Below are 275,703 nucleotides of genomic sequence, written 5' to 3'. Positions count from 1 at the left end.
TCAGCCGCCCGCCTAAGCTTGACTGAGGAGAAGCAGCGGCTTGAGCAGCAGCTGGCCGGCATCCCCAAGATGCAGCAGCGTCTCCAGGAGCTCTGCCAGATCCTGGGCCAGGGCCGCAGGGTCGTCCAGGGCGCTGCCACCTGACAGAGGGCCGTGGCTCTGGGCCCTCAGCCCCTGCCCCTCCCCAAGCCCTCGGATCATATGAAGGAAACAGCAGTGCCTGCCTACCCACACCCCCCTCCACCCAGCCCACCGCAGGCCCACCCTGCATGACTCTCCCTCCACCCAGGCCTCCCTGCCACTGGCCTGACCTGCCTAGATGACTGCCAGCGAAAGGGCACGCCTGACCCTCGTGCCCCTGCCCTCGGGCAAGGAGACATGGAAGGTCCTACACTGCTGCCCTCCCCAACCGTGCCCCTCCCCTGCCCCACCATGAATGTGACCTGAGCAGGGTAGCTGAGTCCTCTCTTTGCTTTGGGGAGGCAGAGAGGGGCAGGAGGTACCCCAGCCCACACCACCAGGACAGTCTGTACTGAGCCTCGGCATCTGTGGGGACTGCCCTCCTGAGACCGAAATCCCCTTATGTCCTCCTTTTCAGTCCCTCGGAGACCCTATGGTCCATCCTTCTATTGCCACTGCCCAAGTGGTTGCCACGGCTCCACTGGACGCCCTCCCTGCCATAGAAATGGCCAAACAGGACCCAGGGCCAGACTAGGGTCACTGCCCCTTCTCCCCACCACTTGTCCCGAAGAGCTCTCGGGAGAAAGAATTGCACAACATTTCTCAGCAAGCGATAAGAAGAATGTAGTCCCTGTCCCTCTCGGTCCCTACAAGCTAATTTATTGGATTCCCGTTTGTAGCCTTCTCGATTGCCAATGTGAGCACCCTGCTAGCAGGGGAGGCAGCCCGGGCTGCGGTCCTTCCACAGGTGGCCCAGCCTCTGAGCCAGCCCCAGCCAGCCTGTCGGCCCACCAGCCTACACTGCCAGCTGCCACCAGGGGGGCCCAGGCCAGCCAGAGGGGGAAATGGACACTGTGCTGCCATGAGTGTGGGCACCAGTGTTCCCAGCTCAGTGCCAAAGAGGGGTCAGCCGGAGAAGCTGTCTCCACAAAGCTAGCTCCTGCCCGAGAGGGAGACCCCACCGCTGCTGTGTGCCTTTCGGGGGTGGAGGGGGGCTCAGCCCTCGGGCCAGGAAGCCTCCCTCAGTCCCTCAGTAAAAACTGCCCATGGAAATTGTGTTCTTGCCTCCTGTGCTCTTTGTCCGGCCTGGCGTGGGGGAGACACAGGGACGGGCAACAGGCCTGAAGGGAAAGAATAACAGCCCCCACGCCACCTGAAGACACAGCTCAGCACATTCTGTGGCTGGCATGCTGGGGGGGAGGCGGATTCATCAACATCTCACAAAAATATTGGCGGGTCCCAAATAGGACTCTGGACCCAGCGCTGGGGTGAGGAGAGGACTTCCAGAGAGATCGTATGGGAAAAACAGCTACAAAGTGGGCTGGTTGGGGGAACACTAGGAGGAAGGGTCCTGACCCAGCCTGGCAAGGAGCAGCGGGGAAGATGTGCTTCTAGACCAGGGGTGGGCAAACTTTTTGACTCGAGGGCCACAATGGGTTCTTAAACTGGACCGGAGGGCCGGAACAAAAGCATGGATGGAGTGTTTGTGTGAACTCATATACATTCAAAGTAAACATCATTACATAAAAGGGTACGGTCTTTTTTTTTTTCTTTTTTTAGTTTTATTCATTTCAAACGGGCCGGATTCGGCCCACGGGCGTAGTTTGCCCATGGCTGTTCCAGACCCTCTAGTTATAGGAGGGAACATTTTGCAAGGGACCAGGAGTGGATCAGGAGCAAGATTCGGGGTATTGATGCTTGAGTGTAGGGGAAGGGGCCAAGGAGCCTGAACCTATTCCATTGGCAACAAGAAGCCACTGAAAAGTTTTCAGCAGGATGCAAAACACATGGAGTTATGCTTACAGCAGGTTGTGTGGAGAGTTGTTTGGAGAGAGGCACACCACTATAAAAAGAATTCTATAAAAAGTTCTACCCAGCCAGCATGGCTCTGATTGAGTGTCGACCTATGAACCAGAAAGTCACAGTTCGATTCCCAGTCAGGGCACATGCCTGGGTTGCGGGCTCCATCCCCAGTGTGGGGCGTGCAGGAGGCAGCAGCTGATCAATGATTCCCTCTCATCATTGATGTTTCTATCTCTCCCTCTCCCATCCTCTCTGAAATCAGTAAAATATATACTAGAGGTCCGGTGCATGAAATTTGTGCACTGGGGAGGGGGGTCCCTCAGCCCAGCCTGCACCCTCTCACAGTCTGGGACCCCTTGGGGATCGGGCCTAAGCCGGCAGTCAGACATCTCTCTCCCAATCCGGGATCCCTCACTCCTTACCACCCACCTGCTTGCTCCTTACCACTCGGCTTGCCAGCCATGAGCCCAGCTTCTGGCTGAGCAGCACTCCCCCTGTGGGAGCACACTGACCACCAGGGGGCAGCTCCTGCATTGAGCGTCTGCCCCCTGGTGGTCAGTGCGCATCATAGCGACCGGTCGTTCTGGTCGTTCCGCCATAACAGTTGCTTAGGCTTTTATTATATAGCTGTAATAAAGAATGAAGTTCTGACCCATGCTGCAACATGGGTGAACTGCAAAAACATGATACTGATTGAGTGGAAGGAGCCAGTCACAAAAGACACATACCATATGAGTCCATTCATATGAAATATCCAGAATAGGCAAACCCACAGAGACAGAAAGGGGATCGGCAGCTGGCAGGGGCCTGGGAGGAGAGGAATGAAGAATAACTGCTAACAGGTACAAGGTTTCCTTTTGGGGTGATGAAAATATTCTGGAACAATAGAGGTGATGGTTGCACAATATTGTGAATGCACTAAATGCCACTGGATTGTGCACTTTGGAATGAACAATTTTGTGTTAAGTGAATGTCACCTCAAAAAATAGATGATAGATTGATTGTTTGATGAGAGAGGATAGATTGATACATGATAGACACAGAGAGAGGGGCATAGATGAGCGAACACACCACCTAAAGCAGCCCAGACAAGACATGCTGAGGCCTGAAATCCTGGACAGATTAGAGAGAGATTAGAAGAAAATCAACAGGCATGGGGGAGGGGGCAGGTCAGGCATTAGGGACAGGAAAGGGGAAAGTCAAGAAGACCCCTAGGTTCTGGCTTGGGTGGCCTAGTGGGTGACAGCACCCTTCACTGAGGGAGGGTCAGGTTGGAGAGTAGCTCTCACCCAGTTAGCACTTGCTGGGCCTGCACCAGCAGCCCCCTGGAAATGATGAATAAGCAGTGGCCGGGGGAGTTTCCAGCTTGGATGAACTCTAGCCTTGAGATCCTCTGAGGCAGCCAGGCTCTAGCAGAGAGTCAGGTGTTGGCTGAAGATCTGCATAGACAGCCTGGGGAAATGGGGCTTGGTCCCATGGGGGGGCGGGGAGTGCAAGATAGACTGCATTTTATCGAAGTTTTGAGGTTAGGATTCGTTCCTGATTCCAGGGAAGCGGTAAATGAAAAGGTGGAGAGTTGTTGCCCAGCTCAGTGGTTGAGTGTCAACTTATGAACCAGGAGGTCACAGTTCCCGGTCAGGGCACATGCCTGGGTTGTGGGCTCAGTCTCCAGTGTGGGGTGTGCAGGAGGCAGCCGATCAACGATTCTCTCTCATCATTGATGTTTCTCTCTCTCTCCCTCTTCCTTCCTTTCTGAAATCAATTTTTTAAAAATTTTAAAGAAGGTGGGGAGTTGTTGAGTTGTTCCTCCATTTCTTCCCAAGATTATGTAAGTCATCCCTACCTGAACATAAATCCTTTAAAAAACAACAACAAAAAAAACTTAAATAACTAGAATGGCTCTGTGGTCTGCCACCAAACCCCAATTGATATGAATGGAAAGAGACAACCTGGCAAATACCATCCTAAAGGAAGTTAGTCAAGAGAAATTAATGTCAGACAAAGTAGACCTCAGGGCACAAATATTATTAGGAATTAAAGGGATTGCTGCATAATGATTAAGTAAATAATTCATTTGTAGCATTAACCATCGTGAACGTGTGCGTACCTGCCTAATGACAGAGCCTTGAATGTATATCAAACAAAAAAGGAAAAGGAAAAATTAATAAATTAGTACATTCACCACAATAAATTATACCACCTCTCACTACAATTGGCAGCTCAAGCAGACAAAACTAGTAAGAATATAGGGGGAGGGAATGAACAAACTTGATGAATGGGCTTTCCAAAACTAAAGACTACACACTCTTATCAGTTCACCTAGATTATAGTATAGGCCCTAGAACATTTACTATAACTCACCATGTCCTGAGCCACAAAACAAATCTCAACAAATACTGAAAGAATTGGTATTATCCAGATCATGTTCCCAAGCTGCGATAGGATAAACTCATAAATTGGTAGCAATAATAAGATAAGTCCTCCTAAATGTTTGGAAATTTAAATGTACATGGAAATCTAAAAACAGAACTGAACAACAATGAAAATAAAACTACACATGAAAACTCATGGGATGTAGCCCAGCGGTACTTAGGAGGAAATGTATAGCCTTAAAATGAATAAGAGGAGCACCAACTCGGGAAGTTAGAAAAACCACAATAGAACAATCCTAAAGAAAGTAGGAAGAAGGACTCACACTTCCTGATTTCAAAACATATTACAAAACTATAGGAATTAAAACAGTGTGGTACTGGCATGAAGACAGACAAATAGACCAATGGGACGGAATAAAGCCTAGAAAGAAATCCTCACTTATATAGTCAACTGATCTTCAGCAATGGAGCCAAGACCATTCAATAGAGAGAAGGCAGTCTCTTCAATAAATGGTTGTGGGAAAACTGAATAATCACATGCAAAAGAATGATGTTTGAGCCTGGCCAGTGTGGCTCAGTGTTTGAGCATTGACCTATGAACCAGGAGGTCACGGCTCGATTCCTGGTCAGGGCACATGCCCAGGTTGGGGGCTTGATCCCCAGTGTGGGGCGTGCAGGAGGCAGCCTATCAATAATTCTCTCTCATCATTGATGTTTCTAACTCTCTCTCTCTCCCTTCCTCTCTGAAATCAATAAAAATATATTTATTTTAAAAATTATGTAAGTAAAAAAACAAAAAAAATTCACAAAGGCAATCCAGAAAGAATTATTAGACGTAATACAGGAGTTTACAAAGTTGTTTGATACAAAATCCATACACAAGCTGAGGCCGGTTTGGCTCAGTGGATAGAGCGTCGGCCTGCGGACTGAGGGGTCCCAGGTTTGATTCCGGTCAAGGGCATGTGCCTGGGTTGCGGGCACATCCCCGGTGGGAGATGTGCAGGAGGCGGCTGATCGATGTTTCTCTCTCATCAATGTTTCTGACTCTCTGTCTCTCTCCCTTCCTCTCTGTAAGAAATCAATAAAATATATTAAAAAAAAAACAAAAAACAAAAAAAAAAACAAAATCCATACACAAAAAGTGTGTTTCTATATACCAGCAACACAATCCGGAAGGTGAATTTAAAAGAAAATAGCATTGCTGAAACCGGTTTGGCTCAGTGGACAGAGCGTCGGCCTGCGGACTGAAGGGTCCCGGGTTCAATTCCGGTCAGGGGCATGTACCTGGGTTGCAGGCACATCCCCAGTGGGAGTTGTGCAGGAGGCAGCTGATCGATGTTTCTCTCTCATCGATGTTTCTGGCTCTCTATCTCTCTCCCTTCCTCTCTGTAAAAAATCAATAAAATATATTTTTTTAAAAAAGAAAAAGAAAATAGCATTTATAATGGCACAAAAAAACCAAGTCTCTAGTAATAAATCTAACAAATGATGTTCAATTCCTTTAGGGGGAAATGTATTGAAAGGATCTTAATAAATAGAGAGATGTACTATGCTCATACAGGGGTAAACTCAATATTTTAGAGATAGCTAGTCTCCAAAGTGATTCAAAATTCAAAAAAATCCCACCAGAGTTTTCTCTGGAACTTGACAATCTGTTTCTTAAACTTCTTTAAAAAAAAAAAATATATATATATATATATATATATTTCTTTATTGATTTCAGAGAGGAAGGGAGAAGGAGAGAGAGACAGAAACATCAATGATGAGAGAGAATCATTGATGGGCTGCCTCCTGCACACCCTCCACTGGGGATGGAGCCCTCAAACCAGGCATGTGTCCTTAACCGGAATCGAACCCGGGACCCCTCAGTCTGCAGGCTGACGCTCTATCCACTGAGCCAAGCAGGCCAGGGCTGTTTCTTAAACTTCTAAGGGAAACTGGAGGTCCTAGAATAAGCAAGATAATTGTGAATGATGATGAGGAGGAGAAGGAGGAGTAACAAATGAAGGGGAAGCACAAGGAAGAAAAAAAGAGAAAGAGAAAGAGAGTAAAAAAGAAGAGACTCCCAAGAATGAAGACTTGCTTTAAAGTTCTAGTAAGTACAACAGGGTAGGCGAGTAAATCCAATGGACAGAAGAAGCCATGCTCACATAGACACGGGATGTGGCATACGACCAAGGGCTCACCACACATTTGTGCAGAAGGATGGGCTGATTAATGGGGTATGGACAATAGACACCAATGTGGAAAAATATAAAACATGATCTCTACCTCACACCATATACAAACAAACCCATTCTATGGATTAAGGTCCTGAATATGAAAACCTAGAAACATATTCAGAAAAGAACACATGAGGAAATCTCTATGCTCTTGGATAGGGGAGGATTTCTAAACAAGACAAAAATGACAAACCATAAAATAGAAGATCAATAAATGTAATTATATTCAAATTTAAGACTTCTTCATCTAACGATGCTATAGGCAAACTGAGAAGACAAGTAATGGGCAGGGAGAAGACATAACAGACCAAGGACTGGTATCTAGAATATATACCAGTAAAGACTCTCTCAAAATACTAAGGAAAAGACAATTCATATAGAAAAATTGACAAAGACATGATCAGGCATTTCGCAGAAGAGGAAAGCCCTGGCCAGTGCACTCAGTGGTTAAAGCGTCGGCCCACGCACCAAAGGGTTGCGGGTTCAATTCCCAGTTAAGGGCACATACCAGGTTCATTCCCCGCCAGGCACATGTGGAAGGCAAGCAGACAATGTATCTCTTTCACATCAATGTCTCTCTCTCTCTCTCTCTCTCTCTCTCTCTCTCTCTCTCTCTCTTTCTCTCTCTTTCTCTTCTTCCCTCCCTCCTTCCCTCTCTTCCACTCTCTGAAAAGCAATAGACAAAATATCCTCAGGTGAGGATTAACAACAACAACAACAAAAAAAAAAACCACAAAAAAATAAGCAGCAAGGCATACTAACCACTTCACACCCCTCATATTGACAGAAAGTACTAAATACTAGGTCAAAGTACTAAGTGCAAGTGTTGGTAAAGTGTGAAGAAAAAGAAAGGCACCAGATAAGTCCAAGTTCTCCCTGATTTGCTGACCTCTGCATCCTCAAAGCCTACCCGACTAACCTTGTGCCCCAGGAAGAGGGAAACACCCATGGGCATGTCACCTGCAGACAGCCTCAGCAGTCCCTATCTCTCCTCCTTCCAAAGCCTGCCACGTTCATGGTCCAGGGCCACGTGGCCTCATGGTTAAGTGCAGGGGCCCTGTGGTTGACTCTTAGCCTTGCCACTTAGTAGCTGTGCAACCTTTTTTAAAAAATATTTTTTTATTGATTTCAGAGAGGAAGAGAGGGGGAAAGAAAGAAACATCAATGATGAGAGAGAATCATTGATCAGCTGCCTCCTGCACGCCCCCCACTGGGATCAAGCCCCCAACCCGGACATGTGCCCTGACTGGGAATTGAGCCGTGATCTCCTGGTTCATAGGTCAACACTCAACCACTAAATGATGCCGGCTGGGCTAGCTGTGCAACCTTGTGTAAGTTTCTTAACCTCTTATGGCTCAGTTTCCTCTCCTGTGAACTGGGGGAAATAGCTATAACCCCTTCTGGGGCCAGTGGAAGGAATGAATGAGTTAATATACGTGAACACTTAGCCCAGTGGTCCCCAACCTTTCTTTGGCCATGCCCCACCTAAGCATCTCTGAAATCCTGATGCCCCCCCCGTGACATATAATTCTTATTATCCAAAAAGTAACTCCTATTCACGTGGAGGAAGCCTAAAAGGCCATTTACTTGGTCTAAACAAGCTTCCAAAGAACATGGCACCCATGAAAGAGAAAAACAAAAGAACGAAAGGAAGGTTGAAGTACTGAGGAAGAAATCACTAAGAAATTGTTTTTTAAAATGATAATGATAATATGAAGTGAGCCCTAACCAGTTTGGCTCAGTGGATAGAGCATCAGCCTGTGGACTGAAGGGTCCCAGGTTTGATTCTGGTCAAGGGCATGTACCTTGGTTGCAGGCACATCCCCAGTGGGGGGTGTGCAGGAGGCAGCTCATCGATATTTCTCTCTCACTGATGTTTCTAACTCTCTATCCCTTTCCCTTCCTCTCTGTAAAAAAATCAATAAAAATTTTTTTAAAAAATTTAAAAAAATAAAAATAAATAATATGAAGTGATATGAAAAAAATAGCAAATAGTTTCTTTTGAAACTATAATAGAGAACTGAAATACATAAATAGGTCACTATATATTTATATTTCGTATATGAGGCCCCTAGAACCATAAGAAATGCAAAAAAATTCGCTGTTAATAACTCATTCTCAAATTGCCCCCCTTAAAAATCAAATTGCCCCCCTGTGGGGCGTGTGCTCCACGTTGGGAACCACGGACTTAGCCCAGCCCCAGACCTCCTGAGGAGGGCCGTAGTCGCAGCACTGGTTTAAGGTTCGCTTAAACCTCACTTCCTCTTCCTGAGACCCGGATTGCCTCTAGCTGTGACTTCTCCTCCCTGTGCCTGGAGATGCCCTCCACAGATGGGCTTTTCTGGCAGTGGGGCCTTAACTGTTGGCAAGTAGCTCTGCCCGAGACCCAGAAAACACTTCAGCATGTGGAAGTGGGCTTCGTCTCTGAACGGTGCCAATGCCAGGCTCGAGCCTGGCACCCAGAAGGCACTTCCTGGAAGGCTATAGAATGCTCCCCTGACGACTCAATGGGAGGGCACCACCCTGTTCTCACCTGCTCCTGCCAGGTGCCCACAGCCTCTGCCATGCCTATCAAGGCCAGCAGAGGGCAGCAGCAACCGCCCTGCGCTGTTGGGCAAAGGGGTGGATGGGGAGGGGCTGGGCTGCCTCATCCGCCAGGATGAGTCCGGTTGGGCACGATTGCATTGTGGGGAGGGAGGCCGGGGCTCCACGGAGACGCACTTCTGGCACCAGCTGCTCCTCAGCCCCTGCCCGCGGCCCACCCAGGTAGGCAAGAACCAGGGCTCGTGAGAGCAAGGGGTGCAGGGGCCTCTGGATTGGGGAGCACCACCTCGGGCTGTGCTGGGACCTGAGAGAAGCCAGGGGTCCACAGGGCCAACTAACTCTCATCCGGGAAAGGCCTTCAGGGGCCAGCCCTGTGATGGCACCTCCTGATGCCTAAGGGGCACAGCACACCTCTGGGAAGTAGGACCCCGTACTTCTGCCCCCCAAATGGAAGAGCTGGCGCTGCCAAGGGCAGGGCACAGGGTAGGGAAGTGGCCCGCCTGGCTCCCTGCCCCCACAGCCACCCAACTGGCCCAGCCAGGTGGCGGCAAAACTGCTGCTGCCACCTTGCCCAGAGCCTGCTGCTGCAGCTCACCGTGGTGAAGGCAGGGTCTCCGATCTCTGCACACCTGCCCCTGCGCCTTGGGGCAGAGCCCTGGCTCTGCTGGCTTAGTGTGCACACGGTGCCCTGTGAGGGTGGCAAGGCAGCCAGCTGCCAAAGGACACTCCTTTCCCCGCCCCAAGCATGGAGGGGGATGTAGGCCCTTCCTGGGATGGTGTTTCCTTGGGGGAGGGGGAGGGGCACCGCCAGCAACCAGTTGCGATGCCGATGCCTGAAGCTCAGGGTTGAGTTCCTGCGGGCCATGCCCCCCACCCCTTCCTGTGCATCCTCTGCTGGCACTGTGCACCACCACCAGGATGTACCTGGCACGACTTTGCCGGTCCCCCGAGGTGGGGCTGGATGGGCCAGTTCTTATTCTGGGCCAAAGGGGTGGGGGTGTTGGGGGGAACGTGTCCTGGACGCCTTGCCTTTGTCAGCGTCTCCCCTGCCCCCAGTCCGGACAAAGGCCGGCATTGAGGGCCAGGGCTGGCACTCCAGCCAGGCACCAAGGCTACTAAGGCTGAGTCTGGCATTGCAGGGACTGAGCGCCCTGACCCTCCCATGGGGGCTCTGGGGCCTCCCCTGAGCTGTTCACAAGGAGGAGCTCGCTGGCTGACACCACAGGGGTGGGGCCGGCTGTGTGGCTCTCATTTTTCTGGCTGGAGGAAACCCTGTCCCTTTGTCCCCAGATCCTAGGGGGTGTCTCTCTGAGGGTGGGGAGTGGCAGGGAGCCCCCTGGCCAGAACAGCCGGGGTGGGGTGGGGGGAGAGCACCAGATAGTGGGTCCCTGGCCTCTGGACAGAGGGGACATTGTTGAGGTGGAGGCAGGGCTCCCTTGGCCCGGCCACTATTGACAAAGCTGCCAGCTGTGGTGGAGCCTGGCCACTAGGCCCTTGCCCCCCCCCCCAAACCTCCCGCCTCCCCCAGGGCCAGTGTGAATGGGGCCAAGCCTCAACTGTCTCCCTCCCACTCAGGGCAATGCCCCCCACAGCAGTCTTGTGCCTGTCACCACTGCCCTGGGGCAGTTGAAGTGACGAGATGTGCTTCCCGCTGCTGCTCCCCTTCTCAACGGTGAGTGTCCGGGTCCCCAGTCCCCAGAGATGTCCCGGGGAGGGGTGGGCCAGGTAAAACAGCACTGGGGAGCCTGGGTGTGGGGCTCCGATGTGCTGCACCTCCTGGCCACAATCCCTAGCCCGTCACCCACATGCCACGGACACTGCCGCTGATATCCCAGGTCGAGAGGAAACGGCCCTGCCTTTCAGCCAGGCCTGACCTTCCTGTCTGTGTTAGCAAGATAAAAAGCTCTGACGCAGCCACATGCCTGCGAGCCCGGGCGTGCGTCTCTGCTGGCGTCTTTGCTGGCGGGCATGGGACACACTGAGCAACTGTGGGCCTGCCCCTGGCGCGCCCACATGCATGGTTATGCGGGTTCCGGGCTCAGCTTGGGAGCCAGCTCTGTCCCCTTCTCTGTGGCTCTGGGCTTGGGGTCAGGAGGAGGGTGGAGCGAGAGTCCGCCAAGGCCCACAGGCTCTGCCCTGTTGGCATCTCTCTCTGTCTCTCTTGCCTGGCCACCGAGGCAGCCGCTAGGGCTGTTGGGCAGGGGCTGCTGCTAATGGCCCCCCACCGGGAGGCAGGGCTCAGGCTCACGCCCCCACCAGGCCCGTGGGAGCTACTTCCAGTCTGGGGTCCAAATGTCTCCAAATGGGTGAGGAGCTGCGCCTATGGCTTCTCGGTGTGGGGCCCCCTTCAAGCTCTTCGGCCTTCCTCCCCACTACCCTCTCCTCACTCAAGCTCTCTTCCTGGCTGTCTTCTTCTCACTCCCCCCTTTTCTCTGTCCCCCTCCACATCCACACTCGTGGTGCCAGGCCCCAATGGACCCTGGCCGCTGGGGCCCATGGAGCAGGGGACAGATCTCCTGTACCCATGTTGTCTCTTGGTGACTTCTCCTCACCTCCCCCAGGCCCAGCTCTCCCCAACCTCTGCCCTGACCACCCCCTAGCCCTCTGTGGCATGACCCTCTTCTCATTGGCCCTGGCTTGCCCCCCCTCCTTGCCATCTTTGGGGAGATCTGGGGTGGTGTCTCGGCCTGCATCCCTCCAACTGCCTCAGTTTCTCCCTGGCTCGTTCTCCTCTCTCCAGCACTCCCTCTCCGTGCTCGTAAAGGTCCCTCTTTGCCACTGACCCAGGGCCAGTTTCCTGTCCCTGACGGGGTCTCCCTGCTCTTGCCAACCCTCCCACCTCTTGCCCCCATGCCACTTCTCTTGTCTGGATGGTGGGCACAGGATCCCCCACGATGTGGCTTCCACCAGCGTTCCTTCGCCCACATCCTCCTGTCTGTGGGCTCCTGCTCCCTTTCCCCCTCTTCTGGGTGCTCCCACACCTCTGCCTCATGCCCCTCTCCCCATCAACACCCCCTCTGCCCTGCCCTCCTCTCCATGGTCTTTCCTTTCTGTGTCACAGCCCCTCTGTCACTGTGTCCTATTTGTGGTCTTGTGGCTTTTCAGGATCTGTCCCCCTTCAACAATCTAAACACATACATTTAAAGTAGAAGATGAAAGAATTCTTTCCTTGTGCATGTATGTGACCCCCCCCCCCATCTCTTGGATAGTCTCTTTGTCACTCTGTCCTCTCTCTGCCCCCTTTCTGACTCCTTCTCTCTCTGTCTCCATGTCTCTCTCTGCTCTCTCTCTTCTTTTAAAATCTTTTATTGATTTCAGAGAGGAACGGAGATGGAGAGAGATAGAAACATCAATGATGAGAGAGCATCGTTGATCGGTTGTCTCCTGCACACCCACACTGGGGATCGAGCCCGCAACCCGGGCATGCGCCCTGACCAGGAATCGAACCATGACCTCCTGGTTCGTAGGTCAATGCTCAACCACTGAGCCATACAGGCCGGGCTGTCTCTTCTCTTTGCTTCTCTCTGTTCTTTCTTTGTCCCTGCTTTATGGCTCCTCCTCTCTGCCTCTCTGTGCTTCTCTCCCTCTGTTTTTATCTCTCTTCTCAATTCTTCTCTCCCTCTCGTGCTCTTTCTCTACCCCCTCTTCCTCTGTCCCCCTCACCGCCCTGACTCATGCCGACCAGGGGTGGGGAGGCAGTGCTCCCTTCCCACTGGGCCTCAGGTGCTCGGCTCTCCCCCAGGCCCCGGTGATGGCTCCCTGGTCTCCCTTCGGCCCCCACCTCCTGCTCGTGCTGTTGCTGCTGTGCCCACCGCTGCCCCCGACTCAGGCCCATCGCTTCTCCGCACTCAACACTACCTTCAACCACTTGGCACTGGCACCCGGCCAGGGCACAGTCTACGTGGGGGCGGTGAACCGCCTCTTCCAGCTCAGCCCGGAATTACAGCTTGAGGCTGTGGCTGTCACCGGCCCCATCTTCGACAGCCCCGACTGCGTGCCTTTCCGTGACCCGGCTGAGTGCCCGCAGGCCCAGCTCGCTGATAACGCCAACCAGCTGCTACTCGTGAGCAGCCGGGCCCAGGAGCTGGTGGCCTGCGGGCAGGTGCGGCAGGGCGTGTGCGAGAAGCGGCGCCTTGAGGACGTGTCCCAGCTTCTGTATCAGGCCGAGGACCCAGGCGATGGGCAGTTTGTGGCCGCCAATGCCCCAGGAGTGGCCACGGTGGGCCTGGTGGTGCCTGCACCGGGCCGGGACCTCCTGCTGGTGGCCAGAGGCCTGGCGGGCAAGCTGTCAGGAGGGGTACCGCCCCTGACTGTCCGCCAACTGGCTGGGCCGCAACCCTTCTCCAGCGAGGGCCTGGGCCGTCTCGTGGTGGGAGACTTGTCTGACTACAACAACAGCTACGTGGCGGCCTTTGCCAACACCCGCTCCGCCTACTTCGTCTTCCGCCGTCGTGGGGCCCGGGCACAGGCCGACTATCGCTCCTATGTTGCCCGAGTCTGCCTGGGTGATGCCAATCTTTACTCCTACGTGGAGGTGCCCCTCCACTGCCATGGTCAGGGCCTCATCCAGGCTGCCTTCCTCGCCCCGGGCACCTTGCTGGGGGCCTTTGCCGCAGGCCCAAAGGGGACACAGGCGGCCCTGTGCGCCTTCCCCCTGGCAGAGCTGGACGGCAGCATGGAGCAGGCCCGGCGCCTTTGCTACACAGCAGGCGGCCGGGGCCCCAGCGGCACGGAGGAAGCCACCGTGGAGTATGGCGTCACTTCACGCTGCGTCACCCTGCCCCCTGTAAGTGGCTGGGCCTGGGCCCCACACTTGTCCTATCACCTCAGGCTTTGCCCACTGTCTTTTGGTGGCGGCTCTGGTCTTCTCTCGCTGCCTCATCTGGCCTCGCCTGCCTCTCTGTCCCTGTCCCTCGTGGTCCTGCGGCATCTCTCAGCCCAGGGCAGGGGCTGCCATATGTAGTCCTGAGCCCCAGGCAGCTGGACACTCTCAAGTGACAATGACCCGTGGCCTCTTGGTTAGAGGATGTCATAAAGGGGCCGGCTTGGTCTCCAAGTCTCCTAGCTGGTCTGTCTTTCTCCCTCTCTGCAGCGGGTTTGGTCTTACTATGGGGCTCCCTGGCCCTACCTTCTATCCTGCCTTGCTCTCTCCTCACTGGCCACCTGGCTATCCTCCTCTGACTAGCTCTGGGCCTGGGGAAGTATCTTCTGCCATTTCTGAGAACTGATTTTGCCCTCCCCGCCTGTCCAGGACTCCCCTGAGTCGTACCCCTGTGGTGATGAGCACACCCCCAGCCCCATCGCTGGCCGCCAGCCCCTGGAGGCCAGGCCTCTGCTGCACCTCGGGCAGCCCATCAGCGCCATCGCAGCCCTCCAGGCAGATGGGCACATGGTAGCCTTCCTGGGGGACACCCAGGGCCAGCTGCATAAGGTGAGGGCCTGTCATCGCCAGCCTCCTGGCCCTACGGTCTTAACACTGCCGGGCCAGGCCCTGCAGCGGCTCAGGGCAGCCCCAGGTACCCTCCGCCTCAGCTTGTGTCCTGGCTGGCCGGGTGCCACCTGCTGGCTGCCTGGCGCCCAGAGACATCACCTACGATGACGTCCCAGGTGTCTCCTAGGCAACCCCAACTTCTCCAGCCAATAGTGGGAGCTAACAGCCAAGGTGGATGAGGGTGGCATGGAGGCAGGGTGGGCAGTGCCTGGCCCTCAGAGCCAGCCTAGCCCCAGAAGTCTCTCCGAGGCAAACTCTTGCCTTCTTGTGACCTGTTTGCCTCCCCACAGCTTGTCTTCCGGCCCCTGGTGCCCAAGGGCCTCACCCAGGGTGGGTCTGCCACCCTAGCTGGGTGATGCTGAATGGAGGAGGCAACATGGGCAGAATGGACAGCCATGGGCCTTCCCCACCCTCTGTGGCCTGGGATCCCCAGTCTGGAAAAGAGCACATGCCCTGAACAGTTGGCCTGGGGCCATCTGAGAGGGGGCCTTGGCTCAGCGGTCTGGCCCAGCCCTGTCCTTGTCATCCCCCAGGTCTTTCTCAATGGCTCCCAAAGCCAGGTGTACCACTCCCAGCAAGTGGGGCCTCCAGGCTCAGCGATCAGCCCCGACCTGCTTGTGGACAACAGCAGCAGCCACCTCTACGTCCTGACCGCCCAGCAGGTGAGGGCTGGCCCAGGGGTCTGAGTACATGAGGCCTGAGTGCCCGCACCCACTGTTTCTATCCCTACTGCCCATCCAGGTAGACCGGGTACCCGTGGCGGCCTGCCCCCAGCTCCCCGACTGCACCAGCTGCCTCCAGGCCCGGGACCCGCTGTGTGGCTGGTGCATCCTCCAGGGCAGGTGAGTGCAGCACCTACGCCCAGGTTTGGGCTGACAGGTGGTGCATGCTGGGAGGCCACACCTGGAAGCAGCTCTGGGCATGCCAGGAGGCCAGTTTGGCTCCCTGTGGTAAAAACTCGGGCTGCGCCCGGTGTGGCTCAGTGTTTGAGCATTAACCAAGGAGGTCACTGTTAGATTCCCTGTCAGGGCACATGCCCGGGTTGTGGGCTAGATCCTCAGTGTGGGGCGTGCAGGAGGCAGCTGATTAATGATTCTCTCTCCTCATCGATGTCTCTAGCTCTCTCTCCCTCTCCCTTCCTCTCTGAAATCAATAAAATATATTAAAAAATAAAAAAGACTCAGGTCGCTGCTGAGTTCCTCCATCCTGTCCCATCCTACCAAACCAAGACTTTGCTCGGCAGCCCCTTCCCACCACGGCCAAACCTGCTCACTTCTCATTCCCCCACCTCTACCCTGGGCCAGGCCTCTGTCCCTTCTCCCAGGTGTCCCCTCCAGCCCATGCTCTGCATGGCAGCCCCAGGAATCCCTACGGCACCCCTAAGCCAGATGCGTGCGCCTTCCCTCTGCAGCACGGCCCCCTCTTACTGTCAAGGCCAAAGCCCATGCATTGACCACCGAGCCCTGGTGCTTGGCCCCTTCCTCTGTGAGCACAGTGATGTTCATCTCCCCTGCTTACTGCGCTCCAGCTGGGCCATCCTTTCAACCCCCTTGTGGCCAATCATCCAAAAGCCTGAGACCCACGCGGTGACCCAATGGGCCCTTGCCTGCAGGTGTACCCGCAAGGGCCAATGTGCGAGGGCAGCCCAGCCCAACCAGTGGCTGTGGAGCTATGAGGAGGACAGTCGCTGCCTGCATGTCCAGAGCTTGCTGCCGGCCCATCACCCCCGCCAGGAGGAGGGCCAGGTGAGGCTCCTGTACCACCTGCCTGTGAGGGATGCCCCCAGGCTGCACCCACCACCACCCCGTCCTCCTCTCTTACTGCCTCTGCTCCCATTCGCTATACTCTGGCTCCATCTCCCTCGGCGAGTTGCCCCCCCCCAAGAAGCCCTTGCCTGCTCTGTTTTCCTTGCACATGCCCCAGGTCACCTTGTCTGTCCCCCGGCTGCCCACCCTGGCTATGGATGAATACTTCCATTGTGCCTTTGGAGGCTACGACAGCTTGGCTCAAGTGGAAGGGCCCCACGTGGCCTGTGTCACCCCTCCCCAAGACCAGCTGCCACTTAACCCTCCAGGCACAGGTGAGGGGTCCCTGGGCTGGGTGGTCGGGGCAGGAGCTGGAGGGGCAGAGCCACATGACCTATTCTGCTACCACCATCCCCTCCTAGACCACATCACCTTGTCCCTGGCCTTGATGTTTGAGGATGTGGCCATAGCTGTCACCAACTTCTCCTTCTATGACTGCAGTGCTGTCCATGCCTTGGAGGTGGCTGCCCCGTGAGTGCTAGGCCTGGCTGCCGGGTAAGGGTGGCGACCGAGATAGTGCCCAGCCTGAGCAGCCCCCTGCCTCTCCAGGTGCCGTGCTTGTGTGAGCAGCCTCTGGCGATGCCACTGGTGCCCCCAGAGCAGCCGCTGTGTGTACGGAGAGCACTGCCCAGAGGGCGAGAGGACCATCTATAGCACCCAGGAGGTAGGCGGGCCCTGCCTGTTGGGCTCTCCTTCGCTGCTCAACCTCTCCCTGCAATGGCTGCAGGGCTGCGTGTGTGGGCCTCGGCCTTTACTGCCACTGCAGACCCACCTCAACCTGTGCCCTGCCCAGGCCCCTGAACTTTGGAAGGGCTAATGGATCTTCTTTCCCCAGGTGGATGTCCAGATGCGTGGCCCAGGGGTTTGTCCTCAGGTTGAGGGCCTAGCAAGTCCCCTCCTGGTGCCTGTGGGCTGGGAGAGCCGCTTGGCCCTGCGAGTTCGGAACCTTCAGCATTTCCGAGTAAGCGGCCCGGTGGGCTGGGAATGGGGACAGAGTGGGAGGTGGCTGACCATGTCCAGGGTCCTGACAGTGTCTACCCCCAGGGCCTGCCTGCCTCCTACCACTGCTGGCTTGAGCTGCCCGGAGAACTACGGAGGCTGCCAGCCTCCCTGGAAGAGACGACTGGGGATGCGGGCCTCGTCTACTGCCAGGCCCAGCAGGTGAGCAGCCGTCCGCAGCCTCGCCTGCCATTGGACGCCTTCTGCAGCCCTCAGATGCCCCAAACTCCCTTCCTCCCAGCTTGCCCCAGCCCTTCAGAGGCTCACGCTCTACATCCCTTTGTCACGAGGCCTGCTCTGTGTAGCAGGAACACCGTGCCCACAGCCTCTGCCCCAGGCTTGCTGTCTGGTGGGAGATGTGGGCACTGAACAATTGCACCCATTCTGGGAGGAGTGTCCCGGAGGAGGCAAGGGTCAGGGGTGTCCTGAGTTGGGCTAGGCCTGACCCACCCTCCACCCACAGTTCCACCCCCCCATGGCCCAGCGGGAGCTCCCGGTGCCCATCTACGTCACTCGGGGCGAGGGCCAGCGGCTGGACAATGCCCGTCCTCTTCATGGTGAGTTTGGGGGCGGCAGGGCAGGCCGGGCAGGGTGTGCGGCAAAGGGGAGGCGCCTCAGTGTGCTGCCTGACCTTCCCCAGTGACTCTCTACGACTGTGCCGTGGGCCACCCCGACTGCAGCCACTGCCAGGCAGCCAACGGGAGCCTGGGCTGCCTGTGGTGCAGCCACGGCCAGCCTGCCTGTCTCTATGGGCCACTGTGCCCACCTGGGGCCGTGGAGCTGCTGTGTCCAACACCCACCATCGACATGGTCAGCCCCCCAGCCCCAGCCCTGATCTCCACCCCCAACTCCTCCCCAATGGCCCAGTCCCTCTCCTTCTCCCCCACCCCAGCCCCATCTGCCTTGCCGTGCCCCTCACTGTCCTAGCCTCACCCAGGTCAGAGGAACTGCCTCCGGCTGGCCAGCTGGTCAGGCACGCCCCACTGCAGAGCAGGTGTGGCTTTGGGGATCCCATGGCCACCTTCCTTGCTGCAGATCGAGCCCCTGACTGGCCCCCCTGAGGGCGGCTTGGCCCTCACCATCCTGGGCTCCAACCTGGGCCGGGACTTTGCGGACGTGCAGGATGCCGTGAGCGTGGCCGGCCAGCCCTGCAACCCTGACCCTGCTCTCTACCGCACCTCTGCCCGGTGAGGCCCTCCGGGACTGGCCACCCAGAGATAAGGGTGGCTTGCAGCCAAGAAATGAGGGTCTGGGTCAGATGTGCCAAGGGAGGGGGCAGCTGGCAGTGAGAGGGGTGGAGGGGGTAGGCTTCAGGGAGTGGCTGGTGGGTGGTTCACAGCTCCCGCCAGGGAAGGGCCCAGCGCATAAGGGCCCTGAGCAACTACCGGGCCTCTGCTCCCCAGGATTGTGTGTGTGACATCTCCGGCCCCCAAAGGCACCACAGGGCCAATCCAAGTGGCCATTAAGAGTCGGCCACCAGGCATCTCCACCCAACACTTCACCTACCAGGTCAGTGCCCAGCCTGAGTTGGTCCCCATGCAGGGGAAGTAGGAGGGAGGGACAGAAAGGCAGGGACACCCAGGTGAGGATTTCAAACTTGACCTCAGGGTAGCCGGGAGTGTTGCCACCTGTCCAGTAGGGAAGCTACATGATCTGAGTGGAGGACGGGCTGGGACAGTGGCGCCACAGTGCGGACACTGCTGGCAGCAGCTGTCCAGGAGGGAGGCGGGCAGCAGAATCAATTAGAACGGAGGGTGGGTGGGCCAGTGTGGGGCTCAGAGCTGTTGGGACTTGCTGCAGGCCTGGCTGCCTCGGACAGGGGGGTGGCGAGGGCAGGGACGCCTTCAGGTGTTAGCCTGAGCCTTGGGCACCTGCGGGGGCCATTTAGGGAGCCAAGAAGCCCACTGCAGGAGCAGTGAGGGGCAGGGGCAGGGGCAGGTTAGCATTGGGTTAGCACCTGCTTGGCACATGCAGTATCCAAAGGAGGCAATTGGATCTCAGGGTTTACCGCTCAGGGCGGGCCTGGGTGGTGCAAGCATGGCAGAGGAGGCCTTCTGGGAGGAGCAGACACAATGAGAAAAGACCCCTCCCTCCCCATGGGGCAAGGCGGCTGAGATGAGAGCTATGGGGCTACAGAAGCTGAGCGTAGGGCTTTTCAGGTGGGTGCTGTTGGCTGTAGCCCAGGAGACAGAGCTGAAAAGTGGGCCAGCACCTCACAGCCCAAGAGCTCTGGGGACTGTAGCTGAGGCAAGGAAGCGCCAGGATGGGCTGCCATGCCTGCTGGTCTACCATGCCTGCCCCAGCCTGCCCTGTCCCCCAGGACCCCATCCTGCTGAGCCTGAGTCCCCAGAGAGGTCCCCAGGCAGGGGGCACCCAGCTCACCATCCATGGGCAACACCTCCAGACAGGAGGCAACGTCAGTGCCTTTGTGGGCAGCCAATCCTGTCCTATGTGAGTATCTCTCTCCTCCCCATTCTGGCCGGGCTGCTGTCAGCTGGGGACATTCCTTGTGGGCCTCAGTGACCCCTTTTGTACAGCACCGGGGGTGGACTCAGGGCTCCCCAAGACCCCCATGAAAGTTCAAGAGAAGCCTGGCCAGTGTGGCTCAGCAGTTGAGTGTCGACCTATGAACCAGGAGGTCATGGCTGGATTCCCGGTCAGGGCACATGCCTAGATGTGGGCTCGATCCCCAGTGTGGGGTGTGCAGGAGGCAGCCGATCCATGACTTTCTCATCACTGATGTTTCTATCTCTCTCTCCTTCTCTCTTCCTCTCTGAAATCAATTAAAAGATATATATTTTAAAAATGAAAAAAGGAAGTCCAAGAGGAATGGTCACTGTGACCACCTTGGTGGGCTCTGCCCTAGAGGGAGGCAAAGCGGGGCTTTTGTGGGGTGGCCAGGCTGAAGCTAGAGTCCAAGATGCCAGACCCCTCCCCCCTGCAGCCAGGAGCCAGTGTGTCCTGAGGCCATTGTGTGCCACACCATGCCCCAGGCCGGCCCAGGAGAAGCTGTGGTTCGTGTGGTCTTTGGCCAGGCCCAGCGCACACTGGGAGCCAGCCCTTTCCGCTACACAGCCAACCCCCAGCTCACGGCTGCAGAGCCCAGCGTCAGCTTCCGAGGGTGAGGACCTGGGCTACCAGGGCAACCTGTGTGTCCTTCCTGGGAGGCCCAGAGGTGGGGAGGCAAGGCTGAGCTGGGCTGCCCGCTGCCCCCACCCCTGCTGACTACTATCCTGGCACAGGGGCGGGCGGCTGATCCGAGTCAGGGGCCAGGATCTGGACGTGGTGCGGCGGCCCCTGCTGTCCGTGTGGCTGGAGTCCACGGCAGAGGCGCAGGCTACGGGGAACCAGCCCCAGGACCTCAGGAGGGACTGTGGGGCCCCTGCTGAACCCCCGCAGGCTTGTGTCCAGCTTGAGGGGGGTTTGCTGCAGGTGAGCCCCCACCAGCAATCATCGGGGCTGCCAGTGGGGCGGTGCCCAGTGAAGGGGAGCAGGGCGGGTCACCCTGTTCCTGGGAGTGAGCGGGGAAGCCCCAGCTCATCCCACCTCTTCCTGGCCCCACAGTGCTCCACCGTCTGCTCCATCAACTCCTCCAGCCTCCTCCTGTGCCAGAGCCCCGCTGTGCCAGACGATGCACGCCCCCAGCGCGTCTTCTTCTCCCTAGACAACGTGCTCGTGGACTTTGCCAACGCCAGTGGGGGCCAGGACTTTCTGTACCAGCCCAACCCCCGGCTGGCCCCCCTCAGCCGCAAAGGGCCTGCCCGCCTCAAGCCAGGCAACGTCCTAGATGTGGAGGTGAGGGCTTCTGCTACCATTGCTGCACAGGGGGCTGTGGGCGGGGCAGGGAAGCCTGGCTCAGGCCCCTGGTCTGTCTCCCAGGGTGAAGGCCTCAACTTGGGGATCAGCAAGGAGGAGGTGCGCGTGCACATTGGCGATGGCGAGTGCCTGGTCAAGACGCTCACACTCACCCACCTGTACTGTGAGCCACCCCCGCGGGTCCCACAGCCTGCCAATGGCTCCAGTGCGCTGCCACAGTTTGTGGTAAGGCTGGGCCCTGGGTGCAGGGGCAGATGGCCAGTGGAGCAATAAAGGCCCACGCTCAGGAGCCTGCCCCCCCACCCCACCGCCACCCCAGGTACAGATGGGCAACCTGCGGCTGGCCCTGGGCCCCGTGCAGTATGAGGCTGAGCCTGCACCGCCTGCCTTCCCCGTGGAGGCCCAGATCGGCTTGGGCATAGGCGCTGCTGTGCTGACGGCCGCTGTGCTACTCCTGACTCTCATGTACAGGTGAGGACTCCCCACCCCCCACCCCGCACCCCCGTGCGCACCTGTATGAACTTCCCTCTTCACTTTTAAATATATTTGTATTGATTTCAGAGTGGAAAGGAGAGGGAGAGAGAGATAGAAACACCAATGATGAGAGAGAATCATCAATCGGCTGCCTCCTGCACGCCCACACTGGGGATCGAGCCCGCAACCCGGGCATGTGTCCTAATCAGGAATTGTACTGCAACCTCCTGGTTCATAGGTCGATGTTCAACCACTGAGCCACACCGGCCGGGCTCCTTCTTCACTTTGGGAAAGGGCGCCCCATGGCAGGCCTCCCAGCAGGCAGCTCTCCTGGCCTGGTGGCCTCCGTGCAGGCAGGCCTGGGTCTGTGGCTTACACCTGGTCCCTGGGCTGCAGGCACAAGAGCAAGCAGGCCCTGCGTGACTATCAGAAGGTTCTGGTGCAGCTGGAGAACCTGGAGATTGGCGTGGGCGACCAGTGCCGCAAGGAATTCACAGGTGAGGAGGGGGCGGTGGGGAGGGGGCAGAGGGCCCACTCGGGCCTGAGCCCACACCTTGGTGGCTCCCGGTCTGCAGACCTGATGACCGAGATGACTGACCTCAGCAGCGACCTGGAGACCAGCGGGATCCCCTTCCTGGACTACCGCACCTACACCGACCGTGTCTTCTTCCCGGGGCACGGCGGCTGCCCACTGCAGCCCATGTTCGAAGGGCCTGGGGAAGAGGGCCACCGTGTCCCCGTGCGCCAGGGCCTCACGCAGCTCTCCAATCTGCTCAACAGCAAGCTTTTTCTTCTCACAGTGAGGGCCACGTGGACGGGCAGGGGGTCTCATGGGGGGTGGGGGGCAAGGAGGTGGGAGGGCTGGGCACAGGCTGGGCTGGGTGGCAGGTGCAGGCACAACGGTGGGGGTGGGAGGACGCACGGGGTGAGGGGCTTCGCAGAGTGAGCAGCAGCTTCCCTGCCACCACCCAGCTCATCCACACGCTGGAGGAGCAGCCCAGCTTCTCCCAGCGGGACCGCTGCCACGTGGCTTCGCTGCTGTCCCTGGCGCTGCACGGCAAGCTGGAGTACCTGACTGACATCATGAAGACGCTGCTTGGTGACTTAGCCGCCCATTACGTGCACAAGAACCCCAAGCTCATGCTTCGAAGGTTGGCTTTGGCCTGACCTTGGTCCTGGCAGCAGGGATGGTGGCTCCCCGTCCCCTTTCCCCTTTGCTCCGTCCTGGGGTGGGCGGGGCCAGGAACACCCAGGCGGTGGGTGGGGCCAGAGCTGGGCTAGGACCAAAGCCACTGGTAGGGAAGGAGACCGACACAGAGGGTGACAGGTGGAAAGCTTTGCATTGCCTCCGGTGCCGCCTGAGCCCAGGGACATGGCCCTGCAGCACCGTCTCTAACCCGAGGCCTGCTCCCCGCAGGACGGAGACCATGGTGGAGAAGCTGCTCACTAACTGGCTGTCCATCTGTCTCTACACCTTCCTGAGGGTGAGGGGCGCCCTGGACCGCACCTCTCCCCTTGCTCCATTGAGGGACTGTCGCCTCACTAACCTGCACCCAAATTCCCTCAGGGCCCAGTGGGGGGATGGAAAGGGAAGGGCTTTGATCTTTCCCCCACCCCTGCACCCCCCGGGGCTGGATGTGAGGCAGAGGCCAGCTGTCATGATCCGCCCTCACTCTGTGCTGCTGGCTGCCCCTCCGCACCCCCAAGCCCTCTGCACTTCCCACAACCCACTGATGCTGGCCTGTCCTAACGGTTGCAGGAGGTGGCTGGTGAGCCGCTGTATATGCTCCTGCGGGCCATCCAGTACCAGGTGGATAAGGGTCCTGTGGACGCCGTGACAGGCAAGGCTAAAAGGACCCTGAATGACAGTCGCCTGCTTCGGGAGGACATGGACTTCCGGCCCCTAACATTGATGGTGCTGGTGGGCCCTGGGGCCGGTGGGGCCTCAGGGAGCAGCTCAGCGCAGCACGTGCCAGCCCGGGTGCTCGACACAGACACCATCACGCAGGTCAAGGAGAAGGTGTTGGAGCAAGTCTACAAGGGTACCCCGTTCTCCCAGAGGCCCTCCGTGCACACCCTAGACCTCGGTGAGAGAGCCCGACTGCCCTCCCCTCCTGGGGCACCCGTAGAGGCTCAGCTCTGCCTTGCCCTAAATGGCAGACTTGGGGGACGGGCTGCAGGCTAATTGGCTTCCCTGGATCCCCCCAGAGTGGCGCTCGGGCCTGGCTGGTCACCTAACCCTGTCGGATGAGGACCTGACCTCAGTGACCCAGAATCACTGGAAGAGACTCAACACCCTCCAGCACTACAAGGTCCCAGATGGGGCCACAGTGAGGCTCATCCCCCAGCTGCACAATGGAGGCGCCGTCTCCCAGAGCCTGGCCCAGAGCTGCTCCTCCGGGGAGAGTGAGTCCCGAAACCCAGACGTGCACATCTGTCCCCGGGAGCTTGAGGCGGCCAGGCAGGAGTCCCAGCCATGCTGTCACCTGGGGCTCCCCACCCCTTGCCAGCAGACCAGCCAAAGCTCCAGGCTGAGCAAAGGGCCTGGGGCAGATGAGGGCAGCGGTGTGTCCCGGTCAGGGAGCTCCAGGGCTATGGGGTGTTGGGCTGAACAAGCCCCTGGGCGGCCACCCTCCTTTCCACATCATTACCTGCTGCTTCCATGGGCTCCTCCCAGCCTCTACCACCTTGCCAAGTGGGGTGGGGTGGGCAGCAGGGCATAGGACTGAGGCCGGCACATGCGTCCCCAGACACCCCCATGCTGGAGGACGGCGAGGAAGGTGGGGTCCGCCTCTGGCACCTGGTGAAAGGCACCGAGGAGCCAGACGGGAACAAGGTTCGGCGCAGCAGCCTGCGGGAGCGGGAGCGGGAGCGGGCACGGGCCAAAGCCATCCCAGAAATCTACCTCACCCGCCTGCTCTCCATGAAGGTCAGTGCAGCTGGGAGCTGGGCTCTGGGGGAGCTGGGCTCCGGGGGAGCCAAGTGACAGGAAGGCTCACCCAGGGGCCCCTGACTGAGGTGGGGAGCACGCATGCTCCTGAGAGGCTGAGGGCCGGCCCCACGCCCACTGATGGAGCCTGCTCCCCTGCCTTCCAGGGCACACTGCAGAAGTTCGTGGATGACACCTTCCAGGCCATCCTGAGCGTGAACCGGCCCGTGCCCATCGCTGTCAAGTACCTGTTCGACTTCCTGGATGAGCTGGCAGAGAAGCATGGCATCGAGGACCCAGAGACCTTGCACATCTGGAAGACTAACAGGTACCTGGCCTGCTGCCCCCCATCCCGTGCAGATGGGACATGGCATCCCAGAGGGACAAGGACATCGCCATGATGAGGGCAGTGGGACCTGAACAGGAAGCCAGGCTTGGAGGCATGCGGCTCGATTTCTGGCCACCCCCAGCATGGATTCACGGGACCGCTCCCGAGGGAGCCCAGGGCCGGGCCCAGGCTGGTGAGGTGTGCTGGGCTAGCCACGCCTCACACCCACGGCTGGCCTGTGTCTCCAGCCTGCTGCTACGATTCTGGGTGAACACGCTGAAGAACCCACAGCTCATCTTTGACGTACGGGTGTCAGACAACGTGGATGCCATTCTTGCCGTCATCGCCCAGACCTTCATCGACTCCTGTACAGTCTCAGACCACAAAGTGGGCCGGGTGAGAGCAGAGCCAGCCCATGGCGGGTGGGTGCAGAGCCCTGGGTGGGGCTGGGAGGGATGGCGCATAGTGGGGGACCAGGGGGAGGGGCATTGGTGGCGTGGTCAGGGTGACAGGGCCAGAGTTCCCCCACCTCCCCACTCATCCCCCCTCCCCCCAATCTGGACAGGATTCCCCGGTGAACAAACTGCTCTACGCCCGGGAGATCCCTCGCTACAAGCAGATGGTGGAGAGGTAGGTGTCAGGGTGCACGACTGGGGGTGGAAGCTGCCTGCCCCTAACTGTGTCCCCTCTTCCAGATACTACTCTGACATTCGCCAGAGCTCTCCAGCAAGCTACCAGGAGATGAATTCAGCTCTGGCCGAGCTCTCGGGGGTAAGGCATGGCCCAGGGATGCACCTCTCCACGGTTGGGGGACAGGGTTTAGGGGGAGGCTTGGGGCTGGAGGCCCAGGCTGGGGACTCACACCCTCCCCAATGTGCTGCCCCCAGAACTACACCTCTGCTCCCCACTGTCTGGAAGCCCTGCAAGAACTCTATAACCACATCCACAGGTATTATGACCAGGTGAGGTCAGGGTGCTCTAGGGGGGAGGGGCACACCCCTGGGGGTGGAGGAGGTGTCCAGGCCCACCCCTGCAGGCAGATGGGAGGAAGGGCCCAGGTTGGGAAGGGGCTTGGATTCTGTTTATTTATTTAGTTAGTTTTAATATATTTTTATTGATATCAGAGAGAGAGAGAGAAACATCAATGATGAGAGAGAATCATTGATCAGCTGCTTCCTACACACTCCACACTGGGGATTGAGCCGGCAACCCGAGCATGTGCCCTGACCAGGAATCAAACCGTGACCTCCTGGTTCATAGGTTGACGCTCAACCACTGAGCCACACTGGCTGGGCTGGTTTCTGTCTAGATTCCCCAGGGAGGCCCAGGGCAGCCCTGCTGAGATATAAGCAGGGCTGGATAGCACTGGGTCAGTGTGCAGAGGGCTGGGGGCTCATGCGGGGTGCCCTCCTCTGCCCTGGCAGATCATCAATGCCCTGGAGGGCGACCCTGTGGGCCAGAAGATGCAGCTGGCCTGCCGCCTGCAGCAGATCGCTGCCCTGGTGGAGAACAAGGTGACTGACCTGTGAGCTCAGGCCACAGTGGGTGCCTGAGGCCCATCAGCTTGGAGGGAAGCCAGCAGGACCCACCACCACAGTGCCTTATGACTCCTGGACCAAGCAGAAGAGGGGCTGCAGAGAGTGGGGGGGGGGGGATTTGTCCCTGCAACCTCTCCTCCCCCACCCTTCCTCCCTGCCCCAGGCTTTTTTTCTAATTTATAGCAATCCTTCCCCCTCCTCCTCATTATATTTATTTGCTTGCTGGAAAGTTGCATCTGGAAATAAAGTCTTTTTAGGAAAAGCCCAGTCCCCAGCCCCTTCCTTCCTCTGGAGTCTACATAGCCCTCTCCTCGGCGCCATGGCTGTGACTTCTGTTGCCTGAGGAAAAGAGGGGTCATGGGGCATCCCCAGGCCTTGCTGTCCTCCCTCCCTTCGCCTCTACTGCCTCCTGCAGGAAAAGTGCCCCTGCCCCCTACCCCCTATCTATGCCCACCCCACCCTACTGCTCTTTCCTGGCACAGGGACACAGGATACAGGATCAAGTGTCTCCCATCCTGGGCTAACCATAGTCACTGCTAAGCCCCCATTTCATTCTGAGTCCTCAACAGTCCCCAGCTGGCCTCCCGACTTCACCTTTAAAATATATATATATATATATATATATATATATATATATATCTCCTATATAATAAAAGCATAGTATGCAAATTTTCCCCTTGACCTAGAGGTCATCTGGGAATTCAACCAGGGGGCAGGGCTGGCTGGAGGAAGGGAGGGAGGCCCCAGCTGGCAACTGGCAGGACTGGGCCTCTAGTATATCTATGATAATAAAAAAAGCATTATATGCTAATTAGACCAGACAGCCGAACCACCTTCCGGACATCATTCTGGACGTCCTTCCGGACGAAGCTGCTGTGGCAGGGGCCGAGGCAGAGGCAGTTAGGGGCAGTTAGAGGCAGGCAGGCGAGTGGTTAGGAGCCAGCAGTCCCGGATTGTAAGAAGGATGTCCAACTGCTGGCAATCAGACATCCCCTGAGGGGTCCTGGATTGTGAGAGGGTTCAGGCCGGGCTGAGGGACCCAAACCCTCCCCCTGCCCCCCCGCCCCGCCCTGCACACATTTCGTGCACTGGGCCTCTAGTGTGTGTGTGTGTGTGTGTGTATTTATATATTATTGATTTCAGAGAGGAAGGGAGACGGAGAGAGAGATAGAAACATCAATGAAGAGAGAGAATCATTGATCGGCTGCCTCCTGCACACCCACACCAGGGGTTGAGCTAGCAACCCAGGCATATGCCCTGACCAGGAATTGAACCATGACCTCCTGGTTTATAGGTTGATGCTCAACCACTAAGCCATGCTGGCCAGGCTGGCTCCACTCTTGGCCCCTCCATTCCATCCTAGGAGCAGCCAGAGTGATCTTTCAAAAGAGCAAAAGTGCCCATCAGTCTGCCAGAAACCCATAATTGGCCACCCAAGGCCGCCCCTCCTCTCTCCCACCCCAGCCACTCTGGCCAGGCCAGCCATGGAGGTCGCCAGCCCAGGAGGTTTCCAGCCCATCCTTTTGACAGCCTTACCCCAACCAGGCCCGTTGTCACCCTGGAGACTTACCCTTTCACTCCCTTTCTGAGGACCCGATTCTTCTTGGTCCCCTTGGATGCAGCTCCAAGATCACAAGATCTGCCTCTGACCTGGACATCCCTTTGTCACCAGCCCACTAGAGCCGTGGGCTTTTTGCTCCCCACTAGAGGAGGACCCCTGAGGGCAGGGCCAGTGTGGACAGCTCCCTGTGCCTCCCACTCGGGCACATGGCACATGTGGGTGGAGACAATGAGCGGGGCCGGGAATGGCAGGCCTGAAACAGAGACGGAAGGAGACTGTACAGGGTCTCAGTGCCAGAGGCCTGGCTGGACAGGTTCCCAGGCTTCCATTCGGCCAGCACCTCGGGTGGGAGGAACCAGTTGCCTTCAGCTCATGCCCCTGACTCTTGCCACGCCAGGGCCCCCAGTGACCCACATTCAGGAAAAGGAGGACACGGGGCTTCCACCTGTCTTAGGGGTCAATGAGACACAGGAAAAGTGGGAACCCGGCTGGGAGTGGGCAGGGAATGTGATGCCCATGGGAATATGAGGGATCGCCTCTGGGAAGGCTCCCACAGGGCCAAGTGGGAAGCCAGAGAATGTCCCCAAAGGGTCAATGGTGCTAGGCATGGGGGTGGAGTGAGGGGGTGGGGAGTAGGGGCTGTTCTTGGCCTGAGGACTAGCTCGCCATTTCCACGGAGCCCTTGCCTGGCTGCTCCCCTCAGCTGGCTCTGGAATTCAAGAACTCAGCCTGGAATCCGGTCGTCATGTCCCCTCATGGGTAACCCCCTTGGTCCTGAGGACTCTGTGGGGCTGCTCAGTATGGAGGCTGGGTCACACCCTGTTCCCGAGATGGCCCCTGTGCCAGCCCTGAGGCAGCAGCACAGGGGCTTAGCCTGGGGGCCGGGCTCTCTCTGGCTGCTGCACTGCCCCCTCCCCGCTGCATACCTTGCCCACAGCTGAGCAGCTGGGAGGCTATTTATAAAGGCGGGTGAGATCAGCGGCCGAGGCTATAAATTCGCAGGCCGAGACCGGCCCCACAGGAGCAGCAGCTCGGGGCGCCAGAGCTGCAGGCCTTAAGGCCGGGATGAGCGCCAGCACAGGCGGCGGCGGCGGGGACAGTGTCGGCAGCAGTAGCAGCAGGTAGGGATCAGCCCGGGCGGGCGCCTGAGGGGGGGCGGGGTGGCCGTGGCGCCTCATGTGCTCACTGCTCGCCTGCCCCACTTGCAGCTCACAGGCCTCCTGCGGGCCCGAGTCCTCGGGCTCTGACCTAGCACCCGCTGCGCCCGCGCCTCGGATGCTGCAGGGGCTGTTGGGCTCGGATGACGAGGAGCAGGAGGACCCCAAGGACTACTGCAAGGGTGAGGCCTGGCCTGGGGCACAGGCAGCCAGGGGCTGCCGTAGGGGGCGGGACAACCCAGGAGAAAGAGGGTGCCGGCACCAGCCCACATGAGCCAGGGGGCCACAAGGGTGGTGTCCCGTCCCCCCCACTCCCACCTCCAAAGCTCTATCGGCTCCCTTCCCCAGGTGGCTACTACCCTGTGAAGATTGGTGATCTGTTCAATGGGCGGTACCACGTGGTGCGCAAGCTGGGCTGGGGCCACTTCTCTACCGTCTGGCTCTGCTGGGACATCCAGTGAGTGTCCCCTTTGCCCCCTGGGTCCCAGTGCCAGCTGGGATCCTGCCTCTGGGCTTGGTTGGGGCCACCATGATGTTCCCATGGGTCTGCCTGGGGCTGGCAGCCAATGCGGGTCTCGGCGTTGCAGGCGCAAGCGCTTTGTGGCCCTGAAAGTGGTGAAGAGCGCAGGGCATTACACGGAGACAGCTGTGGATGAGATCAAGCTCCTGAAATGTGTGAGACACCTCCCCTACCAGCTCCCAGCTCCCCGTGAGCTGCCCAGGACCTGGCAATATGGGTGCATGGCCTGCCGGGGCTCCTGGGGCAGGGCGGGACTCCCAGAGGGGCAGGCTCCAGCTGGCTCTTACCCTCATGAGAGGACTGTCGAGGGAGGGGCCAGCAGCCTAGAGGGAATGGGAGAGGGGCCGCTGCTGCTGGGAGCAACTGGCGAGGGGCAGGTTGGAGCCATTCATGGCTGCTTGGTTTTTGCTCCAGGTCCGAGACAGTGACCCCAGTGACCCCAAAAGAGAGACCATTGTCCAGCTCATTGATGACTTCAGGATCTCAGGGGTTAATGGAGTCCGTATCCTTTGTAGGCTGAGCAAAGCACTGTGGCAGTGCCTGGGGCCAGCTTGTGCCTTCCCAGCTACAAGGGCCTCAGTTTTCAAATCTGCACAATGGGGGTTTATGCCTTCCAGGGACACTTGTCTTCTAAATACCCTCACTACTTTTTCATGTGGGGGAGTGGGTACCCAGGTGGCTGAGTTATCTCCAAATAGCAGGGGCTGCCTCTGTGGCACACCTGGGCACAGGAGGGGGGCTGGTCTGAGAGGCCTGTGTCTGCTCAAGCGCCCTCTCTCTAGGATGACCACAGAATGTACCATCCCAACTGGCACATCCTAGGGACACTATGACACTGGGACAGCGGTGATCACCAGGACCACCCAGGCCCGGCTCTGCACTGCCTGAACCTCATTGCTCCCCCATCCCAGCTGAGGGTGTGTGGGGCCTGTGATCCAGCTGTGTGCCCGCCAGCTATCCTTCACTCCCAGTCCCAGATGTGTGCATGGTGCTGGAGGTCCTGGGCCACCAGCTCCTCAAGTGGATCATCAAGTCCAACTACCAGGGCCTGCCCGTGCCCTGTGTGAAGAGCATTGTGAGACAGGTGGGCATCCGGGGCCCTGTGTGAACAGCACTGGGCAGCCTGGGCAGGGCTGGTGGCGCTCAGGAGTGGCTCCCCCCAGGTGCTGCATGGCCTGGACTACCTCCATACCAAGTGCAAGATCATCCACACAGACATCAAGCCGGAGAACATCCTGCTGTGTGTGGGTGACACCTACATTAGGCGCCTGGCTGCTGAGGCCACAGAGTGGCAGCAATCAGGGGCACCGCCCCCATCCCGCTCTACAGGTACGAGCCTGTGGGGCTGGGGCTGGGCCTGTGGGCCTCACCCCTGCCTGAGTCTCTGTTCCTTTCTCTCCCACCCCTGTGCCCCTCCTACCCCACAGTGAGCAATGCCCCCCAGGAAGTCACGGTAAGTTGGAGCACCCCTTTTCCTGTGCATCTCCCCAAGTCCTCAAAGCTTGTCTCCTCAGCCTTCCCACCCTCCCCAGCACTCCTGCAGTGGCATTTCCAAAAGGCTGTTGGCTCACATGAGGGTGATACACAGGGTGGGTCATGTGTCCCAAACTGCTTGCCACTGTGCTCAAGGGAAATACCCCACATCTTGGGCCAGGAGGGGCCAAGGCTGCCCCCAGGGGAGGCAGGAACCCAGTCAGAGGCAGACCCATCAGCTCCTCCTCAACTTTGAGCTTTGAGGAGGGAAGGCAGAGATGGGCAAGAGGCTGGTACCAAGGGGTGGGCTGGAGGGGAGTTGTGCCATGTTCTAATGTCCTCAGAAGCCCGGGGGCTGGAAGGTCTTGTCCCCTATGGTGTGTGTGAGCCACAGACAGAGGTCTGGGTTGGTCAAGGGACAGGGGACAGGAACCCTGGGGTGACCCTGGCTCTAACGGCAGCCGGGTAAGCTGTCGAAAAACAAGAAAAAGAAGATGAGACGCAAAAGGAAACAGCAGAAGTGGCTGCTGGAGGAGCGGCTGCGTGACCTGCAGAGGCTGGAGGCCTTGGAGGCAGCCGCCCAAGCTGAGGGTGAGGAGCTAAAGGCACTGGAGGGGCCCGGGGGCTGCCAAGCATGGCCACCAGGTCTTCGGCTCTCATACCACCTCTGCCCATGTCCCCAGACTCTGGCTCAAGACTAGAGGGGGGCAGCGGCTCCACCTCTTCTTCTGGCTGCCACCCTGGGGGGGCCAGGACCGGCCCCTCCCCAGCTTCCTCCTCCCCGGCCCCAGGTGGCAACCGCAGCCTCAGCCCAGGCTCCCAGACGTCAGGCTTCTCCGGCTCTCTTTTCTCTCCTGCCTCGTGCTCCATCCTCTCAGGCTCATCCAATCAGCGGGAGACTGGAGGCCTCCTGTCACCTAGCAGTAAGCTGGGCAGGGTCAGCGGGGTGGTGGGCAGGTAGGGTGGGCAGGGCCAGGCCAGCTCAGCCTGTCTCTTGTCTTTCTTCCTCAGCACCATTTGGTGCCTCAAACCTCCTGGTGAACCCCCTGGAACCTCAAAATGCAGACAAGATCAAGATCAAGATCGCAGACCTGGGCAACGCCTGCTGGGTGGTATGAATGTGCCTTGGAGAGCAGAGCTGGATGCCCTGCCGTGAGGGTAGAGGGACAGGCCCACTTCCGGGAGCTCCGACTCAGGCCTGTGGGGCACTTGATCATTTGTTCAGCAAGGGCTCACCCCGCAGCACACTTGACTAGACCCCACGGTCTGCCTGGCACAACAGACCCAGGGCAGAGCCTATAGTCCCACCAGGCAGAACTGGGCCCATGGCAAGGGGTGGGAGCCACTGGGAAGGGCTGGCCTCTGCCTCAGATCATCCGGCCAGTTCCTCCTGGGACCTTTGGGAACCCTGAGGCTCACAGAGCCCCACTGAGCTCCTTGGGTGCGTGGCCCAGGGGTGGGAGATGAGTGGGAGGCCGGTGGGGGCAGGCCAGCTGTGGCCCCAGCTCCTCCCCAGGGCTCCCTTTGCCTCCAGCACAAGCACTTCACTGAGGACATACAGACGCGGCAGTACCGGGCCCTGGAGGTGTTGATTGGTGCCGAGTATGGGCCCCCAGCCGACATCTGGAGCACAGCGTGCATGGTAGGCCTGGGCTGTCCCCACCAGGGGCCAGCCTGCCGGCCAGCAGCTTCAACCTCTCCCCCTTCCAGGCCTTTGAGCTAGCCACCGGCGACTACTTGTTCGAGCCCCACTCTGGAGAAGACTACAGTCGTGATGAGGGTAGGGGAGGCATGCCTGGGCTTGCCTCGGGGCCTTGGGGCCTCGTGGCTGCCTTCCAACCTCATCTCTGTCCACAGACCACATCGCCCACATCGTGGAGCTCCTGGGAGACATTCCCCCGGCCTTCGCCCTCTCCGGCCGCTACTCCCGGGAGTTCTTCAACCGGAGAGGTGGGGCCCCACAGGCTCAAGCTACCTGGGTCTGGGGGGGGGGGGCAGGAACCTTGGGCTCTGAAAGAGGGGAGACAGGCCCCAGAACAAAGGCTATGCTGGCAGAACCTGACCTGAGTCCTGCGCCCGCCCCAGGAGAGCTGCGGCACATCCACAACCTCAAGCGCTGGGGCCTATATGAGGTGCTCATGGAGAAGTACGAGTGGCCACTGGAGCAGGCCACGCAGTTCAGTGCCTTCCTGCTGCCCATGATGGAGTACATCCCCGAAAAGCGGGCCAGCGCAGCCGACTGCCTCCAGCACCCATGGCTCAATCCCTAGACCCCGCCAGCTCCTGCCCCAACCCTCACTTGTCAGTGCCTTTAGGGAAAGTGAGACAACTCCTGCCTCCCTACTAGAGCCGCCCTCGCCTACCCCAAGGGCACAAGCTCTCACAATCCCCCATGGCAGAGCAGACATGCTGGGGCCAGGCCCACCTTTGAGAATGTGTTCTGCCCCTGACCCTCCCAGAGGGCCCTGAGTGCGAAGTGTGCGTGTTTCTTTTCTTAATAAAGTGTGAATTGAAGCACCAGTGTCCTGGAGTGACAGAAGCACAAGGCCGAGGGCTAGGGCAGAAGCCAGTTTATTCTGGGTCTGCCGTATAAGCCAGCCGGGGTGCTGGGGTTGGGAGAGGGACAGCCTAGGCCTCCACAGCCCGGCCGTTGATGATGCGGATATGGCGGATGATGTCCTGGATGGCTTGCGACGTAGTGCCCTGGCCCCCAATGTCTGGAGTGTGCATCTGCGGGATAAGGTAGTGGTACCAGCTAAGGCCCACAAGCCTTACCCTACCTGGTACCACCCTCCACTTGGGGGCAGCAGGAAGTGCCAGGTCACCACCCCCAGCCCCTCGCGCATCACACCAGCTCAACCCAAGCTAGAAGAAGGGTTTTGGGGTGGGGGAAGGCAGGAGAGGGGAGAGGGGGAGCCTCACGTTTTCATTGTCCATGGATGCCAAGACAGCCTTTCGGATGGTGGTGGCGTAGGAGTGGAGCCTAAAGAGGGAGAGCAGCCTTCAGTCCTCAGGACCTAAGGGGCCGGTTGGGAGGCTGATGGCCAGGCATGGAGAAGCCACTTACTTTAGGTGGTCGAGCATCATGCAACTTGCCAGCAGCGTAGCCGTGGGGTTGGCAATATTCTTATTGGCAATACTCTTGCCTGTGTTCCTTGTAGCCTGGAAGAGCCAAGATGACAAAGAGGGTAGCAAATGTGAGACTGTAGAGAGTATGCTTCCATTCGTGGGAAGTATCCAGACAGGGAAATCCATAGAGGCAGAAAGCAGATCAGTAGGGGCCGGGACGGGGAATGAGGAGTGCCTGCTAATGGGGACAAGGTCTCCTTTTGGGGTGATGGGAATGTTCTGGAACTAGACAGACGTGATGTACAACATTGTGGGTGTCCTTAATAGCCCGGAATTATTTACTTTGAAATGGTTCCACTATGTTATGCGAATTTTATCTCAACTTAAAAAAAAAAAAAAGGAAACCACCCTAGCCAGCTTGACTCAGTGGATAGAGCGTTAGCCTGCGGACTGAAGAGTCCCAGGTTCAATTCCAGCCAGGGGCACATGCCTGGGTTGCAGGCTTGATCCCCGGTGGTGGTGGTGGGGGGGGGGGTGCGGGAGGCAGCCGGTCAGTGATTCTCATCATTGATCTTTCTATCTCTCTCTCATTCTCCCTTCCTCTCTGAAATCAATAAAGAAATATATATTTTTTAAAAGGAAACCAACAAATGGATCAATAAAATGTGGTTTATCTATATAATGAACTATTACTGAGCCATAAAAAGGAATAAAATACTGACAGTCTACAACATAGATCAAACTTGAAAATATTATGCTAAAGGAAAGAAACCATTCATAAAAGGCCACATATTGTATGATTCCATTTATAGAAAATGTCTAGAACAGGCAAATCCCTGAGATAGAAATCAGATCAGTGGTTGCCAGTGGCAGGGATGGGGGGGGGGTTGGAAAGCAACAGCTGACAAGTATGGGGTTTCTTTTTGGGGTGATAAAAATGTTCTGGAATTAGCCCAGCTGGTGTGGCTCAGTGGTTGAGCATCGACCTATGAACCAAGAGGTCTCCAGTTCAATTCTCAGTCAGGGCACATGCCCGGAGTTACGGGCTTGCTTCCCAATTCAGGGCATGGAGGAGGCAGCTAATGGAAGTGGTGTCTCTCATCATTGTTTCTCTCTCTCTCTCTCTCCTTCTCGCTTCGTCTCTCTCTAAAATGGATAAAAACATATTTTTTAAAATGTTCTGGAATTAGATAGTGGTGAACTGTGAATATTCTAAAAACCACTGAATTGTATGCTCTCAATGGGTGAAGTGGATGGTATATGAGCTATGACTCAAAAAGGCCAGCAGCCCTGGCAACACTGGCAGCACTCACCGTCTCAAACACAGCGTACACATGGCCATAGTTGGCTCCAGCCACAAGGCCAGGGCCCCCGACCAGCCCTGCGCAGACGTTGTTGACAATGTTCCCGTAGAGATTGGGCATCACCATGACATCGAACTGCTGGGGCCGGGACACCAGCTGCAGGGCACGGAGGGGGCAGACAGAACCTTAAGCATGAGAAGCCCAGGGGGCCTAGAGCAGACGGCCTCAGAGCCCAGTGGTCAATTACCTGCATGGTGGTATTGTCCACAATCATATTCTCAAAGGTGATTTGGGGGTAGCGGGCTGCCACCTCCTTGCAGCACTGGAGGAAGAGACCATCGCCCAGTTTCCTGTGGGGGACACAGGACACCAGCTTGGCCACTGCAATGGTCAGCTGGAAGGATGGGGTGTGCAGATGACCACGGAAGGCTGGGTTCTAACCTCTAGCCAGTCCCCCTTCTGCAAAATGGGCAGAATCCTACTCCACCTCCCCCAAGTGTGCACTGAAGTGAGGACATTGGCAACAGGGAACAACCCTGGGCATGGCCCCTTAGTAGGTGGCCCCGAGTCCATGAGAACAGGCTGCTCATTTCAGCTACTTCAGGACAATTGGCAGAACGGGCAGCGGCATGGCAAGGGCGGGGAGCATACATAATGTTGGCCTTGTGCACGGCTGTCACTTTCTTGCGCCCAGTCTCATGGGCCAGTTTGAAGGCGTATTCAGCAATGCGCAGGGACTTGGTCTTGGTGATGATCTTCAGGCTCTCCACCACTCCTGCCACACTCTGAAAAGGGGCGGAGAGAAGAGACCCGGGTCCTATCGGATCCTGCTCCTAGCACAAGGTCCCATCGGATCCTTCTCCTTGGGCACAGCCTTCCTTACCGCTGACACTCACCGGGCTCGTCCCCATGACCCGAGAGGACAAGGGGGCGGCCTGGGACTCACTCACCTCGTGCTCCAGGCTGCTGTACTCGCCTTCTGTGTTTTCCCGGACAATGAGGATATCTATGTCCCTGTGCCGGGTCACCACTCCTGGCAGGCTCTTACAGTGGATGACGTTGGCATAGAGGTCTAGGCTGGTGCTGGGGACACAGAGAGAGGCAGCTGGCCAGTGCCACCACTCTCTGCTGGCACAGTCCATACTACCTTTGTGGAGCCCCCACCGCATGTACTTGGCTCTCACCGAAGGATGTTGTTGCGGGATTTGTAGGATGGTGGCAGGTTATGGTTTGTTTCAATATTGCCTGCAGGACAGAAACAAGACAGCCAGTCTGAAGAGGGGACCCCCAGGCTCAGTTGTGCCACCATATTCCCCATCCTGACCCAGGGGATGCACACCAAAGGCAGCTCCAACCAGAGAAGATGGCTTTCAGCAACAAAGACTTCACAGAAAACTAGAGTGTAACTGCCTACATGAGCCCCATAAGGGCAGAGGGGAGTGTGTGTGTGTTCACTTGGCTGATGGGTTCTGCGGACCTAGAGGAGCACCCGGCCCATACCAGACACTCAGTAAGTACTTACTGAGTGAATAAACGAACAAGGCTTAGCAGCTAACCAGGTTTTCCAGACCCTAAGAGGAAAATGGCAACACCAGGACCTGGCTGGATAGAAAGTGACCACTCCTGCTTACTAACAGGCTAGTGGGCCAGGCTGGTGCCAGCAAGGTGACCTTGGCCAAGGTTACTGCTGGGTCCTGCATCATGGTGCCACAAAAGCCCCACCTCCAGGGCAGAAAGGAGCTGCCTGGAAAAGACCGTGGCTTGGCCATGGCTGGACTGGGGGCACCCAGAGCAAAGGGGGCAGCAGCCACTGGGAAAAGGCAGTCGGAGGGTGCCAAGTAGAAGAGGCCTTTCTCAGGGCCCACGAGGCCCACAGGCCCCTCTGAGTCATGCTCTGCTTGTACTACCTTCACCCAGAGTGCCTCGGGCACCCTGTGGCTGGCATGTTAGCCCCTTCATTTAACTGCCAGGGCCTTGGCCTCTACTCTGGTTCACCTTTGCTCACACACTCCTCACACCAAGCAGTGATGGATTAAAAGTTTGGACCAAACCAAGGCAAACTCAGGAGGGCTGGAATTCGTGTCTGTAACATCCATAGCTGTGCCAGCTGGAGCCAAGGTGGCAGGCAGAGGTTGAGAAATGCATCTCTGTGACATTTGGTTTATAAAGACAGACTCTGAGAGTCAAACCTGACAGAAGAGAGAAGGTTGCCTCAAAAGGGAAGAAGTCAGCCCAGCCGGTGTGGTTCAGTGATTGAGCATCAACCCAGGAACCATGGGGTCCCCGGTTTGATTCCGGGTGAGGGCGCATGTCCAGGTTGTGGGCATGATCCCCAGTAGGGGGTGTGCAGGAGGCAGCCGATTGATGATGTTTCTCTCTCATCATTGATGTTTCTATCTCTCTATCCCTCTCCCTTCCTCTCTCTCTCAAAATCAATGAAAACATATTTTTAAAAAAAGAGAGAAGAAGTGGGTGAGAGGCACCCATTACCCGCACAAACTAGTGCCACTAAGATCTCAGAATCGTGGCATGGAAAGGTCCCCAGAAACTTCCATCCACTCTCCAAGCACAAGGGTCCCCTCTAGCCAGAAAAGCCCGGAAGTCAGAGCTATGGGGCCCCAGGGACAAGTATCAGCTCAGAGGTTAAATAATCACACACAGCACCCCACCCGGGCCCCCAAGCTCACCCTTCAGGGCCACGCGGTTTCGGCGGATGGCCATGATGGCATTGCGGACGTCCTCTTCGTCAGCATTGGAGCTCACGTGCACTTCTTCAAAGTCCACCGGCACACACGCATGCCTGGGGCAAAACAGGGTCAGGGCAGCTGGACTGGGCCCCTCCACACCTCTTCTAAGAAGCCTGCCTGGACCCCTGGCTGCAGAGGCCTCTCGCCTGCTGCCGCCCACCCTGACCTGGCTCTGGCTGACAGGAGACCGGGTCCACTGGCCACAACTGATGGGGACTTGCTTGAACTCCACAACAGTTAGCAGAACCGGTGTTACCTTCCCCAGCCCAGACCGGCCTGGTGGGATCGCCAGCACCGGGATGAAAGGCCTTGGCCTACAGCCCTCCTGCCACTGGTGCACTGTTTGGGCAAAGTCCCAGCCAGTAGGGCTTCTGGGCTTACAGCCCCACTGACACAATGTTGTCAGCGTACCCCCAGGCTAGGCCTAAGGCACAACCTTCCCTAAGGGGACACGTCACGGGGAGGGGCCTGAGGGCTCCATACCTGAACACAGACTTGACGTGCAACATGAGCTCTGGCCCAATGCCATCTCCTGGGATCATGGTCACCGTGTGCCGCCCGCCATACTTAGCAGATGGAGGCTGGAAGGAGAGGGAGGGTGAAGGCAGGCCCTTAGTTCCCTTCCTCCTACCAGCACGGACCTGGTGAGCCAGCCAATTGTGAGGGGCCAGCTTGGCATACCTTAGCACTGCACCCCACCCCATCCCAGACAGGGCTGCTCGTGGGGACACCTGGGTCAGGAGGAAGCAGGGGGAAGGAGTCCCTGCCCCCACCTGGACTTTGGTCAACCCCAAAGCAACTAAAAGCCCCAAATCTAATAGGCACATGATAAGAATACTCACAATTGTTTGTTGCTAGAGGGGAGACAGAAGGAAGAAGACTCAGATTAGCCAAGGTTGGAGGAACAAGGCTCTGTCTTTTCCCTGGGGATGCTGTCTAACTAGCACAGCGCAGGTAAGGAGGTAAGGAGGAGGATGGGGGAACCTCTGGAGACCATGCCTCAGAGGAAAGGACAGGAGGGAGCAAAGAAGCACAACACACACAGGAGCACATGCACACATCTACACATACACACACACATGAACACAAATCTACATACGTGCAAGCGTACACATACTATGCACGTGCACACACACCCAGGCAAGTACTTACTGAGATGCTCCTCCGGGGGGCCTCGTTGGCACCCAGAACCTGGCAAAGAGAAACCAGATGCTAGTGGTTGTTGTCCAGCCCAGAAAGTCAATTTGGCACGGGAGAGCGACTTAACCCATGTACACTGTCCGGCGAACAACAGCACACAGCACATGCCCAGACAAATGGCTCCAGAGCCATTTCCCAGGGACCAGCCTGCTGAAGCACCATGGAGGGTGGTCCTAATCCTTTATGCCTCCTTCAGCTGCATGGTCAGTTTTCTTTTTTTGTTGTTGTTCATCCTCACCTGAGGATATTTTTCCATTGATTTTTAGAGAGAGTGGAAGGGAGGGGGGGAGAGACAGAGAGAGAGAGAGAGAGAGAGAGAGAGAGAGAGAGAGAGAGAGAGAGAGAGAAACATCGATGTGACAGAAACACATTGATTGGCTGTCTCCTGCACATGCCCTGGCCAGGGCTAGGATGGAGCCTGCAACCAAGATAAGTGCCCTTGACCGGGAATTGAACCCACGACCCTCCAGTCCGCAGGCTGACGCTCTATCCACTGAGCGAAACCAGCTAGGTCTGCATGGTCAGTTTTGAAAAAAAAGTCTGTCTCCTTTCCCCTCTTAGGTTGTTTCTGATTCCTTTTTGGACAATTATTACTGTTCAGTGATGTCTGTAACATGGAAAAGTTGGCACACTAAACATGGTACAATAAGGAAATCACTATAATAAAACAGAGGGCCACCAGGACGATCATTTGATCTTTTTTCCTTATTACAAAAGTAGAACATGGAGAAAATCTAGAATGTGGAGACATGGCGATCAGAAGAAAAAGACAGCTCCCAGCACCCCCTCTAGAGACAAGCACTGCTGGGAATTGCCCTTCAGAATCAGAAATCCAAAGCAACCGTACAGAAAACAAATTCAACCATATTTATATGTCTGTGTGTGTGTGTTTTTAATTTTCATCCAAGGATATTTTTTCCATTGATTTTTTCAGAGAGAGTGGAAGGGACGGGGAGAGCAGAGAGAGAAACATCGATGTGAGAGAGACACATCTATTGGTTGCTTCCCGCATGCGCCCTGACCAGGGCTGAGGATTGAACCTGCAATAGAGGTACGTGCCCTTGACTGGAATTGAACCTGCGACCCTTCAGTCTGTGGGCCGATGCTCTAACCACTGAGAAACCAGGTAGGGCTCAACCATTTATAGAAGAATAACAGACACCAATCTTTTGGAAGGCTTTCGTAAAGGATTGCAAAACTGCTTCACGGCTTACATGGATGGCAAATGTCCCCAACTCTGACTCAGAGGAGCCATGTGTGGCCACATCAGTGCCATGCTTGACAGCTCCAGAGCAAAAGCCACCAAGCCAAATAGGACAGGTGCTGAGAAATGACCAATCTGGAGTCCCCACATTGACCTGGAGGAAGAAACCCTCATCCAAGGTCCCACTGCAGGGTGGCTACAGGCCCCCACACTTTCCTCCTGCTGTGCCCCACCTGGGAACACACCGGGGTGTCCCTCAATCCAAAGTGGCAGGGGCAGAGCCAAGGTCCTCCTTGTCACTTGGGGATGCCCTGCCGCTTGCCTGTGGAGCAGCAGCAGAGCATTCCAGTCAACAGCAGAGTCACCGTGGCCATTTCTCAAAGAGCCGTGCTTTCCTGCTAGAAATCTAGAAAGCTCAAGCAGAGGCTGACCATCCCCACCTGAGTCTCCTGGCCAGTATTCACAAGGCATCCACATGCACGAGCTCTGAAAGCAAGGGTGTGCCACTCACCCCACCCAAACCAGGGGTTAAGAGAGGGGTGACTGCTAGGACAAGATGCTCTGGGGGTATCTGCTGATCCATGTGGCCCCTGGATCTGTAGCCACAGACACACTCAGGGCATTTCTGTTTTCCTTCTCGTACTTGTCAGTATTTGGATTCATTTGGTTTACAGGCTCTCAGACAGCCTTGTGGAAGGACACTTAGATTGCTCCTCCTCCAGGAAGCCTTCGCTAATGCTCTGAGGGTGCTGAGCTATTGGTACCCACCCCCACCCTGGGCCTCCCAAAGCCCTACCTCAATTCCTCCCCCTCCAAGCACAAGCTTCTAGAACAGTGGTTCTCAACCTTCCTAATGCCGCGACCCTTTCATACAGTTCCTCATGTTGTGGGCACCCCCAACCATAAAATTATTTTCGTTGCTACTTCATCACTGTAATGTTGCTACTGTTATGAATTGTCATGTAAATATCTGATATGCAGGATGTATTTTCATTGTTACAAATTGAACATCATCAAAGCATAGTGATTAATCACAAAAACAATATGTAATTATATGTGTGTTTTCCGTTGGTCTTAGGCGACCTCTGTGAAAGGGTCCTTCGACCCCCAAAGGGGTCGCGACCCACAGGTTGAGAAACCGCTGTCCTAGAAGGTTGTCGCTGCCTTGCTCCTTCCCCAACCCCTAAGCCCCTGAAAGTGGAGGCCAAGTCTGTCCTGTCCCCTACTGTCACCCGAAGACCCAGCAGAATGCCAAGCCCAGAGCTCGAACACAGAAACATTTCCTGAATGAATGAGCACATCAGAAAATGAAGGAAGAGATGGAGGGCTCTGGGGGCTAGGGAGACCTCAGTTCAAATCCACATCCACTACTCTCGGCAGCAAACAGCTGAACCTTGCTCAGCTTCCTGTCCTCGCCTGAAACCCACAGAACAGAGGTGCCTGCTTTATGTGACTATTGAAGGACTGAGCAGGAGGAGGTATGCGAGCTGTTCAGTCCTTAGCAAGGCACACAGAGCTGTGCAAAAGCATACCTGCCCCTTTACCCCAACAGCCCCTCGGGCCAGTGGTCAAGGCTGGTGTCCAATGGGGGGATGATGACCCCTGCAGCTCCTGACAGTAATTCCTCCTGGCATTCAATCCTCTGAAGTCCACTGGACAGGTAACGCAGGTGTGGTGGTGAGCCAGCCCTTGCACCAAGCCTGGCTCTGCTTCTGTGCAACTCCCCTCCCCCACCTTGATCACATCACCACCATCAGGGTTGAACCTCTTCCTCACCTGGGTCCTATGCTAGATGTTCCTTCAGCTTTGGCCAAAGACCCAGGGGGCTCTCAGGGGAGAGACTTCCCTAACCTTGCTCTGACAGATGCAAGCACCTTCCTTCAGGGTTAAGGAGGTTCTGCCTCACACCCAGGTCCAGTGAAGCTGCCCATCAAAGGAGCTTGGTATGCGGCAGGATAGGATATACGCACAGGCTTCCTGCTGATTCCTCGAGTGGGGGGGGGGGGTGGATTGTCAGCCCTCATTCTTTTTAAAAAATATGTATTTTTATTGATTTTAGAGAGGAAGCAAGAAAGAGAAACATCAATGATGAAAGAGAAGCATTGATCGGCGGCCTCCTGCACGCCCCACACTGGGGATCGAACCCACAATCTGGGCATGTGGAATCGAACCGTGACTTCCTGGTTCATAGGTTGACACTCAACCACTGAGCCACACCGGGCCAGGCTCAGCCTTCGTTCTTTAATGGGGTTCATTTCTAAAGGTTCCCATACCCAGGACAACCAGTCTCAGGGCAACGCACTGCCCGGATTGTTCACAGCCCCCCCATGCCCACCCCAATATGGACACAAACACACACACACACAAAGGAGGTCAGGGAGGAGACAAATGTCTTTCCCAAGACCCTGTGGGAGCCTAGCTGCCAGAATCGTGAGGGCCTCTGGAAAGTCTCTCATCAGCAAGGTGGGAGGAGTCAGCTTTTTAAACAGAATTTCATAAAGGGCATGCTGTTACAGGGCCGTCTTCCCCAGGGGCCAGAGAGGGAAAGCATGGCAGGGGATGTGTCCACAAGGAGTGTCAGCAAAGTCGCAGCGTTCTGGAAGGTCAAAGTTGGCTGGATCCTTTGAAATCCTTTGAGACAGAGGCGAAATTGAAGCCCAGATAGAGGAGGGGCCTGGCCTAAGGCCACGCAGTGGGTCAGTGGGGTAGCCAGGCCTAAAGATCATAACTTTTGTCCTCCAGGCCAATCCTGGCTCGCTGATGCTTCACGCAGGGACTAAATTATCCTCATTTACGTGTGTAAAGAAAGAGAAGTCGGACCAGAATCCTAAACGAAGGATTCCGTTAACAAAGCCCCAGGGGCCTCCCACCCGACCAGCCTCACAAACCCTAGCTCTTTCCTATTCCAAGCATCTGCGGTGGGGACAACTGGGGCTATAAGAATGTCATGAGGAGAGCTGGGGGTACTGGCAAGTCCATTTCTCCATCTCCACTAGGACATGTGGCAAAATAGTCCATGAGAAGAGAAACCCGAAAAACGTTGGCAGCTAACGGGATCCCAAGGCGGCAACAACAAGGCAGGCCAAGATACGTGACTGTCTCATGAGGGGTCCCACAAGGGCACTACGGAGGTGATACTCGGGCCAAGGCCCACTCTTCCCACCTGTCTGGAGCACCCCCACCACAAGACGCAGAAACCAGGGGAAGCCGGACCAACGTCATTGACAACGGCGGCGGCCAATCAACTCCGGCGCACAGCCCTCTCCCCGCCCCCAGATCCCAGATCCCGTCCCAACGAGGGGCAAAGCACCCCCAGCGAGCGCTGCAGCGACTGTCCCTGCGGCCCGCTCCCCCCTCTCACCTCCCAAGGACGGCAGAGGAGGGCCGGCCTGAGCACTGCCTTCGCTGGGCCGCCAACAGCCATGGCCACCTTCAGCGCCATGACGGAAAGTGAGAGCAACAGCAGGTCCCCACAAGCAGACACCGCTCTCACGAGAGTTCGGAGGGTTGCAAATCCGCGGAGTGGGCGTGCCCTGATAGCGCGCATGCGCGTGACTTGCCGGTTCCCACGCCCTTTTCCGGTGCCGAGAGCGCAGCCGCCGCCGCCGCCATCTTTGGGGGGCACCCAGCTGGGCCACAGGTCCTGTGAGGGGACACGTCAGTGCCGCCAGCGACGTCACAGGCCCGCCCAGCCTGCCGGCGTCTGATTGGCTGCCGCGTCCTCTTACGTGTCGCGCTTCCTTGTCTGCCCCTCGTGCTCAGTGGAGTCGCTCTCTTTTTACCTCGGCACAGAAGAGGCGATGGTGGCGCTGGCATCTCTCGGCGCCCTGGCGCTCCTCCTGCTGTCGGGCCTCTCCTGCTGCTCAGGTAGCGGCATGGCAGGAGCTCGTTTCTAGCGAGCTTCTCTTCCACTACTGGTGGTGTGTGGCGGGGAGGAGGGGTGCGGGGGAAGCGGGGTACTGGGCCTTCTTCCTCCAAGAGGCAGGTCGCCTCGGGGCGCGACGACCAAGGCCACCAAGCGCTCCTGCACCACACATGTTTACCCAGCGGCCAGGCTGCCGGAAGAAACAAACAAATCTTTCTCCCTTCTGCTCCTGCAAGGGAGAGTTTCAGAGGCTCTCCCGTGCACCCGGCCCCCTCTCCAGCGGGGAAAGTGACACACGTCTCTGCTCCCTCTCCCAGAGTTCCTGGTCTCGGAGGAGGGTTGTACAGGAGCAAAGCTCTACAGCGCAGGGTGATCAGGGGGAGGAAATGGGCTGGAGAAGAGGAGCCACCTACTGGGCGCGGTAGGGCCAGGCCTCCCCGGGAAGGGAGCTCTTAAAGTGAAGAGGGAGAAGGGACCGACCAGGCAGAGTGGCCATGAACGTGGGCGAGTTAGATCTGAGTTGAAGAGGTTAAGGTAAGCGGGGAGCTTGGGTGTCAGGCCAGACTGTTGACTTTTGAGTTTTTACCCGAGGCCCTGATGTAACTTTAAAGGGCTTTTCAGCAGAGCAGAACCACAGTCAGATCAATTGACGTTCTTGAGAGATGAACTCCTAGCGGCAGGGTTGAGCTGAGTCTAGAGTCCGGAAGTGTGCTGAGGAGGATGTCCTTGCAGGAGCCAGAGCCGCCTGGGGGCTGGACTGGGAAGGGGTCGCTTTCTGTGCATTCACTTTACCTGCCCTACTTCAGGCCAGCGTCCTTGGTGTCTGCACCAGCCTAACTTGTCCCCTGCCTCCACCCTTCTCACTTATCTCTCAGGAATTCCCCATGTTGTAGCCAGAGAGGTCGGAAAGGACATACCTGGCTGTAAAACCTTTTGGTGCCAAGCTTAGCAGGGCACAGAAGGATCTTCGGGATGTGGCTCCTAAGAACTGCCCCACCAGTGTTCCCAGGCAGCTTCCCGATGTCCAGACCCAAAATCTTCCCTGATTGCCTCAACCTAAGATAGGGACACCACGTTCAGAGAGCAGTTGGCTGAGAACTTTACCATTGGTAGCATTTACTTGGCGCCCTGTGACTTCGGTGGCACCCTTCTTTCTCTAGCCTCTAGCAGCGCGGAGATGGCTAAGGCAGCATTCTTTCTCAGGGCAGCCCTGTTCAAGGGGACCAGATATGCATCTGGATCCAGAACCTCTCCCATTTCCTTCCCTTGGGAAACACTGGGGCTAGTCTTGGCCTTCTGTCCACGGTAGCTGGAGGCAGAGACCCTTCCCTCCATCTCAAAAGCCCATGTGCTTTGCCAGCAGCACCACGTTTGGTGTCTGGAGGACACTTTGAATAAACTGTCCAGGGTTCTTCATGGCTCTGAATTGAGGTCAGCTTAGCCCCCTGGGCTTCTGGAGTATTATAGGCCAGGGGCAGGCTATAGCCCCAAACCTTTGCATGGCTTCCCTGTCCATAGATACGCGTTGTGCAGTGAATCCACCCAGCCCCCTCCCCCTACTCATCTCTTTTGCCCTTACATTGAGGTTCCACCTGTACAAAGCCTTCCCATTCCCCACCCACTTTGCCATTGCACTTCTGACTTATTTAGATCTGTTTCCCATATCCTACCTTGCAGGGTCCAAAGGATTCCATGTGTCCTTAGCTGATGAGGTGTGGGAATTGGGATCAGGGTGGTCCCTCTGTCCTCTAGCCCAGCATGCACAAGCTAGGCCTTACCCAGGCATTCTCTGCCTTCTCCCCACAGCAGAGGCCTGCATGGAGCCCCAAATCACCCCTTCCTACTACACAACCTCTGATGCCGTCATTTCCACTGAGACTGTCTTCATTGTGGAGATTTCCTTGACATGCAAGAACAGGGTCCAGGTAAGGGAGGGGGGGTTCAGCCAGGAGGGTACTCGGGTGAGAAGCGGGTAATGAGCGTGGGACCTTGGGCATTAGCTACTCAACTTGCAGACCCAGGGACCCATATGGATTTCGATGCACTAAGATCAAATTCTAGCAGTTGTTCAAAGAACATTCTCCTAAGCTTCCTGGGTTTTTTTTGCCTAGGTGCAGTAATGTAGGTAGACACTTTGCTGTGTCTTAAAGAGAATGTATGTGGCCCGGCCAGTGTGCCTCAGTGGCTGAGCATCAGCCCATGAACCAGAAGATCACGGTCAGGGCACATGCCCGATTTTCGGGCTCAATCTCCAGTGTGGGGCGTGCAGGAGGCAGCTGATCAATGATTCTCATCATTGATAAAAGAATGTACGTGGAAGTGAGAAACAGCCAGGGGTCAGTCCCCAGGTTCTTCCATCCCTTTTCTGGTTGCTCTTTGCCAAGGTGTATGTCCATGTGGGTATTTCATAATTTTAAGACTGAACAGACCTGACCTTAACCAGCATCCCAAAGGCCCAAAGAAGGAAGTTGGGCCTTTTTGGATACAAAATTTCTTGGACAGCTCATTGGGTACCCCTTGGCCCCAGCACCCCCTTACAGGCTCAGAAATAATGACATGTCAGTCATCCCATGCTGTTCACAGTTAACAGGCTTGCTGTGGGTTAGGGGGGCCAGGCCAAAAAAGGAATGTACCCTCCCCCCAGAGTTGAGCCAGAGAAATAGTGACAGTGGGTGTTGGCTTCCTGGCAAGGCTCTCGGTTGTGCCAGGCCTACCTCCATGATTCTCGCATGGTGTCCCCTGTCCACAGGCCACAGGTGCCGCTGGGAGCAGCACAGTGGGGCCTCTGCCAACAGCCATATAGGGGAGAAAATGACTCGCCCCTTGTCTTCTCCCCAGAACATGGCTCTTTATGCTGACGTCAGTGGAAAACAATTTCCTGTCACCCGGGGTCAGGACGTGGGACGTTACCAGGTAAGGGATACTATGGTTGTCATTTTGGGGGAAGGCCACCTGCTCTTGGGTGTAACTGGAAGCCCTAGAGGTGGTCTGGTCGAGCAGGGTCAGGGTTCTTTGTCTTGGGCCACTGGCAGTGGTGCTGTTAGCACTGGCAGCGGGACCCTGATGTGTTCATTGTGCCTATCCTGTGCCAAACACCCAACCCAGGTGTCCTGGAGCCTAGATCACAAAAATGCCCACGCAGGTACCTATGAGGTCAGATTCTTCGATGAGGAGTCCTACAGCCTCCTGAGGAAGGTGAGTGCCACCTGCAGCTCCTCCCCAGCCTGCAGGAGGGGGGGCACACCCTGCCTCCACAGCCCTTCCACCCTCCAGCCCCTCTTCCTGGAGCTCTGGGCCACTAGGGGCCTTGCTTACAGGGACCAGGGTGGCTGGGTGGGTGCCTTCCTATACACCTGCCCCGCCTGTGCTTGGACCTTATGTTTTTCCCTTACCCATCTTTCTCCTCCCCTCTTCCCTGACTCAAGCCAGTGCTCTTGTCTCTCCTACCCCACCCCACCCGGCAGCACCCCTAACCCCAGCACCTTCCTTGCAGGCTCAGAGAAACAACGAAGACATTTCTATCATCGCACCCCTGTTCACAGTCAGCGTAGACCATCGGGTGAGTGGGCTGAAGAGGCTGGCCTGGGCTTGGGAAACGGCAAGCACTCAGCAAGCTTCATACTTTCCGGGGGGCAGGGGCTGGCCCGCTCACCCATCCCTCCCCTGAGCTTGCTTTGCTCTCCTTTCTTGCAGGGCACCTGGAACGGGCCCTGGGTTTCCACCGAGGTATTGGCCGCAGTCATCGGAATAGTGATCTACTACCTGGCCTTCAACGCCAAGAGCCACATCCAGGCCTGAGGGCGGTGCCCCCAGCCCCTGTGCTTCTTTCAATAAACAGTTAGAGGCCCCTCATTTGCGTCACTGCACCTTGCCTTCCACACAGGTCAGGGCTGGGCAGCCACCATCCCCTGGTCCACATGATAATGCAACACTGAGCGGGGGCTGGGCTGAATCTCCCGTCTCATGGGTTTGCTTTGCCCTTTGATGTTGCAGGCTTGCCTACCCCAGCCCCCAGCTAAGCCTTCCCTGCCTCGGGCCCCCGGTGACCAGCATCTACCTGCTGTCTCCTGGTTGCCTACATGGGTTTGCCCCTCCTCCCAGCACATGTGGTCTGGCAGAGGACTGCCTTGTTCTCTCCTGCCCCTCAGTCCCTCGGGCTTGCCCAGGGTAGGGCCTCTGACCGCCTACCATTGGGACGGCAACTGCCTGGCTTCCCCCAAACCCAGCAGTCAGCAACACATGTAGACAGCCCTACACGGCCTGCAGTGGGTCCTGTGTGTGCAGCCCTGGGCATGAGCCACATACTGAAGTACTCTTGTGCTTACATCATGAGTGGCCATTTCACTAATACAGTTGAAGCCGATCAACCTGGCAGCTGTCTGGGGTGTAGTCATTCTAAGTGCTACACCCCACCCCCTCCACGTTGCCTCTCCATGTGCTCCCACTCCCTGTGTCAGGTGGGACACATAGAAGGCACAGAAAGAAGCAATGGCCTGAACCCCTACTTCTGAGGAGCCATTGCCAGCTCTCCCAGTTTGGCCTTTCACTTACCGCTCCCCTGAACACCCAGTGCCATCAGACACCAGACTCACATGCCCGTGCCTGCATCATGCTCCAGGTCAACCTTCAGCCCTGGTGCCGTCCATGGCTGCAGAAGTGCCCAGAGCCCATGGGTCCAAAGGGGCTAGATGGCAAGTCCTAGGGGAGTCCTTCCCACATACATGTTCCAAGGCAGTTTGCTCAGATCTGATGTGACTGCCTCCTAGGGGGTCGTGGCGAGGGGTCATTGAGCCCATATGGCAAACCCTTGGCACCCTGGTGCTTGATCACCATTGCCTGTTCCAGGAAAGGAACAGGGCAACAGTGCAAGGAAGGTAGGCCCCAAACCTCCCTGAGGGGGCAGGGCTCAGTGCCTTGGCTCTGTCCTTCATAACAGTAGGAAGGGCTGGGGGCATGGAGGGCAAGTGATTTGTGACCTGGAACTGCCTGGGGACCTCCTCCAGGCTACAGGACAAATGGGGAGGCTCTCAAGAAGAGCTGGGTCCTCACTCCCAAAAGCAGTACAGCTGAGTCCTTTCAGGGCCAAGCCAGGCTAGGGTTGCTGGCTGCTAGGGTTTCTGGATTCCATAGAAAGACCAGCAGAGGGAGCTTAAGGGGCACCTGCTGGAGGTGGTGGGTGCTGGCGAGGCAGGCAAGGTACATTGGCAGCTGTGTGCCACCCAGGGGCACTTTTTGATCCTGGCTCCACTACCCTGCCTGATGGCAATAGGACCCAGATGTGAAGTCACTGTTCCAGGGTGTCAGAAGCCAAGGGCTGCCAACCCTCCTGGCACCACCTCCAAGAATCAGCTGAGCCACGGCGCTGGCTTTCAGGGACTCCAGGTCCCAGGTGACTTGGCCCACATCCCGTGAGCACTAGGCCTCCACGTAAATCCTGGCTGGAACAAGAATGGGGAACCTCTGGAGCCATTAAAGTTGCCTCCCAATAGCTGGAGAGCTGTGCCCAGGGAATGGTTGGCTTCTGTCTCCCACTCCCTCCACCCCCATTTTCTGTGGCAGGAGAGCCCCATCCTCCTCTATGGGGTCATGTTCCCTCTAGAGGAACGGGGGGTCACAAGAGTCTACGTACCTAGTCTTCAGCAATAGGTCTTGGAGGGCTGAGCTGTGAAGGGGACATCGCATGCCCCTACACCTCTGCTACCTTCACCGCTTTTCACCAACAAGCCCTGTACTCCTTCCAGTCTGCAGTGTGATGTTGGGCCTTCCCTCCCAGCTGCTCAACACAGTAGCTGGACAGATGTGGCCTGCTTGGGAACCTGCCTTCCCAGCAGGGCACTGGGCTTCTGGGAACGTGGACTCAGATTCCTCACACTCATGCCCATCTCAGCCAATTGGCAGAGTTAATGAGAGGTCTACATCATTTTTTAAGAGAATTTAAGTGTGTCCTTGCCCATTTCAGCTGCTGGCAGCATCCAGTCTGTTCAGAAGCTCCCTTCATGGCCACACTGCCCACTCCAGGGAGCATCATGCAGAGCAGGCCACACCTGGAGATAGCCTTCAGGGCCCTGGCTCTCACCCAGCATGTAGCATGGGTCCTGGCTCTTAGCCGATACTAGTGGTTTGCTGCACTCAATAGAACCGCATCTGGCTGCATCCCTGCGAGTCCATGAGCCAGAAGGGCCCTGTGGCCACCCAAGTATTCATCCACCTCATGGCCTAGGCCAGTGGTCGGCAATCTCATTAGTCAACAGAGCCAAATATCAACAGTACAACAACTGAAATTTCTTTTGAGAGCCAAATTTTTTAAACTTAAACTATATAGGTAGGTACATTGTTATTAATTAGGGTACTCCTAAGGCTTAGGAAGAGCCACACTCAAGGGGCCAAAGAGCCGCATGTGTCTCGCGAGCCGCAGTTTGCCGACCACTGGCCTAGACTTTTACTCAGCATCATCTACGTGCTACGCACTGGGGTCCCCAAATAGGGAAGGTAACTTGTGCCTTTGGGAAACTCCCAGCTCCTTACCCCTGTTCTGGTTCTTCCGGAGCAGGGGGAGGGGGTGGGACCCAGTTCTCTCAGGCTCCTGCGGTGAAGGAGTATTGGCCTGAGCCAAGCCTCTGTCATCCTGCATCTGTGCACCCAACCCTGAGGCCATGTCACACCCTTGAAATGATTCAAGTGACCCTGTCTTAGCTCCTGTCAGGTACAGGACACTGACATCAAAAGATCTTGCTGTTGCCCAGAGTGGCTTAGTGGTTGAGCGATGACCTATGAACCAGGAGGTCAGTTCTATTCCCAGTCAGGGCACATGCCTGGGTTGTGGGCTTGATCAAGGTGGGGTGTGTGTAGGAGGCATCTCATCATTGATGTTTCTCTCTCTTTCTCTCTTCCTCCCTCCCTCCCTTCCTCTCTGAAATAATGAAAAAAAACTTGGAGGCAGGGTGGGTAGGGGCTGGGAAGAGGGGGGTAAAGGGAGGGAAACGGGAGATATCTGTAATACTATCAACAATAAAAAATATATTAAAAAAATAACCAAACCTTGCGGTTCCTCAGTGACATGCCAAGAAAGCCGAGAGACAGCTTTCGATTGGCCCCAGTCCTCACCTGCCCTGCCCTTCACGACCACCCCCGGCAACGCACGCACGCACGCACGCACGCACGCACGCACGCACGCGCCCCTCTCCCATCCCAAACTGACAGGTCTTCTCCCAGCTCCGATCGATGAGAATAAACACAGGGAGGCCAGGAATCACCATAAAAAGGCAGCTTGCTTTATTGTGATGCCAGTGGGGGGCAGGGATGGGCAATCTGCCTCCAATCTGAGGCTCTCTGAGGCTGAGGGGCCTTGGAGAACTGCCCAGTCCACACCTGCAAAGTGGGGGTGCAGGACATCTCCCTAGTCAGCCCAGCTGGCCTGGCATGGCTCTCGCTGGGGTTCAGGCAGCTCCCTCAACTCCATGTGGGTCTTGTCACAAAGCTCTTTTGCTACTACACATGGGCCTTGGCTTCTGGACCCCTCACGACCCTCAGAAGAGAAGCCACACTCCACATGGAGTCAAGCACAGCCCTGGGCTCAGGTATCTCTTCTTGGATGGATACTGCCCCCTCAGGCCCCAGTCTCGGCTCTACCTTGGTCACAGAGGAGGTAGCCTCCAGGGTGAGCCTTGAAAGCCCTTGTCCCCACACCTCAGCCGGAGGCCAGCAGGAAAGCTGCTTCCCATTCTTCCCTTCCTTCCCATCCCTTCCCTCCCACCCCTACCCTCCCTTCTCTTACTCCCCCTCCCACCCCCCTCCTTCCCAGCCCTCACTAGGGGGGGTTCCACCTTTGTCAGGCTGCCTGAAGGAGCTGCTAGCCCCCAGGGCAGGTGCACAAAACAGAAAAACAATTGGCAAGCACAGAAAGGGAGAAAAACCACAAAAACAGGGTCGCCTTTGTCTACAAATAGTGGAGGCTCCCAGCAGGGGGGAGAGTCGGCTCAGCTTGGGAGCTGGACATTCTCTTGTGCTTAGGACAATCCTCTTTACCTCTCCTTTTCAGCTCAACACGCTGAGAGAGCTGGGGGGGGGGGGGTGAGTGTGTGCACGTGCATGTGCCTGGGCTAGTGTTGCACACACGCACACACAGGCGCGCACACACATACACACACAATGGAAGGGGTGCCCATTCTCCTTGGGGGCTTCTTTCTGGTAACAAAGTCCTGTGCACAAATACAAAGACAGGTGTGTACACACCTGTGCACAAAGACACACACTAGATTCTAAGGGAGAGGAGGGGGTGGGATTCCTGGAGGCTCACTGGACCTGGGCAAGGGCAGAGGGCCCGCCCTATAGTGCAGCTGGCTCCCATCTGGGCGGCTCAGACGGTGGTGACAGAGAGCAGAGGGTTATAGACTCGCTTGCCGTCAGCTGAGCGAGTGCCATGGGCCAGCATCTCCTGGATGGTGATCCAGTTGTCTAGAATCTTCTTATTCCGCTTCTTCATGGTCTTGCGGTGGCTCAAGGCGATGATGTTGAGCTCAGCCTTGCTGTCGCCATTCTGCTGTTCCCTCAGGCACTCCAACCGGCTCTGCATCATGAACTCACGCCGCTTGCGCTGCTCCCGGGCCCGGATCAGGTGCTGCTTCCGCTCCTCCTTGCTCCAGTAGCGGCCCATCTTCATCTCGCTGACCGCGTCGTCGTCCGTGGTCATGCCACTGCGCTCCTCGCGGATCTTCAGGGCCCGGGCTTTTAGGAGGCGATCACGCACAGGCCGCTTGGCCACATAGCGGGTTCCATCGCTGCGCACCTTGACCTTCCACTCCATGCGGGGCCCTTCACTGGCTGCGGCCACAGCTCCGCCCACCCGAGGGCCACCAGCCAAACTCAAGGGGACGTGGCCCAGATCCTCCAGGCAGCGCGGAGGGGCCAGCTGCAGACAGCTTTGGTAGTGCTCGCCCTCCTGGCCCTGGCCTCGGTGGCGCCTGGAAAGGTAAGGGCTGCCCTCGGGACCCACGCGCTCCAGGGTGACCCCCATCTTGGGGCTGCGGCGGACGCGCTCCTCTGAGTGCTGTCTCCGGCCCACCTCGGGATCCCGGGAGAGGGATCGGAACTTGCCAGGGCTCCCCTGTGGAGGAGCTGCCTTGGGGTGGGTGGCGACAGGGGGGCCCGAGGGGGTCCGATTCAAGTTGGAGTTGCCAGCAGCGGCCCGCCTCAGGGGGCTCTCCTGCAGCGGCTCGGTGAGCAGAGGGGTGCTGCGGCAGCTCTCCCCCGTGTTGTAGGCACTGGTGCTGTCCTTGTCAGACTTCTCGGGCAGCTCAGAGATGTCGGGCAGCTCGCGTTTCTTGGGCTCGCTGGCGCCCAGCTCGTAGACGCTCTCCTCCTCTAGCAGCCAGGCCTTCATGCAGCGCTCCCGCAGCTGCTGCATCTTCTGCGCCCGCAGGATGTTGCGGCACTTGAATTCCAGGTGCCGCAGCTCCTCCTCCAGCATGGCCATCTCGTGGCCCAGGCTCTCGTTGCGGTTGACGTCCAGGGCGCTGTTGCCACCGGAGGCGCGGGCGAAGAGGAGGCCCAGCTGGTTGCCATTCTCCAGGTGGCACTTGATCTCCAGCAGCTCCCGGTAGCGCTCATACTCCTCATCGGTGAGGCCCGGGACCTCGGCACCCCCCAGCCCAGCCCCCTCAGCCAGCAGGGAGTCCATGCTGAAGTGGAAGTCGCGGCTCTGCAGGGCGTCCCCCTGCAGGCCAAACTTGCGCAGGGTGCCGGGCGTGTTGGTGGTGCTCAGGGGCTCATCCCCCAGCAGGTCGTGCTCAGAGCTCTCCTCGTTGCGGGTGCTCTCATCAGTCCGACCCACCCCACTGTCCAGCTCCTGGCTGTTGCTCAGGCCCGGGCCCACATCCGGGGCCCCTGGCTCCTCTTCTTTTCCGAGCTGGGGTAGAAAGATGAACCCTACTCAGTCTGGGTCCCATTAGCAGGGTCGCCAAAAGAGGATGGGGTGATCAGAAGGGCTTTGGGGTCCAGCCCACCTCCTACACATGCCCAGCCCCTCCTCACCCTCCCTTCCTGCTGGCCCTCCCCACCACCTGCCCTTCTTCCTTCCTCACCTGCTGGGCAGGGGGGGATTTCAACTTCCCCTCATTCTCTGAGCCCAAGACATCCAGGAAGTCATCGCGGTCACTGTCCTTCATTCGCTTTGCCAGCTGCAGAGACAGGCCCGTGATGTTCCACTGTCTTAAGAACCTCCCCAGCCACCCCTCCAGTTGCCTCAAGGTTCCATACCCAACAGAGTTAAAAACCTCAGAGAGGGGGTGGTCCTGGCCAGCATAGGCCAAAGGGGGAAACAGGCCCTGGGACACTGCCAGCTCTCTATCAGTGCCAGGTTGTTGGCATGTCTGTGCCCCTGACACAGATGAGCAGATTCTAAGACAGAAAGCCTGATGGGAGGGGACCCAGAACACCCTGCTAGACACACACCTGGCTCTCAGGCCGGGCCACCAGCAGGGAGATGTTGGTGTTCTCCTCCTGGCTCAGGATGGCCACCGCCTCCTCCCGGTTCTGGACGTCCACACCGTTTATCTGTGGCGGGTGAGGAACAATCAGCAGGGATGCCAGAGCTGGCTGAGGGGCGGGCCCTGGGTGAGCACCCTGGGCTGGAACAGGCTCCCCAAGCTTTGGCAGGATGGAGAGAAGTGGGAGGTGCCTCGCGAGAGGACAGCCTGGCCTGTGCAAAGGCACATATGCTCAGAGGACAACATGGGACAGATGTGCTCATATCTAGGGGACAGAGGGAGAGGCTAGTAAGGTGCCAGAGCAGATCCCATGGGCACACGGGAGCCACCCAGAGCAGCTGTGCAGAGAGGAGACCCAGCCTGATTTTAGGCTGCCTGGCACCAAGCTAAGCTCTTAGCAGGACTGAGCTGGGTTCAGCTAAGAAGTGGTAGGGCAGCCCGGCCGGTGTGGCTCAGTGGTTGAGTGACGACCTATGAAGCAGGAGGTTGTGGTTCAATTCCCGGTCAGGGCACATGCCCAGGTGGCAGGCTCAATCCCCCAATAAGGGGCGTGCGTGCAGGAAGCAGCCAATCAATGATTCTCTCTCATCATGGATGTTTCTATCTCTCTCCCTCTCTCTTCCTCTCTGAAATCAATAAAAATATTTTTTAAAAAAGAAGTGGAGGGGCAGCTGGCACAGTGGAGCCTGGAGTCAGGCATGCTTGCCCCGCTCACCTGGACGATTCGGTCTCCCTCTCGGATCCGGCCATCTTTGGCTGCAATGCTGTTGGGATTCACCTGCAAGGCACACACATCCTGGGTGGGCACTTGGCACCTCTGCTAAGGTGCCCTCTGAGTAGAAAAGGTCAGCCTCACTTCGGGAGTCCCCAAAGCCAACCAAAAGCTCCTCGCTCACTCCCTCTTCAGCTCAGACCAGGAGCTCCCAAGCTCCAGGAGGCAGGGATAGAACAGTGGGCCTGGGGCTAGTCGCCTCTCCCTAGCACGAGCCACCAACTTACTGACCCGAACCTTCCAGCCCCTTCCAACACCCCCTCATGCCCATGCGCTGGCTGGCAACCCTACACTCCTTTTTGCATGAAAGCCTGTTCTTTTTTGTGTCAGAGGCTAGGATACTTTCCCATACTCAAAAAATAGCAGTGGGATAGTCCTATGAAAGTTAACTTGATTAGGATACTGCTAGACTGTGGATGGCAACAGGGGAGTCATCCCCCCTCCTGCGGACACACAGACAGGTGGAGAATGACCCCCATGAGTGCCAGGAGGGCGGCTGCAAGACGTGCGAGGAATAACAAAGCCTGGCCGGGACCTTAGCCTGCCTCAGCCTTGCCCACTGTCCCACCCTGGCCATGTACGCTGGGGGAGGGCTGTCAGGCTGGGCATACACTGACTACTGATGCTAAGCAGGCCTTATCCCTGGCAACTGGGTCCTTGTGGGCAGCCTGAGCACCCTGGGCAGTGTGCAAAGGCCAAGGGGTTGGATGCTATGGGAATTCTCTATGCCAGGCCCTGCCTCACTACCCACCACCATGGTGTCCGTTCACCTCACTGGTGCAGTACAGATGGGCATTATCAAAGTCCAGCTTTGAGGTCCCAGTACACCAAAGACAGCATGAGGCTCTGCTGCCTTCTAGAAGACTCCACTGCCATATTCCCCACCTTCATACCTCTCCAACGTAGATGCCCAGGTCCTCCTCATCATCGGTGCGGTAGCAAACCATCAGGCCCAGCTTGTCCCGGTGGCTGGCTTTATACAGCTCCACCTCCTGCCACAAGGGGGCGTGGGGGAAGCAGAGGAAGAAAGCCCCGGAAATACGTGAGCAAGGACCCACGCGGTGGTGGTGGGCACGCCCCAGCCTGGTCCCCCAGCAGCACTTCACCTGAGCTGAGCCTCCAGATTTGGAGGATTTTCTTACCATCCCCAAATGGCGCATGTGTTTCTTACCAGGAAATGCCCGAGACATACGCACGAGACGCACAGGACGCATAGGACACAGACATGTGCGGGACACAGACTCACCAACATAAACCGACTGTGACCTCACCCGTGCCCTCCCCAACTCAGCCAGACTTGGTGGGTGAGCCTGAGTAACCAGCCACACCCCGGGAAGGACTACAAGCCTTCCAGCCGCCTGGAAGCAGCAGGAGCCAGGCCTGAGATGGGCTGTAGACAGTCATCCTGGGACTGGCTCCTGAGGCTGGCTGCGGGCCCTGCCCTGGCCGCCTGGCTCACCTCATACTCCAGCTCGTCCACACGGTCTGCCTCCTGCGGGCCGCCCTCCATGAACTCCGCTGGGTCATAATACTCATGGCTGATGGGGGGGCTGCCCAGGAGAAGGGGGGGGTCAGGCTGGCCATCTGCTCCTCTCATGACCTTGCCCCAGCCCCAGCTCCCGGGCTGGCCAGTCCCACTGCACTCAGCATGGAGCCCTGCTCTGGGTACACCCTCAGGGAAGATGGGGTCAGGCTCTTCTTCCAGAACCCCCTCCTTCTGAGCTACATGCTTCCATGCATAGACCAGGAGTGTGCGGGGGTTCACACTGAGGATGCAGGCATGCCTAGACCCCTAAGCCTGTCCCGCACCATCCCCCAGCTCAGACTCTTCAAACCATGCCAGCGGGCAGTGACTTCTCCAAACTGTGGGTATCCTTCCCGCCCAGCACTGACCCCACTCATGCAACGCCCCCAGGAGTTATCCAGGCCCCGGAGGACTGCTGGGGGGCAGAGAAGGGCCCACTCTACCTCCAAGGGTGGCCCTCGTTGCCCCGAAGCTAAGCTTGGCAGCCGGCAGCCCTGGGCCTACCTCTCTGTGGAGGGGATCCCAGGACCACCTCCCTGCAGACGGGGTTTAGACTAGCAGAATGAGTCAGCGCTCACACAGTCATGAGCCACCAGACCTGGGTGAGAGGCCCTTCTTCTGAGTGGGCCAAAGCCAAAGAAAGAAGCCGAAGAGATGGAAGAAGTTCAGAGCAGGGAGAGAGATGGGACAGACAAGGATGCAAGAAGATTCAAGGGGTGATGCTTGTGAGGCAGAAGACGATGGGACGGCAGAGGAGAGAGGATGGAGGAGGAGGAGCTGAGGACCTCAACCTTCCAGCAGCAAGATCCCAGGATGGTCCTCCCTTGGCCCTGGGGGTAGATACAATGAGGAGCCTGCTTGTCAACCTCCCCTGGCCCCTTCCCCGGCTGGTGTTCAGCCTGAGGCTAGAGGCCTGGAGATTTCTGAGCCCTTGGGTGCCACAGTCAACTCTGGAGGCCAAGGAGCCTGCTTCCTGCCTGAGAGGGCAAGCCAGTCGGGGTCTCCCCGCCATGCCCAGAGCTGAGCAACACAGCCTCTGGGTGGGGTGGGGATGGCTGCCCCTGGTGGCGTGCCCTCTCTGGAGGCAGGGCCCGGGGCCCTCCTGAGGGCGACTCACAGCTCAGATAGGACGTACGGCTCCAGGATGACCATGGGTGGGGTGGGCGGGCGCAGCTTGCCCAGCGCCATGATATGCTCGAAGGTGATGTCAGTCTGAGTGCCACTGTCCACCAGCTGCAGGTCATGACAGGAGTTTTCCCCCCGGAGGCGGGGGCTGCGTCTCAACACCTGTATCACCAGGGGCTCCTTGGAGGAACGCAGGGCCTCCAGGGTTTGCTCCTGAGACAGCTTGGAGAGCTCCTTCCCGTTCACCTGCGGCAGAGACACGCCCCCATGAGAACCCACTGACCAGTGCCCCAATGTATGCAACCAAGAAATCTGCTGTCCGGCCTGCGTGGCTCAACCTGTGAACCAGGAGGTCACAGTTCAATTCCCGGTCAGGGCACATGCCTGGGTTGCAGGCTCGATCCCCAGTGTGGGGCGTGCAGGAGGCAGCCGATCAATGATTCTCTCTCATCACTGATGTTTCTCTCTCTCCCTCTCCCTTCCTTTCTGAAATCAATAAAAATATATATATTTTAAAAAGAAATCTGTTCTGCTTACTCATAGCGCCCCATTTCCAGGTGAACCCCACTTCTCAGCCCTGTCCCCACAGAGTGCTGTCTGGGGATTGCTGGGCCATGCCCCGGAGGCCGGGGAGCCCCAGTGTCTACGCACTAGAACATCCTTCAGCCCTCCCCCGGGAGCCACTCAACTCTTCAGGCAGCAGAGGCCAGAGTGAGCAACTCAAAAGACTACGAAGTCCCCCTTGGCAATAAGTGAACATTTGTTGTGTACGAGAGGAGGCTTCCTCTCATGATGGGTTCAGGCGGGAGGGTCAGGGAAGAGTAAGAAGATGCAAAGGACAGGATCTCTGTCCTCAAGGTAGCGAGGGACTCACCAAAGAGAAAAGGCCCACACACACATGGCCTGGTGGCATCTCAAGGCAGCCTAAGGCCAAGGAAGTGGCCCTTATCCAACTACCGCCGTTTCTTGGGCGCCTGATGTGCCCAAATCTGATGATGATCTATTTGGCAGATGAGGAACCAAGGCTCAGCAAGACGAAGGGGGTGAGTCAAGGTCATGAGCCAGACCAGGATGCGCGCAGTGGTAGGAGTGGGGTGAGCAGGGAAGGAGGAGGCCGTGGCAGGCTCTGGGGCCAAGGAGAAGGTGGGGCTGGAGTAGGCTCTGGGGAAAAGCAGGCTGATACTGGCTGGACAGAGGGCCTTCCGGGAGATGGAGATCCAGGGCGGGTCTCAGCTGGGTAGAGCAAGTTGCCCTAAAGGTAACTTGGGGGGTAGAAGACTGGCCCCAGCACAGTCCCTAATTTTCGCAGCAGCCTGTGTGCCTTGGGCTCTGGGATGGTCACTTTCCAGCTAGTGAAGCCCGCAGCCCACGCTGTAGCCTCACGGCCCTGCTCGGCAGGGAGGGAAGAAGACTAATGACCAAACAAACAGCCAGCACCTGCCATGGGGCCAGGCCCTGGAGCAGGGGGGTGGCAGGGTCTTCAATTTACTCAGCAGCTTGTGGAAGGGCTGTTCTGGGCCTGGGGAGGCCACCCACTAGCAGTGACGCCCCAAATGGCTACAGCCAGCAGGGAAGTGCAAAGGCAGACCACTGGGGGCTGCTATGGAAGCTCGGGGCCAGCCTAGGCAGGGGTAGGGGGTGTAAAGGAAGGCTCCCTGAGCAGGTGCCACCTGCCCTGAATCAGGGGAAGAGATGGGGAGGCCTGTTTGCAGGTAGAAGCCAAGTCCCTGACAGCCAGCATAGAGAGTGCGGGTCCCAGGAACCCAGTGTGCACCCATGGACAGGGCCCCACATGGGCCAAAGCACCCGGCTTCTCTGCTTGGCTATGCTGTCCTGTCTTCTCATTCTCACGCACAGTGCCACCTTCCTCCTGAATGTCTCAGGGGGATGGGGTTCCTCAGAGAGATGCCCCACCCAACCGTAACATCATGTCTTCCCAGCTGCAACGTGACAGACCAGCCCCTGGTGTCCTAGGAAAGCTCGGGAGTCAGGGACCCCTGGCCGCCCGTGGCTCCTGGGTACTTCATTCCCTTTCTGCTAGGACCTCTGTGGTCAGCAAACTGCGGCTCGCGAGCCACATGCGGCTCTTTGGCCCTTTGAGTGTGGCTCTTCCTAAGCCTTAGGAGTACCCTAATTAATAACAATGTACCTACCTATATAGTTTAAGTTTAAAAAATTTGGCTCTCAAAAGAAATTTCAATCGTTGTACTGTTGATATTTGGCTCTGTTGACTAATGAGCTTGCCGACCACTGTGCTAGGTGATTATGTCCTTGTAGATTTGAAAAATATAGAAAACCGTCAGATGCCTAGGGAGTTCAGAGTTCCTGAGTTTTGGAAGAACAGTTGGAGGGGCAGCGTGGGGCTGGGGGCTCAGGGAACGGGGAGTGGGCTCAGTGGGACAGTTGGGAGGAGCCCCCTCTTGCTTTATGTAGTGGGCGGTATAGGAGGTGGGTCACTGGCAGTGGGACAGAGGGTGAGTGGGGGTGGGAATAGGGTGTGGGGATATAGGTGGGGTTCTGGCTGAGATGTGGAGGCCTAGGGGCAGGTGCGTGGGTAGGTAGAGGGTGTGCAGGGGTGGTTGTTTATGGATTGGGTGGGTGTGGTCTGGGTAGGGGTGTGAGTGGGGGTGTGGGGGTCTGGGTGCGAATGGATTGTATGGGTGAGGGGTAAGGCTTGGTGGCTGTGCGGGTGGGTGTATGACCCTGTGTTGAACCCTCTTCTCCTCCAGAAGCTCTTTGCTCCCCCTCCCCCACCCCCTCCTGCCACCTCCCCACTCAGCACTAAGTGTCAGCCTGTGTCATTATCCTCCTTTGTCTCCATCTTAACCTTTTGGTAAATTATTCATCTGGGGGGTGGGGGGGTGGGGATGGGGGGGGCCTCTCCATTGCCTTTTTACCCCAGATCGCACAGCTGCCACTCTTTCCTGTCCCTTCACACATCCTTCTTTCTGGGGACTAGAGCAATAGGAGTGGGTGTCCTGGGCACCTGCTCATCACTTCCTGCCCCCTCCTGTCTCATATAGCCACTCAAGGCCAGGTACCTGTGTGTCCATCTGATGGAAGAACCACACTCGCTGGTAAGCAGACCCTCGCTGAGGCTCTGCCCAAACACCTTTGCATCGGGAGCCATGAAAGGCCCAGCAAACACCCAGGGAGGCTGCTGAGCATGCTAAGCGCGTGGCACAGGCTGGACCCTGGGAGACCTAACACATGGGTGAGGCTTCACAGCTGCGCGATTTGGTTCCTCGGGAACTCACAGAATACACTCCCAATACACCTCGATTTCTGACCTGAGAGGGCCCACCGGGAGTCAAAGGCTAGGATGAGCATGGGGAGGCCAGGCTAGGCCAGAGCAGACAGTCCTCAGATCAGAGCGGAAGCCAGGTCCCAAGGAGCCCCACGCAGCCTTCCCAGGAGTTTCCCCATGAACCCGGGGTGGTCAGCTGCACCAGAAGCCCTTCCGGTTGAAGAACAGCTATACTCGCTGGATGAGCCCATTGTCAGCAAACTCACGACCTGCCTCTTTTGGAACAAGAAATCCACTTTACCTTCCAACACTTCACATGCCTGAAAGCCCATGTGTATGTCCCACATACCCCCTTCACCCAGTCCCCAATGGCTCTCATCTTCTGTAGCTCTCCAGGTGGGCTGTGCCAGCCTTGCCACGTGCTGGGCATATTTCTTGCCTTAGCTAGAAACTGCCCTTTGGCAGCGAGTCCTGCCGGTTTCCTTGCCCGAGACTTCATGCTCTCTCCTCAGGGCCTCTCCGCACACGGCTGATTCCTGCTGCTGGGATGGGCCCAAGTGGGTTGGTCCATGGACCACAGCTCAACCCAATCCCAGCTGGGCTGGAAATCACTTCACTTCCACCAGGAAGAGGGGACTCGAGCCTTAGAGGCACCCCTTTGCCCAAATGTGACCCAGGTGGCCGTCACGGCTTTCAGACAGCCTGGTTCCCCCTGACACACCTACAGAGCGCGCGCTGCCCAGTCACCACAGGTCCCAAGGGCAGAAGCCACCTCCAGGCCCTCAGTGCCCCTCCTCCTGGCTGAGCCCATCACCCGATCACACACTCAGTCTGGTCCTTACCCCAGTGTGTAAAATGGTTATCTTCCTGAGGGAATTTGTCAGTAAGTTTGAAAATGTTCGTCATACCCCTGATCCAGTAAATTTGCTCTAAAGAATAGATCCTAAAATGATGACAAATAGCATGCGAATTGCAAGGCTGTTAAGAGCAGCATTATTTTTTTTTACTGTGGTAAAATATACCTAACACAACATTTACCATCTTAACCATTTTAAAATGTACAATTCAGTGGCATTTACTGTATTCCATTGTGCAGCCATCACCTCGATCTAATTCCAGAACATCATCAGCGGGGACGAAGGAGAGCAACTCAGGACGCTCAGGGGGCAGTCGCGATTGGGCAGGGGCCTGGTGCAGGCGAGGGAGGACAGCCACAGCAGCTGCAGCTGCCCCCAACCCCCCCCCCACCCCGCCCCTTGGCGGTGCAAGATCGGCCAGTGGCGGAGGGCGGGGCCCTAGGCGCGCTCGCCCCGCCCCCTCCCAGCCCAGAGCCTCAGACAAAGAGCCTGTCTCTCCGGGTCTGTCTCTACTCTGTCTCTTCCTTCCGTCTCTCCCATCTCTCCCTCGCCATACTTCCCAAATGCTCTGATGAGGAATCTGGGCAGGACAGAAGGAGGGAAAAGGAGGCCAGGTTTTCCGGGGGTCCCACGGGGACTCCCTGGGAAGCCCCGGGAAGGCCCTTTCACTGTCAGTAAGGCCTCAGGGGTGTGTTTAATTACATAATTGCTATTATGACTCAACTAACTCCACTCTGATTAGGAATACTGGGGCTAGGAGAAAATAGAAAGCAGAACTACGCTCTGCTCTGGCGCAGGGAGCTCTGATGGACCAGCTGGCTCTCAGTTCTGCAGTCCGGAGTGTCCAGAGGACACCGGACACAGCTGTGTCTCTGGCTTCCCCAGTCCAGACAAGTGCTTACGGGGACTTCCAAGGCAACAGACCACTGGCCTAGACAGAAGCCTCTGCAGGGAATGGCCATCTGAGCCAAGGATAGGTTCTCTGCATTTTTAAAAAATATATACATACATATTTTTTTTATCATGTTCCTTCTTATATGTATCAAAACTCATATTGAGCAATGAGTTCTGGGTTGCAAAAGAGGCTTTATTTTTAGCACCTGTATGTAGTTTTTAAAAATATATATTTTTATTGCCCTGACCGGTTTGGCTCAGTGGATAGAGCGTCGGCCTGCGGACTGAAGGGTCCCCGGTTCGATTCCAGTCAAGGGCATGTGCCTTGGTTGCGGGCACATCCCCAGTTGGGGGTGTGCAGGAGGCAGCTGATCGATGTTTCTCTCCCATCGATGTTTCTTTTTTTTTTAATATATTTTTATTGATTTTTCAAAGAGAGGAAGGGAGAGGGATAGAGAGTCAGAAACAACAATGAAAGAGAAACATCGATCAGCTGCCTCCTGCACACTCCCCACTGGGTATGTGCCCGCAACCAAGGTACATGCCCCTGGCCGGAATCAAACCCGGGACCCCTGAGTCTGCAGGCCGGCGCTCTATCCACTGAGCCAAACCGGTCAGGGCTATCTCATCGATGTTTCTAACTCTCTAACCCTCTCCCTTCCTCTCTGTCAAAAAATCAATAAAATATTTAAAAAATATATATTATTTTTTTTATTGATTTCAGAAAGGAAGGGAGAGGGAGAGATAGACACATCAATGATGAGAGAGAATTATTGATCAGCTGCCTCCTGCACGCCCCCACACTGGGGATTGAGCCCACAGCCTGGGCATGTGCCCTGATCGGTAATCAAACTGTGACCTCCTGGGTCATAGGTCAATGCTCAACCACTGAACCACACTGGCCGGGCTGCACTTGTCTTTTCAGTGGCCCAACAGAAGTCCTTCTTCAGGTCTTCCCAACTCTGGATTTTGAAAATTTGTCAATCCACAGGGACATTGGAACATCTGATGGTGGACATCTGCTGCCCCTGATCCCTCCCTTTTCTGCACATACACTTTCCACAGTAAGATGCTGAAACACACCCTGCCATTCCCCGGAGAAACCACAACACCCTTTAACATGCTCGCGGATTTAGCTCTGATACAGCCACCTCCACATCTCTCCAACTATTCCACTAATGCCCTCACAAGCTTGCTTTTTTTTGGAGCCAGGATTCAATCAAGGACCACACACACATTCCATTGGTTTATGTCTCTAGTCTCCTCTGATCCAGAACAATTTACCCTTTTTTTAAATTTTCATGACATTGTCTTCTTGGAAGAGTCCAGGGCAGCTGCCTTATAAAAATGTCCCAGGGCCCTAGCCAGTTTGGCTCTGTGGATAGAGTGTCAGCCTGCGGACTGAGGGGTCCCAGGTTTGATTCCGGTCAAGGGCACATGCCCAGGTTGCAGGCTTGATCCCATTGTAGGGTATGTAGGAGGCAGCCAATCAATGATTTTCTCTCATCACTGATTGATGTTTCCATCTCTCTTTCCCTCTCCCTTCCTCTGTGAAATCAATATATTTTAAAAAAATAAAAATAAAATGTCCCAGAGTCTGGAATTGCCCTCATTAGATTCAGCTTAAGCACTGTGACAAGTTGCTGTATCCTTATCCTTTAAAAAAAATATATGTTTATTGATTTCAGAGAGGGAGAGGGAGATAGAAACATCAATGATGAGAATCATTGATCGCCTGCCTTCTACATGCCCCCTACTGGGGATGGAGCCAGCAACCCAGGCATGTGCCCTTGACCAGAATCAAACCCGGGACCCTTCAGTCCACAGGCCAACACTCTATCCACTGAACCACGCCGGCCTTGCTGTATCCTTATCCTTGCCCCCACCCCCCAACTCCGACAATCCGGAGGCACTGGGGTCAGGTTGTCCCACTACTGGGGAGCCTTGGTTGGTTTGATCTCATAGTCATGGTGGAGGCTGCCAGGGCTCTCGGTGGCAAAGTTGCATTTTCCCTGCCTAATTCACAAGAAATTTGAGGTAATGCCTGGAGACCCTGTGAAGATCCTGTTCTCCACCAACCTTTCTCTAATGGTTTTACCATCCAAGAATGATTCTTGCCTGAATAAATTGTATTGTGGCTACACAATGCCTTAATTTGTGTGTTTTTTTTTTAATTTTTTAAATTGATTTCAGAGAGGAAGGGAGAGGGAGAGATAGAAGCATCAATGATGAGAGAGAACCATTGATTGGTTGCCTCCTGCACTGGGAATTGAGCCCACAACCTGGACATGTGACCTGACTGGGAATCGCAACGTCACCTCCCAGTTCATAGGTCGATGCTCAACCACTGAACCACATCGGCCAGGCCAAAATGCCTTAATTTGTAAAAATTCTAGCAAGGCCCTAGCCGGTTTGGCTCAGTGGACAGAGCATCGGCCTGCGGACTGAAAGGTCCCAGGTTCAATTCCGGTCAAAGGCACATGCCCAGGTTGCAGGTTTGATCCCCAGTAGGGAGTGTGCAGGAAGGCAGCCAATCAATGATTCTCTCTCATAATCGATGTTTCTGTCTTTCTCTCCCTCTTCCTTCCTCTCTGATGAATCAATAAAAAAATATTCAAAAATAAAATTCTAGCAAGGACACAGCAGTACACTCCAATCACATGTAACTGGCCCAATAAATGGTGTGCTCCCAGCTGAGCCTCCCTGGATAAGCCGTACCATCCCACCCCCATAACACCCCCAAGACCTTTCTGCCCTGGGACACCTGCACAAAAAGGGAAACATGAGAGGCCTTCACCTCCACGGTCTTTTTAGTAGTCTGAGCGTGGTGTGCGCCTGGGTGCCCATGTGAGCTGCCTGTATGTTGGTAAGGCTGTTGGGTGATGGGAAAGGAGGGTCAGTTCTCACACCTGACTTGGAAAAACAGATTAGTCCTTTGGGACCCAACTTGGGCAATGGCCCCTGGAAATTGATTTGATAGGTCTGAGGTAAAGCCTCGATTCTTATTTGTAACAAACTCACGTGCTAAGCGATGTTGGTGTGGTTTGGGGCTTCATTGATTTAATCCAAGTTCCTATCTGAGGTTCTCACTACTCAGCGTGTGGTCCAAGGACCAGCAGCATGGACATCACCTGGGGGTTTGTGAGAAAATCCGAATCCCAGGCCCCACCCTGGACCTGTTCATTCAAATCCAAAATTTTAACAAAGGCCCCAGGTTGGAATCAGCTGTCCCAGAGCGCCCTCTTGAGGAACCAGGAGGGACTTGCACACACCTGAACAGAGTTCAGGCACCGATCAAGTGCCTGATCAAGTGTCTTATCTCTCCTCTCCCCTCCTCCTCCTCCCTCCCCAAAGCTGCTGAGTGGGTGGGTGGTGCTCACATGCTGGGCTGAAGCCTAACCCATCTGCCCTGCCATGCTTTCCCAGGGAAAGCAGGCCTCTCAGGAACCTCTGAAATCCTGCTTGAAAAAGAGCAGCAGGGACGACAACTGAAAATATTCTCCCACCCACCCACCTCTGGACTAATTAACCTGGCTGGCCCACGTCTAGCAGTAATCAAAATGGTATTCTCTATGGAGTCCTTTTCATTTCCACTGTTCAAAGCAAGCATGAGGAAGAGGCAGATCCCACTATTAAGAGGAGGGATGCCTGTAACACCCGAAAGCCAACCCCAAGCCCCAGCTTCTCAGTCTTTCCTCCTTCGGCTTGACTCCTGAGCAAAGGGACCAAATCTGTCCATTTCTTTTACGTCAGGAGACGCTCCGAATAATATTGGACCTTCTTCTGTCACTGGATATTAACTGTGACATGTCCAGGAGGAGTAAGGCCTTCTCCAGACAATTTCAACATGTTAACAACCGACCTAATGGCTTGATGGCAGCAACTCCACCCTCCACCCCCACCCAAATGAGATCCCAGGGGATCCAGTGCCAAGGCAACGACCCCGGGAGGCAGGCACTCTTTATTCCCATTTACCAGCCGAGGAAAGGCACTGAGCAAGTATCAGCACACTACACTGTCTTACCCGCCAGGGACCTGAGAGAGAAGGAAGGAAAGACCCACTCAGCCCCGGGCCGGGCTAAGTGCTCTCACCTGCTTTTTGTCCTTTGGGGTGTGTGTGTGTGTGTACACATGTATTTCTTGGTTTTATTTATTTTCTATGTATTTTTAATTGATTTCAGAGATGAAGGGAGAAGGAGAGAGAAAGAGAAACTATCAACGACGAGAATCATTGATCGGCTGCCTCCGGCACGCCCCGCACTGGGGATCGAGTCCACAACCCAGGCACGTGCCCTGACCAGGGATGGAACTGTGATCTCCTGGTTCATAGGCTGATGCTCAACCACTGAGCCATGCTGGCCAGGCTATTTTTTTGTTTTTAAAGCTTTACTGAGGAATAACTGCCATACAATCAACTGTACATATTTAGAGCATGTAATTTACAAAGTTTTGATGTTATACACACACACACACACACACACACACACACACACACACACATGCACGCGCGCGCGCAAACATCACCACAATTAAGATAGTGAGCACTACCATCATTGCCAAGTGCCTCATGCCCTTTGTAAGCCCTCCCTTCCAACCATCCCTGTAAATGCTGCTCTTCTGTCACTATAGATTTGCATTTTCTAGAATTTTCTACCAATGGCTCAGACAGTCCTCAGAAATGAGGTAAGGAAGAAAGGGCATTTTAAAATCTTGGGTCAAGCCCAGCTGGTGTGGCTCAGTGCTTGAATATCAATCTATGATCCGATCCAGGAGGTCCAGTTGGATTCCCAGTCAGGGCACATGGCCAGGTTGGGGGCTTAATCGCCAGTAGGAGGTGTGCAGGAGGCAGCCGATCCATGATTCTCTCTCATCATTGATATTTCTATCTCTCTCTCCTTCTCCCTTCCTCTCTCTGAAGTCAATAAAAATGTTAAAATAAAATAAAATCTTGGGTCAATGGTAAAGCAAGGGGAGCCCATGCACATGATGGTTATTGGGATTCAGTGCCCCATTCATGTGATCCACATGATTTCCCCATTCATGTGATCCACATGATTTTCTTTTCTGTGAAGAAGGGGTCCTACTTCACAGGGACAGAACTAAAGCCCTGCTCAAGCGGGGGCAGGGGGACGGGGAGCATGTCAAGTGGGGAGAGGTGCCATGGAAGATAAATATGTCACCCAGCTGTCCTCTGCTTCATGCTTGGTCACAGTTCGATTCCCAGTCAGGGCACATGCATGGGTTGCAGGCTCGATCCCCAGTAGGGGGCTTGATGGAGGCAGCCAATTGATGATTCTCTCTCATCATTGATGTTTCTCTCTCCCTCCCTTTCTCTCTGAAATCAATAAAAATATATATGTTTTAAAAAGATGAATATGTCTTGGAGAGAGGGGACAGGCATGGGCCCACTGCCCTGCACCCTACTCTCAGCAGCAGATTAGCCCTTCTCTCCCCCACCATTGAACATCTTTGTTCATGCTCAGTACCCCTTCCCATTGTAAAAAGGCCCCAGGTGGGGGTGGGGGTGTGTGTGTGGGGGAGCGTTCCAAGCTGAATGAATCCCTAGCACACAGAATGGTGGCTGGCACAGTGGGGGCTCAGCAAGCAGGTGCTGGACAAAAGGCGGCCTGGGAGACTACCACAAGAACTGGAAGTTGTCCTTTGGCCTCTCCTGATGTGGCCAGCGGGGAGAAGACCTGGTGGACTCACTGGTCCTAGATGCTGAAAGAAGAACAGAGGTGGCTGGGCCCTTCAGGGAACGGGTGGAATGGGCCGGCGTTTCCTTTATCACCTAAGCCTACTCTGCCAGGCCTGCCAACCAGCCAGCACATGATGGTGTCTGAGAAGGAGTAAAGAGACAAGCTCAACAGAGTGGAGTGTGCATCGATCCGCCGGAGAGGAGGACACAGGACCAGTAAGCAGGGGCACATGGTAGGCATTTTGTGCCTGGGCTCTAGATGGTGCTAGGTGATGCCGCTTCCTCCCTTTCCACCCTTTGTAGCCTGGCTCCTTCGGATTCTAACTCAACAAACATTCCAACACACACACACACACACACACACACACACACACACACACACCAGTCCCTGCTCGGGGCCCTTTCTAGATGTTTCAAGCTCGCCTCCTCACCACCCACCCTTGGAGGACATGACTTGGATAACAGAAATAGAGCTGGAATTCTGACATGCTGCATTTAAAGTAGTGCGATAGCCCAGCCAGTGTGGCTCAGGGGTTGAGCATCAACCTATGAGATCACGGTTTGATTCCCGGACAGGGCACATGCCCGGGTTGTGGGGTCGATCCCCAGTGTGGGGTGTGCAGGAGGTGGCTGATCAATGATTCTCTCTCATCATTGGTGTTTCTATCTCTCTCCCTCTCTCTTCCTCTCTGAAATCAATATATTTAAAAAGTACTGCAATAGCTCAGCCAGCATGGTTCAGTGGTTGAGCTTCGACGAGGAGGTCACCATTCAATTCCCGGTCAGGGCACATGTAGGTTGCGGGCTCGATCCCCAGCCGATCAATGATTCTCTCTCATCATCATCGATGTTTCTATCTCTCTCTCTGTCTCCTTTCCTCTCTGAAATCAATAAAAATATATATTTTTAAAAGTACTGCAATAGACCATATCAGTAGAATAAAGGGCCAAAGTTACATCAACATCAACAGCCACAGGAAAGGCATTTGACAAAATCGAATGACCCTTCATGAAAAGAACACTCAAACTAGGAATAGAAGGGAACTTAACCTGATAAGGATCCTCTATGAGAAATCCACCGCCAACCTCACACTCATTGGTGAAAGACTGGAAGCTTCCCCTTAGGTCAGAAACAAAGCAAGGATGCCCACTTCTATTCAACACTATACTGGAGGCTCTAACCAAAGCAAATAGGTGAGAAAAAGAAATAAAAAGGCTGTGACTGGTTTGGCTCAGTGGATAGAGCGTCGGCCTGCAGACTGAAGGGTCCCGGGTTCAGTTCCAGTCAAGGGCACATGCCCAGGTTGCGGGCTTGATCCCCAGTAGAGGGCATGCAGGAGGCACCCGATCAGTTATTCTCATCACTGATGTTTCTATCTCTTTCCCCCTCTCCCTTCCTCTCTGACAGCAATAAAAATATATGCTTTTTAAAAAAGAAAGAAAGAAAAGGCATCCATGTTGGAAAGAAAGTAAAACTATATCTATTTGCCCATGACATGACCCCATACAATCCTGAAGGATTCACTAAAAACTATAAAAGCTAATAAATGAAGTTTAGTAAGGTTGCAAGATACAAGATCAATATACAAAAATCTGTTATATTTCAATACAATGACAATGAGAAAGATGAAAAGGAAATTGAGAAAATCATTTCACTTACAATAGCATCATAAAAAATAAAATGTGCAGGAATAAATTTAAGAAAAGTACAAAACACCGGTGAAGGAAATTCAAGACCCAAATGTAAAGACATCTGGCCGGGTAGCTCAGTTGGTTAGAGTGTCGTCCCAATATACCAGGATTTCGGGTTTGATCCCCGATCGGGGCACATACAAGAATCAAACAGTGAATGCATAAATAAGTGGAACAACAAATCAATGTTTCTCTTATCTCTCCTTTCTCTCTAAAAGTAAATAAATAAATTTACAAACAGACATCCCATGTTCGTGGGTAATAACTACTCACCCAAGCTGATCTACAGATTCAATACAATTCCCATAAAATCAGTTGGTTTCTTTTCAGACGTTGACAAGTCGATCTTAAAATTCCTATGGAAACTCAAGGGACCCAGAATAGCAAAAACAATCTTGAAGAGTCCAAAGTTTGAGGACTCACACTTGCTGATTTCAAATGTTACTTGCAAAGCTAAAATAAAAGCAATGTGATATGGGCATAAAGAGAAATTTCTCCCAAAAGGATATGCAAATGACCAATAAATAGCACAAGAAAAGATGCTCAACATCATTAGCCATCAAGAAATGCAAATCAAAACCACAATGAGCTACCACCTCACACACAGTAGGATGACTATTACCAAAAACCTGTGTTGGGCCAGTGCACTGAGGTGCTGCCAGTTGGGATTGCAGGTTAGGGCACTTGCCTGGGTTGTGGGCGCCTGGGTTGTGGGCTTGATCCCTGGTGGGAAGCGTGCAGGAGTCTGGAGGCCAGCAGGGGGCGGGAGGGGTGCAGGGGGCGGGAGGGGTGCAGGGGGCGGGAAGAGAGCAGGGGGCTGGAGGTAAGCAGGGGGCGGGAAGTGAGCAGGGGGCGGGAAGTGCACAGGGGGCGGGAGGTGCACAGGCGGCGGGAGGTGAGCAGGCGGCGTGAGGAGTGCAGGGGGCGGGAGGCACGCAGGCGGCGGGAAAAGTGCAGGGGGTAGGAGGAGCGCAGGCGGTGGGAGGAGCGCAGGCGGTGGGAGGAGCGCAGGCGGTGGGAGGAGCGCAGGGGGCGGGAGGCGAGCAGGGGCGGAGGCGAGCAGGGGGCGGGAGGCGTGCCTGAGTCCCAAGGCGTGCAGGAACCGGGAGGCGTGTAGCAGGCAGGAGGCGTGCAGGAGATGGTAGGCTAGCTGGAGGCGAGAAGCGTGCAGGATACATGTCTCTCTCTCCCTGTCCCTTCCTCTCTCTCTAAGAAAGAAAAAAAGAAAGAAAAATCCATTAAAAACCTTTTAACAACTTAATCAATTTAAAAATTTACAAACCGTGTTGGGGAAGATGTGCAGAAATTGAACCCTCTTACATTGTTGGTGGGAATGTAAAATGGTTAAGCCCCGCTGGAAAAAGTTAAGCAGCTCCTCAAAAAAGGCAAACAGAATTGCCCTATGATCCAGCAATTCCATTTCTGGGCATACACCTAATAAAACTGAAAGTAAGTAGGAACTCAGACATTTATTTGTACAGCCACGGCAGCATGATTCACAATAGTCAAAAGATGGAAGCGACCCAAACAGCCATCAACAGATGAATGGATGACTATTATGTGGTATAGCCGTACAAGGGATTATTACTCAGCAATAAAAAAAAAATTAGTAGTAAAAAAAGAAAATTAGTACTAATCATGCTACAAGATGATAAATGAATGAAGCCAGCCACAAAGGGTCACATATTGTATGGTTCCATTAAAAACCATTTAGAAAAGTCTGGATAGGGCAAATCTACAAAGATAGAAAGTAAATTAGTGGGTGCCAGGGGCTGGGAGGTATGGGGGGAAATGGGTACGGGGTTTCTTTTTAAGGTGACGAAAATGTTCTGGAATTAGACAGAGGCCATAGTTGCACAACTCTCTGAATAGACTAAAACCCTCTAATTTGTACACTTTAAGGGTATACGAATTCTCTCAATAAAGCTGTAGTGTTGTTTTTAAGTGCCTAAATCATCAGGCGGAAAGGGCCTGGAACTCAAGGCTAGCCGAGACTCAAGGCTCCCTTAACCTGGGGGTCAGAGACCTCTAGAGATCTAGGAAGAGGCTCCAGGGAGCCCTTGCACAAGGAAGTCATGTGGCAAGTGATGTAGGTGGGCATGTGCCTTTCTCTGGGCTGCATTGTGTCTCAGTGGTGTCCTTTACCCTGGGGTAAGGTGCAGGGGTCACAGGCAGGTAGGGAGGAGGCAGGGAGAAGTGCCACTGAAGCTGGGAGAACATCAGTGTTTCGGAAGCACTGGGGCCAGAGGCAAGGGGTCCCAGAAACTGGCTGGTCTTTTGGGACAAAAGCTTCCTTGCCTGAGAAGAGGCTCCAGGCAAAAGTTCTCCCTTCTCTGCCTGGGACTCCAGCCCCCAGAAATAGGCTCATCTGAGATAGCGAATGGCTTTCTCTGCTTTCCAGATTTTCCAAATTCAATCCTCTTTTGTCTTCCCTTAACTCAAAGGATGGTTCCTTTTAAAACTGCATCCAGTCCCCGTTGCTTCTGTCCAAACTTTTGCAGGAGCCGTAAAAGGGAACAGCGTTCCCAGGGACTCGGGTCAGGGAGGGCTGTAGCCCAGACTAGGAAACAGGGGGGGTGGGGGGAGACTAGCCTTTGCAGGATCCCCATGCTGAGGGGTTACTTGTCCAGGCCTTGGGGCTCTCTCTCAAGGTGGAAAGCCTGGCCAGGGAATTGATTCAAACCCTCCTCAGACATGGAGATTCCTGAAGGCAGTCCCAGCCCAACCTGTGGCGCCTCCTCCCACTGCCATGGGGATCCCCCCCCCCAAAGGGTTATCACAGTGTCTCCTCCCAACCATGACTCATTTCAGGCCTGTAATGCAGTGCAGGTTGCCCTCCGCTTTCCACACACCCCCCTGAGGCTGGCCTGAAATGAAGCACTACACCAATGCCTCTCCAGCAAAGTCCAGAGCCCACCACTTTGGAACCGCTTGCCTTTTTAAAAAAAAATTATTTTTATTGAATTGATTGGGGTGACATTGGTTCGCAAAACCGTACAGGTTTCAAGTATAGAACTCAATAAAACATCACCTGCACACTGAATAGTGCGCCCATCGCCCCAAGCAAAGTCGCTAGGGAAGCGCTAGCTTTTTGATAAAATGATTCCAAGAAAGGAAGCAGTGAGGATGGGATTCCTCGGCCTCATGGACCAACCAGCGCAGCCCACCTCCCTACAGTAGCCTGGGTGCCCATCACTGGGATTCCAGGGGACTACCTGTAGGTCCCAACCTGGGTCATTCCCGAATCCGATCCCAGGAGGCAAAAGCAATGAATGGCCAGGAACGGGGTGGGGGTTGGGGGAGTGGGGAGCGTGAAAAGCGGAGGGCTTGTGGGCCCCGAGACCTGCGGGGAGAAAGCGGAGGAGTGCCTCCAGGCTAGGGCTAGATTGCCCTCCTGCCCGCTCGCCCCCCTTTATGGGGGCCAGAAGAACTAGGCTCCCCACACAAATGTTGGGCTTCCCGGGCCTCCCCAACCCCCTGATGCACTGATTCTTCCCCACTTCCCGTGACCCCGCTGATACCTGTAAGGGGTTTCCCCTCTTCTTCTAAGGAGACCCCATTTCCCCCAGCCAGCACTGCTCCTGCCTGCACTTATTTTATTCCCCAGTCCTGACCAACAAACACGGAATTGAAGAGCATATCTGTGTTGGTTTGCCCCTGGGCCTCGACTCCCTCTGACCTTGAACTCACTCCACTTAGCCCTGGGGGGCGTCTCAGGCCACACCATCTGGGACATTTCTCTAAGACAGCTCTCAGGGCGCACACAGAAAATACACACACGCGGGGGCCACAGGAGCCCCCACGCACATATAGATGGGGCACAGGTACGCACTCACGAAATAACGCCACGCACAGGCAAGGAAGCCCCGCTCCCAGCACCGGAGCTGGAGTCCGGGCCGGAGCGCGCAGCTCGGTGTCTTCCAGCCACGCACCGCCCGGTCCACACCCCTCGAGGCCCAGAGAGAGAGAGAGAAAGAGAGAGAAAGAGAGAGAGAGAGAGAGAGAGAGAGAGAGAGAGAGAGAGAGAGAGCAGGCCGGGCACTGCGGCCCGCCGACAGCCCTCTCCGCTGAACCCTACGGCGGACACTCTCTGGAAGCACCCAAGGTCTGGGAGCCCACCGTTGGGGCAGGGCCGGAGCGGAGAGTGGGTGCTGGGATAGGCATCCTCGACCGGGCCAAGCATCTGCGGGGCCCCGGGTTGCCCGCGCGCTCCTGCGCCCCTGTCCCGACGAGACCTGGATTTGGTGGTCCTCCAAGCCGCGGGCACCAACCTCCCTGTCCTGCTCTGGGTCCAGCACCGCAAGCGTGTGCTGGGTAAAGAGCTCGTTGCTATGCAACCTCTACCCAGCGCCGGCGCCCTCAGCATCGTGACTCCCAGCTCCCAAACGCACCGGACTCGGACCGGCCCCAACTTCCCGACCCGGTCCGACCTGAACCCAATGTTCGCGTCCCAATCTACAACCAAAGAGCCCAAAGGATGCGCCCCGCACCCCCTCCCCACGCGGCTTCCCCCCCGTCTGTGACTGGTTCCCATGAGCGCCAACACCCAGCAGCTGCAGAAATTGAGGGCGAGGATGGCTCCCTACCTCTTCCTCTAGAACCCTCCAGCCTCCCTCCCACATCTGCCGCCCCGGCTCCACCAGGCCTCACCCCCGGGCCCGCTTCCTCCCCAGGTGGCGCCCACGCCTCCCCATCCCAGCGGCCCAGCCACCCTACCTGAAGCATTACTTTGTACTGCTCCTCCGGTTTCTGGACCACGCACATATTACATCCCATGGTGCTGGCCGGCGAGGGAGAGGGCAGAATCGGGTAAACGCCTTTCACTGGCCCTTGCGCGGGACCTCGGGTCCCGGGCCAGGGCCGGGAGCCATACCCTAGAGCAGGGGGCGGGCCGCCTAGCGGGGGAGGGGGGCACGCCCCCGAGGGGGGCGCAGCTCCACGCCCCTCGGGTTAACTCTTGGCTGGCTGAGGCCAGGGGCCAGCATGCTCCCCCGCACCCGGCCAGGGAAAAAAGGGAAGCGGGGGATGGGCGGGCGCGCCGGGCGTTGCTTGGCTACAGCCCCCCAGGAGGCGCGGGGGCGCGCCGGGCCGCCGGGGGCGTCAGGGGCCGTGGGCCACGCGCCTCCCCACCCGCGGGGCCCGCCGCTGCCGCTGCCGCTGCCTCCTCCGGCTCCCGCCCATGGCCGCCGGCCCGGGGAGCCTGGCCCTCGCGCTCAGCGCCGCGGCCCGGCCCGCCGACTGGGGGGCGGCGGCGCGGCAGCGACCCCCGCTCGCGGCCAGACCCGCGCCCCAGCTCCTGCCTCGCCCGGCCGCGCTCCCCGCGCTCCTGGAGCCCGTTCTCCGGACCCCAGCTGGCCCCGCTATCTCCAGCTCCCGCCCGAGACGACGGGCACGCGCGCGCGGCCGCGGTGGCGGCGGGGGAGGGGCGCGGGGACGGGGCGCACGCGCGCGGGGGAGGAGAGCGGGGCTGGGTGGGAGCGCGAGCGGCGGGAGGCCTCGGGAGCTGGCGCGGGAAGCCAGGGGCGGGGCCTAGACACGAACCCTGAAGGGGGGCGACCCCTGGCTCCCCGCCACCCCAGGCGTCGGGCCCCGGGGCGCCTAGCATTGGACGTACCGCCTGTGCGGTGCCGGCCTGGGAGACGGGGATCCTGTTTGGAGAAACGCCTCCCGGGATCCCTAAGAGGGCTTAGGGCCTTGGAGGGGGGCGCAATTTCAGCCCCTTTGCCAGGTCCTTCACGCAGCAGCCCGAATGCCTCTACCCCTCCCTCCGTTTTCCCTTTAATGAGGGCCTCTCTCCTTTAACCCGGCCTTTCGTTCGCTGTTGTTGAAATGGACACCTTTGTGTATTTTTTAAGAATAAAAAGGAAAAAAGCTTGAGATGGCGTGGATCCCAAGCGGCTTGGGATGCCCTGGAGCCCTCGCGTGAGCACAGGTCGGCCTGGCGGCCTGGGTCTGCTGCCTACCTACCCGTCTCTCTAATCCCCAGCTCGCGCTCAGGCACAGAGCTTTAACGTTCCCTCCATCTCTTCCTCTTCTCTCCCACAGCCTGTCCTTTCTTCTCGGACAAGCCTAGAGAGAAGGCCTTTGCCTGGAAAGCTCATCTCTTGGGTGCCGGGCAGAGCTGCTGAGCTCAAGCTCCCTGGCTGCACGCCTGATTTCCAGGATTTGGCAAGTGACAAAATCATTAACCACACAGGGCCCTTTAAATACACCCCCGCGGTGTGGGAAGGACCTCCCAAAGCCCTCTTTCCTCCCTGACTCCTGATTTATAGGAGAAAGGATGTGAGTGTCCCCAAAAGCAGACCTTGAGACAAGGTCTGGTGGGCAGATTGCGTTGGAAAGTGACCTCAGGATGAAAGCCAGGGTGCCCTCTCAAGTTGGTGGGCACTGGGAGCTGCTGGGACTTGACCTTGCTAGGAGCTAGATAGAGTGTATCTCAGAACTGTCTGTCCCAGACCTGGAGAGGGGACTCCCAAACCTGGTGGCTTAAAACCGCAGAAATGAATTCTGTTACAGTTCTGGAGGCTCCACAGCCAAAATGAAGGTGTTGACAGGGCTGTGCTCCTTCTTATGGCTCTAAGAGAGGGTCCTTCTTTGTCTCTTCCTAGCTTCTTGGGGTCTCCCAGCAATCTTTGTTGTTCCTTCCCTTGTGGCTGCATCACTCTATTTTTTTTTAATATATTTTTATTGAGAGGAAGAGAGTGGGAGAGAGAGATAGAAACATCAATGATGAGAGAGGATCATTGCTCACCTGCCTCCTGAACGCCCCACATTGGGGATCGAGCCTGCAACCTGGGCATGTGCCCTGACTGGGAATCTCACTGTGACCTCCTGGTTCATAGGTCAATGCTCAACCACTGAGCCACACCAGCGGGGCTATCACTCTATTTTTCACCTCGGTCTTTATACAACCTCTTCCCTGAGTGGGACTGTAGTGAGGCTATAGTGAGATGACCGCCCATGAACCAGGTCAGAGTGTTTCCCCCTCATCAGTCAGTCATAGGGAACCTCCTGCTATAAGTCTACAGGTGTGAGCTGAGGGGAAGTACCGTTGTGATGGAGGCAAGGGATCTGGGGTCTAGACTACCTGTCCATATCCCTGACTTGAGCATCTGGCCCCAGTTGGACTTGGCCCTGAAGGTGTCATCTCCACTGGATTGCTGCTCTGCCTGCTTGGCCACGACTCCGTGGGTCTGCTGGTACTCAGCTCATGACAGGCAGCTCCAGTCAATAGGCACTTGATGGCCCACGGTCAGGCTCTAAGTCTGTACCACAGCCCAGGAGCATGATAGCAGCTGCGTTCTGGGTGGTGAGTAGCTCTACCACAGAAGATATGGCCTTGCTCCCAGCCTTTATGAATCAGTACTGAGATCCTTCTATTGAGGCTTTCCGCAGGCTGCACAGCACAGTGTCTACCATGGACAGATCCCTCTAATTGCACCTTTGGTGGGTTGTGGTTGCATCATGGCTCTAGCGGCAGAGCAGCTTGCACTGCAGGCCAGGCCTTCATAGGTCACACCTGTGCATCCCAAGACCTGTTTGATCAGACATTCCACCAGTTTGGTGATCTATCCAGCATCATGCCAAATAAATCTATTTTCTTGCTTTTTTCTTCCTTCGATCAGAAAATCCTAATCAATTTGAAGACCTCTGAGAGTGTGGGAAGGCAGGAGCTCAGAAACAGTTGATCCAGGGGCAGCTACCTGGAGGAAGAGGGTGGAGGGACATCCCAGCATGGCAGGAGGGTGACAGGTATGGTGGGCAGCCTGTCTGGAGCCGAGTGAGGTGTTCAAGAGACAGAATGGCCTGGCTGGCGTGGCTCAGTGGTTGAGTGTCGACCTGTGTACCAGGAGGTCACTGGTTCAATTCCCGGTCAGGGCATGTGCCCGGGGTGCCTAGCTCGATCCCCAGTGTGGGGTGTGCAGGAGGCAGCCGATCAATGATTCTCTCTCATCATTGATGTTTCTATCCCTTATCCCTCTCTCCCTCTCCCTTCCTCTCTAAAATCAATAACAATATTTTTTTATTATTTTTTAGTTTTTTTATCCTCACCCGAGGATATTTTTCCATTGATTTTTAAAGAGAGGGAAAGACAGAGAGAACTATCAATGTGAGAGAAACACATCAATTGGTTGCCTCTTACACGTGCCCTGACCAGGGCCTGGGCCAGGAGGAGCCAGCAACCCAACAGAGGTACATGCCCTTGACCGGACTTGAACCCAGGACCCTTTGTTCCACAGGCTGATGTTCTATCCACTGAGCCAAACCATCTAGGGCAAAATATTTTTTCAAAAAAAAGAGAGACAGACATAGTGAGGGCTGTCACCACTGTGATCCCTGTGACCATTGTAGCATTCTTTAATATGAAGACCAAATGCCAAGGTGAGCCTGGCCCAGTTTCTTCGGAACTTTTCCTGTTATGATGCCCTGAAGCTTGGATCTGCTGAGGGCATTAGGTCACCTCACAGAATGTTTCTACTCCAACCCATCCCTGATTGCTGCAAAGGGGCCGGGAGCCCATTCTCTTATTTTTCCATTGGATATGAGGTCTCTGGTCACCATTCTAGCCCTGCCAGATGTGGGAGTGGGGAGCCCTGCTTCCCAGTACTTGCTTGTGACCTTGCCCACTGGCTCACCCACAAGGGAACTGCCCAGGGATACTGAGGCCAAACCATGACTCGAAAACTCTGTCCAGCTTCTCTTCTCTGGGGAACCTTGACTCTTCATCTTCTGTCATCCAGAGTGGCAAGGCTGCCCACTGCTAATGTGCTCAAAGCCTTGTGCGTGCTATTCCATCTTCCATGGGGTGTGCCTTTGGCATTATATCCGAAGCCGTCATCACCAAACCCAAGGTTTCTCCTAGGTCCTTATGTTCTGGGATTTTATAGTTTTGCATTTTACATGTAGGTCTACAATCCATTTTGAGTTAATATTTTGTTTAAGTTTGCTCTGAAAGAAGCAAAGCTCCCCCCCCCTTTATATATTTTTATTGATTTCAGAGAGGAAGGGAGAGGGAGAGAAAGATAGAAACATCAATGATGAGAGAGAATCATTGATCAGCTACCTCCTGCACACCCTACACTGGGGATCAAGACCGCAACTCAGGCACGTGCCCTGACTGGAAATCAATCCGTGACCTTCTGGTTCATAGCTCAACGCTCAACCACTGAGCCATGCCTGCCAGGCTTTGAGTTAATTTTTGTGTGAAGGATATAAGGTCTGACTAGATTCTTTTTTTTTTTTCTTTTTTTTTTTGCATATGGACATCCAGTTGTTCCAGCACCATTTGTTTTTTTATTATCTATTTTTTATTATTTCTTAAAATATTACAGAGTATTACACATGTCTCCTTTCCCGCCCCCCCCTTGACATTCCCCCTCCCTCCCCCACCCCCCAGTGTCTTGTGTCCATTGGTTATTCTCATATGCATGCATACAAGTCCTTCGGTTGATCTCCTGCCCCCCCCAACCCTCCCCAGGCTTCCCACTGTAGTTTGACAGTCTGCTCAATGCTGCTCTGCCTCTGTATCCATTTTTGTTCATCAGTCTATAATGGTCCTTATATCCATAAATGAGTGAGTTCATGTGGTATTTTTCTCAGCTTCCCAGGGGCTGTCTCAGTCTCACAGGGGCCGTCTCAGCCTCACAGGGGCCGTTTCAACCTCACCGGGGTCGTTTCAACCTCACCGGGGCCGATTCAACCTCAATGGGGCCGTTGCAACCTCACCGGGGCCATCTCAACCTCACCGGGGCCGTCTCAACCTCACTGGGGCCGATTCAACCTCTCCGGGGCCGTCTCAGCCTCACAGGGGCTGTCTCAACCTCACCGGGGCCGTCACAACCTCACCGGAGCCGTCTCAATCTCACCGGGGCCGTCTTGGCCTCACTGGGGCTGTCTCAGCCTCACCGGGGCCGTCCCAGCCTCACGGGGGCCGCCTCGGCCTCACAGGGGCCATCTCAGCAAGACGAAGTTTGGCATTCTGTCCTTTGTTGGGCGTCTCCTTGCTGGACAAAATCTCCAGGCGATCCTGGTGGCTGAATATCTGGTATACTTGCTTGGATTTCGTTTTCTACCAAGTGCACAGACTGCTTGTCTGCCATCTCCCAGTGTCCCATGTGAGACTGGATCTGGTGGACCTGCCTGTGCGTTTGCTGGTACAGCGGTTCCACGTCACCGGCCCAGCCGGGTCCGGCACTGGCTTCCTCCGAACCTGATTCTGCTTCTTGAGTGTGTCCCTTACGTATGCAAGGAGTTGAAATCTTCATTCTGCTGGGCTGGGCTGCAGAAGTGCCGGTTGTTCCCTTTGTGCAACTGGCACAGCTTGGGTGGGGATGTAAATTGAGTAGGGCGGGGTCCCTGGGAATCACCAGGGCAGAGCAAGGGGCAATGGCGTCTCCGCGACTCCTCGCCTCTCCGTGACTCCTCGTCCCCACGTCCCCACGTCCCCAAGCGCTGGCGGGCAGCTCCGCGAGACAGCCACTCTCGCTCTCTGGCCCGTTGCAAGGCCGTCCCACCTCTCCCCTTAGGGGTCTGGGACCTCAGAATCCCACCCCAAACAAGCTCAGTGGACTCAAGAGTCTGCAGCCCCTTCCAATTGAAAAAAACCACGCATCCAGTTGCAGCCCGCCTGGCGCGTGACTCCGTACCTCCGTTCTTAGAGCCTCTGCACAACCTACTCAGTCTCAATGCTCTTCTTTCTTTCCTTCCAGTTGTAGAGCTTCCCCTGGGCCAGCTTTCCCATGGTTCTGAATGATAGCTGTTTGTCTTATAGTTGGTAGTCTCGATGTTGTTGTGGGAGGCAGCACGCACAGGTCTGTACCTTACGCCGCCATCTTGGTTCTCCTCCCCAGCACCATTTGTTGAAAAGATTATCCTTTCTCCATTGAGATCAGTTGACAGTATTGTAAGGGTCTATTTCTGCTACTCCATTTTGCAAAACTGAAAAGAAACCCTGTTTATGGCAGAGAACAAGCAAATGGGAGGCCCAGGGGACTTCTCATGTTCTATATGAGAACATGTTCTGACTCATGGGAACATGGGTATTTGCTTTTCTAGCGTGTATTTTTTTTTTAATTCGGATGCACAGAATCAGATTACTCACTATCCATCCAATTAGTCCATTCAAGGCCCCAGAGTGACCAATAGCCTGCGTTTGGCTTTATCATTTTCTTGCTTTTAAAACTGGTGGTAGAATATGTATAACCCAAAATCTGCTGTTCTAACTATTTTTAAGTACAATTCAGAGGTATTCGTTACAGTCACACTATTCAACCATCACCACCATTTCCAAAAACCTTTAATCACCCCAAACAGAAACTCTGTACCCATTAAGCAATAGCTCCCTATTCTCCTCCCTCGGGCCCTGGTAACCTCTATTTTCTGTCTATGGATTTTCCCACTTTAGATATTTTATATAAGTGAAATTGTATAATATTTGTCATTTTATGACTGGCTTATATCACTTAGCATAATGTTTTCAAGGTTCATCCATGTGATAACGTGTGTCAGAATTTTATTACTTTTTAAAAATATATTTTTTAATGTATACCCAAACATTTTTAAGAAATATATTTTTTATTGATTTCAGGGAGGAAGGGAGAGGGAGAGAGAGATAGAAACATCAATGATAACAGAGAATCATTGATCAGCTGCCTCCTGCATGCCGCCTACTGGGGACTGAGCCCCCTACCTGAGCATATGCCCTTGACCAGAATCTAACAGGGGACGCTTCAGTCTTAAGGCTGATGCTCTATTCACAGAGCCAAACCAGCTAGAGCTAAAATATATTTTTATTTATCTCATTCAGAGAGGAAGCGCGCGCGAGAGAAAGAGAAACATCAATGATGAGAGATAATCATTATTGGCTGCCTCCTGCACGCCCCACACTGTGGATGGAGCCTGCAACCCCAGGCATGCGCCCTGACTGAGAATTGAACTGTGACCTCCTGGTTCATAGGTAGATGCTCAACTACTGAGCCATGCCAGCTTGGCAGAATTTTATTTCTTTTTATGGCTGAAAAGCATTCCATGGTATGAATAGGCCATATTTGTTTATTCAGCCATCTGTCAATGGACACTTGGGTGGCTTCCCCCTTTTTTAATATAGCTTTATTATATATTTATGTATGTCTAAAATTATGTGGTTTTGGAGTAGCATATTTTTAACTTTATGTAAAAAAGATCCTGTCTGCAGACTTCTGGGACTTGCTTTTCTCTCCTCAACATTATATAACTAAGTTTTTTTCCCCATGATGTCATTTCCATGAAGGGCATTTTGGTTGATTCCAGTTTATTGTTATGAACTTTTGTGTGCATGCCTCCCAGTGCAACATATGGAAGTTCCTCTTGCCCTGCTGGCGTGACTCAGTGGTTGAGCATCGACCTATGAACCAGGGGGTCACGGTTTGATTCCCGGTCAGGGCACATGCCTAGGTTGCAGGCTCCAGCCCTGGTGTGGGGTGTGCAGGAGGCAGCCGATCAATGATTCTCTCTTATCATGGATGTTTCTATCTCTCTCTCCCTCCCCCTTCCTCTCTGAAATCAATAAAAAATATATTTTTTAAGAAATTCCTCTCGTCTATGTGCCCAAGAGTGGAAGATACGGACGTGTTCACCTTGACAGGGAAAGGCCTAATTGTTGCCGAAAATGGTCCTACCAATTTAACTCCCACTCGCAATATAAGAGCCCCTTCAGTACTACCCCACAGGTTTAGTCATCCACTGGGGGGTCTTGGAACATATCCCCTGCAGAAAAGGGGGGGCTACTGGATATTTCCTTCTCCACTTACTGAATAATTCCCTCTTTCTTTCCTCATCTGCCCCGTGTCACGTATTAAAGGAACAGCTTGTCTTTGAGAAGTCTGTTTCGGGCTCTCTGTTCCATCCCACCGGCCAGTTTGTCTACCCTTGTACTGATGTCAGGCTTTGTTCATTGTTATAGCTTTATAACAAGTCTTGTTATCTGCTAGACAAGCCCCTGCTCATTCATCTCCTTCAAGGGTGTGTTACTTGATCTTGACCTTTACTCTTTCAGAAAGCCAACAATAAAACTAATACCTAAACCTACTAAAGGGATCACAGAACAAAACCTATGGACGACTCTCACTTTTTCTTAAATTCTTTATTGTTGAAAGTATTACATATGTCTTCTTCCCCCCGCCCATTAACCTCTCCCTGCCCACTCCCACCCCCTCCCCAGCACAAGCTCTCGACTCTCACTTTTTAAAAATGATTTTAAAAATTGATTTCAGAGAGGAAGGGAGAGATAGAAACATCAATGATGAGAGAGAATCATTCATCGGCTGCCTCCTGCATGCCCCATGCTGGGAAATCAAGCCCACAACCCGGGCATGTGCCCTGACCTGGGAATTGAACCGTGACCTCCTGGTTCATAGATCATAGGTCAGTGATGGCGAACCTTTTGAGCTCGGCGTGTCAGCATCTTGAAAAACCCTAACTTAACTCGGGTGCCGTGTCACATATAGAAATTTTTTGATATTTGCAACCATAGTAAAACAAAGACTTATATTTTTGATATTTATTTTATATATTTAAATGCCATTTAACAAAGAAAAATCAACCAAAAAAATGAGTTCGCGTGTTACCTCTGACACGCGTGTCAGAGGTTCGCCATCACTGTCATAGGTCAACGCTCAACCACTGAGCCATGCCAGCTGGGCGGCTCTCACTTTTGAATAAAAGTGCAATCATTCTAAAGAAAAGATAAACGGGTGGATTCCAGCGACATAACAAAAGAATAAAACAATATGTCTGACCAAGTAGGATCTAGTCCCGAAATACAAGAGTGTTTCAACATCAGGAAATCTTTTCACGGAAGTTATTACTCAGCAAATTACAAGAAACTGCTTGATCACATCAGTAGGGTTTGTAAGGCATTTGATAGAATTCAATATTCATTCTTTTAGAAGAGTCTGGACATAGGAGTCTGGACATAGGAGTCTGGCGCTTTGACTGTTCTGCTGATCTCACCAAAGCAAGGTGTGGGGGCTTCCCCAGGCAGTAGGATTCTCAAGGAAGCTGCAGGGGACGGGCGGGCGCGTGCAGAGTAAATAGTGAACCTGCCCCACTCTCTCATATCCCAAATAAGAGCAGTGCACGTTGTCTAAGTACAGGGTTTATTCTAAAGTGGGACACCTGCCTGGCGGTGTTGCTCAGTGATTGAGCATGGACCTATGAACCAGGAGGGCACGGTTCGATTCCCGGTCAGGGCACATGCCCAGGTTGCAGACTTGATCTCCAGTAGGGGCATGCAGGAGGCAGCCGATCAGTGATTCTCATCATTGATGTTTCCGTCCCTCTCCCCTCTCCCTTCCTCTCTCTGAAATCAATAAAAACATATTTTAAAATAATAATAAAGTGGGCCACCTATATCCCTTCGCACAGCAAGAGCTACAGGACCTGGGGAACATGGGGAGGGGATATGTGCAATTAAAAGGCAGCAAGCATAGCACAGCAGCCAAGGGGCAGCACATCTCAGAAAACACTGGAAACCAAGTACACTTCCGGAGGTAAGGGACCCATCCTGAAGTAGTAATCCTACATGCTTTGCATAAAACAGGAGCTTAGAGATCAGGGTGAAGACAATGGAGACAGAGCAGGAGCCACACTGTGGGGGTGGGCGGGGGAGGGGCGGTGAAGATAGGTGAGGAATAACAGATTGGCTTAGCAATGGCAGAGCTCAGGAAACACCAAGTTGTCAATATTTCCCCTATGGTTAGTGCTTTTTGCGTCCTGTTTAAGAAATCCCTCCCCAGTACAAAAGAATACTGACCGTCAACTGTAATTGAACAATAAAAAAAGGTAATAATAAAATAAAATTGAAAAGGAAAAGAAGTCTTTCCCAACTCCGAGATCATGAAGATGTCCTCCTGTTGGCTGTTTTGATTTGCTTTTATTTTTAGATTTATACTACAGCTGGAATTGATTTTTGTGTACTGTGTCAAGCACGGTCAAGATTTTTTTTCCTCTAAAAAAAAAGACTCTTCCAGGTTGAAGGTGCTCAGGAATGCTTTCTAGGATCTTATTACGAGGTCCAGGTTGGTTTTTTTTTTTTTTTTTAAATATATTTTATTGATTTTTTACAGAGAGGAAGGGAGAGGGACAGAGAGCTAGAAACATCGATGGGAGAGAAACATCGATCAGCCGCCTCCTGCACATCTCCCACCGGGGATGTGCCCGCAACCCAGGCACATGCCCTTGACCGGAATCGAACCCGGGACCCCTCAGTCCGCAGGTCAACGCTCTATCCACTGAGCCAAACCGGTCTCGGCAGGTTGGTTTTTTTTGAGTGCTGCTTTTAACAATGCCAGGAATCCTACCAAAGTACAGTGGGGCCTTGACTTACGAGTGTCCTGACTAATGAGTTTTTCGAGCTAAGAGCCGTCTCTTGGACGATTTTTTTTGCTTTGAGTTGCGAGCTAAAATTCGGGTTACCAGCCAGCTTCAGATACCCCACCGCTAGTTGGCGCAGCGAACGTCACAGTGAACACCACAACATCAGCCTGTCTCACTCGTTCACTTTTTGATTTGACATACGAGTAATTTGAGTTACGAGCTCTGTCATGGAATGAATTAAACTAGTAAGTCAAGGCCCCACTGTACTCCCTTCCTTTAAAAAGTACCTTGCGCCCTGACCGGTTTGGCTCACTGGATAGAGCCTTGGCTTGGGGACTGAAGGGTCCCAGGTTTGATTCCGGTCAAGGGCATGTACCTTAGTTGCAGGCACATCCCCAGTGGGGGGTGTGCAGGAGGCAGCTGATCGATTCTTCTCTCTCATCAATGTTTCTGACTCTCTATCCCTCTCCCTTCCTCTCTGTAAAAAATCAATAAAATATATTTTAAAAAAATAAAAAGTACATTGCATTGAGGTGCAAGTCCCTTTGGGGGCAGGGTATTGGCTTATACTTTTAGGTTGTAAAAAAAATAATAATATAAATGGAGCCACTCTAAAATGTAGCTGGAGCTGCCATGCCAGAGGAACTGCCTTGTAAATTAGGTCTCACTCCTCAAACCTTTAGAATATTAAAACAAGACAAAATAGCCCGGCCGGCGTGGCTCAGTGGTTGAGCATCAACCTATGAACCAGGAGGTCATGGTTCAATTCCCGGTCAGGGCACATGCCTAGGTTTCAAGCTCTATCCCCCCGTGTGGGGCATTCAGGAGGCAGTCGATCAATGATTCTCTTTCATCATTGATGTTTCTGTCTCTTTCTCCCTCTCCCTTCCTCTCTGAAACCAATAAAAAATATTTCTTTTAAAAAATAGGACAAAATAACCTCTAGACTGGGCCTAAGACAACCTTGTGTTCCAAAGAACTGTTTGCAAACATAACAAGAAAGCAGATAGTATGATCACTGGACTGAAAATTTCAAACACTGTTTAGAATTAACGTCACTATATTATGTCATCTGCATCAACAGACATGCCTTCCTTCTGTGGATGTAACTGTCCCCCTTCCCCGTCTCATAAATACTCATCGCCTTTGTCGCCTCATCAATCGGAACATTATTTGGGTTTCTGCCTTAATCAGTGAGTCCCGAATTCACGCTTGTTGCCTCTCACTCTGGCCTTTTGATTTTTAGGTTAACAGGGTCTTGGGCACTTTTAAATTTTAAGGGAAGCCCTTGGAAATTCTTAGGATCAAATCACAACTGCTTCCAGGAGTAAATGCAAACTGAGTTTTGGGGGAGGGAATATTATCAGCATTGTCATGTTTACAACTGTTTTCTTCTCTACCAACTAAGGCGCATCAAAATGCAAGTCTCTTTGAGGGCAGAGGGGCCTGCCACTTTTATCTATCTATCTATCTATCTATCTATCTATCTATCTATCTATCTATCTATCTGTTGTGCCCAGATTTCATGATTCCCAAGAACCCACAGGGAGCCAGCGAGTCCGATGCAAAAGCAAAGAGTCATTCATTTCAAACCTAGGTTTGGCTCCCCTGCCACACTCACCGATGCAACGGTAAGCTCCAGTGGCCGAGAGAGAGAACTCTGTGTGGAGAGAGGTTTTATAGGGGTTTGGGGTAAGGGGAGGAGAAAGGACTGTGGGCCCTGCTGATTGGCCAGGCGTGAGTACACAGGATGTGGTCATAGTGATGGCGTGCACTTCCCTTGACTATCTTCCGGGAAGAAGCTTGCTGAGCACATGGCCAAGTTAAGATGAAGGGCATAGCCCTTACCCTAGGGCAAGGTGGAGGGTGTACTCCTCGCCCTTTCATTCCCCCCTTGTCTTGGAACTTCCGGCTCAATCATGAGACGGACTGCATTTCTATTCCACCATTGCTAGAGGCCCATACTGGGCACACAGAACTATCAACTGAACTATCCCTATAAGCTTAACAAATGGCCCGGTGGAAGGGAAAGAAACCATTTTAGATTTAACAACTTCTATTGAAACAGGATTTTTCTTCTTAAAATTCCTCCATGGCTATCAAAAAGCCAAATCAAGATTAATTTATCTACTGTCCTGATGTTTGCATACACACAACAAGAATGGTAACTGACTACCTTTGCTGGAATTTCATGGTTGAATCTTAATGTGCCCCGTAGGGCCAGGAAGCCAAGCCATCCAGCTGCCATCAAGCCTGCCTGCAGTATCTGCTGAGTTAGGTGAATCCCTCACCTGTAGCAACTCCACCTGAGCCCACGCTCCAGGCTTTAAGGCCCATCTCAGTAGCCCTCCTACTTGTTGCGGCCCAGAGTGTGTGGGGTTCTTCAGGGATGCAGAGGCATCTTTACTGCTCCCCTTCTACTCTTACCAACCGCCAGTGATGGTAGGGCATCAGCCTGACGCTCCAGCGCCAGCCATCTTCAGGGCTCCCAAGCAGGATACCAGGCTTTCTTTGTGGCATTCTTAGTGGCTTCAAGTCTTTAGAGTTCAGACAGGGCTCTTTAAAACATGATACTCCAAAGTTTTCCGTTAATAAAACCACTATTATGAATCAGTCTCATTGGATCTATGCAAAGAAACGTACTTATTTAGCATTGCCAGATTTTGGAGGAATTACATAAGGAGAAAAACATACTGATCTACTCTAAGATTTTCTGACTTTCCTTGCTAATTCCTTTTCATGGATTTAAAACAAAACAGTAACTGTTGGCATAAAACCTTCTTTCTATGCATAACCATGCCTCAGACCTTCTATTCTAAACAGGCTTTTTCCAGCTTTACTACCCCTGACATGGCATGGTGACTCAGGCCTGCAAGACAGTATTACAGGCTGCCAACTGTTAGCTGTCTCTCAACAGAGACCAAAACCTGATGGGCACCCTTCCCTGCCCAGCTGGGCACCTGCCCTCTTGGCAGCTAGGCACCCTTTACTTTTGGGGGTCACCCCACACAGCTCCCTTCCAGGAGAGCCAACATACATTCAAACCTGCAAAAGAATCAAAGGTTAATATAACATATCAATACAATGAAACATAATATTGGCATCATGGCCGCTTCAGGCAGCCAAATCTTCTGCTACTAAACATGTGATCCTATAAATTGTCCTTGTCTCTTTGGATCCATGTCCATGAAGATGCAGGCATTATTACACAGTATTGTGGGGGCTCCTGGTGACAGGAGTGATCCCAAGTCATGTTACCGGCATCAGGCAGGTCGAGCACGCCGTAGCTTGAGCTTGAGCGGGTTGCCTTGATCTCGATCGATGCTCCATTTGGTGATGAAGTCTTTCCGGATGGACCCAGGTCGCGACGCCGTCTACCTTGAGAGCGGTGGGGGTCGTCAGCACCACAGTGTAGGGACCCTTCCAATGTGGCTCTAGGGTCTCCTGGTGGTGCCTTCTGACGTGGACCCAATCTCCTGGTCTGTGCTGATGAGGAGTTGGGGTTGGGCTGGTCTCATAGATGGCGCGGAGGCGCGGCCAAATGTCCTCGTGCGCCCTCTGGAGCCCTCTCAAGGAAAGAGATTGTTAAAGAAAAGCCACCCAGTCCTCGCCAGTCTCCGAGTCAGACAGATTCCTCCTCTCTTGGAGAACTTCAAAGTCCTGATGGCTTCTAGGTAACCCTGTTTATCAGCTACAGCGCTCTGCTTTTTTTTTGGCCTTTCTATCAGTTCCCTTTGTGGCAGAGCAGCAACCAGGCCTCTTTCAAGGGAGTGCGTTAGAAGTGGGTATCAGCCCCTCCTTTGCTAGCAGCAACAGGTACCAAACCCTTGCAGTACATTTGACCAGCTTCATTCCTGCCCACCTTTACAGATTCTAAGGCCCATTGTTTTCCTTTAACCAGCAAGCTAAATGACACTGGCCTGTATTATTTAATTCAGCACAGGCATGGGGAAGGACCCATGGAATCTCTGCCCTGAGGAACTGTGATCCCCACCCTTAAATGTCCCAATCAGGCTAGAAAAGCCACAAATACCTTTTAAATCTACCCCAGAATTCCAAAATCCCAACCCAGCACTGAATATCACATAGCAAATCAAAGTTCCCAGCAAACAAACAGACAGAGATGTTTACTAGTTAGGTGGGCCGATTCCACCTCTGACAGAGAGCAAGTGCTCTTGGGGCAAGCGTGTGCCTTTTTTTTCCCCACAGACTTCCACACTTACATGAAAATTATATTAAGACCATGATTGCTAATTTAGTATTAAATAAATCTGGGAGGCAGGCACACTTTCTGCCCCATCTGTATTTCCTTAGTAAAACTCCGCCTTAAAACTCCACCCCTGAAATCCCATCCTGCCTCAGTGAGCAGACATTCCTTTTGTGATTGACTAAGTCAGAGGGAGGGGCCTTTACTGTTCCAAGATGGCGGCCCCCAGGGGCACGGCATGCCATGCGGCCAACATGGCGGCTGCCAAGTCAGGCAGCTCAACATTGTGGCGGTCTAAACTGTTCTCTGACAGAAAAGATGATTTCCTCATTCTCACAATAAACAAGGGAAGAGCAAACCAAAACCCCTAAAAGATAGACGGCCAACATTATATTGCAGAACTTTTTAAAATCTTAGGTAGCAAATTAAATACGCTAGCCCAAAACCCTATCCGAAAACGGACGGTGCGCACATTAGTTTTAAGCCAGCTTTTCTCCTAACACGTGCACAGAAGTCCCAGACGCATTTACTTGGGGAGGGGGTGACCTGTTTCCACAGACCCTCACTCAGGCGGCCACCCGACCACCACACAAAGGAGGGGGGAGGGCAATTCCCCTCCCTCCACACTCCCACACTTTCACCAGACATTCATTCAGACTTTAAACAATCCATTCAATTCCTAACAACTTCCCAACTCCTGAGGGAGCTCTAAAGCCTCCCCCAATCTCCTTGAAATGATCAATCACAATACCCAAAGGAGCAGTCTGAGTCCATCCCATAACATCCGTCCAGTACAAACACAGAACACTAAACAGGGCCCGAAAATACAGGCTTCCAAATCCATGGAAGCAACTAGACGTTGGCCTTACGCCAAACCGGCAGGAGCGACCTGCCTCGTCTCAAATCCGCGAGGGGCATATCCATCCCTCGTGAGGGGCATATCCATCCCTCCTGGGGTGAGGGGCATATCCATCCCTCCTGGGGAGCGGAACTTCTTCCAACTCTCCCCTGCCTGTGGTCGTTCACGGCGCGTCCGCCTAGACCCCTCAGGCAATTACAGATTCCAGAAACGAGCTCACACTGAACAGAACATACAACGACACACACATACCGCGGTCAGTCAGACTCTTCGGATCGGGGGTCCCTCGATGGTCTTGGGAATCCCAGACGAGCCCCCAAATGTTGTGCCCAGATTTCATGATTCCCAAGAACCCACAGGGAGCCAGCGAGTCCGATGCAAAAGCAAAGAGTCATTCATTTCAAACCTAGGTTTGGCTCCCCTGCCACACTCACCGATGCAACGGTAAGCTCCAGTGGCCGAGAGAGAGAACTCTGTGTGGAGAGAGGTTTTATAGGGGTTTGGGGTAAGGGGAGGAGAAAGGACTGTGGGCCCTGCTGATTGGCCAGGCGTGAGTACACAGGATGTGGTCATAGTGATGGCGTGCACTTCCCTTGACTATCTTCCGGGAAGAAGCTTGCTGAGCACATGGCCAAGTTAAGATGAAGGGCATAGCCCTTACCCTAGGGCAAGGTGGAGGGTGTACTCCTCGCCCTTTCACTATCTATCATCTATCTATCTATCTATCTATCATCTATCTATCTATCTATCTATCATCTGTCTATCATCTATCTATCTATCATTTGCCACTTTTAAATTGTAAGAGGACCATTGGAAATCTTTGAAGCCAGGTCACAATTCCCAAGTGAATTAATCTGTGATTTCCTGGGGAGGGAATTGACCTCCCCTCTCCTTTCTGCCTTGAATCCCACCATCTCTGGCACTGCTCTGGGCTGTAGTCTTCAACTGTCTGTCTTTGGTTTCTGTTTGTCCCCCACTCCCACTCCCCCACCCCACCCGGGCGGCTTTTGCAAATGAATCTCTCTGTCCTTGGGAAGGGGTGTAAGGGGAATAATTTTCTATCTTCTTTGGGTCTCTCAATGGCTGGGCCTACGAATTAATCTGACATAAGACATATTAACCGGAAGAAAGCAGACACATGTTAGTAAATGTTCACATGTCCATGACAGCCTTCAGAAGAGAATGGAGACCCAAAGGTGTGAGCAGAGCTGGAAGCTTTTATACCTTTTAGACAAAGAAATGGTGCATTTGTGAAGAATTGACAAGACAAAGGGGTCTGGGCTAGGGGTAGTCCATGGTGAAGTGACTAGGGGCATAAGGCTGAGTTTAACAAGGTTTGTTTGTCCAGACAGGGAGCGTACCCTTCACTGGGGAGTTTCAGCTCCTGCTTTCAGGGAGACAACGGGGAGTCAGAGGGCCCTTCTTGCACCTGCTACTTCTTATGTGCCTTTGCTTCAAAATAATCATTACAGCAAGATGTCCAATGTGGGGTGACAGGCTCTGGTTTTGCTTCTGGGGCTTCCTGGGTGTTGCCTTGGGTTCTTGGTTACATGGATGTGTCCACTTTATGAGTACCCGTCAAGCTGTATATTTATGGTTTGGGGCTTTTCTGTCTGTGTGCTATACTTGTGTAAGAGCTTGCTTGGATCTTTTCCCTCCATCTGGGTATTCAGTTGATAATAGCTCCAATGAATGAAAAGTTGCCCTTGCCCTGACCAGTTTGGCTCAGTGGATAGAGCGTCGGCCTGCGGACTGAAGGGTCCTGGGTTCGATTCCGGTCAAGGGCATGTACCTTGGTTGTGGGCGCATCCCCAGTGGGGGATGTGCAGGAGGCAGCTGATAGATGTTTCTCTCTCATCGATGTTTCTAACTCTCTATCCCTTTCCCTTCCTCTCTGTAAAAAATCAATAAAATACATTTTTTTACAAAGTTGCCCTTTCCCCATTGCTGTGAAGTATGTGGGGGAAATATGATGGAAAACAAAAACCTCCCAACCCAGAACAAAAGCAGAAAAGACAAGAAGCAGCCAATGGATGGATGCATCAATCAGTAGAACAACAAGTCGATGTTTCTCTTGCTCTCTCTCTAAAATCAATCCAAATTTTCAAAAATAAAATAAAAGCAAGCGAGCAAGAAACAATTGTCGCATTGAATAAGCAGGAAAACAGAACCTGGTGCGCATGGCAGGCCACCCCCTGCAGGGGTGCAGACAGAAGAAATTCTCACCCTCCACAGAGGGGGGGCGGGGTACTTGTCATTCCAATAGGGATGTTTTGCTATTTGGAGCCCGGCGTCAGCTGGACTCAAACCCATCTCCTCCCAGGAAACTGGGCGTCCCAGAGGTACCTTCCTTGATTACATTTCAAAAGATGGTCCCAGGCCTTGAGGGGAAGGAACATTCCTGAGTCCTGAGAATGGCCCAAAGCTTATTTACCGCTTATTTACCGTTTAAAAGATTTACATACATTTGAAAAGACAAGGAAAGAAATTCTGAATGAAAAGATTGGGGGTGGGTGGGTGGCCTCCAGCCTTCTTTTCTTTTCTCCCCCGCCCCCCCCCCCACCCTTATTTTCTACAGGGAGAATTAAGGCTCTCATTTTTAATGTATATTTGCTTTTACGATCACTGCCCTGTATCCCTATGAAACAGTCCCTTTACAATATGAATTCTCTCCGTTGTTGTTGTCACCTTTTTTCTGGGCAAGTTGCAGACGCTTAAATCGCCAGCAAGTAAACTACAAAGCAAAACAACTAGCAGAATTACAATAAGATGAATCTTCAAATTCAGTATATTTGCCTTGGGAGAATAATAACCTTTAAATATATGATGCCTATGTTGAGGCTTAAATCAGATTCTTGGTAAGCAACTTGTGAACATTTTTCTTCGTCAGACATGAAATTTACTATCTGTTGTGACATTCCTCAAGCTTTCAAGTGCTTAACTGTTATTTTTAAGTTCCATCCAATCCAAATCTAAAGAGTAGCTTAACTCTGAAGTGGTGTAATTAAAATTTTCAAGAGTTTTTCTTGGAAGGCCCAATACACAGTTTCTGAGTTTTCATCAAATATGTAAGTAGCATCATCTTTACATGATCATTTAGGCCCTTCGGTAATTGTTCCATTTACTCAAATAATGTGTCTCTGATGTGAAACACAAAGACACTTAAAGAGGAAACCATGAGCCCCAACTGGCGTCCCTCATGCTAAAAGCCCATGACACCAAACCTAGTTTGTTTTTTTTTAAATATATTTTATTGATTTTTTGCAGAGAGGAAAGGAAAGGCATAGAGAGTTAGAAACATCGATCAGCTGCCTCCTGCACACCCCCCACTGGGCATGTGCCCACAACCCAGGTACATGCCCTTGACCGGAACCGAACCCAGGACCCTTCAGTCCGCAGGCCGACGCTCTATCCACTGAGCCCCACCGGCCAGGGCCCAAACCTAGTTTTGATACTTGATCTAATTGCAGTTTCAGCCTCTCCAGAAAAATAATCTGGGTAGTCTTTTCACGTGGGCGCTCCACTCCCCAGAGAAGAGGACCTAGAGGGCAATATGCTAAGTGACATAAGTCAGAGATGACAAATACCATCTGACCTCATTTATATGTGGAAGCTAAAAAAATAAATGAATGAACAAAACAAAACAGACCCAAAGGCATAGAGAACAAGTTGACGGTTGCCAAAGGGGAGGGGATGGGGGATGGAAGTTTTCTTTAAATTAAAACAAATGAGTAAATAAGAAAAGTAAAAGAAAGCTAAAACAACCTGAAGTAAGTAATAAATATAGAGTAACACATTTATTATCTATCCATCCATATAGCAACGAAATAAGATGCAGGAGTTTCTCATTTGAAATGGAATCCCAGGAAACCATCTATTAAAATTTACTAGTCATCATATTAGCTTAAGAGGAAAAACTCAAATATATGCTCTTTAGAAGAAGCTCACTTAAAAAGAAAGAGGGAAAATAAAAGCAATGGGTAAACTCAACACATGCAAACCTAAGGACACAAGAGAGGTCATATTCATATCTGATATTAGTATCAAGTACTGTGGAATTTAGAATTAAAAACAAAACAAAACACACACCACACAGAATAAAGGGAGGTACTCCGTAATGATAAAATACACAACCGATGAAAAAGGATGGTCAGGAAGGGATGTGCACCAAACTTCCTATCAGCTACAGTCATAAATCCAAAACAAAATAAAAGGAAAATTTTATTAAAAAAAAAAAAAAGAAGAAGAAGAAGGGGGAAAGAAGAGGCCATCTGCATGATAAAAACCCTTGCCTTGCCTTTCCCCCCCAAAAAAGAACATATCCGGGCCCCCAAATAATCCCTTCTTTTCTTTTGTTAATAGCCCCCTAGCCCCAACCTCCTTCCTACAACATCCTTCCATTTTGTACCCCCCAGAGTGCCCTAATAGTCGCTGAGTAGGATGCTGCCTGATTCCAGAATTGCTTAAGGAAGCCATTAGATCTTCATGTTTACTCCGTTGAATTTTTTAAAAACAAAACCAGCAGCCATCATCTAGTCTTATCAGGAGGCGCTGATAGAACTTCCATGGTCATATTTGTCTTTAGTCTCGGGACAAACCCGTCCTATGGGCCATTCCTTTTCTTGCATCACTCCAAATCCATAGGCATATCATTATAACGTTAAGTCAATTGCATCTCTCTGAACAACAGCCAATCTTTGTTTATCCATCTATATTGGGATGAGGGAAACCTGTGTCCTAAAGTTAATCAAGGGACATTAGACCTGTCGTCCGCAGTATCAATCTGTAAATGTCAGATTTCTGCTTGTCTGTTCATGAGATGCTTTTCTTATCTACCCCCTCCTTTAATCTCTTCCGGAAGTCATGGCTGCAATACCTAATTGTTTCCTTAAATGTGAACAGTCCTGTAACTTTAAACTAGTAATGATATCTTACAGCTCTTACAGCTGATGGATGCTGGACTCAGAGGGCCCCTGAGAGCTTGGTGGAGTGACTTTTTCTCAGCATTAAACTATCTCAAGCAGTCCAATTTCAATTTTCAACCAAGTACATATTTGTTAGTAAATGCAATTCTTTTTTTTAAAATTGATTTCAGAGAGGAAGGGAAAGGGAGAGAGAGATAGAAACATCAATGATGAGAATCATTGATCGGCTGCCTCTTGCATGCCCCATACAGGGGATTGAGCCTGCAACCCAGGCATGTGCCCAGACCGGAACTCGAACCGTGATCTCCTGGTTCATAGGTGGACACTCAACCACTGAGCCACAATGCAAAGAATACTTTTATATCACTAAGAAATATGTATATGCAATTCTTAAAGTGACTCAAATACCCGGCTACTGTGAATAGGGCAGTCTGCCCCACTATGAGAACAGGACTAAGATGAGTGCCAAGATCAGGTACTCTATGTTAGGGTCACCGAAGGAGGAACGTACCAGTACATGGTCGAAAGTGGTAAAGAATTATAAATTTATTAAATCATCTGGAAACCAGATGGGCTGAGCCCCCAAATGATGCCAGCACACAGGAACAGGGAGTCAAAGACTTTATTATTTATTTATTTATTTATTTATTTATTTATTTATTTATTTACTTATCTATTCCAGTGGTTCTCAACCTTCCTAATGCCATGACCCTTTAATACAGTTCCTCATGTTATGGTGACCCCCAACCATAAAATTATTTTCGTTGCTACTTCATAACTATAATTTTGCTACTGTTATGAATCATAATGTAAATATCTGATAGGCTATATGTGTTTTCCGATGGTCGCGACCCACAGGTTCGTTCATTCATTCATTTTTATAGCCAAAGGTGGAAATTTATTGAAGAACAAGTACAGACTCCCACGTGGGGAGAGGGAAAGAGTCCCTGAGTCAAAGACTTGAAAGGCCTCTAGACAGGCCTTTTCTGGGGAATTCTCTGGGCGGATCTGGATCCTGGGCAAGCCCAGGGGGAAAGTTACTGGTCTTTGCAAATGGAATGTGGTCTAAGCGAAAGGGAATGTCGGTTGAGAAAGGATAGAAAGGTCTGTTTCCCAGGGGAGGGGATATCAATTTGATTACTTGCTCACACCTAACATTCTAGAAAAGTCCTCCGTGGGAACCACAGTCCAGTCCTGCTGGAGGGCTAGCTTTACATGGGCAGCATGGACCCAGCTGGGTGTTTCTTTCACTCTGGTGGCCCTAGGAATGATCAGCAACACTTAGAAGGGTCCCTCCCAGGGTAGTGACAGGCCTCCTTCCCTCTGGGAAGGCCTATAATTACGTAGCCGAAATGTCTCGATCAATTGGGATAGCAAATTTCTTTGGAGTGATCCTTCCAGGTCCTTCTAACTTTATTTATTTATTTTTTTAAAATATATTTTGATTTTTTACAGAGAGGAAGGGAGAGGGACAGAGAGTTAGAAACATCGATGAGAGAGAAACATCGATCAGCTGCCTCCTGCACACCCCCCACTGGAGATGTGCCCGCAACCCAAGTACATGCCTTTGACCGGAATCGAACCTGGGACCTTTCAGTCCGCAGGCCGACGCTCCATCCACTGAGCCAAACCGGTTACGGCCTAACTTTATTTTTAAAAAATATATTTTTATTGATTTCAGAGAGGATGGGCGAGGGAGAGAGAAACAGAAACATCAATGAGAATCAATGACCAGCTGCCTCCTGCACACCCCCTACTGAGATTGGAGGCCAGAACCTGGGTATGTGCCCTGACCTGGACTCTCGACCCCATGACCGCATATGTTCATAGGTCGATGCTCAACCATGAAGCCACATCAGCCGGGCTCACTCTAATTTTTCACAAGGTGTGCGGCCAAGCTGAAGGCCATCTTAACACAGTAGGTTGCAGAACTTTGGCCAATGAGTATTTTAGAGTTCGAGTGGTTAAATCCCAGAAGAAAGTAGGAATACAAATATTTTTTCTTTCTGATTCAAATGCTCTGGGATGCCAGAAGTCGTGTTTATTATGAGAATCTACCATTGCATGAGCAGTGGCTTTTATTTATTTATTTTTAAATAGATTTTTATTGATTTCAGAGAGGAAGGGAGAGGGAGAGAGAGATAGAAACATCAATGATGAGAGAGAATCATGGATCGGCTGCCTCCTGCACGGCCCCTGTTGGGGATCAAGCCTGCAACCTGGCATGTGCCTTTGACTGGAATTGAACCCGGGACCTTTCAGTCCGCAGGTGGATGCTCTATCCACTGAGCATAACCAGCGAGGGCATGAGCAGTGGATTTTAAAGAGAGCAAGACTTCAGGCCATCACGGTGCAACACACACCATTGCTAGACAAAATCTCTTCGTTTTTACAAGCATTATTATTAGTTCTGTGAAATTTTGCTGCCACCAGGTTCCCAGTAAAGTTGGTCAGGGAAAATGTCCTGTACTTCCCTTGGCAGTGGCCTACAGAGAATTCTGTGGGTAAATGGCACACCTCTTTATGTTTTGAATAATTTCATTTATTTAATGGTTGTCTAGTAAGAATCTAGTGCCTTTAAAATTCCTCTCACCCTAGCCGGTTTTGCTCAGTGGATAGAGTGTCGGCCTGCAGACCAAAGGGTCCTGGGTTCGATTCCGGTCAAGGGCATGTACCTTGTTTGCAGGCTCCTCCCTGGCCCAGGCCCTGATGTGTGTGTGTGGGGGTGGGGGGGGGGGGGGGGGGGGAGGACATGCCAAAGACAACCAATCGATGTGTTTCTCTCACATCCATGTTTCTCTCTGTCTTTCCCTCTCTCTTCCACGCTCCCTACAAATCAATGGGAAAATATCCTCAGGTGAGGATTAAAAAATAATAATAATAAATAAAAATAAAATTAATTCCTCTCTTACTCAGATGATTTTTACACAACAATACTAACCAGTGTTATAGGCAGCAGGGAACAGCGCCAGGTGTCTGACCAGTGGAGTCAAACCAAACCTGGGTTCAGCAACTTCGGTTCTTGGGTTTTGGCTAGGGAGGAATTCAGAGCAAGACCCAACTGTAGCCCTGACTGGTTTGGCTCAGTGGATAGAGCGTCAGCCTGCGGACTGAAAGGTCCCAGGTTCGATTCCGGTCAAGGGCATGTACCTTGGTTGCGGGCACATCCCCAGTGGGAGGTGTGCAGGAGGCAGCTGATCAGTGTTTCTCTCTCATCAATGTTTCTAACTCTCTATCCCTCTCCCTTCCTCTCTGTGGAAAATCAATAAAATATATTAAAAAAAAAAAAAGACCCAACTGTAAGAGAACGTTTATTGGGTAAATCACAGAGGGAGAAGAAGACCTTGTTAAAAGAAATGGGCTTAGGAAACAAGTTATAGAGGTAAAGGAAGGGCCCTTGGAGCTTGGGAGTGGGAAGCTAATGGTAACGTGCCTACATGCCTGGTGGGAGGGTGGGTAGGCACGGGCATCCCAGGAGGGAGAGCACACTGGGTCCTCCATCCTAAGGGTTTAAGGGCGGAGAGTTCAGGGGAGGTCCCAGGGGAAGATTTCCATAGAATATTCAGCAGCTTTCCAGGTGTGTCCTTGCAGGGTTGTGGTCCCCACCAGGGCAGGGGGCCATCATTCCATGCAGCTGGTCCTAAGGTCAGTCTGTGGCTGGTTTGGGTGCTTTTCTGGGCCTGGAGCTGAAATACAACTGATGTCTGATGTCAGAGGCCTGATGTCATCTCTAGGGAGGAAAGGCCAGGGGCTCCAAACCTCATGATCAGCGATCTGCTAGGGGAAGGAAGGTCACCATGGGGGCGAGGTCCCACCCCACCATTGATTGTCCATTGTCTATGAACCAGGAGTTCACAGTTTAATTCCCAATCAGGGCACATGCCTGAGTTGCAGGCTCGATCCCCATTGATTGGCATGCAGGAGGCAGCCAATCAATGATTCTCTCTCATCATTGATGTTTCTATTTCTCTTTCCTCCCTTCATCTCTGAAATCAATAGAAATATCCTATCTAATAATAGGCAAACATGGTAATTGAACATACCTTCGCTACGCCTCCCATTGGCTAATCAGCAAGATATGAAAATTAACCACCAACAAAGATGGCGGTTAATTTGCATATGTGGGCACAAAGCTACGGAGCGAAGACTGAAGGCGGCTCCGGCCAGAGCGAAGGCCTGGGTCCCGGGTGCCGGAAGAAAACCGGTGCCGGAGCCAGGGGAAGGGAAGGCCTATTGCATGAATCTTTTTGTGCAACAGGCCTCTAGTATATTATAATGCAATATCATTTACAAGAGCTCAAAGAAATGAAACACTTAGGTGCAAATCTAACAAAACATGTATAGAAGCTCATGAGAGAGCAAATAAAAGGAGAGACATACCTGTTCATGGATCAGAAGACTCAACATAGCAAAGATATAAATTCTCCCAAAATTGACATGCAGATGTAATGCAATTCCTACAAAAATCCCAGCAAGATTTCTTGTAGATATAGACAATATTATTCTAAAGTTTATATTGAAAGACAAAGGAATTAGAATAGCTACAACAATCTATATAAATAAAAGGCTAATATGCTAAGTGTCTGACCATCTGGCCCATCACTATGATGCACAATGACCACCAGGGGGCAGATCCTTAACACAGGAGCTGCTGTGATGTGCACTGGCCATTTACAGAGAAACAGCACCTCGGGCCTGGTGCCCTCAAAGCAACACTCAGCTTCCCCCAAGTGGGACACAGGCCCCGCCACCATCCTGGAGCGACAGCCCACCAAATCTTAGCCAACAGTGCCAAGACCCCATGGCGCAAAATGTGGCCCACAGCCCAGCCCAGCTCAGAAAAAGTGGCTGTGGGCACCAGGTAATGATGTCACGTAGCACCGCCCAGCTTCCTCTCCCTAGCAACTAGCCTCCTTGGAGTTTCTTCAGCCCAGGAACACGACTTGCTTTATAGCCAGGTGCAAACATTTTACACTTTAACCAAATGTCTGTGAAGCGTTTTCCCGTGCCTCATCTCATTTGATCCTCACAGAAGTCCTGGAGTAGGTAAATAGGAGACTCAGTGGAATCCTATTTTCTTTTCATTAGCCAGAAAACAGAGACTAAGAAAGCTTAGAAACTTGACCCAACTGAAAAGAAGTAAGAAATGGTGGACCTTGAAAATGACTTCAGGTTTTCTCACTGTGCAGAATATACTCAAACACTGCTGCAGTAGAATATTTTACCCTTTGTTCTCCCTGCGTGATCTACAATAATAATCTGCTTCATGTTGATATTTACTGCTGTGTTGCTGACAATTACCTGAAAGAGAAGTTGGGGTGCTTCACTGGGCTGGAAAAAGTTTAGCTAAATCAGAAAGCAGGTCTAATTAATCAAGTTTGTTCTATATACTAGTATATAAAAGGCTAAGTTGACTAACACATGTGCGATACATATAACGCTCTTGCTGGCACCAATTGCTTGCATGTGTTTCGATCTGTCATGGTCGATCATGAATTTGGTTGACACTTCTATTATAGAGAAAGGGCGAATAGCAATATTGAAATATTTTTTCTAATTAATTTCCTTTCAGTGTGCACAAATCTGTGCACCAGTCCACTAGTGTCTCTCTATATATAAAAAGCCAGTGACCAGAACCCAGTAACAACCAGAGACCAGAACACCATGCCCCTCGCCCAGGCTGGCCCTGTCCCCCAGGGAGTTAGGGGTGCCCCTAGGCAATGCAATAGGGTGCAAGTTTGATGGGGGAAAGTTGAAGAAATAGGGGGGAAGGTCTTAAGGGTCTGTGGGGTTGAGGTGGTCGGCCCGGAGGAGGTTTGGAGTGTGCTGGGGAAGGAAGAGGAAGATCCAATTGGAAAACGGCTCAGCACAGTACCTTTCTCATTGCAAACCGGGAAGGCGACAGCTGTGGACTGAATGGGCTGTTGTTTCACGAGTGTGCTTGGGATCGACAAGTTCATGGCAGCGGCAGGACTCCCGAAACTTCACTGATTCCAAATAGTAAACAGCTATCAACGCCAAAACAGAAAAATCCTCTCCAACTAGAGGCCCTGGCCATTGCAACGCGACTGAAGGAAACACCACTTAAGGAGGAGCTAGAGAAACCGGAAGTGTGCGACCAGAGGATTGTGGGATTGAGGAGGACGCCTGGGCGCCTAGAGGATTGTGGGATGGTGGAGGACGCCTGGGCCACCAGGGGATTGTGGGATTGAGGAGGACGCCTGGGTGCCTACCGCTAGAACGTGAGCCTGTTATTGCGCATGTACATAGTCAGCCCTATAGACCTCAGTCTCACAGTATTTGGACGTGATTTCTGGCAGGAAATTATTTTGATTGAGGTTTGCGAGGAAGGTCAGAATTAAAGGTTTCGTTTGTTACCTTGGTTTGAAGCGGAGGAAAATGGGATAGTGACAAATAAGAAACTTTGGAGTCAGTGAAGGGCAGTTTGTCCAGACTGTTGAGAGCTAAGGGAGTTTAATTGGGATAGACATCCTGCAAATAGCACCTGATGCCTGAAATCTGAGCACTCTACTTTTACGTTTTCCAGTTCAAGTTTTTGGAGACTGCCTTTTAAACATTCCTGGTTGGAAAGTGTTTGTCTAGAAGCCTATAAGTATTAAGTATTTGCAGTGTTTACCATGCTTAGCTCTCTGTAAGGAATGTGGAATAATGTTAAATGCCTTATGTTCTCAAGGAGCTTGAATTTTTAAATAAAAAATAAAGAAGAAATATAAATATTAAAAATTAAAAAAAGAAGAAGCTTGAGTTTTAGGGGCGAAATTAGGCAGGGAGGCAAGCGGTTAGGAGCCAGTGGTCCCGGATTGTGAGAGGGATGTCCACAAGGTCCCAGATTACAAGAGGGTGCAGGCCGGGCTGAGGCTTCTCCCCCACCCCCGGGCCTGAATTTCATGCATGGGGCCTCTGGTACATATTTTTTTTTTTTTTTTTTTTTTAGTGATAGAGAGGGAGTAAGTAAGAGAGATAGAGAGATAGAAACAACAATGATGAGAAAGGAACATTGTGGATTGGCTGCCTTCTGCATGTGCCTTACTGGGAATCAAGCCCACAACCTGGGCATGTGCCCTGACCAGGAATTGAACCAGTGAATTCCTGGTTCATAGGTTGACACTCAACCACTGCGCGACACCAACCAAGCTTTGTTTCTTCTTTCTTCCATATCTTTGCCTTGTAATTCTTCATTACCTGTTATCACTTGGATATTTTCAAGCAAATGTTTTTCAAAGTTTGTTGAGCTCATCTAGTTGTTCTTAATGAGCACTATGGTTCAGATTACTTTGTCATTACTGGCCACAGAAGTCATTCAGCATCATGCTTATAGGCTCTCTTTATTTTATTATTATTATTTTTTAAAATATATTTTTATTGATTTTTTTACAGGGAGGAAGGGAGAGGGATAGAGAGTTAGAAACATCGATGAGAGAGGAACATTGATCAGCTGCCTCCTGCACACTCCCTACTGGGGATGTGCCTGCAACCAAGGTACATGCCCTTGACCGGAATCGAACCTGGGACCCTTCAGTCCGCAGGCCGACGCTCTATCCACTGAGCCAAACCGTTTTTGGCTCTTTATTTTATTATTATTATTTTTTTTGATTGATGAGACAGAGAGAAATGCCGATCTGTTGTTCCACTCATTCATGCATTAATTGGTTGGTTCTTGTATGTGCCCTCACTGGGGATCAAACCCACAACCTTGGCATATGGGTACGATATTCTGAAACCAATGGAGCTACCTTGCCAGGGCTAGGCCCTCTTTATATTGCTGGGTATATATACATATTTTTAATTCTCACCCGAAGCTATGTCTTTTATTGATTTTAGAGAAAGAGGAAGAGAGAGAAAGAAGCATCAATGTGAGAGAGAAACATCAATCAGTTGCCTCCCCTATGGATCCTGACCAGGGATCAAACTAGAAACTTTTTGGTGCACAGGACAGCACTCCAACCAACTGAGGCACCTGGCCAGGGCTCTACATATAATCTTGCTGGCAAATACTGCACAGTTTTCCCTAATGTTTTATCTGCTTCCTCGGTGATGAATGTCCAGATTCCCTGTACTGCCAGTCACTGCAAATAAAGCTGTAATAAGCTTTGTCGCATATGCCACCTTACTCCTTGCATAAGATTTTCTCTGTGATGTATGCCTAAAAGCAGAATTACAAGGACAAGGCTAGGTGTATATTTAATTAAACTAGATACTGAAGCCTAGCCAGTTTGGCTCAGTGGGTAAAGCATCGGCCTGTGGACCAAAGGGTCCCCGGTTCTATTCTGGTCAAGGGCAAGTACCTTGGTTGCAGGCTCCTCCCTGGCCAGGGCCCTGGTTGAGGCTGGTGCAGGAGGCAACAATCGATGTGTTTCTCTCACATCGATGTTTCTCTCTGTCTTTCCCTCTCTCTTCCACTCTTTCTAAAAATCAATGAAAAAAAATGTCATCGAGTGAGGATTAAAACAATAAATAAATAAGAGAGACACAATAATAAAGTCAATTAAAAAAACAACTAGATACTGACACACTGTTCTCCAGAATGGCTGTGCCTATATTCCCAGAAGCATACACAGGGGTCCTATGTCCCCATACCCTACATTACCCCATACCCTACATGGTATTACCTGTGTTTCTAAGTGTGTGTGGCCGTGTGTGTATGTGTTTGCTGATCTAATGGGGGTAAAGTGATATGTCATTTTAATTTGCTTTTCTCTGATAATCAATGGGTTTGAACATCTTTTTATGCCTCTTAGCATATTGGGTTTTCTTCTATGAACTCCCTATTCATATGCTTTGCCCACTTTTCTTATTTTTATTTTTCCAGCTTTATTGAGATATGATGACAAATAACCATTTAAGGACACTAGAAGTCAGAATCCCGCTGGGAAAACAAACTACACAGAGTATGTCAGCAGAGAGGATTGCATAGAGAGAATTGATTAAGCAGGTAGTGGGAGGAAGGCGGTGGAGGAACTGAGATAGCACAGAGGTAATAACTGCAGGAAGCAGCTCCCAGTTACAGGGCTGGGAGAAGAGGAAGAGGTGGAGTTAATGAATTTATTCTTATCTTTTTAAATATATTTTTTATTGATTTCAGGGAGGAAAGGAGAGGGAGAGAGAAAGAAACATCAGTGATGAGAAAGAATCATTGATTGGCTGCCTCCTGCATGCCCTACACTGGGGATTGAGCCCGCAACCCAGGCATGTGCCCTTGACAGGAATTGAACCTTGGGACCTTTCAGTCCGCAGGCTGATGCTCTATCCACTGAGCGAAACCAGCCAGGGCTAATGAATTTATTTTTTACAAAATATTTTTATTGCCCTAGCCAGTTTGGTTCAGTGGATAGAGTCGGCCCATGGACTAAAGGGTCTCCGGTTCACTTCCGGTCAAGGGCACATACCTTGGTTGTAGGCTTGATCCCCGACCCTGGTCGGGGGTATGCAGGAGGCAACCAATTGATGTGTCTCTCTCACATCAATGTTTCTCTCCCCCCCACCCCCCATTCTACTCTCTCTAAAAATCAATGGAAAAATATCCTCGGGTGAGGATTAACAACAACAACAATAATAATAAAATATTTTTATTGATTTTTAGGGAGAGAGGAAGGGGAGAGAGAGAAACATCAATGGGAGAGCGAAACATTGACTGACTGCCTCCTACACACCCCCAACCAGGAATCAAGCCCAGAACCCAGGCACTGGAGGACATCCAACCAACTGAGCCACAAAGGCCAGGGCATGAATTTCTAAGCTCAGAGGAGGGGCCCTGCAGAGCTGGAAATCAGACTCTGAGAAGTGGGTGCTAAAAGGCTGTGGCCAAAACTGCTAAGGCTTAGGAGGGGGGCCACATAGATCCAGACTCCGTCTTCTGAAGGGGGTGTTCCCTGACTGGTTCTGAGCTGGAGATGGAAATCAGTTGATTGAGGGCCCAGGCTGGGTGATAGCAATAGGAACAGAAAGCAAACAGCAAGGAGGAAGACCCTTGTTCCCTTCTCCAGCCTTGCAGACTTTCCCTAGCGTCGCTCCTGGGGGAACCTAACAGAGAGCCAGAAGACAAAGAAGAAATGTGGCTGTGGAGTCCCCAGGTGCCAGCATCACAAAGCCAGATGTGGCACAATCCCCTCCCCCACACCCCACCGCTTTGGCTTTGCAGCATCAATACAAACCCTTCTACATGTATTTGAACTTCCATCAGCAATGCTGACACCTTGATGTTTCTGACAAAATGCCAGCATCCTTCAGAAAAATATGCTCCCACCTGCTCCCCAAAGGGGAGAGACACAAAGTCCCAACAGCCTTTGTAATCTCCAAATGACAGCCACAGTATTAAGGAGGTTAGTTTCTCCTCTAAATAAGTCATAATCCCACTTGAATATTCTGTGACTCAAAGACCAAATTGTAAAGTTTCTTGTTAAAACAATTGCTGTAGCCTGGCCGGCGTGGCTCAGTGGTTGAGCATCGACCTATGAAGCAGGAGGTCACAGTTCGATTCCCAATCAGGGCACATGCCTGGGTTACCGGCTTGATCCTTAGTGTGAGGCGTGTAAGAGGCAGCCAATCAATGATTCTCTCTCATCATTGATGTTTCCATCTCTCTCTCCCTCTCCCTTCCTCTCTGAAATCAATAAAAATATATTTTAAAAAACATACAATTGTTATGCAAAGGAATAAGGGGAAAGGAGAAAAAGCAAAAAAGAAAATAGTAATATATATCCTATATAATAAAAGGCTAATATGCAAATTGTCCCCTCGACCAGGAGTTCGAACAGGGGCTGGCAGGCCAACTGCCCACAGCCCCTCACCCCAGCCGGCCAGCCCTAATTGGGGCAGGCTGGCCAGACCCCACCCGTGGATGAATTCGTACACCAGGCCTCTAATATATATATATATATATTCAACTAATATATTTAAGGAAGAAATTATCCATGGCTCTGTAACACTCATTTCTATACCTGGTCAAGAGACCAAAATTTCTTTTTATAATTTCCTTCTATTATCTATCTATATATATAAAAGCCTAATACGCAAAGTGTCCCCTCAGGAGTTTGACAGACCAGGAGTTTGATCACTCACTATGATGTGCGCGGACCACCAGGGGGTGGAGCAGAACAAAGGAAGGTCCCGGCCTGCAGCCAGCAGCCACTACGGACCCTACCCGTGTAAGAATTTTATGCACTGGGCCTCTAGTCTTTTCCGTATTTCTCTTGCTCTCAGCTGGCATCCTGGCTGGTTGGGGTTCTATACCTGCTGGAGTTTCTCAAACTTTCACTCCTGGAGGGTGTGGGTCCTCAGTGGTACACCTTTCACCATGCTGCCTCCACCAGAGGCTGGCTGCGCCCAGGGGAGTGGTGCCATGTCTGCAGCAGCAGGATACTCTGCTGTTGGCGGATTCGGTCCTTAGAGGCAGCCAGGGCCAGGTTGGCAGTGGTGAGAGGAAGTCTATGCTGCTGAGCCCATGCATAGCCCACCTGTGCCACCATGGCTACTTTGTTCATGGCCCCATTAAGCAAGCACTGGGGTGGCTGGGAAAGAGGCTGACTGGCATCCACAGGGCACAGCATTTTGTCCACCTGGATACCGAGTTTCCTTTGCAGTGGCCGCCTTCTGGGATGCCCATCCACATCCCTCTTCCCCAAACCTCTGTAACCCCAACCCTGTCCTTTCCCAAGTCATGACCATTCAGCCAAATCACTAGCAGTTTCCTATGAAGCAACATAGATCCATACTCCTGGCCATTTCTCAGGCCTGTCAGAATGGGCAATAATGACCTACATCACTTTATTTATTTTTATTTTTAAAAATATGTTTTTATTGATTTCAGAGAGGAAAGGAGGAGAGAGAGATAGAAACATAAAAAAACAACAACATAAAAACATCAATGAGACATGATTGGCTGCCTTCTGCACGCCCCCTACTGGGGATCAAACCCACAACCTGGGCATGTGATCTAACTGGGAATCAAACCCAAGACCTCTTGGTCCATGGGACGATCCTCAATCCACTGAGCTACATGAGCTGGGTAAACTACATCTTTAAATAGCTTCTGAACAGCCAAGGAAACCATTGACACAATGAAAATGCAACTTACTGAATGGGAGAATATATTTGTAAACCAGATATCAGACAAGGGGTTAATATCCAAGTTATATAAGGCACTTCTACAATTCAATAGCAAACAAAACAAAACAAAACCCTCCAAATAATCCAATTAAAATGTGTAAAGGACCTGAATAGACATTTTCCCAAAGAAGATATACGAAGGGTCAACAGGTGCATTCAAAGGTGCTCAACATCACTAATCACCAGGGAAATGCAAGTCAAAACCACAAGGAGGTATCACCTTCCATCTGTTAAAATGATTATCATAAAAAAGACAAGAGATACATGTTGGTGAGGATATGGAGAAGGGAACCCTTGTTCACTGTTGGTGGGAATGTAAATTGGTGCAGCCACTGTGGAAAACAGTATGGAGGACACTCAAAAAATTCAAAATAGAACTATCATGATCCAGCAATCCCACTTCTGAGAATGTATCCAAAGGAAATGAAAACAGTATATTTAAAAGATATCTGCACCCCCATGTTCATTGCAGCATTATTTATTTACAACTAGAGGCCTGGTGCATGAAATTCGTGCTCAGGTAGGGTCCCTAGGCGTGGCCGGCAATCAGGGCCCATCGGGTTCCCCACCTCCCCGCCTCCTCCTTCCCTCGCTCCCTCAGTGCCCTGCTGCTGTCGCTGGTTGCCTGCCATGTTCTGCACCACCCCCTGGTGGTCAGCCCACATCATAGCAAGTGATCAAATTGCTGTTCTCCTGGTCGAACTCTGAGGGGACACTTTGCATATTAGCCTTTTATATATATAGACTAGGTCAGTGATGGCGAACCTTTTGAGCTCGGCATGTCAGCATTTTGAAAAACGCTAACTTAACTCTGGTGCCATGTCACATATAGAAATTTTTTGATATTTGCAATCATAGTCAAACAAAGATGTATATTTTTGATATTTATTGTATATATTTAAATTCCATTTAACAAAGAAAAATCAACCAAAAAAATGAGTTCGTGTGTCACCTCTGACATGCATGTCATAGGTTCGCCATCACTGGACTAGTGGTCCGGTGCACAAAATTCATGCACATTAAAAGGGAATTAATTAGAGGAAATATTTTAATATTGCTATTTGCCCTTTCTCGATAATAGAAGTGTCAGAAATGAAAGAAAATTAGTAAAACGTATAAGAAAATCTTCCTCCTGTCAGAGTCTGGGGCACACTGAGGGACCCAGAGACAAGTCCCGCCCATCCATGTGCACCTCAAAATCACACAAGACCCAGACCCAGCCAGCCCCACCCCCATCAAACCCCGCCAGGAGGGGGCGCATCCCCAGGTCCCCCGGCCTGGCACAGGGCAGAGGGTGCAGCCTCAGGTCCCCCATCAAGCCCTGCTGGATGGGGGGTGCAGACTCAGGTCCCCCAGTGCACCCTCAGGTCCCCTGGCCCGGTGCCGGAGCAGGGGGTGTGGCCTGAGGTTCCCCAGCCCAGCGCCGGGGTGGAAGGTGTGGCCTCAGGTCCCCCAGCCTGGGGCATGGGGCGTGGTCTGAGGTCCCTTGTCAAGCCCTGCCAGGTGGGGGGCGTGGCCTCAGTTCCCCCACCCCGGCCTGGCACCATGCAGTCTCAAGTCCCTGCTGATTGCTCCTTATGGCTCATTACAGGAACCCTGCCTCCGCTGTGGGCGCAGCCATCTAGTGATAGCGTGATGGAGTGAGGGTCAATTTGCATATTATCTCTTTATTATATAGGATGGCCAAGACATGGAAATACCTAAGTGCCTGTGAGTGGATGGACAAAAGAAATGTACATGTATACAATGGAATGTTATTCCACCATAAAAAGATGGAAATCCGACCACTTGTGACAATATGGATACACTTTGAGGGCACTGTGCTACTAAGCAAAATAAGTCAGTCAGAGAAAGACAAATGTTGCAATGATCTCACATATATGAAACCTAAAAACATTGAACTTGACCTAGCTGGTTTTGCTCAGTGGATAGAGTGTCAGCCTGTGGACTGAAGGGTCCCAGGTTAGATTCTGGTCAAGTGCATATGCCTGAGTTGTGGGCTCCATCCCCAGTAGGGGGCGTGCAGGAGGCAGCCAATCAATGATTCTCTCTCATCATTGATGTTTCTGAATCTCTCTCCCTCTCCTTCCCTCTCTGAAATCAATAAAAATATATTTTTAAAAAACACCAAAAAACCCCCGCCACATTGAACTTAGTGAATGCCTAAATTAAGTGGAACAACAAATCTCTCTCTCTCTCTCTCTAATCAGTAATAATAAAAAAAGAATGGACAGTCAGCTGTACTGCTCAAGGTTCTGCCCCCTTGGAGAAGTTTCCTTTGCCATTGTCCTCAGGGTCGCCCACCAGTGCTGCTGCAATGCTGCAGCCATCTACTGGCAGATTGTGTAGAACCATCTGTAAACGGGGCTTCAGTTACTTCCTCCTCAGTCAACTGGTCACACGAAACATTCCAGGAAGCATGGACACGGTTGAGGGAGAGGAGGCTGTGTTGCAGGACTTGGTGACGAAGGAATCAGAGGCACTCGCTCATGAAACGTTGTGTGCTTTCTGAAACCACCTGAGCTTCCATCTCTCAAATCCCATTTCCATTCATTGTGATGCACTGCAGCACGTGCCCAACCTATGGCTTCACGGGGTCAGACAAACACCCAGTCCCTGTTGGACAACTGAGGTCACATGGTCACCATTAGTCCTAAGAGTTCAGTCTCTACCAGGACCTGATAGCAAGCCAAAGGAGAATGGTTATTGACAGAAGAGGGTATGGATTTTCTACAAAACCCTAGAGGTCTGCACAGTGCTTCTCCTATTGTTCTTGTCAGAGACTCCACACCATATCAGTATTTTCCCAGACACTTTAGTTACTACAGCGGTTCTCAACCTGTGGGTCGTGTTGGGCAGTCGAACGACCCTTTCACAGGGGTCGCCTGAGACCACCCTGCATATCAGATATTTACATGACGATTCATAACAGTAGCAACATTACAGTTGTGAAGTAGCAACGAAAATAATTTTATGGTTGGGTCACAACATGAGGAACTGTATTTAAAGGGCCAGAAGGTTGAGAACCACTGCTAGTATTATTGGATCTGCTGGGTCAAAGACCGGAAGAGTAGCTTGCACTGCCACCTGTACTCACTGCACAGTTCTCAATTGCTCTGATCCCCACACAAAATGGGCAGCCTTAAGTTATACAGTAAATAGGTCAACATAACACACTCACATGTGGTATAAGTTTCAGAATCCAAAAGAGTCCACCAAACATTCTTTTTGTTTTGTTTTGTTAATCCTCACCTGAGGATACATATATTTTATTTTATTTTATTTTATTTTATTTTATTTTATTTTATTTTTTTAAATATATTTTATTGATTTTTCACAGAGAGAAAGGGAGAGAGATAGAGAGTTAGAAACATCAATGAGAGAGAAACATCGATCAGCTGCCTCCTGCACATCTCCCACTGGGGATATGCCCACAATCCAGGTACATGCCCTTGACCGGAATCGAACCTGGGACCCTTCAGTCCGCAGGCCGACGCTCTATCCACTGAGCCAAACCGGTTTCGGCAGGATACATATATTTTAGAGAGAGAGAGTGGAAAAGAGAGGGAAGAGACAGAGAAACATCAGTGTGAGAGAAACACATCAATTGGTTGCCTTCTGCACACGCCCTGACCAGGGTCCGGGCTGGGGAGAAGCCTGCAACTAAGGTGCATGCCCTTGACTGGAATTGAACCTGGGACCTTTAAGTCTGCAGGCCAATGCTCTATCCACTGAACCAAACCAGCTAGCAGTGGTCGGCAAACTCATTAGTCAACAGAGCCAAATATCAACAGTGCAACGATTGAAATTTCTTTTGAGAGCGAAATTTTTTAAACTTAAACTATATAGGTAGGTACAATTTTATTAACTTAATTAGGGGACTCCTAAGGCTTAGGAAGAGCCGCACTCAAGGCATGTGGCTCTCGAGCCGCAGTTTGCCGACCACGGGGCTAGGGCAAACATTGTTTTTTAGAGGTAGTTTGTGCAAGGTGCAGCATCATGTCGTTTACCTCGAAGAGGATATCTTTACATGCTTTAGAGCATTGAGTTTCTAGAAACTTCCCTGAGATTTACATGGGGTTTATCTCCTGCCTTCTGATTTGCATATGTCTTACTAAGGCATTTATAGTACTTTCTGCTTCTAACTCATCAGATTCGATGAGGATGATGGCATCAGTGTAGTGGAGCCGTGGGTGCTGTGAGGAATGGTAAGATAAAGTTTCTAAGCACTATATTATGTCAAAGAGAAGGAGAGATGACATGGCCCATAGGCAAGACTGTAAAGGCATACTGTTGGCCGTTCCAGGTAAAAAGAAAGTGCTTCTGGTGGACTCTGCAAATCGCTACTCAGTAGAAGACTGGATAGGGCAATAGCTGCTCTGCTTCAGCAAAGAGAGATCACATCTGGAACAGCAGCTGCAGTTGGAGTCACTGTCAGATTAAGCTTATATCAACCCCCAGTCATTCTCCAAGGTCATGGTAAATAGACAAATTGGGATAGGAGAGATATCACCATGACTGCAACTCTCAAGTTCAAGACACTGATCGCTGCACTTCCTCCTAGGACTTACACCTGTGGGTCCTTTCCCAGAGTAAGGGTTGATCTAGCATTTTGATATCTTCGAATTTAGGCCACAGGTGAGTTCAAATGGAAGTCAACAAACCAAGTAGGCTGTTCAAGTCCCTTCCAGCTGCATGGACCCAGCTTAATTGTGCCCAACCCACTGTTACATGCCATTCTCCTCGGTATAACATCCTTAGAAGCCACTCCCACACATATTCCTCCAGGTTTCTGCCAGTATTTACTAGCAAAAAAAATCTTGCTATTCTTTTGTTGTCAACAAAAGTGCCTGTAGCACTAAATCATATTGAGAATGGACCTCAGTGTGGGTCCATTTACAGGGATGGTTGTGGTGGGTTTTGAGGAGAATGGCTGTTCCCTTGCAAGGCAGCAGAGAGCTCCATGTCAGCCTTAAAAATTCTCTTACTTTTTGTAGCTGTAGGGCAGACAGTGCTGAAAATCAAGCACCGTGTTGAATTGTGTGCGTCACAGAATCCCATGTCAGTCGAATTTTCAGCTTCTCCACATTTCTCTTTTTTAAAATTATATCTTAATTGGTTTCAGAGATGAAAGGAGAGAGAGAGAGAAACAGCAAAGATGAGAGTCATGGATCAGCTGCCTCCTGCACGCCCCACACTGGGGATCGAGCCTGCAACCCGGGCATGTGTCCTGACCGGGAATCGAACCGTAACCGAGCATGAAGCAGAGGACAGCAAAATGAGTTGGGACCCAAGAGACAATACAGTAACTTAATAACTGCCATACCCACTCTCTGGCCCAATAACTCTCTTTCTAGCAGGTATACCCTCTCCCCACCCCCACCCCCAAAGACTGCATATATCCACTGCTTTTTAAATTATTGATTTGAGAGAGGGAGGAAGAAAGAAACATCGATTTGTTGTTCCACTTATTTATGCATTCATTGGTTGCTGCTTTATGTGCTCTGACTGGGGATCAAACCCACAACCTTGGCATATCGGGATGATGTTTCAACCCAGCTACCAGGCCAACGCTATCTTCAGCTCTTGTTACATAAGAACAAGAAGATCTATATTGAGGACAACAAGTAATTGCTGCTACAGGTGGAGATTAAGCAGGGATGATGAGTGCAGATAAGTGTTAAAGGTGTTTGTTCTAAGTAGCAGAGAAATGGGGCAAAATCCGGTAGGACGTGCAGTGAGGAGCATTTTTAGTGATAGAAGCTATTATGGCACATTACGGGACTGACCAGCAGGTACCGAAAATGAGAGGTGTAGAAAAGAGAAGGGCCCTAGCCGGTTTGCTTCAGTGGATAGAGCGTCGGCCTGGGGACTGAAGGGTCTCGGGTTCGATTCTGGTCAAGGGCACATGTCTGGGTTGTGGGCTCGGTCCCCAGTAGGGGGCGTGCAGGAGGCAGCCAATCAATGATTCTCTCTCATCTTTGATGTTTCTCTCTCTCCCTCTCCCTTCTTCTCTGAAATCAATAAAAATATATTTTAAAAAAGAAAGAGAAGACACAACAGAACAATTCTTGAGTGGGTCACAGGGGTGGGACCTGGTGCCTGGGGTTGGGGGCTGACCTCAGTGGACTGGGGTTCACCCATGGGGGCCAGGAAAGGGTGGAGTGTTTGGGGTAGGGCTTCAGGGACAGAGTTCATGGTGGGGAAATGATCTTCTGAAGCTTTCTACTCACTAGGTTAAAGATGAAACAAAGGCCTGAGGAGGCCAGGGGTGGGGAACGGTGCGGGGCCCTCATCTGGGAAAGCCATGGAACAAACAGACTCACAAGTTCCCAAGACAGTGTTTGTCGCTGTGGGGCCGCGTGAGATTTACATGTGGCCATTCATTTAAAGCATGTACTGGTTTCGCCTGGCTGGGGTGACTTAGTTGTTGAGCGTGGACCGATGAACCAGGAGGTCAGGGCACATGCCCGGGGTTGTGGGCTTGATCCCCAGTGGGGAACTTGCAGGAGGCAGCCAACCATCGATCCTCTCTCATCATTGATGTTTCTGACTCTCTCTCCCTCTCTGAAATCAATAGAAATATACTTTCAATAAGTGTAATCACCCTAGCCGAAACCGGTTTGGCTCGGTGGATAGAGCGTCAGCCTGCAGACTGAAAGGTCCCAGGTTCGATTCCGGTCAAGGGCATGTACCTAGGTTGCGGGCATATCCCCAGTGGGGGATGTGCAGGAGGCGGCTGATCGATGTTTCTCTCTCATCGATGTTTCTAACTCTCTATCTCTCTCCCTTCCTCTCTGTAAAAAATCAATAAAATATATTTTTTTAAAAAAATGTAATCACCCTAGCTGGTTTGGCTCAGTGGATAGAGCGTTGGCCTGAGGACCGAAGGGTCCCAGGTTTGATTCTGGTGAAGGGCACATACCTTGGTGGCAGGCTCCTCCCCTGCCGGGACCCTGGTCAGGGCTTGGTCAGGAGGCAACAAATCAATGTGTCTCTCCCATAGATGTTTCTCTCTGTCATTCCCTCTCTCTTCCATTCTCTCTAAAAAAATCAATGGAAAAATATCCTTGGGTGAGGATTTAAAAAAATGAAATCAATAAAAGCATATAAAATAAATAAATCAAGTGTGTACTGGTTTCAAGGGCTGGGCACCAAGGGCGGGCACTCATTAGACAAGGAAGAGGCTCCTGAGACCTGGCCCCGCTCTGCTCCCTCCCCTGCCCCGCTGCAAGAATGAGGGGTCCAATGGTGGGGGTAGCCCACAGCTGCCTCCGAGGCCCACCAGGGGCAAGAGGGGCAGGCAGCCAGGCCTGGAAGGGGAGGTAGGACTGGCCTACCGCAGGCACTGAGGGGTTGGAGGGAAGTTGTGCTCGGCAAAATGACAACAGTTCCTCTTCGTTTCCAGGTTTTTATTTGCCTGTTATAATTCTGATATTTATATACATATATATATAGACTTTTTTGTACTGGGCTTATCAACAGACCAAGCAAAGGCAGACAGGGAGATGGGGCTGCCGGCAGGAGCACAGCAGAGCTGGGAGAACCCATCTTTCCTGTTTGTTGGCTGTTTGAATTTTTCCTGGGATGGGATCAAAGCTAATTGCTAGAAAACCTAGAAACCACCTAGAGACTCAGACATCTGCCTACACACTAGTGGCATATGGGGAAAGGGCAAGGCTAGGAATTTTCAAAGTCACGGTGTATTTACATTCCCAAGGTGGGCAGAGGGAAAGGCCGAGGGGGGAAAGTGTTCAGACTGGGGGTGCGGGGCTGCTAAGGGGTCCTAGAGTGTGGTAGCGGCTGGGAGAGGCAGGGGCCACGGGGAGTGGGGAGGAGCTGTACCCGCCCCGCACCCTGGCAGTGATGGAGGCCACTTGGATGTTGTCTGGTGGGTACTGAAGGCAGCGTGTGTAATGGAGCTCCTGAAAGCCAGCCACAGGGTGGGGTGGGCGGCGGGAGGAGGGTGATACTGGCGCGTGGGGACTCTGGTTCCCCCTGATGGCCTCCTCTGCACCCAGAGCCAGTTTACCTAGCCCCCACCCTGGTTGGAGCAGAGATGGCAAAGAAAAGGGAGCAGATGGTGGGGACACCGAATTCCATCCTCAGTCCCAGCCAAGCTGGCCAAGGAGTGGCTGGGGATGAGTGTCAATCGTGGTCCTGAGGAGGTCCCACCAGGCAGCATCTGGGAGACCCCTCCGGGACCGTCCCCGCTTCCCCTCCCGGGCCAGCTCAGCCTCCGTCTGCCCAAGGCTGGCGAGGCAGCACCTGAAGGCTCCTGACGTGCGAGTGATCAGCCGGCCCCCCGAGCTGGAACAAAGCAGTGTGTGTCCAGCAAGGAGTGCAGCTGGGTTTTGGCAATAAAGTGGGGTGCGGGTAATCAAAAGGGGGTCAGGCAGTGAACTCTCTCGTGCTCCCAACTCAAGCCTCCCACAGGCTCAGGGCCAGAGAGTGGGGCGAGGCCTGGTGGAGACAGGGAGGGGCCTCGGTCCAGAGGTCAGGGACCCAGAACGGGCATCGGGCCGGGAGTCTTGGCCTCCGACTCCCCTGCGGCCCGGCCCTGGGCTGCACCCCACCTGCCTCGCCGGGCTGGACCCCACTACTCCAGGGTCCCTGTGGGGTTGATGGGGGAGGCAGCCCCCGAGCTGTCATTGCCTCCTGCTGCCTCCTTCTCCTTCTTGCCGCTGTACTGGCCAATGAAGGAGCCGTCCTCGTTGAACTGGACATCCACGCTGCCCCCATAGTCAGCCAGGCTGTCATCACTGCCCAGGGGCTTGATGTCTCCATTGAGGGATGGCTGGCTGCTGAAGGCCTTCTCCTCGTTGTCGCTGCAGGGGCAGAGGGTAGTGGGGGAGGGGGGGAGTGGGAGGCTGCCCAGGAGGGGCCCAGGCTCTGTCTGCTTTCCATTTGCTCTGAATGCAATGGGGACAGGTTCGTATGGAGGTTCGCATCCTTGACATACATCCGTGAGGGCTAGTGGCATGCACACCCCCAGAAGGGCAAGGCGTGAGATACCCGGAATCCTGGCAGATGCGTTTAGCCTGGGGGCTCATGGGGCCTGGCTCCTTGTCTGTAGATGAGCCAGACCCCTAGGCAGCTGTCAGCCCTTGCAGAGCCCAGAGGGAGGGAGCTGGGAAGGTGACGGCCAGGCCTGGAAGTTGGGTGTGTGTGTGGAAGAGGAGCTGGAGGGGTTGGCTTGTCCCCGAAGCAGGGAGCTGCCAGGTCAGACAGGCCCCCGGCTCTTCTCAGCACATACTGTCCATGGGGGGGGGGTGGCCCTGCCATCAGGGTCTGACAGTATCTTCCCACCACCCCTGCCTTACCTCTCCAGGGACCTGATGTCACCCAGCAGCACAGAGAAGAGAGAGAGACAGCGTCAGATACAAAAGCGAGGGTGGTGCTGGGCAGCTGGCCGGCAGTGCTCCCACCCCAGCTCACCTGTACTCGCCAAAGGTCTCGTCCTTCATCGGCCGGGCCTCAGAGTCCACCTGGGTGTCCTCTTTGTCTTTTACTGAAGACACAGAGAAGAGCTGACTGCTTCTCCAGCCCCAGCCTCTCCCTGGACAATGGACCCCACCTCCAGGCGGGAGACACAGGCCAGGCCCCCTCTCTGTGCTCTGAGCGCCCCCAGCACTGTCTCAGCAGCTCTCAGGAGCCAGGAAACTTTTAAGGGTGTACCCGTCACCCCACATGGCTGCCATTTGCTCTGGGCCCCTGCCTGCCCCCCAACATGCCCATGCTGTCCTGCCAGGGGCTCAGGGACCCAGGGGGACTTGTGAAAGGGACACAGGGTAGCCCAGGGTCAGGGTTACCTGAGTACTTGCCACCCTTGCTGCGCTTGATAAAGCAGAGGATGAGCAAGATGAGGAGCAAGAGGATGATGGCGCTGACAAAACCGATGAACCAGCCCTCAGTGGTAAAGCCGGGGGGAGGGAGTCTCACTCGGCCTGAGGGGGAGGGCCCGGTCCCAGGTGAGACAGAGCCCCAGGCGCTGCAGCCCGGCAGCCCAAGCCAATGCCCCCAGGTTCATGGCCTTGTGTGCGGGCCTCACTATTGTCACAACCCCTCTGCCCTCAAGGAATGGGTAGGGGCAGCAGCAGGCCTGGCCCACAGACACCAGAGGACCAGGTGGGGGCTGAGGGCCCTACAGCTCCTAGCCTGTAATTTATTGATTCCAGAAAGGAAGGGAGAGAGGGATAGACACATCAACATCAATGATGAGAGAGACTCATTGATCGGCTGCCTCCTGTATGCCTCCTACGTGGGATCGAGCCCACAACCCGGGCATGTGCCCTGACCGGGAATCGAACCGTGACCTCCTGCTTCATAGGTCGACGCTCAACCACTGAGCCACACCAGCCAGACGAGGGGTGCGTGTAATTGACCCGAGAGGGGGGACCCTCTGGAGAGCAGGGGGCAGGGAGGAAAACCTTCTGAGAAAATGACTGCCTTAGAAACAGTTAAAACAGAAGGATACTAAAATGGGCTGTTTCAGGGGCCTGGACTTCTCCGTCATGGGTCAAGGGGCACCCAGATTCTGGGAGGAGAGAGGAGCCATGAGGCCTAAGGTGGTGGCGGAGCTGGGGACAGAGGGTAGGTAGCTGCGTGGCGCCCCGAGCTCCCTGGGGCCTCACCAGTGCCGTTGGTCTTCACAGTGGTTTCCTGCAAGAGCACCGTCTCCTTGAGCAGTCGGATCTGGTAGTTGGTACCCGGCTGCAAGTCCCACTGTGTGTAGGACCTCTGGTTGTAGTTGACATACTGCGGCGGGATAGCATCCATTTTCTCATCTGCAGGAGCGAGAGGGCAGCAGGGATGAGTGGGAGTCCCGGGCAGCACCTGGCTCCACACCATCCCCAGCCCCTCTGGGCCCAGAGTTCCTTCTCCCCCCAGAGGCCTCATGCGTGCTCACCACCCAGGGGTTTGAACAATATCTGGAACCCGAAGTTGCACTGGCCCTCCTTGGGGAACCAGGAGACCACGCTGTAATTCTCGCCGACTGTGGTCGAGATGTTGCCAAAATCTGCGATCCCTGGGGAGCGAGAGGAGGGTGTGGGACCTCGAGGCAGCTCAAGGTCCGCCCTCCTGGGCCTGGCTGCCTGACGGGGCCTCCTCAGCGCTCCACCTTACCAGTTAAGGTCCTGGTGCCTCCTTCCCGCGTAATGGCCTCGCCAGGGCCCTGCTTCGTGGTGGCCTGCAGCTGGAAGCGGTACTGCAGGTGCGGGTTAAGGTTGGTCAGGTTGTACACCCGCAGCTCTGGGTCCGAGAGGTTGAAGGACAATTGCTCCTCGCCCCCGTCACCCACTGCAAGGACAGGCAGGGAGGGAGTGAGCCCTGGCAGACAGCTCTACCCGCAGCCCAGTTCCCCTCCGGCTCCCGCTCAGGCTGGGCTGAGGCTCTGAGCCCCCGACATCCATACGTGGCAGGCAGGACAGCACGTAGCCAGTGAGCACGCCGTTGTGGCTGAACGGAGGCTGCCAGTGCAGCAGGAGGCTGGTGTTGGACTGGCACTCCAGGTGCAATGCCTCCGGGGGGCCGGGCACTGCAGGGCACAGAGATGAGTAGCAGGTCCTCGCCCAGGCTCGCCCTGGGACAGCAAGGAGGGGCCGGGACCGGGGCACGGAGTGCAAACCTCACCTCCCTCTGGGGTGCTGAAGGTTGTCTCGCTGGGGGGCCCCAAGCCCCGGCTGTTAAAAGCTCGCAACTCCAGGCGATAGGAGCTGTAGGGCCGCAGGCCATCCAGGACGGTGCTGGTGGTGTTGGCGGGCACCACCACGTGGGTCTCGTGGATGTGCCTCTTGTTGTGCCTCCTCTGACTGCTCACCCACCAGTACGTCAACTGTAGGTGGACAGGAGATCCCACAGTGACCCCCGGGTAACATGCTACCCACTGCCCTCAACGGGGACCCTTTCCTCACAACCCAAGGACTTCCAGAAGAGCAGCTGGCAGGTGGCAGGGGCCCGCCTCCAATCTTCTCTCACTCTTGGTGGCCTCACCCCTCACCCCGGGGATCGCCCCACCTCCCACACCTCAGACCCTTACATTGTATCCGCGGAGGTGGCCCTTGACCTGGGCTGGATCCACAGGCCACCACTTGACCAGCACGGTGCTTGCGTTGAGAATTTTGATGTCTTCCAGCTTAGGTTTTGCCTGGGGATCTGGAAGCAGCCAGTAATGTGGATGAGGGCCTGTGGCATCCTGAGGCCAGTCCAGAACCCTCCCTCGGGGTGGGGGGGTGGGATGGATTTGGAAGCTCTATGGGGGGCAGGCAGTTGAGGGGCAACAGGGCATTTACATGGCCTCAGGGTCTGTCTCTCTCTCTCTGCAGACTGTTTATTAGTTGAAAACAGTAACTACAGGGAGGAGTAACCAGAGAAGATCTTGAGGGGATGATCAAAGCGAGTATCTCATGTTTCAATTCAAGGGAAGGAAAGCAGCAGGACCCCGTGTGGGATCCTGGACTGCACCCTGGACTGGATCCTGACTGGACCCTGGACTGGATCCTAACTGGACCCTGGACTTGATGCTGACTGGACCCTGGACTGGATCTTGACTAGACCCTGGACTGGATCCTGGACTGGACCCTGGACTGGATCTTGACTAGACCCTGGACTGGACCCTGGACTGGATCCTGGAGTGGACTCTGGACTAGACCCTGGACTGAACCCTGGGCAGGGGGAAAGACAGCACTGACTAGTACAATTGGAATATTGACTGCCAACTAGAGAAATGTATTGTGTCGATGGTAAATCTCTGGACTTTCGCAATGGCACTTTGGTTACGTAAGACAACAGAATATTCTTACTCCTATGAAATGCGCTACTGAGAGGTAGGGGCTGGGAGGGAGTAGGCTGTGAAGGCACACGCGGGCTCTACACCCGCTACTCACAGTCTTCCCCAGAGTAGCCAACGGTGACCTGGGGCTCGGGGCCCTTGCCCTGGCTGTTGATCGTCTGGACCTTGATCTCATAGGGCACAAAGGTGGAGGTGTTGGACACCACCAAGAAGGGGTCGCTCACGATCTGTTCCTGCCAGGCCCCTCGCGTCCCCTGAGGGCGCCACTGGACACGGTACTGAACCTGGGGGGCGTTCCAGTCCATCCACCTGAGTGGCTGTAAGGGGTGAGCAGAACAGGAGCTGGTCAGCCAAGAGCAGTCCCCTCCTGTGACACACCCTCACCTGTGACCCAGCCTCACATCCCGTCATCCTCTGGTCCTTAGCACAGCCAGGGGATCGGCAAACATGTGGGTCCTGGCATGATGTCCCGGGGCGAGCTCAGCCCAGGCCCCCTCACCTTCCAAGTGATGACCATATTGTTGGTCTCGTTCCCTTCCCCCTTCACGTCCACAGGGTTCTTCTCTGGGGCTGGAAAGTAATGTGTTGTTAATACATCAATGCTGGGGCCCAGCTGACATGGCTCAGGGGTTGAGCATCGACCCAAGAACCAGGAAGTCACGGTTCGATTCCCTATCAGGGCACATGCCCAGGTTGCAAGCTCAATCCCCAGTGTGGGTCATGTAGGAGGCAGCCAATCAATGATTCTCTTTCATCATTGATGTTTCTATCTCTCTCTCTCCCTCTCCCTTCCTCTCTCTGAAATCAATAAGACATAGTTTTTTAAAAAGCTTTAAAAAAGACATCAATGCTGTGGGGTCCTGCCGAGGCAGAGAAGGTCAGAGGACCAAGGAAGGAATGGCCCATTCTGGCCATTAGCCCCCAAGGGAACCCCACCCCCCAGCTCCCTCTGAAAACCAGAAAGCGGAGGATTTGGGTACAATCCCCTCTGCAGGCCCTGCTTGCAGAGCCTGGGGACCCTGCATCTGAGACCCTTCCCAAGTGGCTCACCTGCCTCGGGTGTGACCACAGTCTCAGAGGCCGGGCTGGGCTCCCCAGGGCCATATTTGTTGATGGCGGTAACTCTAAAGGTGTAGTGGACATAGGGTGACAACTTGAGGGTGGTGGAGGTCTGGTTTCCAGGCACCTTGCCCAGACTGTACCATTTCTCAGGAGCCATCTCCTTGTCTTCAAATTCAATGTCATACTCTGCAAAAAGGAGTGAATCGCAGTGGAGTTATCAGCGTGTGGCATGGGGACGGGTAATGAGGGTCCAAGTCTGGCTTGGGCCGAGGGAGGGAGTGCCCAAGGCCACTGGCATTCTGGGACTTGCATGAGGAACCCTGAGCCCCAGTGAGGTGCAGTCATGGAGCCAGGTACCCGAGAGGAGGGAGGGCTAGCGGGGGTGGCAGTGGGGGGGGGTGAGTGGCATCATGCTCAGGCCTCTTACTCTCAATGGGGGCGTTGTGGTCGTCAGCGGGGCTCCAGGAAAGGCGCACCTGGCTTTGCTTCAGCAGGTGACGATCGGACAGCTCCAGCTGTGGCACCGGCCCGGGGCTCCCTGAGGGCCACGGAGGGTGGGTTTTCCGGCCCATGCTTGAGCCCAAAGATCAGACCCCCAGCTCAAAAGGGCCCTGTCATGTGAACCTGGGCCCCTGTGCTCCAAGGCCTGGTGCCCCCCAGGCCTCCAGGCCACGAGCCTGCTGAACGCTCCCCCCCAGGACTCACCCACCACCTGGAGCTCCGCCCTGCTTTCCACCACATCCAGCTTCGTGCTGGCCACGCAGCTGTAGTTGCCCTGGTCGCTGTAGTCCAGGCTGTGGATGACCAGGTGCCCGTCCTCTATGAAGTACCTGGGAAGGTGAGAGAGGGATGCTTGTCCTTATGCTCCCAATGGACCCACCCCTCTCTCCACCATCTGTGCTCTGCTCCCTTCCTCCCCCCTCCTGCCAGAACCTTCTCCCTCAAAGTAGGGGTGCTCCCCCCCGGATGAGGCCAGGTCTGGACATTCTGCTTTTCCCACACTGCCCCCTTCCACTGGGCCCGCACTTGTCACTGTCCCCAGGCTCCTGGAGGCTGCGACCATCTCTACGCCAGGTGATGCTCTGCTGCAAGGAGGGGTCAAAGGTGGCCTGGCAGGTGAATGTCACCCTTGAGCCTTTCTTCTTGATTGTGCTCTGGGGCCCCTGTGTGATCCGAGTGGCATCTGGGGGCAATGATGGGAAGGGAGGGTCACTCTGGTGTTCTCCAGAGACCCTGACCATCCCTCCTGGAGGTGCTAATCACATGGGGAGGGGGTCACCTGACCTTTGACCTGCAGGTTCGCCACGATGGTTACATTGTTTTGGTCATTGGCAGCCTGGCAGAAATAGTGTCCTGTGTCGTTGGCCTGGAGGTCTCGAATGCCCAGGGTCCCGTTGGTGTAGGGGAAGAAGCGCTCGTCTTGTAGCACCGTCTTTCCTTCCTTGTCCAGCCTGGCACAAGCCGGGGGTGGGGGACCTGGCTCAGACCCCAGCCATGCGCTCCCTGCCCTCCTTGGCTCCCTAGGCCAGAAGATGGCTCAGACCATCCCTGCTGAGTGGGAGCACTTACCACTGGACGCTGGGCACAGGGGCTCCAAAGACCTTGCACAGAAGGTAGGCAGTGCTGCCCTCGACTGCCAAGTAGGTCTCATTGTCTGGGGTCAGGATCTTGGCCGGCAGCTCTGGGAGACAGTGCGGGGGTGGGGGTGGGGGCAGATTCAGGGCTCCGCAGGGGAGCTCTACCCATCAGGCTTCCCTGTGTCCAACTCAGGCCCCTGCCAGGCTGAGCCTCTCTCGGCCTTAGATGTGTCTCCCTATCCCAGCCGCCCAAGTTTTACCAATCATTCGAGCCCCCACTGACAGTCCACCCCTTCCTGCCCTAGCCCCCATCTTCCCTGAGGCTCCAGGAGAGGAGCCACCATGCTGGCCTTGGGCATGTCCTGGCCAGGGTGACATGGGATGAGCCAGAACGCCCTCTGAGGCTGCTTCCTCATCTGCCCTTCCTCCGTCTCCCTGCCCTGCTGTTGTGAGGATAAGCGAGAGATGGGCTGAAGGGCCCCAAGAGAAGGAAGGCAGCGGGGGTACACAAACCAGCTGCTGGCTGTCAGCCTGGTGGGCTACAGGGACAGACTGGCGGTTATGAGGCACAGAGGGGAGGGGAGGGGGCCTAGCTTGCTGGCACTCACGGACAACATAGATGTAGGCATTGGCCAGCAGGAGCCCGTGCCGGTTGCGGGCCTCGCACTGGGTCACCATCGTGTCGCTGGGCTGCACGTTGCTCAGGATGAGGGCTCCATGCTGGATTCGGTACTTCTGGTCCTTGGCCGGCAGCTCTGTGCGTGTGGCAGGTGGGTCCACAGGCCAGGGCAGGGCAGTGAGCCACGCTGAGTCCCCTCCCATCCCTCCTCTTCCTCCCCCATCACCCAGGGCTCCCCATGCTCTCACCCTCCACGGGGATGCCATTGATTCTCCAGGTGACCTCTGGTTCGGGCCTACCCTGCACTTGGCAGTCCAGGCGGGCAGTCTCCCCTGGCCCATACAAACGGCTCTGGGGCTTATGCAGCCAGTATGGGGCAGCTGCGGGGAAGGGGAGAGCCGCCCTGAGCCCGCAGCCTCAGCCAGCTCACCCCCTGCCTCCCCCCCAACCCCTGCCTCCGTGACAGTGACATCACAAACTTCGGTCCCCAGAGGTCATTCTTTATTTTTCCTTCAAAATTTTCTTATTCTTTCTTTTTGAAATTGATTTGAGAGAGAGAGAGAGAGAGAGATGTTGTTCTACCTATTTTATGCATTCATTGTTGATTCTTGTATGTGTACTGACTAGGGATCGAACCCGCAACCTTGGCATAACAGGACGATACTCTAACCAACTGAGCTACCTCAATGGAGCCCCATTCTTGGGAGCCTTGCAACCGGGCAGGGGTTAAGCCTGGCAGAGGCACCATACCTTCCACAGTGACGTAGTAGGCGTGCCGGTCACTGCCTAGGGAGTTCTCAGCCAGGCAACGGTACTCGCCATCGTCCTCCTCGCCCACGTTCAGCAGGTGCAGAGTCTTGTTGTGGTTCTGGTAGGTGACTCGGTCAGCTGGCATGGGGCCACTTGGACGCAGCCACTTGATGGTGGGCGTGGGGCTGCCCAGGGCACAGTGCAGGGAGGCCAAGGAGGAGAGTGGAGGGGAGAGAGGACAGGGCTGCTGAGCCCCACCCCTCAGCAGAGACCCTGCCCAACCCCAACCCAGGCTCCTAGACTCACAAGCCCTCGGCGATGCACTCCAGGACCAGTGGCTGCCCCTGCAAGGCCACCAGGTGGCTGCTGGCGTTGGTAGGGAAGAGCAGGCGCGGCTTCCGGTCGATCATGCTGTTGGCTGTGAGGAAGGAGCAAGGGAGTGGGTGACTCTGGACACCGGGATGAGGCCCTGGGATCTGTTTCATTCTGTGCTGAAGGGAGACCCCATCTCTGCTCTTGCCACCCAGGAAGGGGTCTGGGGAGGGTTGAGGTGGAGCCAAGCTGTCCTCGAGGAAGATTGAGGTCTTCCGATCTAGCAAACGGGCCAGGCCTGAGGATCACAGAGGAGTGTGGGCATGTCAGAGCCTTTGGGACTCACTGGCTTTGACCCGGAGGTCAATGGGTTCCTTTTGAATGATTGTCCGAGTGCCAGGGAAGTGGGCATGGCAGATGTAGTCTGAGTGGTTGTCCGAGGTGAGCACGTTGGCGAAGTAGAGGTTGCCATTCTGACCCATTGTCACCCTCTCATCCTGTTTGATGTGCATGATCTCTGCGGGGGTGGGGGTTGAGGAGGCAGAGGTCAGGACCTCCGTCCAGGAAGACGTGACCACTGGCACGCCCACCCCAGGCGGCGGCCCCTTGTGGGCACCCACTGCTGTTCATCCAGTAGATCCGTAGAGGCTCTGCACTGGGTGGAGGGTGGCAAGGCAGAATCACCGACTCCCCTTCCTCTACCTCGACAGGTTTCACTGTCTCCTTTGGCCACTTGGGAGCACCTAGAAGGGACAGAGAGGCTGGCACGATGGGTCCCCACTCTTCTGGTCAAGGCAGGTCAGGGTGGGGGAAAGGCGGAGGGATAGCTGAGGGTGTGAGAGGGCCAGACCATGAGCAAGGTCATATAAAAGGAGGCAGAGACTTTGGGTCCTTTCTGGGCTCAGGGCTGAGACGGGCACTCCATGCAGGAGAGGATGGGCTGGCCAGATGGCTGTAAAGGGTTAACCCTCCACAATTCTCAGTTCCCACCCCCAGGACAGGACAAGGATGGGTGGGGGGAGCCTGAGGTGCAGCAGTGGGGGAGGGGAGCTGTGGAGGGATGCGGGAATCACAGACCCTTCCATCATCCTGACACAGAAACCATGGCAACGGTTCCCAAGGTAACCGGAGGGGCAGAGAGAGGAGAAGCCAGCTTGGGAGGCAGAAAGCTCAGGGAGGACGGAATGCAGAGGGAAAACCCCAGGGAAAGGGCGACACAGATAAAGGCAGAGCCAGAGAGGCCAGGTTGGAGGTGGGGAGAAGGAGCAGGGGAGAGGGAGGAGGGGAAGCAGAGGGAAGGAGACAGTGGTGAGGGAAGTGAAAGAGATGACCCAAGAGTGGTGGAGAAACAAATGGAACTGCAGACATGGAGAGGGGACAGAAGCTCAAGCCCAGGCAATGACTCAGACAGGGCAGGCAGAGGGAGGGACAATGCAGGCAGAGCATGAACCCTCCACCCACCCAGCCAACAAGCCAACAAGCTCCCACACAAGGTCCCTGAGACTTGGTCAGGGACCCTGTCGTGTGTCCCAGGCCTTTGCCCTGTCCCTGCAGTGCCTCGCACCCTCAGCCATGAGCTGGATCTCGTGGGACATGGCGGTGCCCAGGCCATTGCTGGCGAAGCAACGATAGGTGCCCTGGAACCTCTGGGCAAAGTTGCTGTTGTTGCCAGCGATGGTGAAGGAGCCTGAGTGGGGTGCCTGTTTCACAGTCACATCCAGTTCCTCGTTGGGTTTGAAGTGGATGCCATCCCGGGTCCAGCGGAACCTGTGGACAGAAAAGGGCTTAGGGGACTGAGGCCCTGGAACCTGTGTCAGGAGCTGGAGGCAAGGGCAGTAGCAACCAGGGGCCCCTGGGATAGGCTGGGATGGGGCCAGGCCCAAGGGTGATGCGGGAGATCTGGGGCTTTGGGGTTCAGAAGGTGGGAGGCCTGAGGACTCGAAGTTGAAGTCAGCCTGGCTAGCATGGCTCAGTGGTTGAGCATCGACCTGTGAACCAGGAGGTCACAGTTCAATTCCAGGTCGGGACACATGCCCGCGTTGTGGGCTCCATCCCCAATGTGGGGTGGGGCGTGCAGGAGGCAGCCAATCAATGATTCTCTCACCATTCTCTCTCTCCCTCCATCTCTGAAATCAATAGAAATATATATTTTTTTAAAAATCAGAAGTTGAGGTCAATGGTCAACAACAGGGCTTAGAGGGTGAAGGTCACTCACAGCACTTCGGGTTTGCCACTGGCCTCACACTTCAGGCTGATCTCATCTGTGGGGAAGACAACCAGGCGCCGTGGAGACTGCTCTGTGATGACAGGTGGCTCCATCACTGGGGACAGGATGGGGAGAGTGGTGGTAAGGATGACATCATGGCCTCAACCCCCATCCCATCATGAGAGAGGCAGGGTCTGGAGCCCCTAGAGGCCCCAGGGCCATGGGGGCGGGGGAAGAGTTAGGACAAGCTAGAGAGACCAAATAGCTTGGCCATAGGCTTGTGGGACATGAAAAAAGAGAAAGGGGCACAGAACAAATGTAGAAAGAGACAGAACAGAGAGAAAACAGCAACAAAGGTTACAAAGTAAGACGCCCCAAAGAGAGAGATGAAGCCAAAGGGAGTGGAAGAAACAGACAGAACAAAACCAAGGACACAGAAACCAAGAAGGGAAAACCCCTCACAGGGAGAGAGAGGATCACAGAGAACAGAGCACCAGAACAAAACGGCAAGAGTGATGGAGAAAAGCCAGGCCAGGGCAGTGACAGAACAAAGACAGCCGACACCGGTGGGAGACAGGGAGAGGGAGAGGCTGAGGTGGGCCTCCAGCCTGAGTCAGTGGGACAAGAACCCAAGGGCCAGAAAAGACAACAACTAGCCTGGCCAGCGTGGCTCAGTGGTTGAGTATCAACCTATGAACCAGGAGGTCATGGTTTGATTCCTGGTCAGGGCACATGACCAGGTTGCGGCCTCCATCCCCAGTGGGGGGCGTGCAGGAGGCAGCCGATTGATGTTTATCTCTCTCGTCATTGTTCCTATCTCTCTATCCCTCTCTCTTCCTCTCTGAAAATTGAAAAAAAAGAAAAGAAAAGAAAAGAAAAAAATATATATAAAAGACAGTAACCAGCACAGGGCACATGGCACACAGGGAGAGGAGGAAGGAGAGGGGGACAAGCTGGCACCCCTCTTTCCCTCTCTCCCTGGCCTTCTGGCAAACACTCTCACCCTTCCCCAACTTACCGTGTTGTCCTTCATCTGAGAAATCCAGGCAGCAAGGGAGAAAGCGGAGAGAAATGCTGACACACAGTCCCAGCAGGGGGCTCGATGGCATGGGGAGAAATAAGCATGGGCAGACCCCCTGGGCAAGGGGAGGGTGGGAGAGGCAGCGTAACATGACGGAGGAGGCACATCCTGGGCTGGAGCTGTGGCAGGTCAAGACCCAGGACAGGACAGAGCCCAGATCACTGCTTTAGGGGTGGGGCGATGCCCAGGCCTCAATGCCAGAGGGCAGGGGGAGAGAAATCCGTGCCTTTAAAAGGAATGCCCTTTGGATGGATGCTTGCATCTGCCTGACAGGGCCTGCAGAACTGACTCCCACCCCACCCAGGATGCCTTGGGAGGCTGGGAGGCAGACAGCCCAGGGTAAATGCACCCTCCCCTGCTCCAGCCCACTTCCCTCCTAATCCAATTAGCAGGGCTCAGTGTTTTCAATTACCCAGGCCCAGCCTTCAGAGCCCAGCTTCCCCCTCCCTGCGAAGCCCTCCCAAAGGCCCTGCAGTTTCCATCTGAGTTTCCATCGCCTGCAGGGCTGACATAGCCCTCGTTTTCTCCCCTTCCTTCCTGCCAGTCTGCCACCAAGCTCCCTGAGGCCGAGGCCAGAGTCGCTGCCCAGCTGCAGGACTCAGCCCAGCACTGGCCAGGGTGGCTGTGAAGAAGGAGGAGAAAGAGAGAGAGAGGGCAGGCAGGGCGGGTAAGGGAGCAGTTGGCTGCTTCTGAAAGCTTTGTGTCTGCAGAAGACCTCAGCGTGAGGGTCCCCAGGAGAGAGGAGGGGGCTCCCTGGGGACACTGCAGAGAGCCCTGAGCTGGGGAGGGGCAAGTGCAGGCAGCGCAAGAGCAAGAGACAATGACAGGGACGACAGGATAGGGAAAATGGACTGGGTGGGGAAAGCAGGAAGGAACAAAGGGGCCTGGTATGGCTGGGGAGCAAGCTTCAGCTGGAGGCCATATTGTATCGAGGTTAATACCAAGTGCAGACCAATGGCCAGGGCAGCCTCGGACCTGCCATGGTCTTTGGCCTACTTCTCTTTCCTTGCTCCTGCCTTTCTCCAAATTCTCCCTGCCTCTCCACACACAGATGCACCTGGCCAGATGGCCCAGCCCATGTGGTAGTAGGGTGGGCAGATACACAGGGTAAGGCCTGAAAAGCCACTGAGAGAAGATGGAGAAGGAAGGAGGATGAATATGTGTGTAAATGTGCAAAAGTGTGAGACCAGCACATGTGGATGCCCTGGGGTGTACTGCAGTATGTTTGTGTCCACCAGTATATCTGTATAGGGGTGTGTCTTGCCGGAGTACATCTGGAGGCCGTGTGTGTACATGCTTGCCTTCAGTGCACAATTTTGTGTTGTATGCCTGCCTCTGTGTCTGTGTGGATGACTGTTCCTTTGTGTCTAAACCCCTCATTTTTGTGTGTGTGCACATGTATGCAAGTCTGTGTGCCTCTTATGTGTCCTCTCGGGGTCTCTGCCTCTTCTGTATCTCTGTGCCTGGCTGGGTTCAGGTGGCTTGTCTGTGTCTGCCCATGTGTGAGTCCATGTGCATCTGTAGCTGGGGGAGTCTGCACAGGTGTGACTGCATGGACCTCCATGTGTGTATCTAAGGGGGCATCCCCAACCTTTGTTCTGTCAGCCCCTCTCCACCTCCTCTAAACCCTTGCTGCTCCCTAATGCCAGGTGCCTTCTAAGCCCACCCCCTTTGGCCCCTGCCCCATTCCTGGCATGGACACTCTTTCTCACTCTTAGCTCCCAGCTCATCTCTCAGGGACACTGGCCTCCCCCAAGTCCAGGTTCAGAGACAAAGGTGGCAAAGTAAAGGGCAAAGGGATTGGAGCTATGGAAGGAGCAGGCTCAAGATACACAAATGCTACCCTGTGAAATGCCCTTCACTGAAGCCCAACAGCCACTTACAGCAGTGTTTACAACTCCTGCTCACACTCAGGAGAAAAGACCATCACAGTAACATACCCCCTCACACACAAACAGGTACTCACATGCAGCCCCACTCACACGCACACACGGTTCACTACAATCAAATGTTAACAGGCAAATACGTACAGGCACATACCTGACCAATAAATAACAGTTCTGGTGACTCACAAACTTACCCATATAGGAAATCAAAACCACACTCAGGAATCACACTCAAGAACCACACTTAGTCAATCATAGCCACGCACATCCACACATACAAATATACAGCCTGTCCAACTCACAGGCACACAAAAATACTCATGTTCAGTCACAACCCTCTAGTTCCAATCCCAAACACCCCCGCCCCTACCTGTGAGCCCCCACAAATGTAATGTTCCAGCAGCCCCACCTCCCAGACCCACCAAATAACTATGCATTAAATCGTTAGCACCAGAAGCCTGCTGGGCCTTTACAAGGTGTCTTTTCCTGTCTAAGTTCATAGGGCTACATGGTTCCAAGATGAGAATCCCCAAATTAGAAGTGGGGTCAAGATTTGAATCCAGGCCTTTGCACAAGCTAGTTGAGCCCCATTTTCCCACCTGCCTGCCACACCCCTGGGGGAGGGGGATGTGGAGAGGTGGGGTGGATCCAGGGATGGCACAGAGGAGGCCCAGCGCCGAACCCTCTGTCCGTGGTGCTGAAATTTCCCCAGACCCGCCCGCGCCTCTGCTCCCTGTCCATGGTGCTGACACACCCTGCGCCTTCCATTCTGTTCTCTCCAAAGGTACCCAACGTCCTGGGTACCTCCTGCCCATTCCATGCCCAAGAAAGGAGGGATGAGGGGGTAAAGGGTAAGGGTCCGGAACCGGGAGAAGGTGAGGAATTAGAAAATAAAGAGGAGTCAAGCGTGGTGGTGAAGGGAGGCGCCAAGGCTCCCTCTAGCTACTCACATTCATCAGGGATCTGGATGAACAGGCAGGGGCTGCAAAGGAGGAGAGGCCACAAGTACCGCAGCGCCACGGCCATCTTCCAGGCGGCGCCGGCGGCACGGCACAGCCGCCGGACTCGGCTCAGGCTCGGCCTGGTGGGAAGAGGGCTAGTGGACAGCTCGGGGCAGGAACTGGGGGTGGGGGCACTGGGAGAGGGGAGGATGGAAGGAAAGGTGGGGGAGGAGAGAAGAGAAAACGGATGGTTGTTAGTTACAAACATCTGGGCGAGCCAGGGATCTTGGCCCCGCCCCTAGCCCCGCCCGCTGCTGGTCGACTTCCCCCATCCCTTCCTCCCCCAGCCCCCAACTTCGAAGAGACCAAGCACTGGCTGGGCCTCCAGGTTGCTTTTCATTCCCTGCTCCTCAGGCCCCCTCCCCGCTCCTATTTGCCTTTCCCATTAACTGCCTCTCCATCACCAACTTGTTGCCCCAATCAGCTCCCCTGGGCATGCCACAGGCTGCTCTGTGCATGTTGTTATCATGTATGACTTCATGTGCCAGCAAGCAGGTGCCCCTGGGCATGAGTGTGGGTGTGGATCTGCATGTAGCCAAATGTGCACATCAGTATTTATGTGGCTGTGTGTGTGCATACAGAACATTTGTCTTTTTTCTGGGAGGGGGCTGCACTCAGGAGCATGCGCTTGTTTTCTTGTGTGACTGTGTCTGTGGGGGATATATTCTCACGTCTGCTATTTTTGTGTGCACACACAAGCATGGGTGCACACATATGTAGAGAAGAACTCATTGCAGTCTCATTGGTATGGGTTTCAGAGCCTACTGATCACTGAATGCTGTTCCGGCCTGGGGGGCTTGGAAAGTGGAGACAGGGAAGGAAGGAAAGGGGCCCAAAGAAGCTGCATTGCACAGAATAGGTTGAGGGAAATGAACAAAGGGGGAGAAAGCCTGACCTCAGGAAGTGACAGGAGGGAGAGAGGGGAGGAGGAAAGCACCTCTCCGCTGTCCCTCAGGCCCCCAGGGGGCAATAGAGGCGACTGTGGCCTCCCCACTTCCAGATGCTCCAAGCCAGGGTCAGCTCAGGGGTCAGGGAAAGCTCTGGGACAGTGCTTCTGACACCTCTTCAGTGCCTGGCAGGCCCAGCTTCTTAAGAGGAAACAGACTCCCAAGAAGACAGACCACTTTGACTCCAAACAGGAAAAGGTGTGAGAGAGGCAAGTGATGGAAGTGCAAGCGGGCAAGAGCAGGACGCTGGGTGGCTGAGAGGTTGGAGACTGGAGTCCGAATTCTGGATGCCTCGCCAAACCCATACTGGGTATCCTCCTTGTGCCAGTTAGGACCTTACTAAGGGTGAGACCAAGCTTCATCCAGGATGCCAGAAGGGTAGGTGGGGAGGCCTGGAATGCTGTGCTAAGATATCTAGACTTTGTCAGGAGGCTACCAGGAGCCACAAATTGGTTTTGTGTAAGGTGACCCACGAAGAGTAACAAATGCAACAGACTTTGCAGAATGGGCAGGGAAAATAGAGGGCGGTGAATAGCAGTCTGCTTGGAGCTCTCAGACTCCCCCACCCAATGCTGCAGGGGGAGGGGGAGGGGGAGAAGCACCAGAGTGGGTCAATGTGGATGGGCTGAAGGCCAAGGGAATGACTTGGAGAGGAAGTAGCAAACACACAGCCAATTCCCAACTTGCAAGAGCTGAGCTGGGGCCCAGAAGGGAGGAGCAAGAGCAGACCTGATCCACCCCCTCCTTCCCCAAGAAAGCCAGTGCAAGCAGGGTGGGCCCCAGGCCTCAACTTCAAGGCCTGTAGGAAGCAGTAGGAGACTCAGATCAGAGGGCAGGCGATCAAACAGCAGCCTTGGGAGCTCTGAGCGCTCTGGTCTTAGGAGGGGGAGGGAAGGGAGAAGCGAGAAAAAACAATCAAAGAAGGACCTTCCTGCACTCAGTGGCCCAAGTGCTCCATTTGCTGGAATGACATTCCCCATCATGCCAGCCCCTCCATTTGTCCTCCAAATCTAGGCTCCCACAATGGGTGTGGCATATACACCCCAGGCGTATACACAGGGGAAATTCCATCCCCCCCAAATCCCTGTCATGCCCCACAGTCTCACACCCAACCCCTTTTAGTCTCCTGGTATTTGCCAACCAACTCGCCACCTTCCCAGGCGCTCAGAGCCAGGCAGGAGCCAGGTTGAGGCTCCCTGACAGCTGGCAGCTCTGCCTCCTCTCCTCCCACTGCTGCTGGGTCTCTGATCTCTCACCATTCCTCTGGCAATTACAGAGCAAGCAGCTCAGGTTGTCAGCTCAGCGGGCCCCCCACCCCCCATCAGCACCTCCAGGGGCAGGGGAGGGGGGGCAGTATTCCACAAGCTGGTGTACAGATGGAGCCAAGGCCATGTCTGTGAAGGTGGGGCAGACTGGGGAAGACTGAAGGGTGACAGACAGGGCGAGAAAGAGGCAGGAGGGAGCTGGAGAGGCTGAGATGTGGGGCTGGGGGAGGGAATGGAAGACAAAGACAGATGCTGGACCACCCCGGTTTCCAAGATGAAGAAATGGAGAAACAGAGACCCAGGCAGCAGGGAAAGGAAGAGGAGAGGGGAAAGGAGTACAAAGAGTGGGAGGCAGCTGCAGAAAGCACTGATGAGAAGTGGCCAGCAAGGAGTGAGAGGGGTGTGTGTGTGTGTGTGTGTGTGTGTGTGTGTGTGTGTGAGAGAGAGAGAGAGAGAGAGAGAGAGAGAGAGAGAGAGAGAGAGAGAACAGGCCTAGTGGTCCAAGTCCTGGACCCTGGGGGATGCACCAGGCAAGGGGCGGGGAAGGAGGAGAGGAGATGAACCTGAGTCAGAGGAGGGGGCCTTCTGGAGCTTGGATGTCAGGCTGGACTGATGGGCAGGGTGGAGCAGAGAAGCTGTGAGCCAGCATCAGAGACAAACAAAGCACACAACGACAACAGACAGAGCAGCAGGTCCCGGCCACTTGTGACACTGGAGCAAGGGTGTGGTAGTAAGACGAGATGAATGAGCCACTGGCGGTCGGCCCTCAGGGAGCAGGTGGGCCCCCTGAAGAGGGGGAGGAAGAAGCACCCGGAGGACCACAGTGGATTCTTCCGAGATTGCGGCTAAGCCAGAATGAGTAGCCACCTGGCTGGGGGGAGGGGGGTTGCCCAGGAGTCCACAGGCACAACAGTGAGTGTCCGTGTGTACACCCGGATGTGCACCCACTGCATAAACCCATCACTGTGCTGGGGGAGGGCACAACAAAGGCAGGCTGCTCCCCAGTGGGTCCAGCTGGGAACCCATCCTCCCCTGGGGCCTCACGCACCTCTCACAGGCAGGCAGAGGGAAAGGGTGTGGCAGGAACTGAAGTGGATGAGGTTGGCAAGGTCAGGCCCACTGGAGCCTGCAGGGAGGGGCCCGGCCCCTGGCCATACCCTGGCCCCATGGGGCCTCTGGAACTGCTCTCCTCTGGCCTCTGCCCACTGGCTGGGGGAGACTTGAGAGGACATGGAGCCAGGCTGAGCCCTGGGGTGGCTTGCCCCCCCCCCCCCAGAACCTTTAAGGGTGCCCTGCATGCCTTGTCCTCTCTGCCCCTCCCATCTGATGGAAATGCACCTGCCCAAGGGATAAGTAACACAAAGGTCCTCCAGCCCAGTGTCTGTTGAGAATGGCAGTGCCCTATGACCTGGCAGACCTGAACGGGGGCAGGACTGGGGGCTCAGTGCCCCAGGTGTGTGAGACGGTCAAAGTGTGGGTACCACGCCTGCAAATTTGTAGGTCTGGGGGGCCTGTGTGGTGACATGCATGCCTGGGTTGTCACCTCAACAGGACTGGAGGGGGCCTTGGAGCCTGTCGGCACGTACATGAGGGTGCGGGTGTCACCTACATCCCATGCACTGTGTTCCTTTAAGTCTCCTTCTCGCCCTCCCCCCCAGGCTGTGGCTGGCGGGTTTCCATGGAGATGGAGCCCAGCTCCCTCCGCTGGCAGAGATGGGGGAAGCCTAGAGGAAAGCTTACTGCAGCCTAATGGGTTATTTAGATAATATATAAAGGAGGCTGACGGGTGGGAGCCCCCGCAGGTTCCTGGGGGCCTGGAAGTCTTAAAGAACGGCTGTTTCCTCTTCTGTGCCCCCCTGTCTCGCCCCTCCCAAAGGACACCCCCACCAGAGTACACCCTCAGCCCCTACAAGGCTGAGGTCTCCAAGGCAACCACAGCTTACCTGTAAAGGACCATTCTCCTTAAAGGATGAGGAAGGGGTGGGACAGAGCTTAACCCTTTGTGGAGGAGCAGAGAGAACAGTCTACACTGGGGGAGGAAGGCGGAATCTCACCATCAGTGGCAGGGACAGCTTTTCTCTATACCCCCTGCCCCCACCCCCATGTCAGAGTCAGCTGCCCCATTTTATTGAGTAAATTCATGGACGGCGCTTACGACATGCCAGGGACTCTTTTACACACAGGGACACTTTCACACACATCGCTCATTTAACCCTTAAAATCGCCGTGTGGGACAGATGTGCTATCATCCCCATTTTACAGATGAGGAAACTGAGGCGCAGAGAACCAGAGTACCATGTCCAAGGTCACTGATGCTCAGCAGGGGTGGGGTTCTCGATGGGGCAGAGGCTTCCTCTGGGTGCCAGCTCATCTCTCAGGGCCTCCGCTTCCCAGCATGTGTTCCCAGGGGGCCAGGAGCCTGGAGGAGAATGGCCTCCAAGCCATCCCGCACCCTGGAGAAGGGCCTAATTTGCTAGGCAGATGGCAAGCAAATGTGGGAAGCCAGGAGGGAAATCTCAGGAGGAAGCCACGCGTAAGTAGGATGTGACCCTCGGCACAGAGCAGGAACCATCCCATCCCTCGGCCTTGGGTTTTACCTGACCGCCCATCCCAGGAGGCCGCCCATCCACAAGAAGGCAAATTCCTTTCCCCTTTCAACTCAGGGCAGCCTGGGTGCCTTGTGCCCCTCCCGGTATCCAAAATGCTGGGTTGCTCTGGCCCTTTTCTTGACACCAAAGGTCCCAAGGCCTCCTCACAAAGAGGCTTTGACTACCAGTCAGGGCTTCGGGACAGCATGGACGCCCTGTGCAGAAGGGGAAACTGAGGCCCAGTGGAGTAGGGGCCAAGGCTCTGGCCTCCCAGACTCCTAGAATGCCAGCAGTGCAGCCAAGTATCCCATGCGCAGTTGGGGAAACTGGCACCCACAGACTAAAAGCTGCGTCCCCACCCTCTCCAAGCCTTCTCTGGCTCTGGACTCTGAGCCAGACCAGAAACCCCCTGACCTGAGAAATGAACTTGGGCCTTGGGGACTAGGCCAGAGGGGGGATGTACATCCTGTTCCTATCGAGAGCAAGGCCTGCCTCCAGGACTAGAGGGGAGAGAAGGCTGCAGAGCAGGCAGGCCATGTGGGAAGGTGCTAAGCAAAGTGGAGAGGCAAGGGGGGCCCAGCCGGCAGCAAGAGGCACCAGCCCGTGCCTCCTGCTCAGACCCACCAGCCCTGGGATGCCTGGGGCGGAGGGGGGGTGGGGAATCGGGTGCCTAGAAACGGCTCAGACACTGCCAGGCCCGTCCAGCCCCCTCAGGGCTCCCCACTCCCGATGGGTTAAAGGGCAGAGGGGCACAGGAAGACTGGGGGCGAACAATGGAGCCTCTGTCGTCCCAGGCATTCCTAAGGCATGAAGGCAGGAGGCCAGGGGAGGGGCCAGAGGGCACCCCAAACGGGAAACCCCACATCATGGCAGCCTCTGCAGCCACCATCATCAGGCCCGCCCCTTCCTAGCACAGGCCCAGTAGGGGCATCTGAGGGGACTCATGTGGGCAGAGGAGGATCTGTGTGCGCATGCTCTTTCTCACACACATACATACACACACACACGAATGCACACATGCAACCAGATATATGATCCGCACACATGCAAATAGGAATAAGCACACACTCGCACGCCCAAAGCTACCCTCCTATACAAACCTCCAGCCCTGCTGCCCTGCCCTAGTGTGTCCGCCTCTGAATGTTTTAGCCCAGAGAGCTGAGGGGAGGAGGCTCCTTGGGACTCATAACCTCACTTCAAGAGGAACAGCCCAGCAGGACTGCATGGCCGAGTGTGCAAAGCCCAGGATGCTCTTGACTCTTGCTTCACCCCTTCCAAGGCCAGCACGGCTGTCCTTACTGGGTTTAGGGCCAAAAATTGTCAGAACGGTGGCTGGGTGCTCCCTCCGTGGCTTCTGGAAAGACCAGCAGTCCAGACCCAGACCCTGCCCCTGCCCCTGCCCCTGCCCCTGCCCCTGCCCCTGCCGAGGAACTCCCCCGCCCTCCAGGCTCCTCCCTCTCTGCAGCCTTTAGGAAGCCACAAAGATCCTGTTGATATCCGGGGAGAAAGCAGGCCGGCCCTGCTAACCTTCCACCCCCCTCCCCTGCCCTCTGGGTGGAGGTGACCAGGTGCCTGCCCCTGTCCATCCTCCAGGTCAAACAAGGCCCCCAAGGGAGGTCTGAGCCCAACCTGAAGCCGTGGCTCAGAGTTCAGAGGGGCCAAGTTTAATCAACAGCAAGACATGGGAGAGGAGGTGAGGCAGGAGGGGAGAGGAGCAGAGGGAGAAGCTAGACAAAAGGAGAAGCTGAGAGGTGGAACCCAGGGCACCTACGGGGGGGGGGGGGGGGGCGCGGAGGAAGGCAGAGGCAGGTGGGGGGAGAAGGGGGTAGTGCACTCCCCACAGTGAAACTCCAACTGAGCTGGGAGCGGAAAGGTGATGTCTGGGGGGGGGGGGAGGGGCGGGAGTGGAAAGGTGGGTGACTGAGAGCTGGGGGGTGGGGAAGCAGAAGGGGGAGCCCAGGATTGGCCCAGGGCCCCACCCAGGGACCTAAACCCTCCCTTTCCAATGAAGGGAGGAGGAGACAGGGCAAATGCAGCAGCCAGCTTGGGAACCCTAGAGGGGGGATCCAGATACCTGGTCGCCCCCATTGTCTGAATCACAGGATAGGGCGGGGCCCTGGGGCTCAGAAGGGGCCTGGTGGGCAGGGCAGTTGGCTGGGATGCCCATCTCTGCCCAGGACCCCACCTCTATTCCGTTCTTCCCCAGAGTAGGTTCCTCCTAGGCTCAGGGCTCCCACATCCCTCCTGGCCCCCCAAGCTGTTTCGACCTTTAGCCCAGGAAGGAGATCCAGAAAACGCTTCTATCACACCTTCGCCTTGGCTCTCCTGGAGGCTGGGCGGCTCTGCAGGACCCCATGGCCCTCGCTGCCCAGAAGGGTGACCCAGAGGCCTTCTTTCCAGCTGTTGTCATTCAAAGTGGCACCAGGGACAGTTTGCCTTGAAAGGGACCTTAGAGATTAAGGAGCCCATGCCCTCCTGTGATAGCCAAGAAGGCTGACATTCAAAGCCAGGAAGGGCCTGAGGATCAGGAGCCACTCGGCTGGGGAGTGGCAGGTATGGCACAGGGGCCGCCTCCTCCACCCTCCCCAGCCAGTCTTGCCGAAGCATGTGGCATGGAAGGCACCCTCCCCAGCGGCAGGAAAAGGCCGATGGGAGCGCAGCCTGGGTGCTCCTGTCTGCTGGAGCGGGCCCTTCCCTACTCCGCACCTCCCTTTCCCCTTCAGATAGTCACAAAAGAAAAAAAGGAAAGCCAATTTGTGCCCCCGAGGACGAAGACAGTGTCAGTCTGGTTCATTACTGGCTTTTCCATGGGCAGCCGTGAGCACTTGGCAGTGAGCAGCCCAGCCCATGGGCCACGGAGTGGTCGAGCAGGGAGGAGCTCATTACTGCACAGGGAGGGGCCCGCCGCCTCAGGTTGCTGTGTGCCCACTCGGTGCTCTGCATGGGTCTGGCCACTGGTGGAGTAACCTCCCAGAAGCAGGTTGTAGCGAACCAACGAGATTGAGGCTGGGGTGTGCCGAGCGGGTTTCTCTCTGGGTGGTCAGATCCCCAGTGAGTCTTAATTTCTTTTGTTCTTTTCTGTATAATTCAAGTGCACCACCACAACAAGATGTACCACCTTTGGGATCACGCACACACAGACAGAAATAAGTATGGAAAGAGACGAGGACGCAGCATAGAAAAATGGCCAGGCGCTGAGGGTCCCAGCCCTGACCTGAGCTCCCCATGTGGTCACAAACACCTAAGAGCCCCGAAGGCTCAGGAGCCCATGGGTGCACGTGCTTGCGCCAGGTGAGAGGCAGGCCCGGCTCAGTCCCATTGCCTACAGTCAGAAGCTGGCCACAGGCGAGAGGCCCCAGGCAGGCCCCTGCCCCAGCCACCCGACAGGGGACAAGAAAGATGAGGCTCAGAGACACTTTATGAGAAGAAAGGCTGATTGGATTATTCACATGAGTCAGCAGAGATGGCACTGGGCTGCCCAGAAGCCCCTGCCTTCTGGGTGGAGTTAACTGGAAGGAGGGCACCTAGTGGAGGGGGATGCCAAGCCTCCCCTTCTTGAGGGGGCAGATGGCCCTCGGCCTGCCACCGAGAGACAGGCAGTGATGGGCGGGGCTCCAGATATCCTGTAGGGGGCAGCAGGTTGTGCTAGGTGTTCTTTGCCATCCCTGCCAACCAAGAGACTCCCAAAATCTGCCTGAGGAAGGGGGTGATAGGAATTGTGGACCCTCCCATAAGCAAACAGGGGCAGGAAGACTTTGCAACGGGCAAAAGACCTGCCGTGGGTATGGATAGGGCCTGAGCCGAGCATCTCCCTTTCTAGAACCCCTGGCCCTGAGCCAGTGATGCCCTCCCTCCCACGCCTCTACCTGGTGGACCCACATCCTACAACCATGTGCACAGGCGCACCGGTGGGCGCCCAGGCCCATCTCACTGAGGCTCCAGGCGCACCCTGTGCCTCTGGGGAGGAGACCCCGATCCTGGTGCAGTCTCAGAGGGGACTTCCGAGGAGTCCAGGCTGGGGTTTGGAAAGAAGAGTGAGAAGAACAAAGCCCCCCACCCCTACCTTGGGGCGGAGGGCCAGGCAGCGCCCAGCCCGGTTCCCTCCCCTCCCCCCATTGCAGGGGCAGCCTACCCCAACCTCCCCTCCCACCACGCTGGCCACCGAATTTTCAGTGGAACTGGGACCTCGACTGGGAAAGAGGGCCAGCCACGCCCAGGGCCACACCCCACGGCAGCCTATGGGGGGGGGGGGGCGTCATCAGGCCCCATCGCGCTCCCTTTCTCACACATGCACACACCCATAGGGACGTGCCAACTTCAGCCCCCACCTGCCTGCACAGACCTTGTCTGACTCCCCCCACCCACCCGGAGTGTCCCTTCTCGGATCCGCATTTTGGGCGCAACCCAGGTACCCCTCACCTGTCGGGCTCTGGCCCTGGTCCCCTGCCCTAGCCCCACTCCTGTCCGCACGGCCGAGCGGGTGGAGGGGGGGCACCTGGGTGGGGCTCCGGCCGCCCCACCCGTGACCGCGAGCCCAGCGGAGCGGCGCTTACGCTCTCGCCCCCGGGCAGGGCTGGGACCGGGGACCGGGGACGTTGCAGCCGCGGCCGGTCCCAAGGGCAGGCCTGCCCGCCTTACCTGCGCTACGGCCGCCACTCAGGCTGCCCGCCCAGCCTCCGCGCACGCCGGCCTCGGACCCGCCGCCCGAGTGCGTCTGCGAAGCCTGGAGATGCTGCGTCGGAGGCGGCAGGGCGGGGGCGGGGCGGGGCGGGCGTGCGCGCGGGAGGAAGGGGAGGGGAGCGCAGGGGGAGGGAGGGGGGAGTGAGATCACCTCCCCCGCTGCCCGCTCCGCCCCCCGCGCCCTCACCCCTCGTCCCGGAGGAGCCTGGCTGCGGAGCCTCGCGCGCCTGGGAACCCCTGCTGGCCCGTTCGGGGAGCTCAGTGGGACCGTTGCCCGCAGCCCCGGAGTGCCTCGGACCCCGGACCCCGCACCGCAGTGGAGGCTCGGGACAGGAATCGCGGGGCGGGAGTGTTCCCAGGGTTCGGGGCTGGGCCTTGGAGAGAGGAGTCGAGTAGGAAACAGACACCCATCTCCCCTCCCCCAGCCATCTCTGCCCTCCAGGGTGCTGGCGACCTATGGGCACTCACAGGCAACGCCGTCCCAGCCGTGTCCCCGTCTTGAGGTGTTTGGATGCCTCCCCACCCAAGGCAGGATTCCTGAGTCTCTGGGCTCTCCCCACGAGTGCCCCCTAATCCTAGGCGCCCAGCCCAGGCGGGGTGCGCGGGCCTCGATCTCCGGCAGCCAGGAGCGCGCAGATGGAGCGCGCAGATGGGCACGAGCTCCTGGGCAGTCCAGAGCCTGGGGGCCAGGAGGTGGCTAAGAAGGCGCCCCTCTAACTGCCACTCCCAGTTCCCAGATATTCCTCTGACTCCCTGCCAGCTTTCCCAAGCTCCACGTCTTATTTCTTTGTCGCGGGGATTAGCCCCATCCCGACCTTCCCCGGTGGCCCCACTCTCAGCAGCCCTGCCCCGGACGCCTGGGTAAGGAGCTCCTCCCCAGCGCCCCCCCTAGGCTCGTGGCGGTCACGCTGAGGGCGCAGGAATTCCGGAGTGAGCCTAGCCGGCCGCAGGGCAAGGAAGGCCTAGGGCCCAGATGGCAGATTGCAGCCCTGGTGGCCACGGTATTTTTATGGGCATGCCTGTTGCCCAGTGAAGCATTCCCGGGGCCTTCAGCACAGCCTCCTGAGACCCTCCAAGCCGGGAAGGAGGCCTAGCTGGGAGCGGCCCTGGCCTGTTGTCCCCACCCCATCCAACCATCTCCTTGCCGGCTCCAGGAAGGGGAGGCTGGGAATGGCCCCACCTTCTGCCAGGGAGGGTCTGGATGCCATGTTTCTGGCTGTCTTGAGAAAGAGCAAGCACAAGACTAGACACCCGAGCCCAGCCAGCATGGCTCGGTGCTTGAGCGTCGACCTATGAACCAGGAGGTCACAGTTCCATTCCCCGTCAGGGCACATGCCCAGGTGGCAGGCTCCAGCCCCAGTGTGGGGTGTGCAGGAGGCAGCCGATCAATGATTCTCTCTTGTCATTGATGTTTCTATCTATCCCTCTCCCTTTCTTTCTGAGATCAATAAAAATATATTTTTTAAAAAAGACTAGATACCTGATGAAGGTGGAGGGTCTTTCAGCTCAGGCCTACCCCCAGGCCTGCCAGTGGCCAGGCTCTTGGTGCCAGGAGACCAAGAGTGGGAATGCTGGCAGGACTCTTGTGCCCCTGGTCCAGCCCCTTCAGGAGCCACGAGGAGGCTGAGCTGGGGCACAAGGTCAGTAGGCCTGGAGCTGGCTGCGAAGGGCAGGCCTGAGCAACCGAGATGGGGGTATTTTCCATGATGCACTTTTCTGCGCTCCGCTTCCTGCCTGCTCTGATCTGACCACTGATAGGCCTGGCCTCCCTTCTCTCCAGCCACTCCTGCTTCCACTCACCCCTCTAGTTTCCAAGACCTCTTTCCCCAGCACCAACTTCCGCAAATCCTTTATAGAAGCTAGTATACTAGTCCCCATCGCCATTATTACACTAAGTCACATTTATGGAGCCTGCCACTGTTCTAAGCATGTTTCGTGTATTAGCACGTTTATTTTGCACACCGACCCAGGGAGGCCCACCATTAGTCCATATGACAGATGAGGAACCTGAAGCCCAAAGAGGCCAAGGAGTGTGTCCCGGGAGCACAGCCAGGGAGTCTTTCTCTTCACTTGCTCATTGTATCTGAACATGAACCTGTGATGAAGATTCTGTTACTGTCTTCGCCCTCCAAATGAGGAGCCCCAGGTCACACAGTCACTCAGCCAGGTGGTGCTGTGCCCGGCATTCCCTGCGCCTCTGCTCACTGACTCCTCAGCCCGTCACTATGAAGTAAGCACCACGATTGCCCCCATTTCACAGATGAGGAAACGGAGGTTCAGACAGGCCAAGTGACTTACCCAAGATCGCCCAGAAGGTAAATGGCAGACCTGGGCTTTGAACTTGCTTCTGGGTGACCGCAAAGCCCATTTTCCCACTGCTGTTTGCCCAGATGGAGGGGTCAATGGGAGCAGGAGCAGGAGAAACAAAAGAGGAACTGGGGCAGAGCAAGTCCCAAGAGAAGCAGGAGGGACTGGCTTTGAACAAGAGGTGAGCCGTTGCTCCATGGCCACGTGTTCCCTGTGAAGGTCGGGGGAGTCCTAGACAGACAGAGGGTTGGGTCTTGCCCATTCACACCCCCTTCAATGGCAAGTGCTCCTCACAGCTCCCTGTGACCCACCTCTCTTGGGCAGTCAGCTGATTGAGGGCAGTCCCCTAGAGTCTGGCCAGACTACCCCCAGACAGCCATGTGATGAGGGGTGTGAGTCACAGAAGCCCTTAGAGCACGAAGAACATCCCAGCCGGCTACCAGGGTGGGCTTGTGAGCCTGGCATATCTTTCTGTACTCGTCCCCTTTCCATCTATGTCTGTGTCTTAGGTGTATCTCTTGAAACAGCATATAGTTTAGCTTTGGTTTAGTTTGATACCGTCTACAAGTCCTTACCATTTTTTTTATTTAGGGGCACCAAAAAAATGGACTTTTCTTTTTTTTTAAGTCTTATCTTTTTTTAAACCACCTTTATTGAAGTATAATTTACATACAGTAATATTCACCCTTTTGAAGTGTACAGTTCAATGAATTTTGATAAATGTCGCATAACCACCATCGAAATCAAGATATAGCCCGGCCGGCGTGGTTCAGTGGTTTGAGCATCAACCTATGAACCAGACGTTCCGGTATGATTCCTGGTCAGGGCACATGCCTGGGTTGCAGGCTTGATCCCCAGTGTGGGGCGTGCAGGAGGCAACTGATCAAGGATTCTGTCTCATCATTGCTGTTTCCATCCCTCTCTCCATCACCCTTCCTCTCTGAAATAAGTAAAAATATATATTTTTTAAAAGATATAGAACATTTCCATCACTTCTACAAATTCCCTCCAGCCCCAGCCCCTGGCCCCTGACTCGCACTGGGCTACCTTCTGTTTTTGCTAGAATTTATTACAGACACAATTGTACAGTATGTACTCTTTCATCTGGCTTCTTTTGCTTAGTGTAGTTTTGGGGATTGTCAGTGGCGTGTGCATGTGTGTGTGTATGTGTGCGCATGTGTGTGTGCGTGTGCGTGTGTGTGAGCAGTTTTTCCGTTTTATCACTGAGTAGCGTGCCAGTGTTTGTTTTGCCGTAAACCCGCTGAAGAACATCTGGGTTGTTTGCAGCTTTGGGCGATGATGGATAGAGCTGCTCAAAACGTTCACCGCAGAGGACTTTGGGTGAGCAGCTTTCATTTCAGTGAGGTAACCACCAAGGAGTAGACTGCTGGGTCACACGGTGACTTTGTCTGCCTGTCTGTCTTCTACCTGTAGGGTTTTGTTGATCTCGTTGGTAGTGGTTGCTGTATGTTTAGATTTACTATTCTTGTCCGCTTACTAAGTGCTTTCTATTTATCTTCCTTTCCAAATTTCTCTGCCTTCACCCCCACTTTCTTTCCTCTCTTTCTTTTTTTAAAAAACGTATTTTTATTGATTTCAGAGAGGAAGGGAGAGGGAGAGAGAGATGGAAACACCAACGGTGAGAGAGAATCATTGATCGGCTGCCTCCTGCACACCTCCCACTGGGGATCGAGCCCGCAACCCAGGCATGTGCCCTTGACCGGAATCAAACCTGGGACCCTTCAGTCCGGAGGCCAATGCTCTATCCACTGAGCCAAACCAGCTAGGGCTTTCCTCTCCTCATTCTATCAGTGAAGTTTCGGGGCAGGAAGCAGAAATTGCTCCAGCTATCTTACACAGAAATGGATTTTGTACAAGGAATTGGAACCATACAACCATCAGAGGGGCCAGAGGGGTGTGTTCTGGGCAGGATCCCCAAGACAACTAGCTCTACCTCTGCCACCATCAGCAAGGTGGGGGAACAGGCAGTCAGCAGTGTAACTATTGAGTTCAAGAAGATACCACCAGCCCGGCTGGTGTTGCTCAATGGTTGCACATCAACCTATGAACCAGGAGACCATGGTTTGATTCCAGGTCAGGGGACATGCCTGGGTTGCGGGCTCAATCCCCAGTGTGGGGTGTGCAGGAGGCAGCCGATCAATGATTCCATCTCATCATTGATAGTTTCTCTCCCTCTCTCTTCCTCTCAATAAAAATATTTTTTAACCATCAACAGAACAACAAGAAAGCCCACTGCATGGGAGGACATGTTTGCCAATGTTATCTCTGATAAGGGTTTAATCTCCAAAATTTACAGGGAACTCATACAACTTAACAAAAGGACGATAAACGATCCAATCAAAAAATGGTCAAAGGACCTAAACAGACACTTTTCGAAAGAGGACATAAGGAAGGCCCAGAGACATATGAACACATACTCAAAGTCACTAATCATCTGAGAGATATAAATCAAAACAACAATGAGGTACCATCTCACACCTGTCAGAATGGCTATCATCAACAAATCAACAAAGGACAAGTGCTGGCGAGGATGTGGAGAAAAAGGAACCCTCATGCACTGCTGGTTCATGGGAATGCAGACTGGTGCAGCCACTGTGGAAAACAGTATGGAGTTTCCTCAGAAAGTTAAAAATGTAACTCCTATTTGACCCAGTGATCCTACTCCTAGGACTATATCCCAAGAAACCAAAAATACCAATCAGAAAAGATATGTGCACCCCTAAGTTCATAGTAGCACAATTTACAATAGCTAAGATTTGTAAACAGCCTAAGTGCCCATCAGCAGATGAATGGATTAAAAATCTGTGGTACATCTACACAATGGAATACTATGCTGCTGTAAAAAAGGAGTTCTTACCATTTGCAACAACATAGATGGAACTGGAGAGCATTATGCAAGCGAAATAAGCCAGTCGGAGAAAGATAAATATCACACAATCTCACTCATATTTGGGATATAATGATCAACATAGTTTGATGAACAAGAATAGATCGATCTAGAGAGAAATGGTAGGGGAGCGGGGGTAGAGAGCAACCAAAGGACTTGTATGCATGCATATTAGCGTAACCAATGGACTAGACACTGGGGCAGTGGGGGCTTGCCCGGGGTGGGAATGGCTGGGAGATGGGGGTGTCAATTGGGGAAAAAGGAGACATATGTAAAACTACAGACAATAAAAGAAAAAAAAATATTTTTTAAAAAGAAGACACCATAACAGCCTCAATACTGAGAAGAAAATGGAAGAAACCAGGTATTTAGGATGACCCAGATTTTTCCATTCAATAAATGTGGCTAACCGTGCTGAGAAAAAAAAATTAAAAAAGACTCCACCAGAGTCATGAGCCAGGGATCAGCAAGCTGGGACCTGGGATGCCATCGCTGCCACAAGAAGCAAAGGCTGGACACGGGAGCATTGCTGCTGAAGCCCCACTCCCCCTTGACCTTGACATCCAGCTGAGAAAGAGCTCCACACAGTAAAAAGATGCCCCCCCCCCCTTTCTCCAGCCTTCCAAATCTTGTGCAAGTGCACCTGAGTGGCAAAACCTAATTTGCATCCCAGAGCCCGGCTGCACACAGTCTGGGTCTGGGAAACACACTACCTCAGCAGTAAGTACAAAGGCACATTTAAAGGAGGTGGGGCCCTAACTGGTTTGGCTCAGTGGATAGATCATTGGCCTGGTCCCAGGTTCGATTCCGGTCAAGGGCATGTACCTTGGTTGCAGGCACATCCCCAGTAGGGGGTGTGCAGGAGGCAGCTGATCAATGTTTCTCTCTCATGGATGTTTCTAACTCTCTATCCCTCTCCCTTCCTCTCTGTAAAAAATCAATAAAATATATATTTTTTAAAAAGGTATTCTTGCTGTTAGTGATGGCAGCTCATGTGTCTAAAGAAAAAGAGAAGGTGGGAGAAAGTCTGAGCCCACGCAGCCATCCCATTGGTTCCCTCCATTCTTAGTCATCTTTTAGATGGGTCGAACTTGTTTTCTTTCATTTTCCTTTCTATTTATTTAGAAGCACTGTATGAATTTTTTAGTAGTTACTCTAGCTATTTTAACGTGCATTCTTAACAAAGTCTAAAGTTAATCGATATCTCTGCTCTGGTGGTTTTAACCTATGGCCACAATTTTAAAAATATATATATTTGTATTGATTTCAGAGAGGAAGGGAGAGGGAAGGAGAGAGAGAAACATCAATGATGAGAGGGAATCATTGATCGGCTGCCTTCTGCACGCCCCCTACTGGGAATGGAGCCCACAACCCGGGTATGTGCCCTTGACTGGAATTGAACCCGGGACCCTTCAGTCCGCAGGCTGACGCTCCATCCACTGAGCCAAACCGGTCAGGGCCACAATTTTTTTTTAAATATATTTTATTGATTTTTTACAGAGAGGAAGGGAGAGAAACAGAGAGCTAGAAACATCGATGAGAGAGAAACATCGATCAGCTGCCCCCTGCACATCTACTGGGATGTGCCCGCAACCCAGGTACATGCCCTTGACCGGAATCGAACCCGGGACCTTTCAGTCTGCAGGCCGATGCTCTATCCACTGGGCCACAATTTTTTTGATGTTCCTTCAAGAGGTGGTAGCTACTTCCCTTCCTCTTCAGTGAGGGCTGGACTTGGTGATTCAATTTTAAATAATTTTTATTGATTGATTGGAGAGAGAAGAAGCAGGAGAGAGAAAGAGAAACATTGATTTCTTGTTCCACTTGGTTGTGCATTCATTGGTTGCTTCTTGTATGTGGCCTGACCAGAGATCAAACCCGCAACCTTGGCCTATTGAAACAATGCTCTAACCAACTAAACTACCCTGCCAAGGTGGTGAATCATTTTTAATGAACAGAGTGAAGCAGAAATGGCAGCTTTCCTGGATTGCTCCTGCTGGAAGTCAGCCGCCATGTTGTGAGGGCACCCACAGCCCTAACATGAGACTCCTTGAGGCTCTTCTCATTCTTATGCTATCACTCTGCATATTCACCAATGACTCCCAGCCTTCCACTCACCCACACAACATCCCAACCTCTCAGTATCTTTTTAAAAAAGATTTTAAAATTGCTTTTAGAGCCCTGACTGGTTTGGCTCAGTGGATAGAGCGTTGGCCTGCAGACTCAGGGGTCCCGGGTTCGATTCCGGTCAAGGGCATGTACCTCAGTTGTGGGCACAACTCAGTTGTGGGGGATGTGCAGGAGGCAGCTGATCCATGTTTCTCTCTCATCGATGTTTCTAACTCTCTATCCCTCTCCCTTCCTCTCTGTAAAAAATCAATAATATATATATATATATAGAAAGAGAGAAAGGGAGAAGGCGAGAGTGAGAGAAACATCGATATGAGAGCAGAACATATATCAGCTGCCTCCTGCACACCCCCTACTGGGGATCAAGCCTGCAACCCGGGCATGCGCTCTGATTGGGAATGGAACCAGCAACCTTTCAATGCACGGGTCAGTGCCCAACCATCTGAACCAACACTGGCCAGGGCCCAACCTCTCAGTTTCTTGACCTTACCTTCAACCACCTTGATCTCGCCTCAGCCCCCCCTTCTCACTGTTGTGCCTTCCAGACCTCTTCATCATCCACAGAGTTGCTCTGACATGTTAAGATCTAAATGCCAAGTCTCTGAGCATGACCTTCAACCTGTTCCTTCTCATTTTCCAACTTCCTTCTTTCTTTCTTTTTAAAAATATATTTTGATTTTTTACAGAGAGGAAGGGAGACTGATAGAGAGTTAGAAACATCCATGAGACAGAAACATCGATCAGCTGCCTCCTGCACACTCCCTACTGGGGATGTGCCCACAGCCAAGGTACATGCCCTTGACCGGAATCGAACCTGGGACTCTTCAGTCGACAGGCCGACGCTCTGTTCACTGAGTCAAACTGGTCAGGGCCCAACTTCCTTCTTTCTACCACCTCTGCATTTTGACCTCATAGAACTTTCTAGTCCCTAGACCCTGCACCAAAGCTGTTAGGTCTCACTTGGCCTTTCTCTCTTCCATAGCCCACCTAGGCCCTATAGCAGGGGTGGGCAAACTTTTTGACTCGAGGGCCACAATGGGTTCTTAAACTGGACCGGAGGGCCGGAACAAAAGCATGGCTGGAGTGTTTGTGTGAACTCATATACATTCAAAGTAAACATCATTACATAAAAGGGTACGGTCTTTTTTTTTTTTTAGTTTTATTCATTTCAAACGGCCGGATCCGGCCCGCGGGCCGTAGTTTGCCCACGGCTGCCCTATAGTGTATCTCTTCAACATGCTCAAGTTTCCCCATTAATGGAGGATTCATGTAGGAATGAGGAAGACAGTTGCATTCATCAGGGTTCTCCAGAGAAAAAGAGCCAATAGGATGTGTGTGTATGTGTGTGTAAAGAGATCTGTTATAAGGAACTAGAGGACCGATGCATGAAATTCTTGCAAACGTAGGCCTTCCTTCTCCTGGCTGCCGGCACCGGCTTCCCTCTGGCACCTGGCACCCGGGCTTCCCTCTGGCTGCGGTTAGGCACCTGGGACCTGGGCTTCCCTTGCAGACCCGGCTTGGCTTCGTCCGGAAGGTCATCCAGAAGGATGTGCGGTCTAATTAGCATATTACACTTTTATTATTATAGATTGGCTCATGTGACTATGGAGCCTGAGAAGTCCCAAGATCTACAGTCAGCAAGCTGGATTCCTGGGAGAACTGATGGTGTAAGTTCCAGCCCAAGGGCAGGAAAAAGGCCAATGTCCCAGTTTAAGTAGTCAGGCGGGAGAGTTCCCTCTTACTCCACCTCTTTTTAAAAAAAAATATATCTTTATTGATTGCAGAGAGAAAGATAGAAACATCAATGATGAGAGAGAATCATTGATCGGCTGCCTACTGCAGGCCTCACACTGGGGATTGAGCCCACCACCCAGGCATGTGCCCTTGACTGGAATCGAACCCAGGACCCTTCAGTCTGCAGGCTGATGCTCTATCCACTGAGCCAAACCAGCTAGGGGCTTACACCACCTCTTTATTCTATTCAGGTCTTCAATGGATTAAATGAGCCTCACCCACATTAGGGAAGGCAATCTGCTTTATTCATTAATCTTGTCTAAAACACCCTCACAGACATACCCAGAATGTTGTTTAACCAAATGTCTGGGTACCTCATGGCCCAGTCAATTTGACACATAAAAATAATCATCACAACAGTAATCTCAGACACATGGACAGGAACCCAGGCAGAATCAAACATCTGAGCTTTGGGGAGTTTGAAGTAGGTTTATCTGCTTGTTTTTTCAAAGATTTTTGTATTGATTTTTAGAAAGAGAGGAAGGGAGAGGGAGAGAGAGAGAAACATCAATTTGAGAGCATAACATCAATCGGCTGCCTCCTGCATGCCCTCTCCCAGGGAATCCAGCTCGCAACCTGAGCATGTGCCCTGACTGGAAATCTAACCGGCAACCTTTCACTGCACGGGACAACACCCGACCAACTGAGCCACACTGGCCAGGGCTGAACCATGTCTTTAAGAAGCTCTGGAGACCAGGTTTTCTTATTCACACCCCCAAACATCCCACCTCTGTACTGTTATGATGGGACTCAGTCCATGCGCCTGTTACCACCAACCAACTACATAACCCTCTCTCACTGTGTCTTTCTTTTCTTTTCCTTTTTCTAAAAATACATTTTTATTGATTTCAGAGAGGAAGGGAGAGGGAGAGAAAGAGAGAGAGACATCATGAGAAACATTGATCAGCTGCCTCCTGCATGCCCCCCACTGGGGACCAAGACCACAACCCGGCCATGTGCCCTGACCGGGAATCGAACCGTGACCTCCTGGTTCATAGGTCGATGCTCAACCACTGAGCCACGCCAGCCACGTGTGTCTGTCTTTTCTACATCTCTTTGCTTCTGCCTAATCCCCTTGGCCTTTAATCCTTCATGATAATTACACATTACCTTTTCTCTACACTTTTGGCTTCTAATCTCTCTGCAGTTTAAGTACCCATGAGAAAGAAGCTTACTGGCCCAAATACTCACTATCTCTACCTGACAAGAGCCTTTGTGTCAGGTAACCTGGGTAGGGAACTGACCAGGTATAGACTGGCTGTTCTTGGCCAGGTACTTGCTCCTGGTCCAGGCAGCTGAGGACAAGGTTGGGCTGGCTATGTGACATACACAGTGGCCATCTGTTGTGGACTGAATTTTGTGTCCCACCCCCAAAACACACACACACACACACACACACACACACACACACACACACACACATATGTTGAAGCCCTAGATCCCCGTGTGACTGTATTTGAAGATGGGAGCCTCTAACAAAGTAATTACAGTTAAATGAACTCACAAGGGTGGGCCCTGATTTGACAGGATTCCTGTGTCCTTATAAGACAGTGATGGTGATGCCGTGACCAGTTTGGCTCAGTGATAGAGCGTCGGCCTGAGGACTCAGGGGTCCTGGGTTTGATTCCGGTCAAGGGCATGTACCTGGGTTGCGGGCACATGCCCAGTGGGGGATGTGCAGGAGGCAGCTGATCGATGTTTCTCTCTCATCGATGTTTCTAACTCTCTGTCCCTCTCCCTTCCTCTCAGTGGAAAATCAATGAAATATATATTGGAAAAAAAAAGACAGTGATGGCGAACCTTTTGAGCTTGGCGTGCCAGCATTTTGAAAAACCCTAACTTCACTCTGGTGCTGTGTCACATATAGAAATGTTTTGATATTTGCAACCATAGTAAAACAAAGACTTATATTTTTGATATTTATTTTATATATTTAAATGTCATTTAACAAAGAAAAATCAACCAAAACAATGAGTTCGCGTGTCACCTTTGACACGTGTGTCATAGGTTCGCCATCACTGTTATAAGAAAACAGCAGAGATTGAGCTCCTTCATATCTCTCTCTCTCTCTCTCTCTCTCTCTCTCTCTCAAATATATTTTTATTGATTTCAGAGAGCAAGGGAGAGGGAGAGAGAGAGAAGCATCAATGATGGGAGAGAATCATTGATCGGCTGCCTCCTGCACACCTGACACTGGGAATCGAGCTTGCAACCCAGGCATGTGCCCTGACCAGGAACTGAACTGTGACTTCCTGGTTCATAGGTCAACAAGCAACCACTGAGCCACGCTGGCTGGGCTCTCTCTCTCTCTCTCTCTCCTACAAGTCAAGAAGAGTGCCTTCACCAGAAACCAGCCCTGCTTGATCTGGGACTTTCAGCTTCTAGAATTGTGAGAAGTAAACGTCTGTGGTTTAAACCCCCAGTCTGTGGTATTTTAAAAATTGATTTGAGAGAGAGGAAGAGAGAGGGAGAGGGAGGGAGGGAGGGAGAGAGAGAGAGAGAGAGAGAGAGAGAGAGCTCAATTGGCTGCCTCCCATGTGCATGCCAACCAGGGACTGAACCCACAACCTAGGCATGTGCCCTGACCAAGAATCTAACTGGCAACCCTTCAATGCATGGGATGACCCTCAACCAACTGAGCCACGCTGGCCAGGGCAGTCTAGGGTATTTTGTGATGGCAGCCCAAGCTGACTAAACATGATCCATGTGTAAATCTCTGGCTAGAGGTGCTCCCACAGCAGCAAGCTGTCTTGGTAGGCATTATTTTTTATCCTCAACTGAGGAATGAGGATATTTTTCCATTGATTTTTTTAGAGATAGTGGAAGTGAGGAGAGAGAGAGAGAGAGAGAGAGAGAGAGAGAGAGAGAGAGAGAGAGAAGTACCAATGTGAGAGAGACACATCAATTGGTTGCCTCCCACATGCACCCAAGCAGGGGTCAGGATCGAACTTGCAACCTAGGTATGTGTCCTTGATCTGCAATCAAACTGAACCTGCGACTATCCAGTGTGTAGGTCGATGCTCTAACCACTGAGCAATGCTGGCCAGTGCTCTTGGTAGGCATCTTGCTTGGTCTGTCCAATCTCACCATACTTAAGTCTCCTGTTCTCTTGTTTTTCTACAAACCCCCAGGATTTGAACAGAATTGGCCATCTGGCGTCTCTTTTGTTGTTGTTTTTGTTTTTTAATCCTCCTCTGAGGATATTTTCTCCATTAATTTTTAGAGAGAGTAGACGGGAAAAGTGGAAAGACAGAGAGAGAGAGAGAGAGAGAGAGAGAGAGAGAGAGAGAGAGAGAGAAACATCGATGTGAGAGACACATCGATAGGTTGCCTCCCACACAGCCATGACTCAGGCCAGGGATTGAACCTGCAACCGAGGTATGTGCCCTTTGAACCTGTGACCCTTCGGTGCACAGGCCAAAACTCTAACCACTGAGCCACGCCCACCAAGGCCCATTTGACTTCTCTCCTCTCCCTCGCAACAGCCTAAAGTGCTGCCAGAGAAAACCACATCAGTATGGAGACAGGTATCACTAGGGATTCCTAGGCTCCAAGCAAGCTGGCTTGTGAGTACCACAGTCCTGCCACGTGACCCCAGCCTGCCTCCCTCTCTTTCCACTCAGTTGCTCTTCCAGGCTTTCCCCACATACTGTTGACTTGGAAACCAAGAGGCCAGATTAAACCCATGAGTTTACTTTCTCTTCTTCCTGAAACCTCACGAAAATGACATTAAATGACTTTTTAAAAGCAAAAATTCCCAAGGGCAAAAATAACAGGAGATGAGATAACAGCAACAAGATTGTGCTAGCTGGGCAGTGACCACTGTAGCAAATCCAGCGAAGCTGGGGGCAGTGGGGACAGCTGAGCAGCAGCTGAATTCACATGGCAGAGCTCATACACGGCTTAAAAACCAGCAAAGGAAATGGGAGTGAATGTCAAGCTGCAGCTGAAAATCTGTTTCAGACGCAGTTAGAGCTGGGCCGGTGTGGCTCAGTGGTTCAGCACCGACCTAGGAACCAGGAGGTCAGGGTTCGATTCCCTGTCAGGGCACATGCCCGGGTTGTGGGCTCGATCCCCAGGGGGGAGGGGGCGTGCAGGAGGCAACCGATCAATGATTCTGTCTCATCATTGATGTTTCTGTCTCTCTCTCCCTTTCCCTTCCTCTCTGAGATAGATTAGGGAATACCAAGAACAGCTTTAGGGGTACTACACTGAAAACAGGGAGACTAAATAAATATTTACTACTGTATGTGGAGCACATTTGCCCTCTGTAGCTCCTTGAGTGCTGACTGCCAGCCTAGGAATTAGACTGAAGCTCTTTCTCTGGGCTACTTGACCATTCCAGGAGGAAAGAATTAAAGAGAGTAACATTGGGCCCGGCCAGCGTGGCTCAGTGGTTGAGGGTTGACCTATGAACCAGGAGGTCACAGTTCGATTCCCGGTCAGGGCACATGCCCGGGTTGTGGGCTTGATCCCACATAGGAGGCATATAGGAGGCAGCCGATCAATGATTCTCTCTCATCATTGAGGTCTCTCTTTCTCCCTTTCCCTTCCTCTCTGAAATAAATAAAAATATATTTTTAAAAAACATAAAAGATAGAGATCAAACTGAAGAAGAAAATCTGTGGGAAACAATATTATGAGGAATAAGAAATATTTTCTTTTTTAAATATATATATATATATATTTTATTTCAGAGAGGAAAGGTGAGGGAGAGAGAGATAGAAACATCAATGATGAAACGGTAACATTGATCAGCCGCCTCCTGCACACCCCACACTGGGGATCAAGCCCACAACCCGGGCATGTGCCCTGACCAGGAATCAAACTGTGACCTCCTGGTTCATAGGTCAACACTCAACCACTGAGCCACACCAGCTGGGCAAGAAATATTTTCTTTAAAACTCCTTAACTTCCAAAGAGAGATAATAGAATGCGAATATTCATGAAAAAAGAACAGGATACTGTAAAAAGGAACATTCGGAGAACAAACAAGAACTTCTGTGGTAGCATAAATTAAAAGGCAGTAGGTTGACATTTTGCTTCTGCCTAGGATACAAGAACTTGCAAGACAACATCACTTCCACCCTAGCTACAAGAAGCTAGATAACCACCCTGGCCGGTTTGGTCAGTGGTTAGAGCATGACCCACGGACCTTGTGCGTTCGATTCTGCGTCCTGGTCTGTTGTGTGCAGGAGGCAACCAGTAGTGCTGTCTCTCTCACATCGATGTTTCTCTCTCTTTCTCTCTGTCACTCTCTATCTCACTCTCTTCCCCTCCTCCCTCCCTTACACTCTCTCTCTAAAGATTAATGGGAAAATATCCTTGGGTGAGGATTTTAAAAAAAAGAAGCTAGATAACCTACAAAATAATTGTTTCTCCCCCCCCCCCCTTTTAAGCCTATTCAGAGGGGGTGAAGGTATAAAAATAAAGAAAAGGAGGGAAAAGAAGAGAAAAGAAAAGAAAAGAAAAGAAAAGAAAAGAAAAAAAAAGAAAAGAAAAGAAAAGAAAAGAAAAAAAAAAAAAAAGAAAGAAAAAAGTGAGCCCAAATCTGAAAAATACCAAGCCTTCCTAGGAGAAAGAGCTGTTGCTGCCTTTATGCTTGGCAGCAGCGGCAACAGGAGGAGGCTGCCATCGACTTGTGTGAGAAGGAAACAGAGGCCCCTTTAACAAAATTTTAAAGGTCAAGTGCGGGACGGCATGACAGCTTGAATCCCTAGAGACCTCAGACACAAAGAGAGTTTGCATTTACCCACAATTCTTTTCCATAGGCCTCACCAAGACCGTTGGGAGGCAGGGCAGGTGGACTGACCCATTCTCCCTGAGGTCTAGATGCATCGGGAGTGCTGAAGCCTGAATACAGGGCAGGAGAAGGGAGACCAACCACACTCCAAACCTTCCAGGGGCAGCTGGTGGCTGGAGAAGGGCAGAAGAGCTGAGAGACATCAAGCCCAGGATGAGGGGACACGGAGGACATACTCCGAGTACCAAGCAGAAACTGCAATGGCAGGGGTTGGGGCAAAGGACCTGCAGGAGACGCTCCTGAGACATGGTCATAGATCTATTGAAGTCCAAGGGTGACTTAGAACTAAGACACATCCCCCAGGTACTCGGCTCACAGGTCCTACTAAAGAGAAGGCTCTTAACCCTACCTTGAAATACTCTGAAATCCATAGGGAGCTGAATCTAGCTAAATCAATAAGAAATCTCAGCCGAAACCGGTTTGGCTCAGTGGATAGAGCGTCGGCCTGCGGACTGAAAGGTCCCAGGTTCGATTCCGGTCAAGGGCATGTACCTGGGTTGCGGTCACCTCCCCAGTGGGGTGTGTGCAGGAGGCAGCTGATCGATGTTTCTCTATCATCGATGTTTCTAACTCTCTATCTCTCTCCCTTCCTCTCTGTAAAAAATCAATAAAATATATTTAAAAAATAAAAAAGAAATCTCAGACAGCTTAACTACATACCAAACTGACTCAAAAACACCCTCTTCTCCCCGAAACCCCTCATCTCACACACACACACACACACACACACACACACACACACACACACACAAACAGCTTAACAAAAGGAGAAGTATGTCCCTTTGGGGTAGCATACATGTTATGATACTCATGTACTCATGCACTTTGTATTAATATATTAGAAATCTACAAATCTGTTTTGTACTTTTTATACTGTTGGATACTTATACTCAAAACTTTTACTAGGTTATTGAGTAAATTTAGTCTTTTTTAAAAAATATATTTTATTAATTTTTTACAGAGAGGAAGGGAGAGGGATAGAGATTCAGAAAGGGAGAGAGATAGAGAGGTAGAAACATCGATCAGCTGCCTCCTACACACCCCCCACTGGGGATGTGCCTGCAACCAAGGTACATGCCCTTGACCAGAACTGAACCTGGGACCCTTCAGTCCGCAGGCTGATGCTCTATCCACGGAGCCAAACTGGCTAGGGCTAAATTTAGTCTTTTTAGAAAAATAAATAAAAATAAATAAATGTTATGATATTCCTTATTGTTTTGTTACATAGTATAATGTCTGGCATTCAATTAAAAAATTAAGATATGTGTGAAAAAAATCAAGGAACTATGATTCATCTTAAAGAGAAGAAACAATCGCCCTGGCTGGTGTCGCTTCGTTGGTTGAATGCCGTCCCATGCACTAAGAGGTGGCTGGTTTGATTCCTGATCAGGCCACATACGTGGGTTTTGAGTTTGATCCCTGGTCAGGGAGCGGACAGGAGATAGCCCATTGATGTTTCTCTCTCACATTGATTTTTCCTTCTCTCTCTCTCTCCCTCCCTCCCTCCCTCCCTTCCTCTATCTCTAAAATCAATGAACATATCCTCAGGTGAGGATAAAAAATTAAGACAAAATAAAGTTGCATCCCCAGATGAGAATAAAGAATTCATCATCACAAGAAAGGCTAAATTAATTATTTAGATATAAGAGGAATTATACCAGACTGAAGAAAAGAGTGCAAAACATCACTAAGAGTAAATATATATGATTATTTACTGTTTAGAGTAAATACAATAACAGTGTAATGTGGATTACTTTTTGCATATTACATATAAAAGTAATTTGTATGTCATATATAAAAATATTGTATGTTTTTTAGAACACAAAGGGTGGGACCATAGCAATTGCAATACTATTATAACATTCTTTTTTTTAATATATTTTATTGATTTTTTACAGAGAGGAAGGATGAGGATAGAGAGTTAGAAACATCGATGAAAGAGAAACATCAACCATCTGCCTCCTGTACACTCCCTACTGGGGATGTGCCCGCAACCAAGGTACATGCCCTTGACTGGAATTGAACCTGGGACCCTTCAGTCCACAGGCTGACGCTCTATCTACTGAGCCAAACTGGTCAGGGCATATTATAACATTCTTATACTGTTCATCAAATGGTAGAATATTTCTTTGAAGGTAGAACGTGCTAAATTAAAGAAGCATATTGTAATCTCTAGAGCAACAATTTTAAAATAGCACAAAAAGATTTATATCTAATAAATCATCAAAGATCACCAAATACTACAAAATCTAATTTGTCCCCCCAAAAAAGGCAGAAAAGGAGAAAAAGAAGGAAAAAATGGATGGAACAAATAGAACCCACACATTGAGTTGGTAGACTTAAACCCAAAGATATCAATGATTATATTAAATATAAATGGACTAAAACTCTATCCTAGTTTCATTTCTGGTCAGTGCACATGCCCGGTTTGCGGGCTAGATCCCCAATATGGGGCATGCAGGAGGCAGCCAATCAATGATTCTCTCTCATCATTGATGTTTCTATCTCTTTTATCCCTCTCTCTTCCTCTCTGAAATCAACAAAAAAAAATATTTAAAAAAAAAATTGCTCCAAAATTTAGTGTTTTAAAATAACTACAATAATTTTCTTTATATATATATATATATATATATATATATATATATATATATATATATATATATTAGGGGCCCGGTGCACAAAAATTTGTGCACTCGGGGGGGAGGGGGTCCCTCAGCCCGGCCTGTGCCCTCTTGCAGTCTGGGACCCCTCAGGGGATGACCATCTGCTGGCTTAGGCCCGCTCCCCGGGGGATTGGGCCTAAGATGGCAATCAGACATCCCTCTGGCAGCCCAGCAGCCCTCGGGGGATGTCCACTTGCCAGCGGGGAGCAGGCCTAAACTGCAGTCAGACATCCTTAGCGCTGCTGAGGAGGCAGGAGAGGCTCCCACCACCACGGCTGTACTGGCAGCCGTCAGCCTGGCTTGTGGCTGAGCAGAGCTCCTCCTGTGGGAGCGCACTGACCACCAGGGGACAGCTCCTGCATTGAGTGTCTGCCCCCTGGTGGTCAGTGTGTGTCATAGTGACCAGTCATTCCCAGTCCTTCTGCTGTTAGGGTCAGTTTGCATATTACCCTTTTACTATATAGGATAGAGGCCTGGTGCACGGGTGGGGGCCGGCTGGTTTGCCCTGAAGGGTGTCCCGGATCAGGGTGGGGGTCCTGCTTGGGTACCTGGCCAGCCTGGATGAGGGGATGATGGCTGTTTGCAGCTGGTCACACCCTCTTCAGGGTGGGGGTCCCCACTGGGGTGCCTGGCCAGCCTGGATGAGAGGATGATGGCTGTTTGCAGCTGGTCACACCCCCTTCAGGGTGGGGATCCCCACTGGGGTGCCTGGCCAGTCTGGGTGAGGGGCTGAAAGCCATTTTCAGGCTGGCAGGCGACTGAAGCTCCCAACCTCTCCTTTTGTTTTCTTTTTCTTTTTTTTTATTCTGGGATTTATTTACCTTCTATGGCTGTCACTGGAACTGAGAGCCGGCTTTAGCTCTGAGGTTTGGCTCCAGCTCTGAGACCTCGGCTGCTGAAAGCAGGTATCTGGGGTTTGTTTAGCTTCTATAATTGCAACATAGTTTCTTAGAGTGCAGCTCAGAGGCCGGCAGCAGCAGGCGGGGAACCTTGGCTTCCTCCATCACTGGAGCAAGCAAGCCTCCTGTTCGCTTCAGCTGCCTGGCTGCCGGCCGCCATCTTGGTTGGCAGTTAATTTGCATAGCACCCTGATTAGCCAATGGGAAGCATGTCGGAGGTATGGTTAATTACCATGTTTGTCTATTATTAGATAGGATATATATGAAAGGCATTCCTCAAAAAGCTAAACAGGATTACCTTGTGATCCAGCAATTCTACTCTAGGTATATCTTCAAAAGAATTGAAAACAGGGATTCAAACAGATACTTGTATACCATGTTCATCAAAGCATTAGTCACAATAGCCAAAAGGTGGAAACAACCCAAATGCCCATCAATAGATGAATAGATAAAAGTAGTAAAGCCATATAAGAGTATTATTCATTCATAAAAGGGAATGAAGTCTGGATATATACCACAATATGGAGGAACCTTGAAAACATTGTAAAAAAGGCAGGCACAAGAGGATAAATATTGTATGACTCTATATGAAATAGCTAGAATAGGCAAATTCATAGAGAAAGTAGATTAGAGATTACAGAGGCTGTAATCTCTAATTACAGCTAGTCACAGAGGCTGAGGAGAGAGGAGAATGGAAAGTTATTGCTTAGTAGGTACAAAAAAATGTTTTGAAAAAAGCAAACAGATAAGGGTGGTGGTTGCGCAACATTGGGAACGTAATTAATGACACTGAATTATACACTTGAAATTGTATATACACACACTCACAGGGAGGGGCAAAATTAGGTTTACATTTATTTGTATGAAAAATAATACAAACACCAATTAGAAAGGACATATGCACCCCTATGTTCATAGCAGCACAATTCACCATAGCTAAGATTTGGAAACAGCCTAAGTGCCCATCAGCAGATGAGTGGATTAGAAAACTGTGGTACATCTACACAATGGAATACTACGCTGAGGTAAAATGAAGGAATTCTTACCATTTGCAACAGCATGGATGGAACTGGAGAGCATTATGCTAAGCGAAATAAGCCAGTCAATGAAGGAAATATACCACATGATCTCACTCATTTGTGGAATATAATGAACAACATAAACTGATGAACAAAAACAGATCCAGAGACAGAGAAGCATCGATCAGACTGTCAAACCTCAGAGGGAAGACAGGGGAGGGGGAGGGATAAGAGATCAACCAAAGGACTTGTATGCATGCATATAAGCATAACCAATGGACACAGACACCAGGGGGATGGGGTGAAGGCATTGCTGAGGGGTGGGAATGGCCGGGGAGAGGTCAATGGGGGGAAAAGGGAGACTTATGTAATACTTTAAACAATAAAGAATTTAAATTAAAATAATAATAATAATAATAATAATGATACAATAGCCTTAGCCGGTCTGGCTCAGTGGAAAGTGTTGGCCTGTGGACTGAAAGGTCCCAGTTTTGATTCCAGTCAAGGCCACATGCCCAGGTTGCAGGCTCGATCCCCAGTAGGGGGCGTGCAGGAGGCAGCCAATCAATGATTACCTCTCATCATTGATGCTTCTATCTCTCCCTCTCCCTTCCTCTCTGAATCAATAAAAAAAAATTTTTTTAAGAAAAATAATACAATAATTAATCAATAATAATATAAGAATAAACTGTGTTGCCTTGACCGGTTTGGCTCAGTGGACAGAGCGTTGGCCTGCGGACTGAAATGTCCCAGGTTCGATTCCGGTCGGGGGCATGTACCTTGGTTGCGGGCACATCCCCAGTTGGGGGTGTGCGGGAGGCAGCAGCTGATCGATGTTTCTAACTCTCTATCCCTCTCTCTTCCTCTCTGTAGAAAATCAATAAAATATATTTTTGAAAAAAGAATAAACTGTGTTTTGTGTCCTCAGATCTGTAAATCTACTTTGCCCCACCCTGTATATAAGAATCTGGGGGCCCTAACTGGTTTGGCTCAGTGGATAGAGCGTCGGCCTGCGGACTGAAGGGTCCCAGGTTTGATTCCGGTCAAGGGCATGTACCTTGGTTGCAGGCACATCCCCAGTAGTGGGTGTGCAGGAGGCAGCTGATCGATGTTTCTCTCTCATCAATGTTTCTAGCTCTCTATTCCGCTCCCTTCCTCTCTGTAAAAAATCAATATATATATATATATATTTTTTTTTTATTTTTTAAATATATTTTATTGATTTTTACAGAGAGGAAGGGAGAGAGATAGAGAGTTAGAAACATCGATGAGAGAGACACATTGATCAGCTGCCTCCTGCACACACCCCACTGGGGATGTGCCTGCAACCAAGGTACATGCCCTTGACCGGAATCGAACCGGGGACCCTTCAGTCCGCAGGCCGACGCTCTATCCACTGAGCCAAACCAGTCAGGGCAATATATATATTTTTTAAAAAGAATTCTCTAAAAAAGACTCTGGGGAGGGCTCGGCTGGGCAGCTCTGGCTGACGGTGACTCACGTGGTTGCTGCCAGACAGTGGCTGTAGCAGTGGCCGGCCATCTCTCTCTGCATGCCTCAGAGTCCTTCTGTGTGTTCTCTCCATGAGGGGCTAGTTTGGGCTTCTTCCCAGCACGGCAGTGTCAGGGAAACTGGACTTGCTGGAGGGGGGCAGGCGCTAGAGGCTGGAAGAGGAAGAGAGAGTATCCCTGCTAACAAGGCAGAAACTGTTGCCTTTTCTGACCTAGCCTCGGAAATCAAGTGGCGTCACTTTGACCACATTATGTTGATTTAAAGCAAGTCACAAGCCTTCCCAGATTACAGGGGGGAGGGCTCAGTTCCACCTCTTGATGGGAAAATGGCAACGTTCCAGAAGAGCATGTGGGATGGGAGATATTGTTGGGGCTACCTTTGAAAACCACAATCTGCCACACACGCCAGTTAAAAGGCAGAGACTGTCAGGCTGGATAAAATAGCTATATGTTATTTACAAGAAGCGCGCTTTAAGCATAAAGACACAGACAAGCTGAAAATAAAACGGCGGTAAAGATATACTACGCAAACACTGAGCATAAGAAAGCTTGTATGGCTATATTCATATCCGAGTAGAATTCAAGACAAAGAGTATTAGCAGAAATAAAGAGGGACGTTTCACAATGGAAAAGGGACAAATAATCAAGAAGACATAATCATTTTAAATTTGTAAGCAGCTAATAGCAAAGCTACCAAATACATGAAACAAAAATTGACAGAGTTCTAGAAACAGACAAATCTTCAAACAGAGTTGCAGACCCTAACATCCCTCTTCAGTAATTGATAAAAAACAAATAGGGAGCCCAGCGGCGTGGCTCAGTGCTTGAGCGTTGACCTATGAACCAGGAGGTCATGGTTCGATTCCCGGTCAGGGCACATGCCCAGCTTTTGGGCTCAATCCCCAGTGTGGGACATGCAGGAGGCAGCTGATCAATGATTCTCTCTCATCATTGATGTTTCTATCTCTCTCTCCTCCCTTTCTCTCTGAAATCAATAATAATATATTTTTAAAATAATAGGGAAAACTCAGTAAGATAGAGAAGACCATCAACTCTCAACACTATCAACCCAAGTGACCTAGTTGATATTTTTAGAATCCTACACCCAGCAACAAGAGAATACACATTCTTGTCAAGTACACTCACCAACATACATAACATTCAGAGCAGAACAAGCCTCAGTAAATTATGAAGGAGAGAAATCATACAAAGTAGAATTTCTGACCACAGTGGTATTGAATTTGAAATCAATAAAAAAAAATGATTTCTAGGAAATTTCCAAATATGTGGAATTGAAAAAAAATATCTGTCTAGATAACCCATGGATCAAAGAAGAAATCACAAGTTAAATTAGAAAATATATTTATTTTACTTATTTTTCAATTGTCTGTCTTAAAAATAAAACTGCAATGTTATTCCCCTTAAAATTACCATTACAGACCCTTAATCCAGGGTGGGGGACCTTTTTTCCTCCAAGGGCCATTTGGATATTTATAACATCATTCACGGGCCATACAAAATTATCAATTTAAAAGTTAGCCTGCTGTATTTGGTCAAACATTTAATTAACTCACCCCTAATGCCTCAGCTGGGCCAGACCAAATATTTCATGGGCCTTATACAGTGTGGGGGCGGACTTTCCCCACCCCTGCTTTAATCAAATGTTTATTTTCTCTTTCTAGCATTACAATTTGCTGTAATTCATAAACTTCAATCTTAGTAAGCTTTAAAAATATTTGTTGCCGAAAACCGGTTTGGCTCAGTGGATAGAGCGTCGGCCTGCGGACTGAAAGGTCCCAGGTTCGGTTCCGGTCAAGGGCATGTGCCTGGGTTGCAGGCATATCCCCAGTGGGAGATGTGCAGGAGGCAGCTGATCGATGTTTCTCTCTCGTCGATGTTTCTAGCTCTCTATCTCTCTCCCTTCCTCTCTGTAAAAAATCAATAAAATATATTTTAAAAAAAATATTTGTTTTGCCCTAACTGGTTTGGCTCAGTGGATAGAGCGTCAGCCTGCGGACTGAAGGGTCCCGGGTTCAATTCCGGTCAAGGGCATGGACCTTGGTTGCAGGCACATCCCCAGTAGGGAGTGTGCAGGAGGCAGCTGATCGATGTCTCTCTCTCATCGGTGTTTCTAACGCTCTATCCCTCTCCCTTCCTCTCTGTAAAAAACCAATAAAATATATTTTTTAAAAATTTGTTTTGGTTAATCCTCACCCGAGGATATTTTTCAATTGATTTTTAGAGAGAGTGGCAGGGAGGGTGAGAGACAGACAGAAGCATCACTGTGAGAGAGACACATCAATTGGTTGCCTCCCACACGCATCCCGAGCAGGGCCTGGGATCGAGCCTGCAACCGAGGTATGTGCCCTTGACCAGATATGAACTCAGGACCCTTCAGTCTGAGGGCCGATGCTCTAACCATTGAGCAACCAGCTAGGGCCTAAGTAAGCTTTAGACACTGATCTCATACAGGTAGTTAGGGCCTTATGTCAAGCACACATTATCCAGCAAAGAGATCATTCAGCCACCACTCTTGAGTGAACAATATCAAGTGCATATGAGCCCTGCAAGTCTGGCTCAGTTGGTAGAACGTTGGCCCACGGACTGAAGGGCCCCAGGTTTGATTCCGGTCAAGGGCACGTACCTGGGTTGCAGGCTTTATCCTGAAAAAAATCCATGGAAAAAATGGCTTTGGTGAGGATTACAAAAATAAAATAAAATGTAGGTGTGCTGGAGACTATTCTAGATTACAAGAGACTCAAAAATAAAACCAAATGCAATGTGTGGACTTTGTTGGACAATGGTTTAAACACACCAGCTGTAAAAAGACATTAAAAAAAATAAATAAAATGCATATGCGTTAGCGGTGAGCCCTGAGGTCACCCTGTGTGGTGGGCGCGCCCGAGGCTGCGGGCCTGGCATGGCTAGGCAGCTCTCCGGGCAGCAGGGCATCATCCTTCACGGGAGCACCAAAATCCTGGCTGAGTTCTTCTCATTTGGCATCAACAGCATTTTATATCAGCGTGGCATCTGAAACCTTTATTGCGTGCAGAAATATGGGCTCACCTCACTTGTAATTACTGATTCTGAGCTCATGAAATATCTAAATAATTTGGTGGAACAACTAAAAGACTGATTATACAAGTGTTCAGTTGATTTATTTATATCTTAAAATATATTTTTATTGATTTCAGAGAGAGGAAGGGGGAGGGAGAGATAGAAACATCAATGATGAAAGAGAATGATTGATTGATGGGTTGCCTCCGGCAGGCCCCATACTGGGGACCGAGCCTACAATCTAGACATGTGCCCTGCCTGGGAATCGAACCGTGACCTCCTGGTTCAGAGGTCAGTGCTCAACCACTGAGCCACAGTGGCCAGGTAACAAGTATTCAGTTTAGAAACCAGTGGTAGTCATCTCAAATATTGAAAGTGGGAAGGGCCTTGAAAGAGAGCAGTTTGATATTGAGTGTGATAAGGCTGTCACAGATGACAGTCCACCCCAGAGGGAAGCCTCAGAAATCCCCTCACTGGCACAGATCACAGCTATAGTGACATTTCTGCCACGGTGGGAAGTTTCTTGTTCATTTGAACTGCTGATCTATACAGACAAAGATTTGGTTGCACCTGAAAAGTGGGAAGAGTCGGGACCACAGTTCATTACCAATTCTGAGCAAGTGCGACTGCGTTCCTTCACTACCACAACCCACAAAGCAAATAGCATGGTGGCCAACAAAATCCTGTCCACGGACATGAGATGAGAACAAGAATGGAATTCCCAAATGTGCGTTTCCTGAAACCAAGGCAACCATAGTTCATGCATTTATTCCATTGATTAATTTTCAGATGGGGAAAACTTAGCATGATACTTTCCTCAACTGTATACATTGTTCCGTTTTTTGGTATCTGACTTTCCATAGGGTTGACGTAATTTTTTGCACACTGTTCACAGGGAACCAGCAGATTACATCAGCACTATAAAGTCAATTCCTTTGAAGGTGGTACCTGCAGATGGAAAACTTTTGCTATAAATCTAAATGCCTTCCTAAATCAGACCTTTTTGTTAAGTAGCTTAACAAAGAATATAGGTAAATATGAAACACAGCAAAAGAAGTCTGGCCTGGCTGACGTGGCTCAGTGGTTGAGCATTGACCTATGAACCAGGAGGTCATAGTTCGATTCCCCGTCAGGGCACATACCTGGGTTGCAAACTCAGTCCCCAGTGTGTGGTGTGCAGGAGGCAGCTGATCAATGATTCTCTCTCATCATTGATGTTTCTATCTCTCCCTCTCCCTTCCTCTCTGATATATATATGGAATTGACATTTAAAAGTACCATTTACAATAACATCAAAATATGAAACACTTAGGGATAACTTAATAACTTATGTGCATACCTGTGTACCAAAAACTATAAAATATTGCTGAGAGAGCCCAGCTGGCTTGGCTCAGTGGTTGTCAACCTATGAACCAGGAGGTCATGGTTCAATTCCCAGTCAGGCACATGCCCAGGTTGTGGGCTCGATCCCCAGTGTGGGGTGTACAGGAGGCAGCTGATCAATGATTCTATCTCATCAATGATGTTTCTGTCTCTCTATCCCTCTCCCTTCCACTCTGAAATCAATAATAATAATATATTTTTTAAAAAATATTGCTGAGAGAAATGAAAGAAGCTTACATAAATGGAGACAAATAGCCTATTCATGGGTCAAAAGACTCATTATGGTTAAGATGTCAATTTTCCCCACACTTATCTATAGAGTTAATGTAATGGTAATTAAAACCCAGGTCTTTTTTTTGTAGAAACTGACAAGCTGATTTTAAAATCTAGATGGAAATGCAAATTACCTAGACCAGTGGTCGGCAAACTGCGGCTCGCAAGCCACATGTGGCTCTGTGGCCCCTTGAGTGTGGCTCTTCCACAAAATACCATGTGCAGGTGCGCACATACAGTGCGATTGAAACTTCGTGGCCCATGCACAGAAGTCAGTATTTTGTGGAAGAGCCACACTCAAGGGGCCAAAGAGCCGTATGTGCCTCGCCAGCCGCAGTTTGCCGACCACTTAGTCCTACCTAGACTAATCAAAATGATTTTGAGAAAGAACAAAATTGAAGAATTTACACTATCTGGGTTCAAGACCTAGTGACCAAGATAGGTATTGGTATACAGATAGGATATAGACAGTGGAACAGAACTGAGAGTCCAGAAACAGACCCACACATAGCAGGTACTAAGGTAATTCAATGAGGAAAGGACAGTCTTTTGAACAAATGGTGCTGGAACAACTGGTTAATTGCATGCAAAAAAAGGAACCCAACCCTAGCAGGTTTGGCTCAGTGGATAGAGCATCAGCCTGCAGACTGAAGGGTCTCAGGTTCATTCCCGTCAAGGGCACATCCTGGGTTGCAGGCTCAATCCCCAGTAGGGGGCATGCAGGAGGCAGCCAATCAATGATTCTCTCTCATCATTGATGTTTCTTTCTCTCTCTCTCTCTCTCTCTCTCTCTCTCTCTCTCTCCCCCCCTTCTGTCTGAAATCAATGAAAATATATTTTTAAAAAATTTTTAGAAAGAAGGAACCCAGACCTTAACCTCTACCGTGCACAACATTTAACTCAAAATGAATCCCAGACCTAAATATAAGAGCTAGAAATATAAGCCATCTGGAGGAAGTCATGGGAGAATATCTGCGACATTGGATTAGGCAAAGACTTTTTAAATAGGACACAAAATACACCAACTATGAAAAAACTCCAGATAAAATTAGACTTCATCAAAATTTAAAATCTTTCCTTTTTAAAAGACACTTTTAGTAAAATCAAAAGGCAAGCCACAGACTGGGAGAAAATATTTGCAAAACATATCTGTTAAAGGATTTGTAACCAAAGTATGTCAAAAAGGAAACAAACTCTTACCACTCAATAATTGAGAAAACTTTAACAAATTGACAAAAGATTTGACTAGATACTTTACCAATGAATATATACAAATGGCAAATAAGTGTATGAAAAGAGTCTCACCATCATCAGTCATAAGGAAAATGCAAAATAAAACCCCAATAAAAATACCACTAAAATGGTTAAGATTACAGAGGCTGAAAGCAAAATAACAGACTGGCATAGTAAGTGCAGAGCAAATGGAACTGTCATGTCATATGATGAGTGTGGAAAACAATTCTTTTTTTTTTTTTTTTTTGAAGAGAGAGAAAGAGAGATAACAATTGGCTGCCTCCCACATGTGCTCCAATCAGGGGACCCACAACTTGGGTATGTGTCCTGACCAGGATTTGAACTCACCACTTTTTGGTGCATGGGACTATACTCCAACCAACTGAGCCACACTGGCCAGGGCCAATTTGCCAGTTTCTTATATATATTTTAATTGATTTCAAAGAAGAAAGGGGAGAGAGAGAGATAGAAACATCAATGGTGAGGGAGAATCATTAATCAGCTGCCCTTTGCACGCCCCCTACTGGGGATCAAGCCCGCAACCCAGGCATGTGCCCTTGATCTGAATCAAACCTGGGACCCTTCAGGCCATGGGCCAACACCCTATCCACTGAGCCAAACCGGCTAGGACCAATTTGCCAGTTTCTTATCAACTGAAACATACACCTATCATATGACCCAGCAGCCCCATGTCTACGGATTTATCTGGGAAAATGAAAACATGTGCATACAAAGGCTTGTACTCAAGAGTTCAGAGCAGCCTTCTTCATAACAGCCCCAAACTGGAAGCAACCCACATGTCTGCCCATCAGCTGGTACTGGGCTAAATGAGCTGCGGTTCGTGCAAACAAAGGAACCCTACTTAGCACTAAGAGGAACTAATTCCTGACACACAACAGAGAGGCACTCTGCTGAGTGGAAGCAGCCAGACATGAAATACTACATGCTCTCTGATTCTACTTATATAAAATTCGAGAGAAGACAAATCTGTAGTGATAGAAACATCCTGGTTGCTAGGCTCCAGGTTGGGGATAGAGATTGCAAAGGGCCATGAGGGAACTTTCTGGAATGATGCAAACGTCCTCTGTCATGGTTATGGTGCTGGTTACACCACTGTATCCATGTGGCAAATCTCACCAAACAATTTGTGAATTTCATTTTAGGCTAATCTTACCTCAATGAAGCTGATTTTTAAGCCATTCAGGCCCAGCTGGCATAGCTCAGTGGTTGAGGGTTGACCTATGTGAACCAGAAGGTCATGGTTCGATTCCCGGTCAGGGCACATGCGCAGGCTGCAGGCTGGGTTCTCAGTGTGGGGCGTGCAGGAGGCAGCCGAGGAATGATTCTCTCCCATCATTGATGTTTCTATCTCTCTCTCCCTTTCCCTTCTTCTCTGAAATCAATAACAAATACTTTCTAAAGTCATTCAGGACAAGGAGAGAAATCATTGGCTGGGCCACGGCAGTCAGAAGAGTGGAAGCACTGGGCACCAATGAAGCAGCTCTAGATGCAGCCGTATGGAAGGCAGGCAGCGGAGGGGGAAGGCTGTGTGGTGGTGGCGATGATGAATGGAGAGCTGGAGGTTCATTTCTGAGTCACACAGAGGTAATTACCCAGAAAGCCCCTGGAAGGAGCTGAAACCGGTTGGCTCTGCTCTGGGAAGGCGAAATGAGGAGCAGCTGCTGCTTTTTGTTACAAGCCTCAGCCTTGAACCATCTGCCACTTTAAGCCACATGTGTGTATAACTCTGACCAAAAAGAGACACCTTTTGCCTGGCCAGGGGTTGAGCATTGACCTATGAACCAGGAGGTCATGGTTTGATTTCCCATCAGGGCACAGGCCCGGGTTGCGGGTTCGATCCCCAGTGGCAGGCGTGCAGGAGGCAGCCGATCAATGATTCTCTCCCTCTCCCTTCCCTTTCTGAAATCAAATATATATATATATATATATATATATATATATATATATATATATATAGAGAGAGAGAGAGAGAGAGAGAGAGAGAGAGAGAGAGAGAGAGACCTCCTATAGGGCTGCCTTCCCCTCAGATGGGGACCGCATGGCCATCTGGGGACACAGCCCTCAACTGCTCACCTGCCTTCTACACCCCAGTTTCTCAGCCCAGGAGAGGGGTGACCCAGAGCCTCCTGGGGACCCTGCCCTTCCCCAGCCTGCAGGGCTCCTAATCCACCAGGTATCACTCTCCTCCTTCTGCAACTTTTGCAAACAGGCTCTGTTTAACTTTACTTTGGACCTCAGATGAATGGTCACCCTGTCCTCCTGTTGTCATTGGCCCATGCATGACTCAGTGAACACTTGCACGCACACAGGCACGTGCTCCCCCCTTCAATCCCGTCCTTTGACCCCATCCTTTGACTCAAAGCTCTTTCTCCCCATCCGAGCCTCTCCCAGGCATGGGAATGACATCAGGCTCTCCTCGCTGCGCTCCTCAGGCATCATTTCAGTTGGTGTGAGCACGTTCATTCTTCCCACTGCCACGCAGGTCCGCCATCTGCAATGTGCACCCAGTAGGGAGGGATGTCCAATAGGGTTGCCTCCTTCTCTGGGCCTCTCAGCAGCTTTGCTGTGTCTTTCCTTCCCTTGTGGCACCTGTCTCTCCTCCCAGCCTTGTGAACCCAAGCTCTCCTGGGGTGTGTGTGTGTGTTTAATATATTCTATTATTTTCAGCGAGGAAGGGAGAGGGAGAGATAGAAACTTCAATGATGAGAATCATTGATTGGCTGCCTCCTGAACACCTCCTGCTGGGGATCAAGCCCGCAACCCGGGGTATGTGGCATGACCAGAATCAAACCATGATCTCCTGGTTCATAGGTCGATGCTCAGCCACTGAGCCACACCAGTCGGGCGGTCTCCTGGTTTTCCATCACTCCTTTTCCATGTCCTTGGCTGCCTCCTCTTACTCTTTCATCCCAAATGTCTTTCAAGAGTCTATCCAGGGCCCAAGAAATGCCTTTCCTCTCCATCCCCACTGCCTGGTGGCGTTAATCATGTCCCACCATTTCTTTCCTGGGGCTTCTCCCAGCCTCTCCGCCCCCACTCCTCTCAGCACAGGACCCTGTGCTCCTCCTGGCAGGGCCCAGGCCCTCCCACCTCCACACCAAGTGCAGGGCCAGCAGAACTTGCTATTTGTTGAGCAAAAGGTTCTAATTAACAGGCCGGCTGTCCTGGCACAGTGGGTGAGTGTCAACCTATGAACCAGGAAGTCACGGTTCGATTCCTTGTCAGGGCACATGCCCGGGTTGCAGGCAGCCGATCAATAATTCTCTTTCATTTTTGGTGTTTCTCTCTCTCTCTCTCTCTCTCTCTCTCTCTCTCTCTCTCTCTCTCTCTCTCTCTCTCTCTTTCCCCCTTCCTCTCTGAAATCAATCAAAATGTAAATAAATAAAAGGTTCTGGTTACAGAGAGCCAGTAAGAGAGCAGGGCAGGCAGATCTGGGGTCCTGCCTGCTCTGAACTCCTGCCCCCGCGGCTGGCACCTGGGACAGCCAGTGCTCCCTGCTTCCCGGGGCCTCCAGGCTTCTTCTGCTCAGACAGGAGAGTGCAGAGCCCCACACCTCAACCACCCACGGAATGCTTTCTGCCAATGGAATCTTAGAGGGAGGTGGTGGAAAGCTGGGCAGAGGGGCTGCCCTGGGGGGAGAGGGGGGTGGGGAGAATGTCCGCTCAGTCCTGTCCCAGGCCCGAGGCCTGAGGTCCGCTGAGGGTAACTGGCCAGGCCATAGCCAAGCCCTTCTCCAGCCTTCCAGAACGAATTTCCCAGTGCTCCCCAGGGTGAGCATGAGCCGGTTAGGGATCCTGCCTTCTCTCTCCTCTCCAGGGCCCCCACTCACCTGCCTGTCTCCAGGTATTCACCCTGCTCTCAGTACCTGCTGTCCAGGGGGCCGGGGCTTCTGGGCAGCCCAGTGCCATCTCTGCTGACGCACGTGGCCCTGACAGTGAATAATCCAGCCAGCCTTTCTTTTCCTGAGCTGCTGCCAAGCTCCATCTTTCTTGTCCCCTGTAGGTGGCTGGGGCAGGGGCCTCTCCCCTCTGACTGGCTCCTTGCTGTAGGCAATGGGACTCAGCCGGGCCGGCCTCTCCCTGGCACGGTGCCCATGCAGCGCCAGCACGTGCACCACGGACTCCTGAGCCTTCAGGGCTCTCAGCTGAAGAGCCACTCTCTTGGACACACCCTCCTGCCTTGGTGGCTCTCAGCATCTCGGAGGTCCCCAGGACTGTGCTGGCTGACCAGGGGGAGTTCCATGAGCAGCTTCCCTTTATGTCCTGGCCTCGGTGTGGACACAAACCCCTCCCCTTGCTTCTTGGAGCCCAGAGAAAGCGACAGGAAGGGGGGCCTTCCCCAAGACTTTTCCCTGGGCTCAACAACAGGAAACAAGGAGTGCGCAGAGCAGAGATGGTCACGGGCCCGGCCTCATGGCTCAGGGCCCCGCCCTGCGTCAGCTCTCCACTGGGATCCAGCCCTGCGAATCCAAGAATCCAAGCGGAGAAACTCATAAGGAAGTGATTGCCCGGGAAGGCTGGCACCCCTTCCTGACCAGTCCCGGGAGCATCTCTTGCCAGCCTCTAGCACTGCTGGAGGCACCTGTGGGTCAGGCCATTGCCCATCCTATCACTGCGTATCCACCCCTTTTTTATGTTTTTTTTTTTTTTTTTTTTAAGGGAGAGGGAGAGAGAGAGAGAAACATGAATGATGAGAGAGAGTCATTGAACAGCTGCCTCTTGTACGTCCCACACTGGGGATTGAGCTGCAATCCAGACATGTGCCCTGACCGGGAGTGGAATGGTTACCTCCTGGTTCATAGGTCGATGCCCAACCACTGAGCCACACCAGCTGGGCCACCACGTGTCCACCTTCGATCATTAGATTCTCAGTGTACAGAGCAGGAAGCTGAGGCGCAGAGAGCTGGGCATAGCCTGTGCAAGGTCACACAGCTGGGGATGGCAAAACAGGGACATATGATCCTCTGCAGGCGCCTCAGTTCCTGGGGTGGACAGGGAGGTTCCACCTAGCCTGCAAGGCTGGGAGAGTCTTGGTGACCAAGGCCACAGAGGCCACTGCAGGCTGGTACATATGTAATGTCAGGAGGTAGAATGTGTGTGTGCGGTATGCATGTGTGTGCACTGAGGGCTGTGTGTGTGTGCTGTATGCTATGTGTGTGGTGTGTAGGGGGTGTGGTACATGTATAAGACACCTGCCCCCACCTCCCCTGCTGCCCAGTCAGAGGCTGGGAGGGGCTGGGGTACAGCCAGTCTCTCTGGGTAGGAAGAGGAGGCCTTGGCCTTGGTTATACTTGGGCCTGGTCGGTGAGGGGCTGTTTTGGTCTCTGCAGGTCAACAGAGAAGACAGACAAACAGGAAAAAAGAGTCGAACTCAGGCCAGAGCCTGGCCCTTGGCTGTGTGCAGGCTACTGCCTTGGGCTGGGCTGGGCCAGCCTGGGCTGAGTGAGGGCAGGGGAGGGGTGGGATGGGGGTGCCTGGGATGGGGGAGAACGCTGGGCTAGAGGTTGAGGGAGTCCTAGAGCCTGAGGAGGGGAGAGGAGGCAGGGGAGGCCCAGTCCTGAAGGCCCTGGCAGGGCGGCACCTCTCGGGCCCTCCTGTGTGTCTGTCTGTGATGTCAAGTGTGTATGCCTTTGTGGGCATATGGCTGTTTCATATAAGTGAGGGTGTGTGTGTGAGGGGCGGGGGCGGGAGGGGGGAGCTGGAATATGCATGAGTGCAGGAGCTCAGAAGCCCCCTCCTTCAGGGACAGGTAGTTTCAGGTGGGGGAGGAGCAGGGCAAGGGTGTCCCTGGCTCCCATTGGGCCTTGGGGAGGAAACTGGATCTCACAGGGCACGTTAAGACCTTGATACCACCCCACCTCCTCCCTTCCTGTCCTTCATCTCCGGCTGGCCCTAATTGAGGAGGGGGAGGGGCTTTGTGGGCCTGGGAGGGGCCGGCCCTCTGTGTTAGTGGGGATTCCTTGAGCTCTCACCCTTTCTTCACACGGACCCGAAGACAGACAGAAGGAGCCTGGCTTGGGAAGGAGGCGTCAAGCTTACCCCAGAAAAGCTGTATGATCCTGAGCACTGGTCTCAGTTTCCCCATGTCTAGGATGGAGACGCTGAACTAAGTGATCTCCCAGAGCCCTGCCAGACCCAGCATTCTAGTAAGCTGGGCCCCAGGGTGGGGGGTGGGGGCAGCAGGGGCAGAGAGGGGGGCGAGTAGCCGGCCTGGCGGTCACAGCTGGGCCACGCTGGGGACCAGTCTCAGGGCCCTCAGGAATGGAATCCTGGGGACAGACCTGGGAGGGGCTGGGGGCGGGAAGGGAAGCAGTCCTTCCCGGTGCCACAGGCAGGAGGCCAGGGAGGGCGGAGGGGGAGGAGGGGAGGAAGTCCCCCCCTGGGCAGGTCACTCCCAGACGCTGGGCTGGGGCGGGGCGGGCGATGGAGAGCAGATCTGAGCTCCTGGGACACCTTTGAGCCCGCTGCTGCCCAGCTTCCCAGGAACCCTCCCAGGACCCCAGGAGCCCAGCCAGGTAAGGGTCTGCAAGGGCCCCGGGGGCGCGCCGGCCCTTCCCACCCAGTCCCCAGCTCTCCCGCTGCGCCTCTCTGAGCCTCTGTTAGGACAGGGGGTTCTATATGTTTGCCTCGGGTCTGTGGACTGCCTAGGTGGGTCCTAGGCTCCGTTTGTCCATCTGTTTCATCGTCCCCCTCTCTATCTTCCCCTGCCCAGTCCTAGGAGGAGGACAGCAGGACCCCAAGGTCCATGCCTGGCTCGGTGGGGCCAGACCTCACCAACCTTGACCCAGCTAAGGGTGTCCCCCCAGCTCCTGATCACTAGAACACACACACACACACACACACACACCAGTGCCCAATCGCTGGAAAACACACACGTGCATACACACAGTTGCACGCACAGGCTGGTACCCCCACCCCACCCCAGCCCCACACACAGACACTATACCACCCTAAGGACCTCTGTCCAAAGAGTCTGGGCAGTGGGGCCAGCCCTTTGCGGGGGTGGGGGGTGGGGGAGGGGAGGTTGAGCTCGCCACCCTGTCTCCTCCAGGCACTCAGGACACCCCACCATGCTCACGGCTCCCACCGTCTCTGGTAAGGTTCCAGCCCCTGGGCCCCTCCCCTCCCCCAACTGTGGGCTTGGCTGCAGTGGGGTTGGAGGAAGCCTAGAAGCCCCTGTTTCAGGGACCTCTTTCACCCTTCTCTCCAGGAGGCCCCTGGGGGCTGGGGCTGCCCCTCCCTCCCTAGCATGTGAGGTGAAGGATGAGGGCCCTGCAGGTGGGGCATCAGAAGACCCAGGCCACTGGCTCTACTTGTCCAGTGGAACCTCCTGCAGAGCACACTCCCCTAACTTAGCCCTCTCCTCTCCCCCCCTCCTCCCCGGTCCTTACCCAGCTGTGCCTCAACCCCTCTCTCAGCCTCTCCCACCCGGCAACAGCAGCAAGGAGGACACCCGGAACCAGCTGCTAGCCCAGGCGGAGCTGGCCCTGCTCTCCATAGTCTTTGTGGCCGTGACCCTGAGCAACAGCCTGGTGCTGGGGGCCCTGGCGCGGCATGGCCGGCGTGGCCGCTGGGCACCTATGCACGTCTTCATCGGCCACTTGTGCCTGGCTGACCTGGTCGTGGCTCTGTTCCAAGTGCTGCCCCAGCTGGCCTGGGATGCCACCGACCGCTTCCAAGGGCCTGATGCCCTGTGCCGGGCTGTCAAGTACCTGCAGATGGTGGGCATGTATGCCTCCTCCTACATGATCCTGGCCATGACTTTGGACCGCCACCGTGCCATTTGCCACCCCATGGTGGCATACCGCCATGGAGGGGGCGCTCACTGGAACCAGCCGGTGCTGCTGGCCTGGGCTTTCTCACTACTTTTCAGCCTGCCCCAGCTCTTCATCTTTGCCCAGCGCGAAGTGGAAGGCCACAGTGGGGTCTTTGAGTGCTGGGGCCTCTTTATCGAACCCTGGGGCCTCCGTGCCTATGTCACCTGGATTGCCTTAATGGTGTTTGTGGCACCTGCTCTGGGCATCGCTGCCTGTCAGGTGCTCATCTTCCGGGAGATTCATGCCAGCCTGGTGCCAGGGCCAGCAGAGAGGGCCAGGGGACGTCGGACAGCCAGTTCCGGCGAGGGAGCCCCTGTGTCAGCAGCCATGGCCAAGACCGTGAGGATGACGCTGGTAATTGTCATCGTCTACGTGCTGTGCTGGGCGCCCTTCTTCCTTGTGCAACTGTGGGCGGCGTGGGACCCGAAGGCACCGACGGAAGGTGGGTGTGGCTGTGGTAGGGCTATGGGAAGCGCTGGGGCTTGGCTGCATATGCACCTCTACCTGCCCACCCCCCCATCCAGCCTTGGGCTCACTAGCCCCTAGTAGGCACATGGGGTCGCACCCCTGCCTGGGTACCTGCAGCCCCCAATCCTTCTCCTCCCCCCACACAGGGCCTCCCTTCGTGCTGCTAATGCTGCTGGGCAGCCTCAACAGCTGTACCAACCCCTGGATCTATGCCTCCTTCAGCAGCAGCGTCTCCTCAGAGCTGCGCAGCCTGCTCTGCTGCGCTCGGAGGCGTGCCCCGCCCAGCCTGGGGCCCCAAGAGGAGTCCTGCACCACTGCCAGCTCCTTCCTGGCCAAGGACACTTCCTCCTGAGAAGCCAGGGGGCGCCTTCCTTCCAGAGGCCCCCCGGGTTCACTGGGAGAGGAGGGCGCGCTGGGAATTGGCTCCGGAGGGGGAATTGGCTTGTGAGGGGCCCAGGAGGTCAGCTCCTTGGCGCGGGGTACAGAGAGGGCAACAGCGTGGGAGATGGGGGTCCATGGAGCCCAGGAGGAGGGAAAGGGGGTGAGGCCAGGAGACCTTCCTTTCTTCACCTCCCTAGTTCCTCTCTCACTCTCTCCCTAATAAAAGTGTCAGCTCATTTCCCACCCAGTGAGTCTCCTTGGATCCGGCTAACAGTGGGTGTGAAGGTGGCATGGAAAGACATCCTCAGACCCCCCCTGCCCCCCCCCCACACGTCTGACTGTGGAGCTCACGATGCATGTGACAGCCTTCAAATGTCCAAGCCCCCGGCCCACACAGCCCTGTGCCGAGCCCCCCGCCTCCCAACAGAAGCTGGTCCAGCCGCCCACCCTGCCGCCTTTGCTGAGCGCCCTGGCATCTGGCCTCAAGCAGTGAGGGTGACAGGGGGTTGTCCCTGTATCCACGTGCCCAGTCCCCCAAAACAAGAGACCTGGCTCACGTAGGGGAGTCAATGCTCAAGTCTTTATGAATGGCTGCCAGGCCTGCCAACCCCTGCCAGTCTCGTGCCCTCGGTTGAAGCAGAGAAGGGCCTGGGCACTGGCAGGCCTGCTCATCTGAGCAAGGGCACCCACCACCCAACAGCCACTGATGAGCCCTCACAGGCAAGCTGGGGAGGGACTGCCCCCAGCCTCCGCTGGCTGCCTCCCAAAGGGGCCTAAGCCAGGGCTGGGGCAGGCAGGGGCTCGGTTGGGCAGCCGTGTCCTTTCCGCAAAGGGTCAAGAGCAGGTGCTCCGTGCTTGCTGGACAGGGCCAGGGAGAAGCAAAGGGACTGGGGAGGGAGGAGGGTCTTGCTGGCAACCCTTCGGGTGAGGGGGGGCGGGGTCTGCTGAGGAGCCAGCAGCACCTCAGTGTGGCTTGAGGGGTGAGTCCAGGCCCGGGGGTTGGGACGATGAGGATGAGGGTGAGGCCGGCGCCCCAGGGCTGCGGGAGAAGCCTTTGTTCTTGCCCAGGCGGCTGTGGCCTAGAAGCTTCGGGCTGCGGGGCCCGGGGCTGGGAGAGTTGGTGGATGCTGGCCCCAGGCCCTGGCGGACGGTAGTCTTTCCCAAGAGCTCCTTAAACACGGAGTCCATGGTCTGCGCCACAGCCTGGCAGAGAGGTGAAAGGGAGGGCATCTGGTAGGAGTGTCCCTCACTGCCCTGCCACTCCCCCCACCCCCGGGTCAGTGTGTTGACAACACGATGACCACAGGAGTGAGGCCCTCCTACCCCCTGCTGCCCAACCCTCCACCAGAACCCCCCCACTCCCAAACCAAAGTCATCTGCCACCAACCTGTCCCTCCTCCCTTGCCCAGTTTTCCTCCTGCCACTTTTGGTGTGGCTGTCACCACCTCCTTTGGGGACAGCAATCTTCAACCCAGCCTCGAGTGTGGGAGCCTCTGGCTGGGCCCTGACTGCCCCCTTCTCCTTCTCATGCCCACTCTCTCCCAGCCTGAGATCTCCCAGCATGCAGGAGCTCCCAAATCAGCATCCAGCTGTACCCCGCCGGGCCCCACCTGCTGATGGCCTCCCCTGGAATCTCTCAGCTGCCCAGCCCCGCCTCACCACCTGGTGGTCCAACTCAGCCCCCTTGTCCCCCGGCTCTCAGCCTGGCCACTGGGCCACACCCGACACAGCCTACTCTCAAGCTCTCTCCTTGGGCCCAGTCTGATCTCAGGGCCTGTCTCAGCTGGGAGCAGTGAGCACCCATCGGGTGGGTGCACTGGGTCCACTGGACAGAGCAGGAAGCCGGGGCTCAACAGGCTGCACCCCTTGCCAGAGCCATGCCCAGCACCTCCTCTTGCCCCCTGAGAGAACCACTGTCCTGCCCAGCTCCATAGCCAGCCACCCCCTCCGACCTCTTTGCCATCTGTCCCTTTCATCCTCCCTGGCCCACCAAGCTCCTGCCATGTCACCACCTGCCACCCAGCCTGGCTCTAGATTCCAGCCTTGAAGCCTGCCCGGTAGCCCCTCTCCCAAACCACTCGTCACTTCCCACTGAAGAACCAACCATATGAGAAATGTGGAGAGGGTGGCCCGGCTGGCGTGGCTCAGTGGTTGAGCATTGGCCTATGAACCAGGAGGTCACAGTTGGATTCCCAGTCATAGCACCTGCCTGGGTTGCGGGCTCGATCCCCAGTGGGGGGGCGTGCAGGAGGAAGCTGATCGATGATTCTCTCTCATCATTAATGTTTCTCTCTCTCCCTCTCCTTTCCTCTCTGAAATCAATAAAAATATATTTTTTAAAAAGAACCATGAAGCCCAAATGCATGAGCCTCTGTGTCCCCTGTCCTTGCCCCTGGGCCCATCCTTCCCCTCACTGGCCTGCCCCTCTCTGGGATGGGCTCAGCCAGCCTGTCTGAGGTCAGGAAGGACAGACTAAACCCTCAGGAGGGAAGAATTTGGTTCATAAGGGGAGGCAAGGCACCCTTCCCACCCAGAGAGATATCCCCCACCTGCTGCTCAGCCGTCCCCCACTCACCTTATCCATCTCCACATGTCGATCTGGGGAGGTTGGGACCAAACAGTGCCGTCTGTGCCCAAAAGAGCCCCCGGATGGGGTACATAGTTCTGGCCTGCAGGGCACAGACAGTGAGCCAGGTGGGGCCCTGGGAAGTCTCCACAACCTGCCAGTGACTCCTCCCATCCCAGGGTGTGGCCAAGAGAAAGACAGTGAGGCTGGCCCAGCGGGTCCATTCTGTCCTCCTGTGGCATCCCTCACCCAGACAACTCTCCCCCACTGGGCTTCTCTCCAGGTGCCCAAAACCTGGCCCCATCCCCCTCCAGCCCGGCCCATTGCCTGCTGCCTGGGACAGGCTTGGCCCCCAGAGCAGTGCTCAGGTGGGGGCGGGCAGTGAGGCCACCAGAAGGGTCTTCCCGAGGGGCCAAACTCCCCTTGCTCACCGCTGGGTGATCTCCACAGCCGGGAGGCCCTCCGCACTGCTCAGCAGCTCCCCAGCCTGCAGCTCCAGGCCCACAGCGTGCTTCTCTGCTCTGGAGTCAGAAAGATTGCCTGTTTACGTTGCTGGGGGCCAGCAGGTTTTGTGCCCTCAGTGGCAGTAAGAAGTGCTCAGAAGGGCACACAGAAAGCCTACAGGCTGCCCAGCTGGCATGGCTCAGTGGTTGAGTGAGCACTGACCTATGAACCATGAGGTCATGGTTCAATTTCCAGTCAGGGCACATGCCGAGGTTGTGAGCTTGATCCCCAGTGTGGGGCATGCAGGAGGCAGCCTATCAATAATTCTCCCTCATTATTGATGTTTCTATCTCTCTCTCCCTCTTCCTTCCTCTCTGAAATCAATTTTTAAAAATATTTTTTTAAAAAAAGCCTCCAGCCCTAACCAGTTTGGCTCAGTGGATAGAGCGTCGGCCTGCGGACTGAAAGGTCCCAGGTTCGATTCCGGTCAGGGGCATGTACCTTAGTTGCGGGCACATCCCCAGCAGGGGGTGTGCAGGAGGCAGCTGATCCATGTTTCTCTCCCATCGATGTTTCTAACTCTCTCTCTCTCTCCCTTCCTCTCTGTAAAAAATCAGTAAAATATATTTTTAAAAAGTTAAAAAAAAATAAAAAAGCCTCCAGACTCTGAGACTTGGGGTACGAAAGAGCCAGTACCTGGGGGAAGGGCAGCTGTGGAGAGTCTCCGGACAGCATGGGGCACTCACTTACCCCTCAGGCAGCGTTATGTACTTGTGCGGAATGAGCCCGCAGGTGCCAGCACACTCGCCCCGCCACCAGTCGTCCGAGGCCCGCTCGTGCAGCCGCAGCACGTCCCCACGCTGAAAGGTCAGCTCCTTGGCCGTGCGGCCTGTGTAGGAAAAGCAGGCCACCGCCTCCACGACGCCCTCCAGGACTGGGGAGAAGAAGGGGTCTGAGTGGGGGGGGGCACCCAGGGTAGGGCCAGGGTGGGATCCTCCTTCCAGATACCCTCACCATCCTCCTGGGCTGGGGTCCCAGCTTCCAGCTCCGGCTCGTTCTCGCCTGCCAGTCCCTCCACCTGGGTGTCCCTGAGGCCCAGAGTAGAGCAAGGACGATGAGCATTTAGGGGGTTCCACTGGACCGCCCCCCGAACCCCATCCCCCAGCAACACAAAGAGCGTACCCCAGGCAGCTGGCGGAAGGTGGTGCCATGCACTTCTCATAGACAGGGCCCGGCAGCAGGGTGAGGGGTGGGAAAACCCGTGCGGGCTGCACAATGAGCGTCTGCACCAGCTGGTTCACCTGGCCCTGCAAGGCCACGGGGTCCTGCCCAGGGGGCACGGGCAGCAGCGTCGGCCCAAAGCACACGGCCAGGTTGTAAGGGTCCATCATGTTCTCATCGCTATACTGGGCCAGGCTGGGGGCACACGCGAGTCACAAGCAGGGAACTCCCTGCCCCGTGTCCCCTGCACCCCCTGGGCAGCCCCCCTGGCCCCCCGAGAAGCACTCACTGGCTGAGGAAGGTGAAGAGGTAGCGCAGCACCACCAGCACTGGGCCCGGCAGCTGTGTCAGAAGGCGGCTCACCAGCTCCACCCGCTCCTCCATGGCCTCCAGCTCTGTGATCGAGGCCACCACCCCGAGAAGAGAGAAGCCCGTGAGTGCGGCCACGGGCCACTGGGGACCAGCCCTGCCCACCCCGCCGGCCTCGGGCCCTGGCCTCACCTGCAGAAGCCAGAAGCTCCAGGAATAGGTCCGGGGGGAAGAGCGGGGGCTCCAGGCTCCGAAAGTAGAGCTTCAGGACCCCTGCCACCGAGTCCAGGTCGCAGGCCGAGCAGCCTTCCACCAGGGGGTCCTCCCCTGAGGACAACACAGGGTGCAGGAGGCTGAGCACAGCCGGTCTGGCCAGCCTCCCACCCTACCCCACCCCACGCTTCCTGTCCCCACCTCTCTCAAAAGCATCACGGATCTCTGAGATGCGCAGCTGGGCCCCCGACACCCGGAAGATGCCCTCATGCTGCAGGCCTGTGGGAGAACAAAGGGCTGGTGGGCACCGAGGCCTCCCCCACCCCCCAGATGGGTGCCAGGTGCCAGGCTTACCGTTGAGGTTAATGAAGCGGACACAGCTCTCCACCACCAGGGGCACGGGCTGGCCTGAGCTCTGGGGACAGAGAGGGTGTTCACATCTCTCTGGACACGGCACATCCCACCCTGTTCTCTCATTTTTTGTTGTTGTTGTTTTGTTGTTGTTAATCCTCACCCGAGGATATTTTTCCATTGATTTTTTTCCAGTTAAAGGTTCTTTTTAGTTTTGCAATTGCATTCCATACGAAAGCAATAAAAACTTAACAGTCTTAACAAGAAGTTTACAATGGAATGTTGGAACAGAAAATCTGTATACATTACAACAATTTGACATGGTAAATTAACTGTGCAAAAAAAATGTTCTTTCTAAATCCCTTTGCTGCCGTAACTCTTGGAGTACTACTGGTAGAAGGCCTACCTGGCGCTATTTACAAATACCCAATTTAGAATGCATAACTTACATAACCTATTACTTTAGTATCTATCTTTGACTAGTCTGTGCTCTGTGTGCGGCGGGCGGGGTCATTGATTTTTAGGGAGAGTGGGAGAGAGAAGGCAAGACAGAGAGAAACATCGATGTGAGAGAAACACATCGATTGGCTGCCTCCTGCACGTGCCCCAACCAGAGCCCGGGCCAGGGAGGAGCCTTCAACCAAGGTATGTGCCCTTGACCGGAATCAAACCTGGGACCCTTTGGTCCGCAGGCCAATGCTCTATCCACTGAGCCAAATCGGCTAGGGCCAACTTGTCTTCTCTTAACAATGTATTATGGTTGCTGGCCACAGGGCCTGGCAAGCTGCATGCAAGATCGGCTCCCAGGTGTCTGATGTCCCTGGTGCCATTTTGGGGAGAGCCTTACATTTTCCTTGCTAACTATTGCTGGCGCATGAAAATGTAATCCAATTCTGTATGTTGACCTCTAATCAAGTAGCATTGCAAAACTTGAATTTGTTCATTTAAACAGTCTGTCGACTCTATTTGGATTGTTTACATACATAATCACAGCATGAAAAATAATAGCCGCTGCCAGAGGCTTTCTGTGGATGTGTGTTACTAGCTAAGGACGTTCCCCTCCATCAGTGGAGGCCCCGCAAAGGCCCACCCAGGAAGGTGGGCTGACAAGGGTGTGGCAACAAAGGACACTGGGGTCATAGGCAGCCAGGCTACAGAAGTGGCCCAGGGCCAGAGAGAGACCAGAATGCAGGCCTGCATTTATTTATTTTTACACATATTTTTATTGATTTCAAAGAGGAAGGGAGAGGCAGAAACATCAATAATGAGGGAGAATCACTGATCAGTTGCCTCCTGCACACCCCATACCAGGGATTGAGCCCACAACCTGGGCATGTGCCCTGACTGGGAATCGAACCGTGATCTCCTGGTTCATAGGTCAACACTCAACCACTGAGCCACACTGGCCGGGCAAGGGCCTGCATTTAGTTGGAGCGTGAGGCAAAGCAAGTACCTGGATAAACTTCTCCATGTCTCCCCCGAAGAGTTTATGATGATACTGGGAGCTGGGGCGGGGGTGGCGGCTCTTCTGGAATTTTCTCTGTGTGTACTGGGCGCTGTGATGAATGGGAGCTGGCTCTGAGGGTTTCGGGCATGGAGAATAGGATGCCCCACCCCCCAGCCCAACGAAGCAGGGCCCTGGATTGTGGGAGTTATTCCAGAACCCCCTGGGCAAAGTGGGAAATTGAGGCCACAGAGGAATGCGCAGCAGAGCTGTGCCCCAAGGACAAGGGAGGTGGGGCCATCACAGCTTGACCCCTGCAGAACCCCAGCTCCTTGAAACCAACCAGCCCCTCATGAAGGACTCACCAAGGTGCCTCCTGCTCCTCCTTGTCACCTGGGGAACAGAAAGTGTTGGTGTGCCTCTCGGGCCAGGAGGTCCTCAAGGCACTGCAGAGAGGAAGGTGTGGCCTGAAGGCCAAGGGCAGTAGCAGGGCCAAGGGTGCAATAGAGACCAGGAACCTGGCTGGATTATTTCCTTCACGTCAAGCAACCTCTCTGGGCAGAGAGGAGCATGGGTGGGTGGGGTGCCAAGGGCAGGTGCTGCTCCTGGCCCTGGGGGTGGCGTGAAAGAGACTAATGGGGCCGGGAGTGGGGCCCACCTCGCTGAATGGCCTCCTGCAGTTTCTCGTGCTTGGCCTGCAGCTTGGCAAGGATGCTCCGCCCACTCAGGTACTCCTGGAGTTTCTGGGAAGCCCCCAAAAGAACCTGCAGTTTTAGTCCCAGCTCTGGGCCCTCCCTGTACCCCACCCCTGCCCCCCAGCCCGGCTCTTCCCACCGTGATGTAGAAGGTCTCAGTCTCCTGCTGTTGGCCCCGCCTCCGGCCCGCCTGCCGAGCACCTGGGTCCGAGCTGGTGGACTTGAGGGACTCAGTGGAGGGACAGGCCTGGAAGGAGTCAAGCATGTCCCCATCTTCCAATGCCACCACTTCCAGCAGGGCCTGCAGTGTGGCCTTCAGCGTCTTGTTCACCTGGGGAGGAGACAGGGCAGGAAGAAATGGGGGACAGGCAAGGGACAAGAATCCAACTCTGGCCCGGCCAGTGTGGCTCAGTGGTTGAGCATCGACCTATGAACCAGGAGGTGATGGTTCAATTCCTGGTCAGGGCACATGCCTGGGTTGTGGGCTTGATCCCTTGTGTGGGGTGTGCAGGAGGCAGCCAATCAATGATTCTCACTCATCATTGATGTTTCTAACCCTCTCTCCCTCTCCCTTCTTCTCTCTGAAATCAATTTAAAAAATATATATGTATGTATTTTTTAATCCTCACCCGAGGATATTTTTCCACTGATTTTTAGAGAGAGTGGAAAAGAAAGGGAAAGACAGAGAGAAACATCAATGTGAGAGGAAAACATCGATTGGTTGCCTCCTGCACAAGCCCTGACCCAGGCCGGGGAGAAGCCTGCAACCAAGGTACATGCCCTTGACTGGCATCAAACCTGAGACACTTTGGTCCACAGGCCGATGCTCTATCCACTGAGCCAAACCAACTAGGGCTATAAAACATATTTTTTTAGCCGAAACCGGTGTGGCTCAGTGGATGGAGCATCAGCCTGCGGACTGAAGGATCCTGGATTTGATTCCGGTCAAGGGCATGTACCTTGGGTGTGGGCACATCCCCAGTAGGAGATGTGCAGGAGGCAGCTGATTGATGTTTCTCTCTCATCGATGTTTCTAACTCTCTATCTCTCTCCCTTCCTCTCTGTAAAAAATCAATAAAATATATTTTTAAAAAAATAAACATTTTTTTAAAAAGAATCCAGAAGAGGAAGGGAGGTTATGGCCATCTGGTTCCGTGTCTCCAAGTCCCTATCCCCCACGCCAGGCCGGGCCACTCATACCTCCTCTGTCTCTATGGTTTGTCGGTCCAGGCGGCTCTGGATATTCTGGGCTCTGGGCAGAATCTCGTCCCGCAGCTCCACCTCCACCTGGATCTCAGCCACCTGCAAAGGGCAGCGTCAGGGAACTGAGGCCGAGCCTGAAGGCAGAGAGCTCAGACGTGGGAGTGGGGGCAGGGGCGGGCACTGAGGTCTGCGGGGCACGAGGGAACTGAGCACATTCCACTGCCTCATGTACAGGACCAGCAGGCCTTGACGCTTTGTACATCTGCATCCGAACAATAGCAAGGGCGCCGCCCCAAGAGAAAGGAGCATGCCCAGACTTGCGCATGGATGCTCATGGCTGCACACTCATAACAGCCCAAAGGCAGCAGCAACCCCAGTGCCCAACGGCTGATGAATGGATCAGCAAGTGTGGCGCATCCACGCTAAATAGAATGTTATTCAGGCACGAAAATGAATGAAGTCCTGGCTGATCCCTGCTACAAGGTGGGTGAACCTTGAAGACATTCTATTGAGTGAAAGAAGCCAGACACAAAGGCCGTATATTCCCTGAGTCTATTTACATAAAATGTCCAGAAGAAGCAGCTCCATAGAGACAGAGAGGAGATTAGTGGGTGCCAGGGGCTGGGGGAGGGGAATGCAGGGTTAAGTGTCTAATGGGAACAGAGTTTCAATTTGGGAAGACGAAAAAGTCCTGGAGGTGGATGGTGGTCGTGGTTCATGTGCTTAATGCCACCGAACCGTACACTTCAAAAATGGTATATCTTATGTATATTTTACCACAATGATAAAAAATAATCTCCACCAAAAAAAAACTATTAGAAACAATAAACAAATACAGTCAAGTTGCAGGATACAGAATCAACATGCAAAAATCCATCGCCTTCCTGTATACTAACAACAAAATTTCAGAAAAAGAAATGAAGAAAAAGAAAACAATTCCTGCCCTAGCCGGTTTGGCTCAGTGGATAGAGCGTTAGCCTGCGGACTGAAGGGTCCTGGGATCGATTCTGGTCAAAGGCACATGCCTGGGTTGCAGGCTCATGCAGGGGGCAGCCAATCAATGGTTCTCTCTCATCATTGATGTTTTTATCTCTCTATCCTTCTCCCTTCCTCTCTGAAATCAATAAGACATATATTTAGGAAAAAAACACAAGAAATAACCCCCCAAAAACAATTTATTTTGCAATTGCAACCAAAAGAATAAAATACCCAGGAAAAAAACCTAACAAAGAACATGAAAGACCTATATACTGAAAATTACAAAGCTTTATTAAAAGAGATCGAAAAAGACATAACAAAATGGAAAAATATTCCATGCTCATGGATTGGAAGAATCAACATAGTTAAAATGGCTATACTACCCAAAGCAATACACAGATTTAATGCAATCCCCATCAAAAATCCCAATGTCATTTTTTAAAGAAATAGAATGAGAAAGCATCAGATCTGTATGGAACAACAAAGGACCCAGAATAGCCAAAGCAATCCTGAGAAAAAAGAACAAAGCTAGAAATATCACGCTACCTGTCTTCAAATTATACTACACAGCTATGATAATCAAAACAGCATGGTATTGGCAGAAAAAAGACACACAGATCAATGGAACAGGATAGAGAGCCAAGCTATAAAACCACGTGTATGCCCTACTGGCATGGCTCAATGGTTGAGCATCGACCTAAGAACCCAGAGGTCACGGTTTGATTCCCCATCAGGGCCCATGCCCGGGTTGTGGGTGTGATCCCCAGTGTGGGGCGTGCAGGCAGCCGATCAATGATTCTCTCTCATCATTGGTGTTTCTGTCTCCCTCTCCCTTCCTCTCTGAAATCAATAAAAAATATGTATTTTTTTAAAACCACATGTATATGGACATAATTTTCAACAAAGGAGCCAGAAACACACAATGGAGTAAAAGTAATCTCTTCAATAAATGGTGCTAGAAAAACTGGAAAGCCACATCAAATGAATGAAACTGGATTACAGTTTGTCCCCATGGTCAAAAATTAATTCAAAATGGACCAAAGACCTAAATATAATATCTGAAACAATGTTACATAAAAGAAAATATAGATACCAAACTTATGAATCTTGGTCGTAGAGAACATTTTATGAACTTGACTCCAAGGGAAGTAAAGGCAAAAATAAATGAATGGGATTATATCAAACTGAAAAGCTTCTGCACAGCAAGAAAAACAGACAACAAAACAAAGAGGCAGCCAACAAGATGGGAGATGATATTTGTAAACAGTAGCTCCAACAAAGGTTTAGTTTCCAAAATATATAAAGGACTCATTAAACTCAACACCAAATAAACAAACAACTCAATCAAAAAGCGGGCAGAGGACCTGAAAATAGACCTCTCCCAAGAAGACATACAAACAGCCAATAGATATATGAAAAGATGTTCAACCTCACAGGCAATGAGGGAAATGCGAATCAAAACTATAATGAGCTACCACCTCCCACCTGTTAGAGTGGCCATTATCAACAAGACAAGCAATGACAGGTGTTGGAGAGGCTGTAGAAAAAAGGGAACCGTCATCCACTGCTGGTGGGAAGGTAGACTGGTACAACCACTATGGAAAGCAGTCTGCTGATTCCTCAAACAATTAAGAATAGAGCTACCATATGACCCAGCAATCCCTCTCCTGGGGATAGACCCCAAAAACTCGAAATCATGTATTTGCAAAGATATATACACCCCTATGTTCACTGCAGCATTATTCACGGTGGCCAAGACATGGAGACAACCAAAGTGTCCCTCGATAGAGGACTGGATAAAGAAGTTGTGGTACATATACACAATTTTTAAAAAAATATATTTTATTGATTTTTTACAGAGAGGAAGGGAGAGGGATAGAGAGTTAGAAACATCGATGAGAGAGAAACATCGATCAGCTGCCTCCTGCACACCCCCAACTGGGGATGTGACCACAACCAAGGTACATGCCCTTGACCGGAATCGAACCTGGGACCTTTCAGTCTGCAGGCCGACGCTCTATCCACTGAGCCAAACCGGTTAGGGTCATATACACAACTGAATGCTACTCAGCCATAAAAAAGATAAAACAGTGCCATTTGCAACAACAGGGATGGACCTTGAGAACATTATGCTAAGTGAAATAAGTCAGTCAGAAAAAGCTAAGAACCATATGATTTCACTCATATGTGGGATATAAAACTGAAACTGGTGAACACAAGCAGCAGTGTGGTGGTTGCCAGAGGGAAGGGAATGGGGGGAGACAGGAGTCCTAATATAAAGTGACAGGAGAAGGTTTGACTTTGGGTGGTGGGCACACAGTGCAATATACAGATCTTGTAACATAGAAACCCACACCGGAAACCTATACGTTCATATTGACCAATGTCACCCCAATAAATTTAACAAATAAATACTTTTTAAAAGACTATCAAGGCCATAGGGAGCACTGAGGTTAGAAGACCCACCCTCTCAAAACCCACACTATTAGCAGAAAGCTAGAGATTTACTCTGGGGAAAGGATAAATCAGAGGAATGCTGGACTCAGGGACACCAGTCACAGCTGAAGGTGACGAAATTCCCTACTGATGAGAAAGAGCAAGGCAGCCGCCGCCATCTGGAGCTGGCCGGGCACTCACAGCTGGGTCTTGGTGCTGTCCCACTGACCATACGGAATGTCAGAGAGCATCAGCATCAGACAAGGCCCCTCTGTGACCATGAGGGGTGAAGACAAAAGCATGACCACCTTGTAATCATGTCTGCGCACAAACAAAAACGCTGTCCAAGCCACAAATATAAGCAAACTTTCCTCTGTCCCAGCTCCGGAGTGACTGCTGCTTCCTCACCGAAGACAGCTTTAGCCTCCCTTCATCGCTCACCCTGACTTCCAGGTAAGACTTTTTTTGTTGTTGTTAATCTCACCTAAGGATATTTTTCTGTTGATTTTTTTAAAGAGTGGAAGGGAGAGGGAGAGACACAGAGAGAAACATCAGTGTGAGAGAGACACATCAGTTGGTTGCTTCCCACACACGCCCCACCCGGAGCCTGCAACCAAGGCCCTTGACCGGAATCGAACCCACAACCCTTCGGTCCAAGGGCCAACGTTCTATCTACTGAATCAAACCGGCTAGGGCTAGATAAGACTTATTAAGACACACACTCAGAGTTACCCCTGCTTCCTGTCAACATCCAAGCCAGAGTCAAGCCTCTCTCCCAACTCCCCTCCCCCCATTCTAGGCCAAGTCCTAGAGTTTTTCCTAGCAACCTCTTACTGAGATGCACCTTCTCGGTTCCCCAAGGTGTGGGTCTCCCTCGCTGCATTGATGTGAGTCCCTGCCCAGCCACCCTGTGGGGAAGGGCACTGTTGACCACCTCTGCTCACACACATCACATTTTTAAAAATTGATTTCAGAGAGGAAAGGAGAGGGAGAGAGGGATAGAAACAGTAATAATGAGAGAGAATCATAGATTGGCTGCCCCCTTCATGGCCCCTCCCCCCCGAACTGGGCATGGAGCCCACAACCTGGGCATGTGCCCTGATTGGGAATCGAACCGTGACCTCCTGGTTCATAGGTGGACGCTCAACCACTGAGCCACGGCGGCTGGACCACATCATGTATTTAATTCCCCTCTCTGTGCCTCCTCTTAAATATGAACTGATAGCCAAGTCAGCCATTTCAGGGGAACTCTAAAATGGAAGACAGATCAATTTGTTTTTTAAAACAAATTTTAAAAAAATACTGGAAGAAACTCTGGCCAGTTTGGCTCAGTGGATGGAGTGCCAGCCTGCGGACTGGGGTGTCCCGGGTTCGATTCCAGTCAAGGGCATGTGCCTTGGTTGCGGGCACATCCCCAGTGTGGGGTGTGCAGGAGGCAGCTCATCGATGTTTCTCTCATTGATGTTTCTGACTATCCTTCTCCCTTTCTCTCTGTAAAAAAATCAATAAAATATATTTTTAAAAAAATACTGGAAGAAAATGCAAGGAACAGAGAAAACTGTCAAGCAAACAAAAATAAACATTGCAGAAATATCTGAGAAGATACTGTATTCGTGAAACAAGAACAATGGATTATTTTAAACAGGAATTTGGAAAACAAAACAGAACTCTTAGAAACAAAAGTATGAAAAGTACACTTTTTAAAAAATTCAACAAGGGGTTGGAAGAGGTCGTTGAAGAAATCTCTCAGAAAGCAGAATTAAAAGGCATAGAGATGTGGAAATAGGAAAGAGCATAGATAAGGAAATTAGAGAATTAACCCATGAGGTCCAACATTTAATTATAATAAGTCTCATTTTATATTATTTTTCAATTACAGTTGACAGTCAATAGTATTTTTATGTGAGTTTCAGGCATGCAGGAGGCAGCCGATCAATGATTCTCTATCATCACTGATGGTTCTGTCTCTCTCTCTCCCCCCCTACCTTCCTCTCCCTGAAATCAATAGAAATGTATTTTAAAAAGTAAAAATAAGAGCGAGCGCAGAGATTGCGTGGCGCGGTGGACAAGGTGCGAGGACTATTACAGGGATATGGTGGGGCTGAGCCCTGGTCATGCATGGAAGGAAGTCAGCGGAGCCTATGGAAAGTTGAAAAGCAACTAGCAGCCGCTGCATGATCTGAACACGCAGACGGAAGGTCCAGAAGCAGCAGCTAGAAGACGGGGAAGTGGCTATTTTGGGGGAGTAGGAATCAAGAACAGAAAGGGTGAGGTCAAGAATAGCTGTATGCCACTGGAAGCCTGGAGTAACCTTTGACTTTTTCTTTCTTTTTTTTAAAAATGTACTTTTAATGATTTCAGAGAGAGCAAAGGAGAGGGAGAAACATCAATGATGAGAGAGAATCACTGATCAGCTGCCTCCCGCACGCCCCACACTGGGGATCAAGCCTGCAACCTGGGCATGGGCCCTGACCGGGAACTGAACCGCGACCTCCTGGTTCATAGGTTGCTGCTCAACCACTGAGCCACGCCGGCCCGGCATCTTTGACTTTTTCAACCATTATTTTGGTCAAAAGACAGATAAAATAACTGAATGCTCCATGCAATCCCAGTCCATGCGCAATGCCCATTAGGATAAACTGGTAAAGGAAAAAAAGAGTGCAGAGACAAGTAAAAAGATGCCTACTGCCTGGCTGGCGTGGCTCAGTGGTTGAACGTTGGCCTATGAACCAGGAGGTCACGGTTTGATTCCAGGTGAAGGTACATGCCTGGATTGTGGGCTCCATCCCCCTGCACACCCCACACCGGGCTCCATGCCTAGCCCTAGCTGGTTTGGCTCAATGGATAGACCGTCGGCCTGCGGACTGAAGGGTCCCAGGTTCCATTCCCAGTCAGAGCACATGCCCAGGTTTTGGGCTCCATCCCCAGTGAGGAGGGCATGCAGGGGGCAGCCGATCAATGATTCTCTCTCATCATTGATGGTTCTATCTCTCTCTCCCTCTCCCTTCCTCTCTGAAATCAATAAAAACATATTTAAAAAAACAATGCCTAGCTATATTTTATTGCTTGTATGGTTTATTTCCCTCCAAGTCTGTTATGAAATGTCTAAAACATATAGAACAATTGGAAGAAGACTATATGGATAGCCATAAGCCCACCTACCACCTGGTGTCAACACTGGTGATATTTTTGCTGTGTTTGCTGTTGGGGTAGGTGGGTGCTCATTCGCTGAGTGAAGTGCAATGAGCCACAGAAATTTATTTGCTTCAAATGCAAGCGTGGAAACGTCATTTGCCTCAAGGCCATTGACTGAGGGTCTGAGAAATAAGCTACATTCGAGTTTCAACCCCTTAGCAAGGTGAAATTCATTGACTTACCTGAAGGGCAGAGAACGCAAAGCCCTTGGCGTCGATGCTGGGGGCATTAAGGGGCAGGGGCGGTGACCCTCACCTCATCCCCCTCATGGGGCTGGTAGTCAAAACGCTGCGGGGGGCAGAAGGCGACCGAGTGCACCTCCAGCACCTTGGCCTTGTCCCCTGGAGGATCTAGGGCCTCCACCGCCTCCTCCAGGCTGCCCAGGCCCTGCATCTGGGAGGCTTGGGTGCGGCTCTCGGCAGCCGTGTAACTCCGGAGCACCTGCCCCAGGGCCAAGTGGAACCCTGTGTCACAGCACTGGGGAGAAAGCAAGGACACGGCTCGGGCGGGCCCCAGGGCACTGGGCACCAGCTCCCGCGCCTGTCCACCTTGCACTCACGTCCATGAGGTCCAAGACGTCATACAAGTAGTAGTTGCTGACTGCGGCGTTGACACTGGCCAGGCTGAGCAGGTACTCGTTGCGCGCCTTCGTGCACTTCAGTTTGTGCTCCAAGAACTTGGCCTGACGCTGCTCAGGACCACGCAAGTACAGCAGGGTCATCTACCCGGCCATCACCCACACTCTTTCCCCCTCCCTACCCTCTCCACGTGGACAGCTACAGCCGAAGTCCCACAGGCTCCTCAAAAGCATGGCCAGAAACCCCGACGTGCTCAGCCACCCCTCCTAACTGTGCACAAACCCTGCAGCCTTGGGCTGGCAACCCCAGCTCCACCTCAGCTCTTCCCAGCTTGGTGCCTCTACATTCTGATATTCCTGCCACCCTCAACCTCTCCATCCTCTCTTCAAATGCTCCTTATCCCTGCACATCACCCCAGCACCCACTCTCCATGTCTCCTTGCGCCTCTGAAACCTCATGGCACTGCAGGAGGCAGGGAGGATGAGTGGAAAGGCCCCTGGACTTGGAAGCACCAGAGTTCTCTTCGCCCCTGATGAGCTGGGGGGCAGACAGCCCAGGCCCTCCTCTTACAGCCCTGCCAGAGGTCTGTGGCTCTCCCCTCCGCAGCCCTGCCTTCCCCCCACCACCTTCTAGCAGGCCCCGGTCAGGGCCAGGGGCTCAAAGGGACAAAGGCCAGGAGCCATAGCCTTGAAACTGACCCATGGCCTCCAGGCCCACCTTTTCTACCACTCGTGATCCCTTCTTGACAGAGGTCTTGCGCAGGGGCCCTGCCTCAGTGGGGGTGGTGGCCGTGGCAGGAGCAGCACTGCGGCCAGCCCGCTTCTCCTCCTGCCGCTCAGCTTCCCGGAGCTTGGCCTCGGCATTCATGCTCTCCGTGTGATACACCTGGTATGTCTTCTTGGCCTGTACGGGGGCCCAAGGCCAGGCAGCCCTGCTGAAGGCCAAGGCCACAGCCAGCCCTCCCCGTCCTCCTCCCAAACACTCAGTGACTCAGACCTGAGAGTAAGGCAATCCCATATGAGCTCCTAGCCCACCCAGCCTGTGCCCAGAGCAGGGAGAAAGGGCCATGCTTGCAGTCCTTGAAACGTAGGGCTCTCCTGGACACCCGATCCACCTCCTTGGGCCGGCGGGGGTGGGGGTGGGGGTGGGGATGTAATATGAGAGCCTCCCTCTGATTGGCATCCTCACCGTCTGAAGCTCGGACACCACCTCCAGGAGCTCTTCCTGCAGCTGCTGCTCCAGATCCTTACTCTGGGGAGGAGGGGAAAAGCGACAGAATCACTGCCCCAGTGCGGCACCCACTGCTGTCCTGGGATGGTCACCGCACCTCAGCTGGGCACTCAAGGCTCCCCCCAGCCTGACACCCATTTGGTCCCTTAGCTCTCCCAGCCCTGATGCCTCTGTATTGCATACCCACAGGCTGCCCTTGATAGATCCTGAGGCTATTCACACCTCCTAGACCCAGGGTCAGGGCCTTACCTTCTTTTTTAAAAAAAATGTATTTGTATTGATTTCAGAGAGTAAGGGAGAGGGAGAGAGCAAGAGAAACATCAATGATGAGAATCACTGATCGGCTGCCTCCTGCATGCCCCACACTGGGATCGAGCCCGCAACCCAGGCACGTGCCCTGACAGGGCATCAAACCGTGACCTCCTGGTTCATAGGTCGACACTCAACCATTGAGCCACGCCGGCCAGGCAGGGCCTTACCTTCTTTTTGTTTTTTTTAATTAATTAATTAATTTTTTTTTAAAATATATTTTATTGATTTTTTACAGAGAGGAAGGGAGAGAGAGATAGAGAGTTAGAAACATCGATGAGAGAGAAACATCGATCAGCTGCCTCCTGCACATCTCCCACTGGGGATATGCCCGCAACCCAGGTACATGCCCTTGACCGGAATCGAACCTGGGACCCTTCAGTCCGCAGGCCGACGCTCTATCCACTGAGCCAAACCGGTTTCGGCTAATTAATTTATTTTTATATTTTTATTGATTTCAGAGAGGAAAGGAGAGGGAGAGATAGAAACATCAATGATGAGATAGAATCATAGATAGGCTGCCTCCTGCACACCCCCCACTGGAGATCGAACCCACAACCTGGGCATGTGCCCTTGAACCCTTCGTCCGAACGCAGATGCTCTAGCCACTGAGTAAAACCAGCCAGGGCATGGGCCTTACCTTCTTGACTATGCGCCCCACATCCTCCGCAATGTGACTCAAGCGCTGGACCAGTGGCCCGGCCAGCACCTCGCTGAGGGCCGCGCTGTCCCGGCTCTGCTGCCGAGTCTGCTGCAGCAACACGGCCCAGCAGTGCAAGGATGAGAGGAGGGTCGGCTCCTTCCTGGGGACAGAGGGGCACTCAGACTGGGGGCAGGGCTTGAGCCCGGGCACGGCCATCCTGCCAATCAGGACCTACCGGAAGCTTTGATACTCGCGGCTGCTGCCCCCCAGGCGGCCTCCTCGGCTGGAGAAGCGCTCGGCCAGCTTGTCCAGGCCTCGGGAGTACTCTAGCTCCACCTCGGCCCTGCGCCGCATGAACTCCGACAGCTCCTGCAGCAGCTCCCGCCGCAGCTCCCCTTGCAGCTCCAGGCAGCGCAATTGCTCACTCAGCTGCGAGCGCATCTCTGTGGGGAAACAGTGGCTCAGGCCTGGGCAGCAGGCTGTCCTATCTGCCTGTCTGCCCTGAGGGTGATGGTTGGGGCAGGAGGGGAAGAAGGAGGCCCCCAGGGAGAAGTTCCAGGTTCAGACGTCCAGCTGGGCTCAGATCAGTCCTGAAGGGAGGGACCTCTGGGCTGAGGCTAAAGGGAACCAGCCAGGCCCAACTGGTTGAAGAGGAACAGGAAGGCTATTTCAGGGAGAGGGGAGAGCCATGCAAAGGGCCAGGGGTGAGAGGGAGCATGGCAGATCCAGGAGCCAGATGTGATGGTGAGAACACAAAGCTGCCCTAGCCCCATCTTGCCCTGTCCCAGCCAGGCGCCATTCACTTAGGCTTCCCATAACTCCCCGGTTTCTGGAAAGCCCCAGAATTGCTTCCCCTGCCACTTCCTGCCCCTTAGATGCCCAGGACCCCAGGCAAAACAGCCTCCCTACAAAAGCAGACACACGGGGCTGCACAGCATGGTGGCTGTGGCGCTCTGCCAAATCTGCAGTGAACTTGTGGCCAAGGCAGCCTCATGGCCAAGGCCAACAGCCGGGGAGGGGGGGGGGGTGCTGGTCAGAGCTGACAAGTGAAGGGAGTGAGGAAGCCGGCCTGTCTTCTGTCCCCGGTTCCCACTCCTGATCACCCACCCCAGGACACCCCCAGTCCCACCTCCCTGCAGATAGAGCCACACCCGGGGCCCCCACTCTGCTGGCTTTTGACACCTTATCACTGGCTTGATTAAGCAACGCTGCTTTCCCCACACAGACCTACAGCCAAGAACCGCCTGAATGACGAGCTGAAGCAACGGCTGCAAACACTTTTGCCACCCACCGCGTGCCCAGGTGGGAACTGGGGCTCCTGGGTAAATAAGTCACTGTCCTGGCTTCTGGCAAGCAGGTCACCCACTTACTAATCTCTGTCCATGTGCCTCGGGAGGGACATTAACTGCTTTCTTGCCAGGAGCCAGTCCATCCTTGCTGTTTCAAGGGACCTGGCATATATGGCATACTGTTCTTAATATGTTTGCTCACCCTCTTGGCACTATGTGTTTTAACCAAGGTCTCTGAAAAAGGTTGTTTCCCCAGGTAGGGATTTTCCCCTGAAGTTAGGGAGGGAATAAAACCTCTTAACTAAGTGCCAGGCGGGTAATTAATCACTTTAACTACGAACAATCATGCTTAAGCTACATAATCTTTACTCCCTGGAATGGAGATAAGAAACGCCCTAACCTTTGGAATAGAGATTGATAGGATTGGAATCAACTGGTATAAATACAGATGTAACAACACAGAACTTAGAAGACAGAACTTAGAAAACAGAACCAAGAGGCACAGAACTTAGACACAGAACCTAGAGAAGAACCTAGAGACAGAACATGGCAAAAGATTCTGGACAGAAACTGGCCTCAGAACCTAGAGACAGAACCTAGCGAGAGAACATGGCAAAAGATCCTGGACTAAACCTGACTACAGAAATTGGCAAGAGAACCTGACTAGAACCTGGTGACTGAACCTGGCTGGAGAACCTGGACAGAACCTGGCTGGAGAACCTAGCGAGGGAACATGGCTACAGAACCTGGCTGGAGATCCAAACCAGAACTTCACTGGAGATCCTGGCTAGAGATCCTGGCTAGGCTGCTGATCAACTGAACGCTGCCTCCGTGTCATTCCTTCTTCGCCAACTCCGTCCACACCTTTGGGGACCCCTGGACCTGCTGGGGCTGGACCCCGGCACTTTCTTCATTCGCAGAAAGTTGACTACATACCCAGTTTGCGCCAGGCGCGTTCTGGCCGCAGAGAGGGCTGACCGAGCGCCTGCCCTCATGGAGCTGAGATGGGAATGGGGAACAGACAGCTAGTGAACAGACCAGAGCAGGGGGCCGGGAAGGGTTCTTTTAGAGGAGGGTGGTCAGGAACAAGTGACACTGGAGCCGAGAACTAAAGGAAGCAAGGGAGGAGCCGTGGGGACAACCGGGGGAAGAGCAGTCAGGCAGAGGGAACAGTGAAGGTGGTTGGAGCCAGTGTGGCTGGTCAGCGGTGCCAGGGGAAGTGAGGGAGTCTGAGAGGCCAGTGGGGGCACGGGGAGCCTAGGCCAGGGGACTCCCGGCTGAGGCCAAGGGAAAGGGCAGCCACAGCCCCCTTGGGCTGCCGTGGGGAGCCCAGGAAGAGGTCAAATGCCAGAGGGAAGCGCCCAGCCCAATTGGCTGCTACTGCACCAGTCCAGGCAAAAGACAATAAGGGCTCGGTCCAGGGAGCCAACCTGCGAGGATTGGTGAAGTGCAGGACTGGGCTAGCTCTTTGAGAGGACCCCACTGTGAACAGTTCAGTCCCGGTACCATTTGGATTTCTGTGCCGCCAGTGACTTCCCAGGGGTGTGGCGTGTGGAGCAGCCTTAGTGGGTTCTGCCTGCTGGGCACCATCTCCAACTCTGATCCCCCTTTGTGGAACACCCCTTCCTATTCCCAGCCCCTGGGTCCCTCTCCCTGACTCCAGGTGCCCCAGATGTGGCTGCATGCATAACTAGTCCCTCGACTCCTTCACCCCCACCATTGGCTCAGTGATGGGCACAGGGGCCACAGTCCACACACTTTCACTAAAATTACTGAAAAGATGCCCGGCCAGCATGGCTCAGAGGGTGTGTCAACCTATGAACCAGGAGGTCCCGGTTCAATTCCTGGTCAGGGCACATGCCCGGGTTGCAGGAGGCAGCCGATCAATGATTCTCTCTCATCATTGATGTTTCTACCTCTCTCTCTCCCTCTCCCTTCCTCTCTGAAATCAATAAAAAATATAATTAAAAATAAATAAAATAAAATTAGTGAAAAGGTGCTCTTTTTTCCACCGAGGGGTCAAGCTGGGTAAATGGAAGCCTGGGGAAGACAGGGGTTGGGGGTGAGGGGCAACTTCCTGACAGTGAAATCAATGCAGACCAGGGCAGAGGCAAGCAAGAGAGGGTCTTTCTATCATCTGAGGCCGGGCTCCAGTGGCTGACTCTCAGCTCCACAGGCCAGGTGGAGTGCCTTCATTGATTCGGGGTAACATTTGTGAATAAAAGTAAATTTCATTTCATTGCGAGAAACGTCTGAGACCTCAAAGCTCACCTCACCCTCCTCTGGCATCTGCCCCGCCTTCCCAGAGCAACAGCTCCCTGGGGACAATGATAGTTCTGAATGGACCAGTCTGCCACACTGTTTCATTTATTCTTCAGGGCAGCCTTGCCTGGATCAGGATCCAGACATGCGCACTGGCTGGTGTCAAGTAGGAGACTTGGGAATGAGCGCTCTCTAAGGACCAAGACCTGGTGCCTGGTCCCAGCCTCGAGGCTATATCTCTGTCCACCTCTCAGATCTCAGCTCAGATGCATGCATCAGAGAACCCTTCCCTGACCTCTCCCCAAACTAGGACTGGCCCTCTTCCCCGCCCCCCCTTTTCTAGACATCCGGGCTTTCCCTTTATAGTGGTCAGATTCATAATTAAAACTGTGTGATGTCACCCATCCAGTGTTGCTCAATGGTTGAGCATCAACCTATGAACCAGGAGGTCATGATTCAATTCCCGGTCAGGGCACATGCCCGGGTTGCAGGCTTGATCCCCAGTGTGGGGTATGCAGGAGGCAACCGATTAATGATTCTCTCTCATCATTGATGTTTCTCTCTCTCTCTCTCTCCCTCTCCCTCTCTGAAATGAAAATATTTTAAAATAAAAATAATTGCCCTGGCCAGTTTGGCTCAGTGGATGGAGCGTCAGCCTGCGGACTGAAGGGTACCAGGTTTGATTCGGTCAGGGGCATGTGCCTTGGTTGTGGGCACATCCCCAGCGGGGAGTGTGCAGGAGGCAGCTGATCGATGTTTCTCTCTCATCGATGTTTCTAACTCTCTATCTCTTCGCTCTTCCTCTCTGTAAAAAATCAATAAAATATATTTTTAAAAAATTATGTGAGGCCATGTACCTTGGTTGTGGGCACATCCCCAGTGGGAGGTGAGCAGGAGGCAGCTGATCGATGTTTCTCTCCCATTGATGTTTCTAACTCTCTATCCCTCTCTCTTCCTCTCTGTAAAAAATCAATAAAATATATTTTAAAAAAATAATTTAAAAAATTGTGTGATGCCTTATTTACTAGATGTCTCTGAGCTGGAAGGACGGAAGCAACTGGTTCTCTTTTACTCAGCAAAAGAAACAGAATAGATGCATAGAAAACATCTGTCATAAGGAAGGATGGAATCCACTCTGCTTGGGCCCCACCAGCACTTCCTGTGAGCAAGGCCTAGGTCTCACTTCTGCTGACAAGCAAAGCAGAAGAGAAGATGGCCTCCCGACCACGACTCTGCTGACCTGTCAGAATTTAGGGTGCCAAAACAGTGATCCTGTTTTCTAGCCTGGTAGGAAGTTTCTTTTGTCGGTGATGGGGGTGGGGGGCAGGGAACAGAAGCTAAAATCATCGGAGGGCCAGAGCAGATAAGGAACATCTGAAAGACAGCCTCACTCAAACTCCCAATTTTTCCGTGTCAATTAACTGACCCATATTTGCTGACTGAAGAGTTTCCAAAGTCCTTCAGCCCACCTCGTGGCATTTTGAGGAAGCAGGATGAGAAGCATTCCCTTCATCTTCAAAATTATGAAGGTGAGGCTAGGCGAGCTGGCTCACCCTCACCATTGCCTCACGCTGGCTCTGGGTGGAAGGCCGCCTCTCTAAGGTGGGGGGGACTCGGGCATATTTTAGTATCAATTGCTTGCATTGATAATTATGTTGCAGCCTGCATCTCTGTGTTGGAAGAAACTTCAGGGGTCATTTCATTGGACCTCCTAGGAGCTGCAGTGCCGCGTGACTGTGTGCAAGTCACGGCTCCTCTGAGCTTCAGTTTCTTCCATCGGCAAACAGAGCGAAGGAGAATGATATCTGGGGGTCGCACAACTAAAGACCCTGAGAAATGTTATGACCCCCAAACTGCCGGTGCTTTTGGACGTTACCCTCTTCCCTTTGCAGGAGTCACCACACCCTAAATAAAACCCCTAAATAAAACCGCAGAAGTTGTCGACTAAGAATTTGCAAAGCTGATTTGCATGTGATTTGCACAGCGTGTTTATCGGCGCCCAAAGAGGTCTACTCTTCAGAAGGCTGTGAGGCTGGCCTGAGGAATCTCTCAGGACAAGACTCACTGTGCCCGCTTGATCCAGAGACAGTGGCCCTAGCTCTGAGCCACCTCAGTGCCCAAGGGAAGGCAAAGGGGCTGGACCACAGGGACTGAAGTGGTTTAAGGACAAAGGCATCACTAATACATCCACCTAGGCGCTCGGACTTCCTTACCGGCCCCCCCTCAGCAAAGACAAAGTGTTCGATTTCATTCTGGCTAGAATGCCACTTTCTGGGGGGTCACCTTGGTGCACCCAGAGGCCCCATTCTCTTCTCCTTGGGTGAAGTGCAGGGAGAACTCAAGAGGGCAGAAACCAAAGAAAGGGAGTGATGGAGGAGGAAAAGGGGATGGAAGGGGAAGGAAGGGGTGACGGTCAGGGGGCTCAGGCTCCCTCCTTCAACATCCCCTGAGGTCACTGGGGGAGGATACTGGGCCCTGGGCCAGCAGTGGGACTTTTGGGGCTCCCCTACAGCCTTGGGTCCCCACAGGGAACCCGACCGGAAGAGCCCAGCGCCCTCTCACCTTTTATTTGCGTCTCATACTCGGCCTGTAGCCCCCGCTCCCGGCGCAGCTTCCCGTGCGCGGCCATGGCAGCCCGGGCAGCGGCGCCGTCGAGCCCTGCTGCTACTACACAGGGTTCCTGGGGCTCCGCAGCCAGCACCCGCCACCAGCCCCGCCCAGCTCCGCCCCCAGCGCAGCCCCGGGGCGGGGCGACCCCCGGCCTGGCAATGCCCTCGAAGGATGCCTGGGGGAAGGGGTCCCACTGAGCTGGGGCCTTGCCACCCCTCCCGCTGGGCGCTAGACCACACCTGGGCCGCCTTGTGCCCAGAGCTCTCGTGCCAAGCAGCCAGGGCCAGTGTGAGAGCCCCAAAGTGCCCAGCAAGCTGGCACCCCCTGGCTGCTGACCTGCCACCTCTAAAAGGCTGCCTAGCCACCACTGCCATACAGCACTCTTCACAGCATGGCCACTGGCCCTCAATGCTAGGAGCTGCTCCAGGCCCTGGACTTCCTTGAGTCACCAGCTTCCCCCAGAACCTTAGGGTTTTAAGATGGAGCCCACCCTTCCCAAGTCACAGCCCTAAGGGATAAGTGCAAGGAGCCTGGAGAACTGGGTGCAACGTTCCCAGGGTGGGCTGGGAAGGAAGGTCAGCACCAGAGGATAGAACCTCAGCCGTTGTTCCCTCCAGCCCCCCTATGAGGGGGACAGCAGGGCTCAGCTAAGGTTCCCCTTTTGCTCCACCCCATAGGGAGGAACAAGCCTTGTTTCCCCATAGGTGGTTACCACTTCCTGCTGCCGGAAGAGACTCTGTCTCCTTTCCCCTGCAGCTTGCACCTGTCCTGTCCTAGGCTTGGGGGTGGGGGTACAGCCTTCCCCCTGCCCCTTCAGAGCAAGCCTGAGGGTAAGCCTGCCCCCCCCCTTATCCAGGGGTACTGTAGTTTCCCTGCACCCCTCTCTAGCAACTCAAAGCCACAGGGCAACAGCTTTCCTCCAGCAAATGGGGAAGGCAGGAGCAGGTGGCAGGTGACAAGACAGACTATACCACTGTCTTCAGTTGGGTGGGAGGGAAATCCCTGGGGTATAGATGGTGGGAGAGGAGTGAGGCTTGTGCTCAGGGAGGCTGGTTTGTAGGCACTAGTGCGAGGGGTCCAGGCCTTTGTGTGCAGAGATATCAAAGCCAGGCTCTGTACACGTGTGAGCACATGTGACCTAGACCTGCAGCCCTTTGGGAGGGCGGGGCAGGGGTGCAGGTACTTCCTGCCTTTCAACTATAAGCAATTCTCTTACCCAGAAAGGGAAAACATACCTCCTCAGCTTGCTGCCCACCCCCCCTCCCCCAGTACCAAGGGCCTTCTCTAGGATGTTATGTGTCCATGAGGCTGGGGCTGGAGGCTGGGGAGCTGGCCAAATCCCAGCAGTCCCAGGACCTGCGCCTCCAGCAGCAGGTCTCAGCTGTACCAACTGTTTGGATCCTTCAGCAAGACAGGTGAGGGAGCCTCTCCTGCCCCCTCCTGCAGCAAGGGTGCCCCCACCCCTGAAACTGCTCCTGTGTCAGGAACCCATGCTCCTCATCAGCAAACTCCAACATACCTTCCCCCCTTTTCTCCATCCGAGCCCTGAGTGATCCCTAAAAGCCCCTCAACCATCCAACAGAGCCTAGCAGAGGGTTCAAGCCCCCAGGAAGCTGATGAACTCACCTCAGCCCCTACTTTCAAATGCTCTCAGTCCTTTTCTGACTCCAGAAATGCTGACGCAATGCCCCATCCAGCCACTGCTTTAAAACCTCAAGTAATTAGCCTTAGCTTTTAGGACACTTGTTTGGCATTTAAGGCCTTAACTAGCCTCAGTTCTATTGTTCCCAGAGAATTCAAAATCCCATTATCCTGCATTAGGCAAGGACCAGATCTGAGGGACCTTGCTAAACCTGTTAATGAGTGCAGTGTACACTTGGTCCTGAGGGGTGACCGTGGTCAGATCTGCTGCATGGCTGACAGAGCAGAGGGGAGATGAGATAAAAGGGGAGGTTGTTACAAGCAGTCCACATCAGAGCAAGAATTGGGCCGTGAGGCCCCTCCTATTTACCTACAAATCAGCTCTCCAGAAGTTTAACAATGAGGTGCAATGTTATGCACCTCAGTGTATAGGCTCTGGGGGGCGGGGGGGGGGAGGTGGAACGCCCCCGCAGCGTATCCCAGCCACATGGCGAGAGGGTAAGGGAGCCTGCCTTCCCTCCCTCAGCCTTCCACCCACGGCTCGGTTCATAGGAATGGAAGCGGCCCCTCCCAGAGGAAGGTGCTGCAGAGGCAAGGAAGTGCTGGGCTCCAAGGGCCATTCGGGCCTGTGGCTTCCCCTCCCGCTCCCCCCCCCCCCCCCCCCCCGCAGTTCCCACCTCCGCCCAGGAAACTCAACCGCCTGGGGGCGGCCGAGCTTCAAGGGCCCGCAAGGGAACAGGGCACCGAGGGCAAAGGGTGTGCTAGGTCCCTGTGGGCTGGGCAGAGAGAGGAAGGCGGGCGCCGCGCAAACCTCCACCGGCTCCCTCCCACCAGCGTTGGGGCGCGGCCTAGGCAGCGCCCGTGAACGCTTGCCTCCGCCGCCGGACCAGTCAGAGCCTGGGAACGAAGCCCGCCGCCGCTTGCGAACCAGAAGGGACTGACGCCAGACGCGGAGGGCGGAGCGAGTAGCGGAACCAATCAAAACAAAGCGCTGCCTGAACCAGCGAGCGAGCGGCAGTGCGCAGACGCAACCCTCAGACCTTACCCCCGCCCCCTAGCTTCAGCGCCCCCTGCTGATCACGTGTCAGGCGCCAGCCAATGAGATGCGAGCTCTAGCCCAATGGCGAAAAATTCAGCCAGGCAGGGGGAACAGCGTGCCATCTGCAGTAGCAGGGACATAAGGTAGTGACAGCTCAGGAGTGCTGAGCTTCCCTGGGAGGTGGGCAGCCCAGACAGCGTGCTCTGGGGCTAGGAGCAGCAAGTGATGGCGCTGCAGCCAGAAAAAAGGGCACAGGAACAAATTTGGGGGTTATAGTGAAGCTGTGAAAAATAGAAGGCTTATATTCTGCATGAAATGACAGTATGCATTTGTCAAAATCCATAGAGGGAAATGTAAACCCTGGACTGTATCAATATTGGCTCATCAATTGTAACAAATGTAACACAATACTGAATGTTAATAGGGGAAACTGAGGGGGTAGATGGGGTGTGTGGAAACGCCACACTATCTGCTCAGTTCTGTAAACCTAAAACTACTAAAAATAAAGTCTATTAATTATTTTTAAATTAAGGCTTAGGTTAGGAAGTAGATTCAAGGGACACAGGACCCACTGACCTTTTGGATGCAGGAGACGGAGAAATCAAAAACAGTTGCCAGAACTTCAGCAACTGGGTAGCTGGTTGGGCCATTATCCAGATAGGACATCAGTGGAGAAGCCCGATGAGCAGTTGGACTTAGGCATCTAAAGCCCAGCAAGGCAGTGAAGAGCAGGGCTCAGAAGGCAGAACATCTGTCTCCAAGGTGGGGGTGGCTCCCAGAACTCCAAGGTCTCCCTCCCTAGCGCCCAAAGATGCTGAAAGCCATCAGACTTGGGAGTTCCACCTCCAAAGCCCACACGAAGCTACTCGGACTTTCCAGGATGCGCTGTGCCAAAGAGTCATGAGGTCCAGCCCCACAGGGACACAGAGGGGCCTGAGAGAGGCAACCCCCCACAAATGCGCACACTCGCACACACAAACCCCCCCCTGGGTGAAGTTTATTGTGTAACCTCGGGTGAGGATGGGAGGGCCAGGGCAGGGAGAGGAGGCTCTAGGAAGCTGAGTCGGAGGCCTCTGAGCTGTCCTTGACATCGGTGCTCTCTGTGGTCTCGCTGACCTCGCTGAGGTCCTTGCTGTCACCACCGCTGTCCTCGGCAGCCAGGCCCTTCTCCTCACGACCGGACTCTCCTGAGCCGGGCAATGAGTTGCCCTTGCTCTCCGCCTTGTTCTCGATGGCGCCCAGCACTGTGTGCCTGCCCTTCTCCTTCAGCTCCAGGTGCCGCCTCAGCTGCCACCAGAAGCCCAGGGAGAAGCAGGAGGAAGATGACAGGGCCTAAGTCTCCAGACCATGTAGGCCCTCTCTGGCTGCCCAAGGGAGCCTGTGTCTGTCACTTGCTGGGGGCAGAGGGTAAAATGAGAGGCAGCAGGGCCAGGATAGGAAACACAGGACTGCATTGAGTTGAATCCTGGCTCTGCTCTCCCTGGGGTTGTTTTCTCTCCTATAAAGGGAGTATGCTCATGCCTCCCTCATCTGGGCTGCTGTAGGACTTGACTTTCTCCTCAGCCCTGTTTTGTCTTACCCCTGAGCCTTGGGGCAGGCCATGGCTGTCCCCAGGCCCCCACTGCTATCCTGGAGCCCTCATTCTCAGTGCATCCACGGGCCTCCCTCCCTTGCCTCTCACACCATGCCTCAGAGTGGTACAGGCTTCTTCCTGAGAATGGAATCTTGTGGCCTCCTTCAAGGCCCTGACAAGGCCCAGCTCCCTACCTGACAGCTGGGGAAACTGAGGTGATGAGCTCAGCAACGTAGCATTGTCCCAGCAACGTAGACACAATGGCTAGCACCTGATCCATCTTGTCTCTAGCCCATCACAGGCCTCCTACTGTCTCAGGGCCCCTGGGAGCTTCACCTTCCCTCCAGCAGGGGCTCCCCTACTTACCTTGCTCTTCTTTATCTGTGGGGACTGTGGCCCTGGCCCCCCTAAACTTACCTCATCGGCCATCTGGGTGAGATCCCGCTTCATGGCATACGCATCTTCCCCATCTGCGTAGTATTTGGGTTCCACTTCACTGATCCTGTGGGCAGGGGTTGGAGAGAAGGAGGACAGCCCGAGAATCAGGGGTCAAATTCTCCTCAGCCTTCTGGCATCATATGCTAGTGGGGCAAGATGTCATTTCCACCCGAAGGACCCTTTTGTAGACAAGCCCCATTTCCAACACAGCCTTCCCTCTGCTCTGTCAAGCAGTAAGTAGTACCTAGCGCCTTTATCCTTCTCCCCACTCCCTGGGTCCTGCCATGGTCCTGCCTATCCTAACCCGGTTACCAAGATCTTTCTGTGGTTTCTTGTGAGCTGAAGCCCTGAATTTAACCATCCACTTCCCTCCCTGCCCTGCTCCCTGTCACTTACCGAGAACGCACTGTCAGTCCCTATGCCTCACAATTGGAACGGGGAGGAGGATGCTGCACCCTCTGTTCCTGACAGGCACTGCCAGGCATGGCCCTGGCCTGAGCAGTGCAGGGGCTGAGCTTTCACTGGAGGTGTGCCTGCAGACTTGGGCATCTGCCACTGAAAGGGGGCCTGGACTCGATGGCCTAGAAAGTCCCTGCCATACCTAAGCCCCTGGAACGGTTGATCAGAGGTATCAGCATTTGGGTCAAAGACTGCTCCTCAGATTTTATCACTGTGGGGAGGACAGGAGGCCCACAGGTGCACCTCTGCCCTTCACATCTGTCACATCCACCCAGGCCCTGACGCCCCCACCGAGGCGATGGAGGTGTTGCAGGGCCATGCGCTCTGCCCTAGTTGCATTACCCTGAACTTTTCAATGCGTTTAAAAAAAAAATCTGAATGCAGCCCACCCAGAATCATGCATGCCTCCCTGCACAGCCTCACATGGGAACTCTAGACCAGCAGGTCCCATAGGTGGCCACCAGACACGTGGCCCCTTGAGACATGCTGCCAGTGTAAAACACACCGGAATCTAAAGGCTTAGCAAAACGAAAGAAGATGGCCTGACCAGTTTGGCTCAGTGGATAGAGCGTCAGCCTGAGGACTGAAAGGTCCCAGGTTCGATTCCGGTCAAGGGCATATACCTTGGTTGCAGGCACCTCCCCAGTGGGGAGTGTGCAGGAGGCAGCTGATCGATGTTTCTCTCTCATCGATGTTTCTAACTCTCTATCTCTCTCCCTTCCTCTCTGTAAAAAATCAATAAAATATATTAAAAAAACAAAAGAAGATGTAAAGTAACTCAATAATTTCTTATATTGGTTACCTGTTCAAATGAGAAGAATATGGATTTATTGGATTAAATAAAGTAAATTATTAAAATGAAAAAAAAATATTGTTCCTCAAATGCCCTTCACAACAGTCCCTTCTCATCCTCCACCAAACTGAGGCCGAGTCCTGTCTCAGGAGATTCCTACATGGACAGCCCACCCAGCCTCACTTTCAAGTAGCTTTTGCCATCATGTATTGGGTGCGTCGATTCCCTTCCAGGCTCTCTCTGTCCTGTGCCGGGCATACAGAGACTCCAATGTCCCTGAGTGGACCCACCCTCGTCCACCAGGACGCCTAGGGCTCTAGGTCAGCGGGCGCTAACCTTTCGGATCTCAGGGACCACCAGTGGTCTGCGGAACACCGGTTGGCGACTGCTGCGATCCCTCTGCTCCCCAGGCTGACAGCGCATCCTACCTGGATGTGCCTAAGCTTCTGTAGCAGCACATTCTCCTTTCTTCTGGTCCCATTGGATGCTTTTAGGTACCTGGCCACTTTGAGTTCTATTCCTAGGCTTCTGCTCATGTCCTGAGCCCTCATGTATACTCCCGAGTAGCCCATGTGCCCTTCACCACACTGCCCGTCATCTGCTCTCGGCCACCATCAAGCAATCGCTCCTCCACCCAGCAAGACACACCACACATCCTCCTGCATCACACAATCCTTGGGCAGATGGCAGCAGGCAAGTGCCATTGCCACTGAGAATGGAGGAGGCACCCTGGCAATGTGTGTGGAGTCCAGGACCTGCTCCCCATCTCAGCTGCCCCTGCCCCCCAGCCCGGAAGGCAGCTCAGTCCATCTCAGCCACATGCATGAGCCAGCCAGACCTGGGACCACCCCACACCATTAGAAAAATCTAGATCTACTTACTGAAAGTTGAGGGTGTTGGAATAGAGGTGCAGGGCGGCCCGGTTACTGCAGGGGAATAAGGCAGTGCTGAGCTGCACAGGTTCGGCCAGGCAGGGACAGCACGTCGAGGTCCTGCCCCTTTTCCTAGTGCCCCCTCCCCACTAATCCCACTTCCCAGATCTTCTCCAAAAGCCAGGGCACCCCCAAGACCCACATCAACACAGTATCTTCTCCCCACTCCTCCCTTCCCTCGGCCCCGGCTTCCACCTCTTCCTGACATGCAGGGAGACGTATTTGGCATTGAAGTTCTCGATCATGGCTCGGGAGGCCTGGTCCATCAGCTTCTGAGCCAGGCCAAGGCGCCGGTGGGAACGCTTCACAGCCTGGAGGAAGAAGGCTAGGAGCTTGAGGGCTGCCCCAACTAACCCCTACTTCCACCCCCATCAAAGCCTGCGTGGGCCCTACGCACCAGTGAGGTGATATGTCCGTGGGGCACATCATCTGGGTCCTCTTCCCTATATCAAGAAGAAAGGAGAGGGGAGTGGGGGAGGCCAGGGGATAGTCAAGGGCGGGGAGAAAAAAAAAGACACATATGTAATACCCTTTGTAATACTTTAAGCAATTAAAAAAATAAATAAATAAATAAGTAAATAAAAGCAAAAAAAAAAGAAGAAAGGAGAGAGGTTAGCAAGGAGCCTGGTGAAGATGCAGCCACCCCCACCTCCCGGCACATGCGCATGGCAGGACCATGTGCCGGGAGGTAGCCCCAGATCTGGGGTGGCAGGAGAGCTGGGACTCTCAAACCCCTCACCGCAGCCAAAAGACATGTGTAGTGTCAATGGAGTACAATGGAATATGGTTCGGTGCTAAAAAGAAACGCACTAGCAAACCATGAAAAGACATGGAGGAACCTTAAAGGCACATTACTAAGTGAAAGAAGCCAATCTGAAAAGGCTACCTCGTTTCTGATTGCAGCTAAATGACATTCTGGGGAAAGGCAAACCAAAACTATAATGAGCTACCACCTCCCACCTGTTAGAGTGGCCATTATCAACAAGACAAGCAATGACAGGTGTTGGAGAGGCTGTAGAAAAAAGGGAACCGTCATCCACTGCTGGTGGGAAGGTAGACTGGTACAACCACTATGGAAAGCAGTCTGCTGATTCCTCAAAAATTTAAGGATAGAGCTACCATACAACCACAACCCAGTAATCCCTCTCCTGGGTATAGACCCGAAAAACTCTGACCCTAACCCTAACCCGGCCAGTGTGGCTCAGTGGTTGAGCGTGGACCTATGAACCAGGAGGTCACAGTTCCATTCCGGTCAAGGCACGTGCCCAGGCTGCAGGCTTGATCCCCAGTAGGGGGCGTGCAAGAGGCAGCCGATCAATGATTCTCTCATCATTGATGTTTCTATCTCTTTCTCCCTCTCCCTTCCTCTCTGAAATCAATAAAAATACATTAAAATTTTTTAACTGAAAACTGAACTTAAGAGTCTAGAAATTAATTTTAAAAAAACAACCCAGGCAGCATCCACCAGACATGTGCAGTGCTGGTGCCCCCACCCCTGTGGAAGATCCATGCCCCATCCCCCAGCTCCCACACCAGGCTTCTCTCCCTTCTTGGTAACTCACATTTTGGCCAGGACATACCCCACAATCTTCCCATTCTCATCCTCAGCGATGTAAGAGAGCTGGGTGACAGGGAGGAGAAAGAAGTCAGAGAACAACTTCCTGTCAGAGATGAGGAGCCCTTAGCAGCCACCTAGTCCCATGGCTCGCTGTGTGCATGACAGAAGTCCCTCCAGTGGTAAGTTCAGTAACAGCTCCTGACCTCCAGGCCAAGTGCCTTGGTTTCCCCATACCACACTCTGCCCTGTCGTAGGCAGGGAGAGGACAGACACAGGTGGGAATCCTGCCCCTCCCTTGGCCCAGTCCTTAAGCTCCCCACCCCAGCTGAGAGCACCCACTCCTCCCAAACTGACGCCTGGTGTCCCCGGTCCCCAAAACCAGCTGCCCACCTGGGGCCAGGAGAGGCCATGGTAGAAGTAGTACTTCATTTGGTAGTTCTCTGGCAGGCACAGCAGGTTGCAGTGCTGCATGTTCATCAGGTCCTCTGGCTGCGGGAGGGGGGGCATGGGAATGCGGTCAGACCAGGGTCTGCAGTGACTAAGCAGGCCCAGGTCCTGTCAAAGCCCGCTCGCTGTCTGTCTATTCACTGACACCCCACTCCCCCTCGCTCCCGCCCGCCTTACCCCCGCAGGGCTGGGCAGGCCTGTCTTTACACCGGTCTGGCCCACAGCCACTGTGCAAAAATCGTCTGTTCCTGGAATGAATGTGGATGCAAGGGGAGCTCCCAGACACCATCCAACTGAGCCCCGACATCCCGCAAAGACGGGGTTTGCAGCCCCGACCCCCTCTCCGGGTAGGTCCGGCCCCCTCTTCGTGTAGATCCAGCCCCACGGGCACGATGGCCTTCACCAGCCCCGCACAGGGCGGCCGGCCCGGGACTCTAGGCCCCTCAAGAGCATGCGCACGCGGCCACCCAGCCCGCACCCACGCCACGCGGACAGTCTTCCGCCCCGGACCCTCACCCTCGCATTGCGGATGTTCATGACGGCGGCGAGGATGGCGGCTCCCAGCGGATCGTGAACGCGCAGTCAGCTGCTGCTGGCCGGACCCGGGCTGGGGCTGGGGCTGGGGCTGGGGCTGGGGCTGGGGCCGGGGCCGGGTTCGGGCTCGCGGGGGCGGCGGCGGAAGGGGCGGTGCGCGCCGGGCGGTCCACAGGCCGGAAGTGCTGCCGCTGCACCCGCCCTCGTGGCCGCACGACCAATGCGGGAGGCGGGCGGGGGGCCGGGGCGGGGCTGTCGGTGGGCGGGGCGGGGGTAGGCAAATGCTCGGGGCGGTCAGGACCGTGGGCTGGCGGGTCACTGTCCGGGTGAGCAGGTGTCCTCCGGCCACCGCGGCGGCTGCCCCTCCCTCGACCCCACAGACACACACACGCTCGTGGGCAGAGGAACAGGCTCAGCTTTATTTTGCGGCTCCGCGGGCGGGGTCGGCAGGTGGGGACCCGGCGCCCTGGGCAGGGATCGGGGCGTGGACAGGGGCTCAGCGGCTCAGCAGAGCGTCCAGCATCTCTTCGCACATGGCTAGGCACCGCGGCACGTGGAAGCAGCCTGCGGGGAAAGGCGAGATGGCGAGTTGGGAGGGCCGGGGTCAACCAAATTTCCAGAGCTCCCGAGGCCCCACCCAGTCTCCCACTCACCTTTGAAAGGACCTCCCTTGATGGTGAGGGCAACCGACCCATCTCGGTTTAGGTAGCCAAACCACTCCCCATGCTCAGGATCGCGAAACTGGAATAACAATGACACAGTGACAGCCAGCACCTACAGGAGCTGTCCATATGAGACAGGCCTGGGGAAGGGCTTCTCACTGCCCCACTGCACCAAGACCAGGGTCAGAGCTGCGGTTGACCCCAGGTAACATGGCTCCAAGGTCAGTGCTCAGCGTAGTGGTCAAAGATAAAAGCGAGGGGCTTTCCCATTTTCCCTTCCTGCCAGGTGGGTGGGGAGGATGAAAGCCTGCAATTGTTTAACCCACTGAGGGAAAGGGCCACAGGCTGTTAGATGGAACACTAGGGGATAAACCAACAAGAACCCTGCTTGGGGGTGACAGACACACTGTATCTTGTACAAATGCCATCTCTATCTCTTGGAAATATATTCCTTAAATGTGACTTCAGACAGTTTAAACTGGTGGCCTCTAACACATGTTCTTCATGAAATGCATTCAGTATTAAGATATATCCTTGCCCTGGCCAGTGTGCCTCAGTTGGTTGGGTGTCATCCCTTGCTTTGAAGGGGTGCTAATTCAATTCCCAGTCAGGACTCACGCCAGGGTTACAGGCTCCATCACCAGTAGGGGCTGTGCAGGAGGCAGCCAATTGATGTTTTGCTCACACATCGATGTTTCTCCCTCTCCCTTCCTCTCCCTTTAAAAAAATCACTAAAAAATATTTTTATACATTTATTTTTTTAAATATATTTTGTTGATTTTTTACAGAGAGGAAGGGAGAGAGATAGAGAGTTAGAAACATCGATGAGAGAGAAACGTCGATCAGCTGTCTCCTGCACACCCCCTACTGGGGATGTGCCTGCAACCAAGTACATGCCCTTGACCGGAATCGAACCTGGGACCCTTCAGTCCACAGGCCGACACTCTATCCCAGGGGTGGGCAAACTTTTTGACTCGAGGGCCACAATGGGTTCTTAAACTGGACTGGAGGGCCGGAACAAAAGCATGGATGGAGTGTTTGTGTGAACTAATATAAATTCAAAGTAAACATCATTACATAAAAGGGTACGGTCTTTTTTTTTTTTTTAGTTTTATTCATTTCAAATGGGCCGTAGTTTGCCCATGGCTGCTCTATCCAGTGAGCCAAACCAGCTAGGGCTAAAAAATATTTTTAAAGACATAGCCTTGAGTCTCATGACTTCCTGGTTTGGAAGTAGTGATGAGCTTGTGCTAGACTTGAGATGCCTCTCTAAGTACAGTGTAACATGAACATATTTGGGGTTTCTATTGGTGACAAAGTCAGGTGCTGCTACTGTGGTCACTGCCTCCATTCATAATGGGAGTAAATGCTGGGTTTCAGTTAGTGCTTAGTAAAAATAAAGATATAATTTTCCCTCCAGTTTTAAAGCCTGTGGACCCAAGAATAAGACCCCCTGCTGGTTCTTCTCCCCTTTGCTGGGCCCTCCTAGTCCCTCCTCTCCTGTACTTTTAAAAGCTTACTCTGTCTCCTGGCTTCCAGTATCATCTATATTCTTATGACACCCAAACAGTCATGGCCCAGACCTTCCCAATTAACTAGACTATGATCATCTGTCCACTGCATCTCCCACTCCAGGCCAGGCCCCCACCCTCACTGGCCAGGATGACAGCTACAGCCTCTGGCTCTGTGCCCCACAGTCTCTTCCTGAAGGCCCAGGACCCAGTAATGCCTAAATCAGAAAAGCTAATAACTCTGTACAGACCACCCCCACCACCATTATTCCTTCCCACAGCCCCTGACCTTGCTTTATTTTCCATAGTTCCCATCGCCATCTGTGCTTGCCTGTTCACTAGTTTATAGTCTGTGTCCCCCACCCTCCCCAATGAAACATGAGCTCCAGGGGAGCAGGGACTGCTTTGTTGACTAAACAGGGGGCACTGGGGGAACCTCCAGGAACTCTCAGATCAGCTGAGGGACCACATTCAATGAAGCAGAGTAGGGGGTGCGGGATGAGCCACCCTATCCCTGCCCAGCCTCCTCCCACTGCCCAGGAAAGCCTGCCCCTGGCCTGCCCAGGGAAGAATGACTGCCCACTATCTCTCCCACGCCCTTGCCCAGCCCATCAAGGGCTGTGGACCAGGAAGCAGCACTTACCTGGCGGAAGGTGTACTCAGCCACCTGGTAGAAGAGGTGCAGTAAGGCAGGGTCCCCACTGTCGCTGTAGCCCATAAGGAAGGCAATCATGGCTTCACTGTGCGGCCACCAGAGCTTCATGGCCCACTCCAGCTGAGAGCAGAGCAGAGGTAGCATCTGAGAGCCCTGCGTCCCACCGCCCAACACCTGTCTCAGCAGGAAGGTCACCCTCATCCTTCAGGACCTCGCTCTGATTCCCTCTGGCCCAAGCACTTGGAGCCTAGTCACAGGATGGACATCTCTGGGGGTTCGAAAGGCTCCTCAGAATAGGACTAGCTTCTTGAGCCAAGGCACCCCAAAGGGCAGGGGTGGGTCAGGCTTCTCTTTAACCTTGGAATTGAAACCAGGTCTGTCTTGTCAGTCTGTCTAAAGCCCCTCGGACACTCAGCCACCCTCTGCAGATCTCAGCAGGATCAAGACAGAGGAAACAGACATAGGGAGCAAATCTGTTCCCCCTGCTGACACCTTAAAATCACCCAGAGAGCCTAGCCAGCATGGCTCAGTGATTGAGCATTGACCTATGAACCAGGAAGCCACGGTTCAATTCCCGGTCAGGGCACATGGGCGGGTTGTGGGCCCAATCTCCAGTGGGGGGCGTGCAGGAGGCAGCTGATCAATGATTCTCTCTCATCATTGATGTTTCTATCTCTCTCTCCCCCTCCTTCCTTTATGAAATCAATACAAATATATTTTAAAACGTTAAAAACTTTTACTAAAACAAATCACCCAGAGAGCTTTTCAAAGATGAAGGGGACAAGTGTCTCTGCATCGGCATTGTCTGTGCTCCCTAGTGGCCTCCCTATGCACATAAGGTTGAGGACCACTGGCACAGAAGTCGAGAACTTACCACCGGGGTCACACTGGGCAAGTTCACTGCTGAGCCCCGAGTCCCCCTCTATGAATTAGGTGATGGCGCCCTAGCCAGCTTGGCTCAGTGGATAAAGCATTAGCCTACGGACTGAAGGATCCTAGGTTCGATTCCAGCCAAGGGCACATGCCTGGGTTGCAGGCTCGATCCCCAGGAGGGGGCGTGCAGGAGGCAGCCGACAATGATCCTCTCTCATCATTGATATTTCTATCTCTTCCTCTCCCTTCCTCTGAAATCAATAAATATATTTTTAAAAAAAAAAGAAATAGGTGAGGGCAGCAGCCATGAACTACCCAGGACAGAAAGCTTAGAATAGGTTAGCATCATGTGGCCCTGGGCGCATTCCTACCTGGGTAGGGCATAGGCCATCCACATCCTGGAAGTACAAGAGGCCTCCGTGGTCAGGGTCCCATCCAGAGCGGAAAGGTAACAATAGGAACTTGTCAATAATGTGGGCTCGAAGTTCAGGGTCACCTTTCCGGGTGGCGTGACGGAGCAGGAACCATCCAGCTTCTAGTGCGTGGCCTGGTGAAGGCTCAGGGTAAGGTAGGCAGTGGATTCTCTCCTACGCAGGGAGGCTCAAGCCCTGTGTTGACCACTGTGCCTGCCTTCCTCCCTAACAGTGGGAGCTGCTCTGAGCTCCCTGCCCCACCCAACAGCCTCTCCCATGCAGAAAACTCACCACCCCCCAGCCCACCCCAGACTTCCTCTCTTGCTGCCACCCCAGCCTGGGAGGCCTATCACCCCTTCTTTGCCTGGTCCTTGGTTGGTGGAGGGTGGAAGGAGGAAGGCAGTCCCCATGCTGAAGCCCAGGAACCAAGGCTGGTCACTTCCCTCCTCCTGGATGGCACCCGGCCCACCCTGCTCCTCACCTGCATTCTGGTGTCTCCCCAGGCAACCGGGGAGTTCCTTGCCATCCTCTGACACATTCTCCAGCACAGCCTGCCCATCCCTCTGCCAGGGGAAGAGAAGGGAATTCTGCCTTCAGCCCCCCACTATCCAACCAGAAAGACCCTCCTTCCCTCCATAATCTGCAGCTTGGGTAAGCCTGGCTCAGAGGTGCGTTTGAGGAGGGGCCAGTTCACTCCCAGGAGTCCAGAAAGCTTGTAACCCTTGCTTTAGGCCTGCCCTCCCCCTTCCAAGAAGGAAAAGGTGAAACACCGAAGAGGACTGGGATTGGATGGGCTGGGCTGCCCACAGAAGCGTGGAAGGACTTGGGTCTGGCTGGTTTCCTGCTCTCTGATGTGTCCCAGGCTCTGGCACCCTCCTTCCCTCTTGCCCTCGGCCCCACCCAGCTCCCTGGGCTCTCCACATTTCCAAGGGTCCTGGGCCCAGCCTCCCTACCATTTTTTTTGTTTTGTTAATCCTCACCCAATGACACTTTCCCATTGACTTTTAGAGAGTGGAAGGGAGGGGGAGAGACAGAGAAACATCGATAAGACACATCTATTGGTTGCCTTCCACACAAGCCCTGACCTGACCAGGCCCAGGGATTGATTGAGCCTGCAACCGATGTACTTGCCCTTGACGGAATCAAACCCAGGACCCTTCAGTTCGAGGACTGATGCTCTATCCAGAGCCAAACCGGCTAGGGCAAGCCTCCCTATCTTGAAGGGGACTATCAGGGCCCGGATCAGGGCGGGTGTGTGCGGAGGAAGAGCCCGGAGTGGGAGATGCCCCAGTCTGGCAGCTGGCATCAGCCTCCCGCCCCCACCTGGACATGCTGCAGAATCCTCTGGGCGCACCAATCATCCAGCTCCGCGTACTTGCTCGCCATCTCCTTGTCTGCCTCCCCGAGCTGCTCCACCAGGTTGAGCAGCATCATGGGCACCGCCATGGACTCTGAGGCTGGGGCCCCTGAGAGCCAGGGCCGGCCCAGTCCCGATGGGTCTTTCCGCACCCAGTGGACGATCTGATCCATCATCTCCACAGCTTCGCTCTGGGTCGGGGGAGGGGAGGGGAGGCCCAGGCTGAGGCTGCATCCCATCCAGCCCGCCCACTCACAGGACACCTTTCTCCACCCAGGGCCCACTCCGGGCCTGGCCCCAGGTTGGGTGTGGGGGGCCAGGGTGGATCTGCCCCACCCTGACTCAGAGGCTCCCAGTCTGGGGGTAAAGGCCACTCCCAGGCAGTGAGGTTGGGTCTGAAAGCACAAGGCGCCCCAGGAGGAGGGAGAGGCCCCCTTCCAGGTGGAAGCTGGGCAAGGATTGGCACCTTTGTGACCAGGAGAGGGGTGTTCAGAAGCAAACAAGACATAGTGCAATAAGGAGGGTATTGCCAGCAGCCTTGGAGCTCCGGGGCCCATAGGAAGGATTAACATTGAAAGCAGATCCAGCCTGCAGGCAGGGCCGGGGAAGGATTAACATTGAGAGCAGATCCGGCCTGCAGACAGGGCCCGGGGAAGGGCTTGCACGCAGAGTGGGAATGCACGTGGCTATGCCCAGCACAGGCCAGAGCACAGAGACGCTCAGGACAGCCTTCCTCCCACACACCTTGTAACGTGCTTCCCCTGTCACCCTCCACAGCTCATCCATGGCCATGATGTAGAAACACTCGCTAAAGATGGTTCGCTGCACCTTGACCGGGCGGCCATCCCTCGTCAGGACAAAGGCACACTTCTTCCCAGGAGGTGCCACTCGGGCGTAGCGCAGCAAAAATTCGCCACCTGGTGGTTGGGAAGTTGACATGCTAGAACTCAGGTGAGGACAATGCCTCCCCTTCCATCACTGTTTCTAATCTAGACCCACAAACTCCCCCCTCCCGCTCTCCCCCGCCCCCCACCCGCAGGAAGTATGCACACAGGAGCTATTGAGTAAACTTGGAAGTAACTTCTGGGGAGATGGGGCAAGGAGGGGGCACCTGCTTTAGCTGAATCCAGAAGTTCTGGGCGGCGGAAGCGCTCAAATTTGCGGTACAAGCGACAGTACATCCACACCTGGAGGGGCAGAGGGAACACGGCTTGAGCGGGGAGCAGCAGGGACCTCAGGGCTGTGATGAGGGGGAGTCCTAGATGCCCTGTCCGAGAGGAATAGTGTTTTGAGATGACAGGCCTTGTGGTGTGGGTGTGTATGCATGCGTGGACGTAAGCCTGACTTTGGCTTATGCCCCTGGGGGAGCTGCAAGCCTCAGCACATCCTTACCTGCCTCCCCTGCAGCCAGACATACTTGAGGTCGTCATACACCTTCCCGTTGCGGCCGAGGCAGGTGAAGAAGCCCCTGTTGGACACAAAGTTAGCAAAGGGAAAAAGGGGCTTGCACCCCCCACAGCCCACTGGGCCCAGCAGATGAGTCTGCTGGCGGCGGGGGGGGGGGGGGGGGGGGGCAAAGACCATGTTGAGGAGACCAGAAAGAAAAGGCGCACCCATGCTCCTGGTCGTGGGAGTGCTCCATCCAGAAAGCCACCACGCGGTCCAGCTCCTGCCCCAGACGCTCCTTCCAGGCTTGCAGAGTCTCTCCTTCCTTCTCCATGTCCTGGGGGAAACTTAGGACTTGGAGGCTCAGCTCCCCGACAGCCCCGACCTCTCCATCTTCCTGGTATCCAGCCTCCTCACCGGGTTCTTCTGTGCCCAAAACACCCCAGGCTTGAGTGGGCTGTCTGACCCGTCTCCTGGGCTTGGGGACCCAGCCCTTGGGGTCCGCCCCACCACCACCCGTGTGCGGGGCTGTCCTCCGGCCCGGGACAGCCCCAGGACTGATCCCACCAACCCCGGGGATCTACCCGCCACGGATCCCACCACGGGCCTGCCACGCTCAGAGACGCCCCCCACCTCATCCCTACCTCTCCTCCAAGAAGCCAAACGGAGCGGGTCACGGTCCCGTGACTGTCACTCAGCTGATCCAGCTTTGCCCCACCCATCCCCTCCTCCGGAGTTTGTAGGGCCTGAGGGCGGGGCCCGATGTGGGGGCGGGGCTTGGTCATCACTAGGCCACGCCCCCGCGCTCGGGCTCCGCCCTCACGCTCAGGGCTCGCTGAGACCCTCTGGTGGCTGAAGTTCGCGATTGCCGCTGCTGGAGCCCTCAGCTCAATACAGTAACCTCTTAGTGGGAAATACTGTACTGGGTTAGCTGGCTGGAAGATCTGGGGTTGTGGGGGGTGTTTTGGGGAACACGAGCCGGCTTTCCCTCCTCAACCACCTCCCCCTGAATCCTGAGAGGGGTCCTAGTGTGTGTGTTGGGCGGGGAGGGGCTAGGCAGGGCAGAGAGACCAAGGAGGATGGCCTCAGCAAGGGTATGAGGCTCAGGTAGAGCAAGAGAGGGGACAGCTGGAAGTGCCTGGACTGAGGCCCCTCTGACCTGTGACCCCACAGGGTGGGCAACTCCTGGATGAACCAGCTCCTCATCAACCGCTTTAGCGGTCAAGGTCAATACAAGGCAGCTCAAAAGCCATACAGCAATTGTGCAGGTAAGAGTGGGCATCCCGGGGGCTCTCTGCCTTCCAGCCCTCCAAGTTCTCCAGACTTGTTTGCCAGTGCCCAGATGTGGTCTTCATAGCTCTATGACTGAGCAAGGCTGGCTGACCAACTGTCCCTCACTTTCCCTGCCAAGGGCGGAATTATGTGGAGGCGGCAGTCCAGGGGCCAGATTGCCTGAGAGCCCTGGGCTCCCAGTGTGACTTGGAGGAGCTTGGACTTTTGGGTTGGTTGGATTGCAGGCCTCTCACCTCATCAGTGCAGCTTCAGAACGCGGCTGGAACAGAGAGATTCTAATGCCTGGGCATGGCCCTATACTGCAGCTCCTACTGCTGTTGCTGGTCTTCTTAATTTTTAAAAATATGTTTTTATTGACTTTAGAGAGGAAGGGAGAGGGAGAGAGAAACATCTATTGGCTGCCTCCTGCATACCCCCTATTGGGGATCGAGCCCCCAACCAGGACATGTGCCCTGACTGGGAATTGAACCAGGGACCTTTCGCTGTATGGGACCATACTCAACCAACTGAGCCACACCAGCCAGGGTATATGTGTGCTGGTCTTTGATGTCACAATGCCTGCCTCTCCCCGTGGAGGCCCCTGGGCTCAGTCAGGTCAGAGTTGGTGGAGTAGGGAAGACAGAGCTATGTCATAATGAGTAGGACCCCACACAATACGAGACACCAGGAGTCCGGCAGAGTGAGCACCAGGGAAAGAAGAGCTGGCCCTGAGAGGCTTCCTGGGAGATATGGAATTGGACTGGGTCTCCCTTGCAACTGTGAGCCGGCACTGCATGAGTTCCTGCCGAAGGCTGACCTTCCCATGCCCTTTGTGATGTTTGAGAATAAGACTGACCTCCCTTGCCCCGCCGGTTGTATTTCAGTTGGTTGAGTATCCAGTGTTGTCCCATGCACCCCAAAAGGTCGCTGGTTCAATTCTTAGTCAGGGCATATACCCAGGTTTCAGGCTCAATCCCCAGTGGGGGGCATCTAGGAAGCAGCTCATTGATGTTTCTCTCTCGTCAATGTATATATATATATATATATATATATATATATATATATATATAATTCCTAGCTGGTGTGGCTCGGTGGATGGAGCATCGGTCTGCAGACTGAAGGGTCCCGAGTTTGATTCCAGTCAAGGGCACATGCCTGGGTTGTGGGCTTGATCCCCAGTGGGGCGGCGTGCAAGAGGCAGCCAATCAATGATTCTTATCATTGATGTTTCTATTTCTCTCTCCCTCTCCCTTTCTCTCTGAAATAAACACACACACACACACACACACACACACACACACACACACACATATATATTTAAATAAAAATTTTAAAAAAGACTGGCCAGCGAGAAGGTGTGGTACAGGCAAACCTTAGAGATACTGTGGGTTCTGTTCCAGAACACTGCAATGAAGTGAGTTGTAATCTTTTTGCTGGTGGAGGGTCTTGCCTTTAATTTGTAAAAGACAGCCCTAGCTGGTTTGGTTTAGTGGATAGAGTGTTGGTCTGTGGACTGAAGGGTTCCGGGTTCGGTTCTGGTCAAGAGCACATATCTGGGTTGCAGGTTCGATCCCCAGTAGGGGGCGTGCAGGAGGCAACCAATCAATGGTTCTATCTCATCATTGATGTTTCTATATCTCTCTCCCTCTCCCTTCCTCTCTGAAATCAATAAAAATAGATGATAGATAGATAGATAGATAGATAGATAGATAGATAAAACTGACAACACTCTTTTCCCCTCACGGGTCTCTCCCCAGGAGACTGATGAGTGGTGAGCTCATTAGAGACCAGCACCAACTGGTATGGCCCTGCCTTCTGGAGTACCATGCAGGCTGTCATGAGGCAGGTGAGTGTGTGTTGGGACAGCAGAGGGTGGGTGGGAAAAACCCCTACACCCTGCGAAGGTTAAGCATCCAGTCATCTGTCACATGCCTGACAGATCTGCACAGGCCCCGCCCCTTGTGGGGCCAGCCCCACAGACCATTGGTCACAGCTGGCCCGCACTGTAACACCCCCCCCCCCGCATTGCTCCCCCGTTACTCCAATCTGAAGGACATGTGCCTGCCTCTCCCCGTGGAAGCCCCTGGGCTTATTCAGGTCAGAGTTGGTGCAGCGACAAAGACAGAGCTGTGGCTCCCAGTGTCAAGATCAATAGGACCCCACACAATACGAGACATCAGGAACCCAGGGAGTGAACACCAGGGAAAGAAGAGCTGGCTCTGAGGGGCTTCCTGGGAGAAATGGAATTGGACAGGCCTCCCCTGCAACCATGACCTGGCACTGCATGGGCATGCGCACTTGCCAGGCAGAGATGGAGGAGGCAGCTTTTGGTCCTAGAGTGAAGGGGTAAGGAGGGGGGGAAGGAGGCAGGTGTGCCGAAGAATTCTCCCCATTTTGTCATGAGCACTCCCTAACCCTGGCTATACCCTAGCAAAACCACCCCACCCAACAGCAGGGCTACCACAGTTGGTTCTGCTTCTTCCTCTGGGGGTGGTGCATAGGAAACCTGGACAAAAGGATTCACTCTTGCATCACTTGCTGAGCGCCAGATGGGAACCACCCCATGGGCAACATCCAGCGAGTTGATATTCTTTTTTTTTTTTTAATATTTTTTATTGATTTTTTACAGAGAGGAAGGGAGAGAGATAGAGAGCCAGAAACATCGATGAGAGAGAAACATCAGCTGCCTCCTGCACATCTCCCACTGGGGATGTGCCCGCAACCCAGGTACATGCCCTTGACCGGAATCGAACCCGGGACCCCTCAGTCCGCAGGCCGACGCTCCATCCACTGAGCCAAACCGGTTTCGGCGCGAGTTGATATTCTGAGATCCTTTTGGGGGTCCTGAGCCCCTGGTGGAAGGACCTCCGGCTAAGCCCTCCCCAACTGGCAGCTGGTGACCTGCCTAGCCTTTGCCCCAGTCCCCTGGTTGGGAGGGGTGATCTGGTCCTCAGACAGGAGCTGGTAGTAGCTGCTATGGGACCTTCTGCTGAGACAATCTAGTCCAGTGGTCAGCACACCGCGGCTCGCGAGCCACATGTGGTTCTTTGGCCCCTTGAATGTGGCTCTTCCACAAAATATCACGTGTGGGCGTGCACGTACAGTGCGATTGAAACTTCATGGCCCATGCACAGAAGTCGGTTTTCAGAAAAGAGATAGATGAAACAAGTATACAAGACGAGTGTGGATGGGAGTGTTGGAAGGGGTCGACCTCAGCAAATGTACCTCAATCAGATTGAGGACGTTTTTTAGCCAAGGCCAGCGTAGGAATACCCTAATTAACCTTTTGCGGTCATATTAAATTTGGACATGGGTGTCGTACTGGTCGGAATTAATTTCCATTGAAAGAGCAGTGATACATAACATGCAAGATTATGAAGGATAAACAAGATTTATTCTTTTTTGGAACTACGTGACTACTAGTAGAATCACTACTAGTAGAATCACTACAAACGTTATCACTTTCTACGTCAGTCAGTATTCAAGGTGCCAAAAAAAACTCTTCGTTACTTTCAGATTTGCAGTACACTTCTTTCGGTAACTTTCTTTTTGCCCTTTTGGAGTATTATTTTGAAATATCTTAACAAGCGAGAATGCCTAATTACAGTTAAACGTAATTTGTAAAGCTTTATTTGAAATTCTGTGAAGTATCTCTGAAGCTTGTCGATTTCTTCACTCTCAAAAGGCGACTGACTCGCCACGGTGTTTTGCATGGCAAGTGTGGAACGACCGCGTTTGTTTATATTGAGTTTCGATATTGAGTTTTGATATCTCCGATTTTTCGGGGCAATGTTTTGGTTCGTGACAAGGTTGCTTAGACACTTAAGCGCTTTCAGAGAAATTATGAACCGATACATGAATGAACAGAGTTAAGATTCGTACGGTTCCTTGCTGTGGTGGCTGAGAGCAGACATACAACCGGAACAGTAAAAAAACTTTAGTGGCTGAGAGTAGACAAACGACTGCAAAGGGTTAATAACAATGTACCTACCTATATAGTTTGTTTAAAAAATTTGACTCTCAAAAGGAATTTCAATCATTGTACTGTTGATATTTGGCTCTGTCGACTAACTTACCGACCACTGATCTAGTCCTACCAAGATCAAGGGCCATGGTGGAACCTTGAAACTTGTGAGGCAATTGGGAAGCAGAATCCCACTCACAGGCAGGTCCTGCAAAAGGCTCCCTGGGTATTTGAACTTGGGAGTCCCAGACACACTGAAACAGCAGGTGGTTATTTCAAAAAAAGTCTTTAATTGTTCAAAATAGCACAAAACGACATTGCACTATGGTAATATTGTCACGGGGGTTACTCTACAATAGAACGGGCGTACTGTTCTTAGAAACAATAAATCAAAGGGTGCTTGGGACGAGGGACAGGGAAACAATGAAACCAGGCGAATGGGCTCCAAGGTGACTAAACATGACATTTTCCACAGCGAAATATACTATAATACAACAACCGGAGGCCCCAGAAAGGAGCCGGGCGGTGGGGGCATGGGACGGGAGGGCGGGCGGTCATCAGCCACAGCTGGTCTCCACTGCAGACGGGTTGGCAGGTGGCGCCTGAAGATGGGCAGCTCACTTAGTTGTGTGACTGGCTTGCAAACCTTGCTCCTTACCTGAAGCTTGTGGGTGGGGCAGAAAGCTGGCTCAGTAGCTACTCTGAGCAGAGGCCTAAGCCTGAGTCCCCATAGGACTGCACAGCCTCGGGACAATGCTGCACATTCATAGACCTGGTAGCCAGTGCTGTTAGTCCACCCTTTCCTTGGGCTAAGCCACACGCATGCCCTCTACCTCTGAAAAGTTCCCCTTCATGCCTACCCCACCCTTTCCCTTACTAAGTTGCTTGTGGAGTGGAAGTGGGTGGCTGCAGGAAGCAGTAATTTGAGGGTGTCAGATACTCGAAGCCAGCTACACCAAGGAGGGAGCCTTGGGGTGGGGTGTGAGGGATGCTGGGAACCCAGGATGAGGAGGATCGTTGGCCGGGGCCTCTGGACTGTCCCCCTCAGAAACCTGCCTTGAGGCTTCACCCATGGAGAGTGAAATTTGACAGCTCACCCTTTCTTCATCCCGGAGGCTTAGGGACAGGCACAGGGGCAGAGGGCAGGGCCAGGAAGAGGAAATTGAGCTGCGCATAAAACACCAGGTGCACGGGGGAGATATCATGCCTCGTCTGCCCTGGCTGCCCCCAGCTTTTCCTCCAGAAAGATCCCTGCGCCAAGGCTTAGCCAAGGAGAGAAAAGTTAACAAAAAAAAAAAAAAAAGAGAGACACATTCTGTACACAGCTAACAACAAAAAAAGGGACAAAACCCCACACGCTAAGGCTAAAATTACAATAAAAATGTTGCCTTCAATTTCAACTTAAAAAAATACAACAAATGCAGCAGTTGGTGATGTGGCCCCTGGCCCCAACCCAGGGGGGCCGAAGCCAGGCTGGGGGGTAGGGGGCTTCTGTAGGCCCCACTGGGAGCCAGGTTTTCACAGAACACTGCTCAGCCCACCATGGGGCCCCTTCTCCCCCTTTCTGTTTCTTTCTTGCCTTCTCTTAAATGGGAAGAGGGAAGGGGAGGAAGTGGGGAAGATAAAAAGGCCTCTGAGAAAATGTGTAAGCTTCCCGTGGGATCACGGGCAGAGATGGGCTGGGTAAGTCAAGGGTGGGCTATTAGGTGGCGGGAAATGCAAAGGGAACAAAATAAAATAAATCATACACACACACACCCAGCTCAGGGTGCCCCTGCAAAGCCTCTCTTGCTTCTTGGAGCAGAGGCAGGGTAGGGGGGCTGAGGGGTGTCGTTCCCTGGCTTCATGTCCACTGCCCCTTGGCTGCCTTCTCCAGCCAAGGGTGATCACAAGCAAGAGGCTCCCAGGTTGTGGGGGTGCAGACCTCCACTGCTTTCGCTTCTTTGCTTTAAAGTTTGTTTCCCTCCCTTGGGGTCTCTGGCCTCGGGGGCTCTCAGCCCCCATGGAAGGCCTGGAGAGGAGCAAGTGCGCTGCTTTCACATGCTCACTCTTCTTCCAGACCTGCCTCTGCTTCCTCCCAACAGCAACGGTAAAATGTGCTTTCTTGAGATTATTTTCAAAACAGAGAAAAGGAGAGAGAATGAATGGTGGCCAGTAACTTGGGAGGGTAAAGTGTGAGCGCTCGGGGATGGGATGGCCCGGGAAGGCCCTGGTGGGTGGTGTTCCTGAAGCAGAGGGGGGGGGTCAGGAGAGGAATCCAAGTGCGAGCCAGCTGCCTCTCACTGGCCATCTGCCTTAGATTTCTTTGGAGCGGTTTTCCTGGGAAGATGGGAGGAAAGGGGAAAGAGAAAGTGGTAGTTAGCATGGCTCCTGATGGCACTATATGACTTGTAGGAGGTTGCTGGCTGGTACCCAGTGGGGGTTCATACCCAGTTAAGCCTCCTCCATCATTTAAGAAGTGGAGCCCCCCACCCTCAGTCTCAGAAGGTTCCCCAAACGGGGCTTCCCTCTTACATTTCCGGAGAGGACATGGGCCGCTTGCTGGCTGGCTTGGTGCCAGGGCTGTCTTTACTGGTTTCTGAAAGGAAAACGGAGCAGTGAGCGACACAGTAAGGTGGGTCCAGTAACTTCAGCCACACAGCAGTCCGCAGGCGACCCACCCTGCCCTCAGCCTTTGGCCCTGCAGCAGGACCAGCTGGCCTGCTGGATGTGACGGCCCCTCCCTCTGGTGGGTACATTCCCCATGGTCCTGGCCACGTGTGCCACCCCCCAAGGTGGCCTTGGACTCAGGTTAGAAGCCCTCACTGTCCTCCCTGGTCAGCCTGTGGGAACTGGCTCATACCTTGCCAGGGCAGCCTGTGGCCTCCACTCCCCACCCCAACCCTTGTCTAGCCTCACTCTGGACCCTTCTAGTCCTCTCCACCCAGCTCACCTCAAACACCCCTGGGAAGTTTCCCTGTACCTCCAGATGAGGCAAGGTGTCCCAAGGGACCCCCATAGCACTCTAGGCCATCACCTGCTCCACATGATGCCTGCTGGGGCTTCCACTCCCCAACCTGCCCCTCCCCAGAGAGTGCCCAAGAAGCCTTATGAATGAATGACACCCACCTTGCAACCACCTCACTTGGGTGGCTGGGCCGTAGCCCTTCTCGTTGCGGGCAGCAATGCGGAAGATGATGGCGGGCTTGGTGGTGTAGTCAATGTGGGCGTTGGAGAGGCTGGACGATTGCACGAGGCAGGAGGGGCTGGGCCCGCAGTACACACGCATGAAGGCCAGCTGGGCGGGGGTGGAGCTCTTGGTCTCACCACTGGCCTGTGAGCTCTGGATAGCCAGGTACACCGAGTACTCAACGATCTTGCCGGAGGTCACAGAGGGTGGCTCCCAGGTGAGGTGAGCACCATCTGGACTCTAGAACCAAAGTGGCATAGGTCAAGCGGTGCTGGCCTTGGCCTGTGAGTTTATCCTGTGCCCTGCCTGTGCTAGGCCACTTCACCACTCCCCGAGCTGACCACCCACCCCCATGTCACCACCACTCCTAACACAGCAGGCTGCTTTCACAGAAGAGTTCAGGGAGCGCCAGAGAGATGGCCTCATCTGCCTCCATCTAAACGGTAGCCTCATGTAATGGCTAAATCAAATGATCAGGGCCCCGCTGGTATGGGCCAGTGGTTGAGCGTCGACCTATGAACCAGGACTCACTTTGCTGATTTTAATGGCACAGGGAGCCCCTGGGAAACCAGGCAGACATGTCTTAAAGGCTGAAATCTCGCTGAAGGGCCCCCGGCCACAGGCGTTGATCCCAGCGACACGAAACTTGTAGGCCGTGCCTGGCTGCAGTTCATGCTTCTTCAGTTGGTTATAGTCTGGAAGAGTGCCCGAGTCGTCCTGGGGAAGTGGCCGGAAAAACGGGAAGAGGAAGAGAAGAAAGGAACATCAACCCCACTGTTAAGAGGGCAGCTCTGGGGACCTGCGAGTCCATGTCGGGGAGAGGAAGGGGGAAAGAGGGTGAAAATGACACCCACTTCCCAACAAGGGGAACACGGAAAAAGGACTGCTGCCCTTGGCTGGCTCCAGGCGGGGAGCTTTAGAAGGCTCCTCAGGGCCCTGTACCAGCCTATGGCCAGGACCCACCCACCCGAGAGCATCAACGCCCGGGCTCACTTACATCAGACGGGGCAGCATCATCTGGTGGCAGGAAATAGTGTGTCACCATGACATTAGTGCCCTTAATAACCCCCACATCAAACCACTGGTTCTCTTTCTTCACGGGGGCTTTGCTGGGCGGGGGTGGCAGCTCTGGCTTCTGGAAGACAGAAAGAGAAGACGTCAGGCCGTTGGCCTTTGGGGCCCAGAGGTAGTGACCCCCGAAGCCCCATCACATGAGACTCACCACACCCAGGGACTCAATGCCATTGGCCACCTCAGTCAGGGTAGCAGCAGCCTGTAGCTTAGCGGGACTGGATCCCACGACGGGCTGGGGGGCCACGAACGTGTTGGAAGGAGCCAGGCCTGGGAGAAAAGAAGGTGTCAGCAGGAAGGAGCCCAGAAATTCAGTTTCTACATGGGGGCCCTTCCCTCAGACCAGGCCACCCTCCCAGTCTGTACATTGGGGGGCGCAGATACCCCCCAAAACCTCTCCCCAGTCCACGGAGACCTCTGGGGACAGTACACGTGGCCAAACAGGGCTCTACTCACTCTCAGTGGCTGTGGAGGGCAGTAGGGCCACGGTGCTGGGCACGGCCCCAGCCAGCTCACTGAGGCAGTTGCCCTCGATGGTTGGGTCATTGAGGCTGTCGGCAGGGGCCAGGGCCTCCGTGGGCAGGTGGTGGTGCTGCTGCTGGGCCTGGGCCTCTTGCAGCTGCTGCTGTTGCTGCACCAGGGCGGCCAGTTCTTGCTGCGTCAGCACAATGGGGATGGTGGTGGCCTGGCCCTCCTGGCCTTCAGCTGACAGGTGGCTCAGCTCTGCCTGTGTCACAGCTCCTGCCCCCTCGGACGTGTCCATGGCCTCCCCAGTGCCTGCTCCAGAGTGGAGAGAAATACTCCTCAACAGGGACGCCAGCTAGGTGGAGCCCATCCCTGGCTTTCCAATGTCACCTCCTGAGCCCAATCCCCAAGCAACAGAGGCCCTGAAAGCCTGTCCCATTGACCACGCTTCCTGGCCTACCTCTACCTTGCTGTCCTGCAAAGAACCTGCCTGCTTCCTGGGTGCCAAGCCGAGCCCAGCAGCTCCGCCCCCGTCCTCCCCTTTATGTCTGCCTTGCTCCTCCCTGGCAGGAAGCAAGCCTCCTCTTCTCTTGGCTGCCCATCAGCAGGGAGGCTCCAGAACCCTATGTTCTCTCTCTTCCTGAGGGGCCCATCTTCCCTTCAGGGCACTGATATGGACTTGACCTCACACGGAGGGGTGAGCTCTCTGCTCCCTGCACCTACCCATGACAGCCTGTTGCGCAGCCTGCAACACCGCCTGGATGGCCAGGGCCTGGGCTTCCTCTGTGGCAGCAGCCTGGGCAGCTGCTTCGGCAGCAGCAGTCACCGCCAACTCCTCAGGGGTGAGCCCTGTGACCATGAGGGTGGTAGTGCCTGCCTGGGCCTCAGCCATCAGCTCTTGGGGAAGTGACAACTGGTCTACTTCCGACTGGGTGGGCGCAGGTGGCTGGACCACTACAGTGGCCACCATGGCGGAGTTGGCAGACTCCTGGCCCGAAGCGGGGTCCCCTGTACTGCTCAGATCCACAGCGGCCTGGAGCTCAGAGGTCTGTGAAGCTGACAGGACCTCGGTGGACTCCCCCATCAGGGGGGTGGAGGCAGGCTGCAGGAGTTGCTGTGGCGGCAGCTGCTGGCGAGGCCCGGGGGAGGCCTGGAGCTCCTCTGGGGGCTGCAGGATGTCAACAGCAGAGAAGGGCATGTCAGAAGTTTCTGTGTTGGCTATGGTCACTGTTATCGTGGCCGGGATGGGGACTTCGGTGGTCAGAGCCCCTGGGGCAGTTTCAGTCACTGATGAGATCTTCTAGAAAGGGAGAGAAGCCCCTGTCAGAGGGGAGGAGAGGGAGGCCAGAACCAGGCACCCTTCATCTTTCTTTAGAGCCTGGATTCCCACTCACGATGGACCAGCAGAACCCCTTTAAAATGGGCAGCAGTGGCAGGTCACTGAGCAGCAGGAGTTCGGCGAGGGGAGACGACACCTTTGAGACCTGCTGGCCAATGCTAACCCGTCCTCAAGGAAGCCTCCCAGTCTAGTCAGAAAGGGGCACTCAGATGCCCCACCCCCTTGTTGCTCCTCTAGGCTATAGTGAACCGGCAAGCCATGGATGGCACTGGGGGACTGCTGCCTCTTGCCCTGTTGTGCCAGGAGGTTGCCCTCTCAATCTGGAGAAAGGACCAAGAGCAACACTGTGCCTGGTACAAGAGTGACATCTAGTGTCCTGCTCTGGAACAGCAAGGCCGCAGGTGCATTGGGCTGCAGGGAGGCAAAAGGGGACCTTCCAGGGGCTCTTACCGGCACAGAGGGGCCGGGGACTGGCGTGGACTGTGTCACGGTGGTCACAGCCCGCGTCAGCGTGGAGGACACAGTCGTTGTGATGGCACTGGAGCTGGTGATGTTCACACTGTCGCCCTGGGTGCTCTCCACCTCTCCTTGGTCACTGGCAGCTGGTGGCGGATCTGAGGGGACAGGCAGAGTTGGATGACAGGGACTCAGCCAGCAGGGGCCGAGGGATGAGGCTGGTTGCCAGGAGCCCCCGGGTCACGACCCAGCATTGCCACTAAAGGACAGTTGCCAGGACCACCCCCCCGCCCCCAGGTAAACTGAGCCCCACGGAATCTGGGGCTCTGGCTAGAGATCTTTTAGACACCACAGCCCTCACTCTTCGAGCTTGGGGCTCCAGGAGACCACTGACACCAGACTGGCCAGCTGCACTCACCTTGGTTTGAGCTCATGTTGGAGGTGACAGTGGTGGCCGTGTGCGTGGTGCCTGTCTCGTGAGTCTCACAGGGGGGATTGGAGCACACTCTCTGTGTTGGGAAAGGGGTCAGCAGCGAAGTGCTGGCCTGGGAAGCACTGGTGGGCGGTGCTGCCCCCTCCAACCCGGACTCCAGGGTCCTGAGGGGCGGGGTGCTGTCCGGGAGCAGGGCACCTACGCTGACTGACATGGTGGTGCCGGTGGAAGTGGTCTGGTGCGTCTCACAGGGGCGGCTGGCAGGAGGCTGCTGCCCCACCTCGGGCTGGCCTGCACCCCCACTGGAGGTGGCGGTGGTGGGTGTATGGGTTGTGCCTGTCTCGTGGGTCTCGCATGGTGGGTTGGAGCAGACCCGCTGGGCATTGCCTGCATTCGAGGTAGTGGCCGTGTTGGTGGTACCCGTCTCGTGGGTCTCACATGGTGGATTGGAGCAGACCTGGGTCACGGTGGCCGAGGAGCACAGCAGTGCCTCCAGGCCTGTCACAGTCACAGTGGCACTAGATGAGCTCTCGTATGCAGGCGTGGGGATCCCCCGCAGCTCACCAGACTCCCCAGCACCCATGCTGGAGCGGGCTGTGGTAGGGGTATTGGTTGTGTGGGTGTGCTGTGCCTCCGGCTGGCACCCCATGGATACCAACTGACCTAGGTCGGTGATAGGGCTGTCCTTGCTGCTGGGGCCCAGCCTGACTTGGCCAGTCGTTGAGGCCAACTGCACAAAAGCAGGGCTATGGCCTGCAGCTTCCAGGGCCCGGCTTGGCGCAAGGAGCGGGCTGTCTGAGCGCGAGGTCCCGGTAGCCATCACAGTCATGGTGGTGCTCGTCGCGCTGGTCTGGCGAGTTTGGCATGAAGACTTGAAACCCTGGGCTCCCTCCAGTGTCCCGGTGGGCACGCTGATCCGGACCACAGGGATGGTGGTGGCCACGCAGGCATGCCGGGTGCCTTGCTGCTGGCCGGCACCGATGCTCGACATGGCAGTGGTGGCGGTGCTGGTGGTGCCTGTCTCGTGAGTCTCGCAGGGCGGGTTGGAGCAGCCAAGCTGCCCAGCCATGTTGGAGGTGGCAGTGGTGGCCGTGTTGGTGGTGCCCGTCTCGTGGGTCTCACAGGGTGGGTTGGAGCAGACGCGAACCACGCTGCCGTTCTGCTGCCCCACAGTCGAGGTCACGAGAGAAGCAGCTGCATCAGGCCTGTCACAGACGAACTGCACTTGGGTCGGCTGGGGGTGCCCTCCCATGTTAGCAACAACAGTGGTGGTGGCGGTGTTGGTGGTGCCTGTCTCGTGGGTCTCGCAGGGCGGGTTGGAGCACACCAGCGTCACGGTGCCAGGCTGCACATCACCCTGGCCAGAATCGGCAATGGTGACGGTGGCTGTGGGCTGCTCTGTAGTAGGTGAGGCCAGAATGGACACAGGGAGGTCGTGCACAGGCTGGGCCTCAACCCCGCTGGGTGCCGTGATCAGAGTCACCTGAGTAGGCTGGGAGACAGGCTAGAAAGACACCAGACAGGAAGAGTTAGTGCCCCAACTTCCCATTTGCTTGCCCCTCCCAATGTCCTAGTTGTCCCCCACACCAGCTGGGACCATAGACTCGGCTCCTGCTCACCCTCTCATCCCAAGACACTGACTTGCTCAGGGACCAAGGAAGAGGCATCGTTTCGCCTCAAGGGCCACAGGGCCTGGGAAGGGGCTTGGGGGCAGCCGAGGAAGGGCCCTGGTGGGGCCAACCCTGGTTAGGGAAGGAACCCCATTGACCCCGCACCCCACAGATGCCAGCAACAGACGCTTCACCAAGTCCAGGAATTATGCTTAAAACATATGAAGAGAAGGAAAATGCTCTATGTGTGTGAAGGTAAATGATCCCATCGTCTATAATATCACAAGAAAGAAAAACCTAGCGTTCAAAACTACAAACCACTGAAATACGTCTCAACACAAAAGACTACTAGTGATTAAGAATTATTTGGCAACAGGGAACACATCCCATGGGTGCTACATGTATGAGGAAGAAAGAGAACCTGGTGCACACAGAGGCAGACAGATGGGAGACTAGACACACTCAGGCTGATCTCATGTGTCCCCCAGCACTCACGGACAGGCACCCACAGCCCTCATGCGCCCCGTCCCTTACCTGCATCGTGATGGTGGGTGTGGTAAGACTTCCAGCCCCCGTCAGCGTGGTCTGAGCAGCAGACACAGTGATGGCAGTGGGATTGATCACTTGGCTTGAGAGGGTGGCAATGGTGCCCAAGGTGGTGATGGGTGTGGCCAGGGAGGCACTGGTACTGTGGCCCCCAGCTCCCGCAAGGCTGGTGGAAACGGTGCCAGTCATCGTGCCTAAAGTTGTGACGCCTAAAGGCAGGGAGGCAGGATGGAGATGAGGCCTGCTGCTGGTACTTCCTTTCCAGCAGTTTCTCAACCTGGACGGGGCTGGGGGCACTGGGAACTCTAGAGTGCCCCCACCAGGAACAGAAGACTCCAGAGAGAGCACCTGCACCCTCCCCCAAGCCTCCGATGGGAGGTGGACCCAGAAAGAATATGGAAAGCAGCTACACACCTGTGGTGCCCTTCACAACCAGTGTGGTGACTGCCGGCTTGACGGCAGAGACAGTGACAGGGGTGACCAGGCGGACGCCCCCCATGGGCACGGTGCGAAGAATGGTGCCTGGCTGTCCAGGGGCCCCCTTTAGCACCACCTAGAACACCAGGGAAACCACCCCAATATCACTCATAGGTTGGCTGGATCCCATGCAGCCCCCTTCCAGGACCCTCAGGACATGTGGCCTGCTCAGGTCCTAGACTGAACAGTGGAGTGAAGAGGGCCAGGCACACCTTACCTGGGTCACTCCTTGCTGCCCGTGGCCAGTGGCAATTTTGGGGACAGCAGTGATGATTTTCGCAGGTGTTCCAGTTCCTGAAGTCATAACCTTGGTGGTGATAATGGTGATGGGGGACTTGATGCCAGGACTGCTTGTCACACCTACACAGGAGAGGGGCTTCAGGCTGGGCTCCCGAGGCCCCACCAGTGCCAGCTCCCACGTCCCATTTCCAGCAGTTACTCTTGATGCCCCTCACTTAAAATGATGGAGTACCACCCTAGCTCAGTGGCTAGAGTGAACTGAAGGGTCCCGGGTTCAATTCCGGTCAAGGGCATGCACCTCAGTTGCAGGCTCAATCCCCAGGCCTGGTTGGGGTGCGGGAAACAACCAATCAATTGATGTGTCTCTCTCATATTGATGTTTCTCTCTGTCTCTCTCTCTCCCTCTCCCTTCCACTCTCTCTAAAAGTCAATGGGAAAATGTTCTCAGGTGAGGGTTAACAAAAAAGCACTAAAACAATAAAGTGCCAATTAAAGCCACACTCTGATACCTCCCTACAAACCTTAAGCAAAAGGCAAGGAGAGGGCGGAGAAGAGGAAAAATACCAAATAGAAACCAAGAGCACGGCAGAGCCTGGCCTCTATGCCTATCTGGCATTAGCCTCCTGGAAGTCCGTTGCCCATGCGCTGGGGGAAGACCCCTACCTGTAGCGCCTGCCTGGGTGATAATGGCTGACATGGGGATGGTCTTGATGATAGTGGTCGTGCCAGGCTTGGTGGTGCTGGGCGACACGCTGCTGATGCCCAGGATGGTGGGCTTACTCCCAGCCCCACTGGCCTGCGTGGTAGTGATGATGGTGGTGGGCTTGCCATCTGCTGAGGTCACCAGCTTCAGGATGGTCCCGGCTGGCAGGGGCCCTTTGGTCTGCAAGGGAAAACAGTTGGGGGAGGCCAAGGTGGACCGACGTCAGTGCCAGGACGGAAAGTCTGGTCTGGCTACTCTCCACCGCGGCACAAGCAGCTCTGGGACTATTCTGGCCCGTGGGTGACAGGCCGAGCAGTAGAACTTTCTGAGCAACATGTACTCAGGGGATTGTCTCTAGGCAGGGGCGCAAGTTCTACTTGCTGGAGTTGCAGAGGCTTGGCCCCACGCGCTCACCTGGATGATCTGAGTCACTGGGCCCGTAGACGCCTGGCCTGTAACTGCGGAAGTCTGAACTGGTTTAGTCTGGACCACTGACATCACTTTGCCCAGATTGGAAATCTACACAGCAAAGGAGGGAGCAGAAAGTTATCTGGAAACCAATCAAGGACACTGCCTGGCCTGGGGCTCTCCTGGAACGGGCCCAGGGCAGTGCCACAGCCTGGCTGCTGCCACATGCAGCGGGCTGCCACTCACCAGAGCACTGCCTCCTGGGACAGAGATGGGGCTCTTCACCAGGGTGATGGTCTTGGTGACCCCGCCCACAACCGTAGTCACCACCTGGGCTTGCTGGGCCACAGTCACAGTCCCGGACTTGTGCACCGTGATGATGGGGCGAGTGGATGTGTTGGCAGCGGAGGAGACGGATGTCCCCACCTGGGCAGCTGCAGTCTTCAGCATCCGAGTGGCTGGGTTGCTCACCTGGGGGCGGGGGAGAAGAAAGATGGGTGATGGGTGGGATGTCCTGGCAGGCCTGTAGCTCAGGCTCACCTCCTGACTCCTCTTCCCCTTCCCCTTCTCCCCCCAGACTGAAGAGCTCTGTGTGGTTGACTGAACAACCACAGGTCTAGCCTAGGGCTTCACATCCCTAAGAGTGAAAGCTTAGTCCAGGGTCCATGGCATGCACCAATTACAGACCAACAGCCTCTGTGGGTTGGTCTAAAGCCCTGGAGAAGTGAAAACTGTCAGATCATATCATTGCCTAGAAGTCTCCGGCCCTAAGGCTGTTGGTTCAAAACCAGGCCCAGGGGATGCTCACCATGACTGGCGAGGAAGCCACCTTGACAGTGGCCGGGAGGGTGGTAGTACCAGGTGTCACGGCCACGGTCTTGACGATGGTGGTGCCTGCTGGGACACTCAGCACCGTGGGTGCCGAGGAAGGAGGGATCTTCTGGGTGGCGGCGGCTGCAGCGGCCAATGCAGCCATGCCACTCATCTGTGGATTGCTGCCGATCACCTGTGGTAGGCACGGAAGCGTGAACCAGAGGGCTGGGACCTAGGCTCTCTGCCCCAGACTTCACCAGGGAGCCTCCTTCCTGCCCAGGGCTCCTACCACCGAGCAGGCACAGTGACCCCAAGGCAGGAGTTTGTCAGCAGCTCTGGATCTTCTCCTAAGTCCAGAGTCAGAAACAGCTCCCTCTTTATGGGCCTGGGCCAACCAACCCGCCTCCCCTTAGACTCTTCCCTCAGGTTTCAGAACAAGAAAGTCCACATTCAAAAGGCCCCAGATGGCAGGAGGTCCTTCTGAGGCATCAACTTGGTAATTAATATTAACTTGGCAATGCAACCTCTTCAGTGCTTCACAGGTGAGAAAGGCCCAGGATGAATGGTGCTGGAACTGGTGCGATTCTAACCCAGTCAGGGTGCTGTCAATCACTGGGAAGTCCCGCCCCACCTAGTCCAGTCTCACAACGGCTCCTCACCGTCCCCTGAGCGCTCTGGGATGGCACAACCATTCGCACGCCTGCAGGAAGGGAGGTCACGGTGACAGGGGCTTTCCCGGCTTGGCTAGCGGGTCGCATGGTGACCAAGGGGGTTCCCGTTGTAGCCTGAGGACCAGTCACTTTGAGAACAGCAGGAACACCTGATGACAGAAGGAGGTGGCCATCAGCAGAGCCCCCCAGCTCCTCTGCTGGGTCCTTTAGCATTTAGACATGAACTGCTAGTGCTTCATGTCTGCTCCTTCCAAACACCCTCAAAGTGACAGTCCCCACAGGAGGGACCGAGTTTGCCCCCCAACCCTCAACCCCACCACTCAATTGCAAGCCTGCACTGACGACTGCCAGGCATGCTGCTTGGCAGCCCTTACCCAGGAGCGCACTCTCCCGGTGGCCAGTCCCAGCCCTCAAGTGCTTGGTGCCCAGCTCACCTTGTGTCCTGGCTGCAGCGGGCACGGAAATTGAGCTTCCTGGCACTGGTGGCAACACCTGGATGGTGGTGGTGGTAGGGGGCGCGGCGGCAGCCTGGGGCAGGAGTGTGATGCCTACTTGGGTCAGCGGCTGCACAGCAGGTGCGGCTGCTGCGGGGGCAGGGCTCTTGGGGGGGTTGGCAGGCACGGACGGGACTGGATTGGGTGTGGGGGAGGTGGCAGTTGCAGCCGTGGCAGGAATGTCATATTTCTGGAGCTGTAGAAGGTAACTGTCGGCGGTTGCCACTGCCCCCCAGCTCACCTCCAGGGAGTTGGTGTTGGCGCGTACCAGCTGCACCCGGGCTGGAGGCGGTGGCTTTTCTGTAAGAGGGCACAGCCAGGGCAGGGAGAAGGGGGAGGCAGAGGCTTCAGGAGTGAGCATGGCAGGCTATGCCCTCAGGCTGAGCTCCACTGTAGAGGCCCTAGGGCTGCCTCTTCCCGTTGGCCTTACCTGTTTCCAGGTACCAGAGGTCCTTGCAGCAGACCTGGTTGTTCCAGGCCTTTCGGTAGCCATCACGCCCACTCCATATGTACAGGCGGGTGTTGATGGCCACGGCACAGTGGCCAGCTCGGGCTCGGGGAATATTGTCCTCCAGTGTGTCCATCAGGATGGTCTCCCAGGCCATGGTATCTGGGGAGAGCGGGAGGCGGCAGTCAGCAGGGGGCAAAGGAACCCACATCCCTACTGGCCCTTTGGCCTTTTGCTGGCAGGGATGGGGAATTAAAGCCAAGAAGGCATCAAAGATTATTAAGTTACAAAAGAACACACCCCAAAACAACTCTGCTCAGCAGAGACCCTAACGAAGAAAATGATAAGCCACAAACTACACACTCAGAAAACTACTTGAAACGCACAGACAAAGGTTTCACATCAAACTACACAGGAGCCTGTAGAAAGAGGCGAAGAGAATGCAAGTCATGGAAAAGCAGCGGATCTAAGAAAAATGAAGTACAACGTTCAACATGGGAAAGGTGCAAACTTAGCCCCTAAGGTGCCCAGCAGTTTGATTTCAGTGCCTGCCGCAGCTGCGGCTCAAGGTGAACCGGGGCATGGGGCTGGCACAGGGGGAGATTTAATCACTTATCAGACTTGGTGAAGAGCAAATGGTTTGACAGTTGCTAGGCACTGCTAGAGGTGTCTATGTGGGTACAGGGCAGCTTGGCAACATCCCTTTGGCAGCAAAGGGATGCTGAAGTTTTTTACCCTTCAAATACACTTGCACGTGGATAGTTCTAAATACACAGTGCAAGGATACTCACGGAGCAGCGTCTGTGCAAGTCCCAACCCCAGGATAGCAATTCAAAAGAATGAGGCCGCTTGGCGTATGGGGACGGGATGGTCTCCGAGATGGAGTGAATGGAGGACAGGTGCAGCTCTGAGTAGAGCAGGCTGTTGTTTGGTTTCTAGAGGAACCTATAGGCATGCTGGGATATACAGAAGAGTCCCTGCAGGGTGGGTAAGAACCTACCAAAGTGTCTGCATCTGAGAAGCAGAACAGGAAGCTCTGCACCCTGAGGCTTTGTACTTCCGTATGTTGGACCTTGTGTAGGAAGAGCCTATTCAACAAATTCGAAGAACAGGGTCCCACCGAGCGCTCTGACCAGTGGCTACTGCTCATGGATTCTAGAGGCCTGAGCCTTAGCTTTGCTCCCTGCACACCCCACACAGCGCCAGGGACGAGGAGGGCCAGCTCCCCGCAGCCCTCCGTAGGCCACTCTGAGCCCCAGGAGGCCATACCCAGGTTGAGACAAGCCAGTGTATTGGTGCACTTCCACTCCTTCTCGTGTGTGGCCACTTTGACGTCATCCATGACGAGAGGCACCCAGCCACCAAACACGTACATTCTGGGACAAGGGAGGCAAGAGTAGGAGACGATTGTAGAGGAGGTGCCAACCTAGAGGCCACCTCTTCCATCCAGAAAGTTCTATATACACTTGGTCCCCTAGCTCTCCCCAGGAGAGCCCCCTAGGACACATGAAGCTCTCGATGTGGCCGTCTTCTGCTTGGTGGCTCAGCCCTCCCAAGAACTGTGTCACCTCCACTACAAGGAACCACTGCTCAGCTCATCTCGGTCCCCATCATTCTTCCATTCCCTTTGGGACCTCGGTATGGACAAAGGCACTCAGCTGCTTATATGTGGAGAATCTAGAACAGTGCGTGCCCCTCTACCCTGTGTCTTCTCTTGGTCCTCCAGGGTGGGGTGGTAATGAAAACACAGGGCTGCTGAATGCCAGCCCAGCCAGAAAGAGGCCTCCTCAGAATTGCTGGACAAAACTGCGAGCCTCTGGGGGCCAGGGATGAGGGCTGGTGTGAAGGGAAAAAAGCAATGGCTAGCTACTCACTTGTTGCCTATGGTTGTGGCCGAGTGGAGACTTCGAGGAAGAGGTGCCACTCCGCTGAGACTGGGCTTATTCCACGTCAGAGTCTCTGCAGAGCAACGGAGAAAGGAGGGTTACCCACACAAGGTAAGACATATGCCCTTGACCCAGAGGAAGTTCCCTGGCCTTGGGGAAGGCTCTGGAAAGTGGGTGCCAACCCAGGTCCAAGAATCCAATGCCTGGGCCCCCTACAGCCCACGGGAGGCCCTTGGATCAGCTTCTGGCATTTCTCAAGCTGTGTTAGCCCATCCTGGCAATTGGCATCTCTCAGAAGATCTGCTATGGGCAGGCACTGCTCTCGAGGTTAGAGTAGGAGTAGAGAGCATAAGACACGCCACTGGGCGTCCTACTCTCCAAAGAACATGTTCATACCCACACCACCTCTACTATCTACAGACCAAGTGTTGGGAAGCAGAGTGCTGCTGGGAGTTTCGCTAATGAAAAAAGTGTTTCTAGCCCGGCTGGTGTTGCTCAGTTGTTGCACATCGACCTATGAACCAGGAGGTCACAGATTGATTCCTGGTCAGAGCACATGCCCGGGTTGCGGGCGCGATCCCCAGTGTGGGGCATGCAGGAGGCAGCCGATCAGTGATTCTCTCTCATCATTGATGTTTCTCTCTCCCTCCCTCTCCCTCCCTCTCCCTCCCTCTCTGAAACCAATAAAAATACATTAAAAACAACAACAACACACTATTGTTTCTTTTGGGCACCCACGCTGATCGAATCTATCCTCCAAAGCTATGTTGCCAGCCACCTCCTCTCCTCAGCCTTCTTCAGGTCAAAAACCCACACTTCTTTCTACCACTCCAGACACCCCACCTGCTTACCAGCCTAAGTAGCCCCCAGAGGTCTCCCGGGCTCAAGACCCCTCTTAACTCGGACAGACCAATGTGCACTGCTCCTGGTACAGGCTGAGCACTGATGAATCAGCAGGGACTAACGCTATCTAATCTAGACAATTCCATTTTGGAAAGGCCCCGACCCCCGCCGTTGGTCTCCTATAAGCAGACCAACTCAGCCTTGTTCTTTCTGAAAAAATGCCACAATCTCGGGGCAGATACGATAACCCCGAACAGGGTACTGCCTGCCCTCACCCTCCCATGAAAAGGAGCCAAGCAGGACACTCCTCCTCCCTGCAGACCCCACGCTGGCTGCACAGCAGACCAGCTTTCCTCTGAGGCTACTGGAGAGGCCACACCCACATCTTACCAATATCTAGGGTCCAGAGGTCCCCCAGGCGGCAGCCGCTCATCCCTCCGTAGATCACCAGCTTGGACTTCTTGTTGTCTTTCTCAGTGTAGACCACAGCAGTGTGCGACTCCCGCGGTGGGGGCAGGACGCCATAAGTGATGGGGATGTCCCAGGCCACCACTCCGGAGCCTGGCCGTAATTCCAGGATGTATAAGTCATTCAGGTACCTGGAGAAGAAAGGTCAGCTATGGCAAGCTGTGCCAGATGGCTCACTGGCTTCTCTGAGTGAACCGAGGCTTCCTTGGGAGACAAAGGGAGCCATGGTCACATGACCAAGTTCTTCTACCCTTGTCCCCAAAGAGGGGCTGCCAGAAGTTCCTAAGGATGAACTTGAGGCCAAGAAGAGCAGTAGGACAGGGCATGCTGGGCTGGGCTGCCCTGCACACAGACCTGGGCATTATACTAGGCCTCTGGCACGGTATTACCTCCAGACTTTAGAAAGGCCCTTGGCCACCAGCCTTGGAAAATAAAAATAACCATCACTAACCCTACAGGCAGCAGAAGTCTGAGAAAGTGCTGGCTCTAAACTGGGTCCTAGGTGCCGAGCCGGCGTGGCTCAGTGGTTGAGCACTGACCTATGAACCAGGAGGACATGGTTCGATTTCCAATCAGGGCACTTGCCTGGGTTGTGGGCTCGATCCCCAGTGTCGGGTGTGCAGGAGGCAGTCGATCAATGACTCTTAACATGATGTTTCTATCTCTCCCTCCCTCTTCTCTGAAATCAGTATGTATTTTAAGAAATAATAAAATAAAATAAACTGGGTCCAAGCCGTAGGAACCAGCCCAAGGCTAGGGAGGTGTCTACCTCCTGGCTAGGCCCTTCTTCCCCAGTGACTCCTCCTCTGGGCTGGAGACCTCAGTGCCCAAAAACTCCTTACAGGGCATCTAGTGCCACCCTCTCCTTGCACAAAGGAGAGAGACTTGGCATGGTGGGGCTGGCTGGCACGTGGGATTCCACATGAAGAGGACACAGCCTCACCTCGGAATGTTGTTCTTGGGGTCCTCGCTATCGTTGGCCAAACCCCCAAACAGGTAGCATTTGTTGCCCACAAGAGAGAAGCTGTGCCCAAGCCGAGGACATGGAGGGGGCCCGTTTTTGGGTGTCTTTGCTTTGAGTCTCTTCCACTCCCACCGACTTGCCTGCAAAATCAAGACTCGGTGATTGAGTTGGGGATGAGCCCGCCTTCTGAGCCCAAGCTATTTGTCATGTCAGGAGGAGCTGGCCAGCCCTCTTCCCCCCATCATTCTTGCTTTACTGCCCCATCCCACCCTCCCCCCACCCCACCCCCCAGCCACAACTGTAAGGAGTACATCAAGGGCCATTACCTGGAGCTCGTAGAGGTCATTGCTGTACTTCCCATACTCTACCATTCCACCAAATACCAGCAGGCGAGTCCCGTCACACACAAAGCCATAGGCTGCACACCCAGGGGGGATGTCCCCTCTCACAGCTGGGATGAACCACTGGTTGGTTGCTGGTGAACAAAGGAAGCAGATGTCAGAATGACCCGGGAACTCCCAGAACCAGAGTCCTCGCTCCTCTTACTCCCCAAATCTACTGGCCTACAGAATATGGTCCAAGAAAGCAGGGGCTGAGACAGCACCTCTATTTCCAAGGCTATGGCACTTTCTCCTTTCAGCATTCAAGTGCCAGCCCTCTACCTCAGCTATCTTCTAAGCCTCTTGACTTCAGAGGCCACCTGAAAGCAGCCTGCTTCGCATCAAGTTTGCCTTAATAAAGCCGGAAGTCACTGACCAAGATAATTCATCAGCTTCTGGGAACGTGGCCACTGACTTCCTTCCCCTACCGCTCGGTGGGTCATCAGAAAGAAACTTTTAACACCCAGAATACTCTCTTGGTGGCCCCAGGCTCCTCCTCCTGGGGGCCCATGACTGCACCTTTAAGTGGCTGAAAGAGCAACCGGTACTAGTTGGTGTCCGTCGTCCCCCCCCCGTCCTTGCAGGTGCGGGGCACCCAAGGGAAGCCAATCAAGGCAGCGTGGCCTGTGGGGGTGGGGCACAAGGCCACACAAGAACAATCTCTGCTGGCGTCTCCTGGGTAATGGTCCACATCCACCTTCTCCCGTGCCATGCCCACAGCCCTCCAGAACACCTTCAAAAGCCAGAGTTGGCAGCAGTAGCATAAGCTGTGGCACCTAACAGTCTCTGCCGGCCACAGAAGCTTCCCCAAAACCCATCGCCTCTAGCTGGGGGTAGGCTCAGGAGGCCACCAAGGAAGAGGATGACAGTGAAGCCAGGCAGCAGAGAACTCATGGACATGGACAACAGTGTGGTGATTGGGGGGTGGCGGGGGAGAGGTAGAGGGAGATGGGTGGAGGTGGAAGAAGGCATAGAAGGGATAAATGGTGATGGGGAAAAAAGTCCAGCCAACATGGCTCAGTGGTTGAGCATCGACCTATGAGCCAGGAGGTAAATCCTCAAACTGGGGGTCAATCTCAACCCTGTTTGCTTCCATGTCCCTAAATCTGTTTTGGTCAACATGAGCAAGCAAAGGGATTGGGATATGGATGTAAACACAGCACCCACTGGGATCTGACTGGTGTAGACTGCCTTTGTCAGGCCCAGACGGAGCAACCATAGCCTAGAGCAGGGGTGGGCAAACTTTTTGACTCGAGGGCCACAATGGGTTCTTAAACTGGACCGGAGGGCCGGAACAAAAGCATGGATGGAGTGTTTGTGTGAACTAATATAAATTCAAAGTAAACATCATTACATAAAAGGGTAAGGCTGCCCTAGACACTACAGCGGGATTTCCTGATAAAAATCTTGCCAAACTACCATCACTTAAAGAAGACTATGAGTCTAGCCGGCATGGCTCAGTGGTTGAGCGTCGATCTATGAATCTGGAGGTCACAGTTCGGTTCATGGAGGTTGTGGGCTCAATCCCCAGTGGGGGGGGGGAGGGGTGCAAGAAGCAGCCGATCAATAATTCTGTCTCATTGATGTTTCTATCTCTCTCCCTTCCTCTGTGAAATCAATAATATATTAAAAAAAAAAGACTATCAAAGATCAACTCCAGTTAAGAACTAAGAACAAGCTGTGACATCAAGGTAACATTTTGTCTTTGACCACTGTCTTTTCAAAGGGCCAGTGTTTATGTCCTCCTGGCAGGTCACAAAGTATTACAAGTTGACTTTATTTTGTAAAAAATCTGAGTTAGAAACAAAGGTGCTAGATCTTCACTGTAACTGGCCTCTATAATTCATATAAAATGTATTGTTTTCCTATTCCTTGTTCCTTTTCTGGTAACTTACAGATTTAGTTTTCTTTTGTTATGTAAAATATTGGCTACAGATTTTATTACCCATGATAAGAAAGGACATATTGTTATGTATTTATATTTTGCCACATACTGAACTAAATAAAAATGACAGGGGAAAAATAAAATGATAAATAAAAGCACAGCTGGACCTCCTGAGACAGTTACAGCCCTTCAGGTCACTCCCCACCACCCAACTCTACAGGTTGGTGTGGAAGAGGCTGCCCGTCCCCCCTCTGTGGTTTAGCTGAGTCACGGGGATTTTAGGATGCCTAGCACCAATCCTCCTCTCCCCTCCTCTGCCATGTTTCTAGCAGAGGTGCAATGCCGTACTGCCTGCCATGCGCATGCGCCCAGACCCAGGTCCCGGCTCACTGCCTTGCTCTCATTCCTTGTGCACATACACACCAAGAAAAGCCAGCAGCTCCCCATGCCGAGGCAGACCGCCCTGCATGAATGGTCCCTGAAAGGGATCTCATCCAAGTTAGTGGGATAAAAGCTGACAGAAATCACTGAGATCATCTCAGCCAACATCCCTTAACTGATAAAGGAACAGAACCCAGGAGGGGAAGTAACTTACCTGAGGTCACAGAGCAAAAGAGACACAGACAAGAACCTCGTCACTTAAAGGGATCACTAGATGCCCACCTCAGGGCCCCATGAACAGGGAGCCATAAGCCACCTTTGCTTACCTGAACACCCTTGTGGCTATGGGTCCATGGACCAGGGCTGGGACAAAGCTACATGGCAAAGGAAATCAGCCCACCGCTTTCCCAACACACTGATCACCGACCCAGCTGCCAGACTAGAAGTAACCTGGGATGCCCTAAGAGCTAACAATGACCAGCACATTCTATGGTGCCCAAGAAGTCCCAATCTTGTTCTAGAACACTCCAGGCAGGGCAGTGTTCAGGTATGAAGTTGTGAACTGCCTCTCTTCGTTTCATCCCCAGCCCCAGTTCGGCCCCTGAGGTGGCACAAGCAACCGTCTCTTAAACAAGACAGCTGCTCATAGTCACCCCTTAATACTATTACCTCTAGCTCATCGAGTGGGGAGTGTCGTGCAACCTAATCTTTGGATCTCTCGTTCTTGATATGCTCTGGTTTTGTCCCTGCTCTCAGCTGGGAGGGGGCTTTGAGGAAGGGAGGCCATCTACACCTGGGACCCTTCATGGGATGGCCAGAAATACGATTCCACCTTCTCTCTCCTTAACAAGCCTGAAACCCCAGCTTCTGTGTTTTATCAGTTCCCCCACCCCTTTCCATGTTGTGCCAACTCTGTCTTCAGTTGCTGCTGCCCCGTCAGCCTCTACAGCCTCTACGCGTCACCACCTAGAGATCCAACCCCCCACAGCGGGTAGATCGTCCAGCCGCACCAGCTGCCTTTTTGTTCGCTGTCACGCTGAGGCACTTCCTGTGTGGCAGCCACGGTGCCGGGTGCTGAGAGGCACAGAGGAGACAGCTCGCGGACTGAGACTCCCAATCTAGTAGGGAAGCTGCCATGTCCTCCTCCCACCATAGGAAGAGCAGCCAAGAAAGAGGTTTGCAGGGGTGATGATTGGCGGGGGAGAGTGGGGGGGTGGGGGCTTCTCAGAAGAGGGGACCATTGGAGCTAGGCCTCGAAGGGTGAACGGGATTTCCCGACACATGAAACTAACAGGGCCAATCAGGAAGTGACTGCAAGAGCCATGTGGGGAGAGGGCCCAGAATGGAGGGGGAACAGATTTGAGACGAGCTTGGTTCAGCGACTAATTAGCTACAGGGACAGAGGAACTGGGAGGCGTCTCCAAGGTGGTGGTCTCTGTCTGTGAAGGAAGAGACAGTCTAACGGTCTCCGTAAAGGTCTGTACTCCTGCCAAACTCCACAAGCAGCTGGCGGGGTGACCCTGGACCTGTCACTTCCCTTCTTGGCCCCCAATTTCCTCATGTGAAAAAACAAGGAAGTTTTATTAGATATTTTCCAAGGCTCCTTCCAGTTGAAACAGTTGGCAGACCTTAAAGAACCATTGAGGCCAACCAGCCTTGGGTGGCTCCTTTGGCAAACGGCCATGTCCTCCCCTCACCAGGTCCCACTCCACCCCGTCAGCATCAGGTCTTCTGATTAATCCGCTTTGCTGGGCTGAAATAAAATTCCCCGAGGTCAAGGACGGCTACCCTAAGACCTCCCAAAAGCCAGTCAAGTGTCCCACAGCTGCTGTAGTGACTGTCGAAGAGGAAGAACAGACACTTTCTCACACACCTGCCACTCCTCATTCCCTTGTCACATCCCCCCCCCCTTTGTTGAGCTAACCAAACCAGCAAAGTGCCTAGCACCTCCTGAATGCACCCCCTGGAGTCTTTTATCTTAGCAACAGAGAATGCTGGCAGCTCAGCGAGTCTCTGAGCTCTCATCCAGTAGAAGGAAAAGTGCAAGAGAAACCTCAAGACAATATGCTGACCTCATTTAAAACAAAGGAAAGGTGCCCGGCCGGTGTGGTTCAGTGGTTGAGTGTCGACCTATGAACCCGGTCAGGGCACATGCCTGGGTTGTGGGCTCGATCCCCAGTGTGGGGCGTGCAGGAGGCAACTGATCCATGATTCTCATCATTGATGTTTCTCTCTCCCTCTCCCTCTCTGAAATTAATAAAAAATGTATTTTAAAACAACAACAAAGGTAAGCAGGAGGGCAGCTGTGGAAGCAGCAGCCAAGGATGAGGGGCATCTGGGCCACACTGGTGGGGGGGGGGCAACACCAAGCCCCATCTTTCCAGAGGACATAAGAACCTTGCAGCTACAGGAAAGGCCAGAGATCTCTGCACCATTATTTGAGTTATGTTATTTGACCGTATCTGTCAGAGCACAAACACTCAGGAGTAGGGTCGCTAGTCGCTCTCCTGGGAAGTCACCTAAGGAGTTGACTAGGGCAGTATGCAAAGTGCTCCCCTGGAGGAATCGGGGTACAGCCCTTCTGGAGGTCTGGCTATGCCCGACTACCCAACATATCCTTACAGGCTGGGGATGAATCAAGGCTGAAGCCACCAGTTCATTATAATAAACTAACGAATATGCAGAGGCCCCAGGAAGAAGTGGACTTTGGAGTTGAGTTGATGCTAATTAGGCCCCTGCCCTACTTTCTAAAATGGTATTTCCCTGCCAAGGAGCCTGCTCCAGGCCTTGGGAGAATCAAGTTGATCCAAGGAGCTGAGGTTCTGCTCAGGGCAACGGCCTCTCTAAAAACAGCCCTGCCCCTCAGCCTTACCTTACTGGGCTAATTGCTGCCACCAGCAGCTGTCTGAGCTGGCACGGAGCACCACCAACCAGCCTGGCCTCGCTGGAGGCAACAGGTGCTGAGACCCGGAATGCAAAGGGTCACTGCAACCCACCAGCCTTTGAAAGTCAACTTGGTCAGTTGGGGGCAAAAACCTACAAGGTTCAGAGAAAACTGCACTCTGCCTGGGGGGGGGGGAGCAGGGGGGAGGGGGAAGCACCCAACCAAGAACCCAGCTCTAACCGTTGCCACTCCAACTTCTCCCTCCGGCTGCCAGCTCTCCACCCTAGGGCAACCTCAAAGCTGGAGGGGGTGCCCCAACTCAAGGACCCTATACTTCTAGAGCCTGGGGGGAGGATGGATCTGGAGCACAAGGAGTTTTGCTAGATATGATAGCAAGACGAAAAGAGCTGGTAGATGGCCCTGGCCATGTCCCACCGGAACCCATCTACCTTCGGCTGCAGAGGGGAGCTCCCTAAAAGATAATGTCTGACGTAGGGGAGGGGGGCTTTCCCCTGCCCATCCAAGCCTTGGTCCCTCAGGCTCTCACCCAGAACACAACAGACACAGGCCCAATGTTCCCAGTGACAACGCCTCAAGCCCCTCCTTACGAGCAAGGGGAGGTGCTACGGGCCAGCAGCCATTCAACAGCCCACTCAGAATGAGGCAATAGGTGTGCAAATCAGGCCAAGTGGCCACCGTGGGGAGGGGGCTGCAAGAGAATGCAGCCAGGCCTTAGAGACCCAGCAAGGACACCAGGCAAAAGGCTGAAAGCCAGCCACAGGCCAGCATACCCAAAGAGAGAAGCCCAGTCCAGTGTTCTTTCCGCCACCCAATCCCGCACTCCCCCCCGCCGCCCCCCTCCCGCCCCCGCCCGCCATAAAACTAGGCCTTGGGTTTGGGGGAAGCATGAACATGGGCAGGTAACCTCTTTCAACCTTAGGAAGAGGAGAGTCAGGTAAGGTGCCACCTGAGCCCGCTGCGGGATCACTGGAATTCATCTTACATCGGAGGATCGAGAAAACCGGCAATTTGAAGACAAACATTGCAGAAGTGAATGCCAAGCTGGAGGCGGCAATGCTGCCTGATCTGTGGTTCCCCAAGGCTCCTGCACCATCTCAGGGAGGTTACCCACCAAACACACAAGCCTCCCACCCCCGCCCAAATCGGGATTAGGCTGCTGGATTATGCCCCTTTTCTCGAGAGAGAACTCATCTGTAATCTAGAAGTTGTCATCTCTCCCGAATGAGCACTAGGGATGAATAGCTGAGCAGGCGCAGGAGGAAGGAGGGAGGGAAGGAGGGGGTGGGAATCAGCCTGCACCAAAGGGACGCATCCGCCAGCCCGCTCGCCCGGGTAACGGTGTATGTCTGAAGTCACCACCGCTGGCGACGCCCCCGCACCAGCCGGACTAGACGGTTCCTCTTCAATAATGAAAGCACCCCTCAAACACAGGAATCAGGGGGTGTAAGGACGGGGGAAAGAGCAGAGAAACGAGGCAGAGCAAAGGGTTGTGGAGGGAAGAAAGCAGGATCAGCGTGGAAGGAGAGCAATGGGAGAAGGGGGAGGAAAAGGAGGGGAAGAGAGAGAAGAGAGGAGTGGGAAAAGGAAGGAGACAGTGCTGAGGAAGTGATGGATGGAGGGAAGGAGAGGAGATGAAGGGAGGGAAAAGGAGGGAAAGGGAATAGATGGAAGGAGGGAAAGATCCCAGGACCCGGCGGGCTTTTTGCACTCACCCGTGTTGTACACGTGCAGTTCATCCACTATCCCCTCGTTGCCACCGCCGAACACCACGATGAGCTCCTTGATGGCCACGGCGCGGTGGCCGTGACGGGGTCGGGGCACTGGACCCGACCAGCCTACCACTCGCTTCCAGCGGGGCTGCAGGAGCACCGCTGCAGAGTTGGCGGGCGACACGGCCGAAGCCATAATTCCGGGAAAGGGCGAGATAGGGAAAAGTCACAGAGCGGGAAAGGAGCCCCCCAATACCTCCCACACACCCCCTTTCGTCTAAGGCAGCTCTCACGGAAAAGCAGTTCCTCACACAGCGGTGGACGGCTCCATGGAGGCCGCCATCTTAACTATCCTCCTTCCCTTCGGCTCTTTTCGTTCTTCTCTTTCACCCCGACTCTTAAAGAGCGTCCCGAAACAGTAGAGCGGCTAGGCCCGAGAAGCTTGAGGCATACGAGTCCAGCCGCTCTGACTATTTGCCCGGGAGCTCCTGCTTATAAGCTCGGGCGGGAGGACCTGGGAGCCGCCATCTTGAGCCGCCTCTCTCTCCTCCCTTCCTCAGTCGTAGCCCACACCCGCCGGAAATGGCGGAGCCCCGGCCCGGTTCCCACACCCCCCAAGTCCCCCGCACTGGCCGGCTTCCGGGGCGGGTGGATAGGAGCCACAAGCGCCGCGGTTGTCCCAGTCCCGCCGGTACTCAGACCACAATTGTGGGAGCCGCCATCTTGAGACCGTCCCGTTTCCCCGCCCAGCGCTTAGTGCAGCCGCCGCTCCCGAAACAGTCTCGACACTCGTAAAGAATAGAGGCGCGCCGGAGGCCAGTGGAGCGAGCTCGAATTCTCTGGGACTGCTCAGAGGCTTGCGCCGTACGGCTTGTGAGGTCTTGAACCTCTCTCCTCAGTTCGCCTCAGCTGCTCAGGCTGCGCCTGCCGCCCTGGGAGCCGCCATCTTGAGATTAGCTCCCCCTTCTCCCCTATTCTCTTCTTCCTGGGTCAGTTCTTCCACTGCAAACAAAACGCAAGGCAGCGTCCGATCCTCGATTCCCACCTTATGACTCCTTCCCACAGGAGCCGCTTCAAAAGCCAGAGTTAGGCCCTGAAGTGACAACTGTACGGCATGAGGAGCGGTAACGGCAGGGTACTCATGCCTCCTCCCTGGGAGCCGCCATCTTGTGTGAAGAAGTAACAACTAAACATGGCGGCTGCGACGGTCGGGCGAGGGGGCGGGGTCGGATGACGTCACTGCTCCCCCTCCCGCCTTCGCTCTGTTTCGCCTCTGGCTTCGCCTCTTAAAGGAGCCCCCGCGCTGCCCTGAGGCGAGGGTCTGGGGTCGCTGCGCGCTTATCTCGGGCTTAGGCTGCGCCCGGGTCAGGCGCAGGCGCGCCCATCCCCGCGGTACCCCTCCGTGCTCCTCCACGCCTCCGCCGTGGGAGCCGCCATCTTGCCACTTCCCCTCGCCCGGCTGTCCGCGGGCGTCAATAGCGACTTTCAGCACAAAACAAAGATGGCGGCTGCGGCATCTAGGGAATACCCGGATGAGAATGCTTCTGACGAGCTTAGCCCCGCCCCCCTTGGGAACTGTTCCCCGAGCCCTTGTAGGGACACACGCCCGAGGAATTGCCTTTATTTAACAGTGGGGACAGGACATTGGTTGCTGAGGGTAGCTGACGGGAGACATTAGAGTCTCGCCTCGAGTCAGGCAGCGAACGTTTCGCCGCTCCGTACACCCAGCGTCCGCAAAAAGGCAGCTCGAGCCCCATGCCGGGGGAGCTGGAGGCGGGGCGAGAGTGGGCGGTGACGCAGCCGGCTCCCAGGCTCCCAGGCCCGCCAGCTCCGCCCACAGGAGCCGCCGCCGCTGCCGCTGCCGCTCGCTCCCCAACTAAATGAGCCGGGCCGCGCGCCAGGGCGCCGCTGCGCACTGAGCAGCTCCCGGCCCGGCCGGCCGCAGGGCGGGCAGCCTGGCTGGCGGCGTTCGAGCCGAGCGGGAGGGCGGGAGGGCGGGCGGGCGCGGGAGAGCTCAGTGCAGCCTCGCGTCACCTCGCGTCACCCCGCCCCGCCTGCTTCCCAGAGCCCCGCGCCCCGCCCCGCGCGCAGGCGCAAGCCCGCTTTTCGGGTCCGCCCTTTTTTTGAGATTTGAATTTCCCCCAGCAAAGTGAGGGAGACAAAGTACCCGGATGGTGATCGCTGGCCTTTTCGCGCCAGTACTGTGAGTTCTCACCACAACCTTGAGAGGTGGGTACTGACGTCGCCCCCCGGGTTCCAAATCCGTTACAAATCTTGCAAGAGGCCGCCTGGGTGTTGCACTGTCATGCTCACGGCTAGACTCAGGCTGTAGTGCAGGGGTCCTGCACAGGTGTCTGGGAGTTTGCAGTGACAATAGATGATTTTTTCCACTTTCATCTTTATTTCCTCTTTATTTTCACCAGCCTCTAGCCGAAATTTGGCCTTTCCCGCAATTATGAATATAGGCCGAAGAGCATAAGAGCATTAGGCAGGTGACTGTCACCAATGAAAATGACAGAGCAGTCATTTCATATCTCATAGCTTTTGTTGTAGATATCCTGAAATTAACTAAATGACAGGACATACTGGCAGGCAGAATAACTACTTTGAAATTACTGTAGTTATTCAACCTGCCTGGAGATCCTGGAATTTAACCTATTGGTAAAGAAGGACATGTATAACCCTTTCTCACATTTTCAAAAATATTTTAGTGGTTGTCTTTTGACATTCATTTTTTATCGTAATCCTGTTTTTCTTTATACATTTGGAAGCATTTGTTTGAGAAAGGCCAAAGAGGCCTCACCTGTGTGGTGGTGCTACCAACTGCCCTAAATGACCTTGGCCATTCACCTCCCCTCTAGGGCCCTGAGTTCCTCCCCTGTGAAATAAGGAAGCCGAGCTGCTGGTTCCCAGGGGCCCTGCCCACACTCAGCGATTCTCTCCCCAGAGTTCAGGAAGCCCTGTGGTTGCTCCAGGTTCCTAGGGCCTTCTGGTGGTTCAGAGGGATCTCACCTTTTTTGGGGGTGTCCCACATTGCAGCCCTCAGGCTGGCGTCACCTTATCTGCAGAAAGGCAACAAGGGTGATTAGGGTAGTCAGGAGCACAGGCAGCAGTTGTCAAATGCTACAGGCCAAAGAAGCTATCACTGAGACAGGTGCTAGTTAGAGGCTTCTACTTAAATGCCTATCACCCCAGGAAGCAGGAGAATGAATCTAAGGAACACGTGTTAGCCCCTTAGCCAGGAGATTGTCATGCTTTGCAGGACCCCCCAGAAGACCCCCAGAACAGGGAGCCGATGCCGGGGATCCTTCATTCAGCCTTTGTGTGCCAGGCCCTGGGGGAATCTGTGAAGAACTGAGTGTCCTGTCACAGGGGTCATGACAGTTGGAGGGTACAGAGAAGCTGGGCCGTAAAGCACCCAGCAGTGGTCTTCCTGATGGACTTGGGAATTTGGCTTGATGACATGTCACTTTCAGCTTGCACAAGGACTCAGGTGGACTCTGCCAGGTTGGCCCGAGAGAAGTCACTTTCCACCTCCTTCCTGGACCTCCTTCTCTATCAAATTGACAGTGTTTGACTCCTGTCCCTGGCTCTCCCTGGCTGGCAGACAGGAGGGTCAGACTAGTTCACGCTACCTGGGGCCCTTAAGGCCTGACACTTCACACCAGGGAGCCAGGCCTCAGATGGGTGCAGGGAGGGACTTAGCTCCCATCCCAGCCAGAATCGGGAGTGCTGAATGAAGAAGTGCCTGAGCCCGGCCAGTGTGGCTCAGTGGTTGAGCATAGACGTATCAGGGTTCGATTCCTGGTGAGGATATATGCCCAGGTTGCAGGCTCGATCCCCAGTGGGATGTGTGCAAGAGGCAGCTGATTGATGATTCTCTCTCATCACTGATGTTTCCCTCTCTCTCTCCCTCTCCCTCCCTCTCTGAAATCAATAGATATATACTTTAAAAAAAAGAAGTGCCTGAGAGGAGATAGGGGCGTGAGCAGGCCAGGTGAGGTGCAGGAGGGAAGGAGCACCAGTCTCGTTCCAGCTAGAGAACAGACTGGGCCTAGAAAGCTCTCAGGGCTACATGGGGATGGCATTTTGATGTCTGGCCAAGACATTGGGTTGGGATTGTATGTGGAGTGATGAGCCAGGCACTGAAGGGTGTTGAGCAGGGGCTGACATGATCCGATTCAGGGGTATTTGAGGAAGATGCTGGGGACTGCTGTATGCAGACCACGTTAGCAGCCACCATTCTAGAAGTGGGAATCCCAGGGCAGGCGTGGCCAGGAGGCTTCTTAGCCGACAGCGCTGCATGCTGAGATGGAAGCTTGTGATCAGCCAGGAGATGCAGAGTGAGGGTGAGGGCTTCCATTCACTTGTGGAAATGCTAGGCCGCATGGTCCTCCTTCAGAGAAGATCCCCAAGGCAGGACAGACAGGAGAAAGAAAGCTCAGCATGAGGCCCCCCAGGTCCCTCCCCAGAGCATGCAGGTGGACCCCCCTGGCCCAGCTGAGAAGTGAAGTGGCAAATAGGACCAATGAAAGAGTAAGAGGGAAAAGGAAAGGTGCTGGCTTGGTGCTTGAATTGAACTGAAATTGAGTAGGTCTTCACTGAGCACCGAAGGGAAAGCAAAGAATCAGCCCCTGTCCTACACTTTCAGGGCCTAAACTGCGGGGAGGGGGATATACATTGTATTTGTAAAATAAATGGTGCTGCCAGAACCAGTTTGGCTCAGTGGATAGAGCGTCGGCCTGCGGACTCAAGGGTCCCGGGTTTGATTCCAGTCAAGGGCATGTACCTTGGTTGCAGGCATATCCCCAGTGGGGGACGTGCAGAAGGCAGCTGATCGATGTTTCTCTCTCATCGATGTTTCTGGCTCTCTATCCCTCTCCCTTCCTCTCTGTAAAAAATCAATAAAATATATTTTTAAAAAAAATAAAATAAATGGTGCTAAGCGGTCTGCATATATAACAACTCACCTAATTTACACAAGGACTCTGCGGAGGTACTGGTAGCATCCCCATTCTACAGGTATGCAAATTGAGGACCAGAATGGTTAAGGCCCAAGGTCACACACACAGTTAGCAAGTGGGGGACACAGACCTTCTCTTTTCCATGCCTGTCTGCCTGCCTATCTGCTATCTTGGCTTTGAGTCATTTTTAGAGCATTGAACCTCTTCTTTCTTTGTTAATACATTTTTAGGCTACTAGGCCAATTCACCTGCAGCTGGCCCCAGAGCAGTTGACAGTCAATGAAAAGTCCACATTATTTTTAAATTGTTTGCCTGCTAGCCCTCACCAAGTAGCTCAGTTGGTTAGAGCATCTTCCCCGTATGCTAAGGTTGAGGGTTGGATCTTAGGATACACAAAAACCAGCCAATGGGGAAGCAGGGGCAGGCTGAAGGGGACCAATGGGGGGGAGGGGAGAAGGGGACATATTTAATACTTTCAACAATAAAGGTTTTTGAAAAGGGAAAAAAAAAGAATCAACCAATGGCCTGACAGGCGTGGCTCCGTGGTTGAATGTCAACCTATGAATCAGGAGGTCACAGTTCGATTCCCAGTCAGGGCACATGCCCGAGTTGTGGGCTTGATCCCCAGTGGTGGACATGCAGGAGGCAGCCTATCAATGATTCTGTGTCGTCACTGATGTTTCTATCTCTCTCCCTCTTCCTTCCTCTCTGAAATCAATAAAAATATATATTTTTTAAAAAGAATCAACCAATGAATGCATAAATAAGTGGAACAACAAATCAATGTTTCTCTCTCCCTTCCTCTCTCTAAAATCAATAAAAAAATCAGTAAATAAATTATTTGCTTCTGTGATTGCAGGAAATGGAAAGTTGTATTGTGGGACAAGGAAAGAGGGTGATTTGGGGGGACGGGTATAGCAACTCTGGGGAGGGCAGAAAGGTGAGCCAGGGTAGCAGGCCTGGAGGAGAGATCCCTGTGCTGCCTGGCCTCACACCCAAGAAACAGAGGAGGCATGCTCATACTCGCCCCCTGCCTCCTCCAGCACCACACCATCTTGCCTGGGATTCCAGAGCTTAGACCACAGCTAATGGTCTCTTGTTCAGCTGGGTATTTGGCTAAAAGGGTTTGGGGGCTAGCCTGGAAACTTCCACACATATAACGTCTCGGAAGTGGGAAAACCCATTCTGAGTTGTAAGAACAGATCTAGGGACGTTGGTGTCTCTAAATACAGTGGCTCTAAGGCAGGGGTGGGCAAACTTTTTGACTCGAGGGCCACAATGGGTTCTTAAACTGGACCGGAGGGCCGGAACAAAAGCATGGATGGAGTGTTTGTGTGAACTCATATACATTCAAAGTAAACATCATTACATAAAAGGGTACGGTCTTTTTTTTTTTTTTTAGTTTTATTCATTTCAAACAGGCCGGATCCGGCCCGCGGGCCGTAGTTTGCCCACAGCTGCTCTAAGGGAACTAGGGCAAAGAGCAGGATTTTTAAAAATATATATTTTTATTGGTTTCAGAGAGGAAGGGGGAGAGAGGGAGAGAAAGAGAGAGAAACTCAATGCTGAGAGAGAATCGTTGATTAGCTGCCTCCTGCACGCCCCCTACTGGGGATCAAGCCCACAACCCGGGCATGTGCCCTTGGCCAGAATCGAACCTGGGACCCTTCAGTCCATAGGCCGACACTCTATCCACTGAGCCAAACCAGCTAGGGAAGGAGCAAGATTTTTATAGTCCACAGATGAGAGAAGAACAGCATAGTTGTCAAGAGGCACAAAATGCCTTGGCAAAAGAAGATTCTAGAAGCCATGTGTAAGAAGGTGACATACTAGTACTGTAAGTATCATTTTCACTTTTACTTGTTTTATGGTGTGTGTATATGTGTTTTTTATGTTTGTTAGTTTTTTTCTAATGAAAACTGTTGGTGGATCCTGAGGCTGAGAGTCGGCAAGATGGAGGCTCTTCTTTGGATGGTTTTCTTTCTAACCACACTCTTTTTCTAACCACAAAGGAAAAAGGCAGAACGGTCCTCCACGTGTGCCAGCCAATCAGCGGGACCCCCGCCTCCCCCTGGCCTGCCACCGCCACTCCAGGGCAAGGTTGTAGCATCTGTGTCGGAAATCACGGGACGTCTGGTTCAGCTGGGAGGCCCAGGAGTATTTTGCAAAAGCCGTTTATCTGAATTCTGAAAGGACAGTGAAGGCTGCCACTCTCTGAAGCTCTCTGCCCCAAGTCACAACTAGGCTTCCAGATGAATCCCAAGTCAGAGCAGGCCCTCTGCCACGTGGCCGTGGCCAGCTGCCTCTGCGTGGCCACCGTCTACATGGGCGTTTTTGAAAGCGTCTTTGTGGAAGTGGGCTATGAGCACTATGCAGAAGCCCCAGTAGCCGGCCTCCCCACCTTCCTAGCCATGCCCTTCAACTCGCTCATTAACGTGGCCTACGTGCTCCTGGGAGTGTACTGGCTACGGAGAAATGTCAGTGCCCTGGGGCACCCCAGTGAGGTGCAGCGGGCTCGTTACCTGAAGGATGTCTTCGCGGGCATGGCTATGGTCTACGGCCCCGTGCAGTGGCTGCGGATTGGGCTGCAGACGCACCCGGCTGCTGTGCTGGACCAGTGGTTCACCTTGCCCATCTTTGCGTGGCCTGTGGCGTGGTGCCTCTACCTAGACAGGGGCTGGGAGCCCGGCCTGCTCCTCGCCATCGAGTGCCTCTCGCTGTCCAGTTATGGCCTTGCCCTGCTGCATCCCCGTGGGTTTGAGGTCGCCCTGGGTGTGCACATTGCTGCCGCCATGAGCCAGGCCCTGCGTGTCCACAGGCGCCACGGTAGCAGGTACTCAGGGGTGTACTTGGTTCTGGCAGTGCTCTCCTGCCTGGGCTTTGTGGTCCTCAAGCTGTGTGACCATCAGCTGGCCCAGTGGCATCTCTTCCAGCGGCTCACAGGCCATTTCTGGTCCAAAGTCTGTGATGTGCTTCAGTTCCACTTTGCATTCTTATTTCTGACGAATTTAAGCACTTGCCGGCGACTCCCTCCTGCGGGGAAGATGCAGTAAAGTGTGGAAAGAGGCTACTGACAGCCGCTGGCCCCAATGTCAGAATGGATGATCAGATGACATTTTGTCCTCAGTATTAAATTTCCTGGGCGTGATAAGATATGATTATTACATGGGAGAATGTCCTTTCCTTTGAAGCTATGGGCTTCAATATTTAGGCGTGAAATGTTATTCCCTATTGCACTACCCTTGTAACTGCTCTGTAATTTGAAGTTGTTCAAAATAAAATGTTGGGCACCCAGCCACTGTGGCTCAGTGGTTGAGTGTTGACCTATGAACCAGGAGGTCACGGTTTGATTCCCGGTCAGGGCACATGCCCGGGTTGCGGGCTCGATCCCCAGTGTGGGGTGTGCAGGAGGCAGCTGATCAATGATTCTCTCATCATTGATGTTTCTATCTCTTTTTCTATCTCTTTCTCCCTCCCCCTTCCTCTCTGATATGAATAAAAATATATTTAAAAAATAAAATAGCCCTGGCTGGTTTGGCTCAGTGGATAGAGCATGTGCCTATGGACTGAAGGGTCCCAGGTTCGATTCCGGTCAAGGGCACATGCCCCTGTTGCGGGCTCAATCCCCAGTAGGGGGCATGCAGGAGGCAGCTGATCAATGATTCTCTCTCATCATTGATGTTTCTATCTCTCCCTCTCCCTTGCTCTCTGATACCAATTTTTTAAAATTAAAAAATAAAATAGATAGATAAAATGTTGTGGATAATGACCCCCCAAAAATTCCTGATGCTTGCAGTTGGAGAGAGTGGTTGTTTGCAATGACTTCAGGATGTGGGTTACAGTGTGGGCTGGTGACAGTGGGGTAGGGTAGGCCAGGCAGCGGAGTTACCCGAGAGTGTCCCCAAGAGGTGAGGGTCAGGGAGAGTGAGTCACATGAAATACATGCCCAGCAGATTGATAGGGAAATCAGAAGGCCAGAGCACTAACTCACTGTGACATCTTAACTGCCAAGCTAACAGCAGGTTACATGGAAGCCACGTTACTCCGTAGCTTTTGTGGAACAAGGCAGGGTGCGGTGTGTTTAGATGAGGAAACACACAAATGTTAAAAGTGGAATTCTCAACAGAATGTTGTTTGGTGGGTCCACCCTCAGCCAGGGTGTGTCTTAGATGTCCTGAGAGCAGCGATTTTCAACCTTTTTCATCTCATGCCATACATAAAGTAATTACTAAAAATCAGCACACCCCAAAATATATTTTTTTTGCCAATTTGACAAAATAGGTAGAATTTTTGATTCATTCACACCAGGCAGCTATTGTGGTGGCTGCTGTCATTTTTTAACTTGACAATGTACGGGAAAAGCGATCAGTGCCTCTGACAAAATAGTTTTAAAAATTATTATGGGCCCAGCCGGCATGGCTCAGTGGTTGAACATCACCCTATGAACCAGGAGGTCACAGTTCAATTCCAGGTCAGGGCACATGCCCGGGTTGCAGGCTCGATCCCCAGTGTGGGGTGAGCAGGAGGCAGCCGATCCATGATTCCCTCTCATCATTGATGTTTCTATCTCTCCCTTTCCCTTCCTCTCTGAAGTCAATCAAAATATATTTTTTAAAAAGGTGAGGGCAGAGAAAGGATGCCCTGTTCCTGCCAAATGGCATCTCAGGACTGGTCATCCATGCGCTATTAGCTCAGTGCTCCCTGAGGCTTCTCTCCCTAGAGCCCCTCAGGTTGGCATGCGGACTGTTGCTATGACTACCGAGATGCTTCTGAAACTGAGTACTTGGGCGGGATGATCTCTCCTCGCTGGGCACATCTAAAACGGGTGGTGGGTCTCAACCAAGCTGTCACCTGAAAGAACCCAGCAGGTGCGAGCCTATGAGGGCTGCCTCTGCTTGGGTGCCAGCCAACCAGCCAACCAGCCTCCACCCCACCCCAAAGGCCTGGGCAAATGGTCGGACCTGCGCAGGACTTGGGAGCCCCGAGGCAAGGCATGCCAGCAGGTGAAGAGCAGGGGCAGCATTTGTTTGGGGAAACAGCTTTATTCCATTACAGTTGTCTCGAAAGCTCTCTGTGCCCTAGAAGAGGGAAAAGATCGTGGGCGTCTCCAGAGAGGTTGCCCTTATCTCAAAGAGGCCAGAGGGAGGGAGAGAGGATGTGCTTTCTTGGGTGGCTCAGTTAGAGATGAGGGTGGAGGAATGATGGGGGCGGGCTGTTCACCTAGCATCTGGGGGATTTCCCTCCTTTTGCTATTTCTCTCTCCGTCGCTGTTTCCGTGACTGGCAGAGTGGATCCACTGAGAATTGTTGGGACTTTGCAGCAGAGTGTTGCTCATTCCACACGTTTGAAGCACAAGCAGCAATGACTTCTTTTATTTCTACCAATACTTAATAAATGACCCTGAGGACCTCCTGGTTTTCATTCTACGCCTGTGTCAGGCTGGGTCCCCACAGGAAACAGGTGGTAGGCTCAGATTAGGGTGATGGAGGACGGTTTCAGGGAGAACTAGAGCACCACTGTGCCAGGGCGGGGGTGGGGGTGGGGGAGCCGCGGCGGGACTTCACCACTCGGCCTGGAGAGAACCCGGGGAAGGTGACCTCCACCCAAAGGTCTTGCGGAAGAGACGCCTGGAGCAGGCAGAGACCCCCAGAGGCCCAGCCCACTCTCCTGCAGGGGGCTCCCATCCAAGGTTGTCAGATGAAATGCAGGACAATGAATAATGTTCTAGTACCAGTATGTCTAAAATATCACATGAGCCCTAGCCGGTTTGGCTCAGTGGATAGAGTGTCGGCCTGCGGACTGAAGGGTCCTGGGTTCAATTCTGGTCAAAGCCACATGCCTGGGTTGCGGGCCTGATCCCCAGTGTGGGGCGTGCAGGAGGCAGCCGATCCATGATGCTTTCTCATCGTTGATGTTTCTATTTCCCTCTCCCTTCCTCCCTGAAATCAATAAAAAAAATATGTATTAAAAAAAACACACAAATATCACATGAGATGCCCTGGCCAGTTTTCTCAGTGGATAGTGTCAGACTTGGACTGAAGGGTCCTGGGTTCAATTCTGGTCAAGGGCACGTAACTCAGTTGCAGGTTAGATCCCAGGCCCTGGGCAGGGTGTGTTGGGGAGGCAACCAATCGATTTGTCTCTCTCACATCCATGTCTCTCTCTGTCTCTTCTCCTCCTTTCCACTCTCTCTAAAAATCAATGGGAAAATATCCTCGGGTGAGGATTAACAAAACAAAAATATAAATAAACAAAATGTCTATCACAGGAGATGTGCTTACCTTGAAAAATCCTTCATTGTTATCTGAAATTCAGATCGAACTGGGAATGTGTTTCTATTTGCTAAGTCAGATAACCCTCCATTGAACTGACCCAATTAAAGCCAGAGGCCTGGAACTTTCTCTTTCAGCCCTGTTTTTTTTTTTTTTTTTTTTTTTTTATCAGTGCTTTTCAAAAAGTGTGGTCAGCATTAACCATGCAGCATCCTGGTCCCCTCCAGCCCTGGATTCTGGGGCTGGGACCACAGACCGCCTCAGCCCTGCCCCCGGGGTTCCAGGGTGCCAGCAACGATTGAGAGGCTGAAGGAAGAAGGCTGGTGACTGTGCCCCCACCCGGCTGTGCTCTAAGAAGTCCTTCTTCTTGCCCCTCCCTGTTCCTTTATCGTTGTTGTCACTATCATCATCTCCATCTTACACTCCCCACCACCCCCCACAGCACAGCTGAGAAGCCAATAGTTACCAAACGGGCCCTCTCCCCACGTTTGGCCTAACGGTTTAGAGGTTCCAAAGCTGGGAGGAATCTTAGAAACCATCTGCGCCAACCCCCACATTTCACAGAAACTGAAACTCTAGAAGTTCGTCTTGGCTGCAAGTTGCAACACTGAGTATCAGAAACCCAGGCATCCCCTCCCGGCCCAAAGCCCTGTCCTGTCCACCTCTGTTGCTCTGCCTCTCCCTTGGCATACCAGGGCCCGGAGATTTGCCCCCCAGTGAACCTAGTTGTGTTGGTTTTGCTCTGATTGTGTAGGTAACACAGGCTCATGGTGAGGGTGGGGGGACAACAAGCCCCCGGGAAGACTGTCAGGAATCTGGTGTCTCCACGATGGGGCATGTACTCCCATGCCCTTGCTCTCCCCACTTCACGGTGTTGGGCGCAGACGCTGCTCCAGGCCCCAGTGGGCTTCTGTGATGCCCCGACTACTTCACCCTGTCCTCATCTAGCACACTGATTCCCTGCTAGATAATGCCCAGGTGCTCCCTAGCCAGTTTAGCTCAGTGGTTAGAGCGTCAGCCCGTGGACTAAAGGGTCTTGGCTTTGATTCCCGTCAAGGACACATATCTCGGTTGCAGGCTGGGTCTCCTGCCCCAAGTCGGGGCACATACAGGAGGCAAGCAATCAATGTGTCTCTCTCACATCAATGTTTCTCTCTGTGTGTCTCTCCCCCTCCCTTCCACTGTCTCTAAAAAAAATCAATGAAAAAATATCCTCGGTGAGGATGAACAAAAAATAAAAAGAAAAGAAAAAGAAAGTGCACAGGTGCCCCTCTGCACCCAGGAGCTCGTCTTTCTCTGGGTCAGTCTCAGGAGTGCGATCGAAGGGCACTGGGGCCCTGGCTGGTGTGGCTCAATTGGTTGGGCGTGGCCCTGTGCAATGAAAGGTTGCCAACTGGATTCCCAGGCAGAGCACATGCCCACGTTTCGGGCTCCATCCCTGGTGGGAGGTGTGCAGGAGGCAGTCAATTGATGTTTCACGCTCACATGGATTTCTCTCCCTCCCTCTCCCTTTCTCTCTCTCTCTAAAAATCAATTTAAAAAGAGGGCACATGGGTTGCTTTTCCCACTGACCCTCATGATTCACATTTCTACCAGGGATGAGAGAAGACTCCCCGGGCCCCCACCCACCAGCAGGTGTTAGCACACTTTTTCATTTTGTGCCAATTTGATGGGAGTGAAACGAGATCTCATTGTGACTCTAACTCGTGCCTTCTCCACACACGTGCACATACACATTCACACACGTGCACTCACACGTGCACAACTGGTGCTTGTGTATTTGTCTATTAGAAGTTTGTGTTTGTTCTGGAAGGTGCTTGTTTATATCCTTTGTGCAGAAGCCATTTTTGTATTGTAAATATTAACCAGTCATCTGTCACACTGATGATAAATATGTTTTCTTAATCTATGGTTTGTCTTTTGGCTTTGTGGGTATCCTAAAGCAACGTGCTTGAAAATTGATGTAGTCACATAAGTCTATATATCTTTTCTTCTTGTTTGTGTTAATCCTCACCTGCAGATATTTTCTCCATTGATTTTTTAGAGCAGAAGGGAGGGAGGGAGAGAGAGAGAGAGAGAAATATCGATGTGAGAGAGGCACAGCCAATAGGTTGCCTGCCGCACAGGCGCCAACTGAGGCTAGAGATTGAACCTGCAACCCAGGTACATACCCTTGATCAGGAATCAAACCCAAGACCCTTCCATGCCAGGGCGGCTGACACTAACCACCACCAGGGCTATGTCTGTCTTTTCCTTCATAGCTTCTGGGTTTCTAGTCTTGCTTAAAACAGTTTTCTGGTTGTCTAGATTTTACTTGTCTACACATTAGCCAGCTTTGTCAAATCTTAACATCTATAGCTGCTTCAGATCTTTTTCATGATAACATTTTAATTATAAAAATATTGCCCCGGCCGGTGTGGCTCAGTTGCTTGGATGTCGTCGTCCTGTGCACCAAAAGGTTGCTGGTTCAATTCCCAGTCAGAGCACATGCCCAGGTTTCAGGTTTGATCCCCGGTTGGGGTGTATGCAGAAGGCAGCTGATCCTGTGGATGTCTCTCTCTCTCTCTTCCACTCTCTCTCTCTCTCAAAACCAATTTTTAAAAAATTAAAAATATTAAAGACAATAATTATAAAAAACTAGTTAAAATTTACAGCTATAATAATAAAAGCGTAATATGGTAATTAGACCGGATGACCTTCCGGACAAAGCTGGGGCTGGGAGAGAAGCCTGGGTCCCGGGTGTCTGCTGGTGGCCGGGGGCAAGTCCGGGTCCCGGGTGCCAGAGGGAAGCTGGTGCTGGCAGCTGGGGGAGGGAAGGCCTACTCTTGCACGAATTTTGTGCATCGGGCCTCTAGTTTATAAACAAAACAAGCTAGTTCACTGGCACACTTGTGATCATGTTTTAATTGAGGAGGAAATTCGCAAACCCTGTGTGAGATGTTTCCTTGCACCGCAGGGAACAATGGATATTTTGTTTGTCTGCAGTTCAAGTTGGGCACATCCAACAGGCAAAGCACTTCCCTCTCACCTGTTAGGTCTCCATGAATAAGAAATCTTTGGATAAATATCAACTAAGTGACTTGTGTTCTCAAGCGAGCCCCCAAATAGTCATGTGATCAGGGTAACCTCTTCCCCTGCTAAGTGGAGGCCTGGGGCCCATTTTTTCTCAGCTCTAATATGTTTGTGCAATCCCCATGCCCGTGGCTAAGACAAGCAGGCTTCATCCTAGGTGCCCCTTGAGTCCCTGCTGCCTCTCTGGTAAGTGACTGGTGGCTGTTGGGCCACATGGCCAGGCAGGGGGTTGGCTGGTTGCCAGGGCCCGCTGTGAGACCCGAGAGAGCTCCGTTGCAGCCTGGGCCACGGCAGCACAGCAGGCCCTTCTAACCATTTTCATGCTTTTCTAGCCTTTTTTTCCCGTTTCCCGCCTTTCGCTTTGATCTTTGCCTTCTGCTTCTCTTTAGAACTGCTGACTTCTGGTTTTACTTCTGCCTCTTCTTTCGCCGCCCCGCCCCGCCTTCCACTGGGGCCCCCACCGGGGTGTCTGTCCCGCCACCTCTCAGCCAGCACAGGCCTCTTCCTCTGAAAGACACGAAACCTAACAGATTGAGCTGGAGTCCCTTCCCTGCCCTCCTGCCCCAGAGTAACAGCATCCAGAGTTGGGTGTATCTGACTCCCCTGCATGCTCTCATGCCTTTTTTAAAAAATACGTATTTTATTGATTTTTAGAGAGAGGGGAAGGGAGAGGATAGAGAGATAGAAACATCATCAATCGGCTGCCTCCTGCATGCCCCTACTGGGGATCGAGCCTGAAACCTCAGGCATGTGCCCTGACCGGGAATTGAACCAGTAACCTCCTGCTCCTGGGTCACAGCTCAACCACTGAGCCACACTGGCCGGGCTCTCATGCCTTTCTAACGAGCGGGCATATGCATCAGCCATATATACTACTGTTTTGTATGTGTTGTAACTTTCTATAAATGCACACGGTCCAGATCCTTCTCCCGCTGGCTGCGGGATCTGATTGGTGAGCATTTTCCCCAGGTCTCCCGGGGTGCCCCTCTGGAGAGCGCCTCCTTTGGTGCTTGTTGTCCATGCCTCCCCTATGCGTGAGCACTTGGCAAGGGAATGTGCTTGCGTGCAGCACAGCTACACTTCAACTTGACTGGAAGCTGCCAAAGTGGTTGCTGAAATTATTGCCCACCTGAGCTTCCATGGTGCCACGGCCTTGCCAGTACTTGGTACTGTGAGGATCTACTTTCTGTCTATCTGATGGGGAATGAAGTAGAATTTCACTTCCTTCTTGTTTACCTTTCCTGGTTTAAAAGTGAGGGTGCCTATGCCCTAGCTGGTTTTTCTCAGTAGATAGAGTGTTGGCCTGTGGACTGAAGGGTCCTGGGTTCGATTCCAGTCAAGGGCACATGCTCGGGTTGTGGGCTCGATCCCCGGTGGGGGGCATGCAGGAGGCTGCCGATCCATGATTCTCTCATCATTGATGTTTCTATCTCTCTCTCCCTCTCCCTTCCTCTCTGAAATCAATATATATATATATATATATATATATATATATACACATATATACATACTAGAGGCCCGGTGCACAAAAATTTGTGCACTCAGAGGGGTCCCTCAGCCCAGCCTGCGCCCATTCACAGTCCAGGACCCCTTGGGGGATGTCCACCTGTCAACTTAGGCCCACTCCCTGGGGGATCAGGCCTAAGCTTGCAGTCAGACATCCTTCTGGCAGCCAGGGAGCCCTCAGGGGATGTCCGACTAAAGGCTTAGGCCCCCAGGGATCGTGTCTAAACTGTTAGTTGGACATTCTTAGTGCTGCCACGGAGGTGGGAGAGGCTCCTGCCACCACCTCTGCGCTGGCCAGCCATGAGCCAGCTTCTGGCTGAGTGGCACTCCCCATATGGAAGTGCACTGACCACCAGGGGGCAGCTCCTGCATTGAGCATCTGCCCCCTGGTGGCCAGTGCGCATCATAGCAACCGGTCATTCTGCCATTCAGTCAATGTGCATATTAGCCTTTTATTATTATTATATAGGATGTCACTATTTCTCCCCTTTTGCCCCCTCTACCCAGCTCTTGCCCCCCACTTCTCTCTGCCATCACCATACTGTTGTCTGTGTCCATGGGTTGTGCATATATTTTCTTTGGCTAATCCCTTCTTTAAATTCACTTCTTTAAATTTTTATTTTCAGATAAGTGCTTATAACTGCACTATTATATATTTTCTATTATATCATTTAGAATTAAGAAATTTTTAATTGAACCCTTGTAAATTTTAGCACAATTTAATAAATTATGCTAGAAGCAATTAGATTTTTCATGTAATGCATACACATTTCAATTAATATTTATTAATTTTTAATTTTTAAAAAAAATATATTTTATTGATTTTTTACAGAGAGGAAGGGAGAGAGATAGAGAGCTAGAAACATTGATGAGAGAGAAACATTGATCAGCTGCCTCCTGCACATCTCCTACTGGGGATGTGCCCGCAACCCAGGTACATGCGCCCGACCAGAATCGAACCCGGGACCCTTCAGTCTGCAGGCCAACGCTCTATCCACTGAGCCAAACCAGTTTTGGCTAATTTTTTAATATTTTAATTTGAAATAATCTCATACATGTAAAAAAAAACTATATAATACTACAGCATATTATATGTACCCTTCACCCAATTTCTTAGGTGTTAATAATTTAAACATAACCATTATACAACTAACAAAATTTGGAATATATTTTTCTTATAATCTCTTTAATGTTGCTTACTCCATTTACTTTGTTTTTGTTAATCTTCACCCAAGGATATTTTTCCATTGAATTTTAGAGAGAGTGAAGGGAAAGGGAGAGACACATTGATTGGTTGCCTCCTGCACGTGCTCTGATAGGGACTGGGGATCAAGCCAGCAACTAAGGTACATGCCCTTGACTGGAATCGAACCTGGGACCCTTCAGTTCATGGATTAATGCTCTATCCACTGAGCAAAACAGGCTGCAGCTTAATTCATTGACTTTTAATCTATATGTGTCTTTATATTTAAAGCGGGTTTTGTTTTTGATTCACCCTCATAATCTGTCTTTTCATTGGTGCATTTATGCCACTGACTTTCAGAGTGCTTACTGATAGAGTTATTGCCATATCAGGTGGCTTCTGGGGCTTCTGGGGCCGGCCTGCCTTGCTGCCCGGGACCTGCCGATGGGGTCCCGGGCAGCTGGCCTGCCCTGGATGGCGGCGCTCTGGTGGTTCGCGCTGTCCCACCCTGCCTACAGTATGCAAACTAGCCACCATATTTGTTGGCGGTTAATTTGCATATCGCACTGATTAGCCAATGGGAGGCGTAGCGAAGGTATGGTCAATTACCATGTTTGTCTATTCTTAGATAGGATATATATATATATATATATAGTGAGGTTGCCTAAAAAAAGAAATAAACAGATTTAGCATATGATCAAAGAATTCCACTCCTGGGTACGTGCCCAAAAAATGGAAGCAGGGGTTCTAAGAGATCTGTACACTCATGTACATAGCAGTATTATTCGCATTAGCCAAAAGGCCCATCGACAGAAAATGGATGGACAAAACAGGCTTAAAAGGAAGGAAATTCTGCCCTAGTCAGTTTGGCTTAGTGGATAGAGCACCCACCCATGGACTGAAGGGTCCTGGGTTGGGTTCTGGTCAAGGGCAAGTACCTTGGCCGGGCAGCCACATTTTTTTAAAGTCAACATTGATCTCTGGCCCGACAGTTGTGGCTCAGTGGTTGAGCGTCAATCTATGAATCAGGAAGTCATGGTTCAATTCCCGGTCAGGGCACATGCCTTGGTTGCGGGCTCAATCCCCAGTGTGGGGCGTGCAGGAGGCAGCCTATTGATGTTACTCTCTCATCATGGGTGTTCTATCTCTCTCCCTCTCCCTTCCGCTCTGAAATCAATAACAATCTATTTTAAAAAGAAAACAAAAAACAACCCAGAAAACAATAACATTGATCTCCGCAATTCAGCAGGCCAGAGGCCTCGAGTGAGTTTCATAAGCTCTTTGTGCCTCAGTTTCCTCTCTCTTTCCCAGTACCTCTCCCCTGTGGCGTGGGTGGGTGTGAGGATTAGGCGGGGTAACCCATAAAGGCAGGTCATGCTCTTCATATAATAAGGTGTCAACTCTTCCCAGCCCCACGCTGCATTATGGAGGAGGAGACACACCGTTTTGGGGACGAGCTAACCATGACTGAGGACTTACTGTCGAGGAAAGCAAGTTTAGAGAAGTTGAACGTGCTTCAAGTTCACTGAAGGTAGGAAGTGGCCAAGGTGGCCCTGGCCACTTCCCTCCCTTGCTCTTGGCTGCTACTTTGTTGTTTGTGACTGGAGCCCTTGCCACCCCGACTTGGGATCCAGATTTCATTTTGAAAATACATTTTAAAAATTGAGATATAAATTACATAGCACAGTTTTACCCTGTTAAAGTGTACATGTCAGTGGATGGTAGTACATTCACAGGGCGGGGCCTCCATCATCGCTACCTAATTCCAGAACACCTTAACCCAAAAAGAAACCCTGGGCCCGCTCTGACCGGTTTGGCTCAGTGGATAGAGCGTTGGCCTGCAGACTCAAGGGTCCCAGGTTCGATTCCGGCCAAGGGCATGTACCTGGGTTGCGGGCACATCCCCGGTAGGGAGTGTGCAGGAGGCAGCTGATCAAAGTTTCTCTCTCATCAATGTTTCTAACTCTCTTTCCCTCTCCCTTCCTCTCTGTAAAAAATCAATAAAATATATTTAAAAGAAAAGAAACCCTAGGCCCATAAGCATTCAGTCCCCATCCCCCTCCCTGTAGCCCCTGGCACCCACTGATCCACTTTTCAAAAAAAATAGACTTAAAAAAAAATAGGCTTTTTATTGATTTCAGAGAGGAAGGGAGAGGGAGAGAAATACAGACATCAATGATGAGAGAGAATCATTGATCGGCTGCCTCCTGCATGCCCCCTACTGGGGACGGAGCCCACAACCCAGGCATGGGCCCTGACCAGGAATCGAATCCTAACCTCCTGGTTTGTAGGCTGATGCCCAACCACGGGCCACACTGGCCTGGCTTGGTTTTTTATTATAACCATTCTAGTGGGTATGAAGGCGGTATCTTACTATGCTTTGAAAGTACATTCTTCATTTTCAAAAGTCTCTCATCAGGAATGCAATAGCACTTGCACTTGGATGTGTCACGGGTCAAGTGTACACATGGGAGGCCACCGTGCCCCACCCTTAGCTTCTCAGCTTCTACAGAGAGCGCCCTGCCCTTGCCAGGCAAGCCATTCAGAAATGTTTACCATCTGAAATTCTTCATTTTTGCTATTCAGATGGAGAAGACTGGTCAGACTGTGCTGATTGTTCTTTATATTGTACAAAGCAAACAGATGAAGGAGCTGAGCCTGTGACACTGAAAACAACAAGCTTCTGCGGGGGCGGGGGGGGACAGACATAGCAAACAGATACCACCTCTGAGAGGACATCAGGTCCGGAGACTGTGAGAAGTGACAGAGATGCCCTGGCTGGTTTTGCTCAGTGGATAGAGCATCAGCCTGTGGACTGAAGGGTCCCAAGTTCAATTTCAGTCAAGGGCACATGCCCGGGTTGCCGTCTTGATCCCCAGTAGGGGGCCGTGCAGGAGGCAGCCAATCAATGATTCTCTCTTCTCATTGATGTTTCTCTCTCTCTCTCCCTTTCCCTTCCTCTCAGAGATCAATAAAAATATATTTAAAAAAAGAAGTGACAGAGATTGTCATATTGTATCCAAACAACAACCCCCGGGTATATGCTGTGTACTAGAGACACACCTAAAACATGTCTGCAGAAAGATTACACGTGAAAGAATGAGGAAAAAGGTATACTAGGTGCCTACTCATCGAGAGGCATAGCTCTATTAATATCAGACTAAATAGACTTTGGGACAAAACAAAAACATTTTAGGGATAATATTCAAATAGGTTCAAAATGTACAAAACAAAAGTGGACAGAACCCCAGGGAGAAACAGACAAATCTAGCATCAGAGAGGGACCTTATTGTGGGCTCCCCGTGGAGGTATTAGATCAAGCAAATACAGTTCCGTGAAAATGTGAACGAGCCTGTGACTAAGTGCCATCTGAGGGGCTGCTGTCCTCCCAGGGCACCCCATGTTCACAAGTGGCATCTAAAGACAGCCACTTTGACTCAGTAGATAGAGCCAAAACGTATTAGATGTACACCTTGAACTTCCCCTATATTTAGTGGAGGTTCCATCAAGCCAACCCCCAAAGGTAAATAGTGTTCTGACCTCTATCACGACAGATGGGTTTTGTATGTTCTAGAACTTCATAGAAATTGCAGCATACAGCACATGTGTGTGACATTCATACACACAGCAGCACATTCATTCTGTTTTATTACCAAGCAGCATTCCATGGTACGGATATATAACAGCTTTGCTTACGTGTGGGTATTTGCTTTGTTTCTAATATAAATAAAGGTGCTACAGACACTCAGGTACAAGCCTTTTTATGTGAACACACGCATTCATTTCTCCTTGGTATACGCCTTGAAGTGGAATGGCTTGCTTAGGGCAGGCAAAGTTCAAGTTCATCAGACACCGCCCAACAGTTATTCAAAGTGGCTTGTCCCAGTTTACATTTCCCCTGGCTCCCCGTCCTCGTCAGCACTGGGTATGACCAGTCTCTTTAGGGTTAGTCATTCTGCTGTGTGTGTACAGCTATCTCATTGTGGTTTTATCGTGCATTTCCCCATGACTAATGAGGTTGCACATCTCTTCGTCTGCATCTGTCCTAGTGGGGAGGGCAGGAGGCGGGCGGAAGAGAGGGAGGGGAGGGAGTGGGAGGAGGAGAGGGGGGAGGGAGGGTAGGAGTGGCAGGGTCCTGCAGGGAGAAGCACTGGGGCCCCTTAAGGCTGGCTTCCTCACTTGTTTTTTTTTTGTTGTTGTTGTTGTTGTTAATCCTCACCCTTGGTGAGGGTATTTTCCCTCACCAAGGGTATTTTCCCCTTGATTTTTAAAGAGAGTGGAAGGGAGGAGGAGAGTTCGAGCGAGCTGCGGAACATTGATGTGAGAAAGACACATCGATTCATTGCCTCCCGCATGTACCCTGACCAGGGCTTGGATGGAGCCTGCAACTGAAGTATGTGCCCTTAACCGGAATTGAACCCGGGATCCTTTGGTCCGCAGGCCAACGCTCTATCCACTGAGCCAAACTGGTTAGGGCTGGCCACCTCACTCTTGAACCACTGTAACCCCAAGGTGAGGTGGGTTCTGGGTCTGAGCGGTGGCCTTAAGTGACAGGCTGGGAGGGACCCTGCCACTGCCATGATCTGAAGGGTTCTAAGGCACACACTGGGTCCCACAGTGGGGACTGCCCGCCAAAATTGATCCCTGAAGAAAGAGAACAGCTGAGCAGAGAAGGAAATGGGTTGTCAGACAGACACCCCTGCCCCAGCCTCAGGCCTCAAATGAATTCTTTCTGGCCTTTCAGAAATCAAAGAAGTAAAGAAAAGCTTCTAAATGTGTTTCATGAAACCGGAAGAACCTTCTTCTCCTAGGAGAACATTAGTACCACAGAGACAGCTGCGTCGCAGTCACTGCTCCATTCCGAGTCCAGAGGCACATCTGCTGCTTAGCAGGTACTCCTGGGCTGACTGACTGAATGCATTTGGTTTCCAGACTTGACAAAGACCACACACACCCTGCAAAGAAAACTGCAGGTCATTATCACTGATAAATATCAATGAACATTTCGAACATTAAAAATTAGCTGGTATAGCCCTAGCCAGTTTGGCTCAGCGGATAGAGCGTTGGCCTATGGACCAAAGGGTCCCGGGTTCTGGTCAAGGGCACGTACATGGGTTGCAGGCTCCTCCTGGCCCAAGCCCTGGTTGGGGCTCATGCAGGAGGCAACCAATCAATGTGTTTCTCTCACGTCGATGTTTTTCTCTCTTTCCCTCTCTCTTCCACTCTCCCTAAAAGTCAATGGAAAAATATCCTCAGGTGGGGATTAACAAGAAAAGAAAAACAAACAAACAAAAATTAGTTAGCCCTGTGCACCAACAGGCCGCCGGTTTGATTCCTGGTCAGGGCACATACCCAGGTTTCAGGTTTCATCCCCGGTGGGGGTGCATGTGAAGACAACCAATTGATGTTTCCTCTCTCACATCAATGTTTCTCTCTCCCTCTCCCTCTAAAATCAATAAAAACATATTTTTAAAAAATTTGTGTAATCCAAAAGCAGATTAAGAAATTAACATACCGCCCTGACCAGTTTGGCTCAGTGGATGGAGCGTCGGCCTGCGGATCGAAAGGTCCCAGGTTCGATTCTGGCCAAGGGCATGTACCTTGGTTGCGGGCACATCCCCAGTAGGAGGTGTGCAAGAGGCAGCTGATCGATGTTTCTCTCTCATCGATGTTTCTAACTCTCTATCCCTTTCTCTTCCTCTCTGTGAAAAATCAATAAAATATATTTAAAAAAAAAAGAAATTAACATACCGCCAAAACCGGTTTGGCTCAATGGATAGAGCGTCGGCCTGCGGACTCAAGGGTCCCAGGTTCCATTCCGGTCAAGGGCATGTACCTGGGTTGCGGGCACATCCCCGGTGGGGGATGGGCAGGAGGCAGCTGATCGATGTTTCTCTCTCATCGATGTTTCTGGCTCTCTATCTCTCTCCCTTCCTCTCTGTAAAAAATCAATAAAAATATTAAAAAAAAGAAAGAAATTAACATACCATAGCTGAGTGGAGTTCATTCCAAAGGTGCCGAGATGACTCAATTAGGAAGTATGTCATTAAAATTAGTAATATGAACGCGTCAAAGGAGGAAAAGATGACATCAGCAGACGCCAAAAAGGTCTTTGAACTTGGTGCTGAGTATCAGCTGGGAGCTCAGCTGGTGCTGAGGACAGAGGGCATTGGCCCCAGTGCACTTGGGCCCCTTCATGCCACCTTCCTCACGGGCGGTGTCTAGTTCCAAGGGTGGATATCTCAAGAAAGGGACCTCACCTTGGAAGTTTAGACTAGTTCCCTTCTGCCACACACCATTGAGTCAAAGCAGTCACAGAGGCCCACCCAAGGTCAAAGGGACCCCACCTTTTTTTTTTTTTTTTAGATTGATTTCAGAGAGGAAGGGAGAGGGAGAGAATCATTGATCTGCTGCCTCCTGCACGCCCCCACTAGGGATCGAGTCCACAACCTGGGCATGTGCCCTTGATCGGAATCAAACCTGGGACCCTTCAGTCCTAGGCTGATGCGCTATCCACTGAGTCAAACCAGCTAGGGCATCTTTTTTGTTTTATTGATTTCAGAGGGGAAGGGAGAGGGAGAGAGAGAGATAGAAACATCAGTGATGAGAGAGAATCATTGCTTGACTGCCTCCTGCATGCCCCCCACTGGGGATTAGGCCCACAACTCAGGCATGTGTCCTGACGGGGAATGGAACCGTGACCTCCTGGTTCATAGGTTGATGCTTAACCACTGAGCCATGCTGGCCAGGCGGGACCCCACCTCTTGATGAGGGAGTAGAAATGTCTTGGAAGAGCAAGGGGGATGGGAAATATTATCCCAGCCATTTTTAGAAAGTGAAATCTACAACAGATAGCTTCATGAGCTGATACTGAATATATATATATTTATATATCTCAAGCCAAAAGGCAGTGTTATGCTTAAGGGTGAAGCCACAGGAGCATTTTCATTAGCTGAGAACAAGACCATAGTCCTATAATCGTCATCATTATTGTTTAACATTGAAAAAGAGAAATGTTGCCTGCCTGGCCGGCGTGGTTCAGTGATGACCCATGAACCCAACAGTTCGATTCCTGGTCAGGGCACATGCCTGGGTTGCGGGCTCGATCCCCAGTGTGGGGCGTGCAGGAGGCAGCTGATCAATGATCCTCTCTCATCATTGGATGTTTCTATCGCTCTCTCCCTCTCCCTTCCTCTCTGAAATCAATAAAAAAAAATTAAAGAGAAATCCAAGGAATATGTGTTGGAAAAGACAAAATAAAGCTCTCATTATTTGTAAATGAGTTGATTGTACCACTGAAAAGTCCAAGAAAAACAACTGAAAGTCTTCTAAAAAAGAAACAAATGCAATCCGTTGGCTGGTTACAAATTAACAGGGCACCAAACAATAGTGGGTTTCAATGTGAAAACAAGTTAGAAAATGTATCGGTTGGGGGGACCTGTTCTGTGTCCATCTCCTGTAGTAATACCACCAACCATCCCCAGTGTGGGGCGTGCAGGAGGCAGCCGATCAATGATTCTCTCTCATCATTGATGTTTGTATCTCTCTCCCTCTTGCGTCCTCTCTGAAATCAATCAAAAATATATATTAAAAACACACAAACCATCATTTCCTTGCTCAGCCAAAAGCTGGCCAAACAGGCTGTGCGCAGCTGGGCCCTCAGCTGCTGCCTCCAGCCGCCTCCAACCCCCAGCTCTGCCACTTCCAAGTTAGACAGGGACTAAGAACCCCTGGCCTCCAGGAGTGATCCTCTGGGGGCACCCCTCCCTCCCTTGGCTTTGCAGAGGGCAAGTCCCTCCTCCCAAGAACTCCCCTCGAATGTTACATGTCATGTCTGGGCAGTACTGTGGCAGCTGGTGGGTTAGAAGGGCCAGTTCTGTGCCTCTCAGCGAGCCCCCCAGCAAGGCCGCTTCCTCCAGCCAGCAGCTCAGACTGTGAGCTACTTGGGCAAGAACTGAAACCATAGCTTCTCACCCGCCTCTCTCGTCTCCCTGTAGTAGTCGTAACAAGTTTTGTGTTGTCAGGAAATTCTTGTTTAGGAAGAGGAAGTTGCAAGTAACTTAATTGTTAATTTCAGGAACTCCTGAAAATCCATTTATCCAAACATTAGATTATTCAGCTAGCCCTCCTCCTGGTAACAGCCCCCTGCTGAGATCAATAGCTCACTCAGCTGGGCTTTTAAGAGGGCTCTTTATTGCTCCAGGTCACTTTCAAAGCCCTCCCTTGATGTACCCACCCTTATTCGAAATACCCCACCCTTCCCAGAAGCTTCTAAGGCTCTGGTTGTGGCCTCCCTTTCAACAATGACCTTGGCTTTGCTTAACCAACAAGTCGTCTTTTTTTTTTTTTTAAGTCGTCTTTTTTTAAAAGAAATTTATCATTATTGATTTCAGAGAGAGGAAGGGAAAGGAGGAGAGAGAGAGAAAAAAACATCAATGAGAGTCATTGATCAGCTGCCTCCTGCAAGTCCCACACTGGGGATCGAGCCCGCAACCCGGGCATGTGCCCTGACTGACTGGGAATTGAACCGTGACCTCCTGGTTCATAGGTGGACGCTCAACCACTGAGCCACGCCGGCCGGGCAACAAGTCATCTTGGCGGTTTTAATGTTTAAATGAAAACCGTCCTTCTAAAAGTGTGGGTTAAGGAGGAAATTACTGGGTCTTACAGGGGAGTGAGAGCCAACAGTGGCCTAGGTGTCTTAGTTGTGAAATCTAAACCAACATCCTTTCCTATATTAAACTCACGGCAAGCCAACATGCCTTCCTGTCCCCATGATCAACGGCCTGGGACTGAGAATCCTTTCTCATCCTATTGTCAAACTGGGAACAGAGCAAAACAAAGTAACTTCTGATGCCAGGACAGACTTGCTCCTGGAAGGTAAGACTGTGCTCCAACACTTTGTGGATCATCATGTGGTTCTGTCCGAGCCTGGCCCAGGCTGCGTCCACCAAACCCAAGTGATGCCATCACTTCCGCCTGACTTTGAGGTCCCACCTTGAAATTGCCACCAGCTCTAAAGATCTGTGCGTTACTTCTCGCTTCCTTTGTGGTGGTCATTTTGGGGAGTCTCCAGCCAACAGCTGCAATTGGGAAAACAGGGGGAAAGTCCCCCTTTATTACCTCTAGTGGCTCTGGTGGCTGCCCACACACACATCCTCAATGCAGGCTGTGTTCGGTTTCCAAGGTAATTTGCCAAAGATGCAGAAGAGCGTCCAAAGCCAGATGACCACACGGGGCAGGGGAAGATACAGCCCCCACCCCCCAACATGCCCCAGTCAGGCAAGGTCCCCGAGTCTGGGAAGAGCTCATCTGAGTTCCCACCTTTCATGAATGCCTCTATGAAAGGCTAGAATTATAACCGGACAATCAATGGGTCCAGGCTGCCTGTCACTACTTGAGCCAATTCGGCAGAGACAGGGTTGAATCACAAATGAGCGTTTATTCCAATACTGCCAGCAGCAGTATTGGCGAGCAGCAGGTCACCCACAAAAATCTGCTCTGCCCCCCACCATAAGCCAGCTGCTTATATAGGGTAGGACAAGGATTACATGGGGAAGCAGGGACTACAGGCATGGGGAAGTAGGAGGCTGGGGTGGGACTCCACTGTCTAGACCACAAGGCTATTAATCTTTCCATGATAATAGGCAGTTCCGGAATGAGAATGGTTCCAAGGTTGAAGCCCAGGTCCAAGGTTGACTTCCAGGTCCTGGGGGCATACAATTCCCAGCCAGGTCAGAATGTCCTTATTTTAACCAACACAAGGCAATTATGGTTAACAGAGCAGGATTAACATTTCCCATAACCATACGGTAGCTGGTCCCCGATATTCTATTTTTGCCCCTAACAGAACGATGTGTTCAACCCAAGCCATGGGTTGCACCTGTGCCATTGCAGGGCGTCTGGCCCTATAGAGGCTCAGTGCTATGGCTGGCACTTCCATCTCATATGTGATTTTTGTTCTATTCAGTTTTCTTTTTGAGACACATTTGGAGATTTCTAATTCTCAAAGAAAGTTGTTCGTTTAATCTAGAATGTCAAACGTATTGGCATAAAGTTATATGTAGCATTTAGTCTTTTTCATTCTATTTTATTTATTTAAATATATTTTTTATTGATTTTTTAGAGAGAGGGAGGAAGAGAGAGGGAGAGAGAGATAGAAGTATCGATGAGAGAGAAACCCCATCAATCGGCTGCCTCCTGCACGCCCCCTACCGGGGATTGAGCCTGCAACCCCAGCTTGTGCCCTGACTGGGAATTGAACCGGTGGCCTCTTGGTTCCTGGCTCGATGCTCAACCACACTGAGCTATACAGGCTAGACTAGTCTTTTTCTTTCTTTCTTTTTCTTTTTAATTTCCTCCTTAACCCACACTTTATTTAAAAGGGTGGTTTTAAATGTCCACTTGGACATTTTGCAGGCAGGGAGGAGGTGCTATCTTTTCCTTGCATGGCAGTTGGTGGTCTGTCTGATTTCCACTTATTGGAAGTGCTTGACATTTCCTCTGTGGCCCACAGCACAACATTTTCCTGAAAGTCTCATGTGTGTTGGGGAAGCATAAGTAACCTCTGTTTGTCGGGCACAGTTCTCTGTGTATACCTATCAGATCAATGTTGGTCTTTTGCATAAAATATTTAAACATTAAAAAATAAACTATGCCCTGGCCAGTTTGGCTCAGTGGATAGAGTGTTGGCCTGTGAATTGAAGGGTCCCAGGTCCGATTCCGGTCGGGGGCACATGCCTGGGTTGTGGGCTTGATCCCCGGTGGGGGGCTTGCAGGAGGCAGCTGATCAATGATTCTCTCTCATCATTGATGTTTCTATCTCTCTCTCCCTCTCCCTTCCTCTCTGAAATCAATAGAAATATGTATATTTTTTAAAAAAGATAAAACTCATAACCGAAGAAAATAGGACTAGCTCTTAAAAATCATCTCGAAATGGGGAAACCCTTTTTAAGCCTGATATTGCAAGCCAGACACCATAGAGTAAAAGATGAGTACATTTTTGCATGAACGATGTCAAAGATACGTCAAAAACCAGCAGAGAATATCTATAACACATACACAGAGACCAAGGGTTACCCTCCCTCCTGAATTTGGAAAGAACTCTCCTCACCAATAAGAAAGAAATCCACAACCCAGTGGAAATCTGACCACAAATATGACTTGAGAGCTCACACGAAAAGAAACTCAAAAGGCCCGTGAAGACAGTAAAGGAATATCTAATCTCACTCAGATGGAAAAAAATGGCAATAAAAAGCAAGATGTGCTTTTTCGCTGATTACATTTGCAAAAGCGAAACTTTTGCCGCTGCTCAGTGTCCTGGAGGCTACTTTAGTTTTCATTTATCAAAATGTCCTAGCCATCCAGTTCCAACGGGGGTTTCGCTTAAAGATACCCTTGCTTCCATGTGCAAAAATGCACGTGCAAGGATGCGGGATTGTTTATTTTTATTTATTTTTAAATATATTTTTTATTGATGTCAGAGAGGAAGGAAGAGGGAGGGAGAGACAGAAACATTCATGATGAGAGAGAATCATGGATCGGCTGCCTCCTGCACGCCCCACACTGGGGGATCGAGCCCACAACCCAGGCATATGTCCTGACTGGGAATCCTGGTTCATAGATTGATGCTCAACCACTGAGCCACGCAGGCCGGGCTGC

The 275,703-nt window shown here is 53.1% G+C and overlaps 13 protein-coding genes, 1 non-coding gene and 1 pseudogene across 39 annotated transcripts in view; 7 read left to right on the top strand and 8 right to left on the bottom strand.

Moving 5' to 3' along the window:
• The window catches only part of ABCD1 (ATP binding cassette subfamily D member 1), a 22,888-nt gene extending 21,650 nt beyond the window's left edge, over positions 1–1,238 (top strand). The window contains exon 10 of the mRNA XM_036305035.1: positions 1–1,238. This exon is cut by the window's left edge and continues 64 nt beyond it. Coding sequence (XP_036160928.1) covers positions 1–144 — 144 coding nt within the window. The 3' untranslated portion in view covers positions 145–1,238.
• A 7,951-nt stretch (positions 1,239–9,189) lies between these two features.
• PLXNB3 (plexin B3) lies at positions 9,190–26,763 on the top strand. Of its 3 annotated transcripts, none has more exons than XM_036305349.1 (35): positions 9,190–9,343; positions 10,697–10,793; positions 12,864–13,907; positions 14,373–14,552; positions 15,146–15,274; positions 15,354–15,454; positions 16,225–16,357; positions 16,536–16,692; positions 16,780–16,888; positions 16,967–17,081; positions 17,253–17,378; positions 17,462–17,578; positions 17,880–17,973; positions 18,057–18,226; positions 18,452–18,603; positions 18,820–18,925; positions 19,737–19,867; positions 20,361–20,537; positions 20,659–20,848; positions 20,981–21,211; positions 21,296–21,457; positions 21,552–21,703; positions 22,103–22,203; positions 22,282–22,505; positions 22,679–22,857; positions 23,124–23,190; positions 23,466–23,793; positions 23,915–24,112; positions 24,457–24,635; positions 24,803–24,963; positions 25,212–25,359; positions 25,529–25,593; positions 25,659–25,734; positions 25,851–25,912; positions 26,388–26,763. In XM_036305349.1, the coding sequence occupies exons 2-35, from the start codon at positions 10,761–10,763 to the stop codon at positions 26,479–26,481; spliced, it is 5,691 nt and encodes a 1,896-aa protein (XP_036161242.1). In that variant the 5' UTR covers positions 9,190–9,343; positions 10,697–10,760; the 3' UTR covers positions 26,482–26,763. The 3 variants fall into 3 exon arrangements, with proteins under 3 accessions (XP_036161242.1, XP_036161243.1, XP_036161241.1); XM_036305348.1 differs by having other exon boundaries at positions 9,191–9,343; positions 25,851–25,925; XM_036305350.1 differs by lacking the exons at positions 24,457–24,635; positions 25,212–25,359; positions 25,529–25,593; ... (1 more) ...; positions 25,851–25,912; positions 26,388–26,763 and having other exon boundaries at positions 24,803–24,961.
• A 1,973-nt stretch (positions 26,764–28,736) lies between these two features.
• SRPK3 (SRSF protein kinase 3) lies at positions 28,737–33,726 on the top strand. 2 transcript variants are annotated; one of them, XM_036304956.1, is made up of 15 exons: positions 28,737–29,183; positions 29,271–29,401; positions 29,568–29,676; positions 29,807–29,894; positions 30,154–30,241; positions 30,717–30,823; positions 30,903–31,068; positions 31,167–31,192; positions 31,674–31,803; positions 32,004–32,135; positions 32,224–32,324; positions 32,747–32,854; positions 32,923–32,992; positions 33,070–33,162; positions 33,298–33,726. In XM_036304956.1, exons 1-15 carry the CDS (start codon positions 29,128–29,130, stop codon positions 33,480–33,482), a joined length of 1,590 nt encoding a protein of 529 aa, XP_036160849.1. In that variant the 5' UTR covers positions 28,737–29,127; the 3' UTR covers positions 33,483–33,726. The 2 variants fall into 2 exon arrangements, with proteins under 2 accessions (XP_036160849.1, XP_036160848.1); XM_036304955.1 differs by having other exon boundaries at positions 28,739–29,183; positions 31,896–32,135.
• A 41-nt stretch (positions 33,727–33,767) lies between these two features.
• On the bottom strand, positions 33,768–44,269 carry IDH3G (isocitrate dehydrogenase (NAD(+)) 3 non-catalytic subunit gamma). Of its 2 annotated transcripts, XM_036304957.1 has the most exons (13): positions 44,098–44,267; positions 39,485–39,523; positions 39,175–39,186; positions 38,816–38,913; positions 38,273–38,385; positions 36,770–36,830; positions 36,536–36,668; positions 36,237–36,370; positions 35,833–35,935; positions 35,595–35,741; positions 34,280–34,374; positions 34,135–34,195; positions 33,768–33,942 (listed from the first exon to the last, which is right to left on the bottom strand). In XM_036304957.1, exons 1-13 carry the CDS (start codon positions 44,176–44,178, stop codon positions 33,841–33,843), a joined length of 1,179 nt encoding a protein of 392 aa, XP_036160850.1. In that variant the 5' UTR covers positions 44,179–44,267; the 3' UTR covers positions 33,768–33,840. The 2 variants fall into 2 exon arrangements, with proteins under 2 accessions (XP_036160850.1, XP_036160851.1); XM_036304958.1 differs by lacking the exon at positions 39,175–39,186 and having other exon boundaries at positions 44,098–44,269.
• Positions 44,270–44,363: 94 nt separating this feature from the next.
• Positions 44,364–48,453, top strand: SSR4 (signal sequence receptor subunit 4). Of its 2 annotated transcripts, none has more exons than XM_036304961.1 (6): positions 44,364–44,603; positions 46,411–46,526; positions 47,440–47,514; positions 47,707–47,796; positions 48,095–48,160; positions 48,295–48,453. In XM_036304961.1, exons 1-6 carry the CDS (start codon positions 44,537–44,539, stop codon positions 48,397–48,399), a joined length of 519 nt encoding a protein of 172 aa, XP_036160854.1. In that variant the 5' UTR covers positions 44,364–44,536; the 3' UTR covers positions 48,400–48,453. The 2 variants fall into 2 exon arrangements, with proteins under 2 accessions (XP_036160854.1, XP_036160852.1); XM_036304959.1 differs by having other exon boundaries at positions 46,408–46,526.
• A 3,934-nt stretch (positions 48,454–52,387) lies between these two features.
• PDZD4 (PDZ domain containing 4) lies at positions 52,388–76,285 on the bottom strand. 3 transcript variants are annotated; one of them, XM_036305799.1, is made up of 8 exons: positions 75,611–76,285; positions 58,500–58,753; positions 57,317–57,407; positions 56,751–56,849; positions 55,801–55,863; positions 55,051–55,152; positions 54,681–54,776; positions 52,388–54,505 (listed from the first exon to the last, which is right to left on the bottom strand). In XM_036305799.1, exons 1-8 carry the CDS (start codon positions 75,668–75,670, stop codon positions 52,958–52,960), a joined length of 2,313 nt encoding a protein of 770 aa, XP_036161692.1. In that variant the 5' UTR covers positions 75,671–76,285; the 3' UTR covers positions 52,388–52,957. The 3 variants fall into 3 exon arrangements, with proteins under 3 accessions (XP_036161692.1, XP_036161693.1, XP_036161694.1); XM_036305800.1 differs by lacking the exon at positions 54,681–54,776; XM_036305801.1 differs by lacking the exons at positions 57,317–57,407; positions 58,500–58,753.
• On the bottom strand, positions 63,634–63,748 carry LOC118654899. Its single transcript, XR_004967142.1, has one exon. It is a non-coding gene; the product is annotated as a small nucleolar RNA SNORA40 (small nucleolar RNA).
• Positions 76,286–115,762: 39,477 nt separating the features above from the next.
• L1CAM (L1 cell adhesion molecule) lies at positions 115,763–172,155 on the bottom strand. Of its 6 annotated transcripts, none has more exons than XM_036305568.1 (29): positions 171,963–172,155; positions 131,602–131,786; positions 128,703–128,717; positions 127,694–127,799; positions 127,043–127,245; positions 126,099–126,221; positions 125,825–125,995; positions 125,473–125,584; positions 125,167–125,351; positions 124,665–124,796; positions 124,406–124,552; positions 123,790–123,901; positions 123,505–123,671; positions 123,247–123,403; positions 122,926–123,050; positions 122,648–122,758; positions 122,209–122,406; positions 121,658–121,728; positions 121,253–121,475; positions 120,406–120,521; positions 120,000–120,201; positions 119,782–119,904; positions 119,493–119,666; positions 119,275–119,394; positions 119,000–119,152; positions 118,178–118,312; positions 117,804–117,876; positions 117,689–117,700; positions 115,763–117,193 (listed from the first exon to the last, which is right to left on the bottom strand). In XM_036305568.1, exons 2-29 carry the CDS (start codon positions 131,675–131,677, stop codon positions 116,965–116,967), a joined length of 3,771 nt encoding a protein of 1,256 aa, XP_036161461.1. In that variant the 5' UTR covers positions 131,678–131,786; positions 171,963–172,155; the 3' UTR covers positions 115,763–116,964. The 6 variants fall into 6 exon arrangements, with proteins under 6 accessions (XP_036161461.1, XP_036161460.1, XP_036161459.1 ...); XM_036305567.1 differs by lacking the exon at positions 171,963–172,155 and adding an exon at positions 141,601–141,944; XM_036305566.1 differs by lacking the exon at positions 171,963–172,155 and adding an exon at positions 141,091–141,202.
• Positions 165,087–165,927, top strand: LOC118654315 (annotated as a pseudogene).
• Positions 172,156–174,090: 1,935 nt separating the features above from the next.
• Positions 174,091–177,059, top strand: AVPR2 (arginine vasopressin receptor 2). 2 transcript variants are annotated; one of them, XM_036304773.1, is made up of 4 exons: positions 174,091–174,278; positions 175,184–175,227; positions 175,528–176,391; positions 176,564–177,059. In XM_036304773.1, exons 2-4 carry the CDS (start codon positions 175,203–175,205, stop codon positions 176,767–176,769), a joined length of 1,095 nt encoding a protein of 364 aa, XP_036160666.1. In that variant the 5' UTR covers positions 174,091–174,278; positions 175,184–175,202; the 3' UTR covers positions 176,770–177,059. The 2 variants fall into 2 exon arrangements, with proteins under 2 accessions (XP_036160666.1, XP_036160665.1); XM_036304772.1 differs by lacking the exon at positions 174,091–174,278 and adding an exon at positions 174,537–174,647.
• Positions 177,060–177,366: 307 nt separating this feature from the next.
• ARHGAP4 (Rho GTPase activating protein 4) lies at positions 177,367–204,283 on the bottom strand. 2 transcript variants are annotated; one of them, XM_036304767.1, is made up of 22 exons: positions 204,031–204,283; positions 194,849–195,056; positions 194,611–194,773; positions 193,620–193,682; positions 193,149–193,334; positions 192,413–192,541; positions 192,109–192,330; positions 185,242–185,343; positions 184,181–184,372; positions 184,005–184,089; positions 183,712–183,739; positions 183,356–183,458; positions 181,906–181,966; positions 181,753–181,830; positions 181,531–181,665; positions 181,319–181,424; positions 180,991–181,224; positions 180,823–180,896; positions 180,559–180,742; positions 179,796–179,885; positions 179,374–179,467; positions 177,367–178,001 (listed from the first exon to the last, which is right to left on the bottom strand). In XM_036304767.1, exons 2-22 carry the CDS (start codon positions 195,052–195,054, stop codon positions 177,762–177,764), a joined length of 2,775 nt encoding a protein of 924 aa, XP_036160660.1. In that variant the 5' UTR covers positions 195,055–195,056; positions 204,031–204,283; the 3' UTR covers positions 177,367–177,761. The 2 variants fall into 2 exon arrangements, with proteins under 2 accessions (XP_036160660.1, XP_036160659.1); XM_036304766.1 differs by lacking the exon at positions 204,031–204,283 and adding an exon at positions 200,727–200,841.
• A 148-nt stretch (positions 204,284–204,431) lies between these two features.
• NAA10 (N-alpha-acetyltransferase 10, NatA catalytic subunit) lies at positions 204,432–210,191 on the bottom strand. 2 transcript variants are annotated; one of them, XM_036304774.1, is made up of 8 exons: positions 210,171–210,191; positions 209,598–209,696; positions 209,212–209,270; positions 208,047–208,092; positions 207,845–207,960; positions 207,599–207,643; positions 205,445–205,529; positions 204,432–204,741 (listed from the first exon to the last, which is right to left on the bottom strand). In XM_036304774.1, the coding sequence occupies exons 1-8, from the start codon at positions 210,189–210,191 to the stop codon at positions 204,505–204,507; spliced, it is 708 nt and encodes a 235-aa protein (XP_036160667.1). In that variant the 3' UTR covers positions 204,432–204,504. The 2 variants fall into 2 exon arrangements, with proteins under 2 accessions (XP_036160667.1, XP_036160669.1); XM_036304776.1 differs by having other exon boundaries at positions 204,715–204,848.
• A 392-nt stretch (positions 210,192–210,583) lies between these two features.
• Positions 210,584–217,814, bottom strand: LOC118653876 (renin binding protein). 3 transcript variants are annotated; one of them, XM_036304769.1, is made up of 11 exons: positions 217,690–217,814; positions 217,273–217,471; positions 217,052–217,127; positions 216,771–216,846; positions 216,404–216,576; positions 215,626–215,850; positions 214,784–214,865; positions 214,261–214,436; positions 213,005–213,136; positions 210,842–210,929; positions 210,584–210,752 (listed from the first exon to the last, which is right to left on the bottom strand). In XM_036304769.1, exons 2-11 carry the CDS (start codon positions 217,377–217,379, stop codon positions 210,685–210,687), a joined length of 1,203 nt encoding a protein of 400 aa, XP_036160662.1. In that variant the 5' UTR covers positions 217,380–217,471; positions 217,690–217,814; the 3' UTR covers positions 210,584–210,684. The 3 variants fall into 3 exon arrangements, with proteins under 3 accessions (XP_036160662.1, XP_036160661.1, XP_036160664.1); XM_036304768.1 differs by having other exon boundaries at positions 217,273–217,382; positions 217,690–217,801; XM_036304771.1 differs by having other exon boundaries at positions 217,273–217,468; positions 217,690–217,773.
• Positions 217,815–222,551: 4,737 nt separating this feature from the next.
• HCFC1 (host cell factor C1) lies at positions 222,552–248,509 on the bottom strand. 8 transcript variants are annotated; one of them, XM_036304593.1, is made up of 26 exons: positions 247,049–248,509; positions 240,112–240,260; positions 239,765–239,925; positions 238,744–238,952; positions 237,499–237,583; positions 236,894–237,000; positions 235,607–235,786; positions 235,117–235,476; positions 234,671–234,831; positions 234,007–234,204; positions 233,445–233,669; positions 233,205–233,309; positions 232,751–232,970; positions 232,065–232,207; positions 231,785–231,923; positions 231,359–231,579; positions 229,200–230,718; positions 228,776–228,939; positions 227,710–228,283; positions 226,978–227,301; positions 226,673–226,791; positions 226,448–226,585; positions 225,982–226,167; positions 225,390–225,690; positions 224,796–224,859; positions 222,552–224,600 (listed from the first exon to the last, which is right to left on the bottom strand). In XM_036304593.1, the coding sequence occupies exons 1-26, from the start codon at positions 247,239–247,241 to the stop codon at positions 224,561–224,563; spliced, it is 6,285 nt and encodes a 2,094-aa protein (XP_036160486.1). In that variant the 5' UTR covers positions 247,242–248,509; the 3' UTR covers positions 222,552–224,560. The 8 variants fall into 8 exon arrangements, with proteins under 8 accessions (XP_036160486.1, XP_036160488.1, XP_036160489.1 ...); XM_036304595.1 differs by having other exon boundaries at positions 227,710–228,154; XM_036304596.1 differs by having other exon boundaries at positions 226,978–227,298; positions 227,710–228,154.
• A 633-nt stretch (positions 248,510–249,142) lies between these two features.
• On the top strand, positions 249,143–255,303 carry TMEM187 (transmembrane protein 187). 2 transcript variants are annotated; one of them, XM_036306136.1, is made up of 2 exons: positions 249,143–249,274; positions 254,022–255,303. In XM_036306136.1, the coding sequence occupies exon 2, from the start codon at positions 254,262–254,264 to the stop codon at positions 255,060–255,062; it is 801 nt and encodes a 266-aa protein (XP_036162029.1). In that variant the 5' UTR covers positions 249,143–249,274; positions 254,022–254,261; the 3' UTR covers positions 255,063–255,303. The 2 variants fall into 2 exon arrangements, with proteins under 2 accessions (XP_036162029.1, XP_036162030.1); XM_036306137.1 differs by lacking the exon at positions 249,143–249,274 and adding an exon at positions 253,706–253,846.
• Positions 255,304–275,703: the final 20,400 nt, after the last annotated feature.

The sequence above is a fragment of the Myotis myotis genome, unplaced genomic scaffold (assembly GCF_014108235.1).
Source record: "Myotis myotis isolate mMyoMyo1 unplaced genomic scaffold, mMyoMyo1.p scaffold_m19_p_4, whole genome shotgun sequence".
Classification (NCBI taxonomy): Eukaryota; Metazoa; Chordata; class Mammalia; order Chiroptera; family Vespertilionidae; genus Myotis; species Myotis myotis.
Note: the sequence above shows the minus strand (reverse complement) of the source record. Positions and strands in the feature narration are given on the sequence as shown.

What these genes read in the sequence shown, in the direction of transcription:
- PLXNB3 (XM_036305348.1), top strand. Translation starts at nt 10,761, where the DNA reads ATGTGCTTCCCGCTGCTGCTCCCCTTCTCAACG. An exon ending in TGGTGCATCCTCCAGGGCAG is followed by an intron (nt 15,455 to 16,224) that starts GTGAGTGCAGCA and finishes CCTTGCCTGCAG; the next exon opens with GTGTACCCGCAAGGGCCAAT. An exon ending in GCCTTGGAGGTGGCTGCCCC is followed by an intron (nt 16,889 to 16,966) that starts GTGAGTGCTAGG and finishes CTGCCTCTCCAG; the next exon opens with GTGCCGTGCTTGTGTGAGCA.
- SRPK3 (XM_036304955.1), top strand. Translation starts at nt 29,128, where the DNA reads ATGAGCGCCAGCACAGGCGGCGGCGGCGGGGACAGTGTCGGCAGCAGT. An exon ending in GGCAGCCGCCCAAGCTGAGG is followed by an intron (nt 31,804 to 31,895) that starts GTGAGGAGCTAA and finishes CCATGTCCCCAG; the next exon opens with ACTCTGGCTCAAGACTAGAG. An exon ending in TGGGCAACGCCTGCTGGGTG is followed by an intron (nt 32,325 to 32,746) that starts GTATGAATGTGC and finishes CTTTGCCTCCAG; the next exon opens with CACAAGCACTTCACTGAGGA.
- IDH3G (XM_036304957.1), bottom strand. Translation starts at nt 44,178, where the DNA reads ATGGCGCTGAAGGTGGCCATGGCTGTTGGCGGCCCAGCGAAGGCAGTG. An exon ending in AAACCGCGTGGCCCTGAAGG is followed by an intron (nt 36,831 to 38,272) that starts GTGAGCTTGGGG and finishes TCTGTCCTGCAG; the next exon opens with GCAATATTGAAACAAACCAT. An exon ending in TGTACGCTGTGTTTGAGACG is followed by an intron (nt 34,375 to 35,594) that starts GTGAGTGCTGCC and finishes TGGCTCTTCCAG; the next exon opens with GCTACAAGGAACACAGGCAA.
- SSR4 (XM_036304959.1), top strand. Translation starts at nt 44,537, where the DNA reads ATGGTGGCGCTGGCATCTCTCGGCGCCCTGGCGCTCCTCCTGCTGTCG. An exon ending in AGGACGTGGGACGTTACCAG is followed by an intron (nt 47,515 to 47,706) that starts GTAAGGGATACT and finishes CACCCAACCCAG; the next exon opens with GTGTCCTGGAGCCTAGATCA. An exon ending in CAGTCAGCGTAGACCATCGG is followed by an intron (nt 48,161 to 48,294) that starts GTGAGTGGGCTG and finishes CCTTTCTTGCAG; the next exon opens with GGCACCTGGAACGGGCCCTG.
- PDZD4 (XM_036305799.1), bottom strand. Translation starts at nt 75,670, where the DNA reads ATGGGATGTAATATGTGCGTGGTCCAGAAACCGGAGGAGCAGTACAAA. An exon ending in TGGGCATCTACGTTGGAGAG is followed by an intron (nt 55,864 to 56,750) that starts GTATGAAGGTGG and finishes TGTGCCTTGCAG; the next exon opens with GTGAATCCCAACAGCATTGC. An exon ending in AATCCCCCCCTGCCCAGCAG is followed by an intron (nt 54,506 to 54,680) that starts GTGAGGAAGGAA and finishes TTTCTACCCCAG; the next exon opens with CTCGGAAAAGAAGAGGAGCC.
- L1CAM (XM_036305568.1), bottom strand. Translation starts at nt 131,677, where the DNA reads ATGGCCGTGGCGCTGCGGTACTTGTGGCCTCTCCTCCTTTGCAGCCCC. An exon ending in TGACCTCCGGGTCAAAGCCA is followed by an intron (nt 125,585 to 125,824) that starts GTGAGTCCCAAA and finishes CCTTCCTCACAG; the next exon opens with CCAACAGCATGATCGACCGG. An exon ending in CTTCAGCACCCCAGAGGGAG is followed by an intron (nt 119,905 to 119,999) that starts GTGAGGTTTGCA and finishes TGTGCCCTGCAG; the next exon opens with TGCCCGGCCCCCCGGAGGCA.
- AVPR2 (XM_036304773.1), top strand. Translation starts at nt 175,203, where the DNA reads ATGCTCACGGCTCCCACCGTCTCTG. An exon ending in CACGGCTCCCACCGTCTCTG is followed by an intron (nt 175,228 to 175,527) that starts GTAAGGTTCCAG and finishes GTCCTTACCCAG; the next exon opens with CTGTGCCTCAACCCCTCTCT. An exon ending in CCCGAAGGCACCGACGGAAG is followed by an intron (nt 176,392 to 176,563) that starts GTGGGTGTGGCT and finishes CCCCCCACACAG; the next exon opens with GGCCTCCCTTCGTGCTGCTA.
- ARHGAP4 (XM_036304766.1), bottom strand. Translation starts at nt 200,793, where the DNA reads ATGGCCGCGCACGGGAAGCTGCGCCGGGAGCGGGGGCTACAGGCCGAG. An exon ending in AAACCATAGAGACAGAGGAG is followed by an intron (nt 184,373 to 185,241) that starts GTATGAGTGGCC and finishes TCTCCTCCCCAG; the next exon opens with GTGAACAAGACGCTGAAGGC. An exon ending in GCAGGAGGCCATTCAGCGAG is followed by an intron (nt 183,740 to 184,004) that starts GTGGGCCCCACT and finishes TCTGTTCCCCAG; the next exon opens with GTGACAAGGAGGAGCAGGAG.
- NAA10 (XM_036304774.1), bottom strand. Translation starts at nt 210,191, where the DNA reads ATGAACATCCGCAATGCGAGG. An exon ending in TCCCTGCATGTCAGGAAGAG is followed by an intron (nt 207,644 to 207,844) that starts GTGGAAGCCGGG and finishes ATTCCCCTGCAG; the next exon opens with TAACCGGGCCGCCCTGCACC. An exon ending in TCCAACACCCTCAACTTTCA is followed by an intron (nt 205,530 to 207,598) that starts GTAAGTAGATCT and finishes CCCTGCCCACAG; the next exon opens with GATCAGTGAAGTGGAACCCA.
- LOC118653876 (XM_036304768.1), bottom strand. Translation starts at nt 217,767, where the DNA reads ATGGGTGGGGCAAAGCTGGATCAGCTGAGTGACAGTCACGGGACCGTG. An exon ending in CTGAGTACACCTTCCGCCAG is followed by an intron (nt 210,930 to 213,004) that starts GTAAGTGCTGCT and finishes TTGTTATTCCAG; the next exon opens with TTTCGCGATCCTGAGCATGG. An exon ending in CAAGGGAGGTCCTTTCAAAG is followed by an intron (nt 210,753 to 210,841) that starts GTGAGTGGGAGA and finishes CTTTCCCCGCAG; the next exon opens with GCTGCTTCCACGTGCCGCGG.
- HCFC1 (XM_036304590.1), bottom strand. Translation starts at nt 247,241, where the DNA reads ATGGCTTCGGCCGTGTCGCCCGCCAACTCTGCAGCGGTGCTCCTGCAG. An exon ending in CCCAAGAACAACATTCCGAG is followed by an intron (nt 238,953 to 239,764) that starts GTGAGGCTGTGT and finishes TTTCTTCTCCAG; the next exon opens with GTACCTGAATGACTTATACA. An exon ending in CACCCACCATCACGATGCAG is followed by an intron (nt 230,719 to 231,358) that starts GTAAGGGACGGG and finishes GTGTCTTTCTAG; the next exon opens with CCTGTCTCCCAGCCTACTCA.
- TMEM187 (XM_036306136.1), top strand. Translation starts at nt 254,262, where the DNA reads ATGAATCCCAAGTCAGAGCAGGCCCTCTGCCACGTGGCCGTGGCCAGC.